Source organism: Artibeus jamaicensis, unplaced genomic scaffold (assembly GCF_021234435.1).
Source record: "Artibeus jamaicensis isolate MK-2021 breed Jamaican fruit bat unplaced genomic scaffold, CSHL_Jam_final contig_240, whole genome shotgun sequence".
Classification (NCBI taxonomy): domain Eukaryota; kingdom Metazoa; phylum Chordata; class Mammalia; order Chiroptera; family Phyllostomidae; genus Artibeus; species Artibeus jamaicensis.
In genome coordinates this window covers 23474262-23762619 of record NW_026521506.1, presented here as the reverse complement: position 1 = coordinate 23762619, position 288358 = coordinate 23474262, and the positions used below count along the sequence as shown (strand labels likewise).

Here is a 288358-nt window from a genome sequence, read left to right as displayed (position 1 = left end):
TGAACAAAATACAAAAATACAATTAAGAAGCATTAAAGAAAAGAATTAAACAAAAACACTTTTTGTGAATAACCACATCACAGGCTGATAAGATATTAATAGTTGCGGACTGGCCAGCAAATGTTACCCTACACAATTCAAGGTATGAAGTAAGTCATGTTCTAACCATAAAATTGTGTGCGATTAACATTTTTTATTGGGTACATACATTATTCATTAATGTAATTTAAAATGTAGGCATATAATGAGTCTTAGTGAAGTAATTCTTTTGTTGATAGGCAAATTTTAATTTTATATGATACAGCAGTGAAAATGTGGGCAGTACTTCAACCTGATTCAGTGGGAGTAATTCAAAAGAAGAAAATTGTTGACTTTTTAAAAATGTTCTTAGTGCATGTAAATCAATATCTAAGTAACAACTTATTTCAAAATATACCTCATATACAACAGCTGTATGTTAAATGAATCTTTCTAAATAAAACCAGGAACATAAACTTTTATTGTATGAAATGTTTTTCCTTCATAGTGTAAAATTGGCAACTTTGGTGATTCATATTCATAGAACAGCTTGAGACCAGTACTAAAATGTCGATTATTTTAATAGTCTAAGCTTTCTAAACCACTACAGATGTTTTATTCTAAGTATAATGGCAGGGCAAAAAAGAATCCAAATGAATTTTTCAAAGAACTGAAGCTCAATTTGCATCATCCTACACAAATAGAGCCTAATTTGTGAAAAAGGAATTCATCATAGTTTCATATATTTCATTAATTTAAATATTTTTAATCTCATTAGTTTCTTAGAGCTGTTGGGCTTGGAGAGACCTTAAGAGAAGTGGACTGGTATTAAGGTAGAATTGGATTAAGAAGAAAATACACTTGAAGAAAATCCTGAGTTTATTGTATATAATAGGTTAATATTGACTACATTCTTGACCATTTCTGTGGAGGTAGTCACAGTGCACCTTGAGATTTGAAAGAAGAGTGTTGTTACAAACCCTGAGTCTAATTATGGAACCAAAGATTGAATTTTGAGTATGTCTTCCCAATATTGCTTCCTACTCTGTATGAGTTTGCAGATACAGACACTTTATTTTTAGTTTCCTGAATGATTTGCAGATTTGCATTTTTCTTTTAATAGGCACTTATGCAGATGTAAGTATTACCATCATTTAATCTTCATAACAATGCTTTGACATAGGTAATTTTCTTTAGTGGCTTAACTAATTACCATAAATTTCAGGACTTAAAAATTACTCAATTTTAGCATTAGATAGTTTCCATAGGTGAAGAGTCCAAATACAACTTAGTATGCTTGTCTGCATACAGTGTCACAGGCAGCTGTGTGTTAACCTGTAGGAAGGGTGTGCTTAAGTCCTTCAGGTTGTTGGAAGAATTTATTTCCTTGGGACACTTAGTTGTCGCGTCTTAGTTTCCTGCTGTCGATGGCCCCTTCCAGAGGCAGTTCACATTATGGCAGTTTCCTGCTGCAAACACAACATGAGAATCAGTATGTTTTAATAGGCTAAGGGAGAGGCTTATGAAACAGAAGTTGCTAGAGTGCAGCACATCTACAGACTCCACTCACTGAGGAATGAAGGGATTTGTTAAAACGCTCAAAGTCATAAAACTAGTAGGTAACAGGGTTAGGACTTTAACCCAGGAGGTTTACAATCAGTGCCCATGTGGTCAACTGTACACTATCTTACGTGTTCCCTGAGCTTTAAAAGCCCTTTGGGAATACTCTTCCAGGGCATTAAGCACCAATGGAAGGAAGCGAGGCCATGTTAATTTCTGGAAAAGACAGAAATCTTTGATTGGATCATAAAGATGAAATTCTCCAAATCAAGAGTACCCTTATGTAATTGTAGAAATCATTATTTCACTGCAATGATTGTTACTGTTACTATAGTTTAGAATATAGTAGTAAAAATTAACCATCCAATCTGAAGGAATAACTATAAGTATCTATTTATATGCAGGGCACGGGAAATGTATGCTGTCTACCTGATCACTTAGATGCCAATTAAAGAGAACATTATGCTCATTAATTCTAAATTTCTATTATGGGTGGTAAATGAAACCATTTTCTAAAATTTGACTAGGTAGCCAAAATTCATCTGGATGTAGTAAACACATGTTGAAGATGAATAGACCATAATCCTCATTGGACCACAGATGTAAAGCACTATATTTTTTAAAGTGCAACAAAATGTGCTTTTTTCCCAATTTATTTAATAAAGAATTACTTAACATCTTTGGTAAATAAGTTAGTTTCATATTCACTGTGTAAATCAGTAACAAAATGTCCTACCTTTAAGGAGTGCATCCTCTAAGAGAAAGTAGGTGACTAGAATAAGTGATTATCATGTTTCCTGGTATTTGCTTTCATAAAAGTATAGCACATAGTAATAACACCACACAAGAACTAAATAGGTTTGAGCCCATTGTGGTTCAGTTGGTTGGTTGTCGTCCCTCAGACCGAAAATTGACTGGTTCAATTCCTGTCACAGCACGTGGCTGGGTTGTGGGTTCGCTCTCAGGTTGGAGATGTGCAGGAGGCAACCAATAGATAATCTCTCTCTCACATTGCTCTTTCTGTTTTCTTTGTTCCTCCCTTGCCTTCTCTATAAAAATTAATAAATAAATGAAATCTGAGAAAGCTGTTTTTTCACCTGTAGCTTAGTGAAAGAGAGAATTTTTAGATATTTTTAGCATAGTGCAGCTGAATATTAAAAGGTGGAAGAGAATTTCAAGGGTGAAAAAGAGTGGGGGAAGAAATGCATTTATTGTGACAAATGCAAGTAAGAAAATGGAGTGTTAGCTGATTTACTGAGAGTTTGGATTTGGTAACACAATATATCGGATACATTGGAATTCACAATTTAGACTCAAATGGTAGGAATGAAGCAGTCCATTAATGACCTTTGTAGACCATACTTATGTATTTCTGCTGGAATATGAATTTGATTTCTCAGGAACAGAGCGTTTAGTGATGTGTTGGCTTCTCAATTTAAATTAGCATGCAAGTTATTTTTTGCTGCTGCCACATGACTGTTTCAGCCAATATATCTTTACTTTCATTTTTAGCTGAATAAGATTGTAACTGATTCTTTAGAGTGCATGCAATTATCATTATAGACTTCGTAACTGTAGAAACCTTTCTTTTATTTCCTGACGTATCCCTCATTCTTAGAGCAGTGACAAACACCTGATAATATCTCAATAATTACTTGTTCTATGAATGTGAATATTCTCAGTAACTTGTAAAAAGATGTTTAACCTGGGTGATTTTTTATCCTCTTGTTTATATATTACAGTTAAGAAGAACACAAAGATTCTAAATGTTCTACCATTTGCATTTCCACCATCAGTGTGTCGAGTTTCAGGTGTTACTCGACATCTGCTACCGTTAGTGTTACTAGTGTTCAGTTTTTTATTTTAGTTTCAGTGGGTATACAAGTATATAACATTATGTTTTCAAATTGCATTTACCTAATGGCTTAATAGTGTTATCGTATAAAGTGTTTATTTATCTTCTGAACATCTTTGTTGGTGAAATTGTTTTTGAAATATGTTTCCCTTTATTTATCTGAATGGTGGTACTTTCTGCTGATGAGTTGTAAGAATCTTGTGTATTCTAGATACAAATTCCCATCATGTATATGGTTTCATTGAGGTGAAATTCACACATTGTAAAACATACTATTTTAACCAGTTTAAAGTGTACAATTCAATATAAATACATAGATACATACATACGTATGTCTATACATACATATAATGCATAGTCTTGTAGCATAAAACCCCCCAAACAGGGTTCTGCTTAAGTGTTTATGATATTCTGGGAAAAAATAAAACCCCTCCCAGTGGAGTAGCAGATGCAGACATGCCATTCATTACTCACATCTCAGGGGAGCACACTTAAAGCAAGCAAGACCACACCTCCTGTAGCCCAAGGCTCATTACACAGGTCCCAGACAAAGGCATCTCAGGCCCAGGTTGCACAACCTACGTGTGGCCCAGATCTACCTTATATCAGTGTGTGCATGTAGAAGTTGAAGGAGAAGAAGCAATCGCAGGAGAAGAAGCAATCGCAGTAGAAGAAGCTGTTCCCAAAGGGAGATAAGTAAAGAGTTACAATCCATTCCCAATCTGTATACATTCCTTCTGGCCAGTGGTCCCTGGGTTAGTCCTTGTCACAGGTGGTGGAGGGGTCATGTAACAACTGTCAAAATAGGATTTACCTCCTCTGGAAATTTTATATACATGGAATCATGGTATACGTAGACTTTTGTGTCTGGGTGTTTTCATTCAGCTTAATGTCTTCAAGGCTCATCCTGTACCATTCCTCTTTATGTCTCAGCAGCATTCCATTATGAACACAATGCATCGTATTTGTCTGTTGATCAGTTGATGGACATTTGGCTGTTTCCAATTTTCGGTTGTTACAAATAGTGTTGCTAGGAATATTTACATAGATGTTTGAAACCTGGTTTCAATTGTGAAAGTTACTTTTATGTGTCAACTTGGTTAGACCCTGGTACCCACATATTTGGCCAAAGAGGTCTACTTGTTGCTATGGAGGTACTTCTTCATGATGTGAACATTTAAAGTAGTAGACATTGTATAAATCTGGTTATTATACATAGTGTGGGTGAACCTTAATGATGTCCATAAAAAGACTGACCTGCTCTTAAACACATCATTTTGCCAGCTTACTACCTGTGGAGTGGATCTGCAGCACATTATCATGCAGATTCTGGAGCTGGCAACATGTGGAAGACTGAGATAAACTCATGTTTTAGTCTGGGCGTGAAGGTCAGAAAATATCAATGTCTCCCTCAAGCATTCATGCATAAGGGCTCCTTCTTCACCAGCTGTCTTCTTCTAGATCTTCAATTAATTCTATATGCTCCACCCACATAGGGGAGCCAGTGTGCTTTCCTCTGTGCACCAACTGAAATGTTAAAACCATCCAGAAACACCCTTATGGGCACACCCAGAATGTTTGGCCATATGTCTGGGTACTCCATGGGTCAGTCAAGTCAACATTTGAAATTATCCATCATGAGTGTGTTAAATGAAATTCTGGTGAGGTTTCTGGAAGAAATGAAGATCACTGTAGAGAAAGCTTCTGTCTCTAGAATGTATATATATTTTTTGTTCAACAGAATGTTGATAGCAGTATGAATACTATTGGTGTTTCTTTTTGGTTTGGTGGAATGAGGACAGGCTCTTGAAACCTGGAAAAAAAGCCATCAATTTTGTAAAGTGAGAGAGGTTTTGTGTCAGTGATGTTCTACTCTTTTGTGGAAATTAAAACATGTAAGTGATGCAGATATAATTAAACGAGATTTCCATGCCAAGTGACAAAAAAGTGGCTGACTTCAAATTCTCTTTTTATTGCCATACCCTTCTCTGCCTTTAGAATTAAGTGATGTGTACAATTCCTCAATCTTTATGGGGTGCTTGGACACAAATTGGTTTGCTTGTTGGCTTTTTCCCCTGTAGATACTTAAATCGCTCTGGACTGCTAAGTCAATTTCCACTTGTCCATCTGCTTTCTAGGAGGAAAATTGTGTTCCATTTCTTGTAATCTGTTGTTTATTCTCTTTTTCCTTGTCCTTGCAGATTTATGATGTAAAATAGTTTGTTGTCATTTTGTGGGATTTTGGTTGAGAACAGAGGTTCACATGTGGATTAAATTATCTAATAAATGCCTACATTGGTTTGTTGTCTTCTTTAAAATCATCATGCAAATTAAGAATTTTCTTCAATCAAGAACATTGTGACTCTACTTATCAATTGTATAAGAACACAGCTAGCAGATAGTAGAGCTGGAATTCAAACAGATCTTTTTCTTCAACATACTTGTAGCAACATTTCTTATTGTTGTGACTATAGGGGCTCCTTTACATTTTGAACTTACAATGAAATGCAAGTTCATTACAGTTTTAAAAATTCAAGTGTTTTTCACATAAGTCTCTTTACTACTATGGGTAGTTATAATGGGAAATCATGAGGAGTCCTAGAATGCACTTGAGTTTTATATTTCCATGACCATTAGGGTTGAAAAAAGAACTTAACTAGTTTAAGAATTGTTTCTGAAAGAGTTCTTTCCTCTCAATGCTATAGTACTTAACTACTGAGAAGGTCTGCAAAGAGGTTATGTAGGGGAGTGAAGTAGGAGGTGAGTTACATTATATAATTTTGTTCATGGATGACATAATTTTTTATTGCTCCCACTGTTTAAGAGAGAAGGAACAAAGGAGAAGGTGTGGGCGGGCAGAAAATGCAACTTGGAGATATTAATGCCATAGTATAATGTTCTGTGGGTGTTTAGCCTGGGGACTGGAACACTACGGAGAGACATGCTAGTTGTCTTGAAATATTTGAAGAGCTGTCATGTGGAAGAGGGAGTAGACTTTCTCCTCTAGGCCCAGAGGGCATAACTAGCAGCAAGAGGTGAAAGTTACAGGAAGTAACATTTTTACTCCGTATTAAGGAGGAAGTTTCTAATAGTGCACAGTGTTGGAACAGGCTGCTGCATGAAGTCACAGGAAGTATTCCTTCCAATACTGTGTACTTATGCATCGAGGGACCTTTGCAGGGACAAGTTTTTGGGTCAGATATATCTAGGTTCCAATTGGGACTTTTTCACTCTTAGCTTTGTTGTGTTGGGAATTTTAATGAATCTAGATAAGCTTCCCTTTGTTTAACATGAAATTGGAATAAGTTATCTTAATTATACTTTCATTGTAAAATTGAAGGAGACAAGGGACATAAAGCACATTGCAAATTGTCTAATGGTCAGTCAGTAATGGGAAATACTGGTTTCATACATAAACTTACTGAGCTCTTTAGTGTTTATAAATACCTATCCTGTCCAGCTCATAGAAAGTTATGTCATCATTCACATTTCTAAATATCTGATGTTAATCAAATGCAAGTGTCTTTAAGAACTGGGGAAGTTTAACCAATTTGAAAATTCCTTCAGAGTCAGCTTTGCCCATTGCCCATTTCTCTCCATGAAAAGAAAACCTGAGATATATGACCGCTACTTAGCAAAGCAGAAATATTTTCTACTAGGTATGTAGAAAATACTTTCCCTCAGTTCTGTAGAAGTATTTCCCTGAAAAATAACACATCATTTCTTTTTTTTTTAAATTTAGTTATTTTTCAAGTACAGTTTTTTGTCTATTTCTCCCATCCCAGCCCCCCCACCCCGTCTCCCCACCTCCCTCCCAATCCGCCCCCCCAGTCCTCATCCCTGTGTCTTTATTTTTCAATTTCGACTTGTAAAATTCTGACTTAAAATTAATTAGCAATGGAGAGTAAATTTACTGTTTTCAAGTGTTTTTATGTAAAAAAATTGTTTTGTTTCTATAATCCTTAGAGGGCATTCTAATTCTGGATACTGTTTCTTATGATCTGTGTGGGAAAGTTTGTAGACTCCTACTTTGATTCAGAATTAAAAATAGAATTTTATAATACAATCAATGTTACTTGTTGATTATGCTGTTATGAATGCTGAGCAAGTTCATTCACCTCAGGGAATAACAACTGTGAATTCAAAAGTATTAGGAAGAGTTTCTGTGTGTATTGTTGTTTGTATGGTTTCTCAGTTGATCCATGGCTAGTATATACACTGTATACATATTACATGTTCTTTTTAAAAATATATATCTTAATCACGATCTATTTTATTTTACTTATTTTTCTAAAGGTTTTATTTATTCATTTTTAGAGGGGAAGGGAAAGAGAGAAGGAGAGAAATATCAATGTATAGTTGCCTCTTGTGCATCCTCTGCTGGGGCCTGGCCTGCAACCCAGGCATGTGCCCTCACTGGGAATTGAACCGAGATCCTTTGGTTCACAGTCCCGCACTCAATCCACTGAGCCACACCAGCCAAGCATATTACATGTTCTGTAATGAATTCATAAAAGGTATGAGTGTGAGAGAATTAGAATGTGGGTATGCAGTTATCCTTATTTTCTGTGTGTATGTATGCTTGGAGAACCCATCTGTGGTTAACCAATAAGAAATGTTTAAGTTTTGCTGGTATGATAATTATTTCTGACTGAGTTGCCTACATGGTTGTATCCATCGGTTATGCATTAGATTCTCAAGTTTATTAATAAAAATATCAACTGATGAATATTTTGAATTTTGTTATCTTTTCTTATAATTTCCATCAAGAGATCGTGTTCTTACTCATTAACATTTTTTGTGGATGAAAATATAAGAGTGGCATAACATTTTGGAAAAATTAAGAAAATAATATTTAATATTTAAAAAATGCAAACATATCTAGTGATATATTTCATCTTATTTTTATTGTTTTAATGATTTTATGTATTTCTAGAGAGATGGGAAGGGAGGAAGAATGAGGGAAATATCAATGCGTGGTTGCCTCTCACACACCTCCTGCTGGGGACCTGTTCTGAAACCCAGGCATGTGCCCTGACTGGGAATCAAACCTGTAACTCTTTGGTTAGCAGGCTGGCACTCAATCCACTGAGCCAGTCCAGCCAGGGCTGGCAACAAATTTTAAATAAATGTGGTTTATTATAGATGTAGGTGTGTGTGTATGTGTTTGTCGGGCATTGAAGAAAATAGCCTCAGGATATGACACACAAATGAGACTGAGATGTCAGCAGGATAAAAATATTAGAATCCTAATTGTCAGAAAAACAATGCTTTCTAGTAATTTATTGTAATGTTGAGGACAGCTTTACATTTTCATAGAACACGTGAAAGTGGTTAATAATGAATGTCTTTTTACACTAAGCAGACTGAGTGTGTCAGCTGATATGATAAAATGTTATCACAAGGTTTCTTTAGTCTGTTAGTAATCATTGAAAATGTTAGTTCAACAGGACTACACAAAGAAAATCACAACAATACATTACAGCATAGGTCATTTATTTATTGAACATTTAGATTGCTTTCTATTTTTTACTTACATTCACGGTTCAACAGTGAAAGTACATGTAGTCAAATATTTTTTGTACATATACTAATTTCCATTAATTATATTCCTTATGCATTCAGTAGATTAGAGCATATTAAAATTTAATATTCCTGATTTGTATTGCCACATTACTCTGTAGAACACCTGTGCCGATCTATGCTCCTACTGGGAAGGGAATATGGAAAATGATGTCCCTGCAACCAGTGAGCAGTACCATATAAAAAGAAGACTGACAGTTCATTTAAGCAATGATCTTACCATATAGACTTTAAAATAAACATGAGTTTTACTTTCAAGAAAATAGGGAAGATTTTTAGGAAAATAGTGGAAATTGTGGGGAAAATGAAAATATAATTAAAATCCATGATGAGGGAACAAATTTATATTCTAGATATATTATCTCAAATGAAGGCCATATAGTATATGTTTTACAGAAGTCTGGACACAGTAGGAGACAAGTGAATAACAGGGAAATATGTCATTTTCAAATAGAGCAAAAAGAATTTTTGTGTTTTTCAAAAAAACATGGGAAAAATTTGGGTACAGTAAAAAAGAACAAATGCAAATGTAATTTCACTGAAATTTATACTCTCCTGAAAGAGGAGAGAAAATGGAGGAGACAGAGTAGTTGAAGATTTGACAGCTAAAATTCGAAACAAGTCCTAAACTCAAATTCAAGAACCCTAGTGAATCCCAAGCAGAATAAATACAAATAAAATCACACATATGTATTTCACAATCACATTTCTGAAAGGCAAAGCCAAAAAAGGATATCTCAACACTTAGGAAAAAGAGATGTATAAGGTTACTTGAAAATGCACATCTGTGATACTAATGGGTGGATTTTTCCCAAAGGCAAAGAAAGCCAGAACACAAAATCCCAACAGAAAAGTCCACCTATCATTAGTATCTTTGTCTTAGTCCATTTGGTGGGCTAGAAGGAAATTGCACAGGGTGGCCTCTTAGGAACATCAGACATTTATTTCTCAGTTCTGGTGCCTGGGAAGTCCATTATAAAAGTGCCAGAAATTTCAGTGTTTGATAAGAATCCATTTTGTTGTTAATAGATGGTATCTAATGTCTGTGTCCTCACATGGTTGATGAGAAAGCAAGTTCTTGGGGGGCTTGTTATAAGGGCACTTATCGCTGTCTTTAGAACTCTACCCTCCTTACCTATTTCACTCCCAAAGGCCTCACCTCCTATTACCATTGTCTCAGAGATCTGCATTTGAATCCACAAATTTTGGCAGGACAGAAACATGCAGGCTATAGCAGTGCATAATGAAAGTCAAAATTAAAGTTGCAATACATCGTCTTCAAAGAAAAAATGTTGAAAAAAATTGATCAGATCTGCTTAAATAAAAATATTCTGTAATTAATGTTACCACATTGATAACAAGAATTAGAAAAAGAAAGTAAAGAGCATCAATATTTGTTAATATGTGTCTAATTATAACAATAATGTAAAAATAGTAACAATGCATTGTAAGATTTATAATAAACTATATGTAAATATACAGTAAAGAACAAAATATGTAAATAGGATCAATAGAATTATACATACTTGTGTACAAATCTTGCATTTTGTAGAAGTAGTAAAAATAGTAAAAATAAATTATGAGATTATGGTAATTTAAAGTTGTGTTCTGTAATATTAATGGCTATTTGGGAAAGAGGCAGATAATATCAATGTGAGCAAGAAAGAAAGATCAGATGCAGCCTTTTGGTTTTCAGAGTGACACTAAACCGACTGAGCTATACAAAGCAGGGCTTTAAAAATGTATTTTTTTATTTTAAATTTAATCTTTATTGCCTTTTTCATAATTAATCAGTCCCATTACACCCCTTTTCTCCTAGCAATCACCACACTTCTCCTTGAGTACTTTTTTCTTTTTGTTGCATCCCTCCACCTGCCTCAGCTGTCAGCCTGTTCTCCATTTATGATGTGTCCCCATTTTCCTTGTTAGTTCAGTTTGTTCATTAGATTCCACATATCATTGAGATCATACGGTATTTGTCTTTCATTGACTGGCTTATCTCACTTAGGCTAATATTCTCCAGGTCCGTGCATATTGCTGTAAAGAGTAAAATTTTCTTCCTTTTTATAATCAAGTAGTATTCCATTGTGTAAATGTCCTGTAGTTGTTTTATCCAGTCAATCGCTGATGGACAGTTGGGCTTCTTCTATATATTGGTGATTGTAAATAATGCTGCAATGAACAGAAGGGCTTCTTATGTTGTTTCAAATTAGTGAGATAAACCCACACCTTGTATTTAATTGAGATTTGAGAGAGTTTGCAAGTACTCACAATGGGCTAAAAATAGTTTATTCAATAAATAGTGTTGGAAAAATTTGGCAGATATTTGTGGAAAAATGAAACTAGTCCACTTTCTTACCTAACTCACAAGAAGAAAACAGGCAATAAAATTGCTGTCCATCTCCTGCAAGACATTTCCATTTTCTACCAACCACACTTGGTGGTGTTACTTTTTCTGAACCCTGTACCCTCAGTATATCTAGAAGGCAACACAAAGTTTATAACATGATTGTCTTTCTGCAGAAGGAGAGAGCAATGAAAAAGTAATGGAAAGTACAACTGTACTTGTTATTTGTATTTTATTTTTATTTTATAATCATTTTGTATAGCGTACTCTAAATATCCAAATGCACAATGGATCCCAAAGGATAACTTTGCTTCTATTTTGCTTGCTAGCATCCAGCACTTTACCTCTTAGCAGTCCTGTGGTATTGTTTTTCTTCATCTAAGAAAAAATGCTTAACACCTTTTCTGAAAAAAAAAAAAAAAAAAAAAAAGGTTTGACCTGGATAAAGTCAAAAAGTGCTTTAATTTGGGATTATTCTGCATTTTTATTTACAGTTAAGTTTTGAACACTTTGTCAGGTCACATTTTCCCTTGAAAATATTATACATTCTCCTACTAGCTTAACATTTCACCCTAAATTTAGCTTCTAAAATGTCAATAAATTTGTCACTAATTGATTTTCTGTGTTGAAGAATTTTAATGTGCTCTGGAAACTAAACTGTACTCTGGTGGCAGTTGGGGGTTGCTTCATAGTTTTTCTTTTCATCTAAAATAATTAGCAATATTTATGAATAATCTAATACACATGCTACAATATCATAACCTCTTCACTTTACTAGTTTTACATTAAAATATTTTTATCAGTAGTCAACTTCTTCAATCTCCATTTTTCTCATTGTTTTTGCCCTTGTCATCCAGTATGAAGTGACCACTGACTATATAATTGCAAATCTAATGGATGTCTCTCATTACTATTTTTCCTTTTAGAGAACACATAAAAAATTAAGAAAATGTGTAAATGAAATCAGGATTGGGATAATCAGTTTGCAAGCATCTCCCTTATTAGACTATAAAAGTGGGAAAGCATAAGGTACAACGTCTCACATGCTTTGTCACCCTGGTGCTTAGACCAGTGGTACTATTTAGTTGGTCAAAAAGTCTGCATGATTTTTCCATAAGATAAAACACACATTTTTCATTTTCGCCAATAACTGCATTCACTTGGATATTTTCAGTATGTCATCCATCTCTGCATGGTATAACATTGATTGTTCTCAAAATACCAGATTAGTCGCTACCAACTTCAACTGGTCTACCTGACTGTGGAGCACCTTCTAATGAGAAATCTCCAGGTCGAAACTTCGCAAACCACTTGTGACACATTCAATCAGTCACGGCGCCTTCTCTATGCACTGCACAAATCTTTTCTCATTCAGTTGCATTTTTTCCTTTTGTGGAATAATCAAGCATAAAATAACAAAAATGTTGCTTATTTTCCTATTTTCAATATTGAGAGCTTTTAAAATGCATGTGTATATGACAGCTGTCACAATGCAATCTTAGAAAATTGTTTTGTGTGAAGTTAAATTCAATTAAGTGCCACTAGACCCAACTTTTCAGAAAAAAAACCAAAGGAGCTTTTTGGCCAACCCAATACATAGTGGAACCAAAAGTTGTGTTGAACTCAGCTTTAAAAAAACAACAGTTGTCTCCATTTTCTACCTTTTACCCATGATTTCCACTCAGGCCCTAACACCCTCTTCTCTCAGGCCACTGCCACACTGCTAATCTGTCTTTCTTCATGGACTTTGCATATATGTTCCTTTGCTAATCCTTTTATCTTTCACATAGTCCTGCTTAACTCAGCTTTACCAGCACTTACTCAGATGTCCACTTCTGTACATATCTGCAGGTGATGCATTTCAGACAAAGGTGTGGAATGAACATCCTCATGTTTTATAGTAATTTGAACACTCTACATCCTAAATGCTGTGTATTTCACTTTCTCTCTGATGCTTCTTACATTATCCTCATTTTTTTATTCCTTTTTCTTTTTGTTGTTTTGATTGGGCCATTTCTGCTTCCTTGTGTGCCAAATCAATGAGTTGATTCTGTGTTCTCACCTACTCTGCTGTTGATTGTCCATAATTTGCTTTTCATTGCAGCTAGTGTATTATTTCTGACTGGTTCTTTTCTATAGTTTCCCTGTCCTTTTCTCTGTTTAAGTTCTCACTAACTTTCCTGAGCATTCTTATAGCCAGGGTTTTGAAGGCTGTAGCTGGTCCAGAGTTGTTTTTCATTTTTTAATTTTTCTACAGGTTTCTCCTCCTCTTTCATTTCCATCCTGTTTCCTTGTCTCCCCATTGAACAATTCATAAGTTGTTACTGGTGTGCTGTTTTGAGTAGTGTGTTGAAATCTCAAGCTATTTAGCTGTGCTGTACTGGAAATTTGAATCAAACCTTTCTTCAATGAAGTCACTTAGTAAACTTCCTGCTATCAGAGAGCGATAGGGTGGCCACATTCTTTTATCCATAACAATATATTGTTATAATTATTTTTCCTTAGAATTAGTAGTTGTTAATTTTTACCGTGCTTAGTTTATACAGAAAACTTTAGGGTAGGCATGTTCATATAAGAAAAACCATAGTATGTTCATGCATCCATTGTGGGTCTTTGAAATCATCCTGCATGGATACAGACTAGCTATTGTGTTTCTTGGTAGCTCACCTCTCAGTGTTTCTCCTCATGAGAAGCCAGAGATCCTTTTTTCTTCCTTGGTTCCCTACTTAGTTTTTTTTTTTAAATATCTGGCAGATTTTATTTTTTTTAAGATGTTATTTATTTATTTATCTATCTATCTATCTATCTATCTATCTATCTATTTATTTATTTATAGAGGGAGAGAAACATCAATGTATGGTTGCCTTTTTTTTGTGCATCCCCTGCTGGAAACTGGCCTGCAGGGGAGCAGCCTGCAACCCAGGCATGTGCCCTGACTGGGAATCGAACTGCGATCCTTTGATTCGCAGGCCCGCGCTCTATCCACTGAGCTACACCAGCCAGGGCTCCTACTTAGTTTTTGAATTTTCTTTTTCCGTGGGTGTTTTTTTTGCACAGAAACACTAACACAGTGATTTTCAAAGCCAGTGATATTACCCAGTGAATTTAGCAAACAAATTACCTACATTTTTCAATTCTAGGTAAAAATAGGTTACTTTTATACAATAAACATTAAGGACATTTTTGTTCGTATATATGTACAGTCAGTTATATTTTTACTTGTAAAAATACTATGAATATTTTATTGTATTCAAGAATTTTTCTTTTGCAGGTATATTCTTTTAACAAACTGGAGTCATAGAACTTTGTATCATCCCTTTTTATTTCATCAGATATTACCTGCATTTAAAAAATTATTTAATTATTGTTCAAGTACAGTTTTCTGTCTTTTACTCCCATCCCAGCCCCCCACCCCAGTGCTTCCCACCTCCCTCCCATTTCCCCCACCCTGCCTTAGTTTTTGTCCATGTGTCCTTTATACTTGTTCCTGTGAATCCTTCCCCTTTTCCCCTGAAATTCTCTCCCCTCTGGTCCCTGTCAGCCTGTTCTGTATTTCAGTGTCTTTGGTTATATTTTGCTTGCTTATTTGTTTTGTTGTTTAGGTTCTTGTTAAAGGTGAGATAATATGGTATTTGTCTTTCAGCACCTGGCCTATTTCACTCAGCATAATGCTTTGCAGTTCCATCCATGCTGTTGCAAAGGGTAGTAGCTCCTTCTTCCTTTCTGCTGCATAGAATTCCATTGTATAACTGTAACATAGTTTTTTGAGCCATTCATTTACTGATGGGTACCTAGGTTGCTTTCAACTCTTGGCTATTGTAAATTGTGCTGCTATGAACTTTGGTGTGCATAGGTTCTTTTGGACTGTTGTTTCAGAGTCCTTAGAATATACTCCTAAAAGTGGAATTGTTGGGTCAAAAGGCATATTCATTTTTAGTTTTCTTAGAAAATTCTATACTGTTGTCCATAATGGTTGTAGCAGTCTGCAATCCCACCAACAGTGAACTAGGGTCTCTTTTTCTCCTCAACCTCTCCAACATTTATTGTTTGTTCTTTGTTTATGATGTCCATTCTGACTGGTGTAAAGTGATATCTCACTGTGCTTTTAATTTGCATCTCTCTGATAGCTAGCAATATTGAGCATCTTTTCATGTGTCTCTGGATCCTCTGTATGTCCTCCTTGGAGAAGTGTCCGTTCAAGTCCTTTTCCCATTTTTTAATTGGGTTAGTTGTATTCTTAGAGTGCAGTCATGTGAGTTCTTTGTATATTTTGGAGATTAAACCTTTGTCTGAGGTATCATTGGCAAATATGTTTTCCCATACAGTTGGTTGTCTTGCTAATTTAATACTGTTTTCTTTAGCCACGCAGAAGCTTTTAATTTTGATGAGATCCCATTTGTTTATTCTTTCCTTTATATTCCTTGCTGTAGGGGACATATCAGTAAAAAAAGTTGCTGCGTGAAATATCTGAGATTTTCTTGCCAATGTTCTCCTCTAGGATTTTAATGGTGTCATGGCTTATATTTAAGTCTTTTATCCACCTTGAATATATTTTGGTGTATGGTGTAAGTTAGTGTACAAGTTTAATTTTTTTCTAAGTAGCTGTCCAGTTCTCCCAACACCATTTGTTGAAGAGGCTATTTTTAGTCCATTTTATGTTACTGCCCCCTTTGTTGAATATTAGTTGCCCATAGAGACTTGGGTTTATTTCTGGTCTCTCTGTTCTGTTCCATTGGTTTATGTGCCTGTTTTTATACCAGTAGCAGGCTGTTTTTATTACAGTGGCCTTGTAATAAAGTTTGGTATTGGGTATTGTGATCCTCCTACTTTGTTCTTCTTTCTCAAAATTCCAGTTGCTATTTGGGGTCGTTTATAGTTCCATATAAATTTTTGAAGTGTTTGCTGTATGTCTGTAAAATATGCCATTGGTACTTTAATAGGTATTGCATTGAATTTGTAAATTTCTTTGGGCAGTATGGACATTTTGATGATGTTAATTCTTCCAATCCATGAACACAGTATATGTTTCTATTTGTGTCTCCCTTGATTTCTTTCTTCAATGTTGTGTAGTTTTCTGCATATAGGTCTTTACCTCCTTGGCTAGGTTTATTCCCAGATATTTTATTTTTCTTTTTGCTATATCAAATGGGATTTTTTCCTTGATTTGTGCTTCTGCTGTTTCATTGTTAGTATACAAAAATGCCTTTGATTTCTAGATATTGATCTTGTATCCCGCTGTTCTGCCAAATTCATTTATTAGGTTGAGCAGTTTTTGGGTAGAGTCTACAGGATCTTCCATGTACACTATCATGTCATCTGCAAACAACGACAGTTTTGTTTCTTCCTTTCCGATTTGGATGCCTTTTATTTCCTTTTCTTGTGTGATAGCTGTGGCTAAAACTTCCAATAGTATATTGAATAGAAGTGGTGAAAGTTGACAACCTTGTCTTGTCCCTGATCTTAGTGGAAAAGCTTCTAGTTTTTGCCCAAGGAGTATGATGTTCCCTGTAGGTCTCTAATATATGGCCTTTATTATATTGAGGAATGCTCCCTCTATTCTCACTTTGCTGAATGTTTTTATCATGAATGGGTGTTGTATCGTATCAAAAGCTTCTTCTGCATCTATTGATATGATCATACAATTTTTGTGTTTGCTTTTGTTTATGTGTTTTATTACATTCACTGATTTGCAAATATTGAACCATCCTTGCATCCCTGTTATGAATCCTACTTGATCATGGCCTATGATCATTTTAATGTAATCTTGGATCCGATTTGCCAATATTTTGTTGAGAATTTTAGGGTCTATGTTCATCAGTGATATTAGCTGAAGTTTACTTTCTTTGTTGTATCTTTATCTGGTTTTGGAATTAGGGTAATTCTGGCTTCATGAAAAAGAGTTTGGGAGTCTTCTATCATTTTGGATTTTTTGGAATAGTTTGTGAAGAATAGGGGTTAGCTCTTCCTTAAATGCTTTGTAGAATTCTCCTGTGAAACCATCTGGTCCAGGGCTTTTGTGTGATGGGAGTTTTTTGATTACTGCTTCAATTTTATCTGCTATTATTGGTCTGTTCAGGCTTTCTGCTTCTTCCTTGAATTTTTGAAGATTCTATTTTTCTAGAAATTTGTCCATTTCCCCTAGGTTTTCAAATTTCTTGGCATACAGTTCTTCATAGTAATTTCTTACAATCCCTTCTATTTCTGTGGTGTCACTTGTAATCTCTCCTCTTTCATTTCTGATTGTGTTTATTTGTGTCCTCTCTCTTCTTTTCTTGATGAGCCTACTTAATGGCTTGTTGATTTTTTTTGTCTTTTCAAAACACCAGCTCCTGAATTCATCGATCCTTACAATTGTGCTTTTAGTATCTATATCATTTAATTCTGCTCTGATCTTGGTTATTTCCTTCCTTCTACTAGATCTGGCCTGTTTTGTTGTTGTTGCTAGAGTTCTTATAGGTGTAGGGTTAGGTTGTTTGTTTGAAATGTTTTTATCTTTTTTAGGTAGGCTTGTATTGCTATGAACTTCCATCTGAGGACTGAATTCACTGTGTCCCATAAGTTTTGGGTTCTTGTGAGTTCATTTTCATTTGTTTCCAGAAATATTTTGATTTCTTCCCTAATTTCATTCTTGACCCATTTGTTGTTTAATAGCATGCCATTTATTCTCCATGATTTTGGGTGTCTTGGGTTTTTTCCTTTGGGGTTGGTTTCCAATTTCAGTCCCTTGTGGTCAGAGAAAATGCTTGGCATGATTTCAATATTCTTGAATTTGTTGAGGCTTGTTTTGTGTCCTATCATGTGGTCTATCTTTAAAAATGTTCCATGTACATTTGAAATTAATGTGTATTTAGCTTCTTTGAGATGAAGGGCTCTCTCTCTCTCTCTCTCTCTCTCTCTATATATATATATATATATATATATATATATATATCATCAGTTAAATCCATTTCATCTAGGGCGTTGTTTAATGCCACAATATCTTTTTTGATATTTTGTTTGGAAGATCTGTCTATTTTTGACAGTGGGGTGTTAAAATCCCCTACTATAATTTATTGTTGTCAATATCTTTCTTGAAGTCCTCTAAGATTATCTTTATATATTTGGGTGCTCCTATGTTTGGTGCATATATATTTAGGATGTTTATGTCTTCTTTTTTAAAAATGTATTTTTATTTTATTGATTATGTCATTACATTTGTTCTATTTCCCCTCCTTCATTCCCCTCCACCCTGCACACCCCTCCCCCACATTTCCCCCTTTTGTTCATGACCACGTGTGTCAAGTTCTTTAGATTCTATATTTCTCCTACTCTTTTTACCCTCCCCTCTATCTATTTTCTATGTATGGTCTATGCTACTTAATTCTGTACCTTATCCCCCCTTCTCCTTCTCCCACTCCCCTGTTGCTAACCGTCCACGTGATCTTCATTTCTATGGTTCACTCCTGATCTAGCTGTCCTTTTAGTTTGCTTTTGTTTTAGGTGTGGTTGTTACTAACTGTGAGTTTGCTGTCCTTTCACTGTTCATCTTTTTTATCTTCTTTTTCTTAGATAAGTCCCTTTAACATTTCATATGATAAGGGCTTAGTGATGATGAACTCCTTGAATTTGATCTTATCTGGGAAGCACTTTATCTGTCCTTCCATTCTAAATGAAAGCTTTGCTAGATAGATCAATCTTGGATGTAGGTCTTTGGATTTCAAGACTTGGGATACTTTGGATTTCATGACTAGATTTTGGCATACTTCTTTCCAGCCCCTTCTTACCTGTAAGGTTTCTTTTGAGAAATCAGCTGACAGTCTGATGGGAACTCCTTTGTAGATGACTGTCCCCTTATCTCTTGCTGCTTCTAGGATTCTCTCCTTCATTTGAATCTTGGCTAATGTAATGATGATGCGCCTTGGTGTGTTCCTTCTTGGGTTCAATTTCTTTGGGACTCTCTGAGCTTCCTGGATTTCCTGGAATTCTATTTCCTTTGCAAGATTGGGGAAGTTCTTCTGTATTATTTGTTCAAATAAGTTTTCCACTTGTGGCTGTTCCTCTTCCCCTTCTGGTACCCCTGTAATTCAGATGTTGGAGCATTTAAAGATGTCCTGAAGGTTCCTAAGTCTCTCCTCATTTTTTTTTTGAATTCTTGTTTTTTCATATTTTTCTGTTTGGTCATTTTTCTTTCCTTCTGATCTGCTTCCTTGATTTGAGTCCCAGTTTCCTTTCCATCAGTATTGGTTTCCTGTGTATTTTCCTTCATTTGTCTTAGTTTAGCCTTCATTTTTTCCTCTAATTTGTGACTAAAATCAACCAGTTCTGTGAGCATCCTGATCACCAGTGTTTTAAATTGTGCCTCTGATAGGTTGGCAATTTCTTCATCACTTAGATTTATCCTCTCTGGGACTCTGAGTTATTCTTGAGCCAAGTTTTTATCTGCTCCCACCTGTAATGTTTGAGGACAGGATCCTTAGTTGTTCACCAGGGCGGGACCACTCAGATCGATGCTTTGGGACTCTGTACCTGAGGGCGGGGTCAGAGAGTGAGCAATGGCGTTCCTCCCTGCTCCCTCCTGCCAGGTCGCTTCATGGCTTTCCCCCTGCCTGTTTATGTGCACGCAAATGTGCAACCATGATTAGCCTGCTGCCCTGCGCCAGAGCCTGCGTGGTCTATCTCAGTGCTCAGGTCTTCACTGGTTTATCTGCGCACAAATGGGCCACTGCAGTCAGCAAGCTGCCCCAGGCCTTACCTGGGTCCGCCCTTAGCTTCCCAGCCCCTGGGATCCTCGCCCTGGGCTGCCTGCACAAAACCCGTGTTGGGGGATCTCTTTTGCTGGGCTGGCTCAGCTGCTGGTTCTGCCCCTCTCACCGGTTTAGCTGAGTGGTTCGTTGTTGTTGGACTCCATATTGTTTGATTTCCTGTGGCTGGACTGCGTTTATTGTTGTTAAAACTTTATTGTTTTTAGATTTGGTTGTGTGAGGAGGTAAAGTGTTTTCACCTATGCCTCCATCTTGGCGGAATTCCTGTTTATATTTTTTTGGTAAATTGTTCCCTTGAGTATTATGCAGTGGCCTTCTGGGTCTCTCTTTATGAACCTTTTTTTGAAGTCTATTTTGTCTGATATAAGAATTACTACCCCAGCTTTTTTCACTTGTCTGTTTGCTTGGAAGATTTGTTTCCAGCCTTTCACTTTTAGTCTGTGATGGTCTTTTGTCCTGAGTTGGGTCTCTTGTAGGCAGCATAGGTGTGAGTCATGCTTTCTTATCCACTCAGCTATTTTGTGTCTTTTGATTGGAGCATTTAATCCATTTACGTTTAAGGTTATTATTGATAGGTACTTATTCATTGCCATTTTCGTACCTGTGTTCTTCTCTGTCTCTCTCTTTTCCTTCCATTCCTTAAAGAAGTCCTTTTATTATTTCTTGTAGAGCTGGCTTGGTGGAAGCATATTCTTTTAGATTTCTTTTGTCTTGGAAGCTCTTTACTTGGCCTTCTATCTTGATTGAGAGCCTTGCTGGGTAAAGTAGCCTTGGTTGTAGGCCTCTGTTTCTCATTACTTGGAATATTTCTTGCCATTCTCTTCTTGCTTGGAGTGTTTCCATTGAGAAGTCAGTAGCTAACCTTATTGGGGCTCCCTTATATTTTACTTGCTTTTTCTTCCTTGCCATCTTTAAAATTCTCTCTTTGTCTTGAAATTTTGGCATTTTAATGATGACGTGTCTTGGAGTGGGCCTCTTTGGGTTCCTCTTGATTGGGACTCTGTGATTCCTGGATTTGTGTGACTTTTTCTCTCATCAAATTAGGGAATTTTTCCCTCATTACTATTTCAAATAGGTTTTCTATCCTTTGTTCTTCCTCTTCTTCTGGTATCCCCATTATTCAGATATTATTACGTTTCATATTGTCTTGCATTTCTCTTAATCCCTCTTCATTCTTTCTGAGCCTCTTTTCCTTTTCCTGCTCTTTCTGGGAGTATTTTCTACTTGGTCCTCCAATTCTGATCTGATCTTCTTCTTCATCAATCCTGCTTTTGATTCCTTCTACTGTATTTTTCAGTTCAGTAATTGTATTCTTCATTTCCTCTTGTCCCTTGCTGATAGTTTCCATTTCCTTTTTCATGTTGATATAGTTTGTGGTGAGTTCATTGTAGCTCCCCTAGTTTCTGGTACCTCATTGTGAGCTCTGAACTTCCTGAGAACCAGTGCTTTGAATTCAATATCTGATAGTGGACTTGCCTCTATTTTGTCCAACATTTTTTCTGAGGGTTCCTCCTTTCCTTTCATTTGGGGATTGTTTCTTTGTCTTCCCATTGTTTGTGAGACTCTTCTTGTTTGCCTCAGCTTCTTACACTGATCTGTCCTGACTCCCTGGGTATATGGTGTGAACTTCTGTGGTAGAATACCTGTGAGATTCAGTGGTGCAGTTTCCTTCAGGTATCTTGATATTCTCTGCTTCCACCTACTCTTTTTTTATTGTGATCAGTTGGGGGGGCAAAATGGTTTATGAAAGCAGGAGAGTATTTTATGATATTTACAGTCACAGCCTGTAGTGAAGAGATCAAAGATTAGGCTATGTATAGTGTTAACTGTAATCTACAACCGAACTTGCCACTTTTAAGAAGGGATGGACAAAAGATAAGTCTCTTGTTGGGGAGGGAAGGCTTGTGAGTTGGATCTAAAAGCAGTGAGGTTGTGGGAGGTCATATTGTGAGGTAATGTGAGAGGAGAGAATAGTAAATAGGTGTAGTGTGTGAGCAAATAGAGTTAATCACTACAGTAACAGAATTCAGGAACCTGCAAAGTGGGCACATCCAGGAGATGTGTTGTGAAGTATTTACAGTCATATAAAACAGCTATTATTTACAATAATATTAGAGCAACAATCATATAACAGACTCTATGTGATCTGTCTGAATAGGGGGTATAGAACTTTGGGTAGTGTGCTAAAAGAAAACAAGTGGCATGAAGTATAAAAAGTTAGCAATACACTGTGGAGGAGAAAATAGGGGAAACCTGTCAAATGATATAATATAACCAGCCAAGGCAAAGAAGTGTATACAGAAAGAGGAGGAATACAAAGATACTATTAAAATATAAAAGAAGTGAGAATAATATAAAAATAATACAAGTATGCAGCAACTTGTGGCTTCTCTGCTATAGCAAAGTGAAATTTGTCTCTCTGTCTCTACTGTTGGGATGCCCCCTCTTTGGGTCCCACTCTGGTTTTTTTGTGGTTCCCAGTTGTTTGTGTCCTTTGTGGGTAAAAGAAAACAAAGGAACAAACAAACCAAAATAGGCAGGAGAAGGGAGGAAAAGGTGATAAGTTTGGAAAGAAAGGAAGAATGAATAAAACAGGAAAAAAGAAAGGAGAGGAAAAAACTATTGAAAGATAAAACAATAATAAAATTAAAAAGATATGAGATTACTAAAACAAAATTACTGAAGAAAAAAAATCAAGAAAAATCTCTTGTTGGTTTCAAACTGTCCAAACCAGTTTTTCTGGTTGCAGCAGGCTGAGGGTTGATTGGTGTCGTCTTACTGCGAGTGCTCTCCCAAGAGCTAGCCCACCACCTCTCCCCACAGCTCCATGAAGGTGATCTAGTTTCTTTTCAGAGCATTTTTCCCCGGGGGTCCTCTCTGTGGGCTGGGGTGGGGGCGTGCGTGTGCCAGCCAGGCTGCCTGGGTCCCGCAGAATCTGGTATGGTCCTTCTCAGTTTTGTGGGGGCACTCAAGGGCTTCTGCCCATCCTCTGGATTGCTGCCAGGCTAGTTGAGGAGGAAGCCAAGCTGCTGTTGCAAGAGAATCCTTCAGTTTACTTTCCAAAAAAATTTCTCCAGAAAGTCTGCCTCTCAACCCAGCCAGACTGGTGACGACAATGCGCCTCTCAATTCTCCTGGGCTGGCGATGAAAGAGTCCGCGGTTGAACATGGCCCTTTGTCCTTGTTACCCTCTCTATAAACTCAAGCAGACAGGTCTCTGCCCCATGTTTCCCAGCCTTGCTTAGACGAGGAGGGAGGGAGCTGATGACTCAGTTCTCTCCCAAGGGCCCTGCAGCAGGCCCAAGGCTCCCAAAGAGTCTTCCATAGACCCGCTGGGTGCCAGAGGTCCTGAGAGTCTGTGGCAGATGCCTCCGAGGCTGCTGGTCACAGACCAAGGCCAGTAGACCCCGAGGCCACTGCTCTTGTCTTTACTCAGGTCCCCGAGACCTCACTGATCTGCAGCTGTCTTTTTACTGTCTGGTCCTTCAGTGTCTGTCACAATCTCTGGCCTCTTATTCTCATAAATGCTGGGGAACTGTTGGCTGTTTGCGCTGTTACTCTGTAGATCTGCCAGGATTTTCTCCCATGTGTATGAGAAATGAAATCCTCTCTGTCCTACCCCGTTGCCAATTTCCCCATCTCTTACCTGCATTTTTACATGTCCTTAAATAGTCCTGAAAAATAAGATTTTAATCACTATGTAGTATTGCATTGTGGATATAATATTAATCATAAGTAATTCCATGTTAGGTTTTTTCTCATACATAAAGCCATTATTATCATCCCTATATATAAATCTTTATGCAAGTTTCTGATTATTTCATATTTCAGTTAAACATTTTTAAAAATTCCCGAATTTACTGGGTTGACCATGGTAAATAAAAGTATTGGTTTCAGGTGTACAATTCTGAAACATATCATCTGTATATTGTGTTGTGTGTTTACCATCCATAGTCCAATCTGCTTTTGTTACCATTTATTGCCACTTTATACTCTTCTTAATCTCTCTACCCCCGACAAAGACAGGGCCTTTCTAATTTTTGTGATTCTGGTTCTAGAAGTGAGCATTGGGAACAGTCCCTGAAGAATGCTGACTTTCTTACCATGTTCCCTTGAGCTGTAACATTTTCTATTAAATATATGTAGTTTATAAATTAGATTCATTTATAAGAATGGAATGAAAAATAAGAGTTTTTTCAAAGAGGATGAATTTTTATACATGCTAAATAACTGGTGTAATAGTCTTTTTCCTTATAATTAGCTTGTTTGACTAAATTAGTCAGCAAGCATTTGCTTCAGTGGCAAAAAGCATGTTACCATGTTGTTGTTAATATGCCATTCAGTTGCCATATAATTCTTATTTTGATTAGTGTGATTTACATTTATTTTTAAAATGTAACTATGGATGATATGGCTCAGTGGACTGAGTATTGGCCTGTGAACCAAAGGTTCGCCAGTTCAATTCCCAGTCAGAGCACATGCCTGGGTTGTTTGCCAGGTTCCCAGTAGGGGGCGCATAAAACGCAACCAAACACTGATGTTTTTCTCCCTCCCCTTCTCCCTCCCTTCCTGTCATCTCAAAATAAATATATTATTGAAAAAAAATGTAGCCTGACTTAAAGTGGTCTGAGATAGACTGTTAGGTGGTGCATAAAATATGTTGGGGAGGGGGGAGGCAAGATGGCGACAGAGTAGGATGGAGCAGATTCCAGTTCCTTGTACACAAGGGAGAGAATCCTGTCCGATCTGCGGAGGAGAAGCCAGGCAGCCAGCAGTTGCTCAGCATATATGAAAATAAGGGACCAGAAATCTTGAGGGTCATGGAGGAACCAGACAGTAGGGAGATAGCACGGGTACAGTAGTCTCGGGGGTGGAGCAAAGACAGGAACAGCCGGGAATTCCGGGGGGGGGGGTGTGTGCACAGTCTGGGGACCAGTGCTCGGTGGGCAGTGTGTCTGGGCAAGCGCCTAGTGCACCTGGGTCAATGCTCAGCGCTCCAGACCAATTCCCCGTGCTTCTCCCTCCCTAGGATTTTTTGGGAGGTCGGGGCCTGCCAAAGGGACCGAAACAAAGACAGGAGCAGAAGGGTTTTCGGCTGCTGCGCAGTCCGGGGACTAGTGCACACCACGCAGTGTGCCTTGAGGTGCGCTCAGCGAGCGTTTCTAGGTCTGCGCCCAGCCCTCAGATCAGCTCCTGGCTTTTGGTTCATCTCCCTCGGACTCTGGGAGTCCTGGGCCTACCGAGGGGTCCTTGGGAGAGATCTGGGATCCTCAACTCCATCCCTGTCTGGTCTAGCAAGGTTGGGTGCTGGGAAAGACTTGTTTGCTAGAGTTGGCAGAGAGGGTGCTGAGGACAAAGGGCCCCAACCACGGACACTGTGGTTGCCAGCCTCGGAGATCTGATAGGCACAGTGTGGGGCTCTGACTCCGATAGACACAACTGCCTGGTCTGCTCCTCACCCAGCCTGGCAGCAAACCCGAGGTTGGGCAGAGGGCCTGGAGTTCCCCCGCAGAACAGGAGCAGGTCTGTGCTCAATCCCATGGGAACCAGGCAGCCTGGCTGGCACAGGCGCTCATGCGCCCTGCAACCCAACCCACGGTGGTAACCCCTGGGAGGAGAGCCCTGTGAGGAAGTCCTAGTTCCCCATTGTAGGGATCTGGGGAGAGGCACTGTCAGTCTGGCTCTTGAGAGAGGGCTGGCAGAAAAATCACAATAAGCGACCCTCAGCCAACTGCAGCCAGAAAAACCGGTTTGGCTAGTTTGAAACCAACAAGCAACATTTCTTTTTTTTTTTTAATCTTTTTTTCCCCTTTTTATTCTTTTTCTCCTTTTCTTTCTTATTCCTTTCCTTTTCTTTACCTTTTTTTCTTTTACAAGTAATCTGTTATTTTTAAAATTTTATTATTGTTTTGTTTTTCAATACTTTTGTCCTCTTTTTTCGTATTTTCTGTTTTCTTCTTTCTTCCTTTCTTTCCAAACTTATCACTCTTTCCTTCATTCCCCTGCCTTTTTTCTTTATTATTTCTTTCCTTGTCTTTTCTTTCTTTTACCCACAAGAGACACAAACAACTTGAAAATATGAAAAGACCAGAGCTGGACCCATAGAAGAGGCTTCCCAACAGTAGAGTCAGAGAGACAAATTTCACTTCGCTGTAGGAGAGAAGCCAAAAGTTGCTGCATATTTGAGCAGGTGGAAGCAGAGAACGACAGGATAATTGAAAGAGACTGCACCACTGAATTTCACAGGTACTCCACCACAGAAGTTCACACCATAAACCCAGGGAGTCAGAACAGATCAATGTAAGAAGCTGAGGCAAACAAGAAGAGTCTCACAAACAATGGGAAGACAAAGAAACAATCCCCAAATGAAAGGAAAGGAGGAACCCTCAGAAAAAATGTTGGACAAAATAGAGGCAAGTCCACTATCAGATATTGAATTCAAAGCACTGGTTCTCAGGAAGTTCAGAGCTCACAATGAGGTACCAGAAACTAGGGGAGCTACAATGAACTCACTGCAAACTATATCAACATGAAAAAGGAAATGGAAACTATCAGCAAGGGACAAGAGGAAGTGAAGAATACAATTTCTGAATTGAAGAACACAGTAGAAAGTATTAAAAGTAGAGTTGATGAGACAGAAGATCGGATGAGTGAGTTGTAGGACAAAGTAGAAAGCATCTCGCAGAAAGAGCAGGAAAAGAGGCTCAGAAAGAATGAAGAGGGATTAAGAGAAATGCAAGACAATATGAAATGTAATAATATAAGAATAATAGGAATATCAGAAGGAGAAGAAGAAGAACAAGGGATAGAAAACATATTTGAAAAAATAATGAGGGAAAACTTCCCTAATTTGATGAGAGAAAAAGTCACACAAATCCAGGAATCACAGAGAGTCCCAATCAAGAGGAACCCAAGGAAGCCCACTTCAAGACACATTATTAAAATGGCAAAATTCCAAGACAAAGAGAGAATCTTAAAGGCAGCAAGGGAGAAAAAAGAAATAACATACAAGGGAGCCCCAATAAGGTTAGCTACTGACTTCTCAATGGAAACATTTCAAGCAAGAGAGAATGGCAAGAAATATTCCAAGTAATGAGAAACAGAGGCCTACAACCAAGGCTACTTTACCCAGCAAGGCTCTCAATCAAGATAGAAGGCCAAGTAAAGAGCTTCCAAGACAAAAGAAGTCTAAAAGAATATGCTTCCACCAAGCCAGCTCTACAAGAAATACTAAAAGGACTGCTTTAAGGAAAGGAAGGAAAAGAGAGAGACAGAGAGGAACACAGGTACGAAAATGGCAATGAATAAGTACCTATCAATAATAACCTTAAACGTAATTGGATTAAATGCTCCAATCAAAAGACACAAAAAGCTGAATGGATAAGAAAGCATGACCCACACATATGCTGCCTACAAGAGACCCACCTCAGGACAAAAGACCATCACAGACTAAAAGTGAAAGGCTGGAGACAAATCTTCCAAGCAAAGAGACAAGAAAAAAAAGCTGGGGTAGCAATTCTCATATCAGATCAAATAGACTTCAAAAAAAGGTTCATAAAGAGAGACCCAGAAGGTCACTTCATAATACTCAAGGGAAGAATCCACCAAGAAGACATTAACATCGTAAATATATATGCACCCAACATAGGAGCATTGAAATACATAAAGAAAATCTTAAAGGATTTCAAGAAAGATATAGACAGCAACACAATTATAGTAGGGGATTTGAACACCCCACTATCAAAAATGGACAGATCTTCCAAACAAAATATCAACAAAGATATTGGGGCAATAAACAACACCCTAGATGAAATGGACTTAACTGATATATAGAGCCCTTCATCCCAAAGAAGCTAAATACACATTCTTTTCAAATGCACATGGAACAATCTCAAAGATAGACCAAATGATAGGTCACACAACAAGCCTCAACAAATTCAAGAAAATTGAAATCATACCAAGCATTTTCTCTGAGCAGAAGGGACTGAAATTGGAAACCAACCCCAAAGGAAAAAACCCAAAGCACCCAAAATCATGGAGACTGAATGGTATGCTATTAAACAACGAATGGGTCAAGAATGAAATTAGGGAAGAAATCAAAAAGTTTCTGGAAACAAGTGAAAACGAACTCACAACAACCCAAAACTTATGGGACACAGCGAAGGCAGTCCTGAGAGGGAAGTTTATAGCAATACAGGTCTACCTAAAGAAGATAGAAACAGCTCAAACAAACAACCTTACCCTACACCTGCAAGAAGTTGAGGAACAATAACAAAAACAGCCCAGATCTAGTAGAAGGAAGGAAATAACCAAGATCAGAGCAGAACTAAATGACATAGAGATTAAAATCACAATGCTAAGGATCAATGAATCCAGGAGCTGTTTTTTTTTTTTGAAAAGATAAACAAAATAGACAAGCCATTAAGTAGGCTCATCAAGAAAAGAAGAGAGTGGACACAAATAAACACAATAAGAAATGAAAGAGGAGAGATGGACTTCCACCAAGATGGAGGCATAGGTGGATGTGCCGTGCCTTCTCACACAACCAAGTTTAGAGACAACTAAATATTAGCAACAGAAAACACAGCCAGAACACGGAAAGTTGAACTTTTCGGAAGTCCGTTAACAACAAATTCTTCAGCCTGACCGGTAAGGGGCAAAACCAGCGGCTGGTGAAGCGGGATTGCACAGGTGGTCTCGGTCAGCCTGACTCAGGCGCGGAATCCAGACCCGGGGAATCCAGACGCGCAGAATCCATGCGCAGGGTTGGACCTAGTGAATGACCGAGCGAGCCACCAGGCGAGCGACCGCGGGGCAGACAGCGGGGGAGCGGTGCTGCGTGTTGACTGTGGGCGAGCATTTATGCACGGGCGGACAGGCGAGGGAGTGAGCGGTTGGACCAGGGCCCGGCGGGTCACCGCGGCAAGCGGCAGTGCAGGACACCGCCATTTCCCTGCTCTGACCCCACCTCCACATACAGCATCATAACCCAGTGACTCTGAGTGGCCCGGCCCAGGTGAACCACCTAAGATGCTGCTCCTCACCCAGCTGTGAGAAACAGCAGAGGGGGTCGCCATTGACGCCCCCACATACAGCGTCACAACCCAGCGACCTGGGAGTCCAAGGCACAGCTTCTCACACTTAAAGGGCCAGAACAGACCAAAAATGTCACAAGATCTCAAAGCCCCAGAGCCCATAGATCTAAGCGATGAAGAAATAGCAAAACTCTCAGATGCACAGTTTAAAACACTGGTCATCAGGATCCTCACAGAACTGGTTGATTATACCCACAAATTAGACAAATATATGAAGGCGAAACTAATTGAAATGAATGGAATTGCACAGGACACCAATAGCAATGAAAAGGAAACTGGGACTCCCATCAATGGAGTGGACCAGAAAAAAGCAAATAATGGCCAAACAGAAAAGAGTCAAGAAGCAAGAATTCAAAGAAATGAGGAGAGTCTTAGGAACCTCCAGGACATCTTTAAACGCTCCAACATCCGAATTATAGGGGTACCAGAAGGGGGAAAGGCACAGCCACCAGTGGAAAACTTATTGGAACAAATAATAAAGGAGAGTTTCCCCAATCTGGCAAAGGAAATAGACTTCCAGGAAATCCAGGAAGCTCAGAGAGTCCCAAAGAAGTTGGACCCAAGAAGGAACACACCAAGGCACATCATCATTACATTAGCCAAAATTAAAATGAAGGAGAGAACCCTAGAAGCAGCAAGAGCTAAGGGGACAGCCACCTACAAGGGAGTCCCCATCAGACTGTCAGCAGATTTTTGAAAAGAGACCTTATAGGCAAGAAGGGTCTGGAAAGAGGTATTCCAAATCATGAAATTCAAAGATCTACAACCAAGATTGCTCTATCCAGCAAAACTTTCATTTAGAATGGAAGGACAGATAAGGTGCTTCTCAGATAAGACCAAATTCAAGGAGTTCATCATCACCAAGCCCTTATTATACGAAATGTTAAAGGGACTTATCTAGAGAAAAAGAAGTTAAAGAAACATGAACAGTGAAAGGACAACAAACTCACAGTTATTAACAACCACACCCAAAACAAAAGCAAACTAAAAGGACAGCTAGATCAGGAGTGGAAACATAGAAATGAAGATCTCAAGGAGGGTTAGCAACAGGGGAGTGGGAGGAGGGGAAGGGGGGAGAAGGTACAGAAAATAAGTAGCATAGACAGTAGATAGAAAATGGGGGGGCAAGAATAGCATGGGAAATATAGAATCTAAAGGACTTGAGACACATGGTCATAAACTAAAGGGAGGGTAATGGTGGGGATGGGGGGTAGGGTGGAGGGGAATGAAGGGGGGAATAGAACAACTGTAACAGCATAATCAATAAAAAAATTTAAAAAAATTAAAAAATATTAAAAAAAAGAAATGAAAGAGGAGAGATTACAAGTGACACCACAGAAATAGAAGGGATTGTAAGAAATTACTATGAAGAATTGTATGCCAAGAAATTTGAAGACCTAGGGGAAATGGACACATTTCTAGAAAAACATAATCTTCCAAAAACTCAATGAAAAAGAAGTAGAAAACCTGAATAGACCAATAACAGCAAAAGAAATTGAAGCAGTAATCAAAAAACTCCTATCACACAAAAGCCCTGGACCAGATGGTTTCACAGGAGAATTCTACAAAGCATTTAAGGAAGACCTAATTCCTATTCTCCACAGACTATTCCAAAAAATCCAGAAGGATGGAAAACTCCCAAATTCTGTTTATGAAGCCAGCATCATCTTAATTCTAAAACCAGATAGAGACACAACAAAGAAAGAAAACTTCAGGCCAATATCACTGATGAACATAGATGCTAAAATCCTCAACAAAATATTGGCAAATCGCATCCAACAATATATCAAAAAGAACATACACCATGACCAAGTGGGATTCATCCCAGGGATGCAAGGATGGCTCAATATTCACAAATCAGTAAATGTAATACATCAAATAAACAAAAGCAAAGACAAAAATCACATGATCATATCAATAGGTGCGGAAAAAGCTTTCGATAAGGTACAACACCCATATATGATAAAAACACTCAGCAAAGTGGGAATACAGGGAGCATTCCTCAATATAATAAAGGCCATATATGAGAGACCTACAGCCAATGTCATACTCAATGGGCAAAAACTAAAAGCTTTTCAACTAAGATCAAGGACAAGACAAGGTTGTTCACTTTCACCACTTCTATTTATTATAGTACTGGAAGTTTTAGCCAAAGCTATCAGACAAGAAAAGGAAATAAAAGGCATCCAAATCAGAAAGGAGGAAACAAAACTGTGATTGTTTGCAGATGACATGATAGTGTACATGGAAAATCCTATAGAGTCTACACAAAAACTGCTCCAACTAATAAATGAATTTGGTAAAACATCGGGTTACAAAGTCAATATCCAGAAATCAAAGGCATTTTTATATACCAACAATGAATCAGCAGAAGCAGAAATCAAAGAAAAAATCCCATTTGATATAGGAAAAAGAAAAATAAAATATCTGGGAATAAACCTAACCATGGATGTAAAAGACCTGTATGCAGAAAAGTACACAGCCCTGAAGAAAGAAATCAAGGAAGACACATGGAAACATATACCGTGTTCATGGATTGGAGGAATTAACATCCTCAAAATGTCCATATTACTCAAAGCAATTTACAGATTCAATGCAATACCTATTAAAGTAGCAATGGCATATTTCACAGAAATAGAACAAACACTTCAAAAATTGATATGGAACCAGAAACGAGCACGAATAGCAGCTGCACTTTTGAGAAAGAAGAACAACGTAGGAGGAATCATAATGCCTGATATCAAATTGTATTGCAAGGCCACTGTACTCAAAACTGCCTGGTACTGGCATAAAAATGGGCACATAGACCAATGGAAGAGAACAGAGAGCCCAGAAATAAACTCAACTCTGTGCAGTCAACTAATATTCCACAAAGTGGACAGTACATAAAATGGACTAAAAATAGGCTCTTCAACAAATGGTGTTGGAAGAACTGGACAGCTACGTGCATAAAAATGAAACTTGAGCACCGACTTACACCATACACCAAATAAGTTCAAGGTGGATAAAAGACTTAAATATAAGCCCTGAAACCATTAAAGTCCTAGAGGAGAACATTGGCAAGAAAATCTCAGATATTTCACGCAGGAACTTTTTTTACTGATATATCCCCTATAGCAAGGAATATAAAAAAAAGAATAAACAAATGGGATCTCATCAAAATTAAAAGCTTCTGCATGGCTAAAGAAAATAGTATTAAAATAGAAAGTCAACCAAGTGTATGGGAAAACATAATTGCCAATGATTTCTCAGACAAGAGTTTAATCTCCAAAATATACAAAGAACTTACACAACTCCACTCTAAGAATACAACTAACCCAATTAAAAAATGGGAAAAGGACTTGAACAGACAATTCTCCAAGGAGGACATACAGAGGATCCAGAGACACATGAAAAGATGTTCAATATTGCTAGCTATCAGAGAGATGCAAATTAAAACCACAGTGAGATACCACCTTACACCCAGTCAGAATGGCTATCATAAACAAAGCAACAAACAACAAATGTTGGAGAGGTTGTGGGGAAAAGAGTTCCCTAGTTCACTGTTGGTGGGAATGCAGACTGGTACAACCACTGTGGAAAACAGTATAGAATTTTCTAAGAAAACTGAAAATGGACCTGCTTTATGACCCAGCAATTCCTTTGCTGGGAGTATATTATAAGAACCTGAAAACACCAATCCAAAAGAACCTATGCACCCCAATGTTCATAGCAGCATAATTTACAATAGCCAAGAGCTGGAAGCAACCTAGGTACCCATCAGTAAATGAATGGATAAAAAAATTATGGTACATATACACAATGAAATTCTATGCATCAGAAAGAAAGAAGGAGCTCCTATACTTTGCAACAGCTTGAATGGAACTGGAAAGCATTATGCTGAGTGAAATAAGCCAGGCAGTGAAAGACAAATAGCATGTGACCTCACCTTTAACAGGAATCTAATCAACAAAACAAACAAACAAGCCAAATATAACCAAAGACACTGAAATAGAGAACAGGGGGCAGTGACTAGAGGGGAGAATGGGGAGGGAATTTCAGGGGAAAAAGGGGAAGGATTTACAGGAACTAGTATAAAGGAGACATGGACAACAGCTAAAGGAGTTGTACATGAGAGGGAGGTGGGGGATACGAGGTTCAGTGGGCTGGGATGGGAGTAAAACACATAATACTGTAGTTGAAAAAAAATTAAATTAAAAAAAAAGAAAGTATGTTGGGGCATGAGAATAAGATATATAGAGCATGAGCCAATCTACAATTTATAGAAAATAAGAGGAAAAATGAAATATTTATGTAGGGGCAATTAATGAATGTAAATTAGTAAATAATTTATAGTCTAATACCTCAAAAATTCATTTGATGATCTTCATATTCTGTCTGCTTGCTCTTTTCTACAATTCTAGTTAGATATGTGGGTAGTAAATCCGTTTTTATTTGTGTTAATGAGATGTAATGTTCGAAGTACATCATGGATCATGATTTTTTAAAAAGGTGTTATTTTTAGAGTGAGGGGAAGGGAGGGAGAAACAGAGGGAGAGAAACATTGATGTACAAGAGAAACATCAATTAGTGACCTGCTGCACTCTCCAACTGGGACCTGGCCTGAACTCCAGGCTCGAGCACTGACCAGGAATTGAACCAGAGACCTTTCATTTTGCACGATGAAGCCCAACGCATTGATCCACATCAGTAAGGGTTGGATCACTAATTGTTTAAACCTCAAAATATACACAAGCATAGATTATGACAGTTTGAGCTGTAAAATTCATTCTGTTATCTGAAGTTGAAATGTGTTATTTTGAAGCACATCGAACCACGGGTTTGACACAGTTTTAAAGAAGATATGTCTCCCAAGTTCAAATTGAGTATAGAAAATCCAAATACCATTTGGGCCACTGTTGATGATTGACCTAGGTGACAATGGCCATGCATATTGATTCCATCCCTTGGGTCATACACAAAGTTCTTTGCAATTCAACTTGATAGAATAAAGAGTTTTTTTATTTTTCTTTTTATACTTATATTAGACTATCAATTTTCTATTAATTAGATACTAACTTAAAATCCTTTTTCTGTGTAAATAAAATTGGTATCTTTGTATTTTGAAAACAAAGCATGATGTGTTTGAAATGACTGTTTTTTGCATCTTTGGTCACATATACTAGTAGGAAACAAAGCCATGAAGTAGAAATTGAAGGGAGGGGCGAGTGAACATACATGCATGACTCATGCAAGGGCCTGGTGGTGATTGCTAGGGGGTGGGGTAGAGGTGGGCAAAGGGAGAAAACGTGGGGATGACTGTAATAAAATAAATAATAAAATATAATTAAAAATAAAATACATGAAAGTGATTATATTATGAATACACATCAGGGACAGAGCATGTGAAAGTAGAAAAATGCAGTTATACAGTGCCGAGGTATTAAGCTGATTTTATCAGAAGAATCCATTAATTCCACTCAGTCTCAGAGGCCCTTCTATTTCCTTCATCTGGAGGTTTAATAATTGACTTTTCAAAGGGTGAAGCAATAATTTGGAATGTGACAGCAAAGAAATAATCAATTAAATTCAATCGCTTCATTTCATAATAGTTAAATCCCATGTTTACTTTGGAGATTAGAAAGATAATTTTTCACGATTGAAAAAGTTCTTCATGACTGCAAGAAAAGTAATTGTTTCATATGGTTAAATGGCTCCTAAACGAAGGAATACAGTGAATTTATAGAAAAATATTTCTCTTATTTTCTTCACCTGAAGTGCAGCTTTAAGGTTTTTTTTTTTTTTCTGTGTGTGTTCAATGTGTGAAGGTGTTTCACAATGAGCAAATGGACATAAGTCAATTTTGTAAGAATAGTCCTGATTTTCACTAGGCTGTCAAGTGTCATTAAAATATTTTATGAATGTCCATATTTCATAACCTTAAACTTAACTCTCATGATACCCCATAGGAGATTTGGCCACTACCACTATTGCAGTACGGTGTGGGTTAGTGGGTGTGTTTTCTAAGATTATTGTCAATGCCTCAGACATTCAGTCTATATGTTCTGTGACTGGAGGAAAAAATGATCAACAAACTCTCCAGCCATATATAACATATATATCAGTTACTGCTTTGAAAGGTCATCTAGCCATTAGAAAGGAACAACCACAAAAAATGCTGTTTTGTAGCCATAGTTTATATAAATCTGTGTTTCTCTTAAGACTTCTAAATAACAGTTCCTATTTTAAATAATAGGTTGCATGATAGAAGATCTTGATTAGCTATGCATCCAGTGCAAAATTGTGGCATACAACCGTTCTGACAGATGGCTGTTCGCAAATTCAGATCAAACATGTTGGTTTAAAGGCTGCTAATTCGGAAAGCAGCAGGTTTTAGTGCTGGAGAGATCTGCTCTGAGGACCTAAAATGTAGTTACAAGTATGGAACACTGCAAATTCTTCATTTGAGCTAAACATAAAATCTGTTTTCTTATAACTGCTATCCATTAATATGAGTTGGATACAACTGTGATAAGGAAAGAACTGGTTGGAAATTGTGAGAAGGCCTCACTGCTGCAGGACCTCTGGCAGCTGCAATAATATTTTCTTAATTATCTCACAAGGATGGAAACAGGCTGTGAACATGCAATCCAGGCAATGAAAACAGCACCTTAACAGTCAACTTCTAATAGGCTTGAAAATGCCTGCAAATTTTCAGGTATTAGCTGAGTTTTTAGTTTTCGCACATTACCCTGTGTTTCTATGTTTTGCAGGAATGAAGCAGTGTCTGTCCTTCTATAAAAACTAAAGGGATAAATGTTGTGATTTTTCTTCTCTTTTCCTCCATAGTTGTATAATTAGAATGTATGAACATAGTTTTGTGTTGTAGTTTCAGTCTGACCAAAAAGTGTCACAGTGTACTGTAACTGTAAGGTTGTTCACCAATATGGGAATGAGAATGACTCACTGCAGCAGGTATGTATTTTAATTGCATGAACTTGTCCTTGTTTAGAATGAACCTTATGAATACATGCTCATTATCAAAATTTTATAGACATGTAATTAAGCACATTCATCAGATTAATTGTGAGAATTAATTTGTGCAAAGATAAATATCTGGGGGTAAAGCATTCTGTTGTTAATGAAAAAAGTCATAGGTAATTATGATGGCATCAAAAGAGACCTTGACCTATACGTTTAATCACTAGCATATATTTCTTTTGGTTAAAACATTCTTTGGCTACATCAGTGAGTTGTTATGGATGAATGTTATGAATTTAGTCAGACATGGTGATTGATTGATTAAGCCTATCAGATCATTTCTTTTGGAATCTTGTAGATGAAACATAGTATCATTTGAAAAGGAAACAATTAACATATTTTTGGGACCATACATGCACCTAGGTTTTAGAGGAAGAAAATAGGAAAAAATTTTTGAAGCAAAAAATGTGGTAAAATATTTAATAACATAATAACATAATATTTCACCAATGTAAATGTAAACAGAACTCAATAGCAGCATTAACAACCATTATTCCTCCCAAATTTGGGGGCAGGGGTGGGCGTGAACAGGGAGAAGTGTGTTTTATAGTCTGAAACATACAGTAGTGAGTTCTTAAAAGAGACATTCTAAACTGGGGTCTTCACCATACCCAGCAGAAATGATTATTAATATATGGAGCTCCTGTGCAGGTTGTGCTGTGGCATAACCTCTTCAGTAATGGTCATCATTATTATATTCATTAGTTAATCTAAGGAAGTAAAATAAAAATATCTAATTAATAGGTCATTAATTATTCATTGAAAGCAGTAAAAGGAAAATAAAAGAATATCTGCTTAATAGGGTTGTGGTGAAGATTAAATGAGTTAATATGTTTCAATTGGTTGGAAGAGATTTTAGCACACAGTAGAAAGTTTTTATTGTTACCTATTACCATTTCATTAATATATATCAAATGTTGCTTTATAGCCCATTGGCTGTGCTTGGCTTGGGGATGAATGCAAACAAAACAGCTGGGGTTTCTGTTCTCACGGAGTGTACAATCTTACGTAGGATCTAGGTATTGATCACATAGTGGGGTCATTCCTGTACTATGAAATCGTCATTGTGTGAGGCTGTGTAAAGGCAAGTTCCATGGTACCATGGTGCCTATTAGGAGGGGAATGTGGTGAAATAGTTTTCTGAGTTGTTCATTAAACTTTTTTATAATAATCCTCAATTTTCTTGGGCCCACGTCATTTTCTGCAATGAGCATTTTTTTGTATGTGAGTTGTGAGGAATTTATTCCATTGTCAGTAAGAAACACAGCAAACATTTGCTAAGTAAATACTACATTTGAGTCCTATTCTGTGCAGTGTTAGAGATGTTAAAAGCAATTGGACATGGTTGTTTTTCTTCCTGGTCCTCAAAATTCTCATGGGGGAGGAGTGGATTTATAGGCAAGAGTCCTGTCACAAGCTTAATAAAAAATATTATCTCTTTACTTTTGCCCACTTACTCTATGACTGCTTGAAGAAGTATCTAGAACATTATGTTCATTCAATTGGTTTTATTATTATTTATCTGTGCAATACATAATAAGTGCTGATAGTGAAGAAATAAGACAGGTTAAACTGACAGAAATCTTTGAACAGTGTTCAGCGTGCACCACTTTCCCATCACAGTTGACACTCCAACCCTGACCTCTGTCTTTATTCATCCAAAATATTGCACTGGGATTGCTGTTGTAGTTTCTTCACTTCTCCATGGCTCTTCCTTTGCTGTCCTACATTCTGAAAAAATGACATAATTGTTCTTAAAATTTTAGGCACATCATGTGATGAATCTGCTAAAAATGTTTACCAGCTTCCAAATTAAATCAAAGTGAAAGACACAAAATGCCCTAAAATATGGGTTTCAACCATTTCTTGGATCTCATCTTTTATGCTTCTTTTCATTTTTCTCCTCTTTGAAAGGCCCACTTGCTATTCCTTCGACACAGCACATATTTTCCCAACACGAGACCTTTGCTCTTGCTATTGCACATCTCTGGATCACTCTTTTCCCACTATCAGCATGGCTAAACACCTCATTTGTTTTGTCTCTCTGCAAATTCTCAGTAGGATGGCCAGCTGGTTGTCATACAATTGCTTGGTATTGTTGTTGGTGGGGGCGGGGGGACCCAGACCCTCCAACAGATAATAGGTTTCAGTTGCAGTGTGCTAGGAAAAGAAGATAAAATAATGAGTGAGCAACCACTGCCCTCAAAGAGCTCATGTTTAGCACTATCTGCTTCATACATACTGCCAAGAAACTATTTACAGTACACTTGGGAAATAATAGGATGTAGCATTGTTAATCTCCACTGTCTGCCCATAGTCTTCATTTTTTCTTTCAGTTAATTGCTTATTAGATTTTCTTTCTTGTATTTTTGGAAATAAAGAAATTTACTCAGTGAAGATCTCTAGGAAAATTCCTTTGGGTAAGTTGGGGAGTAAAATTAAACCTGTGGGGCACATTTAAGAAAAAAAATCCCTGAATTCTGCAGTGATAGTTTGATATGAAATACTACTGGGAATATTCCGAAATGTGATCAAAATGTGTTTAAGACAGTGTAACTTACAGTGTTATGGTGACATTTTAAATGGAGAGATTACTAAGGAAACAGCATTTGGCATTAGGGGAAATATCAAAGGAAGCTGAAATTCAGTCATAAGCCAACTGCATTGTTTTATTTACAGGTAATTGCATATTTTAAATGTTATTAATAGGCAAATATGAATCTCCTTTCAAGTACAGCAAAATCAAGGAAATGGAATACTTTGCTTATCATATTTATCATAGACTTAAGTACTCATGAGGCAAAATGAATAAAATCTAAATAAATTGTGAGCCAAAATTTTCGATCATGTTTAGCAATGGAATTTTCTACATCAATTCACGTTTCCCTGCCACTTTTCCAACTGTGGTCCAGGGACCTTTCCTCTCACGCCCAAATCTCTGCAATAATCCCCCTGAAAACTCTCCCCACTTCTTCTGTTGTCATCCTTCCTAGATTATTTTCTACCTTATAGCTCAAATAATCTTGTAATTGGCATTCCTCTGTTGAAAATTTTCCATATGCTACCAGTTTAAATAGCGAAGCACACAAATGGAGAAAGTTCACTTCTCTGAACTCACTTCCTAGGACTTTCTTCCTGCTTTGACCATACCAGCCTCTTTTGTTCTTTTAGTTTTTAAATATTCTAAGCTTGCTTCTGCCTCAGAGTCTTTGCACTGGCTATTCCCTCTGCCTGGAATACTTATTCCCAGATATCCTGTTCCTTACCAAATTCACATCTTTTCTTAGATGTCGTGTTTTCATTGACAGTTGCCTTGCTGGCATTGTAGTTAAAAATATTTCTCCCTTACTCATCTTCATTTCCTATTTTTTTTTATTTTCAGAGTATGTCTCTCATGTACTACAGTGTATAGTATATTCATTTATTTTCCCTCTGTCTAATATATTACAACCTTTATCAGTATGCATTTTCCATACTTTTGGCACCGAGATAAGTTACTAATGTTCAGAACACACTCCAACTTTTGCTCTGTAGACTTTTCCAATTCTAATATTGTGAGAATATTGTGAGATTTTAAGTTGTATGTGACCGTTTTGTTGTTGTAACCACTCCGTTCTGCATGATTTTCAGTGTATTAATCAGTGGTGTACTAAATTGTAAACTCCTATTTCCCTTCAAGGCAATCCTCTGATTGTAGCTTTCTGAAGTCCTTGATGCATGTACTTCCACCATGAACATTGGGATGAAATGCATCATGTGGCCTGTCATGAGCTAGTGGGAGCCATCAGTAGCATATACTGAATTCATACATTAGATGGACCCAGTCACCAGAGGATATAGGTATTATTATGGGCATTTTTTAAAATGAGGAAAGTACTACACAGAGAGGTTAAACAAACCCCCAAAGGGTACATTGCTGGTCAGTGACATAACTTGCATATATTTCAAGATTGAGTCCAGAGACTGGTTAGAGAAGTTCAGCTCTACTTAATATCCTCTGTACCAAGTTTAGTTACATGGATAGTAAAGGCAGGAAGCAGAAATCATTTTTAGAATTTAATTAATTACCTTTTCTTGACTTACCTTTACACTTAATATTGCTCTGTATCTGTTTTAGGTGTAGGGCATGGTGATTAGACAAATGCTTTACAAAGAGTTCTGCTGGATAGTCACAATACCCCCTGTCAGCATAGTTATTATAATATGATTGACTGTATTTCCTGTGCTGTATTGTACATGTCCATGCCCCATCTGTATTTCTCAATCCCTTCACCTTTCTTCCCTTCTCTTCCAGCCTCCTTCCCTTCTGGCAGCCATGTATGTGTAGTCTGTATGGGGTGGGGGGTCAAACCCATTTTCACTGGGGGCCACATCAGCCTCGCAGTTGCCATCAAAGGGATGAATGTAATTTCAACTCCTTAACTGTTAAGGAGTAGTTACATTTACACAATCCTAAAATTATGTAGGCCCTTTGAAGATAACCTAGAGGCTGATGTGGCCCTCAGTTAAAAATGAGTTTGAAGCTCTTGCTCTGTATCTATGACTCTATTTCTGTTTTGTTTCTTTACACTGTTCTTTAGATTCCACATATAATGAAACCCTATTGTATTTGCCTTTCTCTGACTCATTTATTTCTCTTAGTACAATACCCTCTAGGTCCATGCTCTGTGAGGATAAGGCATTTTTATATTTTCTAAGTTTTGTCTTAGTTTATATTTCAGTGGAATTCCTTGGTGAAATCAGAACCTTAGTGAAGTGGAAATTAAAAAATGTAGACACTCTCTTTATTTTCACAAAGGTAAGACACCTAGTGGAGTGTATTTCCATTTTTTAATGATCCAATATTACTGAGTTATTAGTAATGCTGTTGGTGCTAAATGGTTTTTACATTGTATAGTCATTACAATCAGCGACCAAATCAATGAGTCTCATTAGAAAGCAGTCTTTGTCTTATTAGCATTAATTTAAACTGTTTGGAAGTTCTTATTAAGAATTCATTGAGTAAAGCCACGACAGATATATGAAATAATAAACTTGCTGTACTGCTTCAAGAACTGGAAATAGATTTTGTTTATTAATAACAATAATTAAAAGAAAAATTTAATGCTGTATGACCTTTATTTTTACATTATGAAATATTGAGTAACAGTGCTCATTTACTATGCATGTGCTATATGAAAAGAATGCAATTATAGCTGTGCACCAAATTGGTTAAATCTAAACAAATAAGGCAGCATCGAACAATTTAGCAAATGCCTATTATATTATTTTAGATATTGACCTTTGAAGATAGAAAGAAAGCATTGGAGGAAAAATTGGAGTCACCAAATTGTATTTTCAGAAGAGCACATACTTATGGACAATGTCTAGTCAAGAGAAAGCATTAAAAATGAAACAGTGTTTGGAATATTAAAATCAACTGTTGAAACGGCATAGGGGAATTCAGAATTTTAACTACTATAACTTGAAGATGTGGTATAATTTTGACTATAGTTATAAAAATTCAAGGCTTCTCTTATAGAGACTTGGTCTAGAGAACCTGCTGTGATAGAACACAAATTATAAAAATAGATTTTCAGTCCAGATGAGGTCTCTGGAGTCAATATACATAGGCAAGGTTCTCCAATTCTGGGATTCAAGGATCTGATAATGCTACTATTTAAAACTAGTCATTTAATTCACATGATTAATTAATCTCATTAAATTTCAAATGTAATGTATATGTAAATGTATATGAATATAAATGGAATTACAACAGCATTGTAGACGTGATTTCTTTTTTTAAAGAAATGAAAACATTGCAGAAAAACATTAAATCAAAAACATCAGATGTTAACAGAGAAATGTTAAAGGAAATAAAAAGTCAGTCAGGGCATGGAAATTTCTGTCATGCTTGAAAAGTGTGTTAAAAATCTTATGATGCGGTTGTCTTTACAAATTAATTCAAATATACACAAATATAAAGGCCCGAAGTGCAATCCAAATGTACAGTAATTCTTATGCTTTTGGTGTATATTTTAGTGAATTTGGCTAGTAACAAATCAATATTTATGAAAAAAATGTTTGATCAGAGAAGTTCTGTATTTTGGTTTATATGTCTTTTGCTTATATTGTAAGTTTTGTAGGATTTACAATCCCTCCCTAAATTTAGAGGCCACAGCAATGTAGAAAATTAGTAATATAAAAAATAACAACAGTGCATTGGTGGCATAGGTCACAAAATTTCTTTTTATATACATTGTGTTTACTTTTTTATAGAGAAATGAAAGAAGGGGAGAAAGAAGGAGAGAAACAGGTGTGTGAGAGATACATTTACTGGTCAGCTGTTTCACATTCCCCACTGCGGCAGGGCGGGGGAGGGCGCTGGCCTGCCACCCAGACATGTGTTTGATTCCTGACTGGGAATCAAACCAGCGACCCTTTGCTTCACAGACCAGCACTCAATCCCCTGAGCCATACCCATAATGGCATGTGATAAAATTTTCTGATACAGCTTGTCAACAAAATGAACAAAGGACCCGTGGAAAGCTTTACACAGAAATCAATGACAGTCTCAGTATATGATGCTGCACTTTAGTGTTAATTGACATTCTAAAGCTAATTTGCAATGTGTTATGTGGCTCTGATTAATGTGGAGAAGTGATCCATATTTCATGGAAGTCATTAAAGCAAACTTCACCCAGTTTTGAGTCAGTGTATAGTTTTTGTTATAGGGTAAAAACCTGACAAATAAGAATAATGATTTTTTGCCATGAGTTGGCATACTTCCCAGAGTTGAAAACCCCCTCAAAGAGCAAACACATCTTAATTCTTCATAATAAACAAGAGTTGGGATAATTTTAATTGAATCACAACTGTGTTTTGGCATCATTTTATGAGGCCAAAAGAAAGAATTTCTTAATTTTCTGTCTCAATTTCTTCAATTATAAAAATGAAATTCTGTATTTTCCATCACTCTTACATAGAAGTTGTAGGGATTGATGTTGAAGAGCTCGATATTACCTTTAAAAACTGAATGTATGATAGTGATTCTCAATAACATGAAAATACTTTATGGTTATTGGGCCTAAGCATTTTTTTTGGCACACTGTATAATTTGCAAATGAAGTCAGAGGGAAAATTTGCGTTTGAGTAGAATATGTTAAAAATTCAAATGAGTTCATATCTGAGTGGAAACCTAACTAGATTGTGTATGCATTGGGTGAATTGTTCTAAATAAAAATTCACTTAAGTCAAAAAGGAAATTAATTTTTGACTATTTGAAAAAATACTGGATGCCACACTAAAATCTATCTATTGGTCTTTTCCCTCTAAAATCCATCTATTGCTTGTTAAATTAGGTATGTATTCCTGGCATTAGAAGACTCCGCATTCACACAATGGCAGTACTCTGTTTTTCCTGTACTTTTAACACAATATATGTATAAGGACCTTAGTACTGTGATTCCTCAGGACTTTTCAAAAAGCATTATGAAAGATGGTGCATCTGCCTGCTGGACAGTCATATTTGCTGACAATAAGAATTGGTCTGCTTAAAGTTTAAAGGAGTTAGAACAATCTTAAATGTAATGTAAAATCAATAGCTCTTACATTTTTTATAGAACTTAATGGGAAAGTAAGTATTACAGATCAGAGATCGAAATCAAAATATACTCAGAATATGGTGATTTTTCTATTCTTGTTAGATATTCTTTACTAAATGGAAGGGATGCGTTCTAGCCAAGTTTTTGTAAACTGAATTTAAGTTAAGGGAATCATCCTTTCCAATGGACTTCCAATATGGTACTGAAACAGTATTCTGCTGGTTATAAGCCACAGTCTTATTGACTTCTAGGTATATTACGATTGTCCTGCAGAATGCAGGGGATGTTTGAATGTTCTACTGACAGATGCAAAGTTAATTTTTGGTAATGAATCAGTGGGTTGTATGTATGCACATAGTATTTGAGTTTCAAGATAGTAAGGAAAAGGTAATTTGAATTTTAATATCTTCAACCACAATATTATTTACATTGGCATTGTGTTGACATTTACACATATGGTACAAGACCATAATAAGGCCTTAAATGCAGAATAGGTCAGGATAAGAAAGAATACTAAGATTAAAAATAAAATTGGTGCTGGTGCTTCTGACAGTGTGAGAACCGATCTGATTGCTCTCTTCCCTATATAATGGCCTGGTAATTGGCTTCCAGTGTGTGTATTATTAGGCTATTGCAGTAAATGATGACCACATATCCTTCATGAGTCACTACAGTCTCAACATTAACAATTGCATGAAGCTCTTTCTCAGCGTCCAAACACCTTAACTGTGTTCTTATTCCAACACCAGCAAATCTCTACATTCTCCATATCTCTTGTAGTTATTGCCTGTTTTAAGGTTATCTCTTGAGAGCTTCCATGACTTTTTACAGTTGTCTTGGAAGGGAGAGAAGTGAGGTACTAAAGTAAAATTCCAAAATACTCCCTCCTTCCTGAGGAAGGGAAGTTTCAGAATATATGTGCTGGTACTAATAGTTGCCTGGCAACTGTCTGCTAACTATTAGCATATTAGTGGGTGGTGCCTTGGTGATAGCTCTTCTCCCAAGTAAAAACTTATTAATTGACTTTCCCTGGTATGAACATTAGAAGATATTAGCAAAATGCTATTTCTAAGCTTGACAAAGATAGTCATGATGTGGAGACTAGCTAAATATTGAGTATGTGGCAGCTGCAACAGGTCTGGTATGAAGTCATAAGCACATTTATTATTTAATGCTGCTTTCAGGAAAATTCATAAAGTTAGACATCAGTCAGTTGTTCATGTTTTATCTTAACTAATTCAATTGACAGTAGAGGTTTCGGGTGGACACAGTGCCTGTCTGAGTAATTTGCTGATATTTACTGGTGGCACGTTTCAAGTTAGAATTTGAGACTGTTTAATTCTCTGAAGTTTGGAATATAGTTTCATGAGTTCTCACTGACCAAAGGGCATATCCATAAAATATGTTTGTAATTGGTATGATATTTATCAAATTCGAACAACACTGAATTGACGATACTGGGGGAAGCAAATCCCATGAATCCTCCCTTCAAAGCAACCACTTTGTGTTCCTCTGCCTCCAGATTTTTATATTTCTTCCACATTGTTGACTAATATTTTTGATTCTTATGTTTGTATAGTTCCTTTGTGTAGAGTATCTGTTAACTTTGTTTTCAACAGTGGATGAGGATTTAGTTGTCCTAATCTGCTTCCTCTTTCTTTGAATATTATTCATATAATTTAATTTCAGTTTTGGTTAAATTAATGCTCTGCAGTTATGTCTATTGAGATCTGTAAATATTGTCTTGAACTCAGCCACATAAGGTGCTATAATTATACTTTTTGTTATTTTTTTGTTTCAACATTAAATTTGCATGTTTTGATTAGCTTAAATCAATTTCATTTTAAGTATGCCAGATCTGTAAAAAGACTTTCAATGTTTTTTTTTCTGAGTATTTGAAATCTGTGAACCCATTTATCACTTTTTAAAGATTTTTCTCTGAAGGGTTTCTTTCCACAGTCCCTTGTAGCCCTGATCATGGCAGGGCCTGGAGCTCTCTAAGATGGCACTGAAACTTTCATAATGACTCCCCTTCCCCTTTCTCTTCCCCTTCCCTTCTTTTCTGTATGGAGGCCCTGTTTTTTTGAGTCCAGACTATCCTTTTCTCTTCAATTCCTCTCATGTTTTCTAGAGTCTATTTGTGGTTGGTAAAATTATTCAATGCCCCTCCAAATTCCAGGTGTCTTCTACCTGCTATTAACCTTGTTCCAGTTTTTTAAATCTGGGTACTGCTACAAAGGGTTTTTAGATGGAATTAAGGGTCTGAATCAGTAGGTTCTATGATAAGATGTTGTGTAAGTAACCAGAATCCAGGCTGCTGCTCCTTTCCAGTACTGTCCACTCCCACAGAGGAACATTTTTGTGTAGAGAAGCTAGGTGCTGAGCTGTCACTTGGCCCCAGATTCTTCTTCCTTAGTGGGAGAAATCTTTTCCCTGTTCTGGTTCCTTGGTGCTTAAGCTTGTGCTTCATAAGGCCCCAGGATGGCCTCACTACTATGTCGTAACTACCCTTACAGAAAGAGAATGTGGTCCTCGCCTTGAACACGAATTGGGTGCGTGTGCTCTGCCATCCTGTGTTGGCTATTGGGCAGGACCATCTGTCCATAGGAGAGCAGCGTTCACTCCAGACGCTAACCTTGTAGCATCTCTTCTCTTGTGTGTGAGGAATACCTTTTGCAAGTAGTGTTGCATCCTCCTTGGGAGACTCTGAGCCAGTGGGAGTTGCCATGGCTGAAACTGAGGGCATTGTGAAACTGAGGGCATTAGGGATTAGTAGCTGAATCTAGCCATTTACCATGAACATTATCTAGGCCAGTCACACCGAATCACAAGAGCCCTTAGCAATCAGAATTTTGTGTAGCTGCTTATGGAGGAAGCATAGATTAAATTGAAGTCACTGGCTGGGTATAATGGATTGAAGATGGAGGGATTCACTTGCCAAGGAATGTGAACAGTCTGTAGGGGCCGTCCCTGGCTAACAATGAGCAAAAAAGCAGGGCAGGGTGTGAGACCTATAACGTGAAGAAAGTGATTTTTGCCAATAGCCTCCATAACATTGAAAGCAATTTCTTCCTCAGAGCTTTCAAATAAGAGACCATCCTGCCTAGAACCTTGATTGCTGCCTCATAATGAGACCTTAATCAAAGAACTCTGCTAACCCCATCCCACCCTAGCTCAGATTTCTCACTTACTGAGATTTGACATAGCTTGTGGTAGTTTATTTTGCCATAATATGAAACTGAAACACCATCCGTCATCAGTTTCTGAGAAGTGTATTTCTTAAATGTGGAAAATAAATTTGACATCATGTTTAATATTTTAATTTTTATTTGTCAGCAATTTTCATCTTTGAATTTCTGAGTACAGCTGTACTGATATTTTAAAATGGATTTCTTAGAGGAATACTTTTTTAATGACCTAGAATAATGCTGATTCAGCCAAAGATTAAATGCTATCGAATATACTAAAAATTAAGTTTGGAGAAAATTCTAGCAGCAGCTTGTAGACACTTCTAATTTATCAATGATATACCTACATTTAATTGACATGTATAAGTACCTATTACATTATAGACATTGTCCTTTGTGAGATATATATATATATATATATATATATATATATATATATGAACAACACTGAGTGGACTTTGGTGACAGAAATTGCTTTCTATCTCTGTTTCTCATTTAGTGTTTGAATATTTAAGCAACATTTATTCAGGAATGAGGAATGCATTTTATACATGCACCCTTCTCAGAAGATAAATAGTGAAACAATTAAGTTATTGATGTGACCCTGTGGTACTAAATAATCAGGTCAATATCATTCTTTATTGAGTGACTTTGTTAGTGAATCATAGCAGTTGTTATTTTGATGCTTCTGTTTTGTGGAAATTAATGTAAATCACACTAGTCCATTGAATCATTCAATCTCAGGTAAGAAAACTATTGAAGAGAATCATCTTTGTGTAGATTCAAGTTGGAGTTAGTATTTGAGGAACAAATGTGTAAACCCTCTCAGTCTTTACTGTAAATGTAAAAGTGGTGGAATTACTTTTTTATTTTCTACAAAATTGCAGATCTGCACCATGAATGGTAATGCATGCTTTAAAGTATGAGTGAGCTTGATTATGTACCCCTAGCTCTATAATGGAACAGAAGGCTAATGGGTAGGATGATTCTGCCATAAGTAAAATCCATCTGTGTACTACTCAGGCAGCATGCAATTCAGCTTTGTTTGAGAGGAATAAGGTCTATAGTTGAAGTTATTTTCTATCCAGTAATAGAAAGGCATGGGGAAACATAGTGAAACTTTTGCATTCTGGAAACATGGGGTTCTCTACCAACTCCAGGTACATGCCGTATCCCAAATTTAGTCAACCCAGAAGTGACACATGGTCAGGGGGTGGGGATACTGGTAACACTGGTCTCTAACTCAGTACAGTGAAGTTCTTGAGGCCCTCACAAAAAAGAGCTGATTATTGATTTCACCTCAAGGAATCGGGATTAGCAAAGGGGAGTTTATATTTGAGGTTTGTTAAAGATGCACAGGTTATCTTTTTGGACAGTTACGAAAGTGTGAAATATAACTTTGAAGATGCTTCTTTTGGAAATATTACCCTGAGGCACCCACATAATTATTTTTGAAGAGACTGCTGTGTGCATTATTTTTGACGTTTTGGAAAGTATAATTTGGTTAGGGATTTCCCAAACCCTTTGCATAATTCTTCTTTCTGTACATACTTCTATATAGTATACTGATTTTTCAGCCTAAGATCAATGAATGGCTCTTTTGTGAAACTTTTTATCACTTTTCCTTCCTCTGTACCCTGACAACACTCTACTTAAACTTCTAATAAAGAAGTTATTTACTTCCACCTTTGTTTGTTCAGTGGCGCAGTTTTCTCAACTCTGTGGGACTGCAGGCTCCTTGAAAGCACAGATTATTCGTTAGCTGCACCCAGAACTCAAGTGTAAGACTCAGAAGGTGGAGACACCATAAACGTCCATTTGATCTGAATCTTAACAAGTAATCCATGTCATCGGTGAACAAGGAATGTACACTTAGTACATCTTGATTGAAGACCATTTGATTCCGTGAAATTCCCCAGGGTAGAAAGGTGGAGGAGGCTGAAAGTATTTCCTTATAGTGTGCTAAATACAGCCATGGCTGAGGGACTCACAGGAGTAACAAGAAAACTCTTGGATACTTAGTGCCAATACAAATGAGCAGACACTCAGAAGATACGTAAGATGTCTTCACATACCTAGATTTTATATCTCTGTGAAATACTGTCTTAAACTTATGCCTCACATGTTAGATACTAGAATGGTATTCATATTCAAGAGTACAATGTGTAAAAATGGTTTGGAAAATCCTAAAGTTCCATACAAATGATGCCTGACCTTATGATGTTACCTAACCCCAAATTAGATTTTTCAGGTATCTCTCTCTGGTATCTCAACTATCATTCTCAAGAGATTCAATTTACCAAGTCTCTGTTGTTTCCTGAATACAGGGCCCTTAAATGTAATTAACAGTTTTCTGTGGAGAGTGACTGCATAAATGGCCCTTTGAAGTGATGTCAAATGTAACAACTGTCTTGGTGATTTAGGGTTTTGTGTTTTGGTAGCCTGTCAGTATTTAAAGATAGGTACCTTCAGTTTCAAGAAAATGTCATCCAAGTGGTTGGATATACTTGAATTGATACATAATTTGCACATAAAATAAAACAAATTTCTTGGAAGGAAAAGAAAACACAGTGCTTTTTTATATTGCAGTTAAAATCTGAAATTACAGCCACTTACATTTTTGGTGAAAATGAAAAATGTGTCTTTTTCTTTTACAAAAAAAAAAAACCCATAGGGACTTCTGGGCCAACCCAATACATTCAATGTAGCTTATTAAAAATGTCTTTCAGCCCTGGCTGGTGTAGCTCAGTGGATTGAGCACGGGCCTGCGAACCAGACAGAAATGTCTTTCAGGATACTTCCTTATAAATTATAAAACTTACTCATTTGTGAACGGAGCAAAAAAAAAAAGTTGATCAATTACTGATTTGGAGGGAAGTGTAGCCCATGTGGAAAGGGAAGCTACCTCAAGAGAATTTGGTCTTTATACCAGGTCGGTGCTGTGTCCCTGTTTTTATGAACTAAAGCCCATTAAAATTGCTTCATTATAAAATGAGATCAAGAATGAATGTCTGCACAAATTGAGGACATGGAGCTCTGAGCAGCCATTCACAATGCTGAACAGAGTGCAGAGGATCAAAGAATTATCTTGCCAGTTGGCTATGTTTCTTTTATTCCAAACTGTCTATCAAATTTTAGAGACACCATTAATGCCTTCTTGAATTTAGCACAAGATAATGCATTTCCAAAAAAATATGTATGTTGTCTCAGGCAATGAGAATTATAGAACAAAGAGAATCTGATATTCCAGATACTCCTGGAATGTCTCAACTTGAAAATTTATCACATGATCTGTCCCAATTTTTATTCAGCATATCTAAGTCGACATTTCTGTTTTCTCTTTTTGACATAAGAAATGCAAAGTACTTAACTAAGAACCCAATTATGGTATTTAATCATTCCATATGACTAAAATATTAAGGTCTCTGTTTCTATTTAATTGATTTTGTTTTACCTTTATTTTCTATCCTTTTTCACTATGTGTATCATTAAAAGCTACAAATCACTTTTTTGAGATAATAGGAAATTGTCATAAATAAAAGATTTCCAGAATTCTGTAGAAATTTTTCTGAACTCTTTTATCCTTGTCTCAGCCTATTTAATAATGGGTCTGTACTTTGATAGATTTCATAATTTTTATTTCAATTTTCATTTTAGAATGTGTTCATTAGACTTCAATTTGTAATTCTTGGGAGAGCTGTGGGAAAAAAGAGAATGTATAAGTTCACACTGTTGATTGTTTTTGTATTTGATGATTTGTTACAATGAAAGATGTATTCCTTGAAAGGTATTCAGGCCAGTGAGATGGGGGTGAACTGATAAGCACACAGGCAGCGCTGGGAAACTTCTGTAGAAATGTATTTCTTTCATTACTAGTTTATTTTTTAAAGATTTTATTTATTTTTAGAGAGAGGGGAAGGGAGAGAGAAAGAGAGAGAGATACATCAATGTGTAGTTGTTTCTCATATGCCCCTACTGAGTACCTGGCTCACAACCCAGGTATGTGCCCTGACTGGGAATCGAATCAGCGACCCTTTGGTTCATAGTCCAGCACTCAATCCTCTGAGCCACACCTGCCAGTGCTTGTTACTAGTTTAAATTAACAAACATCAGTTTAAAAAGAAAGTAAGTGTCCCAGGGAGATGGGTTGTATTTCTTGGCCACATGTCTGATCTGAATGCTGAGGTCATGTTTATCAGCCAAATGAAAATATCCAGGTAGCTGTGTGTGTTGAACTCCTCACACTTAACCATCAAGTGTGTGCTGCCATCATTTCTCTTATGTCCTCTTGCACCCACCTCCTCACTGTTCTACACTCTGATGTTCTTCCATACAGCAGCAGTACTGATCTGTTTGAAAGGCAAATGTAATCATATTCTGTCATCATTCACAGCCTTCCACAGTTTAATAAATTCTTGCCATTCTTTGGCTAACAGAAAAAATAAAAGCCCTTTGTTATGACCTACAAGTACCTGCATCCTGTGGTTTCTACTTAGCTTACTCTAGCCTAATTTTCAACTAGGCTGCTAAATGGTTTCTGCTCTGGCTGTGCTGACCTTTTGTCGGTTGTTTTTCTGGGACTGGCTTCCCCTTCCTCTTCATACTCTTTATTTAGATATCAAATCAATCATCACATTCTTAGATGTTTAATTTCCCTGAGTTCCATGATTATGTCACATGTACTCATGACATTAAGTGCTTTTTTGTAATTATTTGATTAATATTTATCTCTCCCTACTAGATTTTAAGCCATAAAGTTGGGAGTTATGTCTATTTTTGGTCATTGTTGTATCTCCATGGCCAATCCCAGTGCATGGTGTATAGGATGCATTGTATATTAAAATTTATTGGGTGAATGGTTGCAGGCTAATAGGAAGTTGTTAGCCATTCATTTTGTAATGATATTTAATGCATTCTTATTGGTTTCTTTCCAAAACCTAGCACCAAGAAAAGTGATACTGAAGTGAAAGGGGGAAAACATTGTTTGGAAATATAGGCTTAATGAGATTTGGATTGAAAGATTGTGGTAGGCAAGAAGGGGCTTTGGAGAATTCCAGGAGCATCTGGTAGGTGGTAGATTTGTTGTAGTAAGAGAAATCCAAAAGCACATCCTACCTTTTTACATCTGCTCTACTGAGGCTGGCAATATAACTCTGTTCTTTAATAGCCACCTAGAATGTTTAAATCATTGTGTAGTTTTCAGCAGCTCTCTGTACAAGTTATTGGTCCCATCGTTAGTGGGCAAGGAAAGAACTGTTTGCTTCTGTATTAAAATATAAAATTTTTAAAACCCTCAACTGCGGACATTTTTTCATTGCTTTTTAACAAATACAGGAAGTGATGAAGGAAGGCAGAGGCAGAAACAAGCCAGAGAGAAGCTTTGGTTTATTGCTTCCCATTCTTAACCTTGTGGGTGATTGTATTTGATCCAACTGGGATTGGGATAGATCAGCAAGTGCAGGTACTTGCCCTTACCGGGAACAATACTGGAAATGGTACTCACAACCTTTCATTTTCAGGACAACGCTCTAACCCACTGAGCCACAATGGTCAGGGCCTTACAATTTTTGAAATGAGAATTTTAGATTTTGAGACTTCCACCAAGATGGAGGCATAGGTGGATATGCCGTGCTTTCTCACACAACCAAGTTTAGAGACAACAATATATTAGCAACAGAAAAACAGCCAGAACACAGAAAATTGAACTTTTCGGAAGTCTAATAACAACAAATTCTTCATCCTTAATGGTAAGAGGGGTGAAGCCAGCAGCTGGTGGAGCGGGGTTGCACAGGAAAACTCAGTCAGAAGGACTCAGGTATTTGGATCCCAGGCATGGGGTTGCAAATGGCGGACCCAGCGAGGGCGCAGGGCGATGAGTTGGCTGAGGTCACACATTTGTGCGCAGATAGACCAGCGAGGGAGTGGTTGGTGAATGGGACTGAGCGGGCCCCAGCAGTGAGAGGCAGCAGAGGGGGCCGCCATTTCCCCGCTCTGACCCCGCCCCCACATACAGCCTCACAAACCAGCGACCTGGGAGGCCCCGCCCTGGTGAACACCCAAAGCTCCGCTCCTCATACTTAAAGGGCGTGAACAGACCAAAAATGTCTCAAGAAGATCTCAAAACCCCAGAGCCCATAACTCTAAGAGACAAAGAAATAGCAAAACTTTCAGATGCACAGCTCAAAACACTGGTGATCAGAATGCTCACAGAACTGGTTGATTTTAGTCACAAATTAGAGGAACATAGGAAGGCTAAACTAATTGAAATGAAGGGAATTGCACAGGAAACCAATAGTGATGAAAAGGAAACTGGGACTCAAATCAAGGGAGTGAACCAGAAGGAAGAATAAAATGGCCAAACAGGAAAATATGAAGAAACAAGAATTTAGAAAAATGAGGAGAGACTTAGGAACCTCCAGGACATCTTTAAACGCTCCAACATCCGAATTATAGGGGTATCAAAAGGGGAAGAGGAACAGTCACGAGTGGAAACCTTATTTGAACAAATAATAAAGGAGAATTTCCCCAATATGGCAAAGGAAATAGACTTCCAGGAAATCCAGGAAGCTCAGAGAGTCCCAAAGAAGGTTGACCCAAGAAGGAACACACCAAGGCACATCATCATTACATTAGCCAAGATTAAAATGAAGGAGAGAATCCTAGAAGCAGCAAGAGCTAAGGGGACAGTCACCTACAAAGGAGTCCCCATCAGACTGTCAGCGGATTTCACAAAAGAGACCTTACAGGCAAAAAGGGGCTGGAAAGAAGTATTCCAAGTCATGAAATCCAAAGACCTACAACCAAGATTACTCTATCCAGCAAAACTTTCATTTAGAATGGAAGGGCAGATAAAGTGCTTCTCAGATAAGATCAAATTCAAGGAGTTCATCATCACCAAGCCCTTATTATATGAAATGTTAAAGGGACTTATCTAAGAAAAATAAGATAAAAAAGATGAACAGTGAAAGGACAGCAAACTCACAGTTATTAACAACCACACCTAAAATAAAAGCAAACTAAAAGGACAGCTAGATCAGGAGTGAAAACATAGAAATGAAGATCTCATGGAGGGTTAGCAACAGGGGAGTGGGAGGAGGAGAAGGGGGGAGAAGGTACAGAGAATAAGTAGCATAGATGGTAGGTAGAAAATAGATAGGGGGAGGGCAAGAATAAATAGTATGGGAAATATAGAATCTAAAGAACTTGAGACACATGGTCATAAAGGAAGGGGGAATCGGAGGGGGGTGCCGGGTGGAGGGGAATGAAGGGGGAGAATAGAACAATTGTAATGACATACTCAATAAAATGAAAAAAAGAATTTTAGATTTTGAAAGTGTTTTATGGATTAGATAAGCCTAGCTGAGGGTCTGAAACAGTGGAATGCTATTTCTCCTTGAAAAATTGCCACTTGTACAGATAATATAAATACAGTGATTAAAGTATGTTGCATTGGTTGTGGTTACAGCATTCTCTTTAGGAAGCCTTGAAGGGAGTTAACAGGAAATGACGAAATTGAGTAAAGCCAGCCCGCTGACTCACTGGATGCTCCTCTTGAGGGTAATCAAGTTAGAAATGAATTGTGAAGGCCAAAACAAGAGACTCCATAGGCTGTATGAAGAGACTGTGTAGAGAATCCTTTGCAATAAGAAGATCATTACAAAATTCATTTCTTTAATGGTGGTTTTATATTCATTTACAGTAATCTGATTTAATCTATAACCATTTCTAAGGTAGTCATCATTGTTAACTAACAGAAATCATGCTATCATGTCACTAAGTGGGTATTGTGAGGCATTTGATCTTAGAATTGAATGTAAATATACACAATGCTATTAATGTAATTCTATTATGGTTCTTTTTGATGTAGTAGCATTTATTGTCAATTAAGTGAAAAAAGTCACTTAAAACATTCAAGTTTTCTGGCACTTTTTGAAGACTGAGTTATAAATGTTGGTTATATTGATACAGAAGTTGGTAACATGTTTGCAATTGATTCTTAGAAATCTTGCAGAGAGCCCTGGCTGGTGTAGCTCAGTGGGTTGAGCGCGGGCCTGCGAACCAGACAATCGCGGTTCGATTCCCAGTCAGGGCACATGCTTGGGTTGCAGGCCGGTTCCCTGCAGGCCACTTCCCAGCAGGGGGCCCACAAAAGGCAACCATACATTGATGTTTCTCTCCCTCTCTCCTTACCTTCCTCTCTAAAGATAAATAAATAAAAAAAAGAAATCTTGCAGAAGACCAGACAATTCTAATTATAATGGGGATATTAAGTTGAGGTGTAATTATGAAAATGGCTAATATTAAAACATTATACTTAATGTCATACCTTTGTATAGTTTTAGATATTAAAGTGGAGATAATTCTTATCATTTGAAATCTTTTTATTTTTCATTTGTTCCCTTACATTAAAATAAGGAAAGCAATGAAATGGCACTTGAAGCTATAAGATGATAAAAATGTTTCCTGTGTTTGGTACTGAAGGTTAGACTGTTTTCAGACTTTTTTTAAGCAGTGTTTCTTCTAAGTCTCATTTATACAAACATCTAATAGACAGTGTTAGAGTGGAATGTCTTTGAGAAATATTATCTAGTATGACTTTTGAGACATGGTTAGTAAGAGAAATAAACAAATTTAATTAGAGGCTGTCTGACTATGGTAAGAAAGGATAGCCCTCCCCCAAAGGATTCGGAGTATTTTAAAATAGTGATCACTTAAGTTGAGAATATTAGAAGGAATATTGTACTCAAATTTCAAATCTTTGAGGGCTAAGTCTGCCTTTATTCTAGCTAGAATGCTGTAATTCAGCAGATTCTCTCTGAATACCAAATAGGGCAACATGAGCTGCTGACTTGGTGTGTATTGGAGAGCCAGAGTAAATGGATCTGCCGCGCCACCTTAGGCCAGGATAACCTGCCCTGACTGCATTTACCTAAGTGGAGCTGGAAGCCATCATGATCATAAGCAGTTATTTTTAACAGGACTCTATAGGCCATTGTGTTTCCTCTAGTCGCTTCGTAACATACAGTAGAAACACACTGCAGGCCCCTGGGAAAGATTTGGCGTTAAGTGCCTCTTCACACTAAATATGATTAAGAGGTTCTTAGTCCTCTACACATCCTAACTTCCTTGTATGTATAATACCTTGCTTCCTTAGTAAAAACAGTCAGCTTATGTTTGCACCCTTAGAATAATAGCATGTGCCTAGATGAACAAATACAAAGTTGCTGTGGGTTCTCCCTGCCCCCCGCCACACACACAGGGTGCATATTGGTAATAGGCCTAGCGTTCCCTCCCACTGACACTGACCTGTGTGCTCCAAGCAGCTGTTACCTGTGCTTTGGACTGACTTCAGGAGGTGAAACTACTTTTCTATTGTGGGTGTACATCAGTAGCTGTTAACCTCTTTCTCTTTATAGGACATGTACGTGATGAAATGTGTGTACACCCCCAGGTCATTAACATAAAAGGCTACTCCTGGCTAGAGATAATGGGTGCACCTGTGAGGCCACCCACAAAGCTCATGGGATGAAATGAACCAGAACCCTCTTGGGAAGCTCTGAGAAAGGTTTTTGCAGTCTCTCAAAAGTTAGGGACGATGGTGACAGTGGCTGGATCTGACATCAAGTAAAGTTTCCTTTCTTCTCCACTGGCTGTGAATTTTATTAGCTGTCAAGCTGTCTTGAATAGCTAGAGCAAAGTTCACAAAATTCATCAAAATTTTTTTTTTCTGAAGCCATGGATTAGTTAGAGAGAGATCTTTGGAGTCAATTTATCTGATATAGATATGGCCAAGCATTCTCTTTGAGACACCTGCAGATTTTCTATTAGAATATATTTTTGTCTAGTGTTAAGGATTCTAATATTTAGATATACATGAGAGTGTGAATTGAAATTGGCTAGTTAGATCTATTATCTTAAGTCTGGAAATAATATATAAATATTATGGGGTTATCTGAACATTTTAGAGATAAACCCATAAAGAGATACTTAGCAGTATCTTTTAGCATAAGAAAAGTCTTCCTTTCACTTGCTACCTTCAGGTGATATGTATGCTGTGTGGTTTGTTAACTCTAATGTGTTAACAGTACAACATTTTAAAAAGTGTTTTTTTCTAAAATGTGTGTTTTGAATCTGATGCCAAATTGGTGCAGACCTCAAAGTCATTTGCATTCCAATTTCCTTGAATATTCTCTCCATTTTAAGCCAGTTAATGGTTTAGAAGATACTCAGATACTAAAAACAATCATCTCGTGTAATTCAGGTTGTGTTTTTCAAATGTGTTGATGTGCTTTTTCAGTTTGCTCTTCTTCGTGTTCATCCTGATGTGTTCATCCTAACTCCGGCTTCACCCGTTTCCCCGACAGGTGGCAGAGGAGAGGTGGTTGCGGTTCAGATTATTATGGCAAGAAAATACTGAGAGTCAGTTTTCAGATGTTAGTTCCCTGAATAGGGCACAGTGACCTTATGTGAATATCTTCTTTACTTCCTTTGTTTGGACACACTGCAGAAGACAGGAGGGAGTTTTGCTGAAGCCACTGCACAGCGTAAGTCAGAGAATAGCCTAGGGAAATAGAAAGCATTGTAAAAAATGCTCTCAAATTAACATGACAGTAGCAGCAGAAAGTGCCCCTGAAGGTAGGGTTAAAAGTGCCTGGTGAAGATGTCCTGGATCTGTATTTACCAGGAGAGTTACATAGCACCAGGCCTTCCAGCAGATTGTGTTCTGCCTTCGAGAAGGATATGGAGAAAGTGACTACAATTTCCTGGGCCCTTAATTCTTTAGCTAACTGGTGAGCCCCAATTAGCCTGGGATTTGTGGAAAACACTCGTCAAATACAGAGACCTTCTGGTCATAGGCCATGGCGAGAACATAGATTTATGCCCCAAGAGACTGTGTAGGAAGGTGTAGCCATACTGCATCTCGCGCCATCACAAGACAGGGTGAGAGATGCCAAACTGAACTGGGTATAAATTCAGTGGAAAGCCCACAGCTCATAGGATCTTTCCTAATGCCACAGGATATGGAAACTAGATACCAACTTGGAAATAAAGAGAATATTGTAGGCCACTGAGAATAGGGAAAAGCATCCTGACCAACAAAAACTACCAGACCAACAGAGCGCAAAACAAAACTTGCAATCTGAGTAATAATTTAAGAAAAAGAAAGGTTCATTGAGGTCTAATTTCCATTCCATCAAATTTTTAAATGCACAAATCAATTGTGTTTTGTATGTTTATGGGGCTGTGCAACCAATACCCATTGCACTGATCAAGAAGGGGGTTTGTGACAGAGAAAATGAAAATTGAAAAGTAATTTCAATGACTTCTTTATATATACAACTGTAGTTATGTGCATTTGTACTATATAGTTATTGACTTATATAGCTTTGTACATAGTTATACATACATGCATACATTAAGATATAAATGTCATGATGCTGTTCTACAAGACAATTCTTTCATTTTTATTTCATGAATTAATTATATCACTTATTCCTTTAGTGAGTTTTATATTGAAACATAATTGAGAACTGAAATAGAAAGTAAAATAAAATTGTCTTTTTCTTTAAGGCCTTCATAGTTTAGTCACAAAACCAAATAATGACAGTATACTATCATAAGTGCTATGATATATGCCCTAGAATAATTTTATCTCTTCCTACAGGCCTTTAAGGTGAGGCAGGCATTATTAATATTCTCATTGCACAGCTGAGGGCTCTGTAGATCAGAGCAATTACAGTAGAAATACAGAGGGAGGAAACCCCACTGTAGATCCTGTCTGCTAAAGTGGAACTCAGTATTTTGTAACTCAGATATATACTAGACTGTTTGTTCTTTTAATAGAATCCATCATTATTGTTCAGCCTATAAGAATTGACTAAATACCCATTTGGTGCCAAATTGTGTGTTAGGCATTCTGGGGCCTTCAGGAGTAGATCCATTGCCATTGGCATTCTTCATTGAGTGCTGTTAATGGTGTGAACAATGGGAAAATTTGAGCTCCTTCCTGATTAGATCTGTCAGTAGGAAATCGTCCAAGCTGTTGTAAGCAAGTGTGAGTGAATGCAAAAACAAAAACAAAAACCCGCAACTGACTTAGAAGTAGAAAAGACTGTGGACAGATTCCAGCTTGGAATCATTCTGGTATTATGAAGTTCACCAATTTGTTACCTGTATTTGTTTTGTTGTCTTTACAATTTGTATAATAATACTTATCTGACAGTGTTGAAAATTCAAGGTCTTATGAAATCTTTTGTAGTACCTCCATCACAGTAAGTTTCTCTCAATTATTTTTAATTGATGCTTTAGTATATATCACCTGCATGTATTACCAATCCTTGTTAGTGCAATAGCTTGTATTGATTTAAAAAATAATAATACAAGTCCTGCCTTAAATTTCATAAATTAGACTGATGTTACTAATACATGTGGAGTAGGAAATGAGTTGGTAAGTCACATGAGCTACTTAGATCTCCATTTCTTCTTTCTAAAGGACACATTATTATAATTATAAAAATTATTATCATGCCTATTACTGTTACTATTATTATTATTTATCCTCACCTGAGGAATTGCTTTTTGAGATTAGAGAGAGGGGAAAAAGAGAGGAGGAGAAACATGTGTGAGAGAAACATCAATCCATTGCAACTCCTATGTGTCCCGACGTGGATGGAACCCACAACCTAGGCATGTGCACTGACCAGGAATGAAACCTGTGACCTTTAATTTTACAGAATGATGCTGTAACAAACTGAGCCACACCAGCCAGGGTTTAACTTCTTAAAATATGGGTTAATGTTATTTGTTGGCAGTTGTAAGAGAAATAGCTTACCATATTGAGATAGAGGTACAAAGGCCAGGGAATCGAAATACCAGCTTTAACCTCTAAACTAAGCTGGCCCCAGATAAACCAGGCTTCCTGCTCCTTGCAGACAAGTCTGAATTTTGGCTCCTAAGTAGGGATATTTGGGACCACCACCCAGCTGCTTAGAGGATCCTAGCTTTCCTCACAGCATAGTGAGAGTGGTCGGTGGATAGCATAGGGAAGCATGAACATTTCGTTCATTCTCCCTACTCCCTAGGGAGGCTTGTATCACTGGGTGTTTGGGTCAAATTATTGCCGTCTAACTGAGGAGATGAATCTCTGCTCCTCACATGGGGAGAAGCTTGTGAAAGGTGGGGGATGAGCAATGATTTCTACTTACACTGGATCTTAGGTATTCAGGAAGACAGAGGAATTTTTTTCCCCTACAAATATTAGGTTAGAGTACGATGAGAATTAAATGAGGATGTATATAATCCATTGAGTGCACTCCTACCAACATAGCCCTTGTATAGTAAAAGTCTCTCATCTTTAGGGAAGGGGGTTGCACTAACTGTGAAGGCTTCTGAGCACTGGTGAGTTACTCCTTGACAAAATGATGAGTTGCACCTTGACAAAAATGTGAAAACACTTAACTCCTCTTCATTTATTAGCTAACCCAGAGGACTTGGGGTCAATTTGCAACTCAAATTCAGAGGTAACCCTGTTGGTTCTGTTGACAGTGACTGGACTAACTTGCACCCTAACACTAACAGGTGGGGCCTGTCCTGATCTCTCCAAACACTTAGTGGTTCCTCCTTTTCATCCTGGCTTTTGAGTAGGATCTATTCCATGACTGAATGGTCAGAACTGCTTTGGTTTATATGTGTGGAACACCTGAGTATCTATTTTATTCTCATTTCTTAGTGTCTAGTTTAAATCCTTCAATTCTTAATTAGAGTAGCTGAAGGCTAGTGGAGCACCTCCCTGGGTATCTCTGCCCATTTCTAAGTTCTGAAGGGGTTCTGTCTGAAACGGCATGTCAGTTGAGTTTCGGACTGCAAAGCAGATATCTGAGCTGCCTCTCAGCTAACAGATGGTTCTGAGCTTGTGGTTTCCTCCGCCTTTCAAGGTCTGCTTCACATCATACCTTCCCAGACAATTATCAGAATGGTAAGCTGAGGTTGTTTGTTGCTATTTGTTTTGTTTTCAATAGAGTAAAAAGAAAATAGGAATGAATCCAGCATAATGGTGCTATTTAGTGCACAGAACACAGGTGTTGCGGACGTGCTGATAGTCCCACATGGGGCCTGATCACTTGAGTTTCGCTAATTTGCTCTGGGGCAGGGGTGTCAAACCTATTTTCACTGGGGGCCACATCAGCCTCACCATTGCCTTCAAAGGGCCGAATGTAATTTTAATTTCTTAACTATTAGGGAGTAGTTAGGTGCATTTATCCAGTCATAAAATTCTTTTGGCCCTTTGAAGGCAACCACAAGGCTGGTGTGACCCACAATGAAAATGAAAGGGATGCCCCTGCTCTAGGTCTCAGTACTCTTTTGTTCAGCATGTGTCCTCTGAGTGGTGGCTCCCTGAATCAGAGGCAATGTAGGCATCTGGAAGACTTCAGTTTATGTGTTGGCAAATGCTGAAAACTCAGCCTTGAACGTACACTTATTACTCGTGCCCTAACTGTTCGTGCTCTTAATTGCTAATTATACAAGCTGTGTAAATGCTAGAGATCTGACGATTTCAGTTCTGCAAATGCCTTTGCAGCTGCCTATACATTCAAATGAAAGGCCAATGCAGCTGTTGTAGAGGGAGTTCTATTAGATTCCTGGGAAGGACAAATTCTATTTTGATCACTGCCTGAAATTCTCCCTGTCCACTAGTGAAAATTTTATTACTTTTTTTGTTGCCTGCATCCTGGACAGAATACCTCCTCATCCTTGGTGAAGAGAGAAATTGCCATTTTGCTGTTCCTTTGCTGATTTAAATGTGAGTTACACAGGCTGTATTAACATTTCACCTCCTGTTAGGAAATGTGTTAACATATCTAACTCTTTTCCCTTGGCATCCATCCCTGAAAGTGTATTTAGCTCCTTGTAATTCATTGCCCATAGAGAGTATGAGACATTTTTTCTTGCACCTTATTGCAGGCAAACCTTCCTTTAGCCATTGGATACATTTATATAAGAAAATGTAGCATTTTGTAATACCTCAAGTAGCATAGATGTCAGTGGGGTTACCAAGACACTGTGGCTATAATAAATTGACTTGAACCCTTATGAGATGCTGAACACCTTTTCCACAATTTTTGCAAGTTCCTGGAGAAATTACCTTGTCTGTTTCCTCACAGTACCAACTCAAATGTGAAACATAGCTGCTTTCTTGGTTTCCATCAAACGTGCCTCACATCCTAGGAAGAGGCAGTAAACTTGGGAATGACAAAGATCTGGAGGAGGAATTTGCATTGTCCATGTGGCAATAATTTCAGTTTCAACATTAGATGTCCTGTTCTGAAAATGTGAACCAGGCACTTTTCTTTGGAGTATTCCTATAGACTTTCATCGCAAGTCATACTTACTGACTTCTCCACTTTCTCCTCCTAGTTTTCACACGGTCCACCCATCACTGCACTGAGAATTCCAAATTCTTCACCTTCTGTTATGAACATTTATTTGACTCTAGTCAGACTTGATTCTCTAGCCTACATATACAAAACCCATAAAAATGCTTAGAAATATAAAATATGTTACTGACAGACTATGTTCCTGGGGGGATTTATGGTTACAAAGAATTGTTTTTGTTCTCAAGTTACACTTGCATGAACTATTCTTTGTGTATCAGTTTTTTAATTCAAATATTTATTTGATGTCTGATGTGTAGCAAATTTCTTGGAAGCACTTTTTTTTCTGGGATAAATGTGCACCTGTAATATAAGGCAATATAACAAAGAGAGGAAAGGAGTGGTGACAGAGGTACTCGGTTCTGGTTCTGATTCATTCATCTCTCCACTTATGCATTCTAAAAATACTTGTTGTAGCCTCTTTGATCTGCACCATTATTAGGTACAGGGGATACTGGATTTATTTAGATTCCTGCTCTCCAATCTAGGGGAGGAGACATCTATGTGGAGAAAAAGTTGTGACCTTTTCCTAGCTACTTAATAGTTAGGGGATTTGGGGTATGCCTCTAGAGCTCCATGTCTCAATCTTAAACTGAGGATACTCATTTTTATCTTTTCCCAGTATTTGTTGTAAAGATTAACTGAAACAGAGCACAGGCAATGCTAAGGCACAGGGCTTGACACATACTAAGTGCTAGGCAGGCATTATAAGTGGATGCCCACGGAGGGAAGGTGACTTGCTTACTTTTTCATGCTTAGCAGCACTGAAGTAACTTACTTGGCTTTGAGGTATAAACAAAATGTGGTGAGAGCAGAGGAAAAGTTGGCATTCCCTCAGAGACAGCACTTATAAATAGACTTGGAGGATAAGTGAGAGTTTGGTGACAGATGAACCAGAGAAGGATGTTCTAGCAAGTTCTTAGAATGTAAATTGCAAGAGAGTGATTGCAGGTGGATAAGGCAAGGATTATAGTAGCAGCTCCACTGTATTAGGAGGGGTCCTGTGCCTGCTTTAACTTACAAGTCCCCAACTCCCAATAACTTACTTTCTTTTTATTTTTAAGATTTATTTATTTATTTTTAGACAGTGGGGAAGGGAGGGAGAAAGAGAGGAAGAGAAACATCATTATGTGGTTGCCTCTGGCGCATGCTCTCTACTGGGGATCTGGCTCACAGCCCAGGCATGTGCCCTGAGTGAGAATTGAACCAGCAATCCGCAGCTTCGCAGGCCAGTGCTCAATCCACTGAGCTACACCATCCAGGATCCAATAGCTTTCTTAGTATAGCTTTCTTTCTCACTCATTTTTAAGTCCAGATGCATTAGCAGCATGAGTATGGGTGAGGATTTCTTTAGGTAGACATTCACAGAACTAGATTACTCCACAGAGGCACTGCTACCTCTTGGCACAGAGTTAAAGGCCAAATGAAAGATTGTGTGGAAGGCTTGAAGGCCACAGGAAGTGTCACATATTACTTGTAACCAAGTTCTCCTTGCCAGTACAGTCACATCCCTTATCTAACTACAGGAGAGGCTGGGACACATAGTTTACCTCCAACAAGGAAACTAAACGAGGATTTGATGAGCACCTAATACTGTCTTTGCCACCTTTCCCCATTTCTGTGATGTATCTATGTTAGCCCCTGTAAACCTCAGTTTCATCATTTGTAGAATGAGGACAAGCAAAGTCATGTACCCTTGTTGTTGTGAGGATTAAACATAGTCTAGGGAAAAGTCCTTTTGGAATAACTGTCATGTGTTAGGTGATTATTATTATATAAGGGCTGCTGGGAAAAAAGATGGATGATGTTTTCAGCAGGATTTCTAAAGAAATTCGAAGCTGCACATTATAGGACTGGCTTATTGAACAGTAGATGACAGATTAAAAAAGAGTGCTGAAATGCTGTAGGAAGGTGAGTAGATGAAGCCCAGGTGTATCTTAAGCAGTGGAGAGAAATGATGGCTAACATTTGCCAATGGTCTTTCTCAATTATGAATATTTTCTGGCCAGCTTTTGACAAGAGAGGAGACAGTTCAAGTCTGGGCTTCTTGAGGAACACCGAGATACAGTGGCAGTGCCAAGGGGTGACTTAGGAAGTTGTGTTTCCCATTCCAACAAATATACCAAGTAAGGCACAAGCAGTGAACACCCCTTCAGTAAAGGTCTGCAATGGATCCTGCCTGATTTCCAATCAGATATCTAGCCTTGGGTGTTTCCTGTACTGAAACTGTGGAGCAGTACTCTGAGGGGCACTGGGAGAAGGGAGATGCAGGTGAGCCTTCTAGATAACCTGAAGTCAAATGTGTATTTTAAAAATGATTTTATTTATTTATTTTTAGAGAGGCAGGGAGGGAAGGAGAAAGATAGGGAGAGAAACATCAGTGTGTGGTTGCCTCTCTCATGCCCCCTACTGGGAAATCTGGCCTGCAACCCAGGCATGTGCCCTGACTAGAAATCAAACCAGTGATCCTTCCATTCCCAAGCCAGTGCTCAATCCACTGGCAGGGCTGAGCCCCAGGAAGGGCTCAAATGTGGATTTGTTTTCTTTCCTATCAAAACCCATGTCTAGTTTTGACTAGTGCAGAGTTCTAGTAAAATTTAAAGTTTTATCAATTCATTTTTATGAGATTCCATTTGTTTATTTTTTCCTTTATATTCCTTGCTCTAGGGGACATATCAGTAAATATGCTGCTGTGTGAAATATCTGAGATTTTCCTGCCTATGTTCTTCTCTAGGACTTTAACGGCTTCATGGCTTATATTTAAGTCTTTTATCCACCTTGAATTTATTTTGGTGTATGGTGTAAGTCGGTGCTCAAGTTTCATTTTTTTGCATGTAGCTGTCCAGTTCTCCCAACACCATTTGTTAAAGTGAAATAGGCCAGGTGTTGAAAGACAAATACCATATGATCTCACCTTTAACAGGAAGCTAAACAACAAAACAAATAAGCAAGCAGAATAAAAACAAAAGACACTGAAATAGAGAATAGGGGGACAGTGACTAGAGGGGAGAGGGGAGGGAATTTAAGGGGAAAAAAGGGGAGGGATTTGGAGGAACAAGTATGAAGGACACAAGGACAAGAACTAAGGGGGGTGGAAATGGGAGGGAGGTGGGGAGCACAGGGCGGGTTGGGCTGGGATGGGAGAAATAGAGAACTATACTTGAAAAATAAGTAAATAAAATTAAAAAAAGAAAGACAAAGTTTTATCAATTCAAATACATTGGCAAAATTCAAAGTAATGTATTCAGTGGGTTTAGGGTTACTGAAACTCATCCATATTTGCTTTCTGGTGTCAAAAATGGATGGACATGATTTAATTTTTTTAACACTATTTCATGTGATTAGTATTAAAGTGTTGCAATCCCGAGTAAATTAACTCAAGATTAAATGTATTATTTCTTTGCAAACAATTACATTGTTATCTTATAAGTTATTTAGTTTTTCAACTTAATAATTTTTTGAGGATTATTTACCATTGATTAGGAAACAACTTAATGAATTATTTTGAAGAATATATTTTTTAACTCTAACAACACTGCTTGACAAGCAGCAAGTTGATTTAATGTGTTGAAATGCATAAGCTACATGGATTTCGGTTAAATGCTTCATTTCAATGGCTTAATATTATGAATGCGAATGCACTCTTTTTACTTCTGAATATTTTGAGGTTATGAGTTCAAAATAATTTCAGGTTAAAGAAGTGTTGGGATTTCATCAATATTCTTTGAATATTAAAAATTTATCTGATGGATCATGATGTAGTTACAGCAGGATTGCAGTGAGAGAAACCTTCACAATACAGGTGAACATATGTGCCTCTTAGCTCAAATTGCTATTTATTGATAGATCATCCCTTTTTTCTTTGTTTATATGTCAAAAATAATATCCTACAACTCCCATCTTGAAGATACTAAGTTGCTTTTTATGTCCTTGAACACTGAATTGTTTCCCCTTTTGCACTTACTGATAATGTACAAGTTTCTAAGTTGGTGACACCCATTTGTCTCTGATAGCACAACCTTTTTGAGGTATAATATCTTGCTCAGTAATGTAACTGTGTGCCTTTGCCCATTTTCAACCCTCTCTAAATGGCTTTGAATAACATTCCTATAGCTAATTAAATGCAGCATCTTCTATGAACATATTATGGTCCTCTACTTTCTGAGGCAAAAGATGCAAATTGGGGGACTGAGGAGGAATTTTCTTACTCTGGAGACCAACCTCTTTTTTTTAAAGAGCCTGCTAAGCTACAAGATGAATAGAAATATAGTAAATTCTATAACTATCAATTTCTGCATAGATGGCACAACACCTTAGCCTTAGTTGGTATTGGTGTTAGGAAAAGCAGATGCCCTGTGTACTTGTGAAGAGCCATTCAATCGCATTGGTGTCTGCCAAAACCCTATCTAGGGCATGTTTTGTATTATTTTTAAGATGTCCTCTTCCATACTGTAGGTTTTTAGCCCACAAATGTGGAATCTACTACTGGTATCTAGCCCCATTTTACAGATGAGAGAGATTGAAAAAGGTTATGAGAAGTCCAGAATTCCAGAGTGATATGGAAACAAAACATTGATATGAGGCCTCATCACTTCTGAGAGAGAGAGGGAATCAATATCAAATTATTTGGCTTGGAGAGAAATTTAATCTGCAAGCATGTCATGTAATCTGTTTATTTGAAAAACATTAATAGTTTGATTAGCTGTCAAAATTATTTAAATGAATGTGAATGTGGTTTGTGCAAAATAATTACACAAAATTAAAAGGACTTTCTATGTTTTTTTTATGAAATGTTCTTCATTCTTTTCCTACACATAGGAAATGCATAGATGAAATTTCCCTGGTTATCTTGGGAATTAGATTTTTACATTTACATATGTACAAATAGTTTTAAAAGAAAACAAGGTCAATTTCACTTAAGCAAATCACTGTACCTGAAGAAACAATCTTATGCCAGTTTTGATGAATTAATTTCCTGTAGACAGTTTTGATTCCAAATTTGATTTTGTAGGTTAGGCTTTTAAGACAATTATGTAACTATTTTTTAACAACATGAAATGCATCATGTCTACATTGAAAGATAATGTAGAGAGTAGATATATGGTTGAAAACTTACAAAGACAAGACTTTTAGACTTCATAATGACTAGGTGCCACTTCGTGTTATACAGATAGTGGCTTAATGGCCATTCACATGATATTATATTTAATAAAAATTCACTTGTGTTGTATTTTCTGCCACACTATTTCTTAAAAATGGAGTGCTTTGATTAAGGAAAAAACACAAATGGTTTATTGTCATAAAATTTCTAAAATGATAGTGGGTATAGCTAAGTGTACCTAATACAAGGAGACTAAAAAATCTGCAACCAAGGGTAGATTTGGAACCCTTATTATGCTTGGGGACATAATGCCATATTTCTAACTTTTTATGTCTTTATCTATAAATTACTGTATCTTACTCATATGCTGCTTATCTTCAAAGCTCTTGTTAATATCAAGTAATGAAAATGAGCGATGCTTGAAAATGTGAATTAACAGTCCAGCCAAGATGGAGGTGTAGGTGGAAACACTGTGCCTCTTTGCACAACCAAGTTTAAATACATCAAAGTTTTAGTAACAAAAACTCAACCAAAACACGGAAAATTGAATTGCACAGAAGTCCGACGACAACAAACCATTCAGCCAGACCGGTAAGAGGGGCAGAGTCAGTGGCTGGCAGAGCGGGGTCACGCAGTAAAGTGGCCAAACTGATCCAGGCAAGCAGGCAGCAGTTGGCAGACCCCAGGCATGGGGTGGCAATGGGTGGACCCAGTGAAGGCACAAGGCAGCTGGCTGACCACAGTCACACATTCACACTCAGATAAACCAGGTGAAGGAGCAAGCAGTGGGACAGACCATGTAACCTGGGGCCCAGCACTGGGAATTAAAGCCTAAAAGCACCAATTGGAAAAACTTTCGGGGTCGAGGTGCCGGGAGAAGCTCCCAGACTCACAGAGAGTTCATTGGAGAGACCCACAGGGTCCTGGAGGGTGCACAGGTCCACACACTCGGGAGCTGGCACCAGAGGGGCCCAATTTGCTTGCAAGAGGCAGCAGAGGGGACCAAAATTTGAGAGAGAGCAGAACAAACGCCATTGCCCCTCTCTGAGCCCATCCCCACATACAGCATCACAACCAAGTGCCAGTATTGCCCCTCCCTGGTGAACACCTAAGGCTCTACCTCTCATATAGAACAGGAACCACCTGACCCAAACATTATGGCTCAAGCAGAAGAAGAGCTCAAAGCCCCAGAGCCAATACTTCTAAGTGATCAAGAGATAGCCAACCTATCAGATGCACAGTTCAAAACACTGGTGATCAGGACACTCACAGAACTGGTTGATTTTAGTCACAAATTAGAGGAACACATGAAGGCTAAACTAATTGAAATGAAGGGAAATGCACAGGAAACCAATAGTAATGGGAAGGAAACTGGGACTCAGATCAAGCGAGTGGACCAGAAGGAAGAAAAAAAAGACCAAACAGAAAAGGATAAAGAAACAAGAATTCAAAAAAATGAGGAGAGGCTTAGGAACCTCTAGGACATCTTTAAATGTTCTAACATCTGAATTATAGGGGTACCAGAATGGGAAGAGGAAGAGCAACAAGTGGAAAACTTGTCTGAACAAATAATAAAGGAGAACTTCCCCAATGTGGCAAAGGAAATAGACTTCCAGGAAATCCAGGAAGCTAAGAGAGTCCCAAAGAAGGTGGACCCAAGAAGGAACACACCAAGGCACATCATAATTACATTAGCCAAGATTAAAATGAAGGAGAGAATCCTAGAAGCAGCAAGAGATAAGGGGACAGTCACCTACAAAGGAGTTCCCATCAGACTGTCAGCTGATTTCTCAAAAGAGACCTTCCAGGCAAGAAGGGGCTGGAAAGAGCTATTCCAAGTCATGAAATCCAAAGACCTACAACCAAGATTGCTGCATCCAGCAAAGTTTTCATTTAGAATGGAAGGGCAGATAAAGTGCTTCTCAGATAAGGTCAAGTTCAAGGAGTTCATCATCACCAGGCCCTTATTATATGAAATGTTAAAGGGACTTATCTAAGAAAAAGAAGATAAAAAGATGAACAGTGAAAGGACAGCAAACTCACAGTTATTAACAACCACACCTAAAACAAAAGCAAACTAAGAGGACAGCTAGATCAGGAGCAGAACCATAGAAATGGAGATCACATGGAAGGTTAGCAACAGGGGAGTGGGAGGAGGAGAAGGGGGAGAAGGTACAGAGAATAAGTAGCATAGATGGTAGGTAGAAAATAGACAGGAGGAGGGCAAGAATAATTTGGGAAATATAGAATCTAAAGAACTTGAGACACATGGACATAAACTAAAGGGGGTGGAATGGTGGGGGAGGGATGTGCAGGGTGGAGGGGAATGAAGGGGGGAAATGGGATGACTGTAATGGCATAATCAATAAAATATATTTTTTAAATGTGAATTAACAATTATGTGGCTGAAGATGATTCAAGAATGTATGTAACACTGTGTAGTGATGCAAATTTGGATATTTTATGGAACTGTTTTCTAATATTTAAGTGATAAGACATGTATGTGCTGTGGATGAAATATTAATCTTATGCCTGTTGATTCAATGAACATTTGTTGGGGCAGGCAGTGTGCAAAGCATTAGGGTTTTCATGACCCACCTACATCAATCATTAAGTAACTAGGGAAGAGCATGAGGAAATTTTCTATTTTATTTTACTCAAGAAGGCTATGAGCACACTCCCATAATTTTATATTTCATACCAGTGCCCTCTAACTGAAAATAATTACCCAGTAATTTTTTATAACTCCATTTTCCATACACGTTTTTGGGCCCACCTAAGTGGTAGATGCGTCATTGTTCTAGAGAGTTTTATAATCTGTGAATAAAGTAAATTAATTGGAAAAAGACTAATTTTATTTAAAATGCATTCATTTGAATTGAATTGTGACCTTCTTGGTCAGAGACACAGATATGCAGAGATTTTCAGAAGTGGTGCAGAATTGAGAGTGTGTGAAACAAAGCTTATTCATGTATTTTTATTAGTTAATGTATTATTTCAACATATGAACAACTGTCAACCTGTTTTTACCCACCTCATATATATTAGCACCTAACATTCAGAGGAGATTGAGTAATAATACTACTTCAGTAAATGTTGAATTTTTGTTATTTTTGCCCAAAGGGCTTAGGTCCTAAGGGAGTTTATCATCCTTTACTTCCATTTTCAATAATTTACTCCCATTTCAATCACATCCAGCCATCTCCAAACAGTATGTCTGGAGTAAATATGTTAGTATTTTTCTACCACAGATTGCTACTGGTTTCTGGTTTCTAAGGATGTGCATAACTAGTTTATTATGGATGTGAATAGAGGACACAGAAATCTATGGTGCTTCCTCTTTGAAACAGCGGGGAAAGAAGCAATTTTAGGGTAGTAACAATGACTGAATATTTTAATAGTAGATGACATGGGAAAGAAGGCACAGAATGTATAGAAAGATGGAGGGAGGGAATATGGAAGTCAGGGGATACAGGGAGGGGAAAACTGCAGAGGTGTGCACAGAAGTGCATGAAATTATAGAAATGTAAGCAATGCTCACTGTTCAACCTTTTAGCCTTAAGGGATATTAATGTGGATCCAGAGCACTGCATATGTAAAAACATAGCCTCTGTTGATTGCTAAATCCTGCCAAAAAGAGAGTGGGTGGCTGAATAATTGAAAATCTATAATCAAGGCAGCTTTTTTGTTTAGAAGTTATTTATAGTTCTCTGTTTGACTTGTGTGCCTGTTTATTCAGTCAATTTAATTCTTTATAGTTCTACTTAAGACTTACTCAGCTAGCTGACACTGAATCATTTGCTATGTTTAGTTTGAGCTGAAGGAGATTTTTAGTGAGACCCTTTTATTCATTCAGTACGCATTTTTGATTGCTAAGCATCTGTATTTCTGGTTGCTAAGCACATGGGATAGGAATAGAATAAAAAAGAAAAATCCCTGTTTTGATGGAGGTTATTTACTAGTGAAGAGTGATAGAAAAAACAGAAAATAATTGCAATATTAAAATGTATGTGAAGATAAATTCTATAGGCACAAACAAAGAAAAGGAAATGGGAGTTTGTTGCATCTTGGAGATCCTACTTCAAATAGGATGGCTAGAGAAGTTTTCTTTGTTATTATCATACTTGAGTAGCTGCTTGCAGGAAGTGAGGCATTCCCATAAGGAAGTATTAGAATTAAGAGTGTTCTGAGGAAAAACTGAAAGAAGTCAAGGATTGATGTATGGAGATTCGAGGCCCTTGCAAGAGTTTATGGGGACTTGAATCAGTATGATAGATGCAGAGGTAACAATCAAAGATATCAAGTATTACTCAGAGCTTTACCCTAAGGAAGTGGAAAATATAGTTGTATTTTCTTAGCTCTGTCACATTTCAGGAGGGACACTTTTCTGGTATGTTGGGGGAGGTGAAGATGTAAATTAGAAATTGGCAGTACTCACATTAAGGTTCAGCTGTAAGTGGAGTCTATTAGCCTTTATACAAGTCCTGTGATATTGAACATTAGCTTTACGTTAATCTTACAAAGCCTTAACTAGTAAGTCTTGTATAATAATAAATATTTACACTGAATTTTTAATATTTTTTATAACTTTTTATTTTTTTAAAGATTTTATTTATTTATCTTTAGAGAGGAAGTGAAGGAGAGAGGGAGAGAAATATCAATGTATGGTTGCCTCTCCTGTGTCCCCTACTGGGAACTGACCTACAACCCAGGCATGTGCCCTGACTGAGAATTGAACCACGATACTCTGGTTTGCAGGCTCATGCTCAATACTCTGAATTATTTTTGAGCAAAATTTCTTATCGTTGTTGTTTTTCTACTTTTCACAGGGATATTATTCAAATTGCACTTCTTTTAACCTTGGCGGTAATAATAAAGTCATAATTTTGAAATGCTATAAAAATTCAAATTTCAGTAATGTTTGTAGTATTTTTTGTTTGTATAGTTTCCTGTGCAATATTAATTTCATAAATTATCTCAGGAACTCCTATAAATATATATAAAGAACAATAATGTCAAGTAATCCTAGAATGCTGAGGTAACCGTTGTTTTCTTTTATGGATTGTGATCTCTCTATAACTCATTCATAAGTCACACTCATTTACTGTGTAGTTGTTTTAATACTAGAAACTGTACTAAATTATTTGTTTTAAGATTTTATTTATTTTTAGAGAGAGGAAGGGAGGGAGAAAGAGAGGGAGAGAAACATTGATGTGTGGTTGCTTTTGCTATTCTCCCTACTGGGGACCTGGCCGACAACCCAGGCACGTGCCCTGACTGGGAATCAAACTGGCTACCCTTTGGTTCATAGGCCAGCACTCAATCCACTGAGCCACATCAACTAGGGCCTAATTTTTAAATATGGATTAGCTGCGTAAGTCACATGAGAACCTGTAATGTAATCAGTCAGGCTTCTTACTTTAAAAAAAATTTTTTTTATTGATTATGCTGTTACAGTTGTTCTATTCCCCCCTTCATTACCCTCCACCCTACCCCCCCATCCCCACCATTACCCCCCCTTTAGTTTATGACCATGGGTCTCAAGTCCTTTAGATTCTATATTTCCCATGCTATTCTTGCCCCCCCATCTATTTTCTATCTACTGTCTATGCTACTTATTTTCTGTACCTTCTCCCCCCATCTCCTCCTCCCACTCCCCTGTTGCTAACCCTCCTTGAGATCTTCATTTCTATGTTTCCACTCCTGATCTAGCTGCCCTTTTAGTTTGCTTTCGTTTTAGGTGTGGTTGTTAATAACTGTGAGTTTGTTGTCCTTTCACTGTTCATGTTTCTTTAACTTCTTTTTCTTAGATAAGTCCCTTTAACATTTCATATAATAAGGGCTTGGTGATGATGAACTCCTTGAATTTGATCTTATCTGAGAAGCACCTTATCTGTCCTTCCATTCTAAATGAAAGTTTTGCTGGATAGAGCAATCTTGGTTGTAGGTCTTTGGATTTCATGACTTGGAATACCTCTTTCCAGCCCCTTCTTGCCTGGAAGGTCTCTTTTGAGAAATCTGCTGACAGTCTGATGGGGACTCCTTTGTAGGTGACTGCCCCCTTAGCTCTTGCTGCTTCTAGGATTCTCTCCTTCATTTTAATTTTGGCTAATGTAATTATGATGTGCCTTGCTGTGTTCCTTCTTGGGTCAACCTTCTTTGGGACTCTCTGAGCTTCCTGGATTTCCTGGAAGTCTATTTTCTTTGCCAGATTGGGGAAACTCTCCTTTATTATTTGTTCAAATAAGTTTTCCACTGGTGGCTGTGCCTTTCCCCCTTCTGGTACCCCTATAATTCGGATGTTGGAGCGTTTAAAGATGTCCCGGAGGTTCCTAAGACTCTCCTCATTTTTTTGAATTCTTGCTTGTTCACTCTTTTCTGTTTGGCCATTATTTGCTTTCTTCTGGTCCACTCCATTGATTTGAGTCCCAGTTTCCTTTTCATTTCTATTGGTATCCTGTGCAATTCCATTCATTTCAATTAGTTTCGCCTTCATATATTTGTCTAATTTGTGGGTATAATCAACCAGTTCTGTGAGGATCCTGATGACCAGTGTTTTAAACTGTGCGTCTGAGAGTTTTGCTATTTCTTCATCGCTTAGATCTATGGGCTCTGGAGCTTTGAGATATTCTTGCGACATTTTTGGTCTGTTCTGGCCCTTTAAGTGTGAGAAGCTGTGCCTTGGACTCCCAGGTCTCCGGGTTGTGACGCAGTATGTGGGGGCTTGGTCAGAGTGGGGAAATGGCAACCCTCTCCACTGCCGCTTGCTGCGGGACCCGCCGGGCCCCAGTCCAACCGCCCACTCCCTCGCCTGTCCGCTCGTGCACAAATGGGCGACCACAGTCAACACGCAGCACCGCTTCCCCGCGGTCGCTTGCCTGGTGGCTCGCTCGGTCGCTCACTAGGTCCAAGCCTGCGCCTGGATTCCGCGCGTCTGGATTCCAAGCTTGAGTCCGTCTGACGGAGTTTTCCTGTGCAACCCCTCGCCAGCCGCTGGTTTCGCCCCTTAACGGTCAGGCTGAAGAATTTGTTGTTAACGGACTTCTGAAAAGTTTAATTTTCTGTGTTCTGACTGTGTTTTCTGTTGCTAATATTTAGTTGTCTCTAAACTTGGTTGTGTGAGAAGGCACGGCATATCCACCTATGCCTCCATCTTGGCGGAAGTTCCCAGGCTTCTTACTTGAAAAAACAAAAACAACTGGTTAGTTCAAATAGTAAAAAAAATCAAATTTGTTGAAGCATGTTAGCTTCAAGATACCTCAGAAATGTTGGTGAACAAATCTGTGGTATGGTAGGACAGTTTGCAAAATAACAGTACATTCTTAGTCTGTGGGAACATCAGCATTACCCAGCCACATTTCTTAGTAGGGGCACTGAGACGTTTGGCTCTGCTTTCCAATGAGACTCGTATAGAGGAAGTACATATCAAAACTTCTGTGCAACAAAAAATATAATAAACTTTTAGAACAGTCCACCACTTTAAGTTATTACATATTTAAATCCCCAAATAGTAACAACACAAGTGATAGAGACTAATGTTATCCAACTAGCATTCTATAAGGAAACAAATGGAAAAGCAAAGCCTGATTTATTGTCTATCCAAGAAGATGATCTGAATACTCATCACTTTTGATGTTTGCACTACAGCTCATCTGATATCCAGGTTATTTCCATCCCTCCTGTAATGTGGTCACCATCTACCTCCATGAACTAGAGTGGGAAGGTTGTCACCAACAGTTAAATTTTTGGAATAATGAACACAAGGGAAAGGAAAACAACAACAAAAAATAGTTGGTCTATCCAAGCACTTTTGAGGCTCTGTATGGAATCTATATCCGGTGTTTATAGACATGAGGAAAACATCCTCACTCAGTTACTTAACAGAGATGCCAGAATGAACAAGTGCTGGAGTAGTTTGTATAGTGTAACTCTCACTTTGGAGACTATCACATACTTTTTCCTGTGACCTTGGATAAATTACTTAATCCCATCAGTTTCTTCTATAAAATAGTGATATCAGTAATATACCTGGCTCATAGGACTGTTGTTGTGTTTATATGATAATATGTGTGCTTCCTTTGACATGTGACCTATTTCTGGTATATCTGAATATCCAATTGGGTCTGAGGAAGATCATTGTTGGTAGCTCTTACCTGAGAATTAGAAATATATGACACAGTGGCCAAGTTGGCAATAATGTAGTGAAGTAGTAACATAGAGCTTGTAATTCCTTTATATTGTACATTACTTCAGAAGTTTTAGGTTATGCCTGTTAAAAATAAGAGAAATAGAAGAATTTTCTAATGAAAACATACACTTTATATTGTATCTATTGTGTTTGTGTTGCATATAATGGTGAAGCAATATGGGAATGGCCATACTTTCACATAATGTAAATGTTGAAATAACAATTATGTCTAGTAATTACCAAATATTTTATTATATTCTAGGTAGTATACTTGGGACTTTGCACATATAACATCGCATAATCTATGCTAGAACTTTTAAAAGTTATGAAATTGAAGGAGAAGCAATATATGTACCTTGCTCTTAAATACACAACGTTAATAGACCATCTAACTTCCATATTGTCACCCTAAATTGGGCTCTTACTGAACAAACATGTAACCTCTACTTTTTGCCTCAATACATATGTGAAAACTGTCAGGCACAGGAAATCATTGTAAAGTGAATTCTATTTTCCTAAAAGAATAATGCTTTTATTTCAGGTTGTACTCTTAACTAATAATTTGACATTGAATACATTATATATAGGATGAAGAGCATCTCACAGGAGCAAACATACTGAGACCATAAAATGTGCTAAGAGTAATAGATATAAATTATATGCGTGATGATCAATAATGGGGCTTCTGTTTTTTGATCTTAGAGATGATTTTGGATAACATTTAGATGCATTTTTATCTGAAAGGAACTCTCTTGGAGGGAAAATCTCCTTGAAAGCCTGTTTTTTCACTTTTGTCTGCAGGATTATTTGGAATTGTTCCACTGAATGTTCTCTGTAAAAATTGAAATTACATCACATAGTATTGAAGGAAGGAAAGAAAGAAAGAACTTGGAAGGGTTTCAGAAAACCTCTATATTGGCCCCATCTGTATCATATGTTACCTGTTCAGTCCCAAGCACTGATTTGCTTCCCTGTGCTGGAGTTTCTCTGGCTGTGTGAGCACATGTGGTTGGGAGAATTTGTATGGTCCTGCCTGGGATTAACTGTCTGATTTAAGTTGTTGGAGCACAGTTTTCTGAATCCAGTTCTGTTGACTATTTATTATTGGTCTGCTCTTTCCCCAGAACCAAGTCACAAAGTAAATCTCTAAAGTTGTATTTTTTTCCTTTGGTGATAAAAGCAGTGCTTGTGGACACACAATGTGATATGTTATTTTCAAGTCACAAGGACTCTGAAACACTTGTATTGAAATCATGTTTGTCCCATTCCTGAGTGACATTCAACTGCATCACTTAACCTCTCTGAAATCAGTTTTTCTTCCTCATTGATAAAACAAAGGGGTGATTCCTTTATGGTGGGGGTATTTTTTAACATTAAGTGAGATGATATGTGAAAAAGTCCTTTGTAGAGCTGTACCTTATTCCAGTAATGGGCTAGTGTAAGAATTTAAAACCCATGTGATTTTGACAATTTGTAAATGACTCACTTTCAAATGGGGCAGTGTGCATAGACAAAAGTATTTAGAAGTGAGGTGTAGATGCTGATATCAGCCACACAATTAAAAAAATTGATTTGAAGAAAGAGCTTCAATTGTTTAACTCAAAATAATAACAACATACATAAATGGGATAATTACAAATGTTCATTGAACAGTCTTACAAATAGGTTTTTTAAAAATAAAGATAAGGAACACATGCTATAATGTTTGGAAAATTGAGTGTGCCACATCTAAGGACATGATATTTATCTTTAATAAAAATTGTATATATTTAAGGTGTATATCAAAATGATTTGACATATATACATCATGAAAATGTTAACCATAATCAAGCTAATAATGTATCCTTTCCTTATGCAGTTACCATTTTTGGTGTATAGTGAGAGCACTTAAAATCTATTCCCTTAGCAAATTTCCAGTATTCTGTATGATAGTATCTACTGTAATCACTGTGCTGGTACAATCACCAATGCTATTAGATCTCTCAGTCATTCATTATAGATAGCTGCATTTTACACTTTGACCAATAACTCTCCACTTCCCTACTTCCCTACCCCTGATAGTCAATGTTCTGTTCTCTTCAATGACAAATGAAAATGCAGCTTACCAAAACTGATGAGATGGAGCTGAAATAAACAATGTAAACCTGACTTTACCCTCAATACAATAGTAAAAGATTTAAGTAATCAAAAGTTAGAAGACGATCAGTAGAAATTAATTAAATAAATAATTTTAATAACAACTAAATTGAGTTATTTAAAAAAGAAGGAAAGCAAACAACACATTCTTAGCTAGACTGATTAAAAAAATGAAGACCGAAGTAAGTAAAATCTGAAAGAGCCATAGGGACTGTTTTTTACAATTATATACAAACAAATTAGATAACCTAGAAGAAGTGGATAAATGTCCTAGAAACATGCAATTTACCAAGACTGAAACAAGAAGAGAAATAGAAAGCCTAAATAGACCGGTGAGAAATTAAGATATGAAATGGTAATAAAAAACCTCCCAATAAATAAAAGCATAGGACCAGATGGCTTCACAATTGAATTCTACCAAATAGTTAAAAAAGATTTACTATCAGTCCTCTTCAAAGCTTTCCAAACATAGGAGGAGAGGGAGCACCTTAAACTCATTTTAGGAGGTCAGCATCAGTGTAGTACCCAATCCATAGAAAGACACCACAGGAAAAAGAAAACTACACTGCAATGTTCCTGATGAACGCAGATGCAACGTCTGCAACAACATATCAAAAAGATTATACACCATGACCAGTGGGACTTATGCCTGGAATTCAGATTAACATATGCAAATCAATCTATATGATACAACACATTTATAGGAAGAAAAAGTACTTGATCATCTCAATACATGCAAAAAGTGCATTTGAGGAAGTTCAATGTCCCTTTATAATAAAAATTCTCAACAAACTAAGAACATTTATGAAAAGTAACAGTGATTATGAACACCAGAATCAAAGTGCCAAATAGTAAAATCTTTCTTTTCTTCTAAGATCTGCTACAAGGTGGAGATGCTCATTCACTGCACTTTACTTTTACATAGTACTGGAATTACTAGCAAGCATTTAGACAAGAAAAATAAAAAAAGGTTAAAAAGTCAGAAAGGAAGTAAAAGTACCTATTTGCAGTTGACATTTTGTTATTTGTTGAAAACCCTAACAACTCCAAATACAAAACTCTTTTAGAACTGATAAATGAATTCATTAAAGTCTTAGGGTATAAAAATAGCATACAAAAATTGGTTGCAGATTTTATACTAACAACAATGTATCTAAAAATGTAGCAAGCCTACTTACATTGGCATCAATAAAAATAAAATACTTAGGCATAAATCAATGGTAAAGGTACATAGATAAAAAATATTGATGAAAGAAATTAAAGAAGACACAAATAAATGGAGAGAAATCTTTTATGAATTCCAACACAATATTGTTAAAATGCTCATTCTATCAAAAGTGAGCTAGAGATTCAGTATATTTTCTATCAAAATACCAATAGCATTTTTCACAGATATAGAAAAAAATACTAAAATTTCTATGGAAACAATACAGTTCAAATAGACAAAAGAAAATAATCAGAAGGAAGAACAGATTTGGAGACATCATACTTTCTGATTCCTAAGTATGTTACAAAGCTATAGTAATTCAAACAGCATGGTAGTGGCATAGAAACAGACACATAGTGCAACCAAACACAATAAAGAGCCCAGAAATAAACCCATAGTATATAGTAACTAGTACTTGGCAAAAGTGCCAAAAGACCATAATGGGGAAAGGATAATCACTTCAAATAAATGCGGTTGAGAAAACATGTAAAATAATGACATTAGACATCTATATCTTCCACTAATCAGCAAAAAAAAAAGAACCACACACATAAAAAAAAAACCCAAAAAACAACCCACTGAAAATGTATTAAAGACTTACAAGTATGACCTGAAAGTTTAAAACTCTTAGAAGAAAAAAGGAACAATCTTCTTGACATTGGACTTGACGTTTACTTTTTTGGATGCGACACCAAAAGCATAGAGAGAAAAAGCAAAAATAAATAAATGGAATAACATCAAAATAAGAAGCTTCTGTAGAGAAAAGGATATAACCATGTGAAAGCAGTCTTTTGCATGTATCTCATAAGGCGTTAACATGAAAAATTTATAAAGAACTCATTCAACTAACTTTTTCAAATAATACATAGAAATTGACAACAGGTTTATGAAAAATTGCACATTTGTGATCATAAGGAAATCAAACCCAAAGTAAGATATTACTTCCCACCTGTTAGGATGCCTGCTATCTAAAAATTATAGGAAAATATAACGAGTGTTTGTGAGGATGTGCAGAAAAAGCAATCATTGCACACAGAATGTAAATTGGTGCAGCCATTATAAAAAATAGTACAGAATTTCTCAAAAAACTAAAAATCTACTATGTGATGCAGCAATACATATTTTGCATATATACCTAAAGAAAATGAAATTAACATTTTAAAGAGCTGTGTACTTCCTTGTGCATTGTAGCTTTTGACACAGTAGCCAATACAAAGAAATGTAAGGTTTGACAGATGATTGTATAAAAAAGTATGGTACAGTTACACACACAATGGGGCATTATTCTGCTTTTGGCTTAAAAAAGATAAAGATTCTGTACTGGTTGGTATGGCTCAGTGAATTGAGCACCAGCCTGCAAACCACAGGGTTACTGGTTCAATTCCCAGTCAGACCAGGTGCCTTGGTTTTGGGCCAGGTCCCCAGTAAGAGGCACATGAGAGGCAAACACACACTGATGTCACTCTCCCTTCCCCACTCTAAAAATAAATACAATCCTAAAGAAAACGGCATTCTGCCACTTGATAAAATGTGGATAAATATGGAAGACATTTTGCTAAGTGAAATAAGCAAGACACCAATAGTAAAAGGAAGTATGATCTCATTCGTACATGGGCTTAAAATCTAGAATGTCAAAATATTACAAGTCTGCCATCTGATTTGGAAGTGATCAATATAACAAAGCTTCATTAGATTCTATTGCTGTTTCTCAGTTTCTGTTAATTAGCCTGAAATATATGAGAAGAGCATAAATCTGGGAAGGACCATAGAGGAGGATGCCTAATGTAATGAATACTTCCATGCTCCTTGGGTAGCCTTCAACATTACAGCTTTTTGAGTCCAGGCCCTGAATATTGTGATTTAATACATGAAGTAATGCTGCTAAGAATTTATGTGTCAAAAACTATTCCTGCCATATTAATGAGCATCTAAGATTGCTAACACTTGAACCAGTTAAATCTCTCATTCTATAGGTGAGGAACATGGAGTGGAGAGATGAACATTGAAGTCACAAAGCAAAATGAACATCATTGTCCTCACATTCAATTCGTTGCTCTTTCTATAGTAGCATATGGCAAAAGAAACTGTTAGAATAGGTGGCCCTTTCTGGAAGACAGGCTCATTTCCCAGTTATCCTGGCCATCTGTATGGAACTGATGTTTATGTTCTCTTGTACATGATGTGGGCGATTTAGCAGAACCAACTCCGGGCAGGGTTACATTGCTAGGTAGTTAATAGTGTTGCCCTACCTGAGCTAGGGTGCCACATGAAAATAGAGCAAAATGGCATGGAGAATGGAGATTTAAATTAAATTCAAGAGAGGAACTGCTGGCAATGTAGTGGAAGATATAAGAAGAGAAGGTGTCAGGCATTTTTGGGCACTCCTTTGGTATGATGGCAAAATGAGACAGGAACTAGTACTTGATAATCAAGGCAGTGTAAGTACAATATCAGCTTCTGCTCCAATTTCTTTGCAACCCAGGAGATAGTAAGTTCACATGTATAGTTAGTAATATATTAAAAAGTTCATTAGTAGAAAATTGCTCTCATGACTAAATATATCTATCTGGTAAGTTTAATAACAGCATTAAAGTATTTAATAAGATCATATTGAAGCTCCTAATTTTAGGAAAAAAGTAGACCTGCAGTAGTAAGGACATACTTCATGTAGTGGAGAAATGTTTTTCCATTTTTAGTTTTGGTGACAATCCTGTTGTAGTTGCTTATTGTTTAGCCCTCATGATCAAACAGTTGTGCTATTTTTGTTAATTTTGAAATGTTTGAAAGTTTAGGGGCTGGTAATTGCAAGACTTGGATTGTAATCCTACCTTTGTCATATGAACCATCTCTGTGAGCTTGCAAGTCTTTTGTTTTCTGCAGACTGGTGTGAGTAAGAGGTGCAAATGTGTGGGTAGAAATCAAAATAAAATACCAGGTTGCATGTGGAGGGGCAGTGTGGAATCAGGATTCATACGAGTGCATCTTTGGGAATTGGGAATAGAATGAAGAGGTAATGCATGCCTATGCTTATGTTTGTCTTTTCCTTTCCACACCCCCAAATATCTTTCCAGTTCTATTCCTGTCCTGTAAATTTTATGTCTATTAATTCAAACTGTGTTCCAGAAATTGTAATCAGATATCATTGGAAGTTTTAGATTGTAAATAAAAGATACATACATTTGTTGGGGTTTACAATAAATTTCAGCAACAGATTATTCAAGTCCTCTGCTTTGAAGTGGTAAAAAAGGAAACCTAGAACTTTGGGGGAAAAATCAGAGTGTTATGCTCATTGAAAGGGTGTGTAAACACCGTTAATCATGACAAAGCTGTTATGTTTCTTTCTCACAAGATTCAGTTACAGACTTACTGTTCACAGTCTAGTGTTACTTGTTTTGTCCAGGAGCTTAAAATGTCATTCCTGGGTGGCTATTGTTGGGGGTTGAGAGGGGGAAGAAAGAGAAACATTCTGTTTTCTTTTTTTAAAAGATTTTCTTTATTTATCTTTAGAGGGGAAGGGAAGGAGAGAGGGAGAGAAATATCCATGTATGGTTGCCTCTCATGTGTTCCCTGCTGGGAACTGGCCTGCAACCCAGGCATGTGCCCTGACTGAGAATCGAACTATGATCCTCTCGGTCGCAGGCCCGCACTCAATCCACTGAGCTACACCAGCCAGGGCAATATTCTGTTTTCTTAAAGTTAAAATTTCTATGAAAATTTGTGAGCATTCATGCAAAGAAAAAAGAAATTAGGAACTGTGATAATTCTTCCAGAGCAATGAAAGGCATTGTGAGACTTCACTCATTAGAGCATTTCACACAGAATTGAATGCATGTATAATTTTTGCCCCCTTCATTTAGAAATCACTTCAACGCCAAAGTATAAAATATAAAGGAAATGCTTGTGGAGGGAATTTACTAAATCCCTAGTATTCTTGTTTGTTTCTTGTAATGGTAGAGTGACATATATTAACAGCACTTTAGGAAGAGTATAGGATGCAAGTTAAAGTGAAAATTTGATTAGCCATTAAGCACCTGTAATGTAACAATTGATAATTTTTGATGGGACAAGTTTGCTATGATTATGATTGAGATAGTTGGTTCTTTCAAAGCATCCACCTTTCAGAATGTGGCCCAGATTAGTTACTAAATACATATTATTGTTCTGGACACTTTTTGGGCTATCAAATTTAAATATAGATGTTTGGAATAGAAGTGAGAACATTCTCTATTTATACTTTTATTGTTATACCCGAGTTGCTGTTCAGAATAAGTTTGTCCTCAGCAAACAATCAGGACATTTGTAAGCAATACAGGCAGAGAGCTCATCAGTGAATGAAAGCAACTGGCACATCTTTTGCAGTACATAATCTCAAAGAATTCATGCCTGGTGCTTGCGATGTATTTTTCATTTATGTGCATTGTAAAAAATTCTTTTACTTTCTGTTAAGTGCTTGCAATTTGGCCTTGTATCATTTCATTAAAATATAATTTTGTTTAATCAGATTCATCAGTCCAAAAGTTAAGAAAGATCTTCCCCGAAGCATTCAGAAATGAGGTCAGATGGTCTCGGGGCCATTTTTTTTCACAGGTGTTTTGAGATGCAGCTTTTTGTCTCTTTCTCAAGTCGTGGTCTCTCCTCTCTTCCCCCATCCGCTGCCATGCTGCAGAGCGTGGAACAGGCAACACAGTAAAGTCAGCTTTCCTTACTTTCAGCCCTGGAGAATTGGCTGCTGCAGCTGGCTACACAGAAATGATTTTCATATATCCTTTATCATTTCTTTCTTGTGATAAAATTGCTTTTGACATTCATTTTCACAGTTAGCTGTGTTTTGTTTTTTAAAGAATATATCCCTCAGAAAAAGCTATTGAATGCCAGTAACATGTTTTGGTAGCCAAGAAGCCCAGGATTGAAAATAACTATGTCTGCCTTAAGTCACTGTATAGTAATTTCAATAAGTGACTGGCTCTCTAATAGTCACTTGATAATATATCTAGATTTAGATAGATAAATTTGCTCTAACAAGTTATAAGTTGTATCAAAATGACTGTCATAAATAGATAAGACACTGAAGGAGTGATATTCCTTGGTAGCACCTTGTATAGATCAGGGACTGTATTAATTATATTTTTCGAATTTTTAAATGTTTTGTGTATCTAGCTTAAAGCTTTTTTATTTTATTATTAGTAATTTTAAAGATTTTATTTATTTTTTAGAGAGGGGAAGGGAGGCAGAAAGAGAGGAAGAGAAACATCAATGTGTGGTTGCCTCTCATGTGCCCCTTGTTGGGGTCTTGGCCTGCAACCCAGGCATGTGCCCTGACTGGGAATTGAATCAGCGACCCTTTGATTAGTAGGCTGGTGCTCAGTCCATTGAGCCACACTGGCCAGGGCTGAATTTTTAAAATATTCTTGAAAATTGATATCCTAGTTTATTAATGGAAATAGAGAGTTCCAGAAATCTGTGCTAGGCTGTTCAGTATGTATTTATACTCCAGTCAGACTCCAATGCTGAAAAACACCAAGTTCCCCAGTGACTGGTCCTATAGCCCTACGCATTGTACTTTTGCATTTTAATCACTGTGGAAAGCTGAAATACATTTTTTTTGCTTAGTTTATCCACTTTTATTTTGGGGGGTTAATGTCAGGCACAGAGAAATTTATGTTCCTTATATGCTTTTGAAAAAGATACAATTTATTTTATTTTTTAAAATTTTTTTTAGTTATTTTTCAATTACAGTTTTCTGTTTATTTCTCCCATCCCAGCCCACCCCTCCCCCATGCATCCCACCTCCCTCCCATTTCCACCCCCCTTAGTTATTGTCCCTGTGTCTTTTATACTTGTTCCTCTAAATCCCTCCCCTTTTCCCCTTAAATTCCCTCCCCTCTCCCCTCTGGTCGCTGTCCCCCTGTTTTCTATTTCAGTGTATTTGTTTTTATTTTGCTTGCTTGTCTGTTTTGTTGTTTAGCTTCCTGTTAAAGGTGAGATCATATGGTATTTGTCTTTCAACCCCTGGCTTATTTCACTCAGCATATTGCTTTCCAGTTCCATCCATGTTGTTGCAAAGGGTAGGAGCTCCTTCTTTCTCTGTGCTGCATAGAATTCCATTGTGTATATGTACCACAATTTTTTGATCCGTTCATTTACTGAGGGGCACCTAGGTTGCTTCCAGCTCTTGGCTATTTTAAATTGTGCTGCTATGAACATTCAAAACATTAATTTCAAAGAACCTATGAAAAAGATACAATTTAAATTTGCCAATGCACAGAGTGAATTCTTAAAAACTACCATGAATCTTCTCCATGTCTCTCTCCATAATGAGAAACCATTGTAATTGCTAACAGTGGTTAGCAATTCCCAGTTCAGTAGTCTTTCAAACAGATATCTCAAAACTTTGGTCTTTCATTTTATTTTTCATTGTGTTTAAATAACTTTATTGACACTAATTAATTTAAAATAGGGAAAATTAAAAATACAATTAACTCTGAGCAGGAATCTCAAAAGTAGTTCTTCATGCATGTGATGAATGACTCATTGACAGAAAAATGTCAGTGACCAACTCCGAAGGGCACAATTTCAAGGCTCCAATCTCATCAAGCTGCATGTATTGAGAATTACATCTCCTACAAATTGTTATGTATTTATAATTCTCAGGGAAGGAATGCATAACTTTAACCCCTGCCACCCTACTATTATTTACATTTTTAAAAATTGATCCCATGTTATGTGCTTTGTGTTACATGCTAGATGCTTTGTTTATATTCTCCAATTGGCCACACAAAGAGACATTATTAACCCCATACTTCTTGGTTTAGTAGTTTTAAATTTTGAACATTTTAACATCTGTTATTCTGAAAAAAATCAGCCAAACTAGTAAATCCTAGAAGTGATTTTCAAAATATGTTCTTACAACTCCATGTGATTCCTTACAACATGGAAAAGTCCATGTGATTATCAAAGGATTGTAGGTGTTTCTTTAAAGTACAGACATAAAGATCTAGGAGATGTAATCGTTATACCCAGGTTCTTGGTTTAAAGGAGAAGAGGTGTTTGGAAAATTTAGAAGCGTGTTTACATTTTTACGTTCAGTCTCATCAGTGTGAATTGATAAATACATGCAGATTTTCTTTGTTTCTTTTGGACTCCTGGGAGAATTATCAGTTGTTGTTTAAAGTATCATGACATTTTAAAAGATAAAACAGTTACGTCTGTAAAAACAAAATAGAGAATTTTCTATTGTGTAAAAAGGATCATGCCTATAAAAACAGAGATAGGCAGATGATGAATATTTTCACTGGTTTTGCATATGACTTTTCAGGAAAGGCTTGTCTATCCTAATGGGTCATGTAAGGTCCAGTAAAATTCTGACATTTTCTATTAGCCATAGATGAATGATTATTAAGTTCACATTCCTTTAAAACATTAAATTAGTAAGTAGTGACCCTTTGGGACAATGCGATGATTTCAGGCAAGACCCCTCGGTGCTCCTCTTTCTCCTCCCCCCCACACAAAAGCAGTCAAAAATCCAATGTATGACACTTGACGCCCTTTATGGTATCCATTGGAAATTGGTTTTAGGACCCCTCAGAATTTAGGATACCAAATTCTGAGGATGCTCATATCCCCTGTATAAAATGGTGTAGTTCAGTTGGTCCTACTGGTAGAGAGACTTGCAAATTGTGGTTGGAAAACAGAACAGTTATTTATTGAAGAAATGCACACATAAGTTGACCAGTACAATTCAAATTTTCTTCCAGTGAGCAATGTATACTCACTCATTTGAATCTGTACCTTATATTTTAGGAGTACACATACAGCCACTGACTTTTAAACATGTTATGAAATCTTTTCTTAAATCCCATGAAGTTGTAATTTTTGCTTATGGTTGTTAGTGTCTGTTCATTTGTTTTATTTTTTAATTGTAGTTGACATACTATATGGGTTTTTGGTGTACAACATAATGATCCAACATTTATATACATTATGAAATAAGCACCACAATAAGTCAAGTATGCATCTGTCACTGTGCATAGCTATTAAAATAGTATTAACAATGTGCTCTATGCAGTACATTCCATCACTAAGACTTATTTTATAGTGAAATATTGTACTTCTTATTTCCCTTCTCCTTTTCCACCCATCACACACCCCATCCCCTCTGGTAACCATCCATTTGTTCTCTGTATCTGAGTCTATTTCTGTTTGATTTTGTTTGTTTTGTTCATTAGATTCCACATATAAGTGAAGTCATACAGTATTTATCTTTCTCTTCTCACTTACCTTATTTCACTTAGGTAATGCTCTCTTGGTCCATCATGTGCTGCAAATGCCAAGATTTCATTCTTTTTTATGTCTGGTATCCCATAAGCCACATCTTCTTTATCCATTGTCCATCAATGGACACATAGGTTCATGTGTTTGTGATTTGCCTTGCTGAAATTTGTAACTATTATGTTGTCAAAACTATGGATCTGTTTCTGTAGTAAATTGGGCTCAGGTATTAGGCTTCTAATGTCCTTCTAAATCCTTCCAGAGAGTATGAAACCATTCACTACTATGTTCTCATACTCTAGTGGTTTAATATTTAAAATAAAAGGAATAGCTATCATCTACTTCAGTGATCATTTTGAAACATTTAAACATTGTAGAAAAATATAATGAAAAAAGACCTCCAGTGATAGAATGAAAAATGTAATTATCTTGAAAATGTATTTTTAGATGTATCCTAACTCATACATAACTATGTCTCAGTGTGTGTGAGTGTGTATTTGTGTGTGTTATTCTGTATACTCTATTACTTCTGCCTTTCTCATTCCACAAAAAAACATGTGCTTCTTTTTTGTCTCAATTAATATAAATATTTATTCATTATCATCAATTACTTCACAGTTCAACGTTTTATGGGTTTACTGTAAGAGTTTATTAACCATCTGTTTCCAATTTTTTATTACTTAAATAATTTTTTAACTAAATTATTTGTGTATGTGTCTGTATACCATTGCTAAATTTTATATTATTTCATTAGGATACATTCACAAACTTGAAATTGTTTTTGTTTGTTTGTTTGTTTAAAATTATTGTTTAGGTACAGTTTTCTATCTTTTACTCCCATCCCAGCTCACCCCCCAGTGCTCCCCACCTCCCTCCCATTTCCACCCCCCTTAGTAGTTGTCCATGTGTTCTTTATATTAGTTCCTGTAAATCTTTTCACTTTTTCCCCTGAAATTCCCTCCCCTCTCCTCTCTGGTTACTGTTGGCCTGTTCTCTATTTCAGTGTCTTTGGTTATATTTTGCTTCCTTGTTTGTTTTGTCGTTTAGATTCCTGTTAAAGGTGAGATCATATGGTATTTGTCTTTCACCACCTGGCTTATTTCACTCAGCATAATGCTTTCCAGTTCCATCCATGCTGTTGCAAAGGGTAGAAGCTCCTTCTTTCTTTCTGCTGCATAGAATTCCATTGTGTAAATGTACCATAGTTTTTGGATCCATTCATTTACTGACAGGCACCTAGGTTGCTTCCAGCTCTTGGCTGTTATAAACTGTGCTGCTATGAACATTGGGGTGCATAGGTTCTTTTGGATTGGTGTTTCAGGGTTCTTAGGGTATAATGCTAGCAGTGGAATTGCTGGGTCAAAAGGCAGGTCCATTTTTAGTTTTCTTAGAAAATTCTATACAGTTTTCCATAATGGTTGTACCAGTGTGCAATCCCACCAGCAGTGAACTAAGGTCCCCTTTTTCCATGACATTTGTTGTTTGTTGTTTTGTTTATGATGGCCATTCTGACCAATGTGAAGAGGTATCTCATTGTGGTTTTAATTTGCATCTCTCTGATAGCTAGTAATATTGAGCATCTTTTCATGTGTCTCTGGATCCTCTGTATGTCCTCTTTGGAGAAGTATCTGTTCAAGTCCTTTGCCCATTTTTTAATTGGGCTGCTTGTCTTCTTGGAGTGGAGTTGTCTAAGTTCTTTGTATGTTTTGGAGATTAAATCCTTGTCTGAAGTGTCATTGGCAAATATGTTTTCCCATACAGTTGGTTCTCATTTTATCTTAATACTGTTTTCTTAATCTGTGCACAAGCATTTTATTTTGATGAGATCCCATTTGTTTATTCTTTCCTTTATGTCCCTTGCTTGCTCTAGGGGACATATCAGTAAAAATGCTGCTGCGTGAAATATCTGAGATTTTCCTGCCAATGTTCTCCTCTAGGACTTTAATGGTGTCACGGCTTATATTTAAGTCTTTTATCCACCTTGAATTTATTTTGGTGTATGGTGTAAGTTGGTGCTCAAGTTTCATTTTTTTGCACGTAGCTGTTCAGTTCTCCCAAACCCATTAGTTGAAGAGGCTATTTTTAGTCCATTTTATGTTACTGCCACCTTTGTTGAGTGTTAATTGCCCATAAAGACTTGGGTTTATTTCTGGGCTCTCTTCTCTGTTCCATTGGTATATGTGCCTGTTTTTATATCAGTACCATGCTGTTTTGATTACAGGGGCCTTGTAATACAGTTTGATATCGAGTATTGTGATCCCTCCTACTTTGTTCTTCTTTCTCAGAATTGCAGCTGCTATTCAGGGTTGTTTATGGTTCCATATAAATTTTTGAAGTGTTTGTTCTATGTCTGTGAAATATGCCATTGGTACTTTAATAGGAATTGCATCGAATCTGTAAGTTGCTTTGGGTAGTACGGACATTTTGATGATGATAATTCTTCCAATCCATGAACACAGTATATGTTTCTATTTGTGTCTTCCTTGATTTCTTTCTTCAATGTTGTGTAGTTTTCTGCATATAGGTCTTTTACCTCCTTGGTTAGGTTTATTTCCAGATATTTTATTTTTCTTTTTGCTGTATCAAATGGGATTTTTTTTCTTGATTTCTGCTTCTACTGATTCATTGTTTGTATACAAAAATGCCTTTGATTTCTGGATATTGACTCTGTATCCCACTGTTTTTACCAAATTCATTTATTAGGTTGAGCAGTTTTTTGGTAGAGTCTATAGGATTTTCCATGCACACTATCATGTCATCTGCAAACAATGACAGTTTTGTTTCTTCCTTTCCAATTTGGATGCCTTTTATTTCCTCTTCTTGTGTGATAGCTGTGGCTAAAACTTCCAATACTATGTTGAATAGAAGTGGTGAAAGTGGACAACCTTGTCTTGTTCCTGATCTTAATGGAAAACATTTTAGTTTTTGCCCTTTGAGTATGATATTGGCTGTAGGTCTCTCATATATGGCCTTTATTATATTGAGAAATGCTCCCTCTATTCCCACTTTGCTGAGTGTTTTTACCATAAATGGGTGTTGTACCTTATCAAAAGCTTTTTTCTGCATCTATTGATATGATTATACAATTTTTGTGTTTGCTTTTGTTTATGTAATGTATTACATTCACTGATTTGCAAATATTGAACCATCCTTGCATCCCTGGGATGAATCCCACTTGGTCATTGTGTATGACCTTTTTAATGTAATCTTGGATCTGATTTGCCAATATTTTGATGAGGATTTTAGCGTCTATTTTCATCAGCAGTATTGGCCTGAAGTTTCCTTTCTTTGTTGTGTCTCTATCTGGTTTTGGAACTAGGATGATGCTGGCTTCATAAAAAGAGTTTGGGAGTCTTCTATCATTTTGGATTTTTTGGAATAGTTTGTGAAGAATAGGGGTTAGCTCTTCCTTAAATGCTTTGTAGAATTCTCCTGTGAAACCATCTGGTCCAGGGCTTTTGTGTGATGGGAGTTTTTTGATTACTGCTTCAATTTTATCTGCTGTTATTGGTCTGTTCCGGCTTTCTGCTTCTTCATTGAGTTTTGGAAGATTCTATTTTTCTAGAAATTTGTCCATTTCCCCTAGGTTTTCAAATTTCTTGGCATACAGTTCTTTGTGGTGATTTGTTACAATCCCTTCTATTTCTGTAGTGTCAGTTGTAATCTCTCCTCTTTCATTTCTGATTGTGTTTATTTGTGTCCTGTCTCTTCTTTTCTTGATGAGCCTACTTAATGGCTTGTCGATTTTTTTTATCTTTTCAAAAAACCAGCTCCTGGATTTATTGATCCTTAGGATTGTGCTTTTAGTCTCTATGTCATTTAATTCTGCTCTAATCTTGGTTATTTCCTTTTTTATATGTGCTCTGGGCTGTTTTTGTTAGTGTTCCTTGAGTTCTTGTAGGCATAGGGTTAGGTTGTTTGTTTGAGCTATTTCTATCTCCTTTGGGTAGACCTGTATTGCTATAAATGTCCCTCTCAGGACTGCCTTCCCTGTGACCCATAAGTTTTGGGTTATTGTGAGTTCATTTTCACTTGTTTTCAGAAACATTTTAATTTCTTCCCTAATTTCATTCTTGACCCATTTGTTGTTTAATAGCATGCCATTACGTCTCCATGTTTTTGAGCATTTGAGTTTTTTTCTTTCAGGGTTGGTTTCCAGTTTCAGCCCCTCATGGTCGGAGAAAATGCTTGGTATGATTTCAATTTTCTTGAATTTGTTGAGGCTCGTTTTGTGTCCTATCACGTGGTCTATCTTTGAGAATGTTCCATGTGCATTTGAAAAGAATGTGTATTTAGCTTCTTTGGGATGAAGGGCTCCATATATAAATCAGTTAAGTCCATTTCATCTAGGGCATTGTTTAATGCCACAATATCTTTTTTGATGTTTTGTTTGGAAGATCTGTCTATTTTTGACAATAGGGTGTTAAAATCCCCTACTATAATTTATTGTTGTCAATATCTTTCTTGAAGTTCTCTAAGATTATCTTTATATATTTGGGTGCCCCTATGTTGGGTGCATATATATGTACGATGTTTGTGTCTTCTTGGTGGATTTTTCCATTGAGTATTATGAAGGGACCTTCTGGGTGTCTCTTTATGGCCCCTTTTCTGATGTCTATTTTGTCTGATATGAGAATTGCTACCCCAGCCTTTTTTTTCTTGTCCATTTGCTTTGAAAATTTGTTTCCAGCCCTTCACTTGTAGTCTGTATTGGTCTTTTGTCCTGAAGTGGGTCTCTTGTAGGGAGCAAAAGGGTGGGTCATGCTTTCTTATCCATTCAGCTATTCTATGTCTTTTGACTGGAGCACTTAATCCATTTACATGTAAGGTTATTATTGATAGGTACTTATTCATTGTCATTTTTATACCTGTGCTTCTCATTGTCTCTCTCTTTTCGTCCTTTTCCTTAAAGCAGTCCTTTTAGCATCTTTTGCAGAGCTGGTTTGGTGTAGGCATATTCTTTTAGACTTCTTTTGTCTTGGAAGCTCTTTATTTGGCCTTCTATCTTGATTGACAGCCTTGGTGGGTAAAATAGCCTTGGTTGTAGGCCTCTGGTTCGAATTACTTGGAATATTTCTTGCCACTCTCTTCTTGCTTAGAGCGTTTCCATTGAGAAGTCAGTAGTTAACCTTATTGGGCTCCCTTGTATGTTACTTCTTTTTTCTCCCTTGGTGTCTTTAAGATTCTCTCTTTTTCTTGGAATTTTGCCATTTTAATGATGATGTGTCTTGAAGTGGGCCTCTGGGTTGGTTCCTATTGATTGGGACTCTCTGTGATTCCTGGATTTGTGTGACCTTTTCTCTTATCAAATTAGGGAAGTTTTCCCTCATTACTTTTTCAAATACGTTTTCTATCACTTGTTCTTCTTCTTCTCCTTCTGGTATTCCTATTATTCGGATATTATTACGTTTCATATTGTCTTGCATTTCTCTTAATCCCTCTTCATCCTTTCTGATCCTCTTTTCCTTTTTTTGCTCTTTCTGGGAGTTTTTTCTACTTCGTCCTCCAACTCTGATCTGATCTTCTGCTTCATCGATCCTGCTTTTGATTCCTTCTACTGTGTTTGTCAGTTCAGAAATTGTGTTCTTTATTTCCTCTTGGCCTTTGCTTATAGTTTCTATTTTTTATGTTGATATAGTTTGCAGTGAGTTCATTGTAGTTCCCCTGTAGCTTATGATAACTCATTGTGAGATCTTTGAACTTCCCCATAACCAGTGGTTTGAATACAATATCTGATAGTTGACTTGCCTCTACTTCATCTATCATTCTTTCTGAGGGTTCCTCTTTTCCTTTCATTTGGGGATTGTTTCTTTGTCTTACCATTGTTTGTGAGACTCTTCTTGTTAGCTTCACCTTATTAAATTGATTTGTTCTGGCTTTTTGGGTTCATGGTGTGAACACTTCTCTGGTATAATACCTGTGAGCTTTGGTGGTGTAGTGTCCTTGATCTCCCAAGCTCACTTGTCTTGGGCTGACGTTTTAGTTGGCTCTGTGTTTTTCTTTTGGTTTTGTTTGTTTTGGGGTCTTTCTTTTTTCGGTTCTTCCCACCACCTGGTTTACTGATGGTCCCTTTGTTCACCACGTGTTTGAATTTGTTGTACTGGTGAGGGAAGGTTTTGTTGAAGCTAGTTCTTCCATTTGTATAAGGTTTTGAAAATTCTGTTTTGCTCTTGTTCAGTTGTTGGTACTGGGTAGGTTTCTCTACTATGTAGTTGTATTTCCAGATAGTACTTGGATTGAGGTTTGTGTGGTTTCTACTTCCTCCTTCACCTTCTTCTGTTGTTATCTATTGATGGTTTCTTTGTTGTTGGGTTTCCTCTTTCACTAGGTATCCTGGTGTTCTCCACTTCCACCTATTCCTTTTTGTGTGTGTGTGATCAATTTGAGGGAGAAGAAAAATGGTTTATGACAGCAGGAGAGTATTTTATGATATTTATGGTCACAGCCAGTAGAGAAGAGATAGAAGATCTTTAGGCTATGTATAGTGTTAACCATAATCTTCAACCCAACTTGCCAGTTTTAAGAAAGGATGGACAAAAGATAAGTCTCTTGTTGGGGAAGGAAGGCTTGTGTGTTGGATCTAGAAAGCAGTGAGGTTGCAGGAGGTCAGATTCTGAGGTAAGGTGAGAGAAAATATACTAAATAGGTGTAGTGTGTGAGGAAATAGAGTTAATCACTACAGTAATAGAGTTCAGGAAACTGTCATGTGGGCTAAGATCTGGGAGATGTGTTGTGAAGTATTTACAGTTGTATAGAACAGCTATTATTTACAATAATACTTAAGCAACAATCATATGAGAGACTCTATGTGATCTGGATAACTTGAATAGGATGTATAGAACCTTGGGTAGTGTGCTGAAGGAACACAAGTGGCATGAAGTATAGAAAATTAGCAATACACTATGGAGGAGAGAACAAGAGAAACTTGTCAAATGATACACTATAACCAGCCAAGACAAAGAAGCATATACAGAAAGAGGAGGAATACAAAGATACTATTAAAATATAAAACAAGTGAGAATAATGAAAAAAAATAATACAAATATGCAGCAACTCGTGGCTTCTCTGGTATAGAAAAGTGAAATTTGTCTCTCTGTCTCTACTGTTGGCGTGTCCCCTCTTTTGGTCCACTTCTGGTCTTTTCCCAGTTCCAAGTTGTTTGTGTCACTTGTGAGTAAAAGAAAAAAAAAGGCAGGAGAAGGTAGGAAGGAGCAATAAGTTTGGAAAGAATGGAAGAAGGAATAAAACAGGAAAGAAGAAAAGAGAGGAAAAAAGTATTGAGAGATAAAACAATAATAAAATTAAAAAGCTAAATGATTACTTAAAAAATCTCTTGTTGGTTTCATACTGTACAAACTGGTTTTTCTGGTCTCACTGGCTGTAGCAGGCTGAGGAGCGATTTGTGTGGTCTTTCTGTGAGTGCTCTCCCAAGAGCTAACCTGGCACCTCTCCCCAGTGCCCCACGAAGGGGTTCTAAGTCCTCTTTAGAGCACTTTCCCTGGGGGTCCTCACTGTGGGCTGGGGTGCGGGCATGTGTGGGCCAGGCAGTCTGCCTGGGTCCTGGGGGATCTGGCACAGACCCTTCCCCATTCTGTGGGGGAATGCAAGGGCTTCTGCCCAACCTCTGGGTCGTTGCCAGGATGGGTGGGGAGCAGGCCAGGTGGCTATCGCAGGAGAATCCTTCAGTTTACTTTCCAAAAAATTTCTCCTTAAGAAAGCCTGCCTCTCAGCATAGCCTAATTCTCCAGCCAGACTGGTTACTATTGGAGTCCGAGCCCAACACTATGCCCCTCAATTCTCCCAAGCTGGAGACCAGAGTCCACAGTTGATCATGGCCCTTTGTCCTTACCGCCCTCTCTGTAAACTCAAGCAAACAGGTCTTTCCCCAGTGTTGCCTAACCTTGCTTGGCCAGGGAGGGAGGAAGCTAATGACCCAGCTCTCTCCCAAGGACCCTTCAGCAGGCATGGGACTCCCAAAGAGTTCATGGTAGACACACCAGGAGCCAGGCACTGGGTGCTGGCAGAGGCCGCTGCTGCTCCTGTCTTTGCTCTGGTCTCTGAGACCCTACTGTCCTGCAGCCGTCTCCTTACCATCTGGTTTTTCAGTGTCTGTTACAATTTCTGGTCTCTTATTTTCATATATGCTGGGGAACTGTTGGCTGTTTGCGCTGTTCCTCCATAAATCAGCCAGGATTTTCTCCCATGGGTATGGGGAAATGGAATCCACTCTGTTCTACTCCGTTACCATCTTGTTGCTCACCCCACTCATCTGTTGATGAACATGTAGGTTGTTTTCACATCTTAATGGCCTGTTCCTCTGTGCAGAGTGGAGCCAGCGAAAGCTGAAAGCTCCAGGGTGGCCATTGGTCTTGCTCTCCTGCACCGTGGTCAGGGGTCTGGCTATCCTGCTGCCAACTCTTGAAATTGTTGAATGAAAGAATATTGCAATTTAAAATGTTAATGCACAGGTTCTGGCAGAAGTAACATGTGCTTGAGTGTGGTCGGTAGGGTAATAATGTTACAGAAAACAACTCAGCTGCTTTTGGGTGTACGGAGTGGAAGTTTATTTTACCCACGTGGACCCTGAGGAGTCAATCTCCAAATTCTGGGCCCTGAGCAGCAGGGGAGCAGTTATTTTTATAGAGCAAGGGAGGGCCTGTCCTTTGGCCATTACTTTTGGCACAAAAGCAGGAGGCAGTTTACAGAAGCAGAAGGAGCAGAGTGTTATCTCTGGCATGTAAATGATAAATAGTCCAGAGACGCCAAAAGAAGCTTTTGGCCTCTTTGGGCCAAAACAAGCCACTGGGCTGCAAAAACAACTGGGCTGCAAAAACAAATCACTCTCTAATCACTGTGTTGTGTCTTAAAATAGCTATCAATTTCCCCCAAGAATAATATGGGTGTAATAATTTACAGTTTTAATTTGAATGTCTCACCTAAAATAACATGGTGTGCTCTAGTGTTATATTGTTATTACAGAATGACATGCTTATGTTTTTGTAATAAATAAGGCAGTTATTTGTGCCAGACTTGTATATTTCTAAAAGTCACTATGAATACTGAGCAATTTTTCACTTTTAATATCTGCTTAATTGTTACAAACATGATACTTATTAAAAACACATTTAAATGCCGGGGATGTTAGCACACACATTGAAAGTATAAGATTAGATATGATTTAAATTGCTAAGTATACTAGTTTTTATTTGAAATAAATGGCCACACAAAGCAGGAATAGCATGTTTTCATAGTTTCTCATGGCTCTATTTAGTTGACAATTATCCTTTTTGGACAAATTTTCATCCTGCTTGATTCATAAAGTTTAAACTTCACTTTCTACTCTGCTCTTATACCCAGAACTTGTAATGCTATTATAGAGGAATTGACAGAGACGATCTATCACTTTCAAGCTTGTGTACACAGTTTGAAAACCCAAGTTAGTGTCAGAAAAGTCACAGATTCACTCAGGTGGTAGTGAGGTTGGCGTTGGGGGACTTGAAGAAATCAATAGTAGGACATATATCCTTAAATGATATGTGCCTGTATCTCAGCCCCTATCCCTAGGGAGAGATAAATTGGGTATTCTCACACACAGAGAGAAAGAAAACCACAGCATTAGCATGATCATGAAATAATAATGTGTTAACATCAAAAAGTTCAGCCAGTCAGTATGGTTGCACACAACTTTACGGCTCGAGCATTTCAATGATGCAGCAGGATAAAGTATGAATAAAATGGTATCAGGAAATAAGAATTGGAAAGAATCTAGTATATTTTCCAATATTTGGGAAATAGGATATAGGGCACTTTCAATAGGATATAGGGCACTACTAAATAATCTTAAGCAATGCTGTGGTATGGGTTGATTTGAATTACAGAAAACTGGCATTTTTGTAGAGACCAGATTAGAGGAAGACAGACATAAACAAGAAAGTAGATTGAAGAAGCTTCTCAAGTAATACTACCAGAAGTTAAGGGTGGACTGAAGTAACCATTATTGATAGGACAATAACACTTTTAAGAAATAAAATGGACTGGAATCTGTGAAAGGTTTTATGAATGGAAGAGGGAGAATAATGTTAAGGATTACTAGTTTATTTGTTGAATAAGGAGAATATGATTTTGTTGCAGACCGTTCTGCCTGGTTTTAGGAATTGTAACTCTACCTCTTGTGGCTAAGGGCAATGGACAACCTCTGGAATGTGAGCCACAGGAGACAAAGCTTGTCTCTGGTAGCAAAGGCTGCCTCAGTTTTCTCTCCCTGCCCCCAAAGCATGGTTGGAAGTTAATGACGGGTAAGACCCCTCACAGTGGGGGGCAACCTAAGCCAGACTTGATCAGTTAAGAGGGCTTCATGGAAGGACTTGGGGGGCTGCAACAAAGAGCAATGGACTCTCACCCCCCAGGCTTTAATAAAGCCCGAGTCCCCACATTCTCTGGGAGAAGCATTTCCTGGCTCTAATCCCCTTAAGCCTGAATACCTGTTGGGGAGGGGTGCAGCTCCTGGCCTTACTAGAGCATGTCCTTGGGAAAAATCTGCCATCACAAAGACTTCCCAATAAACCTGTGAAATCTGCTCTGCTAAGAGTGCTTTCATTCATATGTTAAGGGTTAGAACAGGAAACCGTAAAACTCTGTTCCTAACAGACTTCGACTCATATAGTAAGCCCTCAGACTTCTTTGAAATGCTATCTACTGTTTGATCCTTGCCGCCCTGTATTCCTGTGTATTACAACCCAATAAAAGCCCTGGAGGCGGGGGCTTGGGGCCTTTTTCTCCTCAAAGAAACTGGGCGCAGCTGGCCTTTTTCCCCCAAGAAAATGGCCACTGCTCACTTCTCCTCCCCAAGCAGATCACATCATGTATCAGCCATATTCACTTTCATCTGTGGCACCCACATGATTTAATACAAATTTTAATTTTGTCAAGAATGTATGATTAAGAGAGACAAGATGGTGTCAGCATAGATGGAAGCTACACTCACCTCATCCCAGGACCAAACTGGATTATAAATAAATTATAGAACAATCAACCTTAATAACCAACTGAAGTGTTGCTGAAGAAAAGCCTTATATCCATGGCTTTACAGAAGAAACCACATTGAGACTGGTAGGAAGGGAGAAGATATGAAAGGGACTGGATTTGTTCCCAAGGGGCCAATGGCTGAGGACCCAAAGGGATATCTCAGCTACAAAGGTTCCTCCTGAGGAACATGGGTTCTCAACCCTAATGTGAGCTCCCCATCCTAGAGCACCAGAGTGAAGTAGAGGTGCCCATATAACATCTGCCTGTGAAAATCAGCAGGGATTCTTCCTGGAGGGAGATGCGGGACTCTGCTAGAAACAAGTGCTCTTTGAAAGGGCCATCTCACCAAATGTCATTTACATTCTCTCACCTTGGGGTGTGGAGGTCAAGGGGCCAAGGAAACTAGAGTCTTATGAGGAGAGATTGGGTTTCTGGCTCTGGGTATAGTGCTGAAGGTACAGCCACTAGGATTGCTGTGCACAGTCTCAAATCAAAATCACCATCTTTCCTGGGTGGCACACTCTCTGTCTTGCACCATCAGCCTGGGAGGAAACAATTGTTTCATCCTCTAGATTTCCTCTGTCCACACCTTCTGCCCTGAAAAACAGCCAAATCTGCCCAGACTCAGGATGCGTCAATAACTGAGCTGTACAGATTTGGGGTGGGGGTCATTCCCCCACTTTCCTGTGAATGTTATTGGAGCTTCCCTTGCATGGCAGATCCAGTAGCTGTACTGTTTGGGATCTGGGAAGCCACAACATCCTCACTCCTGGTGTCTCTATTGTGCCAAAGTCTGGAAAGAATCTAGGACAGAGTGTGTTGTATGGCTCTGGGGTGGGGAACCCTAACCCCACTTTATACCAAGCCTGACTGGTGACTCCCCCTCAGGGCATTTCCATTGGCCCCGTTTTAGGCACTCCTGGAGGTCTTCCCTGCTGAGATAGGGTAGAATCTGGTATAGACTTGAGTCGTGAGGTTCTAGAATGAGGGTCATTTTCCTAGGCATTCCAGCACAATGCAGGTCTGTTTGGGCCTCGCCCTGAGGATTTCCTGAGACCCCTCACAATGACAAAGGTGTATCAGTCAGCACCCTATAGATGGCAGCTAAACTGTTAAAACTTGGGACTTTTGCTGAGTGGCCCCAGACCAAGCACTAGCGCTAACTTTGAATTTTTACCAGTCTGGTGACCAGCACTTGCCCCTACCCAGTGACTCATGAAGAACCTACCTCATGCAACTTCAATAGCTTCAGAGGTTCTTTGGAACCTCTGGAGCTTCTTTCTGTATTTATTAGGCAAGAAAAAAATGAAAGGAGTCTCAATTGGAAACAAAGAGGTAAAACTGTCACTATTTGAAGATGATATCATATTATAGAGAGAACCCTAAAGATTCCATTGCAATGCTGTTAAAACTAATAACAGTAGACATTTTTTAAAAGGCAGTCATGGTGTTATTTGTCTTAGTGGTAACCATATGACCATCCGGCTGATACCACAAACTTAGAAAATATTCTCTGTTCACAGCCAATAGGATGTATTGACACATGTACTATGTAATACTATCAATCCTGGGCCAAAGATTAATGGAATAGGGTTGGAAAGCTGACCTGCAGGCCCTCATCAGAACACTCCAATTCTATGCATAGGAAGCTAGAATTTGGATTCAGTGACTGAGCCAGTCATTAGTTCTCGTCAAGTCTGAGAATCACATAGAATTGTGCATGGAGGCTTTACTTCTGGGGTATCCCAGATCAGCCATGTGTGTTTCCAGAGAACTGACAGGGAGGGGAGGAGGGAGGGTGGGAAGGAGGGAGAGAGAAGGAGAGAGGGGGAGAGGGGTATACCCTGGAAAATATAAACAAGCAAGATAGTGAAGAAAAATGAAACCTAAGTGAAATAAAATATAGTAAAGGCTAAAGTGGAGGTGGGTGCTCAGTATTATATCTTTGGCAGGCAGTGACTCAATATTATAGTTTTATCTGAAAGATATGATAGTACATATATGCAAAATGAAATAAAACATATAGACTAAAGAGAAGGTGCCTTAGGACCAAATCCTGGAAGAAGTCCAACATTGAAGGGTAGGTTACATTTGATAAATTGACAAATGAAATGTGAAGGAAAGGTCAAGGAGCATTGCCAGCAGGTATGTGTCTGTCTGGTGGGTTGCCAATCATCGAGAGTAAGAAATTCAGTTTCTGAATGTTACATTACATTAGTGGTAAAGAGCTGATTAGTAACCTTTGTTGGATGGGTTTCATTATTAGTGGTGAGAACCAAATCAGACAGGAATGCATTTCTAGTATGTGGGAGCTGAGGAACTAGAGAGAGTAAACAATGAAAAAACTTGGCTTTGAAGGTCAGTAAAGTAATAGCTAGAAAGAGAAGAATTGTAATACATTAGAATGCGATTCAATATTATGTTCATAAGTGCACAGAAAATATAACTAAATTTTGATGTGACAAAGATTTGTATTTGGTAATTTTTTGATTTATGAATACTGATTTTAAGTTTGGCTTACCTCCAAAAAGAAATGAAGCTAAATATTCCAATATGTCCCAGAATAAATCATGGGAAGTTTGGATTTTATTTGCCTAGAATTTGGGTGTAGTGTTATGATGCACTTTAACAATAACATTCATGATAAAATTAAAGTTTTGAAAAATTCATCTTCAGTCAAAAATATGAAGTGCAATGCAAAATAATGAAATAGAAAGCATATAAACTGTAATTTCTATTTTGTTGTTTAAACACACAGGAAAAAGTGGAAAGTTGTAAGAAGCTGTTAACATTTATCCAGGGTATTGAGATTACTGTTTTTTAAAAAAAATTTAGACAAAACTCTGTAGTTGTAGTTTACAGTAAAAGCATGTATTCTTTTATGATCAGAAAGAAACAAATATACACTACAGGAGTTGTACATGAATATCTCTCTATGAGACACACAATCATGTCTGTTTAGCAATTATACATTCTCCCACTTACTTATTATATTGTCATCATCATTTCTATTTTTAAAATGTATCTGCAACCTTACCTAAAGTGCATGCTTGAAGTCTTTAACCTCTTTAATGTTACACATGAACATTTAAGCTTTTGAAAGGATTTGTGTACATGTATGTATATGCAAGTCTGTGTTTAGTTGAAGATGAAAACATATTTCAGGGTATTACTTAACTGAAACAATTTCACATGTAGTTTAATTTTTCAATCCTATATTCAGAGACTAATATATTTAGAATCATTTTCAATGAAGCCATGGAAACTATTTAATGTTATGTCAATTAGTGGTGAGTATGTGGGCAAAAATGGAGGCTGTGTGACTGACTGAAAATTGTTTCCTTTATAAAAAATAAAATCTTGAAGGGCTCCAATTTGCTGCTATTAATGGTGCAAGTAAGCTTAATTTATAACTCCACTTAAGGCAAAGAAAGATTTTTTCAATGTGATTTGCAAAAACTGTGAAAATCGTGACACCAAGATATTACTTTCCCATTGTATTCTCCAAGTATTACAGCTTCTTTTAAGAAATACATTGAGATGAAAATCCTCAGAATTAACATTTAAAATAGCAAGCTGCTCTAAAGTGTCTTATTTTCCACAAGCCTTTAATTTTAACTTAAAGCCTCAGTGTGCATAATATCAGGGTCACATGCTAACTCTACCATCACCTGGTCATAGAGACAAGTCCATTACTGCTGTGGGAGATCTGGAGTGGAAAGTGCATGCCGTGCTCTACCTTAAATTGTCACCTCATGTTATGAATGACCCACACATATCTCTGAAGTCCAAGATGGTCATCTGTGGTGGCTGATCCTTAGATTTTCCAGATCAGTGATCTAATGTGACAGCCTATGTTTCCATGGGGATGGTGACTGCCTAGGATTTTCTGACCTTCTCTGCTCACAGCTGATGCGGTTTACTCCCAAGATGAACTTGCATAAATATATTCATGGTAAGTTTTTTTTTCTTGATATGTTGAAATCAGTCATTGAAAAGTGGGCTCAGAAAATTTCAATTAAAGTCTTAGCCAATCCAAAATGATAAACTAAGTGAATTAGAGTACTGAAATATCCATTTGTACATGATTATTTGAAATCATGGCCATTTTCACATTTCAAAAAGAAATTATAACACAACAAAGAAACAAAAGCAGCAAAAGTCAATATGAAAGATTGTGTCTAAACCAATTACTTGGCTATACCAGATGTAGTTGAGAAGGCCCAAGTGCCCACTTTAACACTGCAAGCATACGGCAGTGACATTTAAAATATAAGAAAACTAAACCAAACAAAAAGGCTGATGAAAAACCAACATCATATCTGTGTGAAAAACAAACAAAATAATGGGTGTCGCCTTAGCTCTGCTACATTCTCTGTTTGTAAGCAGGACCAGAGAAACCAAAAATTGTGCTCCCCTATGGTATTGGGAACTAATAGTCCTTCTTCAAAGCAAGGATACCAGAGCAAAGGACTTGAGTAGACACTTCTCTAAAGAGGACATGCTTAGGGCCCAGAGACATATGAAAAGATGGTCAGCATCACTAGCTGTCAGAGAGATGCAAATTGAAACCACAATGAGATACCACTTCACAACAGTCAGAATGGCCATCATCAATAAATCAATAACCAACAAGTGTTGGTGAGGATGTGGAAAACCAGGGATCCTTTTGCACTGTTGGTGGGAATGCAGATTGGTGCACCCACTGTGGAAATCAGTATCTCAAAAAATTGAAAATGGATCTTTCAACCCAGTGGTCCCACTTCTGGTAATATATTTGAAGGAACCCAATATGCTAATTCAAAAGAACATAAGCACCTGTATGTTAGTTGCACCATTATTTACAATCACCAAGATATGAAAACAGCCCAAGTGTTTATCAGTGGATGAATGTATAAAACAACTATGGGGGAGACTTCCGCCAAGATGGAGGCATAGGTGGAAACACTGTGCCTTCTCACACAACCAAGTTTAAAGACAACAAAATTTTAGTAATAGAGAACACAGCCAAAACACAGAAAATTGAACTATACTGAATTCCCACAACAACAAACCATTCAGCCAGACCAGTAACAGGGGCGGAGCCAGTGACTGGTGGAGCAGGGTTTCGCAGGAAAACTGGTCAGACCAACCCAGGCGTGTGGACGGAGGTTGGTGGATCCCAGGCCTGGGGTTGCGATGAGCAGACCCAGTGAGGGTGCAAGGCAACAGGTTGACCGTGGTCACACATTCTCGAGGAGATAAACCAGTGAGGGAGTGAGAAGTGAGACAGACCAAGCAGGCCCAGAGGTGGGAAGCAGCAGAGGGGACCACTGTTGCTCCCTCTCTGACCCCGCCCCCACATACAGCATCACAAACCAGCAACCTGGCTAGCCCTACCCTGGTGAACACATAAGGCTCCCCTCCTCATATATAACAGGTGTGAACAGACTAAAACATTATGGCTCAAGAAGAACTCAGAGCTCCAGAGCCAATAAATCTAAGTGATAAAAAAATAGCCAAACTTTCAGCTGCACAGTTCAAAACACTGGAGATCAGGATACTCACAGAACTGGTTAATTTTAGTCACAAATTAGAGGAACATATGAAGGCAAAACTAATTGAAATGAAGGGATATGCACAGGAAACCAATAGTAATGGGAAGGAAACTGGGACTCAAATCAAGGGAGTGGACCAGAAGGAAGAAAAAAATGACCAAACAGAAAAGGTTGAAGAAACAAGAGTTCAAAAAAATGAGGAGAGGCTTAGGAACCTCCAGGATATCTTTAAATGCTCCAACATCCAAATTATAAGGGTACCAGAAGGGGAAGAGGAACAGTCGCGAGTGGAAACTTTATTTGAACAAATAATAAAGGAGAATTTCCCCAATCTGGCAAAGGAAATAGACTTCCAGGAAATCCAGGAAGCTCAGAGAGTCCCAAAGAAGGTGGACCCAAGAAGGAACATACCAAGGCACATCATCATTACATTAGCCAAGATTAAAATGAAGGAGAGAATCCTAGAAGCAGTAAGAGATAAGGGGACAATCACCTACAAAGGAGTTCCCATCAGACTGTCAGCTGATTTCTCAAAAGAAACCTTACAGGTAAGAAGGGGCTGGAAAGAAGTATTCCAAGTCATGAAATTCAAAGACCTACATCCAAGATTGCTCTATCCAGCAAAGCTTTTATTTAGAATGGAAAGACAGATAAAGTGCTTCTTGGATAAGATCAAATTCAAGGAGTTCATCATCACCAAGCCCTTATTATATGAAATGTTAAAGGGATTTATCTAAGAAAAAGAAGATAAAAAAAGATGAACAGTGAAAGGACAGCAAACTCAGAGTTATTAACAACCACACCCAAAACAAAAGCAAACTAAGGGGATAGCTAGATCAGGAGCGGAACCATAGGAATAAAGATCTCATGGTGGGTTAGCAACGGGGGAGTGGGTTAGCAACGGGGGAGTGGGAGGAGGAGAAGGGGGGAGAAGGTACAGAGGATAAGTATCATAGATGGTAGGTAGAAAATGGATAGGGGGGAGGGCAAGATTAGTATGGGAAATACAGAATCTAAAGAACTTGAGACACATGGTCATAAACTAAAGGGGGGGAATGGTGGGGGAGGGAGTGTTTAGGGTGGAGGGGAATGAAGGGGGGAATAGAACAACTGTAATGATATAATCAATTAATTAAAAAAACAACTATGGGACATTTACACAATGGAATATTACTTGGCCATTAAAAAGGACAGTTTAACCCTTTGCATGTATGGATGGACCCATAGAACATGATGCTAAGTGAAATAAGCCAGTCAGAAAGTGGCAAAACCATGTGATTTCACTCATGTGGAAATTAATGAACAAACTGAACAAGCAAGCAAAATAGAGGCAGACTCATAGATGGAGAGCAGGCTGACAGTTATGGCAGCCGGTTTTGGGCATGGAGGCATAAAGAAGGAAGGACTCATGAAGATGGACAACAGTGTGCATACTTGAATATAATATTGCATGTCAACTAAACTTTAATAAAAGTAAATTGAAAAAAGAAATAACAGTATAGTAAAATTTACTCATGAAGTCATCTGCACCTGTACTATTTGTTCTTGAAAATTTTATCTTTTTTTTTAAAGATTTTATTTATTTATCTTTAGAGGGGAAGGGAAGGAGAGAGGGAGAGAAACATCAATGTACGGTTGCCTTTGTGCATCCCTTGCTGGGAACTGGCCTGCAGGGAACCAGCCTGCAACCCCGGTATGTGCCCTGACTGGGAATTGAACTGCGATCGTCTGGTTCGCAGGCCCACGCTCAATCCACTGAGCTACACCAGCCAGGACTGGAAATTTTATCTTTACAAATTCATTTTCTCTACTTGTTATAGGACTGTTACATTTTTAAATTTGGTTTTATTCCACATTAGTAGTTTATTTCTTAAGTTCCTCCATTTCATGTATGTCATTTGTTTTAACATTTTTAAGTATAATTTTCTTATAAACTTTTGTATTTCTATTCAGTTAGTTAATAATGTCTTTTCTATGTTTATTTTAGTAACTTGCATTTTTTCTGTCAGCCTAGTCAAAGTTTTCTAATCTTTTTTTAGAAATTTTTTTAATCTTCAGAAAATTTTTATTTTATTTTTATTTTTAAATTATCTTTTATTGATTATGCCATTACAGTTGTTCTATTCCCCCCTTCATTCCCCTCTACCCTACCCTCTGTCCCCATCATTACCCCCCCTTTAGTTTATAACCATGTGTCTCAAGTTCTTTCGATTCTATATTTCCCATACTATTCTTGCCCCCCCATCTATTTTCTATCTACTGTCTATGCTACTTCTTTTCTGTACCTTCTCCCCCCTTCTCCTCCTCGCATTCCCCTGTTGCTAACCCTCCTTGAGATCTTCATTTCTATGTTTCCACTCCTGATCTAGTTGTCCTTTTAGTTTGCTTTTGTTTTAGGTGTGGTTATTAATAACTGAGTTTGCTGTCCTTTCACTATTCATCTTTTTTTAACTTCTTTTTCTTAGATAAGTCCCTTTAACATTTCATATAATAAGGGTTTGGTAATGATGAACTCCTTGAATTTGATCTTATCTGAGAAGCACTTTATCTGTCCTTCCATTCTAAATGAAAGTTTTGCTGGATAGAGCAATCTTGGTTGTAGGTCTTTAGATTTCATGACTTGAAATACTTCTCTTCAGCCCCTTCTTGCCTGTAAGGTCTCTTTTTAGAAATCTGCTGACAGTTTGATGGGAACTCCTTTGTAGGTGATTGTCCCCTTATCTCTTACTGCTTCTAGGATTCTCTCCTTCATTTTAATCTTGGCTAATGTAATGATGATGTGCCTTGGTGTGTTTCTTCTTGGGTCAAACTTCTTTGGGACCCTCTGAGCTTCCTGGATTTCCTGGAAGTCTATTTCCTTTGCCAGATTGGTGAAATTCTCCTTTATTATTTGTTCAAATAAGTTTTCCACTGGTGGCTTTGCCTTCCTCCCTTCTGGTACCCCTATAATTCGGATGTTGGAGCATTTAAAGATGTCCCGGAGGTTCCTAAGACTCTCCTCATTTTTTTGAATTCTTGCTTGTTCACTCTTTTCTGTTTGGCCATTATTTGCTTTCTTCTGGTCCACTCCATTGATTTGAGTCCCAGTTTCCTTTTCATTTCTATTGGTGTCCTGTGCAATTCCATTCATTTCAATTAGTTTTGCCTTCATATATTTGTCTAATTTGTGGGTATAATCAACCAGTTCTGTGAGGATCCTGATGACCAGTGTTTTAAACTGTGCGTCTGAGAGTTTTGCTATTTCTTCATCGCTTAGATCTATGGGCTCTGGGGCTTTGAGATATTCTTTCGACATTTTTGGTCTGTTCTGGCCCTTTAAGTGTGAGAAGCTGTGCCTTGGACTCCCAGGTCGCTGGGTTGTGACGCAGTATGTGGGGGCTTGGTCAGAGCGGGGAAATGGCGACCCCCTCTGCTGTTTCTCACAGCTGGGTGAGGATTATTAGCGTCTTAGGTGGTTCACCTGGGCCGGGCCACTCAGAGTTGCTGGGTTATGACGCTGTATGTGGAGGTGGGGTCAGAGCGGGGAAATGGCGTCGCCCTCCACTGCCGCTTGCCGCGGGGACCCGCCGGCCCCTGTCCAACTGCCCACTCCCTCGCCTGTCCGCCCGCGCACAAATGCGCGATCACAGTCAACACGCAGCACCGCTTCCCCGCTCTCTCCTCCGTGGTCGCTGGCCTGGTGGCTCGCTCGGTCGCTCACTAGGTCCAAGCCTGCGCCTGGATTCCACGCGTCTGGATTCCTCGCCTGAGTCCGGCTGACTGAGACCTCCTGTGCAATCCCGCTTCACCAGCCGCTGGTTTCGCCCCTTAACGGTCAGGCTGAAGAATTTGTTGTTAACGGACTTCCGAAAAGTTCAATTTTCCGTGTTCTGGCTATGTTTTCTGTTGCTAATATTTAGTTGTCTCTAAACTTGGTTGTGTGAGAAGGCACGGCATATCCACCTATGCCTCCATCTTGGCGGAAGTCCAGAAATTTTTAAATCTTTTTTTTTTCAGAAGTGATTTTTATCTTTAGGATTTTTCTAGTGTTATTCTATTCTCTATTTCATTAACTCATCATCTAATATTTATTTTTCTTCTGTTTGCTTTGTGTTTAATTTTATCTTCCCTTTTTAGTTTCCTGAAATGGGAAGTCTAGTAATAATTTTAGATACTTGCTCATGATTTCTTATTTTTATTATATATTTTCAGTTACCATTTATCTCCCTTGCACCCCGCCCTGGGCTCCCTGCAATCACCACACTGCTGTTCCTGAGTACTTTTTCCTTTTTGCTGGATCCCTCCACCCAAGCCCCTCCCACCCCCAAGAACTTTCCATCTTTGAGTCTGTCTCTACTGCACGATGACGACTAAGGGGAATGGAGGGTGGGCCATGTAGGGATTGAACAAAAAGAAAAAAGGACTCATGGATATGGACAATAGTGTGGTGGTTGCTGGAGGAGGATATAAGGGGACTAAGTGGTAATGGAAAAAAACTACAATTTAAAAAAGGAAAAAAATTCAAAAAGAAAGTTATTGATCAACATCTACAATGTTATTTTTCTGCCATGGATCTACAAAAATTATTAAGATAATTTCAAAGAACAATAAGGTATAGGAATTTATTACCACAACGCAATAATTGTTTTCAAAACATGATGAATTAAACAGAATAATGTGTGTGGAAAGATTACAGATAAACAAATGGAAATCCAGATACAGCCTAGAAATGGACTCTCTTACATAGGGAAACAATATATGAAAGAGATGGCCATTCTGTGGAAACTAGAATAGATTATGCTGGAAAACTGGTCATCCATAAACACAAAATAAAAGTAGATTGTGTATCACACCAGGCACTAAAATAAATCCATGTGGATTTAAGAACTGAATGGGAAAGTCAAAAACTGCAGAGCTTTTAGAATACAACAAAGAAAAGTGGCTCAATAAATATACAATAGGAAATCATACATTATAAAAAAACATAAGAATGAATTCTAAATATGGCTTATATTGTAAGAAAAATCTTTGGTGTATGTTGCATAAACAAGGCGGAAAGGTAAACTACAGCATGGGAAATTTTATGTACAATATGTAGTGCTGAAAAAGAATTAATATATACAATTTTTAAAGAGCTATGAATAACAAAGGAAAAATACTGGTTGGATGGTGGTGCATCCATAAAATAAAAAACTCCGCAACTGTTAAATAATAAACCTGTTTCATATTTTCCCATGAAGAAATGTATCTAAGAAATGGTAATAGCAGAAATAAGGGAGACTTAGAACAGTATGTATATTATGCTACTTTTAGATATATATATATATTTAAATATCCATACATATTAACATAATTGAATATATATGGCACAAGCACATCTTTATTAGAGTAGCAAATTTATCTATTTATAGGATACTTTAGTAATGATTCAACAGAAAAAATGGGTTGTGCCTTAGGTAGGCAATTGTGCAAAAATTAAAATGTTAAAAAAAATCCCAAGGGTTAGAAATGGGAAATTTAATATACTGCCCAGAGGACATAAATTGCTATAACCCAGTTTGGAGCAATTTCACACTTTGTAGTAATGTTGAATATGTGAGTGCTCTGGAGCCAGTGGTTTCCTCTAAGATGCTGACTTAGAACCATGTTATTCAAAGGGTAATCCAGAGATTGCTGTCAGCAGGGAGGATCCCTGATATTCTGTTAGATGGTCAGCATTGGCAATGCTATTTTTGTGATAACACTAAAGATTTACCCTTGTCACTGTATTGACTTCTGGAGAAATGGAGTAAAGAGTGGTGGCTCGGCATGAATCAAGGGACTGATACCAAATGTGTTAGAAGATACTGTCTTCTTCAGGGTCACATGCTTACAAGGACAAAAAAAAAAAAAGACCAGAAAGAAACAAAAGCAAGTGGCAAGAGTTACTTAATAATGTATTTAATGAAGCAATAAAATTCAGCAATTTTATTAAATCTTGAACCTTGAGCATAGATCTTTTTTTGTTTTAATCCTCACCAGTGGGTATGATTATTGATATTACACAGAAGGGAAGAAAGTGAGAGATAATAGGAGAGAAACATCAATCAGTTATAGAAGCCCTGACTGGGGATTGCACCTGCAACCCAGGCATGTGCCCTGACTGGGTATGGAACTTCTGATGGTTTTATTTACAGGACAGCACTCCAACCAACTGAGCCATACCAGCTAGGGCTTGAGTACAGATCTTTATAAATATTGATGAGAAAATGAGAAGTAGACATGAAGTGCTTCTGCTTCATAATAAAATAACTTTGTCTTGAGGAAAAACTCTCCTGTGATTATTTGAGTTACAATCTAATGATCTGCTTTTATTTGTGGCCTACCGTTTTATTTGACAGGATGACTGTCAAGCACATTATTGTTGCTCAGAATTAGACTTTTGCCAACATTTTCTCAGAAATAAGTGGAGTCTATCTCTTCAAGAACAACCACTGACAGCATTTGTTGCCAATAATGTTTGAAAATTCAAGTGAATATTGGAATTTTGAAAAATTCGCATCTTCCTTGGCAGCCTGACAACTTCTCCCTCCTTAAAGACATTCTGGTGAGATTGGTGATGCCTGTAAAGACATGCATTTTCATAATGCTTCACTGACAAATGTCAGCTGTTAAAAGATCTGTATAACTCAGTGGACTAGTGCTTTCTGAATCACCAAATCAGGCATAACTAATGGACCCACAATGGAAAATAAACCAATCAAGTTTAATGCAGTGGAGTATAAAACCATTCACTTATTTGCTTTCAGATTCCATATTGCTAGTCATCTTTCTGAAACCACCTTTTTTGAGTTGTAGCATAGGATGAAAGAGGAATATCCTAAATTATAAAAAAAGTTACTAAAATACTCCTTTCTTTTCCTGTTTGATTTGTGTTTGTGTATGAGTTTTATTCATATACTTCAAGCAAAAATTTTCATTCCAGATTGATGAATTGGATATAAAAATTCTTATGTCTCATTTTAAGCCACACATTAAAGATAATTCTGGCCCCAGTTGGTGTGGCTTAGTGGGTTGAGCACAGGCCTGCAAACCAAAGGCTCATCTTTTCAATTCATAGCCAGGGCACATGTCTGGATTGCTGGCCAGGTCCTCAGTATGGGGCATAAGTAGTAACTACACATTGATGTTTCTCTCCCTCTCTTTCAGTTTCCCTTCCCCTCTCTCTGGAAATAAATCAATAAAAAAATTTAAAAAGATAATTTCAAAAATATAAAGCAATATCACCCTCATCCCTATATATTTTGTGTTTTGAAAATACACTTATTTTTCACACAGTGTCTTCTTGGCTAAGGTATAGTTGGCTAAGGTATTAGCCAACTGGTATTAGCCTTCTTGGCTAAGGTATTAATTACTATATTTAAATTAATGAAAACAAATATATTCACATGACAGTTTTAATTTGTGAGCACTAAATGTGCCTAGATATTACCCCTATAAAGAAAAGCTAACCAAATTGGATGATAGTTGTAAGGGTGATGGGTAGGGTCTGGGGAGTATTTTCTGATGAAGTATTTGAATGGTAATATTAATCACGGATCCCTGGCTGCCTGAGGGGACACATGCTTGGTGCATTTGAGGAGCAGAAAGTTGGCCGTTGTCATAGAGTGAGCAAGGGAGAGTGTTTGCAGCTATGATTAGTATGGTAGGCACATTGGGATCTTTCAAGGCACTGTCCCAAATGAGAATGTCTGTGTGAATGTCTGTGACACTGTTTTATGCTATGAATATCACATGAAACATTTTCCATTTAGTTATTGACCCTTACCCTTTGATCAGATTGGGTGTATGATAGCGTTATAATCCAAGTACCTGAAAGGACAAATGGGGTACATAGGTCTTCTTTGTTCACACTGAGATGCTGTTCCCAGAAATTAGAGAGAGCCTGGATGCAGGAAGTGTCCACCGCTCACCGCTCATATAGGTCGGGCTACAACACAATCTGGCAGGGTGTCAACCCCTTATATTTGAAGCCAGATGAAACTGATTTTTTTTAAAATTTTATTTATTTATCTTTAGAGGGGAAGGGAAGGAGAGAGGGAGAGAAACATCAATGTATGGTTGCCTTTCATGCGTCCCCTGCTGGGAACTGGCCTGCAGGGAACCTGCCTGCAACCCTGGCATGTGCCCTGACTGGGAATCGAACCGCGATTGTCTGGTTTGCAGGCCCGCGCTCAATCCACTGAGCTACACCAGCCAGGGCTGAAACTGATTTTTTTTTTTACAAGCTTATGGCAAGCACTTGCTTTGGAAGTTCATTGGGGAAGACAAAATGTAAGAAACAGCTGCCACATAAAATTAATTGAGCTAGAGATGGATTTTTGTTGTCGCTGCTGCTGCTTGTTCCCTCAAATACACTAGATGGAGGTTACTTTAGAAGGTGGAAGAGGGTGAATATCAGTGTTGTGTATTGGATGGTTTAAAATTATCTGCAAAAGTTATTTGATAAGCATTTGATAAATAGGTGAAGCTGAAATTACTTTGAGTTTGGCTCAAATGACGGGGTGTCTCTGGATGGTTGCAAAAGGACTGTAGCCTCTTTGTGGCTGTGTTGTCTCTGTCTTCCTGTTTCTGTGTCTTTCTCTCTCTCCCTTCCTCCCTTTTTTTTTCTCCCCTCCCATTCCAGCAGTGCTCGGTGAGTAACTGAGGGAGCTATGGCCACAAGCTTGGGCTTGCAAAGAAACTATTAGTTCCAGTAAAGGCTTCAAAGAACTGTAGCCTCAGCTTACAGATTGACCTGCAAGATTAATAGAGACTCTGAGCCAAAGCTTCCCAGATGTGACATTCCTAGATTCCTGAATGGAATGTTCAAAAAAATTATTTTTTGCTGTAATTGTCTAAGATATAGATTTTTACACATCAAGGATTGTCCTACGCAAGGAGGTTATCTGAAATCCGAAAATGTCAATGGCATTATTCAATGAATGCAAAGATATAAATTGTTGGTGCTGAAATTCAATTCTTAGTCTTTTCACTTCTGATTCGTTGCTCCTTCCATTATACTATATTGTCACCAGTCATTCATAAGTAATACATTTTTTCTATTTTCAGACCAATAGTATAAAATTGTAAAAGTGCTGTTGAATCTTAATCCTAAACAAGAAAATGCCAATATAAATGATTTAATAAGTATCTTAATCAAAAAAGGTATACCAACTCTAAAACTTCAAAAACCAGTTTTTAGAACCAGAAAGCAGCAAAGTACCTTAGTGAGATATGTCTTAAGAGTTTCACTATCTGCAAAATTGCTTCTGGGAGGGAAAATAACTGACAATTGCCACAGTGTGAGTTAAAGAGAGAGCGAGGATTGAAAGGTACTTCAACTGTATAAAGAAGGCATTTTTGAAAATTTCATTTTAATGTTGTTTTTTTTCCCTGGAGAACAGAGGCTTACAAGTTCATGCATACAAGCATTGGTACAATGACTGGCACAGGCAGTTTTAACTTTCTTAGCTGACCTATTCCTGGAGAAATAATATTCTTTATTCCAATGACTGTTAGACACAGTCATTAGTATTGTAAGGCACAATGAGAATTCACAACTAATAGTTATCCATTTGTGTATATCTGGTTCCACCTGCTGAGTTTCCTGTTTACTGAAAGCCATTGATGTTTGTTTCCAAACATCTCTCCCCTGAGTATACTTATTATTATACAAATTTAATTAAATTCAAGGTTACAAAAACTAATTAATACAAACTTTAAAATAGAGCTATTCTTTGAAATCTAAATCAAATGCTTGTGGGAAGAGTTGATAGAGACAACTCATACAACAAAATTGCTTTCAAATTAGTTTTGGGGGAGAGATTGGAACAAACAAAAATGCAGAAACATCTGCACCTTAATTCCCTAATAAGTATACTCAATATTTCAGACAGTGAAACTTTATGTCAGAGATGAGGCCGTATCATGTGGTTTCTGGAATAAGGACCATGAGAAAGGTATACAGAGGACCAACACTCAGTGAACAGGACTTCACCCTACATCAAGAAATAGAAATTATACAGTTTTTTAGATTTATTTATTTATTTATTATTAGAGAGAGGAGAAGGGAGGGAGAAAGGGAGAGAATCATCAATATGTGGTTGCTTCTCATGTGCCTCCTACTGGGGACCTGGCCTACAACCCAGGCATGTGCCCTGACTGGGAATCAAACCAGCAACCCTTTTGTTTGCAGCCTGCACTCAATCCACTGAGCTATTGCAGCCAGGGCATTAATTGCAGAGTTTTATGATTTAATACTAATGTGCCTAGGGTACATATATGTCATCTTTAAATGATTTGTAGCTTTAGCCAATGTTTTTAATCAAGTATTGGTCTCAAGTGCATGGGATAGTACAATTTCTATTGTATATATTCTTGGTAAGTAGTTCATGAATGAAGAAATGAATGAGGAGTTTGATTGCATAGATAAAACAAGGCACCCTACATACTCAGGCCTTTTGTATATTATTGGAAGAATTTGCCATCACCCGTGTAATGTACATTTGTCTATTCCCTTTTCCATCACTGTGTCATTAGAAGGTATTAGAGCTAAAATAAAGAACTTCCAAGTCTCTTCTCATTTCATGTCACATTTATCTCCCTGTTTGAAAGAGCACATTGCTTTCTAGGCTGTCTCCCTCATGGGCTTTCTTGCTGGGTGAGAATTTGTAAGCAACATATTTTTCCAGTGACACCCACAATGTGATACTGGTTTCTGACAAAGGAGTTTCCGGGGCTGCTAAGCAACCATTAGTGATAGCTAAAAATAGGGAGCAGCCAACATATTATTGGACTCTGGGTGCTTAAGGAGCTTTTACAAGCCAATAACTCTGGGAGATAATTACTATCAGATTCTGCTTTTGGAAATGGATTAAAAATGTATTGCATATGAACAGTTGTACAGGAAAATGTATTTCTCAAATTAAATGCTTTGTAATGATTTATTTTCATGTGAATTCTGTTTAGAAATATTAATTGTATTTGTTCTGGGGAGACACTGGCTTCATGTGTTCTTATATGAATGAAAGACATAATAATATATGAAAGCCCACAGATATAGTGTGCTTGAAACTTCCTTCTGAATGAACCATTCATGAGTTTCTCCAGATTTTTAGCTTTTATATAAATCACCACCACAGTGTGAATTTGTTTATGTCTGCATTTCTTTATTTTTACATTATTTAACATGTTATTTATTTAACATTAATTGCCTTTCTTGACCATTCTTGTCTATTTGATATTCTGCAATTTTTAAAAGTATTTTATTTATTTATTTTTAGAGAGAGGGGAGGGAAGGAGAGAGGGAGAGAAACATCAATGTGTGCTTGCCTCTCTCGTGCCCTCTACTGGGGACCTGGTCCCCAACCAGGCTTGTGCCCTGACTGGGAATGGAACCAGCAATCCTTTGGTTCACAGGCCAGCATTTCATCCACTGAGCCACACCAGCCAAGGGAAAATTTTTGTTTCTCTTTTTCATTTATTTATTTATCTAGTTCTGCCCTGCATAGGTCTATCTCCAATAACTATTGATCTCTATATGTGTCTTTATAATATCATGTCATGTACTTTTCTTTATTCTGCCATCTCTTTATTTGGGGTTTTACTGACATCCCTTCCCAAACTTTTATCTGCAACCCTTTCTTATCTCCTGATTTAAAAAGATACTTCATAGTAGCTATCAACCAGAGAATAATATGTCTAACTGTCAGCTCAGTAAGGACAGGGGACATAAGTCCTTTCCTCTGCCCATTGTGTATCCAATGCCCCATATAGTAACTGGCACTTGATAGTGACACAATGAATATTTGTTGAGTGAATGTACAAATGTCTCCATGTATCTGTAGCTTTCATCCATTTCTATAGACTCTTGTCCATCACTTCATCAGCTTCTCTCTTACTATCTTTCCATTACATATTATCCTTCTAATAATGTGTCTCTCAAGCTGTCCAGTCATTGTCCCAACTTTTTATCTGTCTCTATCCTTAAACTTCTTTGTCTTTATCTAAAGTGTAAACTAACATTTTTTATCTGTTTAGTATCATATCATCTCATCCACCCCTCACCCCTCACATCATTCTCTATCATGCCTTCCTACCTAAATTATATTATGTGTCATCTCAGTATAGAATGATAGGAGTGTACAGTTTTTAGTGAAAGGCACAAAAGAAAGATTACAGACAATTTAGATTTTTTCCCATTTATTTTACATGAGTTTATTTATGGAATTCAGGAAATAAAAGGAAAAAGTAGGGATATAACAATTTAAGTAGTACCTGTCATTCCACTTAATGAATTCAATCCATAAATGGTACATGAGATATCTGCTATTTCCAAACTCATTTGTAATAGATTAAAATTGTAAAAACCATTTTTAATTATACTACATAGCTTTAAAGCATAAGCCAGCTATTTTTGGGGGCAGCTCACTCAAAGAAACAGCAATCTGTTTGAAATTTAGAGGCAAATGACTATGTTGGATCTACTGAGACAGTATTGTGGTTTCTATAAGAGCATTTTCCTATGGGAATGTCACATTTAACTTTACTATTGCTAATGTTAGTCTCATTTTTTGCCTTTGAAACCAAACCTCTGAGTAGCATATGACCCCACCAGGTCTTGGTTCATAGGTCAGGATAAAACTGAGGGGTATAGTAATGATTGCTGTTAGTCTTCAATGGAGATTTGTAACTTTCAGGCAGAAAATTAAGGCCAGAGTGGCCAAGGATGAGGGGCCAGAACCTGCTCACCAAGCTTCTCTGATTGAATTTCTCAAGCATGTGTGCATGTGTCCGTCGACTTCTCATCTCTATGATTATCCACCTAGTACAGTATTTTTACACATTCCCATTCAGCTATTTTTTTATGTTACAGTTTTACATGACATTTAATTGAGTAATTGTTGTGTGATATACCTACATAACTTTAAATATTCCAGTGAGTGTTATTTTTTATTTACTTAAAAAGCAAAAAATTGCCCTATTACACAAACTTGACTTATTATATTAATTGACCCAAATGATCCATGAATAAGTGTCAGAGTGTATAATATAATGGAAATCAATACTTTATTTTTTTATAAACTTTAGACATTGTCTAAACTTGTTGTAAGGAGCAATTTGCATGTAGGTTAGAAACAAGAACCATGGAATCAAACTTGTCTAGGTATAAAAATGGCTTCACCACCCCTCCAGCTTTGTGACTTTCAGTGGGTTATTTTATTTCTCTATGCCTGTTTCTTCATGTGTAAAACAGTGAAAAAAATAGCAAGTTTCTTATAGGACCACTATGAGAAATAAATTTTTTAAAGTGTGTGAAGTCCTTAAAACAGTGGCAGGTATAGCCTTAACTGTTGTTTGTTTTCCTGCTTGTAAATGTTAGGAGTTTAGCTCACTTATATCACTCACTTTATCTATTATCTTCCTCCCAATATATATAGTTATACTATATCACCTGAAACTTTACACATTAAATAGACTGCTTAATTTCTCTGGAGTTTCTCCTTTTCAGGACAAGGATATTGTTTTTTCCACTGTCCATTTTACCTTGTTCACCTTCCAGTCTCTATCTGTTTTATTTTTATCTTCTTGTTCTCAAAGTTGATAATGCTTTTAGTGTGTTCCATAACCATGATTACAATATCTGTGGCTTGTTCAAAACTCCAAAATGGAAAAAAATGGTGAAAATCCATTTACATTATTATGAGTCTGTAAATAAAGTTCACTGTATAGTCAAGTTGTATGTTTAAGACCACACTTTTATCTCTACTCGTGCAGTGTCACAGTTAGCGATTTCCAGGAGAGTTTCAAGAGCCAATTTCAACTGGATCCTGATTTTTCATAAACCATAATTGATTTTACCATAATGTCAATTTTTCTAAAATAGCAATCATTTTTTCATCTGCTCTATCAATTCATTTTATATGCTAGAATCTTCAATCCTGGATTCCCTGTCCTGCTTTTAGCTGGATTGCTCGTTGTGTAAGAGCCTTGAAGAACTGTAATCCTATAATTTCTAGTGTTGCTTTGTTGAACCCCAGTGTCCTCTTCTTAGTTTATTCCTTTTTTCTTCTTCAAAGTAAATCCTCATGTAACATTCTGAAATACACTGGACACAAACTTTCAAGTCCTCACTGACTGAAAGGTTCGTTTTTCTGCTTTGCAATTCAACAGTCTATTTGAAATAAAATTTCTCTCTCACATACATTTTCCTCCCAAAACCTGAAACAGTTTTTTATTTCTATTTTTTGTTGTTGCTCAAGTAAAATTGTCTACATTTTTGTCCCACCACTTTCCCCCACCTCCCATCCTTGATCTTACCCCAGCTTGGGCTTTGTCCATGTGTCCTTTATACATTTTCATCTGACTTTTAGCATCAAGCATAATTGGTGTAAAGTTTGATTTCAATATGATGCTTATTGTTTTATTTGTGTCTTGGTCATCATTTGAACTCACCCTACTGCTCAGAGTGAGGTTTTTTGTTACTTTGTTGTTACATGGTTTTAGAATTATATTCATAGGAAAGAATCTGAAGTTTTATTTATTATTCTGGCCCCTTTGATCTAAATACTTCTGTATTTTTGCTTTGGGAAGATCTCTTCTATTATTTACTGAATATTTTCTATTCATATATTCTATTCTCCCTTTGTAGAACTCCTATTAGTTCTAATTTGAAGCTATAAGGCAAATTGTCATTTTGTTCTCCTTTTTAGATATTTGCTTAAATTTATTATCATGCCTGTATTGAAAATTCCATTAGTAAATATATTTTTAACTGATCAGCCCTCTTTTCTTCTGATTTTTCCTTTTCCAGATCTCCCCATTTTCATTTTATATGGATATTCCATCTTCTTATACCTCTCTTTGCAAAATAATTATAGAACTTTTTGAAGTTATTTTTAATCTTTTTCCTTGTTTTTCTAGACTAATTGTTTTCATTTGACTTGGTTTTTGTTTTGCATATATCCCTGTGTTTCCTCAGATGTCTAGTGATAGTCTTTCGTTCATTTTTGTGAATGAGGCTTGTATCTGGGTAGAGATTTCTACTAATGGAATTTACTTTATGGGATCCTTCATGTATCTTGGGGAGCTAGAACACCACAGAAATCCCAATATTTTACAAGGTATGTCCAGAAGGTATCCTGCTATGTCATATGACAAAAAGAAACATTTGTTGAGGAAGATACAAGATGCAAGAAACATTGTATACAGGATACAGGACAATGATGACTCAGTCCCCTTCAAAGTAGGCCCCTTGGGACCTCACAGTTCTCTCAGTCTCCATCAGCTGCCCTGTCGTATTTTCCTGAATCTCGCCGATGGTCCAAAATCTCTCCCCTTTCAATGGTAATCTTACTTTTGGGAAAAGACATAAGTCATAGGACACCAAATCTGGGCTGTAGGGGGGCTGAGTCACCTGGGTGATTTGATGTTTCACAAAAACACTCTGCATTAGATGTGATGAAACTCTGCAACAGCTGGGCATTGTCCTGATGAAGCTGCCAATCACCAGTTTCCCATAGCTGCAGCCTCTGAATCATCTGAATAGTTTCTGTGGAGGAATGTACAAGCTTGCTGCAAAATTTGATATAGATCAGTTGCCCTATTCTCTCAATCATTTTGAATGTGACAGCCACACCATATACAAGTTCACTCCAGTGCATCTACCGCCCCCACTTACTAGTATAGTGAAATTGTCATTGTTTATGCGTGTGCACTTTTCACAGCCATAGATACACTCCCTTGTAATGTGAGTAATAAATGACATGCTGGTATCTGCTGGTCCTCTGGCTGTTTTTTTTTGGAATATCACGAACAGTTAAGCAGCTCCCTGGTTTGAAGCTCCTGTTTTAGAGCAGTTAAGAGGAGATAAGTAGATGTATTTGATATACAGGTTCTGCCATATGCTGGCTAATATTCTAGAGAGAGTTGGGAAAGAGAATATTGGGATGATCCCTCCTGTTATCAGAACCAATGCTCTAACACTGATCCTGCAATCTGTATCTTTAAAAGAGATTACCTTTGGTTAGATCAACTTGTGGAGCAATTTATTCCCAAGGACATTATTGAAAATAACAGAGCAATTAGCTTGTGATTAGTAGAGTTCAACTGCTGGGGGTGGGTAAGGAGAGATGTCCCTAAACCTAACTTTGCCAATCCAGTGTCATCTTAGGGAGACTGCGGGCATACTTAAGGGTGTGTACTTGGAAGTGTAACATCTCAGGCTTGACATTTCTGGGGTAAATATACTTTATTAAAATAACTCTGCCAGCCACTAACTAAAGAAAAAAAGTAAATAGCAATAAAAAGCTCAGGAGAGGATGGAGTGGACTAATATCCAGACTTGCTACAACATATTATGTAGAATGTCCATGTTCCAACAAAAATTGTAAGACCTGCAAAGAAAATAGGAAATTCTGAATCTATGTGCTGGAGAAATGAAAAAGCAGGAGACACAAATTGCTTACCAGAATAACCAGATGTCAGATTAAAAAAAAAAAGGATTTCAAAGTAGCCATTTTTAAATATATTGAATGAACTAAGGAAATGATGAATAAGGATGTAATTGAAAGTATGACAACATTATCACATCCAACCGAGAACATTAATAAACAGATTCAAAATAATAAAAATTGTTTAATTGAAAAGTTCTATAACTGAAATGTAAAAAATTAATTACATTTTTGGCTCAACAACATGTTTAACTGGCAGAAAAAATAATTAGGGATTTTGAAGACAGATCAGTCATTATGAGATCTGAACAACAAAGACAGAAATGAATGAAACCAAAAACAAAAAACCCCTCAGTAGTGCAAGGCACCAGAATCAATTGGGCTAGGCTTTAGTCCCAAGTTAATAATTCAAACACTAATCTAGATGTTGCTGTGAAGATATTTAATAAATGTGGTTAACACTGGTAATTAGCTGTTGTTAAGTGACAGAGACTATCTTCAATGATGTGGGTGGCCACAGTGTGTGCCTTAAGAGCAAAGACTTGGGTTTATTCAGAAGATGAAATTCAGCTTCAAACCTGAGAAACCAGCAGTTTTCTGAGAGTTTCCAGGCAGTAGCAGATGCATGGCTGCATTGGGTAAGAAAACTACTCCAAATGATAGTTCAACACAGCAGGAACATAATTATTTAGTTGTCTTTATTGTCATGTCTGAGCTTCTTTAAAACATATAAAATCATATAAAGTAGTAATGTTATACAATGCTTGCAACATTTATAGACATAACACGTGTAACGATATCAGAAAAAGCAAGTAAGAGAATACAGATATATAGCAGTATCCTTTATCTCTCTGTGATCATTTCAGTATAACAGGGAAAATGATTCTGATAATTTAGGATGATGGTGAGAAAATCTAGAACAATCAATAAGAAAATGAGTTAAATACATTATGTAAGATAAAATATCACACTAGTCCCCTCTTACCACTGCTTTTCCACTTCATACTTCTAGTGAATTAACAAAGACAAGAAAAGAGAATAAAGGGATATAAACATTGGGTAGGAATAAATAAAACTGTCGTCACAGATGACATGGTTACCTTTATAAAAAATCTGAAATAATTGAAAAAAACCCTCCTGGAATTAATAAGTGACTGTACCAAGGTTATTGGTATAGGTTAGTGTACACAATTGAATTGCTTTTTATATACCTGCCATGAATAAGTAGAACCTGAAAATAAAAAGTGAATACTTCGTTATAAATCTAACAGAATACATAGAAGATCCTTATGAGGTAAACTACAGAACTGTGATGAACAAAATAAAAAATTAAAGAAATGGAGCGATTCTATTTTCTTGTAAAGGAAAATGCAATAGTGTCAAGATTTGAGTTCTTACCAACGTGGTTTATAGATTTAATGCAATCTCAGTCAAAATCCCACCAAGTTATATTTGTGGGTATTGACAAACTAATTCTAACATTAATATAGAGAGACAGATATCAAAAGGGAACAACGAATTTGGAAGGCAGACAGTACTTGATTTCAATACTTATTATAAAGCTATCATGACAGTATGGTATTGGCAAAACAATGAACAACAAAATCAATGGAACAGAATAGACAGCACAGATACAGACCTACATAAATCTAGTCAACTGGTATTTGACAAAAGAGCAGAAGTAATACAATAGAACAAAGATAGTCTTTTCCGCAAATGGTGCTGAAAGAAGTGGAAAGAAAGTAATAAAACTGTCTTCATTTGTAGATGAAATAATACTGTCCATAGAGAACCCCCCCAAACTACTAGAACACGTACATGAATTAGGAAGGTAGCAGGATACAAAATTCATATCCAGAAATCACTGTATTTTGCTGTGTATAATGTACATTTTTTTGCTCAGATTTTTAGAGGGAAAAATAAGGCATTACATGCCTATAATGATAATGTACTGTGGGCATAATAAATCTTGACTCAGAAACAAATATTTTTGTAATACCTATATTACAAAATATGGGTATTTGCATTTTTATATGGCAATAATGAACTAACAGAAAGGGAAATTAAGAAAACAACCCCATTTACAATTGCTTAAATATACCTAGGAATAAACCTAACCACACATGTAAAAAATTTGTACTCAGAAAATTAAAAGACACTGAAAGAAATTGAATGAGATACAAATAAATAGAAACACATACCGTTTCCATGGATAGGAAGAGTTGACATCAGTAAAATAGCTGTATTACCCAAATTTATCTATAGATTCAATGCAATTCTTATCAAGATTCCAATAATGCACATCACAGATCTAGAAGTATTTGAAAAATTAATACGGAACCACAAAATGCCCTGTATAGCAACTCTGATCCTGCGAAAGGAGAATAAAGTTGGAGGAATCATGCTACCTAATATCAAACTATTCTATAAGGTCATAGTAATCAAACCAGCCTTGTTGTGGAATAAACATAGACACACAGATTGATACAACATAATAGAGGGCCAAGAAATAAAGTCCCCCTTTATAGTTAATTAATATTTGATAGAAGAAGCAAGAACATACAATGGACTAAGGATAGTCTATTCATTAAATGGAGTTGGGAAAAATGAGCAGATATGTGCAGAAACATGAAACTAGATCACCTCCTTACACCACAAATAAAAATAAATTCAATATGGATCAAAGAGTTAAATATTAGATCTGAAACCATAAAAATCTTAGAAAACATAGGCAGTAAATTCTTGGGCATTGCTCATGTTTTATCGGATATATCTCCTCAGGCATGGGAAACAAAAGACAAAATAAACAAATGGGAATACAGCATACAGAAAAATTTTTGCACAGCAAAGGAAATCATCAAGTAAACAAAAAGACAACCCACTGAATGGGAGAACATATTTGCTGAATCATCTGATAAGGGGTAATATCCAAAATTTATAAAGTACCGACAAAATTCAACATCAAAAAAATCAAACAATCCAGTTAACAAGTGGGCAAAGGACCTGAATGCACCCTCTCTGAAGAGGGCATACAGATGGCCAGCACACATGTAAAAAGATGCTCAATGTCACTAATCATCAGAGAGAAGGAAATTAAATCCACAGTGAGATACCATCTCACACCTGTTAGAATGGCCATCATCAATAAATTAACAAACCACAAGTGCTGTGGAGAAACAACAATGATGTGGCAGAAAGGGAGCCCTTTCACTCTGTTGGTGGGAATGCAGACTGGTGCAAGTCACTGTGCAAAGCAGTATGGAGATACATCAAAAAATTCAAAATAGGTCTGCTTTCTGTCCCAGTGATCCCACCTCTGGGAATATATCCAAGGAAATCCAAAACACTAATTGGAAAGAACGTAAGCACCCTTATGCTCATTGTCGCGTTCATTGCAATAGCCAAGATATGGAACCTGCCCAAGTCCATGAATAGGTAAGTGGCATTTACACAGTGGAATACTACTTGGCCATAAAAAAGAAGAAAAATTTACCCTTCGCAACAGTATGGGTAGACCTGGAGAACAGTTTGCTAAATGAAATAAGCCTGTCAGAGAAAGACAAATAATACATGATTTCACTCATATGTGGAATCTAGTAGACAAACTGAACTGAGAAGGAACATGGGGATAGGCTCATAGATGGAGAGCAGGAGGACAGGTAGTGAGGGGGCATTAGTGGGTGGAGGGATTGAGCAAAAGGAAAAAGGACTAATGAACATGGGCAACAGTGTGGTGATTGCTGGGTGCAGGGGGGTATAAGGGACTAAATAGTAATGGAAAAACACAACAAAGATAAAAATAGAAAACAAATAGAATACCAAAGCATAGAAAAAATGAAATTCAATTCTTAAAGGGATTGAGGCTGCCTATGATTTAGAGAAGCGTACATTTCACTGAATTGAGTTTCCCACCACATATGTCTTTACAATTTAAAAGTTGAATATTTGTATCACTTCCTAAGATTCTCTTTGAAAATTACACATAAACTAAATTTTAAAAATTTACATAAAATATTGATACACCACTACTAGTATTTTTATGTAATAACATTTTAAATTTTTAAATTTTGTATGAATGTGTTTACTCACATCGCAAGGTAGTAAAAATAAATTTCTACAAAAATGAGTGCATTTACTTCTGTGCTTCAATATCAACCTTGGCTTATTTCACAAGAGCAAAATAGTACCATATTGTGTTTGTATTGATCACATCCACACAGCTATAAATATACTATTTTCCATATGTAGCACTCAAAATTCACTCATTTAAACTGCCAGAGAGTATGATTTCTACTGTGGTAAAAAGTATACTCAACTGTAAGTGTTTTGTGCTTCAAATAGTGACAACTAAGAGCTCCTATCTGTCATCTGATCAAATTGCAGGTGTGGTGCGTCAGCATTGTCAAAACAATGCTGACTGAATCATTAAATCTAAAATTCACAATCTGTAAATTGGGTGAATAATGACCCATATACATAAATAAATAATGCCATTTTGACAAAAACTACCCAATTAAAGCCTGTTAACTTTGACTATTCATTTGATAAATGTTATAAAGCCATTATAAAACTTTATGTTATTAATTTTGACAAACAAGTAATTTCTGGTATGTTATCATTTATGTTGTCTTTACTCGTCATTAAAATTGATGTTCACCTCTTTATCATATTCTGTTGACCTGGGAGGAAGTTTAGGGTGAGGGGGCACAATGCTGGGCTTGACTCTGTGTGGAATTATCTGGTATAGCTTTAATTGTGGGTGGTTTTTTTTGCTTAATTTACTTAACTTTACCTGTATGAGTTTTGGGTTCTATATATAGTAAATCAAAATGTGATGACTAGCCTCTGCAGGTCAGATATATCTGGCATGATTACTTGTCTGGCTTTATAGGAAAGGATTTTAAAAACTGTGATTTCTAATCTTGGAAATATAACCCATGAGGAGATTTCTAAGCTATAAATACACAGGTAAAGTCCTACTGATAGGAATGATCATCCCCCTAATGTCCTCTATCTAGCTTTAGTGAAGTTTAATAATATAAAACTTAATTACTCATATTTATATAAATGGTTCATTATATAACTTTAAGGTTAAACCATTATCTTTATTTCCAGATAATATCCAAACACAGATATAATTTCACAGCTTTAGTACTACTCTTAACATTAAATATATTATTTCAAGGAAGGCCAGAAAGTGAGAATATGGGGTTTTGAATTAAATGGGTAAGAAAATGTTTTTTCCCCCTCTATATTCTGGAAAGTGGAATAGATTTGCGTTGAGTTATCTTTCAAGTATAAGCTCTTTTTAAAAATATATTTTATTGATTATACCATTATAGCTGTTCTATTTCCCCCTTCATTCCCCTCCACCCTGCACCCCTACCCCACCACTCCCCCTTTAGTTTACGACCACATGTCTCAAGTTCTTTAGATTCTATATTTCCCTTACTATTATTGCCCTCCCCCTATCTATTTTCTACCTACCATCTATGCTACTTATTGTCTGTATCTTCTCCCCCCTTCTCGTCCTCCTACTCCCCTGTTGCTAACCCTCCATGTGATCTTCATTTCTATGGTTCTGCTCCTGATCTAGCTGTCCTCTTAGTTTGCTTTTGTTTTAGGTGTGGTTGCTAATAACTGTGAGTTTGCTGTCCTTTCACTGTTCATCTTTTTTTATCTTCTTTTTCTTAGATAAGTCCCTTTAACATTTCATATAAAAAGGGCTTGGTGATGATGAACTTCTTGAATTTGATCTTATCTGAGAAGCAATTTATTTGTCCTTCCATTCTAAATGAAAGCTTGGCTGGATATATCAATCTTGGATGTAGGCCTTTGGATTTCATGACTTGGAATACTTCATTCCAGCCCCTCGCCTGTAAGGTCTCTTTTGAGAAATCTGCTGACAGTCTGATGGGAACTCCTTTGTAGGTGATTGCTCCCCTTATCTCTTGCTGCTTCTAGGATTCTCTCCTTCATTTTAATCTTGACTAATGTAATGATGATGTGCCTTGGTGTGTTACTTCTTGGGTCCACCTTCTTTGGGACTCTCTGAGCTCCCTGGATTTCCTGGAAGTCTATTTCCTTTGCCAGATTGGGGAAATTCTTCTTTATTATTTGTTCAAATAAGTTTTCCACTCGTGACTGTTCCTCTTCCCCTTCTGGTACCCCTATAATTCAGATGTTGGAGCGTTTAAAGATGTCCTGAAGGTTCCTAAGCCTCTCCTCATTTTTTTGAATTCTTGTTTCTTCATCCTGTTTTGTCATTTTTTCTTCCTTCTGGTCCACTCCCTTGATTTGAGTTCCAGTTTCCTTTTCATTACTATTGGTTTCCTGTGCATTTCCCTTCATTTCAATTAGTTTAGCCTTCCTATGTTCCTCTAATTTGTGACTAAAATCAACCAGTTCTGTGAGCATCCTGGTCACCAGTGTTTTGAACCTGCATCTGAAAGTTTGGCTATTTCTTCATCACTTAGATTTATTGGCTCTGGGGCTCTGAGTTGTTCTTGAGCCATGTTTTGATCTGTTTGTGCCAGTTATGTATGAGGAGGGGAGTCTTACGTGTTCACCAGGGCAGGGCCACCCAGGTTGCTGGTTTGTGACACTGTATGTGTGGGCGGGGTCAGAGAGGGACAATAGTGGTCCCCTCTGCTGCTTCCCACTGCTGGGGCCTTCGAGGTCCATCTCACTGCTCGCTCCTTCACCGGTTTATCTGCGTGCAAATGTGTGACCGTAGTCAGCCCTCAGTGGGTCCGCCTGCTACTGCACACCTGGTATCCACCCATGGCTACCGGTGCGCCTGGGTCGCTAGCCCAGGTCTGTCCGGTGAATCTTTCCTGCCTGATTCCGCTCTGCTGCTGGCTCTGCCCTCTTACCAGTTTGGCTGAAGGGTTTGTTTTTTTCAGACTTCCATATAGTTCAATTTTCTGTGGTTTGGCTGTGTTTTTGTTGCTAAAACTTTGTTGTTTTTAAATTTGGTTGTGTGAGAAGGCACAGTGTGTCCACCTACACCTCCACCCTTGCGGAAGTCCTCAAGTATAAGCTCTTAAGCTTCACAATTCTAGAACTGAATCTTGTGTGTGCAACTGTCTAGTTAGAACTGCCCTGTTTACCCATCTTTCAATGTGGGTAATAAGTAGTTACCACAAAAAGTGGTTTCCAGGATTACATGAATTATTGCACAGGAAACATAGTATACAGATAGGTACAGGATCTGGGGACTGCTCAGTAAATGTGACCCATTGTGTATCTGTGGTCAAAGCCCTCAATGAAAGAGAATACTAAACCCTGTCTCCAAGACCACTATTAATCTGCAAGGGAGTACTCATAGATTCTAGTCTGCACTTCTGTTAAATGGTTTCTGTAATTTTCCTGAATTGTAGGTAGTGAATAATTATACTGAAGACAGTTTTGCTATGTGTAAATTATGTTATGGTGGCAAGGAAAATGTCTGCCTTGTGATTTAACTCCTCAGAGATTAATCCATGAGGCACTATGAGACAAAATACAGAGTTAAACAGGTACACTACACTGGAAATTTCTCCCAGTTTCCTCCTACCCTCTTACCTGTGTTTGTCTTCCGGCTCTTTTCCTCTCTGATCTTGAATTGCCTCTCTTCTTTAAAACCATATTTATTTAATTTTAGAGAGAGGAGAAGGAGGAAAGAGAGGTATAGAAACATCAATGTGTGGTTGCCTCTCACATACCCCCTAATGGAGACCTGGCCTGCAACCCAGGCATGCGCCCTAACTGGGAATTGAATCTCTGATACTTTGGTTTGCCAGGACCACACTCAATCCACCGAGCCACACCAGTTAAGGTGAATTATTCCAGATCCTCCCAGCTTTTGAAAATATACATTTGCCTGTGTTTCTTGGCTTGATTGATTTTTATCTGCTCTGTGTTGCTTGTATGCTCTCTGGTACTGTGATTGCATGAATCCCCCACCACCAGTAAGGTACGCTGTGCTCATGTAGCCCTCTGCTACACTCCCTAACAGTAGAGCACACAGGACTTGTCCTGGCCCTCAGCCCCTGTGACAGACCAGAATAAACCTATGGTTTGTTTTACCCTATAAAATTGGGTATGCCCTGGCTGCTGTAGCTCAGTGGATTGAATGTGGGCCTGCAAACCAAAAGATTGCGGTTCGATTCCCAGTCAGGGCACATGCCTGGGTTGCAGGCCAGTTCCCAGTAGGGGACACATGAGAGGCAACCATACATTGATATTTCTCTCCCTCTCTCCTTCCCTTCCCCTCTAAAGATAAATAAATAAAATCTTTTAAAAAGTCGGGTATCATTGTGCACTAGAGTAGTTCCCAATCATGACTTTGGACTTGAAAGCGCACACACTTGGAATGGTTTCTGTTAAACTATAAATTGCCATCTGTACTCCATCCTAAACCTACCTAAGTGGAATCTGTATGCACGGAATCCAGCATTTGTAGTTTTAACTATGTCCCCTAGCGTTGTTCAAACTAGCCTGGTATCAAGGCCACAAAGTTGTGTTGTGAAAACCAGTGTATTGGATGTTCACTGTTCTGTATGAACCAAAAGTGGGACGCATGAGAACAGGAGTTTTGTTGTGTTCACCATTAGATACCATGTGGGAAGCATAGTGTTGTTACAGAACAAGAGGTCCCAGGGAGGGGCAATACAATATTCGGCCCACCTAGGGATGCCCAAAACTGCTATACAACAGGGGCCCCTCCCCCCAAAAAACAAAATACTAATATCTACTGGGCTCTTCTGTCCGCCGCCAATTGGAAAGACATCTCTCAATGCCAGAGATTTGTGAAAAGGAAACAAAATGTTTATTTAATGCTATTCAGGCCTAACACCTCCACTAAAATATCAAAGTCCTTTAGGGTATACTCCTACACCCACACAGCGCTCCCTTCTCCCACTGTCCCAACTCCGGGTACCGTAAATCAGGAAAGGAGCACACGTCTGTGTTGCAGGCCGCTGGCACCGTCAGCTGTGTCACTGTGCAGGATCTCGAGTTAATCCAAAGTACTGTGGTACCCTCTCATGGTCCACTGGCAAGAGTCCTTTGTACCCAGTTCCAGTCAAAGTCTCTCTTGCTTTTCAGGCCCCGCGGCCAAAGGGGGCACCCCAAAGCCGCATGGGCCTCTTCTACCAAAGCTGCAGGAGTCCCACTCCACCAAAAGCATGTGGCTTTCTTCTTCACCTGGCTGCAGGGATCTCCATTCTGGCAAAGCTGCGTGGTTTTTCCCTTTCACCTGGGAAAGAGGGGTCCACACCCTGCCAAAACCACGTGGCTCACTCTTTCACCTCACCAAGAGGGGGCCCTCACTCTGCTGAAACCATGTGGCTCTCTCTTACATGACTGCAGGGGTCCTCACTCTGCCCCAAACTGCGTGGCTCTCTCTTCATCTGGCCAAGTGGGGACCCTTCCTGTCTCGGAGCCAGTCCTTTCCAAGCTCTCACACAGGCCTTCTCACTCAGGAGTGCAGCCCCTAGTTACATCCTGGGCTTCTAAGCTACTCCCTTCTCCCTGGCTCCAAACTTGGCCACTACTATTTAACCATATCTATGAAACCAGTTAAAGGTTATAGATATGTTAAACAATCATTCCAGAGGTTAGCTGCAAAACTATTGCTATGCAAAACAGCTCTCAATGGCCCTGCTCCATTAGTCCCTTCCCCCTGGGGGGGTGAGGACATCTTATATGTCTCTCCAATATTCCTATACACTTTGAATTCTGGACACCATTCCAAATTCCTTTCTTGGGGGTCCCCCCTGGCTGCACCCTGTACCAATATCCCTCCTTTCAGATTTACACCCACTTTATAATCATATAAAGGAAAATAGATGCAGATCTCCTTGTAACTGCTTCTGGCTGAAAATGGATACTGTCCTACCTACTCCTGGGTCAGGGGTGTCCTGAAATGGGGGGTGCAGCATGGAGGGAGTCCTTCCTGTAAGGGGAAAGACCTTACAGGGTCCTGGTCAGTTGGCTGTCACCTGGATGTCGCAGGCTTGGTGTCCAAAGGCTGGCATTACTGGACTGTTGGCATTCTGGTAAGATCATATTCTGGAGGTGACAGATTAGGCAAGAAATTGGAAGCACAATTAAATCATAACCATTAATTGACAAAGGCAGACACTTCAGTAAAGAATGGCTTATCTGGTTGAAGGTGTACAAGGCATGCTACACCTATCCAAGATCTTTTGTGTTCCATAATACTTCACTCAGGCTGAGGGGAATACATTAAGATTTCCTTCCTTTCAGATTTCTGAGCCCTTTCTGTCCAAGCCATCAAGACAGAAAAGGGAAAATCAGTTTCAAAGTGAAGTCTACAGACTGCCCCAGCCCTTCACCAACCCAACTACTTAGTTCAGCCAAACCGTTGAGTGTCAGGGGGGAAATGATGAAGATGGGCTCCTTAAGTGAGGCCTATATTGCAACAATCACTCATAGGCATAGGCAGGTCATAGGCATACACTCTATGAAAACGGAAGAACACACAGGTTAATTCACACAACAATCCCCAAACCAGTCTCTGGGCCTGTGAGACTGTCTTTTGGGAAGACATTCCATTGCAAGATCCTTTGCACCTGTAAATTGTACATCTTCGGTAACATCACAAACCTGGTTTCAACTTTCAAATTAAAACAAACTTTAAAGACAATTAGCTGTACCATTCTGATGTCCGATACTGAGCATTGTGATTTTCCTTGAACTACAGTTTTTCTCCTTAAAATCACCCTCACTGTTATTACAGGGACTCCTTTGGGTCCCACTTTTGATTTTTGACTGTTCATTTGCATAAACACACCAAGAGCAGCCTGGATCACTTATGATCCCTAAGTCCACTTTGCTGGAACTCACACAGGGAACCCTCAGATTGACTTTTCAGTCCGCCCCTCAGGGCACAGAAGCAGAACCACACACTTGCCATCTGGCTTCGCCTGTACCAGTTGTTTCACTCAAATCCTTGAGCCTCCATTGTGCCTACAGGTTCCTTTTTAGCCATCTTTCAGGAAAGCAACCTTTGTTCCTTCCCTAGAAATACTGTCATGAACCGCACAATCAACTAAAGTACCAGGCTTTTCTTGTGGGTTTTTACTAGCTTCACAAGTCAATCCCAGTTCCTCAGCGCTTTCTGGTAACGACCAGAACCCATACATGCCTCTTTCAGGTGTGATGTTCCAGTCAAAGTCCTGGTTAACAAAACCACTATTAAAGACTGGTCTTACTGGTTTTATGCAAAGAAACCTTATGTCATCACTCATCCTTCAGAGTGCTAAATCCTAGTGGGTTCAGGTAGGGAGAAAAATACAAATCATAATGAAAAATCCTTTTCTTTGTTCACTTTCCTATGGAGTATGAAGTTTCAACCTTTCCTGGAATCCTCAATTTCCTTTTCAGGGCAGATAAAGAGCAAAATCCAAAACAGAGTTCCGAAACAATACAGGTAGAGACATTCTCTTGCACCAATGCTTCCACTGGTGCCTCACAGAGACATGCTCCTTCAGGCCAGTCTCTTGGCAGAGACATGCTGCTTTGCCTCAGGCTGAAACACTTGTCAGCCCCAAATGACCCTTCCTGGGTCCTGGGTGGCAAAGGCATTCTCCCCAACCGGTTACAGTGACCTTCACTAGGTCTTCAATACAGGTTTCTGATCAGAAACAGAACCACATGTGAGAAATTTGCTCTTTTCCCATGAAATTAGAAAACAAGTAGTTGAGGTTTCCTTTACTCCAGGTTTCAAACTTTCATATCCTTTATACATATTTCTTCTCATCTAGATTTAACCATCATTTTCTTTTAATCTTGGTTCCTTTCCCACACTGGGAAGGACTATACTTAAAGTCAGTATGTGGCAGCGAAAAGTCCCTAGCACTATAGGTACCTTCCACTAAAAGTCCCTAGGTTAGCAGGGATATTTTGCACCTTTCTGAAACTTATTCCTTGCAAACACCCTATAAAGCAGATGGTCACTCCTGGAGTTCAGTTCATGACCTTCAAAACCAGAGCCATTACTATCAGAACCAGTTACACAGAGAACCTGACTGCTGCAGTGCTCACATACAGCCCATAATCAGAAGAGAAGCCTTATCCAGTTCCAACATGGCGGCACCCATGCATGCTCTGTCCTCCAAGGTGGGGCACTCACGTGGCTCATCCATTTTACCCAAAATGGCAGCACCCCAACTCTGGTTCCACCCACCTGGGTAGGTTCCAAGACTCTGATTTCAGGAGTCCTGGAAGCCCCCAAGGCCCCTTCCACCAGCGGGCAAAGGGGCACCACAGAACCGCCCTCCACCCATTGGGGGTGGTGCACTGAGGCTGCAGTCACCAGTGCAGGTGGAGAACAGTCTCCACCCACCTGTGAAGGTGGGGGCCCTGTAGCTCCCCTTTCAGAGGAAGACCCTCGCAACCCCTGTCGCGCAGAGCCCAATCGCAGAGGCTGCGAGTCTGTGGTGGAGACTTCTCCCACTTGCAGGGCAGGAGAAGCCATAGTGGGCCTCACCTCCCCAGAAAGCACTGTCACCACAGGAGTTACTGCTGTCTGGGGTCCCCCATTCCCTGGGTTCAGAGCATTGATGAGGTTTCTTTTCTCATCATCTTTCTCCTCCTGTGATCTACTATCAGGGAGGGGTTCTGAGACCCCTTTCTCCTTCTGGACCATTACACGCTTCTCTGTCGAACTACTCACACAGTTCCAACAAAGCAAATAAAGGCTCAGAGCAAAAAGAATACAGGTGGCGTAAAGACCAGGTATTTCCCCTGCTATCACCCACCATTCCAGCTCCATTATTGCAAAAGAGCAGTCAGAAACCGAGTTTTCAATCCAAAACACTTTCACATCTCTGCTCCCTCCCCGCTTTGTTTCCTTTTCACCTTTCCAGGCGTGACTAGGCGGCTGATGCCCTCAAGACCGCAGAGAAATGCTCAGACACTGGGAAAATTCCGAAGCCTCACTCTCTCGCACCTGAGAGGGTCGGTCTGCCACGCACAATTATCGTCCCCGCGGAGTAGCCAAAAACTATTACCGAACAAGAGGTCCGAGGGAGGGGCAATACAATATTTGGCCCTCCCCTGGGGGGGGTGAGGACATCTTATATGTCTCTCCAATATTCCTATACACTTTGAATTCTGGACACCATTCCAAATCCCTTTCTTGCCCCCCCCCGCTGCACCCTGTATCAGTAACATCATCATAGTTCGTTGTAAAACAGTCCTGATCAAGTTTAGCTGTAGAAATTGTAATCACAAGCCCTGGCTGGTGTGTTTGAGTGGATTGAGTGCTGGCCTGCGAGCCAAAGAGTTGCTGGTTTGATTCCCAGTCAGAGCACATGCCTGGGTTGTGGGCCAGGTCTCCAGTAGGGGGCACGTGAGAGACAACCACACAATGGTGTTTCTCTTCCTCTCTTTCTCTCTCCCTTCCTCTCCCTCTCTAAAAATAAATAAATAAAATAATTATAAAAAGAAATTGTAGTCACAAAGATCTCCTTTCATTTCTAAATTCCATTGTGTAAGCTTTTAAAAGTTTCATATTTTGTATATTTTTTACTTCTTTGTGCAATAGAAAATAAAACTTTTTTTAAATGAACCTTTTAAATCCAGTCCTATTTTTGGTATTTCTTCCTGTCAGGCACTTTTTCTACTTAAAAAGTATTCTGTATTTCCCAAGCAATAGTGTGACGTGATTCAGTCTTTTTTTTTAAACCACCACCTTAATATTTTATTTTTCCAAAAATTGGTCTGTGCCTCAACAAGATGCCATTATGAATTAATTTGCTCTCTCTCCTCCTAACTCTTAAATTGCCCTCTTCATTATTCTAACTGTGTTTTGATAATATTCTCCTAATGAGACCATTTCACAGGCATGCTTGTTATACCTCCTAGTCTCTAAACACCCATTAGAATTATTTTTCAAAATCAGAAGGATGGAGTTATGCATAAAGGCATCCTCAGTAGGGGGTATAAGTATCTTTAAAGGAAAATCTATAATTTGGAAGAGTAGTTTGCAGGGAAAGCAGTTGGTTTTAATTTTGTCTATAAGTTTGTAAAATATTTTGCCTATTAAATGAATGATGTGAATTATTAAGTATTTATTTTACAGCTTCACAATTTCAGTATATGGTACATGGTGCATGTGTGTGCATCTCATTTTGAATTTGATTTAGTAATTTAATCAAAAACAGCTAGTTCATCTAAAACAGTCAAGCAGAAATTTACTTGCATTCTAGAGCTACACATTCCCCTACTTTGCCTGACGCTTCCAAAGGTTGCCTTTGCTTAAGTCTAATGGACTTATCCACATTTGGAAATATTTACCTGCCTCTTTAAATTCAGTGTAATATAAATTGAATTTAACATAGTTCCATGCTCCCATCCCCACATGTCTTTTTGTATCTGCCTAGGGCTATGTATGTTATTCTTAAGAGTCAGAAGTGAGGTGAAGTCAAAGACATAGTCCTCATTTATATGTGTGAGTGCAGTGAAGTAGAGCTTTCTTACATAGAACCAGCCTAGAATGAACCCCAGAGCAACCAGGCTTCAGTAAAATACAACCTCATAGTGTTATCGGTTTGTATTTCTGTTGTCACAAGTTCAGTGCTATTTCTATACAGAAGGAAATTTTGCAAAGATTGAGACTGAATCAACTGACAGATGAATGCATACACCCAAGCAATAGGGGTTCTTACTGATGATAAACCATGCCAATGAAAAAATTGGAGATCACATAATATTTTTATCAAGGTGTTCAAAAAGTTATTTCTACATGTATATGTTTGCAGTCTAATGTAGTAACATCTTTAATAAGTGGGAATAAGCTACTCTGACATGAACATCTGAGAAGACATCATACAGGTAACATTATTATGGAATGAGTAGATTATACTAGGTATATACGTAAGGAAATGTAATTTCAAATCTATTGCCCCTGATTCTAAAAGACATGGAATTATGAAAAAACATGACCAATTAGGGAAAATGAAAAAAGTTATGCATGGTTGAAATGTACCATCTGTGTGTCGGTAGTGGGCAGGTCGTGGGCATAGTAGCACCTGGAGAGCAGTTAGGCCCAGTAGGTAAGGAACTTTGCATTTGAACTTTATCCTGTGGGCAATGGTAAGCCATTGGAGACTTTTAGTGATTGCCATCTTCATGGTCTAGAAAGAACTGTCTTGCTCAACTATTGTGGAGGATAGTCCAGAAGACTGGTGAGGCTGGAGGCAGGGAAATATAGGAAAGTCAAGTGTCCTATCACCCTTGATGTACAGAATGAGAATAGGGAAAACCAGATGAATGGGAGAGAGATTTTCTGTTATATCCTTTTTCTCTCCTTTTCTTGTGTCTTGTCTCTTCATACTGTCTCTCCAACTGTCTCCTTCACAGGTTTGGCATTCATATGAATTGGTTTGTGGAACCCGTTATCACACAAATCTGTTGATACCAGTGGATGTTTGCCATGCCCACATCTGCATGCAGAAGCCAGCTTCAATTTGGAGTAAGAGCTCAGATTTGGCTATTCACAGTAATAATTTAGTTACAGCCAAATGACTCCTCTTTGCAGGTACAAAGATGAACATAGTTTCTGAATGCCAAATACAGAGGCTGGGCCATGTTTTGGATGAATTTCCCTTTACTATGAAAATGAGCTTTTGAGGCTCACAGGATCCTCCTTTCAATTACTTTTAGTTCATTCCCCAGTATGATAAGCTCTTTGTTTTCCACTATAAAAATATTTTGTTGGGTTGTTTTGTGTGTGTGTGATCAAAATGATAAATGGCATTTACTGTTCATAGATTTAAGCAAACACTGTAATTGTCTAAGTGAGGCTAATCCTTTCTGAGCATGTTGGGTTCCTGACATAGGACACACACTGCTTTGAGGGTGTTACAGACTTATCCTCTCTGTGCTGGCTGTGACTTAGTTCCTAACAAAGGCATTCATATTCAAGTTGCATCCTTGGAGAGTCCACCCCCTCCCCAATTTATGCTCTTTATGTATTACTGTGATTAACTTTTGTCAATAATAGCTATGTATATGAAGAAGGAGGGCTACCATCCTTTAATGCATCATCAGACATGGATGTGTTCCTTTGTGAATTGGTAGTTGTTAAATGCATATTTCAAGAAAGAATGTGCTGCTTAAAACCAATGCTGGAGAGAGATAGGTAGCTCTCATTCTTTGTTGTTCATCCAGGAAACAGGTTGGCATCATTACTAAATATCTTTATTGCTTTTCAACTGCCACAGTATGTCAAAGGGCAAGTTTTTCCCATTTTAAGTGCCATGTTCCATCAGACATTTTAAATAGATATTGAAATGGAGAAATTGTCATAACTCATAGTACATGATTAGTACATAACCACTTATCTGCCATTATTTAGAAGAAAACCTATTGGTCCTTGAGTTGGTTTACCTCTGTTTAAGGTGGCACTAGAATATTAAATTTTCTCTGATGATATGAGACTGTGTTTATTCTTATTGTTATTTTCAAAACAGTGTAAAGACCCCTAAGGTAAGGAATGATTAGACTCTTAAAAAAGAATAGGGGGAATTTACAAAAGCTCTTTGGTGGATTTGTTTATCAAATATCTGTTGAGTCCTTATCGCCAAGAATATGGCTGTTTTCATTACACTGACAAAATGTCACATGAAATGAAAGGATGATCAGGGACTCTAGAAAAAAAGTTCAAGAGAAGACTTTATTGTTAGATACATTACATACTCTTTAAAAACATATTATTTAAATAACATTAAGCTACTTACAGAGAAGGAGTTTTCAGATCAGTAAAAAGGATGTGAATATGGAGAAAAATGCAGCTGTGCAAAAACATCCCCAACTGACTTTGCTGTGGAAGAGTGCCTGGTATCAACTGGTGTGCTATCAAAGACACCATCTTTTGAGAGTCTGATGGAGTTAATTCCATTTTAGGTGGGAGCATGGACTACCGGGTGGCTCCCAATGGACAAATTTTGTATTCTATTTATCATTCTATTGTTCTCTGTGACTGATCCATGCTGGCAGGCTGCTGTCCTCTCATGCCTGTCATGGACAAAGTCACAGAAATTCTCTTCATTCTCACTAAACAAAATGCATAGGCACTAAAGCAAAATAAACAATTTATAAAACATTTGGTCAAAGAAATAGTGCAGAATGAAATTATATGTGGTGACTGTAAAGTTTCCTTAATAATCCCTGTCATATATTTTTCTTGTACCTCCAAAATACTTCATTGGACTCCAAGCACTGTTTTCTTTCCAGACCCATCCTTCAAGCACCCCTTCACCTTCATCTTGCCTCTTTTCTCCCAAAGTATGAATACTAGTTCCTTGATCTTCTAAGATCTATATTTGTTTTTTTTTAGATGGAAAATTGTTTAGTGAGATAAAGATCTCTTATTTTAATTATTTTAAAATATTTTATCCATTTATTTCTAGAAAGAGAGGAAGGGAGGGAGAGAAAAAGAGAGATGAACATCAATGTGAGAGAGAAACATATATAGGCTGCCCCTCATTTGTGTTTGGATTTGGAATGGAACCGGTGACTTTTCACTTTGTAGGCTGACATCCCACCAACTGAGCCACAGAGGTCAGGGCCATAAATCTCTTTGAATTTTAACCTCCACACCTATCAATTATTATTTCCTTAAGGAAACAAAGATCTCTCAGTCACTGGGATCCATCCTTGGACACACTGATGAACAATAAAACATGTATTTTTATCATCATATATAAATAATTTTGCATAGTGCATAGCACAAGCCCACACAATGAAGAGTAGCTGCTCTTATTCCTCTATTTTATTCTTGTTTTCATTTGAGAATATATTTTTAAAGATTTTATTTATTTGTTTTTAGAGAGAGGGGAAAGGAAGGAGAAAGAGAGAGAGAGAGACAAACTCAGTATGTGGTTGCCTCTTTCGTGCCCCCTGTGCTGGACCTGGCCTGCAACCCAGGCATGTGACCTGAGTGGGAATTGAACCATTGACCCTTTTGTTCACAGCCTACATTTAACCCACTGAGCTACAACAGCCAGGGCCATTCAACAATATGTATTTTGTGATTTCCAAGTCATTAGCAGTATTCTAGATACTGAGGCTATAACTTTGAAGAATAAGGAAAACCTGTGCCTTTAATTCATAAGACATTCTAGGAGAAAGAAATACTTAGAAAACAATACATAGGATATCAACTATATAGGTATCATATAATAATAAACATAATAAAACTGGGTAAGGGGATAGATAGCGATGCACTTGGCTATTTAGAATAAGGTTATCAAGAAAAACTTTGAGAGTTGTGTGGGCCATGTGGAAATTCTGTAGGTGAAGTAGCCAGAAAACTGTGATACTAAACACTTGAGAGTATTAAGCAGTGAAATTTTATTACAAATAATGTATCTTTAAAATATACCATGCAATCATGAATATATATACACATACATATATATGCATGTATTTTTTACACATAATCATATGGTCAGTCCCTACACTACAGACATTAGGTATTTGTAGCACCTAACAGCATACTCTGAAAAAGATCTCTTATGTAAAATTTCTGAATGTCAAATAAGTATGAGGTCAGGGATAGGTTTCTGCTCAGAAGTTAATATTGGTTCTTTGATCCCAGAGTAAGATGTTCTTCACCATGTTAACCCTAAAAGTCCATGTCATAACAAAAATCACTAAGTGGAAAAAGAAAAGAGTCATGTGTCCTGGGGTTTAGAGACATAACCCAAAACACTTTCCCTACACAATGCTCTGAACTGATTTTGGCTATTATTTATTTATTTATTTATTTATTTATTTATTTATTTATTTATTTCGTGGTGATGCAGCCTTATTAGACAAAGGTCTTAGAATGTATACGCACTGAATGAGAGGCCACCTCTATATGTTAAAGGTAGAAAAAGAATAGAATTGGAGATTTAGTATTTGACACAGATTTAGTCATTATTAAGTATGCATTGTCATCCTCAAATGAAAAATTCAGTCATGTTAAGTGGGAATGAAGCTTGGGTCTCAGTGCTGGGTGTTTCATTAATTGCTAATACCTAAAAGTTGAGTAAATGAGGAAGCAATCGAAATGCACATTCTGCAAAGCTGTGTTCATCTTTGAGTGCTTGAGGCAAAGGGCTGCTGTTACTGGGTGGTTTCTAAGCAAGAGTTGCCAGATTGAGCCAGTAAAAATACAGGATGCCCTGTTAAATTTGGATCTCCAATAAACAATGGATGCTTTCTTATTATATGTAAATTCCAATGAGCACATGGGTATACTTACAATAAAAAGTATTCTTTGTTTATCTGAAATTAAAATTTAACTAGCATCTGTATTTTACTTGGAAACCCCATTCACAACTGCCAGCATCTAATATGCAAACCTGGGAACGTGGGTTCAAAACAGCTTCATTCCAGAGATCTGTACAGACCAGGTCAGGGCATGATCAAAGTGGTGTGTTTCCTCTGTTCCAAACACTGTGCTTTAATACTTCATTTTTTTTTGTCTTCACACAAATCCTTCTGCCTCCATCATGTAATGGCAGGAAAGCTGGTGGAGCTGGTATATGTTAGAGCAGGCTTGGCACCCAGTTCATCTCTTTGCAGAGTTCCTAACCCTTTCCCCGAGACAGCACCTTCCACTTTGGCTCAAGCTTATTAAAAGCCTTGTATTACAGAGTCTCTGAATGGTTGATTTCCAATGCTCGTCTTCTGGATCTATTGATGAAATGATCCAGCCCTAGAGTTGTAAGATGCTTAGAGGTCTGTAATTACAACATTTATAACTCCATTGAATCAACCCCTGGACTTGAATTTTGTAAAGATAAATGAAGAGAGTTGATGTAGTTCACTCAGAAGGGTGTATAATGTCCTGAGGCAAAATGCTATATGGTTAAACTATCAGTGCCATTTAATACTTCTGTTTTTTTAAAAAATATTGATGGTAACTGTTCTGTGAAACATTTTCTTAGCACCTATTTTGTGTCGGGCTGTAGGAGGGTAGGAAGATAAATAAGCCATACCTCCCCTTTGAGCAAATTTATTATTTAATTGGAGAAGCAGACAAGTCAACAACTAACTCTTCCTTCCAATAGCAGGCAATGTGAAGGAAGGCATTTAATAGCAGTGCAAAGTGGACTGCAGTGGGAATACAGAGGATGGTAGATTCCGTTTGAGTGACAAAGATAAAAGATGAAATAAAAGAGAGAGAGTAGGGAGCCAGACTGGTACCTTTATGCTTATTTTGCTCTAGAGAAATTAGTAATTTAGGCATCTAAAAACTTGACAATCATAGAGTAAATTGATTTAGAATTAATATATGGTTCTGTTATCATATTTTTGACTACATATGTTTTCTAATGTCACTTCTGATGCCTTTCTGTGCAATTTTTACTTAAAGTTTTTGTTCTCCTAAACTTGTACTTAGATTTTGTTAATTGTGTTAATGTCATTTGGTTACACAGTGTATATAAGTTCAAGTTCTGACTTAATAATGCAGGGTATAAAAACAATGGGCAAGTAGAGGATATGGATGCTCTGAATTGCATATATTAAAAAAGTTGTGATTCTATGAATGTTAATGTAAAAAAGAAAATCATGCTGGATTTGAAGGATGGTGTGCATTAATGAAAAATGGATAGGTTTGATTTGTTTTTTTCTAGGCTTAATGCATGATTTATGTTACTTACATATAACATGTTATTGGACTGGGCTATTTAATGGTAATGGTTTTCTTTTAGAGAAGATAGATATACTTAGGAATGTATTTCTTCTGAGATTGCTTCTTTGTATTGTGCAGATCTTTCTTTCCTGTGCATTCCAAGAAAAATGTGTTGGTCCATCATTCTCAGAGAAGCTCTCTTGTTGTAAACAACTAGGAACTTTGCAACTACAGCATAGTCCAAATGATAGCTATTACAAATTTTAAAGAGCTCTGAAATTTACACCATGAAAAGAAGTTTGAAACTTTATAGAAGATTATATGATCCTCTCTGTGCCTTAATATCCCTACTGTCAAAATGAGAACAATAAGTTGAGGTACTTAACAGGGTGATATGGAAGACAAAATAAGATAGGACACAGATCAAGTTATTACAGTGCCTAAAGGAGAAAGAATCACAAATGGATTGCCATCTGCTATTGTATAAAATGCACAGCAGTTGAGCTTTATGTCTCACCTTCTTGTTTTACTTCTATACCCCAAAACAAATGCATTCTCCATCACAAAATAGGTGTTCAACTAATAGTTTCTGAATAAATGGAATGAAGTTGTGGAGGTGGTAGAAAAACCCATTCTTTACCTTCTTGGATAAGTGGCTGTGACAGATGATGATCTCTTAAAACTGTGGCCCCTCTACAGCTCTGTCTTCATATTTTACAGCTCATCCTACATACACATTTGTAGCAAATCCTTGATTTATTTTAATAAAAATATGGCTTGTATAAGATTAAGCCTCCAGAATTACTGACTTTGAATCATTCACTTATTTATTAATTAATTTGACTGATCACTTATTCAGTGCTAGGCACTGGGAAGATGTTAGAAATGAAGATAAATAAGGTGCTGCTTGTACTCTACAAGAGCTATCAGCCTGCACACTGAGCCAGAAGCAGCAACATAATTGCAACCTGTGCTAAAGAGCTACTTACAAAGTAGAGATGGTTGTGGTCAAAGGGAGGGAAGAACCCAGGTTGCTTGGAGTCAGTGAGTTGTATTGAGATCAATGAGCATGTGATTAAAGGCAGGGAGAACCATTCCCAGCACTTTCACCATAGTTAATTGAAGGGACAATTTTATTGATGTCATATTTTAGAAGAGAGATTATGCCTTTCTTGATGCAGTCTTCAGTTGCTGAAATATCTTGGCCTATCACCTTTCCTCCTGTGTCATTTATTGCTTCACTCTGTTCCTGTTTCCTCTCTCTGATGAAGAGAGCTAAGTCATCCATGAAGGTATGTCAGAGAACTCACAAGGGTGTAGAGGGGCCTTCTTTGTTTTAAAGGGAGATAAAGGTGACAAGAGGCAGAAAGGCAGAAGTATTTGTGGCACAGAGGTTTGTAGAATGGCTTTACCTGAAGCCTGAACCCTTAACTTCATGGCTTGCTTTCCTACCTCTGTAGATCTTGCCACTGAGCTCAGTTAGCTTTAGTTGAATGCTTGGAAATCCTCATCTCATACTTTTTTTTATCCTCACCCAAGCACAGGCTTATTGATTTTAGAGAGAAGGGAAGAGATGGAGAAAGAGAAGCAGAAAAACTTTGATTAGCTGCCTTTCATACCCTACCTGAACTGAGTCCATAACCGAGACATGTGCCCTGATAGGAATGAAACCGGTGACCTTTTGTATTGTAGATAGGTATAGCAAGCAACTGAGCCTCACTACTTAGTATTTATCCAACAGTTTTTTTTAGTTCTTTAAAAATTTTAATACATTTTTTATATTTTAAAATTTAATTATTGTTCAAGTACAGTTTTCTGTCTTTTACTCCCATCCCAGCCCACCCCCCCCAGTGCTACCCACCTCCCTTCCATTTCTACCCCCCTTAGTTGTTGTCCATGTGTCCTTTGTACTAGTTCCTATAAACTCTTCCCCCTTTTCCCTGGGAATTCCCTCCCCCCTCCCCTCTGGTTGTTCTCCCCCTGTTCTCAATTTCAGTGTCTTTGTTTTTATTTTGCCTGCTTGTTTGTTTTGTAGTTTAGCTTCCTGTTAAAGGTGAGATCATATGGTATTTGTCTTTCAACACTTGGCTTATTTCACTCAGCTTAATGCTTTCCAGTTCCATCCATGCTGTTACAAAGGGTAGGAGCTCCTTTCTTCCTGCTGCATAGAATTCCATTGTGTATATGTACCATACTTTTTTGATCCATTCATTTACCGACAGGCACCTAGGTTGCTTCCAGTTATCCAACACTTTTGAAATCTAGCCCTCTAGCTTCAAAGTTTCTAAAACCATGGCAAGGAGAATTCCAGGCTGTGTCCATCAACTCCAGTGTAATATCTGTGTCTCCTTCAACCAAACAATGATCTCATTTCCCAAATATGCTGTTTGAGAAAATAATAGTTCTGAGTTCTGAGTTAGTGTTCTGAGTGTTAAGTTACTTACACCAAGGATCCTAGCTGTGTATGAAACCATAATGCTGATTTCATCAGGACCAATAGAGTTTGACTACTGTAGAAATGAGCAAGAAAACAAAATAGAAGGGCTTTCAAATGAGGAGCATTTTGCTGATTGTAAAATGAAGCAAGGCACATTTTTTCAACAAAGATATATATATATATATATATATATATATATATATATATATATATATATATATTTATATTTAATTCCAAAATATATATATATCTTTTTTCAACAAAGATATATATATATATATTTAATTCCAAAATATATATATATATATATTTAATTCCAAAACAACACTATTAAGTAATTGAAATCTAATTCTTTAGATTTGCTTTGGCCTCTGCACTTTTTCACTTTCCCAATATGTCTTTGTAGGATAGAGCACCCTATGTTATCATCCATGTGCTTTGCCTTGTCAAAATTTCAACGTGTTAAGTTGATGGTTGAGTAAATAAAAACTACATCTCATGTCTTGGAATTTGGTCTATACATTTAAATTGCCCAAATCATAGCAGTGAAACCCAGGCCTTGACAAGGGGAGAGACCTTGCTTTAGTTGGTGTCTTGCAAAGAACCTCCTCCTTCGGTGCCTTGGTGGGAAATGCATGCTGAAGAATTAACTAGTGTGATGTCTGGGGTAGTGGTTGAAAAGAGCGCCATGGCTTCCTCCTTGGTGCATACCAGAAAAACAAATGTGTGCTGGCTCCACAAAAAATGTTTCAGATGGCAAATCTACCCCAAGGATAGGAGATGATAATATGTTAAAAAGTAGCTTAACATCTCTTGAACTTTCAGTCCCTTTGTTATGATTGCAGGTGCTATCCTTGGCCCTTTGTCCAACATCATCAACCGCCCCAGAATGCAGATGAGAACTGCCAAGCTCATTACAGAAATTTTGACATTAATTTATACGACTTTTTATCTCTAAATCCTTGCTCCTAGAATAGAAACTTCCTTTTTCTCATCTATCTTTTTTAAATGATGAGGAGTTATCCTTTCTTCTTTGAGGCAGGACTTTCGACATGTCAAATTCATTTTCTCTATTGTAACCACATTGTACTTTACAACATTGTGCCCTTTTGACATCCTGAAGAAATTGCACTGCCCAATTTTGCATGGCTTGCCAAAGGTCACATTGAAAATTAGTTGCAGCCCTGGCTGGTGTAACTTAGTGGATTGAGTATGGGTTGTGGACCAAAGGATCACTGGTTTGATTCCCAGTCTGGGCACATGCCTGCATTGCAGGCCATGACCCCAGTTGGAGTCACAAGAGAGTTAACCACACATGGATATTTCTCTCCCTCTCTCTAAACATAAATAAAGAAAATCTTAAAAAAATGAAAATTAGTTGCAAAGGCAGGATTGGGACACAGGTTATATAATTCTACTCATCAGCCAATCACATTCATCTCTATATCATGGAATTTCATTACAGACTCATAGAGAAGAGAACAGGGGAGCTGACAGCAGGGTTGGAGAGCAAAAGTCAAAGGAAGAATAGGGCACAGTGATTAGTTCTGTGCTGCTGTGTCAATGGTCTTACAGAACGTGATTTCTCAACATGGGTGTATCAGTTCCAAGGGAACAAAAATTGGTTCTTTGGTGAGGGAAAACCATAATCTTATTATATGTATAAAGAACAGATATACAACATGTAAATGAATATTCAGTACATCTGTGTTTTTAAATGTTCATTGGCGCAAGGTATTTGCACAGAAAAAATCTAGAAGGGTTCCTTAGGAAAGTAATGAGGAATAAATTAATAAGCAGGTTAAGAAAAAAGCACTTGCACAACATTTTCTAGATCCAGGCCAGAAAAAGAAGTAATGTTTGAAGGAGAACTTGTAGTGAAATGGGATGATGTAAGCGGAAGTTGTTTTATCTCATCATATGTGGGTGAGTATTTATATACAGATCACTCTTTCAGAATCTCTCCAGATACTCACCTGCTCTTATGTAATCCCCTCTCCCAGCTTGTGGATCGAACCTGTGAATATGATGCACCTTCTCTTCCTTGACTCTATTCTGTTACATGGAAAAGGAGAAGAGATTTTGCAAATGTAACTCGGGTTCCTAATCAGTTGAGTTCGTGTTAATCAAAAGAGAGAATATCCTGAATGGGCATGATCTACCATATTTTGCTGTGTATAATGTGCACTTTCCCCCCAAATATCTGAGGGAAAAAGAAGGACGTGTATTATACATGGGATACGTGTGTGTGTGATGCACATAAGCCTGTGCATGATGTGTACAAAAATGTGGGTATGTATTATACATGGCAAAATACGATAGTAATGAAAAGAGAAGGCTTTGGCTTTCCCTGAGCTTTGACCTGGGAATTAGCAGACAGTGTTTTCTTGTTGTTTCAAATGTCTCTACAACCTTCCCAGAAATTTTAGACGTTATTAAACCTCATCTAATAGTTTTATCACTCCAGGAGTGATTATGTAATTTGCTTTTTATGTTCCTTCTAAGTTTAACATTTTGGTCTTCAAATCATGAAAAATACATTTTTTTTGCCAAAAATCTTCTGAGATCTTCCATCTGTACTTAAACCTAGATATATGGTTTGTAGAGAAACCACAGTGATCATGTGGCTTACTTTTAGGGCTTAATGATTTTCTCAGCCTAGAACTTGAGGCTGCATCACCTATTTCCAACCTAAAATGAGGATCTGGGATGCTGGATAATCCCACTGCTGCACACCTAGCTTAGGACTCACTCAGCATCATCCTCAGTCCCTATCACCCCTGACTCTGTGTGGAGAAGTCAGAATCTTGTCTTTGTGCTTGGCACTGTTGGACTAACCCATTTGGAATACTTGGAGCCCATCATTTTGTAATGCCTCTTATCCTTGTCTTTGTCATCCTAAGTTATCTCCCACAATATAAACTATTTTCTTCAGCTGATTCTGCTCATATAACTCTATGCTTCCTCATGTACCAACTGCTGCCTATTTCTTTCACTTTTACAACTTGTCATGATTTTCTCTTTGACTTTACTGTTTTAATCAAAACCTGGCTGTGGTCCAAGAACTGTGCCATCCCAGCCACTGTGTCAAGAAGAGTCTGTTTGTTTTGTTCTCAATGATCTCAGGTTTGCCTCTCTCCAAAATTGATATGTTGAAGCCTAATTCTCAATGGCATGGTGTTTGGAAGTGCCACCTTTTGGAGGTGATTAGGACATGAGAGGAGAGTCCACATGAATGGGATTAGGGGCCTTAGAAGAGAGACCCCAGTAAGTCCCCTTGCCATGTGAGAACACTGAGAAGACTGCTAATTATGAACCAGGAAATGAGCTGTCACCAGATCTGTCAACACCTTGATCTTAGACCTGACAGCCTCCAGAACTGGGAGAACTAGATGTTGTCTAATCTACTAGGCTGTGGTGTTTTTGTTAATAACTGGATAAGTGACTCCTCTACTTGGCAAAACCTCCTGCTCTTATGAAGTTGTGCATTTGCACAACTCTCTACTTGTCTTTGTTGCTGTCACCCCCAAACCTCTTGCATATCTCCCATATTCATTGCAGAATTTTGTACCTAGTCATACTTTCAGCTTCAAACCAAGTTCTGGTGCCACACAGGTGAGCTATTCATCTTCGTGGCTTCAAAATATTTAAACCTTTTCATTTCCTGAGATTCACTTCCACTGTTTCTCAGCCCACCATTCTTATGGTTACAGCGCCATCCTGATAAAAACCAGATATGTGTCCTTGTCTAATATATTAAATTGAAATATTTAAAAATATTTGACTACCCATATTTTTTATGTTTACTGCACACCCGTGTTTTTTGGGCCCAAACTTTCAGGAAAAAAATCTTTTGTTTTTTGACTCAGAATAAAAAATTTTTGATTCAGTAATTTATTTATTTATATTTACATGCTTATTTTTATAGTATAAAGGCATTCTAGCAATTATTCTTAAAGATGTTATTTATTTATTATTTTTAGAGAGGGGGGAGGTAGGAAAGAGAGGGAAACATCAATGTGTGGTTGCCTCTCGCACACCTTCTACTGGGGACCTGGCCTGCAACCCAGGCATGTGCCCTGATTGGGAATCGAACCGCTTACCCTTTGGTTTGCAGGCCAGCACTCAATCCACTGAGCCATATCAGCCATGGCTAGCATTTATTTTTGAACATATGGATATTGTCATTGCTTTCTAAAGTTATAGTTTTAACACATACATATAAATAAAAGAATTGAAAACATTTATATAGACACAGAATTAGGAGTACCTATTTATAATATGCATCTTTATTTTTTGCTTAAAAATTTGGGCAAAAAGTGCACATTTTACACAAAGAATATGGTAAATCCTTGTCTACTTTCATCTCTCTTGTTTTCTCATATTACGTCTGAATATTTGTTCTCAGAGAACTAGTCTAGTCATCCATCTACTTTCTCCCTATGTTAACTCCCTTCTTTAACATCACAATTTATCATCTTATTATCCAAGCAATAATGCCAACTCACTTTTCTGTCAACTGAACTTCTATTGTGCACATATGTATTTCAGCAAGTTGGTATGATTGACTATTGTATTATTCATTTATTATCACATCAAACATCATAAGCCCATGAGCTATGTCTCATCACAATAAATATCTTTATAATTTCCTATGTTGTCACTCTGAACAGAAGGCATGCAAATTATTCCCACTATGGTAGTAATGCCAGTGCTGTGGCTCAGAAGCTGCAAGGAGAATAAGAACACATTTCCTTCCTTTTTATTAGCTTTAAGTAAATCTCTTCCACAGTTGGCTGTACTTGAGCACTCTTACTCAACCCTAGAAGATCTCCAGGAGGTCTCATTTATCTTAATTTCTACTGATAATAGAAACAGATGTTTGGAGCAAACAGAATGGATTGGGAATGCAAAGTAGCTCTTCAGAATTGCCTGGATATCTCTGTCCAAGGATGCTCTTGTGGAATAGAAAGGGCGCTAGAGCCTAAAAGGCATGAATGGCTTCTTCCCTTCCTTGGCAGTTATTCAGGATATAGTAACTGAATCAGCAGTTATTCAGGATTTTTTGTCTGCATGATGAAAAGTCAGAAGAAGGTGCCTCATCAGGTTGATTCTGTTCTGTCAAAGACCACACACAGAAGCTGCAGTGGCTTGCCATGCCCCATCAACTATGATTGGAATTGGAGTGTAGAATCATATGATTTCACTCATGTGGGATATAAAATTGAAACTCATAGAAGCAGATGACAGTGTAGTGGTTAATGGAGAGAAGGGGAAATAAAGGGTAAAGGGGGCCAAACATGTGGTGACAGAAGATGATTTTGCTTTGGGTGGTAAACACACAATGCAATGAATACAGATCATATATCATAGAATTGTACACTTCAAACCTATAGGTTCCTATTAACCAATGTTATCCTATTAAATTTAATAAAAAATAAAAAAAATGATGTCAATCTTAAAAACTGAAGGGGAACATTCTATGTAATCATTAGTTCAAGTGAAGCATTATCAAGGGGAAATATACAGGAGAGGACTTACACACATCTAGGGAAAATGTATTCTTACACTCTATTGGTTCGAACTTGTTGATTATTTTAACATTGCCTGTGCTAAGTTTTCAATCTTTTGGATCTAATGAGCAATTTACTTGGAATTCCACAGTGAGTGATTTATAGTAAATGTGTAATTTAATCCTCAAAAGAAATTATAGTTCAAAGAATAATTCAGTTCTATAAACATTGTGTTCTTTAGCAGCTCTTTTGGACCAGGAATCATACTGGATATTGGAATAACAAAATTGTGATGGTGTGACTTTTGTCCTTATTCATAAGAACCAGTCCCTGGTTCTGTAAGAGAAATACATACATGTAATTCTGATGGGCTATATTAAATTCTGAAGTATTGCTTTGGCCAAAATGTTTTAGTTTTTTTTTCCGTACAATGGTTCTAATAGTACTTAGTTGTCTTTAACCTCATTTGAAATAATTTTATTCAATGGTCTCATGACAGTTATCATATCAGCTTGCATGTTTAAGAAAATATATCAAAATTGGTAAATTTTTGTAGAGTTTTTCAATATTGAACATGGAAGAAAATACACAATATCTTCAGCATATTATGCTTTATTGTTTCAAGAATGGTAAAAATGCAAATAAAAGGCCTAAAAATATTTGTGCAGTGTATGGAGAAGATGCTGTGACTTCTAGAACATGTCAAAATTGGTTTGTGAATGTCGGTAATATTAACATTTTGACCAAACAATTCTTTTCTATGGGGCTGTCTTATGCACCGGAAGATGTTTAGCAGCCCCCCTGGCCTCTACCCACTAGAAGCCAATAGCAGGACATAGCCAACATACTCAAAATATGCAAATCAATAAAGTTATTGGTGAAGGTGTAAAATGTGTCTTTTATTTTACAGAAAAGAACGTAACGGACTTTTTGGCCCACACAATAGAAATTTGGCACAATGTGTGGGCTCCAGGAAGTCTTCTAGAGGGAGAATTGCTGGCTGGGTGTAGCCTAACTACAGTGCCAATGTAGAGGAAGGGTATTCCAGGAAGAGAGGTAAGTCAGCCTGAGCATAGGCCTAGAGGTGTGGTGATGAGAGCTAAGACAGGTGTTATTGGCTCCAATTCAAAGGGGAAGAACCTGAACCTCGGTGAATTTGACAAAACACCTCCTGACCTCCCCAGTAGTAATTAATGAGCCAGCAGTAAAATCCCTGGCCCGTGTTTCTGCAGAGTCCATGTTTTTTTTTTTATCACCTTAAGCCACTTCTTCACCAGAATTTAACATTTAATCCCAAAGAACTGGGAGCATAAGCACTCTAAGGGGAGGAATTAACTGGGTTGTAAATGCCAAGAAGAAAGACTTCACATAGTTAAAGGAAATGTACCAATAGGAAAAAAAACAAAAGAGAAAGGGCAGGTTTCTGTAGGTAAAGAAAGAGAGATAAGCTGTGAGAGTCCAATTTTAGTGGAAATGGTTGTTCTTAAACTTTGAATGCTGTCATTATGAGAGCTTACATGTGTCCAAATGCATCTGTATGTAACACTAGGCACTGTCTCTGCCTGGTGACACACTATTCATTTCTGTCAGTGCAAAGCTTGTGTTCCCATGATATGAAGCCCAATGGAAGCCTTAACCTTTTCATTAACAATTCGTTTTTTTCCATACCGTTACATGCCATGCTTGCAAAAGGCTCCATAGAGAATTATAAGAGCATACTACTGTAAATGTATATACTTTACCTCTATTATGAACTAAGTAAGCTTGGGAGCTAGTAAACAAGTGAAGTCATCATGTACAAATATTGTTCCCAAGGGGAAACTTCTGCACAATGTGCTGAAAAGATGATAAGAAGGCAACATGATTTTTAAAACATTGCTTCATAGTAATTTTCCCATGAGACAAACCCGAGACAAATCTCTTTCATTGATGACTTTGAAAGGCACAAGTGTCCCTGAGTATTAATGGAACTAGTCATTAACATCCAGCCTTTCCTTCTCTTCTTTTGTTTTATCACGGTAAAAAAGACAATGAATTCAAAGACGATCAAAATTAGCACCATTATCTCTCCACCAAGATAAATAAAGCAAGCTGGTGACCCTACCTTTGGAAGGGACTCCCTTCTGGGAGGGCCCCTGGCAGCATTTTTATCCAGCTACACCTGGTGTGTCTCAGGAATGGAAATAATGTGAAGTGTCACCCATTGATACTCCTGCTGACAGTTGGTTTTTAAGAATTAGCCTCATTTTTGCTGTATGCTTTCACAAGAATATAGTAGGTGGTGTTGCTTTCCCATTAAACAGGAATAAAAGTTAATAAGCTATTCAGCTTGGTATTGGGGGAATTCATGTATAAATTGATGTACTGAAAATTCTACACCCACAGTAAGTAACAGCCTGTTATCAATTAAGTATTCCACAATAGGAACAATCCCAAACAGTTTTCCACTTCTGGATGTCTTTTGTTGGCTAGAAAAATATGCTAATTTCTGTTAATCACCTGCCTTCATTGCTGTTGTAATTTAACTGTTTTTCAACTTCAGTTCTTCCAGCAACTTTCCTGTATCTTGTTTTCTTTCTTAATGCAGGGCTGACCCTACACACTTTCTATTAGAAGGCTCACATGGTGAATGCAATACAGATTTTTTTCTTACAGTCAATAGAAACAAATAAAAGAAGAGCAAATGCTGGGGGACCTTTGTAAATATCTAAGAAACAAAAGTTTACTCTCTGCTTTCTTCACCTGCCCTTTGGCAGCTCTGTCCCTGCCTCATGTTCAGTAAAAGCCAACATCCGCTATTCACATGTTCTCCACAAGGAGGCCATGTTTAACTTTCATTTGCACTGAAATAGCATTAGCAAACACTGTTTGGCATCATACAAACATTGCCAGTGTATACTGCATGAGTATCATCCCTTGTCATCACAGCCACACGTACATACTCTCATACACATGTCTTCAGATACAGCCTAGGCTTTTTAAATAGTGCTCTCAATGAACCCATTTAAGAAAACACACTCTGCTTGTCTAGAGGTTGTCTGGTTAACTAGAGGGTTAACCCATCAGATAGAGTGGATCCAGAAGTATCTGTGGCAAAATTGAATGGTGACTGAAACTGAAGCAAACCACAAGTTGAGTTTTCAGCAGAGCCATGGCTCCTTCTTCAAGTGACCTTTCTTTAAATAACAAGGTTCTGGAATTTTACTGGGGTTTTGTGGAGACAGAAATTCCAACCTTGGAATATTATGAGACTATGTACTACAGTCTTCCCTTTGCAAACTTTGTACTATCCAAACTCCTAGTGATAAAATCGGGCCAAACAACAAATAACCCACCAACAGGCGGAAATGAGACTTATAAGTCTAGTCTTGATCAGATTTGGAAGGCAGAAGTTGTAGTAGCAGATAAAATATTCTCAGTGTGACTACTCTTGCCACATGGTAATACCTCCCTCAATCTACATCTATGGCTTCCCAGGTAGTTTCTGATGGAAGCTTGAGTATGGAAGACATATTTGTGGCTGGTAGAGAGGACACCACTCTATCCTGACTTGTACATGTTCTACCTGCCACTCAGGAGCATCGCTGAAATGCAGGGCTAAGGATAATCTTCCCTGTGGGCATAACCTGAAGCAGTGCCTCCAGTTGTCAGTTTCCCTGGAAGAAGAAAAAGCAGAAAATAAGGCTTCATGAATATTGCTGGATTCTTAGAAATTTTGAGTGAATACGATTAGAGGACTGGCAATGATTTTTGTGGGAGAGGTATGTCTATAGACCTCTCTGAATGTGTACACATGTCGAAGATGAAATTGCTGCCCCATGTAAAGATGTACCAAAGATTATTCATTGTAGAGAAATCTTCATAATCAGATGCATAAATTGGTCCATTTTGCAGAGGTTGAGAACACCCCTAACAATTTCCTGCTTGTCCAGTAAACTCATGAACACAGAATATGATGCCTAAAATAAAGGTAATTCATAGGCTGAGTTGTCATTTGGACTTCTCCCAACAAAATAATCTGTTTACTACAACTCCTGAGGACCCAAACTGCCAAACAACAGAGGCCAATACTGTTTGTCCTTCTCAGATACTGTGCACCCTTCCTGGAACCACACAGCCACCAGTTACATGGATCAGGAATAATTGTGGGATTCCTTCTGTCATTGTTCAGCGGTGGCACTGGCACTGAATGGACTTTATTCTGGATTTGCAGAAGGTACTCTTGCCTGCCTTAACATTTAGAGATTACTTTAATGTCCAAAGATGCTTCCCTAAACAATTGCTAAATCTCTTCCCAAAAGGTGAAATATTGACTATTGCCTATGGCATTCACTGGCCTACAGCACCAAAGCAGCTACATGTATAAAATGATGAACTGGACAATTGAAGAACCAATTAAGTAAACAGGAGGAGGATGACTTTTATTAGAGTTTGAAGTGTTGTTTTCCTGATTATTATATAAGCGATGAATCCAAAGCATAGTGTCACTTCTCTCATTCCAGAATGTGTGGGTGCTGGGATCAGGGGGCAGAATGAGAAGGAAAGGAGAAGCAACCGCTCTATTAATGCACACTGAGTCACAGAACATGGCTGATATCTTCTCTGGTCAAATGATCAGGGACTTGGAATGAACAGAATTTCAGGACACTTGACAGACATTAGGAGAAGAAATATGGATGAGATCATCTCAGAAGTCTCGCAGAGTGAGCCTATCAGCAGCCCATCTGAATCTCACCAAAATGACTCCTGTTGTATGGAAGGCTCTCTTATAAACTATTTCAAACATATAAAAAAGATGTACTGAAAAATATAATAAAAATTTGTGTACCCACTACTCAGTTTAAGAAATCAAATATTACCAGTATTATTTAAGGTCTGTGATTAACCTTCTTCAATCTCATAATCTTTCTTAGTCTCTATACACACTCCCCTCCCAGATGCAACCACTTTGCATTATCCAGCACATCTTTACTTATCTTCTCATCTCTGCCTTCTTTATTACTCTGCCAACTTTATTATTCATGTGCACATCAAACAATGCATACAACAGTGATTTTCATGTTTTGTATAAGTGGGAACATTCTGTCTAGATCCTTCTGCAATTTGGTTACTATATTTTTTCTGCTCAAGATTAGGAAAATCATATTTTCAGTATAAGTTGTATCCAAATAAATTTTTGCTATTGTAAATAATTGTATAATTTTTGTTATTGTATCCTTGCATGTACACTTAGGTTATCTTGGGTTTTCTGTGTAAGGAATCATATTATTTAAATAAAAACCCTCATTTATGAATACTGATTTCTACTTTATATAATGTGTTACTATTATAGTACAGTATAAATATTCATACATATCTATACATAATACATGGTGGGGGAAAAGTAGTTTTACAGTTGTGAGTAGATGAGACAGAGTTTATTCTTGTATTATTATTTATTAGTTATTGTATTATTTATCACATGAAAAACTGTAAATATACTTTCCCTCCACCCTGTGTGTGTATATATGTATATACATATATGTATATATATAATCCATAGTGTGGATGTGTATGTAATAACAGAATTATTAGGTTATGCAATGTGCTGTGGGCGAATGTTTCTTCTTAGACTTGTTTTGGAGATTTAAGTAAACAGATGGACTATCAGGAAGAGCATTTGGGGATTGAAGAGGGGAAAGAGGAAGAATACCTGGAATCTTCAAGGATGAGCTGAAAATCATGAAGAGAGGCTGAAACCCACGTTGGTTTCTTACTGCCTCCAAGCCTCCAACTTATATGATGGGAATGTCCTGCAGGATAAGTTAGTGCCTGGAATCATGTAGTTGTTTCAGATACTTGGATCAAGATTGGGAGAAACTGAAATAGTAGATCCAGCAGGTGTCTAAAGACTTGAGGTTGCTACTGCATATAAACAAGATGAATCAGTGGACAAGCTTCGTGAATGAGCTGCAGAAGTGCCTTTTGCTCTGCTACAATCTCCTGAGCATAAAAAGAATATGACTGATCTTGTATTTCTGCCTTAGAAATCATATACAGCTTGGCACCATAACCCATAGTAAGTTGGATCTATATGCAGGGAAGGGGATTATGGAAAACATAATTCTGGATATTCCTAGGGACTTCCGCCAAGATGGAGGTTTAAGGTGGATGTGCCTGCCTCCTCACACAACCAAGTTTAGGGACAACTAAATATTAGCATCAGAAAACACAACCAGAACACGGAAAACTGAACTTTTCGGAAGTCCGCTAACAACAAATTCTTCGGCTCGACCGGTAAGGGGCGAAACCGGCGTCGGGTGAGGAGTTACAAAGGAGTCGACCCGGGAGCGGAATCCAGACACGCAAATCCAGTCGCACGGGTTCCAAACCCAGGATCGGACCTAGTGAGCTACCGAGCGGCCCACCGGGTGAGCGACTACGGAGGAGTCAGTGGGGAGGCGGTGGCAGCGAGTTGACTGAGGTTGCATGGTTGCACGCGGGTGAGGGAGTGAGCGCTTGGACCGGCGGCGGCGGCGGCGCCATTGCCATTTCCCCGCTCTGACCACGCCCCCACATACAGCGTCACAACCCAGGGACCTGGGAATCCAAGGTGCCGCTCCTCCCACTTAAAGGGCCAGAACAGACCAAAAATGTCGCAGGAAGACCTCAAAGCCCCAGAGATAAATCTAAGTGACGAAGAAATAGCAAATCTCTCAGACGCACAGTTTAAAACACTGGTCATCAACTTCCTCACAGATCTGGTGGACTATAGCCACAAATTAGAGAAACATATGAAGGCTAAATTAAGGGAAATGAATGGAATTCCACAGGAAAACCATAGAGATGAAAAAAAAAAACTGGGACTCAAATCAATGGAGTGAACCAGAAGGAAGAAAAAAATGATCAATCAGAAAGGAATGAAGAAATAAGAATTCAGAAAAATGAGGAGAAGCTTAGGAACCTCCAGGACATCTATAAACGCTCCAATATCCAAATTATAGGGGTACCAGAAGGGGGAAAGACAGAACCACCAGTGGAAAAACTATTTGAACAAATAATAAAAGAAAATTTCCCCAATCTGGTAAAGGAAATAGACTTCCAAGAAATCCAAGAAGCTCAGAGAGTACCAAAAAAGTTGGACTCAAGAAGAAACACACCAAGGCATATCATAATTACATTAGCCAAAATTAAAATGAAGGAAAGAATCCTGGAAGCAGCAAGAGGTAAGGGGACAATCACCTACAAAGGAGTCCCCATCAGGCTGTCAGCAGATTTCTCAAAAAGAGACCTTACAGGCAAGAAGGGGCTGGAAAGAAATATTCCAAGTCATGAAATCTAAAGACCTACAACCAAGATTGCTCTACCCAGCAAAACTTTCATTTAGAATGGAAGGACAGATAAGGTGCTTCTCAGATAAGACCAAATTCAAGGAGTTCATCATCACCAAGCCCTTATTATATGAAATGTTAAAGGGACTTATCTAAGAAAAAGAAGTTAAAGAAACATGAACAGTGAAAGGACAACAAACTCACAGTTATTAACAACCACACCTAAAACGAAAGCAAACTAAAAGGACAGCTAGATCAGGAGTGGAAACATAGAAATGAAGATCTCAAGGAGGGTTAGCAACAGGGGAGTGGGAGGAGGAGATGGGGGGAGAAGGTACAGAAAACAAGTAGCATAGACAGTAGATAGAAAATAGATGGGGGGGGGCAAGAATAGTATGGGAAATATAGAACCTAAAGGACTTGAGACACATGGACATAAACTAAAGGGGGGTAATGGTGGAGTTGGGGGGGCAGGGTGGAGGGGAATGAAGGGGGGAATAGAACAACTGTAACAGCATAATTAATTCAAAAAAATAAATAAATTTATTAAAAAAATAGCAAAAAAAAGAATGATATTCCTAAATAAAAAAAAGAAAACATAATTCTATTGTTATTATTTCAGTGAAATATAAATATGCCAGATTAATCATATTCTAGATTTGTTTTTATTTATTATTATTTTATGTGTCTTCCTCCCTCTATTGGGAAGGATTCACTATTTGGTGGTGCTTGCTTTCACATGTTAGTCCATGAGTAGAAGGGCATTGAGGAGGGATGTACTAGGGATGAAAGGGGAAACCTCCAGAGATCATGTCTTGAAAATGGAATAAACAATCAGGAGAATATGGGTCTCTTTTGGGATGTGTGTGCTTTTGGTTGTAGGAGGAAGATCTGTATCACAATGGAGAAGAAGCTATTTTGGAGAGAGTGGTAGAAGTAACAGTAAAAGGGATAGACTGTGTTGGGCATCTTCACATGGTCACAGCGAAAAGGAAGAACAAAGCATCCTTTGGGGGAATTTTGTCATTGCGAATATATTCAGTGTCACAAAATTTTCTCATGACCAACTGCTATTGTAGAGAACACACAGAAAAGACCTTATGCCTTCTTAGAAGTCATGCTTGAAAACAAGGCTTTGAAAACAAGATGTAATAAACATTTGGAAGTCAGATTCATTGTAAGAAAACAATGAAGGTCACACAGTAAATATAAAGAACAGTGGGATTTGAAATACTTTAAGGAAATAATGAGGACTCTACAAATAATATCCACTTACCATTTATTATTGCCAACACACTTTTCAGTGATTTCTGTCCTTTATAGAAAAATCAACTGATCCTCCATTCAAATATTTAGTTTATTTTAATTTACAAATATATATGTATATATTTCCAAAATGGTGGGAATGAAAAATTACATGGTGACATTTCATTTATCTGATAGTCTGAACACTCAGAGTTAGTAGAGTTGAGAGCATAATTTACTTCTTCATGATCAGCCCTAACAGTACCCCTGGCTAATTAGATTGTCATGGGACACTGGAAACCATTTAAATACGTCATCAAATCTGAAATTGCATTGGGAAAGGCATCTGCTGTCCAAAGTCTTAATGGACTTGCCCTGAAATAACAGACAGCAAAAATTTTAAATGTTTCTATAGCAAAAGACAAAATTGAATTAATTTTGGGTAAAAGCATCTTGCTTTAATTCAGTCTATAAAAAGAGTAAAAAGAAAACAATACATGGTACTGAATTTAAATTTTTAAAGAAGTCAATACTAATGTCTACTATTTCCAAAATGTCTTAGAAAAAAATACTCTAAATTCCCTCCTGCCTCCAAAAGCAAGCTGTGGACAGTAAATAACCTATATAATAACACTGGGTAAATATTGTCAGGATGCATTGCATAAATTGCTATCTACAATGGCAGCTTAATAAAAGGTGTTAAGTACAAGGAAGAAATTATTTTCTCTCTTTAGAAATGGTAGATGAATCATTGTTGTCAATGTATAAATAAACATACTGTTGGCATGAAGACTGTCATATTATCAATAATAGCTACTGTATACCAGGCATCTACCGTGTGCTAGCCAGGGTGTCAAGACCATTATACATACTATCATTAATCCCTGTGAGCTTTGTGTGGGAGGTAACATACATACATACATTAAGGATCAGAGAGGTCAATACTCTTGCCAAAGGTCACAGAAGTAATTAATAGCAGATCTGGTATTGAAACATCTTAAGTCATTCTAAAAATCTTACTTTTAACCATTGCACCATGCTGCCGTTTCCATTTAAAGCATGCTGTTCACTCCATCCTTGCTCACGTTGAGCTGACCAGCTAAAGTAAACTGGTCTCTTCTCTGAATTAATGGGAGCATTTTATGAATGGTTTAGATTTGGGAAATTCCATGGTATACAAATATCTCAAGATAAATTTCTAGATCTTGTGGTGGATCCTGGCCTGCAAGATCCGTGTATGTTGTAGCTGCTCATGAAAAAATACACACAGACAACTGAAGTCCTGTGGAGAAAAAGGGATGCATGGCCATTCTCTGAGAGAGAGAAGGTAAGAGGGCCAGAGTGAGCCAGTCCCTGCCTAAACAGGTTTTTACTCCTTCTCTGGGTATATCACATGGAGGGTAGTCCTCATTTACTACGCACAGGTTCACTGCAGGGGACTGCCTTTTACAGATAACAAAGGAAAGAATGCTGCTAATTACTTCAAAGAGAAGGATGTTGCAAATCAGGGGAAAATGCAGTTGAAGTGGTCATATTTCATAGTTGGGAGCTTCAGCACAGACTTTAGGAAGTTGCAGTAAACCCTTTCTGCCTCAATTCAGGGTGAGGAACTTTTAGCAAAAGTAAGTCTCATAGCAGTCTGAGTACAATGCAGGCCTGATTCCCCACGGGAAAAACCTCTCTGTGGGTGTGGCCCTTCATGGCACTTGCTCCCCACTAGTTCTCCACTTGGAGGCTGAGCTATAATTCCATGCCATGTGAAGCGGTTCCCTACAATATCTGATTCAGCTGATTTCCCCATGAAAACATAAATAATTTGGTTAAATCATTCAAGCTCATCTTGTAAGAAACAGAAGAGAATCAAATGAAATGTGTGTCTAGATTTTTTAAAAGATTTTTAATTTATTTATCTTTAGAGGGGAAGGGAAGGAGAGGAGAGAAATATCAATGTATGGTTGCCTCTCATGCATCCCATGCTGGGAACTGGCCTGCAACCCAGGCATGTGACCTGACTGGGAATCAAACTGCGATCCTTCGGTTCATAGGCCCATGCTCAATCCACTGAGCTACACCAGCCAGGGCTAGATTTTTAAGATAGAGATAAATACCCAGTTTTGTGAAACCATGAGAAAATAATAGATGTTTCAAGTCAAGACGTTTCAGTAATGCACAGGGACTCCAATATGGAAAGTTTGCAGTAGATAATGTGTCTCTAAGATTGTCATCACTTTTAGTATTAGCAAGAATATGTTATAGGGATGGTATAAATGAGAGCCCATTATGTGATGTTTCTACATTATAACATTCAAGTAGTCTCAAACTAAGGGTTTTTTCCAGCTGTCTTCACCATCAAAAATTGGGACTAGTCTAAAGAGAGAAAGTTGAATACATAGTGTGACTTTTAGGCTGTCTGCAGAAGTATAACATTGAATTTCAATGATTTAGAGGACTAGGGACTATGCACCATACTGTAATATATATCCAGTGATTGTGATATAACTGAGATTATGTGTGCTTTTTAGTTTTCAGCACCTTCCTGTGGTTGCACCGCTACACTGAATTGTCAGCATGTTTATTAGCTCTTTGTATTTAACAGCGCAGGTCTCTCTGTCATTCCCTTTCTCTTTCTCTCTTAACCACTGGACTGCATGTAGACTTTTAAAAAAATTAAGCCAATTATAAATGTGGGTCAAAGAGAGAATTTGGAAACTGATATGAGTTTCAAACAGCATCCACTCAAGAGACAGGAGATTTGATAAAATTAACATGAGAAGTTTTCCTTTTCCCTTCAGTTGTAATCTCCATTTTGTCAGTGCCTAAGTATTAAACTTTATTATCCTTTAAAAATAATCTTTTCCCTGAGTACTGATTTTATGATCTGCTAATCTCAAGGAGACAATAATTTTTCCAGAAAGAAAGAGTAAAGATTATGAAGAAAAAATAAAACTTATTTTTCCTGTTCGTTAAATTTTAAAAATCACAATATTATGATATTTATTTTTGGTATAGAAAGGGTTTTGTAAGGTAGCTTCAAAGCTGACCTAATGCTAATGAAAAAAAAGGAAATGGGCTGTTGCCCATAAAACTGATGATTTTCTAAACCTGGACATTATATGCATTTCGCGCACTCCTTACTCTAGAGTGGTTATGGATGTGATGCTTTGTTCAGAAAAATTTTTTTGAACAGTTAGTGAATATTGGTGTGTGAAAACCTTTCATTAAAATAGTCATGAATAAAAGAGTATGATATATTCAATGTTGTAAAGACCCCCAGTTTAAAAATAAGAAGCTAAATTAAATTCTATAACACTTTTAAGCAACTATATTTTCACAGCTCTATAAGCACATCTAAAAAATATATATCCATTGCTTTGCATTAATTTGTAGCAAAAGCTCCATGAAGTCTAAGCTGTTTAATAGAGAACTTCAGGGGTGTTAGATCAGATAAATAGGTCTTTACTAAATAAGCATGCTATTACTTTTGTTAATTTCCTATTACTTCCTGTCTCCATGATATTGATCCATCTATTTGCATATTTAGTGAACACATCAGTACTTTCTTTATGGTTTCATTCTTCCCTAGCAGGGGTAAACCAATAAAGCTTGACTATCATCAGCCACATTTTAGTTCGAAGATGCAAAATCATGGAACCATTATTATTCTTCTCTCATCTACTATCCTTCTCCAGTATTACTGGGGTGATTAATATAAAATGAAAATCAATATCATGTCAGTTCCCTAGTTAATATCTTAAGTTGGCTATTAATCAACCTCCTACTACATGCTGGATATTAAAGGTGCTGGGGATAAGTACAGCTCACAATGTAGTCAGGGACACAGAAAAGTAAACAGTTGATTACAATGTGCTCTAAATAAACGCTCTACTTAATTAGTACTTCCAATAAAGCAATAAAGGGTACTATTTGAACTTTTGGAATGGGCTCCGAAAGCGAGCCCCCCCCCACTTCCTGTAGAAGGAAGTCCAAACACCTTACTGTGGCTTGAAAAGATGCCCTGGTCCAGCTTCTTTCTTTTTTAAAAAAAAATATTTTATTTATTTTTAGAGGGAGGGGAAAGAAAGGAGAAAGAGTTGGAGAGGAACATCAATGTGTGGTTGCCTCTCATGTGTCCCCCACTGGGGACCTAGCCTGCAACCCAGGCATGTGCCCTGACTGGGAATCGAACTGGTGATCCTTTGCTTTACAGGCCTGTGCTCAATCCTCTGAGCTACACCAGCCAGGGCTCCAGCTCCTTTCTGTTGCCACAATGCTGCACATTTTGTGCTCCAGAAACATCAGACAGTTTGTTCCTGTCCCTCCCACATCTCACTGTTTCTAATTTCTTCTCATTATATTGTGTGCCCTTAGAATATTCTTCCCCACTTTTTCTGCCTGGTGAACACCTACATTAACTATCAATACTCAGATTGGTGTTGTTGGTCTCCCAAATCCCTCCTGACTTTCCTTACCCCTACCACTGTTTGCCCTATAGTAAGCCTACTACCTTATATGATAACACTCACTGTGTTTTTAATCCCTGCCTTTTTATGATTGAGTGACCCATGCAGGGGCATCCCACTTTTTGGCATCGATGGGCCACACTGATGGAAGAAGAGTTGTCTTGGGCCACATATGAAATACATTGCAACATGTAATCACAAAAACATCTCATGTTTTAACTAAATTTACAATTTTTGTTGGCCTGAATTCATAGCCATCCTGGGCCGTATGCAGCCTGCAGGCCATGCATTGGAAACCCCTGAATCGAGTGCATGAGATCAGAAATGGGTTTAGTCATGTTTACATGCTCTGGGTCTAACATGCCATCAGGTGAGTTCATGGTAATGAAGACTTTCTGTGCCTTTAGCACTGACACACCCAATATCTCACCAATAGCTCTCTGAGTCAGATAGGCAGGCTCCCTCTACTTCCATTTTATGGAGAAGACACTGATATCCAAGGCAGTATAAGAGTGACTTACTTCAGTTTATACAACCAGTAAGTGGACAAGTCAGTTCTAGAACCCATTTCTGCATGGTCTTTATTTCAGAGTTTCAGCTGTCATGTCATATTGAAGTCTAATGAATAGCTGTATACAGGCCATTCATACCACCTCTGCTCTTGTCACAGTGGACCTTTCAATTCCATGGCAAAATTATAGGACAAATAAGTAAAGCAGCTAATCAGACCAAATTCATTTCTCCTTGATACAGAACTAGTTCCTAGGAAACCAAACCTAGGCAATTTACTAAAGAATCAAAAGGAAAAAATAGATAGCATGTGTAGTTAGTAGAAACTATTCAGTAAGCAAGCTGAAATTATTAAGATATTAAAAAAAACCTTTTATTTAACCACTACATAAAAAACCTTGAATATTATACAGTATTAAAATTGCATATATTCACTTGTTATGTTTCTAATATGTTTCTTCATATTAGAAAAAAATAATTTTAAGTACAAAAGAATAAACTGGGGATAAGGCTCTGACGTCTCTAATAGAAAAGTACTGTTTTCTAAGTAAATGATCAAGTTTACCATCAGCTAAAAATAAACCTTGTTTGTTTGTTTCTTTTTTCTTTTTTTTAAAGATTTTATTTACTTATCTTTAGAAAGGAAGGGAAGGAGAGAGGGAGAGAAATATCAATGTGTGGTTGCCTCTCGTGAGTCCCCTGCCGGGAACTGGCCTGCAACCCAAGCATGTGCCCTGACTGGGAATCGAACCGCAATTGTGTGGTTCACAGGCCCGTGCTCAATCCACTCAGCTATGCCAGCCAGGGCTGTTTCTTTTTTTTTAAAAATTCATCATATATACCCTGGCTGTGTGGCTCCGTGGATTTAGTGCCAGACTGCAGAGCAAAAGGTCAACGGTTCAATTCCCAGTCAGGGCACTTGCCTGGATTGCAGGTCAGGTTCCCAGTAGGGAGCATGTGACAGGCAACCACACACTGATGTTTCTCTCTCTCTCTTTCTCCCCTCTTTCCCCTCTCACAAAATTCTTTAAAAATCCATTACAGACTAAGGAACTCAGTGTTTATTAGTGTAACTCTGCACTGGTAGAAGAGAAAATTTATTCCTCAGAAAAAATCTAAGTAGGTTCTGTTTTTACCTGTGATGCCTCCCACCGTGATCATTCATGTCAAGCTCACAACATACACACAGACATATTATTTATGTGTGGGATATTAAGAGTAGATACCCTGACATATTTGCTTAAATATACAGTGCAAGCTGCATCTGTAAGGAATGCGATTTTGTTGTGTGACTTATAGAGAATCAAATTCCTTTATAGGAACAGCTTGTGGAAGACTTCCCACAGAAGCTCAGGCTTTAGTACTTGTTCTTTAGCCCATCTTTTTTTTTTTTTTTTTGCTTTTAGGTAGTTTGCTCTTTAAATTCTTGTATTCTCACTAAACATCTGGAATTTTTGATTTATAGATATAAACTTGGACATTTTTGAGTTATAGGAGAAAAAAATTGACGCGGACCTGCATTTGAAGCTGCAGTTGAAGCTGAGGCCTCTTTCTATCTTATATTTGGTTACACAATTGAAGCATTACATCTAAAGCTGTTTTTTTGGGGGTGGTGGTGGTAAATCATCCTTATGGTCTCTAAGGATCTTGAGGGTCACCTTCTTTCGGATGACCAGTTGAATTTCCTGTTCACAACCCTCTTTCTTCATGTAGGCCCTGGGTTTTGTCACTTTGCTCTCTACTGCCAGGTCCGGCTTTCCCATACCTTCCAAATGCTAATTCAGATGAATGTTTAGGCTCTTCACTTACTGAAGGATCAGATAATCACCAAAGCAGGACAATCAGTGAGTCCAGAATTTGGGAGTTTATATAACTGCTTTCCTTGGACTCTTGCTTGACCTCTTCTTCAAGGGTGGTGGGAGGCAAGAGGGACACAGAGGATTTATCTTAGAGCACATGAGAGGAAGTCCTTAAAATGCAATATTAGTCTACATGCATATTCTCAACAAGAAAGTAGCAGTGAAAATGTTAACTTCAAGATTAAGTCTCCTCTGGGCCAGTGGCTGGATATTTCAAAATCAGAAGTTACATAAAAGTAGGGATGGAGCAGTCATGATAGAAGGCAGTGTTATCAATCTGGTAACATTACAAGCAACTGATATTAATCAGAGCCTCTGATGCCTGAGTGCTGTCACCTCTTTCATTTTGCAGTATCCAAAAATACAACCAGCTAGCTGATGTTCTCTTTCCTTAATAGCATCCTGTTTTCTTAGTTGTGAATTAAGCTGATTTGCCATTTAGTAGCTGCCAGCAGGCAGCCATTCTTGATCTGTTGCCTGAAAGTTGCATTTCTGTCTTGCTTTCAGGCCCCCCTGAAGATCCCCTTAGCCTTAGAAAGTTTTGAAGGGACGTAATTCTGTCGAGTTCTCCTTATAACATGTACTGTCATCAGAATAACGTTTGTGAGTGCCCATTGCTTTAATCCTTTGCTAGCAGTTCTAATCTAAAGTTTCTGGAGTTTATAAGAGGAAAATGGGATATCAAAGCCTTGACTTGACTTTAAAGAGAACAGGTTAGATCAAAGGATCAAATTCATGTAGCCAGTGTTACACCACAGCCGCCAGAGTAAACTGCCTCCATACTTCTACATGTCTTTAAAAGTCCCTCTCTGATCTGATTTCAACTATTTTTTCCTGTTTTTAGCTCCACCATGCCTGAAGCATTACAGATCCAATTGTCTACCCTGCTGTCACAGTGATTTTATTAAAAAATAAAGTAACTCATATCACTTTATTTACTTAGAAATTTTCAATGATTTCTCATTGATCTCCAGGTAAAGGACCAAATCCAAAAGATAGCGTGGAAAATTATTCATGATCTTACACCTGTCCAGATCTCTAATACCTGCTGTAAAAGCCTTTCAATTTTTTCATCTTGCCATACCCTTCCCCATTTCATAACCATTACATTTTCTTTTTAAAAATTCAATTCAAATATTTTATTGTTTCTGCTATTACAATTGTCACTATTTTTCTCCTGGAGTCCCCCTCCACACAGCCTTCCTCCCACTTCCATAGTCAGTCCCCTCTCCATTGTCCATGTCCATAGGTCCTTGATGTATGTTCTTTGACTAATCCCTTTACCTTCTTTCAATCAGTCCTCACCTCCACCCTCCCCTCTTTTGGCTTTCAGTCCGCTCCATGTTTCTATGCTTCTGGTTCTATTTTGCTTGTTACTCAATTTTATTCATTACATTCTGTATATAAATGAGATCATATGGTGTTTGTCTTTCACCAACTGGCTTCTTTCACATAGCATATATTTTGTTTGGGACATTCTTGACAACCTATATATCCTAACTGTAATTTGCTCATTCTGATAAACTCCCAGTACATATGACTTTCTAAAAAAGACTCTTTCTTTCTGATCTCTTACCTAATATCACTGTATTCTTCAATATTTTGTATCATAGCATTCAATATAATTGCAACAACTTACTTGTGTAAACATTGAATTGTATTTTCTGCACTGTACCATAAATACCCTGAGAGCAGAGTATCCTCAAAGCTAGTGAGCACAGTCTGGCACTTAGTAGGTAGTCAGTAATATTTAATGAATAAATGATTGAGTAAAACTATAAAGTAAATGGGCTCATCACAAACATTGATACTCTAAAAGGAAAAATGATGCGATACTCTCATCTAGTTAAATACTCCCCTCCGAATTTTCTCACCAAGGCAATGTTTCGCTACCTACAATTTTTTTCTTCAAATTCCCTCTTTGTAAATTCATTTCTCCTTCATATTGAAAAGGTAACTTTGCAAAATATATTGTTCTTCACTGGCAATTTCTCTCTTTTAGTTGTTTCAATATTTGGTTCCACTCACCTCCGGCTTGTAGTTTCTGCTGAGAAGTCTGATGATAACCTAATGGGCTATCCTTTATAGTTCACTTTTCTCTTATCCCTGGCTGCCTTGAGAATTCTTTCTTTGTCACTAATTATTGACAGATTTAATACAATATGCCTTGGAGAGGCCTTTTTTAAAATTTTATTTAGTTATTTTTCAAGTACAGTTTTTGTCTATTTTTCCCATCCCAGCCTCCCCCGCCCCTTGCTCCCCACCTCCCTCCCATTTCCACCCCCCTTAGTTCTCGTCCCTGTGTCCTTCCTATTTGTTCTTCCAAAGGAGAGGCCTTTTTTGATTAAGGTGATTAGGTGTTCTCTTTGCTTCTTGGATTTGAGGATGTACTTCTTTCTATAGATTTGGGAAGTTCACATCAACTATTTGTTTGAATACACTCTTTGTTGGCTTCTCCTCTTTTCATCCTCTGGTATGACTGTTATTTTTGTATTGTTCTTTCTGATGGATTCAGATAGTTCTCATAGAGCTCTTTCATTTGTTTTCATGATCAAGTCTCTCTCTTCCTTCTCTGTCATTTCTAGGTTTCTGTCTTTGATATTCCTAATCCTTTTCTCCATCTGGTCCACTGTTTTTTCTATGCTTGCTGGTTCACTATTGATCTCTTATTGAGTTCTTAATCTGTAGAATTTTTTTAACATTTCAATTTCTTTGGTAAAATACTTGTTTTGTTCATTGATTTGTCTTCTGAACTTATTAAAATGACTGTATTTTCTTGCATCTTGTGGATGTTTTTCAGGACTGCAATTTTAATTCTCTGTTATTTATATCACTATTTCCATGTCTGTAACTTTATTTTTCTGGAGATTTTTTATTTTCTTTCTTAGCTACTTAGGTACCTTGTATATTCATGGTATTTGATGGATTCCTTCTTGGTCTAGGCATCTATATATAAGTAGTAGTTCTCTAGCCAATATAAAGGGGTGTTTTCTATTATTTTCCACTAGGTGGTGCTAAATCACATGTTTTTAAGCTCTCTTGCACATCTCTTGTTACTCAGATCTGCAGATAATGGTAGTTCCCTGGGTAGGTTATTTCATCTCTTCTGCTATGGTGACCTGGGTGTCAAGGGGACCAGAGCTGCAGGGTACAAATCTGTGAAATCCCAGAGCTGTTATCAGCAGCCAGATGCTTCTTTCAACTTAACAACAATGTTTGGGGTTGGGGTGGACTGTGAAAACTGGACCAGCTTGTTTGGTGACCTTGGACCTTTTTGGGTTCCTTCCTATGCCCCGAACCCATGACCAGTCACAATATGCACCCTTTACTCATAGAAAAATGTGATTCTATATACTTGTTTTTGGGTTTGCTGATGACGTACTCTGCTACCCAATAGCAAGGTTGCAGGTAGGTAAGCTCTGGAAGGTTAGCATGGCAAGGCCAGACTTTATTTGTCAGGAATGCAGACAGCCAGACAATTCAGGTTGTCAGGTGCTGTCTATTTGCTCAGGTCTCTGGGCTCAACCACTGCTTGTACTCTCCAAACTGTGGACAATCCCACTGAATTTCTTTGATCTTTCTGGCTTAATGGGGTGCTGGCCACTACCTGATTCCTCCCCTCACTGGGCTAAGCCCTACCATGAGCTCCAGGCTGCAGAGCTGCACCTATGACTAGGCTTTGTTTTTCTACCTTCTTCCCTTACCACTTCACTCCACCCGCCCATCTTTAGATGTTTGAAAATGTGTATCATTCAGTTGTGCTTGTGTGTTGAGCAGGGAATCATTTGTTGATTTATAGCTGCTATTTAATGTGCCATGAGGAATTGTTATTATTGGTTAAAAATTAAGCACTTATTGGCCCTGGCTTGTGGGGGAGCTTTGCTTGCAGAGCTCCCCCGTTCACTGTGGATGAGAATAAATCTACCAAGACATGAGCTGCTTGAGGAGGAAAGGTGGCCATTTTCTCAAAGGAGAAGGACCAAAAGCCTTTTCCTCAATGGGCTTTTATTGGGTTCATTTTGCACGGGAATACAGGTAAAGCTCATTAATCATTGTTAGGCAGTAAGGATCAAAACAGATAGCATACAAAGAACTACAAGGGTTTATTCTGAGTCAGGGTCTTTTAGCTAAATGGCTACAAAACTTTGGGAAACAAATTTATTTCCTGCTTGGACCCTTATCATTTAATTGACAGCATTCTTAGCAAAGCAGGTTTCACAGGATTTTATATTTTCTTTCTTAGGCCTGATCATATGGAGAACCTGCCCTTTCCAGCACAGGGCTGCACCACCCTCTATCATTGTTTCAGGCTTAAGTCAGGCAGGGGAAGTAAGGCAGCCAAGAGATTAGGAGACCTCCCACAGACAGAATGAGGACTCAGGCTGTCAAAGCCAAGGGGTGAGAGTCCATCACCCCCTTTTGCTATAGCCCCCCCAAGTCCTCCCCTGAGGGCCCCTGTGATTATGCCTGTTTTAGGTCATCCCTCCCTTAAGGAATCTTACCTATCTTGGCTAACTGATCAAGCATTGGGGGCCCATCAGGGTGAAGTAAAAGGAGCAGAGGTGGTGCCCCTGCCAAGGAGATAAACTTTGTCTCCTAAGTGGCTTATGGTCCAAAGGTCACTCACTCAGCCTTAGCCATGGGGAGGTTACAGCTTCTGAAACCAGGCAGGGCGGTTCCCAAACACTGGCTGATGTGTCCCAGTAGATTGAATGCTGGCCTGCAATTTGAAAGGTCACTGATTTGATTCCCAATCCAGACACACGCCTCAATTTTGGGCCAGGTTCCTAGTAGAAGGCCTGTGGGAGGCAACTGATCTATGTATATCTTCCACATTTATGTTTCTCTCCCTCTGTTTCTCCCTCCCTTCCCCTTTCTCTGAAAGTAAATTTATAAAGTCTTTAAAAATAATTAAGCACTTACTGATATCTATTTATATATTATCCTCATTAGAATTATATATATATTTATATATAAATAATTATAAATATGTATGTGTATTTCTATGTATATATTATATGTTGTGTTCATATATGTATATATAAAATGTCTATCTACCATTGTGGAGTTCTATTAGTTTTGTATATGTGTTTTTAATTTTATTATTTGAACAATATTTTGTTGAGTAAAGAATTACAGGTTGGGTGGTTGCCATTTTTCTATTAAAAGGTCAGCTCTTGTCTAATGCTTCTCTGAAGGTTTGTCTCATTACTTTTGGTACTTAAAAAATGTTCCATTTGTTTTTCTTTCTGAGTTTTTGGTTCCCTAAGAGCAGGGGTGTCAAACTCACTTTCACCAAGGGCCATATCAGCCTTGCGGTTGCCTTCAAAGAGCCAAATGTAATTTCAGGTCCTTAACAGTTAAGGAGTAGTTACATTTATAAAGTCCTAAAATTATTTCAACCTTTTGAAGGCAAGCATGAGGCTGATAGTGACCCCTGGTGAAAATGAGTTTGACACCCCTGCCTAAGATATACTTAAGCATATTCTTTTTAATTATTCGGCTTTAGGCCTCTAGGGTTACTTGCATATGTAGATTAATATCTTTCATGACTTTTGGAAAACCCACAGACATTATCTCTTTAAAATATTTCAAATAATGTTTAATTATCAATCTATTCCTTCTCCTTCTGAGATTCTAATTAATCACATATTGACATGTTTATGTTAATAATTCCTCTATTACACAAATGCATAATAAGAAAATATTGAAAGTTACTTCTAATGTCGTAAGACCTTTAGAATGAATTTGATGAAAAGCTAATAAATATAATTTTGATTGGGTTTCATTTAATGGTTTGAGGTTGTAATAATAATTTGAATCTTAGCAAAGTTATGACTTTCTTTCCTGGGGAATGATATATTCCAGTAGAAATTTTTGTAACATTTCATTTACTTAGATAAGTATCTATCTAGCTCTCTTTTTTAGTGGTAATAAAAATTTAAGGAAAATGGTTTGGTTTTATATCATCAAATTATATTTTTATGTTATAGAATCATTGATTTTTGTGTCATTTTGGAATCACAATACTTATTTTTATGATTGTCTAAAACCCAGAGAATAGTATTAGATGATAGTGCTAAGAATTGATGCCTTTTCCATTTTTTTGAAAAACATTTCATTTATTTATTTTAAGAGAGAGTGGAAGGGAAGGAGAAATAGAGGGAGAGAAACATCAATGTGTGGTTGCCTCTCACACGACCCCTCCTTGGGACCTGGCAACATCCCAGGAATGTGCCCTGACTGGGAATTGAACCAGTGACCCTTTGGTTCACATACTGGCACTCAATCCACTGATTCACACCAGCCTGGACTGAATTTTGCCTTTTAAGGATAGGTTTATTATAATTCTTTTGTTATAAAGTTTACCCATTGGAAATGTGTAACTCGGTGATATTTAGTATGTTCACAGAGCTGTGTAACCATGATCACAATCAATTTTAGATTTCATCACTGTCCCAACAAGAAATCCATACCTACTGGCAGTCACCACTGTTTATGTTCTACCTTCTTCTCAGATCCTGGAAATCCTCAATCTCCTTTCATTTTCTATAGGTTTTTCTAGTCTAGAAGTTCATATAAATGAAGTAATAAAATTTTCTCTTGCTATTGAGTTCTTTCACTTATAATATTTTCAAGGTTCATCAATGTTGGAGAATGTATCACTACTTCACTCCTTTTATTGCCGAGTAATGTCCCATTATATAGCTATAATAATTTATCCATTCACCAGCTGATGGGCATTTGAGTTCTTTTCATTTGAGGCTGTGATGTAGAGTGTTGCTGTGAGTATTTATGAACACATTTTTGCACAGATGTGCAGTTTCATTCATCTTGGTTATTTATCTACCAGTGGAGTAGCTTGTTAATATATTAACTCTGTTTAACATTTTGCAAAACTACTGACCTTTTTCTTTTCTTTTTTTCTCTTTTTTAAAAAATTATATTTAGTTATTTTCAAGTACAGTTTTTTGTCTATTTCTCCCATCCCAGCCCCCCCGTCCCGTGCTCTCCCCACCTCCCTCCCATTTCCAACCCCCTTAGTTCTCATACCTGTGTCCTTCCTATTTGTTCCTCCAAATCCCTCCCCTTTTTTTCCCCTTAAATTCCCTTCCCTCTCCCCTCTGGTCGCTGTTCTCTTGTTCTCTATTTCAGTGTCTTTGTTTTTATTCTGCTTGTTTGTTTTGTTGTTTAGCTTCCTGTTAAATGTGAGATCATATGGTATTTGTCTTTCAACACCTGGCCTATTTCACTCAGCATAATGCTTTCCAGTTCCATCCATGTTGTTGCAAAGGGTAGTAGCTCCTTCTTTCTCTCTGCAGCATAGAATTCCATTGTGTATATGTACCACAAATTTTTTTATTGTCAAATTTTTTTAATTAAATTTTATTTAGTTACTTTTCAAGTACATTTTTTTTCTCTCCCCTCCCACCCGGTCTCCCCCCCTCCCTCCCATCCCCCCCCCCACCCAGTCCTCATCTCTGTGTCTTTCATACTTGTTCCTCAAAATCCCTCCCCCTTTTTCCCCTTAAGTTCCCTTCCCTCTCCCCTCTGGTCGCTGCCCACTTGTTCTCTATTTCAGCGTCTTTGTTTTTATTCTGTTTGCTTGTTTGTTTTATTCTTTAGCTTCCTGTCAAAGGTGAGATCATATGGTATTTGTCCTTCAATGCCTGGCCTATTTCACTCAGCATAATGCTTTCCAGTTCCATCCATGTTGTTGCAAAAGGTAGTAGTTCCTTCTTTCTCTCTGCTGCATAAAATTCCATGGTGTATATGTACCACAATTTTTGGATCCATTCATTTACTGATGGGCACCTAGGTTGCTTCCAACTCTTGGCTATTGTAAATTGTGCTGCTATGAACATTGTGGTGCATAGGTTCTTTGAAATTGATGTTTTAGGATTCTTGGGGTATAATCCTAGCAGTGGAATTGCTGGGTCAAAAGGCAGGTCAATTTTTATTTTTCTGAGAAAATTCCATACTGTTTTCCATAATGGTTGTACCAGTCTACAATCCCACCAACAGTGAACTAAGGTCCCCTTTTCCCCACACCCTCTCCAACATTTGTTGTTTGTTGCTTTGTCTATTATAGCCATCCTGACTGGTGTAAAGTGGTATCTCATTGTGGTTTTAATTTGCATCTCTCTGATAGCTAACGATATTGAGCATCTCTTCATGTGTCTCTGGATATTCTGTATGTCCTCTTTAGAGAAGTGTGTGTTCAAGTCCTTTTCCCATTTTTTTAATTGGGTTCGATGTCTTCCTAGAGTGGAGTCGTGTAAGTTCTTTGTATATTTTGGAGATTAAACCTTTGTCTGAGGTATCATTGGCAAATATGTTTTCCCATACAGTTGGTTGTCTTTTTAATTTAATACTGTTTTCTTTAACCATGCAGAAACTTTTTATTTTGATGAGATCCCATTTGTTTATTCTTTCCTTTATATTCTTTGCTCTAGGGCACATATCCGTAAAAATGTTGCTGCGTGGAATATCTGAGATTTTCTTGCCAATGTTCTCCTCTAGGACTTTAATGGTGTCATGGCTTATATTTAAGTCTTTTATCCACCTTGAATTTATTTTGGTGTATGGTGTAAGTTGGTGCTCAAGTTTCATTTTTTTGCATGTAGCTGTCCAGTTCTCCCAACACCATTTGCTGAAGAGGCTATCTTTACTCCATTTTATGTTACTGCCCCCTTTGTCGAATATTAATTGACTGTAGAGGGTTGGGTTGATTTCTGGGCTCTCTGTTCTGTTCCATTGGTCTATGTGCCTGTTTTTATGCCAGTACCAGGCTGTTTTGATTACAGTGGCCTTGTAATACAGTTTGATATCAGGTATTGTGATCCCTCCTACTTTGTTCTTCTTTCTCAAAAGAGCAGCTGCTATTCGGGCTCATTTATGATTCCATATAAATTTTTGAAGTGTTTGTTCTATGTCTGTGAAATACACCATTGGTACTTTAATAGGTATTGCATTGAATCTGTATATTGCTTTGGGTAGTATGGACATTTTGATGATGTTAATTCTTCCAATCCATGAACACGGTATATGTTTCCATTTGTTTGTGTCTTCCTTGATTTCTTCCTTCAGTGCTGTGTAGTTTTCTGCATACAGGTCTTTTACCTCTTTGGTTAGGTTTATTCCCAGATATTTTATTTTTCTTTTTGCTATATCAAATGGGATTTTTTCCTTGATTTCTGCTTCTGCTGATTCATTGTTGGTATACAAAAATGCCTTTGATTTCTGGATATTGACTTTGTATCCTGCTGTTTTGCCAAATTCATTAATTAGTTTGAGCAGTTTTTGGGTAGAGTCTATAGGATTTTCCATGTACACTATCATGTCATCTGCAAACAGTGACAATTTTGTTTCCTCCTTTCCTATTTGGATGCCTTTTATTTCCTTTTCCTGCCTGATCGCTGTGGCCAAAACTTCTAATACTATATTGAATAGGAGTGATGAAAGTGGACATCCTTGTCTTGTTCCTGATCTTAGTGGAAGAGCTTTTAGTTTTTGTCCATTGAGTATGATATTGGCTGTAGGTTTCTCATAAATGGCCTTTATTATATTGAGGAATGTTCCCTCTATTCCCATTTTGCTGAGTGTTTTTATCATAAATGGGTGTTGTACCTTATCGAAAGCTTTTTCTGCGTCTATTGATATGATCATTTGGTTTTTGTCTTTGCTTTTGTTTATGTGATGAATTACATTTACTGTTTTGCGAATGTTGAACCATCCTTGCATCCCTGGGATGAATCCCACTTGGTCAGGGTGTATAATCTTTTGGATATATTGTTGGATGCGATTTGCTAATATTTTGTTGAGGATTTTAGCGTCTATGTTCATCAGCGATATTGGCCTGAAGTTTTCTTTCTTTGTTGTATCTCTATCTGGTTTTGGAATTAGGATGATGCTGGCTTCATAAAAGGAGTTAGGGAGTTTTCCATCCTTTTGGATTTTTTGGAATAGTCTGTGAAGAATGGGGGTTAGCTCTTCCTTAAATGCTTTGTAGAATTCTCCTGTGAATCCATCTGGTCCAGGGCTTTTGTGTGGTGGGAGTTTTTTGATTACTGCTTCAATTTCTTTTGCTGTTATTGGTCTATTCAGGTGTTCTACTTCTTTTTCATTGAGTTTTGGGAGATTATATTTTTCTAGAAATGTGTCCATTTCCCCTAGGTTCTCAAATTTCTTGGCATACAGTTCTTCATAGTAATTTCTTACAATCCTTTCTATTTCTGTGGTGTCAATTGTAATCTCTCCTCTTTCATTTCTGATTGTGTTTATTTGTGTCCATTCCCTTCTTTTCTTGATGAGCCTACTTAAAGGCTTGTCTATTTTGTTTATTTTTTCAAAGAACCAACTCCTGGATTCATTGATCCTTAGAATTGTACTTTTAATCTCTATGTCATTTAGTTCTGCTCTGATCTTAGTTATTTCCTTCCTTCTACTTGCTTTGCGCTGCTTTTGTTGTTGTTCCTCGAGTTCTTGCAGGCATAGAGTAAGGTCATTTGTTTGAACTGTTTCTGTTTTCTTTAGGTAGGCCTGTATTGCTATAAACTTCTCTCTCAGGACTGCCTTCGTTGCCTCCCATAAGTTTTGGGTTGTTGTGAGATCATTTTCATTTGTTGCCAGAAACATTTTGACTTCTTCCCTAATTTCATTCTTGGCCCATTCATTGTTTAATAGCATACCATTCAGTCTCCATGATTCTGGGTGTTTGGGGTTTTTTCCTTTGGGGTTGGTTTCCAGTTTCAGTCCCTTATGGTCAGAGGAAATGCTTGGTATGATTTCAATATTCTTGAATTTGTTGAGGCTCCTTTTGTGTCCTATCATGTGGTCTATCTTTGAGAATTTTCCATGTGCATTTGAAAAGAATGTGTATTTAGCTTCTTTGGGGTGAAGAGCTCTGTATATATCAGTTAGGTCCATTTCATCCAGGGTGTTGTTTAATGCCGCAATGTCTTTGTTGATATTTTGTTTGGAAGATCTGTCCATTTTTGATAGTAGGGTGTTAAAATCCCCCACTATAATTGTGTTGCTGTCTATATCTTTCTTGAATTCCTCTAAGATTTTCTTGATATATTTTGGTGCTCCTATGTTGGGTGCATATATATTTATGATGTTAATGTCTTCTTGGTGGATTCTTCCCTTGAGTATTATGAAGTGACCTTCTGGGTCACTCTTTATGGCTCTTTTTTTTGAAGTCTATTTTGTCTGATATGAGAATTGCTACCCCAGCTTTTTTTTCTTGTCCATTTGCTTGGAAAATTTTTTCCCAGCCTTTCACTTTTAGTCTGTGATGGTCTTTTGTCCTGAGGTGGGTCTCTTGTTGGCAGCATATATGTGGGTCATACTTTCTTATCCATGACGCTATTCTGTGTCTTTTGATTGGAGCATTTAATCCATTTACATTTAAGGTTATTATTGATAGGTACTTCTTCATTGCCATTTTTGTACCTGTGTTCCTCTCTGTCTGTCTCTTTTCCTTCCTCTCCTTAAAGCAGACCTTTTAGTATTTCTTGTAGAGCTGGCTTGGTGGCAGCAAATTCTTTTAGACTTCTTTTGTCTTGGAAGCTCTTTATTTGGCCTTCTATCTTGATTGAGAGCCTTTCTGGTAAAGTAGCCTTGGTTGTAGGCCTCTGGTTCTCATTACTTGGAACATTTCTTGCCATTCTCTTCTTGCTTGGAGTGTTTCCATTGAGAAGTCAGTGGCTAACCTTATTGGGACTCCCTTGTATGTTATTTCTTTTTTCTCCCTTGCTGCCTTGAAGATTCTCTCTTTGTCTTGGAATTTTGCCATTTTAATGATGATGTGCCTTGAAGTGGGCCTCTTTGGGTTCCTCTTGAATGGGACTCTGTATGATTCCTGGATTTGTGTGACTTTTTCTTTTATCAAATTAGGGAAATTTTCTCTCATTACTCTTTCAAATACGTTTTCTATCCCTTCTTCTTCTTTTCCTTCTGGTATTTCTATTATTCGGATATTATTATGTTTCATATTGTCTTGCATTTCTCTTAATCTCTGTTCATTCTTTCTGAGCCTCTTTTCCCTTTCCTGTTCTTTCTGTGAGATGCTTTCTACTTTGTCCTCCAATTCACTAATCCGATCTTCTGTTTCATCTACCCTATTTTTAATGCTTTCCACTGTATATTTTAATTCAGAAATTGTATTCTTCATTTCCTCTTGGCCCTTGCTAATAATTTCCATTTCCTTTTTCATGTTGATATAGTTTGTGGTTAGATCATTGTAGCTCCCCTGTAGTTTCTGGTAGCTGATTGTGAGCTCTTTGAACTTCCTGATCACCAGTGCTTTGAATTCAGTATCTGACAGTTGACTTGCCTCTATTTCATCTAACATTCTTTCTGAGGATTCCTCCTTTCCTTTCATTTGGGGATTGTTTCTTTGTCTTCCCATTGTTTGTGATACTCTTCTTGTTAGCCTCAGCTTCTTAGATTAATCTGTTTTGACACCCTGAGTTTATGGTGTGAACTTTTGTGGTGGAATGCCTGTGAATTTCAGTGATGCAGCCTCTTTTGTTTATCCTGTCGTTCTCTGCTTCCACCTACTCAAATATGCAGCAAGTTTTGGCTTCTCTCCTACAACAATGTGCGATTTGTCTCTCTGACTCTACTATTGGGAGGCCTCTTCTATGGGTCCAGCTCTGGTCTTTTCATATTTTCAAGTTGATTGTGACTCTTGTGGGTAAAAGAAAGAAATGATAAGGAAAGAAATAAAAGGAAGAAAGAAAAAAAATGGTAGGAGAATGGAAGAAAGAGCAATAAGTATAGAAAGAAAAGAAAAAGAAATAAAACAGAAAATCCGGGAAAAGAGGACAAAAGTATGGAAAGATGAAACAGTAATAAAGTTTAAAAGAAATAACAGATTACGTCTGGTTCCTCCGTGACCGATGAGGTTTCTGGTCTCTTATTTTCATATATGCTTGGCAACTGCTGGCTTGCTGGCCTCACCTCCTCCGATCAGACAGGTTTCTGTCCCTTTCGTACTAGGAACTGGTATCTGCTCCGTCCTAGTCCACCGCCATCTTGAAAAACCCCTCTGTACCACAATTTTTTGATCCATTCATTTACTGATGCGCACCTAGGTTGCTTCCAACTCTTGGCTATTGTAAATTGTGCTGCTATGAACATTGTGGTGCATAGGTTCTTTGAAATTGATGTTTTAGGATTCTTGGGGTATAATCCTAGCAGTGGAATTGCTGGGTCAGAAGGCAGGTCGATTTTAATTTTTCTGAGAAAATTCCATACTGTTTTCCATAATGGTTGTACCAGTCTGCAATCCCACCAACAGTGAACTAAGGACCAAACTTTTTCAAAGAAGGTTCACCATTTTAAATATCCACTAGAAATGTTTGAAGATTCTGATTACTCCATCACTAGTCAACACCTGTTACTGTTGTCTTTATTGTAATTATCCTAGTTGGTACCAAATGATATCTCATTATGGTACTGATTTTTATTTCTCTAATGGCTAAAGATTTTTAGTATCTATTGATGAGCTTGTTAGATATTAATATATCTTCTTTAAAGTATGTTTGTTCATATGCTTTTCCTATTTTTAAATTGGATTATTTGCCTTTTTGGTTTTGCTCTTTATATTTTGTGAATATGAGTATCTTATCAGAAAATACTATTTGAGAATATTCTCACCTACTCTGTGACTTGTCCACTTATTTTCCTTATGATGTACAAAGGAGTTTTTTGTATTTGTTTAATTGGATTTTGATGAAATCAAATTTATTTATTTCTTCTTCTGTAGCTTGTATTTTTTATTTTATATCTGAAGCACCCATTTCCAAGTCAAGAGAACCAAGAATGACTCCTATGTTTTCTTCTAATTTTTTATGATGTTAGCTCTTACATTTAGTTCTTTGTTTTACTTCTTCTGAAACTTCAGCCTTTTCTGTGCTAGATATCTGTTATCATTCTCAATTAATTTCATCTTTACCTTCATTCTCAGGTAGAAGGTATTGTAAGAGAAACCCCTCCTATCAGATGGATTTTCACTTATACTGATTCATAGTTCTCTTTTCAAATGCTGATGATCTAAAGCAGCAAGGGCCCCTCAAAGGGAATTAGTTGCCTGCCTTCTGTCTCTTGGCCAATGTAAACTCCAACCTTCAATTCTTTGAAGTAGTAGTAGATTCTGCCAGTACTTTATTTATGTAACTCCTGTGACACACACCACGTTCTGAGAAAGTTTGATTTTGCTTCCTTTGCAGTCATGGCATATCTACAAGCTCCTTAGTAGAAACTCTGCATTTCCACTCTCAACCTCTGATGTGTTTACTCTATTCAGTACTTCTTTTTCCAAGTACAATGGCTGGCCTTTATTAGGGGCTAAGTAAATACTAAGTAATTCGATCAATTTCATCAAATTATTTGAGATATAAACAGAAAATGGACACGGTATATGTTTCCATTTGTTTGTGTCTTCCTTGATTTCTTTCTTCAGTGTTGTGTAGTTTTCTGTATACAGGTCTTTCACCTTCTTGGTTAGGTTTATCCCCAGATATTTTATTTTTGTTTTTGCTATATCGAAGGGTATTTTTTCTTGATTTCTGCTTCTGCTGATTTATTGCTAGTATATAAAAATGGGAAAAGTATTTGAACAGACATTTCTCCAAGGAGGACATACAGAGGATCCAGAGACACATGAAAAGATGCTCAATATCGCTAGCTATCAGAGAGATGCAAATTAAAACCAAAATGAGATACCACCTTACACTAGTCAGAATGGCTATCATAAACAAAGCAACAAGCAACAAATATTGGAGAGGTTGTGGGGAAAATGCGTCCCAGTTCACCGTTGGTGGGATTGCAGACTGGTACAATCATTATGGAAAACATTATGGAATTTTCTAAGAAAACTAAAAATGGACCTGCCTTATAACCCAGCAATTCCATTGCTAGGACTAAGTCCTAAGAACCCTAAAATACCAATCCAAAAGAACCTATGCACCCCAATGTTCATAGCAGCACAATTTACAATAGCCAATAGTTGGAAGCAACCTAGGTGTCCATCAGTAAATGAATGAATCAAAAACTATGGTACATTTATACAATGGAATTCTATGCTGCAGAAAGAAAGAAGGAGCTCCTACTCTTTGCAACAGCTTGGATGGAACCGGAAAGCATTATGCTGAGTGAAATAAGCCAGGCAGTGAAAGACAAATACCATATAATCTCACCTTTAACAGGAAGCTAAACAATAAAACAAACAAGCAAGCAAAATAAAAACAATGACACTGAAATCGAGAACAGGGGGACAGCGACCGGAGGGGAGATAGGAGGGACTTTCAGGGGGAAAAGGGGAAGGATTTACAGGAACTAGTATAAAGGACACATGGACAACAACTAACGGGGGTGGAAAGGGGAGGGAGGTGGGGGGCACGGGGGAGTGGGCTGGGAAGGGAGTAAAAGACAGAATACTGTATTTGAAAAATAATTTAAAAAATAAATTAATTAATTAAAAACAAAGAAAATGGGAGGGTGAGTTATGGACAGAAGAAGGGAGTTAAACCCTCTGCTCAAATCACCATATTTCTTAGTGATCAGCATATGAGACCTGTCCAGAAATCGTCTGGCCATTGTTAACATAATGATATCAGTTTGCATGACATAAATGTAACCTGGCAGCCAAGAGAGTGGACTGGCATGCTCATACTTGAACAATGACAACTTCACCTTACTAGTCAGTTATGGGGACATAGGCACATTGAGTGAGCATGTGTACTGTGTGGCCGCCACATTCAAAATGACTGAGCAAGTAGAGCAACAAATCTGCATCAAATTTTGTGTGAAGCTTGAACATTACTTCATGGAAATTATTTATCAGAAGGCTTCAGCTATGTGCAACTGGTCATTGGCAGCTTCATCATGTGACAATGTACCTGTTTGTGCATCACGCCTCCTGCAGAGGTTTTTGGTGAAAGGTCAAACCACCCAGGTGACTCAGCCCCCCTACAGCCCAGATTTGGTACCCTGTGACTTCTGGCTTTTCCCAAAACTAAAATCACCTTTGAAAGGGAAGAGATTTCATATGGTCAATGAGACTCAGGAAAATATGACCCCAGGCCACTGACGGTGATTGGGAGAACTATGTGAGGTCCCAAGGTACCTACTTTGAAGGGGATTAAGCTGTCTTTGTCCTATGTACAATATTTCCTGCAATAAATGTCTCTATTTTTCACATTAAATGGCTGGATACCTTCTTGAAAGACCTCATAAAGTTGCCATAAAGAGAAATTTTGTGCTTTACATATTTATCTTCTAGCTCAGGAGTACTATTCTTCTGTAATCCATTCATGTCACTTGTGGCATCCTTTTTACTGATCCCTTGCCTTCTCTCTCTCAGGTGTGCTGTGTATGCTTAATTGTCAGATCACCTTTCCTGAAGAAATGTGTTGTGACATCACTTGTGTGTTTAAAATGTTGTAATTGACTTTCTTGTGTATAAAATCAAACACTCTAATATAGTGAGAATTTTTTAAAATTTAATTGATTTGTTGGGGTTACATTGGTTAATAAAGTTATACAGGTTTTATGTGTACATAATTCCATAATACATCATCTGTATACTGTGTTGTGCATTCACCACTGAAAGTCACCATTTATTCCCCTTATATACTCTTCTACCTCCCCCCCATCTTCTGTTCCATCTGGTAATCACCACACTGTTGTCTGTTTCTATGAGGGTATTTTTCTTTAATTCCTTCACTCTTTTCACCCAGCTCCCAACCCCCTTCCCTAATGAAAGCTGTCAGACTGTTCTCTGCGTGAGTCTTCTTCTTTTTTTCTTAAATAAATTAAAGGGTTTTTTTATCCTTCATTTTTTTCTTTCCTCTGTTTTTATTCAAAAAGATTAAAATCTGCTTCCTTGACTCAGGGGATGAATGTGGTTGAGTATAAAATAGAAGTTACTGTCAAGAAAATTTCCTCTTTGGCTTTGTTTCCCCAAAGATTAAGCCTATTGAGGAAAATATGCCATGAGTCTAATAGGAAGAGTATTGAAAAAGAGTGTGTCTAGGGAAGCCATTTTCCTCTGACTAAGGAGAAATTCCCCTGAAATGAAAAGGAAAAAGAGATATTTGAGTCCCAGAAATAATAGGCCTGGGACTCTGTTTCCTGGCTGTGCCTTTTGGAAAATGGAAGATTTTAAAGATAAATGAGTTTAGGTTTACGGTGTTAGTTATTGATCCCTTCACCCTAAGTATGGCATGAAAGCAACAGAGTCAGGGGACTTGAAAGAATTGTTTGTTCTGGGACAGTGTGCTCCCTGCCCAGTGAGTGATGAGCAGAGGAGCCTTGGCAGTGCTGCATGGCTGCATAACCCCCTGCATAACTGGGTTGTGCCTTGGGGGAGTCACTTGAAAAGTAGCTCTAGTTATTCCCACCTGTATCACATGCCAAAGTAAAAATTAATTAAAAAATAAGGAACTATTGAGTCTTTTTAGACCACAGGTTATTTACTTTAAATTTTATCCATGTCACTTGATGTTTAGCTCCAACTCTTCTGTACAGTTTATGGTAAATTCTCCAGCTATTTAAGAAATCATTTCTTCATTTTAAAATATCCAGTTCAAATGCATATTGAATTGTGAAGTAGAATCAATCACAACCTAATGTTTTTTCCTCATAGTGAGTTAAATGTATATATACCTCCAGGATAGCTTACCACTTTACCAAGTCTATTATAATTAAGCATTGTTGTTCCTCATTATAGATGAACTTTGAAAGAGTGGGGATTATGTCATATGAAGTTCTGTATCCCAATGACCTACCACATACCTGGAACATATTTGTGTAATGTTTTTAAAATTATTATTTGTATTCTTTTATTGATTATTTTTAATAATTTAGATTAGCTTATTAATTGTACAAAAACTGTGAGGTACAAGCTACTTGATGTAATAGAAATATTTTAGCAAACAGAATTTTATTTTGAGAGTATAGAGTGCTATCTACTGAAATGTAAATGATCACTTGCATAGAATGCCAGAGTCCTCAGATGAAAGAATAAAATATTCAGTGACATCAATGTCAGGGGATAATATTTGGTCTGTGCTAAGAAAGGTACTGAAGTTTTTGCAATGATTAAAAAAAAAAAGGTTGAGCACAGTGGATTGAACATGGGCTTGTGAAACAAAGGGTTGCAGGTTTGATTACCAGTCAGGACACATGCTTGTGTTGCGGGCCAGGTCCCCATTAGGGGGTGTGCAAGAGGCAACCACACATTGATGTTTCTCATCCTCTCTTTCTGCTCCTTTCCCCTCTCTCTAAAAATAAAAAAATAAATAAAATCTAAAAAAGCAGATTGAAAGCTCTCTACCTAGACGAAGAAAATGTAGCAAAGAAAAATTTGAGTGACGTTTGATTAATGCATGAGATGTAAGTTCTTTTGGCATATATAAGCAATGGTAATGGAAAGTTGGGAAGATAAATTAAATATATCCTTGAGGTTAGAAAATGATTCAGAGCAGCTGATTCTAAATCACTTACTACAAGAAAGACCAAGGTAAAGCAGCAAGTCAAAATAAATACAGTGTTATCATCAATTTTTTTGTGTTGTTGTAGGCCGAAATAAAAAATAAATAACTTCAATATCTTAAGAAGTGTGGTTGTACAGAAATGCCTAGGAAGGGGTGTTCAACCTGTTGGCATCTCTGGGTTATACTGGAAGAAAAAGAGTTGTCTTGGGTCACACTTTAAATATACAAACACTAACGAAGACTGGTGAGCAAAAAAAAGGTCTGTTCAGAATTTTCGTGATATCTTCCTCCACAAATAAACAAAAAAGTCTTAACATAATAACACTAATTATGCAATGGCCCTTTCAATAATCTTTTAATATTGTCAAGCATGTCTCAAGTTTGTGTTCACCAATATGAAAAATGTGCATAAGTAAGTAATAAAACTTGGTATAAAATTTAGTAATAAAATCAAATAATGTTTTAAGTAAATTTACAATTTTGTGTTGGGCCACATTCACATGTCCTGTAGGCCATGGGTTGGACACTGCTGGCCCAGAGGTTAGCAGCAAATAAATTCTGGAAGCAAGATTCTAGGTAGGACTTTATCTCCTTAGGAAGAATGAATAATATGTAGCATCTGTCTAAAACATTCTTGTTTTCCCTCAACATTCAATCTATTCTTTTATTCAAAAGCCAGATTGATATTTCTAAAATGTAATTCTGGTCCTGTCAATCTTGACTCCTTGCCTAAAATATTTTAATGGCTCACTCTTGCCTGAAAGATAAAGTGTAAGCTTCTTAACACTGGTACACAAGACTTTTCCTGAATTGGCCCCTGCCTACCTGTCATTGCCATTTCCTGCCTGAGACTTCATCCTCCACCCACATAGAACTAGTGACAGTTATTTGATATCAATGTGCATTGGTCTTAAATACTTGAAATTCAATTCAAATTGGCTTCAGTAAAGGGAAAAATTTGCTGGCTTGTAAATTTTTAAAAGGATTTTATTTACTTCTTTAGAGAGAGGGGGAGGGAGGGAAAAAGAGAGGGAGAGAAATATCAATGTGGGTGATTGCCCCTCATGTGCCCCTCACATGCCTGGATGGCATATGCCCTGACTGGGAATTGAACCGGTGACCCTTTGCTTCATGGCCTGGCCCTCAATCCACTGAATCATGCCATCCAGGGTTATGGACTTTTGCATTTAAGAAAGGATCAGAGATCCAATCCCTTTAGAGCGTAGGCATTCCACAGGGCCTGAGCAACTTTTGGTACTAGAGATGTGAACAATACCAGAGTTCCTTTTCACCTGTCTTAAGTTTGATTTTGTCTAGTTATTAGATTCATTCTTGTGGTAGATTGAGCAGTGCCCCACCCCCCTAAAAATTTATGTTCACCCAGAACTTCATCCTGTGACCTTACTTGGGAATAGGGTCCTTGCTGATGAATTACATGAAGCCATACTCAATGAGTGTGGGCTCTAACTCCAATGCCTGGTGCTCTTTACAGAAGAAGAGAGGGCATACTGAGAAATGCAGAGAAGGCCATGTGAAGATGGAGGTGGAGATTGCAGTGATGCTTTCACCAGCCAAAGAACACCAAGGATTTCTTGGAGCCAGAGGAGGTAGGAAGGAGCAAGGACAGATTCTTCCCTAGAGCCTTGAAAAGAAAGATAGCACTGCTCACACCTTGATTTTGGTTTTCTGGCGTCCAAAACTATGAGAAAATTACTGACTGTTATTTTAAGCCACTGGTGTTTGGTAATCAATTTGCCTTATGAAACTATATCCCTTACCATATCCCCCAGAGATATTTATTTTCCTTTTACTTATGACCTAATAATATTCAACTAGAGTTCATCGATCCTAAGGTGCAATGCTTACTTTACATTTCACCATCTCTGAAGTTGGAACATATTTTGCAACTAAGGGCCCGTTGTATTTACTAACTAGTGATTTTATGTTTCTTTTTTTAAGTCCTCACTGGAGGACATGCTTATTGATTTTAGAGAGAAACATCAATATTAATGAGCAACATTGATCAGTTGCCTCTCGTACATGTTGTGATGGGGTTCAACCCTGTAACCTAGGCATCATCCCTTACTGAGAATCAAACCACCTTTGGTTTGCAGAATGATGCTCTAATCGAATTAATCACACTTGCCAGAGCTGTTTCTGCCTTATTTGTTTTTAATAATGTGCCTTAAAATCAGTGTCATCTTAGATAAAATGAAATACAGTTCACTTTTTCTGTTATACATTTTTTTTTGTTTCCTTCTACTCATCCTCCTGGTTACTACACAAGGCCAGGGATCTTTGAGCTGTTTAGTACTCTATCCTTGGCACCTAGACTGATGTCCAGAGTAAATTAGGCATTGAATAGTTGAATTGATGATATATTCTCAGCAGATAGTTGGTGAACTGAACTGAAGTGTATTTTTAGCTATCAAGAAACAACCACTTGACCACTCCCACCTTTTAATCAACCTCTGGAGAAAGGCTTAAGTTTTTCTTTCTAATTATTCCAAACTTGCTCTTATTTATTCGTATTATCATCTGTGCATGTTAATAATAACTTACAAATTCTTTAGCACTTTGCAAATTTAAATTTTTCTCATTATTGTGACCTTTGTTAAAATTTGCTGCAACTCTGGGCTCTGAGGTTAATTATTTTTATTGTAAAGATGACAATACTAAGATTTAGAGGGTTTACAAAGTTTGTGTAAAGTCAGCTATGTAGTAGTCAATGATTCATCAAGACTTTCCTGGTGTTTTTCTTCCTAGCCCATTGCTCAGTTTTGGGTCAATCTCTCTGTACATGCCATAATTTAGCACATATAGGACTTCTGGAATCAATACAGATTTTCATGATTTTCTGTGAATTTTTAGAATATAGAAGAGAAATCAGAGGAACAGATGGAAATGAATTATTTATAGCAACGCATTTTAAAATGGCATAAGTAATCCTCATTAAAAAAAATATATATATATGTATTTGTGGAGACAGATATGTTAATGAGATACATATAATTATATACATATGTAATGTGTGTAATTGAATTATAAATATATCAGAGGGATAGAGACCTTGGTAAGGGCATCCACATATTCCTGCTAGGAGCTCATTCATTCACAAACATTTAGATATATATTGGTGTTTAGATTTTTTCATTGATATGAAGATACATACTACTGTTGAGATTAGCTCCAATTATTTTCAGATTAGTTACAATTATTTTCAAGTATATTATACACCATGTATTAAAATGTCAGGCTATACTGTAATGTATTTTAACAAAAGTTGGCATGTAAAACCAAAATGCACAGTGATTATTATGCAAATCAAAACTATGTTAGACTTTGGGGCATACATTTGAGCTATGTTGCATTCTGGGAGTCCAATTTGAAAGACACAGTGAGACATCCTGGAAACTACTTTGCGTTTTCACTCCCTGCTTGTGCACAGCTTTTTATCTCTGCTGGATTGTTCAGTTTTGTCATTTCCAGGCGCATTATGTAAGGTAGGTGAGTTTCCTGTGTTGTTCTGTGCTGAGGTTTGGTTGATTATGATAATTTTTTTCCACTCGTGAAAAGCAATGGGAATGCTTCACTAAGAAAGGGGGGAAGTAAGAGAGGCAAAAAACAAGTTGATTAATGCTATCCATAAAATTGGTGTTAAGAAGTTCTCACTCTTGCATTGGAATGCTTCCACAGTGTGTGCTCAGCCCACCCTTCCATTCCAATCACATGTTAGCCCTACTGCTAGCACGTGCCACTGTCCAACTGAACTAAATGAGTTTTTCTTCTTTTTTCTCCATGGCTAATACATCCTCTAGTTTCATTGCTTATGTAGAAGCTGATACAGTTTTCCTTCTTCTTCCTCTTTAACTTAATGTAACTCAATGATGAGGGGTTCATGCAATGGAGTCAGAGAAAGTTGAGTTCAAGTCATAGCTCTCTCGCCTGTTCTCTGTGTAGTCTTAGACACATGACTCAGTTTTTCTGAGAAAGTCATTTATCTGTAAAATAAATAATGTAATATGTACCTCATAGTCATAGTAAAAGAAATAATGCACATGTAGCATATCACATTAGGTACTTAAGAAAGAAGTGTACATATAAAATTTGTAACTATATGTACGTGTGTGTATATATATGTTTGGATATGTGGATATATTAAAAAGGATTCAGGTGGTATGACCAAACTAGTTAGGGGTTCATCTAAAAGTACCTTGGTCATAAAACACTTTTGTGTGTTTTTTCCTAAGGGAAATGGTAATAAGAATACTACTAGTTTTGTGGGGCTTGTATAAGAAACTATCACAAACTGGGTGACTTTAACAACAGAAATGTATTTATTATCTTATGGTTCTGGAGTTCAGATTTCCAAAATCCAGGTGTGCACAGGGTTATTTCCTTCTAATGGCTATTGGAAGGGTCTGTTCCAGGCCTGTAGATGGCCATCTTCTCCCTTTGTCTTCCCATCATCTGCCCCCTATGCTTGTCTGCCACTGTCCAACAGTTTCCCTCTTTATAATGACATGGCCTTTGTTTCATGACTTCACTTTAACTTAATTCCATGTGCAGAGAACCTAGTTTCTTTCAAAACAAATTCTTGGGAATTGAATTTGAATACCTTTTGGAGTGACACTATTCAACCCATGACAAAAGCTAAGGCAATGAAAATGGGGCTGGAGGTAAAACACAAAGAAGACATGGGGTCAACTTGAGCTCTGGAGCTTAAACAGAAAGTACTGGTGCCGGCCTGAGTAACCCCTTCCCACACTGAACTGAGTGGACTGGCTGACTCTAATTTGTATAATGTTGTTAGTGTTTCTCCAATTGTTTCTTAGAGTTGATGGGGTCTATTCATTTCTGAAAGTGTGCCATTGTTAAATTAAAATCATTTTCGTGCAGTTCTATAAAATTAGTCTTAATTTTATACTTTGTATTAATATATATACTTTGGCTTTTTTTATGTGAATGCTTTGAATTACAAATTTCTCTAGGAAATACCAGGCCCTACATTGTGGATTAAATTATGGTTCAATTCAATTAAAATGAAGTGTAATTGCTGTTATAGAAATAATAATAATGCCCATAGAAAATAAATCACTTTTAATTGATTGTCCAACTTGCTGTAGAAGAAAAGAGCTTTGGGAAGCTACTTGTGAGTCTTTATACCAATGTATCTAGTGCAAAACTTGGAAATATATTTTATTTTAGTTAAATCACAGTGTTAACATTTCTTCTTATTGGATTGGTCAATGAACCTGTAATCCTAATAAATCTGTAGGAAATGTGCCTAGTGTATGCAGGATATGTTTAGGGGAATGTGATATGTTTAGTCACGGATGTGCTCACATATGGACACACTGCTAATGGAGTTAACATAAATTACTGTTTCTGTAAGCTAGGTTGCTGAAGCAATTTATATCCCAAGGGATGGTTCCTCCCGGTTAGGTAAGAGTGGTCAGCTTTCTGGCTCCGAAATACTGAATATTTGGCTTTTTGTCTTTCTTTCTGTGTCATATTGCTCTGCTCCACCTTACCATCTGCCACCCTACCCACCTAAAGTGTATCTGCATAAATTCAGAAAAAAAAGAGAAGAGAATTAAGTAAAAATGACTTGGTTTTTTTTTTGTGTGTGTAAGGTCATATATTTAAATCTAATATCTTGGCTGTAAAAAATAAAAATAATATCTTTAATGTAATTAAGGCAGGCACAGTCCCCTAATCTAGTTCCATCCGTTTCCACTCACAAATGTCAGCATCTTGGCTGAGAATCTGAGTCATATGACCTGAGTCATAATTCCCACTGTTTTGTTGTAAGTCATCTATGGTCTCTACTATCTTCAGATCACATATACATAATAAATAAATTGCATATCATGCTCCTCTTGTAGCAGGGCCTCAGAATCTCCAGGACTCATGCTTTGTTTCCTGAGTGACATCACATATACCTTTAGCATGTCAGCACAACCTGTGTTCTAGCTTAGGGTCTTTCCTGTGTATTCAGACCTGAAAATAGTATTAAGTGATCACTTTCCCAGATAAACATTGTGCTGATCATTGTTCCCCTTTCATTAAGGAATGGGAGCTAACAGTGGATATGAGTGAGAATGAAAAGCAATGTACCACAAAATATGAAAAGGCCTGACAGGATTGTAGCATGCAGGAACATTCTTTTACTCTTACATCAGCATATTATTGTACTGAGCACTTATTATTTCCAAAACATTGCATAGGACATAGGGAGGCATAAAGCATAGTCCTTTTTGTGAAGCAATTATAAATGAGTAGTGGAGTCCATGAGATATAAATTGGTATAATATAAGGCAGAATGCAGTAATTAACATCACAAAAATGCTGTGTAGAAGAGTAGAGGGAATAATAATGCACTCTGATTATGGGGCTAGCTTCTAAGGTACATGATATTCAACTTGACTTTGAAAAGATGGCTATATTTTTAATAATTGATAAAGTGCCAATCAGGCTGAATGCTAAGAATGGAGATGAGGGATGTTTTTAACACACATGAGAAAAGGCAAGAGATCTGATGGTGAACTGTGCATCTAAATGTTCTTTTTAATATTTCTAATATATTATATTTCTTTCTGGAAGTTTGATTAATTCTTTTGGGCTAATTGAATGCCACTCATATGATACTGTTTCTGGATTCTAAAATCACCCAAGTTATCTAGAGATAGTACTTGTTCATCTGTAAACATGAATGATAATTCATAACTTACAAGAGTTTGAGGATGATCAAATGTAAAGGGTTTGGCATCACCAGTCTTGCTTCTTTCACTTATTGGATTTTTCATTATAGATTTTGTTTTGTTTTTATCTATTCTAATGAATTGTAAGTTCAATGAGGAACTGTGTTTGTCTTCATAATTTTATCCTGGCATGCAGCAGAATATCAAATGTGCTGCAGATACTTAAGAAATATTTCTGAATGAATTACAAATATGAAAAGGGATGGACTTTGTTTTCCCATAGAGATATTATATGACTATTATTAACGTTATATTATATCTGAAACTTTTCCTATTTATGAATGAATCTCATGATCATGGCTTCAACTAGTGTTTACTGTATATATCAAACATTCCTTAGTAAAAGTGAAATATGTGGGCAAAATTTGGCATTGCCCAAAATTTGGAAAAATAAATATTAGGACTAGTAGCAAAGCCTATAGTATGTTCTCATGCAACCCCAAGTTTTTTAAAAAAAATTAATTTAATTATTGTTCAAGTACAGTTTTCTGTCTTTTACTCCCATACCAACTTTTTAAAATGAAGGAAAATAAGGATGAGACAAAGAGACTTGACAACTCACTAGGGAAGCCCAGGCTGAAATCCTTGGGCTCCTCATTCAAGACTAGTACTCAGTTCAGAACATAAGGTTGAATTGTCCAACTTTTGTCAGACTAAGCCAGAGTGTTTAATGTCCTGTCACTGTTTTACCTCACAGACTGTAGTTTAAAGGATAACATTTAGCAGATTATCGATGTTGAATATCTAAGCCATGAACTATAGTGACTTTCCTTTGTTTAAATACTCTTTCACCATTTTATTGATTCCATTGATTGGACGAGTCAATCAGTGATGTCATTGTTAGGGGCATTTCACTGACAGTAAATGATTTCCTTATGAACTGGTATGTTAGGGAATGCTGTCAAAAGTGGTCTGATACAATAGTTTTATTAACTGGAAATGTTATAGCAACGTGCTCTAGAACAACATCTTGTCAGCTATTTTTCATCACAACTACCCTTCAGGAATGCCAAAGGCATGTGAGTCTTCCCAGAGATATAGCTGAAATTAGGTCATTTTATTTTCCTTGAAAACTAATACCAAGCAAGTAGACAATTTAAAAATAAAAATAAAACAGGCCAACAAATAAGAAATGAATATAAAAGCATAGCTTGTTTGAAGAAAAGCAGTTCACTTTGCAATATCATCATCATCACCATCATAACTTATTGAAGATTTATTATACACCATGGACTGCTCTCATTCCTTTTTTGCATTTTCTAATTTAATCCTCACAATAGTCCTATAATGTTAGTATTTTTATCTTGATTTTTCAAATGAGGAAACCAAGGCTTTCATGGGTTCAATAAATTTCCCAAGTTCACAGAGCTAATAAAATGGTGGTTGTTATTTCAGTCCAGTCATTTGATTTTTGAACTCTATAATATTTTGTTATATTGGGATATACCATATTTCACCATATATAGACGCACAGTTTTTTTTTGCCCAAATTTTTGAAGGAAAGATAGGGATTCACATTATACATGGGTATAATGATTACATACCATGGGTATAATAATGGGCATAATAGTCCCATCTATAATTAGCAAAAAAACATGGGTACTCATTATACATGTCCAAATATGGTAATAGGGATAAGATGGAGCCAATTTTGAGAAATCCTTGAAGGTGAGGCTCAGTGAAGACTTGGAATAAAAACTATAGAAGGCTCTGTAGATATCTTCTTGAGCTGGGTAATGGATGCTTAAATTAAAGATTATAATTAATCTGACAAGCAAATGCAAGGTATTAATAAAATGAGCCCAGCCACGAAGTAGAGAGAACCAGTGTAAAGAAGCCTGAAGCTAGAGAAGTGTCAGTATCAAAAGACAGGATGGTTCGTGTTCTAAGACACACGCTGGAAAGAAACTGACAGGATCACTTGATTAATGGAGCGTGGGAAGGAGAAAATTGAGAAAAAAGCCAAAGATGACTCACAATGTTCAACACTCAGCAGCAAGAATGGCAAGCTCAGGAAAGGAGCTTCTCAGTTAGACAGCTAGACTGAAGAATGGGTTTTGTTTCTGAACTGTTCAGTGGACTGAAATGCAGGATTTGTATGTTGGCCATTTGTGTTAGCAACATTTTGACCTGTAAGGGTATGCTGCCATGTTTTGCAACCTAAACTCTTTTGAAGTAAAAATTTTCAGAAAGGCGTTTTTTTTTTTTTTGGAGGCAGTAAAAAATTGAGTCTGTACACTATACTAAGGACTATTTTTTTTGGTTAGTTGGTGGTGTGTGAGTGGCGGGGGGGGGAGGGGAGGCTGGCTGTTATAGAGTAGATGCCACCTACTGGGAGGATCAAGAAGCATGATGCCTAATTGTCCTTTATCCTCCAAATCCCCCTTACCAGTATGCTAGCCTTTCTATTACTAAAGTGACTTCCAGTACTCAGGAAAATTTGACCCTGTCTGGTTGATACCCATCAGGCTGGAACACCCCAAATGCACAAAGATCAAACACTGGAGATCAGGAATGATGTTCCCCAGAATAACTAAAGGTTGCAGAAGCAGCGGAAGGTTTTGCCTAAAGAAAGAATGATGAATATACCTAATAGGTCAGAGAAGGGATCCAAATGCATATGTATATGGGAAAAAATTCAGAAGGTCAGAATAAAGTGGCATCAAGAGCTATTCACAGCCAAAGCTGTGTTAAAAATGTGTGTTCTCTACCTATGAATCTGATTCTGTTTTGTTAGTTTACTTTGTTCATTAGGTACTACTTATTACTTATTTATCTAGTATTGTTTGTTACCTCTCACCATAATATAACCGTTTTGGCAGCAGGAAATTCATTAAGGTTCATATTCTGTGTGTGTGTGTGTGTATGTCTGTGTTTGTGAGAGAGAGAGAGAGAGAGAGAGAGAGAGAGAGGGTGTCTTCTCCATGAAAAAGAATGTTGAGTACAAAGTGTTTGAAAGCATGTCCAGCACACAATAAGTGTCCAATAAATATTTGGAAAATGAATTAAATGATTTAGCAATAAAATTAATGGCCCAAAGATTGATCAAAGCCATAGTCTGCCGAAACATTTCAAGGTTATGTAGGATACTAACATTAGGACAAACTGAATGCTTTATCAGAATTTTTTGTTCTATGCAAATTTTCTGTAAATCCAAGATTTTTCTGACCAAAAAGTTTACTTGAAAAAAATCAAAACAATCCCATAAGTCTATCTTTCCTATCACTATAACCTTACCAGCTCAGGTAATAAAGTGCTAAACCTTACTTTATAACATGAGAATACTAAAATATCATTGCTGGAAAAGGCCCTTAGGGACACAATGGAGTAATCCTTTTATATTATAGATGAGAACAGGACATTTAAACAAAGTTTTATGGCTATAATGTAGCAGAGCCAAGGTTAGATTTCAGGTCTCCTGATTTCTAATCAAGTGTTTTTGCCTACCTTTGCATATTGCTTTTATTTTCATAGTCAAATAAGCCAATTACAATTTGGGGCATTTTCCTTATCCCTGAACATCTGCAACTTTTTACCCAATTCTTGGTAATCAATTGAATGGGATCAAATGTCACAAAAGGACTTGTCACCGTTAATAATTAAGGGACATACTTTCTTGATTCTTTCATAAACTTTATGTATGGAATAGTGAAGAATAAAATCTACCAGTTTACAAATAGTAGAGCTTACATAATAAGTTTAATGTTCAATAAAGAGCCTTTAATTTTTTCATTTATTTTATACTGCCTAACATTAAATAGTACTTGCAGGTTACATTTTCTCACAACATAATGTTAATTGACATAAATGAATCTCAGATATTTGTGGTGAATCTGTGTGTTCTGTTTATAATATCAAAATATCAGACTATGTGTTAATAGTTGCATTAGTGGCTTGGGACATGTTGAGTAAAAACAAAACTTAGGATAAAAAACCTGTTCTTATTCTAGTAATAGTTTATTTTAATGTATATTTATTTATCACAAAATATATACACTTACTTGAAAGGACATTACATATCTGTGAGTATTTTGTTCAATTCACAAATGTATTAATTATTTTAGAAATTTATATGTGTTTAAAATAACTTCACAATCATCAGCGGCATGGCTGTTTTTGGGGTTTTTTTGCATTTGGATTTTTGGGGTGTGTGTGTGTGTATGTGTGAAGGGAACTATGTAAAATATTAATATAAAAATGAATGGCTGGGACTGAGGACATGTGTGATTTTATTGACGTCCTCACTCTTTTCTGACATTCTGGCACCATTTTCATGGAGTTGAAAATAGGCAAAATAATACATCAATTAGTGGTATATTCCTAGGTACAAATTATTTGTTTAAATACAGGAATGATAAACACAGTTTCTTCTTTAAATATATTTTACTGATTATGCCATTACAGTTGTCCCATTTCCCCCTTCATTCCCCTCCACCCTGCATACCCTCTCTCCCACCAGTACCCCCCTTTAGTTTATGTCCATGTGTCACAAGTTCTTTATCTTCTACATTTCCCATACTATTCTTGCCCTCCCCTCTGTCTATTTTCTTTCTACCATCTATGGTACTTATTCTCTGTAGCTTCTCCCCCATTCTCCTCCTCCCACTCCCCTGCTGCTAACCCTCCATGTGATCTTCATTTCTATGGTTCTGCTCCTGATCTAGCTGTCCTCTTAGTTTGCTTTTGTTTTAGGGTGGTTGTTAATAACTGTGAGTTTGCTGTCCTTTCACTGTTCATCTTTTTTATCTTCTTTTTCTTAGATAGGTCCCTTTAACATTTCATATAAAAAGGGCTTGGAGATGATGAACTCCTTGAATTTGATCTTATCTGAGAAGCACTTTATCTGTCCTTCCATTCTAAATGAAAGTTTTGCTGGATAGAGCAATCTTGGATGTAGGTCTTTGGATTTCATGACTTGGAATAGCTCTTTCCAGCCCCTTCTTGCCTGGAAGGTCTCTTTTGAGAAACCAGCTGACAGTCTGATGGGAACTCCTTTGTAGGTGACTGTCCCCTTATCTCTTGCTGCTTCTAGGGTTCTCTCCTTCATTTTAATTTTGGCTAATGTAATTATGATGTGCCTTGGTGTGTTCCTTCTTGGATCTACCTTCTTTGGGACTCTCTGAGCTTCCTGGACTTCCTGAAAGTCTATTTCGTTTGACAGATTGGGGAAGTTCTCCTTTATTATTGGTTCAGATTAGTTTTCCACTTGTTGCTCTTCCTCTTCCCCTTCCGATAGCCCTAGAATTTGGATGTTGGAACGTTTAAAGATGTCCTGGAGGTTCCTAAGCCTCTCCTCATTTTTTTGAATTCTTGTTACTTCATTCTTTTCTGTTTGGTCATTTTTTCCTTCCTTCGGGTCCACTCCTTTGATTTGAGTCCCAGTTTCCTTTTCATTGCTATTGGTTCCCCATGCATTTTTCTTCATTTCACTTAGTATAGCCTTCATTTGTTCATCTAATTTGTGACTAAAATAAACCAGTTCTGTGAGCATGCTGACCACCAGTGTTTTGAACTGTGCATCTGAGGAGTTGGCTATCTCTTCGTCACTTAGAAATATTAGCTCTGGGGCTTTGAGCTGTTCTTCTGCTTGAGCCATAATGTTTTGGTCTGTTGGCACCTGTTATATATGAGGGGCAGAGCCTTAGGTGTTCACCAGTGTGGGGCAACACCAGCACTGGGTTGTAATGCTGTATGTGTGGGCAGGGTCAGAGAGGGGCGATGGCATTTGTTCTGTCCTCTCTGGGATTTTGGTCCCCTTTGCTGCTTCCTGCAAGTGAATTGGACCCTTCTGGTGCTGGTTCCCAGGTGTGTGGGCTTGTGCACCCTCCAGGACCCTGTGGGTCTCTCCAACAAACTCTCTGTGAGCCTGGGAGCCTCTCCCTGCACCTTGACCCCCCAAAATTTTTCCAGTTGGTGCTTTTAGGCTTTATTTCCTGACACTGGGGCTCTGGGTTGCATGGTCTGTCTCACTGTCTGTTTTTTTCACCTGGTTTATCTGCATGTGATGTGTGACCACGGTCAGCCACCCACCTTGTGCCCTTACTGGGTCTGCCTGTTGCCACCCCACGCCTGTGATCTGCCAACTGCTGCCTGCGTGCCTGGGTTGGTCCAGCCCCTTTTTCCTGTGCCCCTCACCTCCAGCCACTGACTCCACCCCTCTTGCTGGTGTGGATGAATGCTTCGTTGTTGTTGGACTTCTGTATAGTTCAATTTTCTGTCTGTTTTGGTTGCATTTTTGTTACTAAATCCTTGTTTTTTTTTTTAAACTTGGTTGTGCGAGGAGGCACAGTGTTTCCACCTACACCTCCATCTTGGCCGAAAGTCAACACAGAGTTTCTAATGGTTCTCTTTGCCTGGTAATCAGAGTGATGAGACAGGAGAGAAACACATAGGTTGATGGAAATGTCTTTTGAGATGTTTGAGCCCAGTCCTCTTTAATATGAATTTAATGCTGACAACATCTATACTTTGTTTTTTAATTAAAAATGTAAAAAATAAATGAAATTAATTTTAATAATATATTTTCTATGTGGCCCACTATATTCTAAATATTTCAACAATAAATGGTTTGGGGAGGACTGGACTGGTACATGCAAAAATATAAAACTAGAGCACCAACTGGCATCTGACTCCAGAATAAACTCAAAATGGATAAAAGACTTGAAGTTGTGATATCATAAAAGTTGTAGAGGAAAGTATAAGCAGGAAAATTTCAGAGATTCCATGCAACAACATTTTTGCTGTTATATCTCCTAGGGCAGGGGAAATTAAAGAAAAAATAAACAAATGGAACTATATAAAACTAAAAAGCTTCTGCATGGCTAATGAAGTTTTTTGCACTGTTTAAAAAATTTGCTTGATTTTACTTAAATGGCACATCTCAGTTTGTACAAAATATTCATCAGAAATACCATACTTAGATCTACACTTGTACTTCATAAAACTTATAGATGAAAAATAGATTCACAAACCCAATTGTCCCAGATATACACTTTCTTGTATTTTGCAATTTAAAAAAATCATGTCTTGCATTCATTATTTCCAACAGGAAAAGATGCCCTTTTAAAATATCAACAATTAAGCCCTGGATGGTGTAGCTCAGTGGACTGAGCATGGACCTGCAAACCAAAGGATCGTGGTTCGATTCCCAGGCAGTGCACATGCATGGGTTGCAGGCCAGTTCCCAGCAGGGGATGCATGAGAGGCAACCATACATTAATATTTCTCTCCTTTTCTCTTTCCCTTCCCCTCTAAAGATAAATAAATAAAATCTTTTAAAAATATGGACAGTTACTCTTATTTGTCATATCAAGTGCTCCTTAGAGATACTAAATGACTCAGAATCTAGATGTTTGCTTAAAAGTTACTGGAAAACATTTCTGACACTTGCCAAATCACTTTTTTCTCTCTTCCATATTCTTTCTAGTTTCTCCTTTTTCTGGTGCAACAAAATTTCTCAAATAAGTATTTTCATTAATATCTGAGTCTTGCTTGTCTAATCCAATCATGACATTTCAGAGGACACAACCGCATTCTGGAATAAGTATCCATTAACCATTTTTCTCCTTGTGGTCGATTGTTCTTTTTCCTGCTGATCATGTCTCCATTCCTCCATGACCTGTCCCTTGTTCTCATTTGTTCTTTCTTAAACAAATATGTTCCTATTTCACAGTTTTATTGCACAGCAGATATGTCTGCCTACATTCCCATATACCTATCAATAAAAAAGTCCAAAACTTCAAGTTTCTGCCTGGACTTATCAAATCATTTAACCAGAAGAAGCAGCGTGCTACACTACACTCGGGATGGTTCCCATACATGTTAAGAAAAGCAAAATCATCTCCATTATATCATATGCATGAAATATTTAGAGATAAATTTAACAAGATATTACAGATATAACTGTAGAAAATTACAAACACTTGCAGAGGGGCACAAAAGATGTATTGAATAAATGAAAAGACATGGAGCAAGGGGCAGGGGAGGCTGGGATGGGAAAAATAGACAAAAAACTGTACTTGAAAAATAACTAAATAAAATTTAAAAAAAAAAGAAAGAAAGAAAAGAAACCAAAAAAAAAAGAGAAAAGACATGATGACTTTGAATCTGAATATTTGTTATAATGATGTCCATTCTCCCTCACATGAATTTACAAAATTTAAATTCAACAGATGCTTCTGCATGGATTTTTTTGTTTTATTTTTGTTAACTTAGTAGAGCATATGGAAAAATGAACAACCAATAAAGGCTAGGGGAATTGTTAAGAGACATCATTTTGTTTTTTAGCTTAATTAGTTGTTGACTGCATTTATGACTGCTGTTAGTTGGGCCTTGCATGCCCCAATGCATTTATTCCTAATAGTTTATGAAGCTGGGCATTCTCTGGAACCCCAGTCTCGTGATTATGATCCAAAGCTGAGGACAAAGTATCTTCAAACAACTTTTAATTTATAGAAAGATGGGCAGGTTTGCACCGGGGCCTGGAACTTATGAGTTTAATTGTGTCTCTAGTCCCAAATTTACATGTTGAGGTCCTAACCTCCTATACCTCAGAAGATTATATTTGGAAATCAGGCCTTTGCAATGTAATCAGTTAAGATGATGATGTTGGGTAATCCCTAATCCAATATGACTGGTGCCCTTATAAAAAAAGAAAGTTTTTATATAGATGTTCACAGAGGAGGATCACCGTGTGAACATGAAGGCAGAGATAGGGTAATCCATCTACAAGCCAAGGAATGACCAAGATCACCAGCAAACTACAAGAAACAAGGAGAGAGGCATAAAGCAAATTTTCCTTTGGAGACTTCACAAGTAATCAACCCTGCCAACATCTTGATCTATGGCTTCTAGACTCCATATCTGCAAGACAATAACGTTTGTTGTTTAAAACACCAAGTTTGTGGTACTTTATTACAGCAGCCCAGGAAAATAATACGCATTCTTCTAGAGCTTATTAAGGAGCAGCTGATCTTGTTCTACATTTCCAGTGTATATATGTGTAAGACAAGAGGAAAAAACGTAGTGTTCTGTAAAGCACATGTCAGTGGCCTTATGGAGTTACACCCTGTTGGAGGAGGAAAGGGGAACTTTCTTACTCAGAAAATAAATGAATTGGCTCTAAGAATTTTATTAATAGAAATTGGAGATGTCAGTAATTAAAAAGACAATCATCTAATTTCTTTGTTAAGTTTCTTCTTATACCAGTGATTAGTTTTTTTCTTTTTTTAAACATTTTGTTATTTTTGTTCAAGTAGTTTTCTGCCTTCTCCCCCCTCCCTCCCCACCACCTCAGCTCTGCCCATGTCTCTCCCCTATTCCAACCCTTGCTTGTTAATTGTCCCTGTGTCTTTTATAATTGTTCCTGCAAGCCCTTTACCCTTTTCCTCTATAATCCCCTCCCCTCTCCCCTCTGGTCACTCTCAGCCTGTTCTCAATTTCAATGTCTTTGGTTATGGTTTGCTTGCTTGTTCATTTTGTTGTTTGGTTCCACTTACAGGTGAGATCATATGGCATTTGTCTTTTACCTCCTGGCTTATGTCACTTAGCATAATGCTCATGGTGTTGCAAAGGGTAGGAGCTCCTTCTTTCTGTCTGCTGCATAGAATTCCACTGTGTAAATGTACCAGAGTTTTTTGATCCACTCATTTGCTGATGGGCACTTAGGTTACTTCCAGCACTTGGCTATTGTAAACTGTTCTACTATGAACATGGGGGTGCATAGGTTCTTTTGAATTTATGTTTCGGGTTTTTAGGATATAATCCTAGCAGTGGAATTGCTGGGTCAAAAGGCAGTTCCATTTTTAGTTTTTTTGAGGAAATTCCATACTGTTTTCCATAGTGGTTGCACCAGTCTGCATTCCCACCAACAGTGTACTAGGGTTCCAGTGATTTATTTTTAAAGTGAATGTTCTGAACCATCATGCTCATGATCATCATCTGAAAACTTCTCAGTCATGTTGGTTATTAGGCACCACTCCAAACTTACTGAATCAAATTTCTTGAAGTGAATTCTCAGCCTCTGTGTTTTAATAAATGTTTCATGTTGTTTTGATGAATACCAAAGCTTATGCAGTGGGCTTCTTGTTGTCCCCCTGTGCCTGGTTCAATAGGAGAAAAGTGAAGTGGAGAGAACTGTCTGCAATGAGAGGGTCCAGCAATAGCAAAGCTTGTACCCTCTATGTCAGGCACAAGAAGAATGCATTATTTCATCATGGATCAAGTATGCACCATAGAATGTTTTGTGCCATCCTGCTGTGACTGTATCCAGAAGGGCTGAATTCAGAATGAGGGAAACTCTAGCAGCAACATGATACAGGGTATACCCCTGAGTGTGAAGAATGAGGGAGTGGGGTAAAGATCTAGATGATGTAATTTTACCACACATGTTCACTTCTGTCTGAACTTAGAGTTCTTGATATAGCACTCCTTAAAATATATTCTCTCCTAGAAAGTGGGTTAACTTACCCTTAGGGTTTCCTATGCTGCTGAGCTGAAAGGATAATGTGCTGTGGTCCTCACTTCAGACACTGGTGGGAAAAGGGCTGGGAGTCTGATAGATCTTGACAGATGGAAGGTTTTTGCCATTATTTCTGTATAAGAAAGACAACATTTTTATTATAGAAACAATGTGAATTTGAAAGATTATGCATGTGTTTGTTTCATATATTCTAAATTGGTTTTGCAACTTGTCTTGCCTTGGCTAACATAGCTATTTTGTTGTGGAGATAAGTGAAACATGTTATACATATTCAGAAAATTACACGGATATGTGACACTGGTCAGTTTATACCCAAGGCAGAAAGAAGTTCTTGAATGGTTACATGTTCAAAAAGCAATAATATAGCCTGGAAACAAAATCCTAGGGCAGGGATATCAAATTCATTTTCACCAGGGGCCACATCAGTCTCGTGGTTGACTCCCAAGGGCCAATTGTAACTTTAGGACTATATAAATGTAACTGCTCCTTAACTAGGGGCAAGGGGTTCAGCGGGTAGAAACACGGTGCTGGGCTGGATAAAACAAGGTGGTGGGCCAGGTTCGATCCACGGGCCTCATATTTGCCACCTGTGCCCTAGGCAAAGAAAATATTTCTTAAGAGGTGGACCTTTGGATTAGCCACCATTCATATAGATGATTCATAATAGGCCATAGGCTAAATAGGCAGATAAATTACTTTCATGGGCTCAAAGATATAAGGGACTAAAGAAATCACTTAAATCATGCCAATATCTAGTGCAAATGATTCCTCTGCCATTTCTCTGTGAATAATCAACCAGCTATTAGTTGAATGCTTCTAGTGACAAGGAGCTCACTGCTTCCTGAGACAAACTACCCTTTCTGAAGGGAAATTGGTCTTGAGCCAAGTGTCTGAGGCCATACCAATTGACATTACCAAAATTTAGGGCATCAGTCATAATGAGTATTATATTGAAATATGTATTTGTTAAAGTGTTAAGTAGAAAGGATAAATTACCTAGGGGACTGAACTTATCCATGTTCCTAGCAGATTAGATAAAATACAAATATAAAAGATGTTCATAATAATAAAGTGCTACACAGATTTAATGGGCATTATCATAGTCTTGACAGTGCCTGTCCTTGGCATGAAACTTTTACCAGGACCAACAGTAGAGAAGGGTGATGTTGCTGTTTCAGTGACTAGGGAATGAGCACCACTTTTTTCTGTAGGTACACAAGTTTTATTTCTAATTTATTTCTCTCTTTACCCAGTTAAGTTCAAAGGAATTCAGGGAATTGTGCAAATACTGGTACAAAAGGGGCATTGGTTCCATGGGGTGGAAATTATGTAGGCAGTTGGTTTGGGCTGGGTGAGTATTAGGTGAGTGAAGTAAGTGCTGTATCTGGTGTCCAGTAGTGCAACACTGCTTGAAAGGAGAATTTTAGGAGAGAGAATTGGAAGGTAAACAGTGATATTGTGGAGAGCCAAGATGGTCACAGATTAGATGGATACTACACTCACCTCTTCTCATGACAAAGTGGAATTACAACTAAAATATAGAACTATCAACATGAGTAAACAACTGTAGACTACCTGAACAGAAGTATTGATAACTAAGAATGTACAGAAGAAGCCACATCTGGAATGATAGCAAGGTAGGAAGGGGAAAAAAGTGGCCCTGCTCATACAGGCGGTGACTAAGATTCTGGAAGGAATAACATCTGGCTGTGAAAGTTAACAGAGAGAGCGTCTAAGATAAGGAAAAGCTAAAGGGGAGTTCATTACCACCAAACTAAGAGATATCTGCTCACACCTGTCAAAATGGTATCATCAATAGAACAACAAACAAGTAATGATGCCTTGGAGAAAAGGGAGTTCTCATGCACTGTTGGTGGGAATTCGGATTTCTAAAGCCACTGTGGAAAACAGTATGGAGATACCTGAGAAAATTATAAATGGAACATCCTTATTACCCAGTTATTACACTTCTGGGAATATACTTGAACAAGTCTGAATCAGGAATTTGAGAGAATACATGCACCCCTATGTTCATTGCAGCATCACTTTCAATAGCAAAGATCTGGAAACAGCCCAAGTGCCCACCAGTAGATGAGTGGATAGAAAAATAGTGGCACACCTACATAATGAAATACTACTCAGTGGTTGAAAAAATAAGAAATCTTACCTTTCACAACAACATGAATGGACCTGGTAAGTATTATGGTAGGTGAAATAAGTCAGTTAGTAAAACACAAATAGCATATAATTTCACTTATATGTAGACTCTCATGAAGAAAATAAACTACCAAACAAAGAACAGAGAGAGTCATATATAATGAGAACAGACTGATAGGTAGCAGAGAGTGGAAAGGTTTGGGGGCTGGTTGAAAAAGGTGAAGGAACTAAGCAAAGGAAAAAACTCATAGGCACAGAAAATAGTATGTTGATGACCACAGGGAAAGTGGGTTGGGCAGGTAGAAGAGGGTAAAGGAGGATAAATGGTGATGGAAAGAGACTTGACTTTAGGTAGTCAACATGTAATGCAATATACAGATGATGTGTTATAGAATTGTACACCTGAAACCTATATAATGTTATTAACCAATGTCACCCCAATACATTCCATAAATGTCTTTTTACAAAGTGATGCTAATGAATTGGGCCAATACGTACCATGAATATTTGTCCCTAAAAAACAAACATGTTAATATCTGTCCAGTGTGGGAGGTCCTTTGACCTGTATTATTTTCCTCATAAGGATAACATTAAGCCATGATTACTGGTAATTTGTATGGGTGATTTAAGAGAAACAGGTATGCTAGCTAGAGGAAGAGGGTATACTGAAGATAGTCACAAGGATAATCTTTTCAATGCTAGTATAGGAATTACCTTTACCTGTTTCCACAGCTATGTTTATCCACCTTCATACCTTCTCATAGGGGCTTAACTGACTGCTACTTTCTGACTCAAATCGGTAGCTGAGTTTTCTTAAGATCTTCAGAGCCCATAAGGGTCTTCTTTTGTTGATATAAAAAATGCTTTCCAATAAAATGTACAAATTAAAAGAGGAAACCGGTGCTCGCTTCAGCAGCACATATACTAAAATTGGAATGATACAGAGAAGATTAGCATGGCCCCTGCGCAAGGATGACACGCAAATTTGTGAACCGTTCCATATTTTTTCTCAGAAAAATAAAAATCGACCTGCCTTCTGACCCAGCAATTCCACTGCTAGGATTATATCCTAAGAATACTAAAACATCAATTTCAAAGAACCTATGCACCACAATGTTCATAGCAGCACAATTTACAATAGCAAAGAGCTGGAAGCAACCTAGATGCCCGTCAGTAAATGAATGGATCAAAAAATTGTGGTACATATACACAATGGAATTCTATGCAGCACAGAGAAAGAAGGAGCTCCTACCCTTTGCAACAACATGGATGGAACTGGAAAGCATTATGCTGAGTGAAATAGGCCAGGTGTTGAAAGACAAATATCATATGATCTCACCTTTAACAGGAAGCTAAACAACAAAACAAACAAGCAAGCAGAATAAAAACAAAGACACTGAAATAAAGAATAAGGGGACAGTGACCAGAGGGGAGAGGGAAGGGAAGTTAAGGGGAAAAAGGGGGAGGGATTTGGAGGAACAAATAGGAAGGACCCCGGGACGAGAACTAAGGGGGCTGGAAATGAGAGGGAGGTGGGGAGCACGGGGCAGGGGGCGGGCTGGGATGGGAGAAATAAACAAAAAACTACTTGGAAAATAAATAAATACAAAATTATATAATAGAAGCCAAATTTTTAAGGACATTAGTTATTAAGTAATGAGCAAAATAAAAAAATAAAAGATTAAAAAAAAAGAAAGAAAAAAATAAAAGAGGACACCGGTAGGACCAAACCTTAAAGGTTTAGGAAATGTGCCCAATAGTAAAAGCGATCATAATTGATGCATCCCACTGACCAATGGAAGTCACATTACCCACCGTGGGAGATGCTATGAAAGGGCTGGAGGAAAGGGTGCAAGCACGGTGTGGTAGTTCTTTCCCCAAGTTAGTTCCCTTGGATAGGAAGAAGTGTGAACATTCCTTCCCCTGAATTTGTCCTTTGGGTTATTGGAAAGCCAATAATTTCCATGATGCATACACCTACTAGATTTTGTTTAATTTATCTGACATAATTCACTAAACAAAAGGTTTTGCTTTATTTTGAATAAAAACTAAATATTATATTTTCCACTAAGTATTTTTATAAGCCAAATATCAGGGATTTAAAATGTGAACATTTAGAAAAGAGCGTGGCTTCCTGAGACATGACTCTTCACTTAGTCATATAATTTAAGGATAATTTATTGGTAGGAAGAGGGCAGGAAGTCACCATGTTGCTTGCCATTTGGCCTTGAAGGTTTCATTTGGGCAAGAGATTATTGAAAGTTGTCGAAGTCAATAGTAAGGACAATGTGAAAAAATACCTTGTGGGAAAGTTCAGAATACACAAAGTGACCAAATGACAAATAGAAAGATTAGAGGTGAAGAAGCAGAATTATTGAAGGAAAATTATGTCTTATTTCTAGAAGTTCTCCTTCATTTTCCCTCCCCACCCATTATAGCCGAGGATAAGAAGATTATGGCTAGATTGACTGACTAATGCAGCTCATAGCTTTAGCATGAGGTACATTTTACAAGTGCAAGAGTGGACTTTTCATTATATGCAGGGATTCAGTCTCATTCTGCTGACTGGACATAATTTTCATAAGAGAGTTTCTGATGCTCACTTGGAAATCTGATTCATCTTCACATTAGGTACCATAACAAATGAAATTCTTTTGGGAGTTCCTCAGTGTTTGTGAGAGGCATTGAATATTGCACATTTGAAAATATTTGAAGCTTTGCTGATAGGCAGGAGATGAATTCACACTGGGGAAAGTGGCTTTTTATTTGAAGAGCTCTATGTTGATGAGCGATGTCAATGACAATTTGTAGTTTGACATAAAATTTAAACTGACTGGATGTTCAGAGATAAGAATTTAATCAACAGTTCTATTTCTTTAGGTGAAATGATTTTGGTATACTGTTTTCTATTGGTCTTTGTTTAATTTAAGAAACAGAGTGTGGGTTTGATCAGTCTATTCTCCCACTATTAAGTGCTAAAATTGCCCTAGCCAGCCCTGGATTTTAAGGAGATGCCATTTAAATACTGTACATACAATAACCACACAACTCCGTGATTTGGGTATTATTTGTTTGTTTATTTAGCCATGTCTTTCTTGCAGTAAAAGCAGCACTGAGTGATTACTGACAATTGTTTTGCCTCCATGAATCTTATTGGTATAATGATGAGAAGATATTACAATATTATAGATAGTTAAGAGTCATCTATTTAAGCCTGACTTCAGTAATACTTAGTGCTAGAAATAGATTATTGGTATGAGTATTTGTTAGCAATAAAAACAAGAGGAAAAGGTATATAATTGGAGGGTGGTAAGTTATCTTGCAGCTCTGTCTTTGTGCCATTGCTAGCTTGTTGAAGACATGAGTCATGGCTTCATCAACTGATAGCTTAGCATATGACTAATTTTAATCACCAAACACAGTCCCATTGGACACATGAATGAATGAACAGGATTCAATGCATGTTTCTTCCTCTGTATCTTGAGGTTTTTTAAGGAAGTATTACTCCACTCTGAGTTTAAGAAATCCCTGGCCCACTCACTATCACATGCTTCTAAGAGAAATCAATAGGCATTTTTCAGGAACCGATTAAAGACTGCAGAAAAAAAAAACACCCAGGACTAATACAGTAGCCTCACTTATGGTGTCATACTAGGATGCTGCAGAAATGATACAATGTCTTCACTGTTGCTTAGGCAACAGTGTCTACAATACATCAAATAAAGTTCAGTTGATTCTGTCAGACTGCAGGTTTATTTACAAATTATAGAAGTCAGATGTATACTTTTGCTTTAAAGATTTTATTTATTTATTTTTAGAGAGGGAAAGGGAGGGAGAAAGAGAGGGAGAGAAACATCAATGTGTGGTTGCCTCTTTCACACTCCCCACTGGAGACCTGGCCCACAACTCAGGCACATGCCTTGACTGGGAATCAAACAAGCAATCCTTTGGTTTGCAGGTTGGTGCTCAATCCACTGAGCCACACCAGCCAGGGAAGATGTACACTTTTATATACTAGCTCAGTGGACTATGCCATATAAGTAGCCATATGTCAAAATTCTTTTCTAGATCTGTGTAAATTGACCTCAGAAACTGATAACATCTATCTACTTGTGCAACCACATATGGCCTCTGATTCCTGAGTTGTTACACTTTTGCACATCATGAATTCCAAATGTTCTGATTTTTCTGATTCCAAGCCCTCAAAAACTCTGAGGCCTAGTTCTTTGGCTTTTCAAATAAGCTGTTTTGTTTTGTTCAGCAAGGTAGTCTGTTTTCTACAGCAGCAACATGTTTTATTCATGGATTTGAAATCTTCAGGTGTCACCATAATCTTAGTCACAACCAAATTGCCAAATTTTCATACAGTTTTCAGAGGTCAGGAACAGACTCCTGACAGCCAATTTAGGTGCTCCCATTGCTTTGAGCCTTGGCATTCTAGAACCGTTAATTGTAGTGTTTTTCAGCTCTTATCCTCATTACCCAAAGGCCTTTCCTTTATATCTTGACTTCCTCCCTTAATTCAGGCCTGGCATTGTAGTCTTGAAATCCTTTGCTGCTGTTAATAACAATTTGCTCAAAATCATGTAATTGTCATCCACTGCAGATACCATCTCCATAGGTAGCCACAGTCATTCTGCCAGGCCCCTTATATGACAGTGGCTTTTCCCCTCGGAGTTCCCGATGTCCCTCATTTCCTCACTGGGGATTGTTCGAATTCCCCGTGGCTATGGCTATGGCTGAGGTGAGAGTGTTGTTTTTCTTGCTAAGATTGAATCTGGCATGAATTTGAAAGTGAGGTTTCCTTGACCTGCTACCTACCACTGACCAAGTACTTAAAGTTTGGCACTCATCAGCACACAGAGAAGAAAAAGGTTTGCAGTTCACCACTGGAAAAGTACCCAGAACATCTAGTTTTGTTCCTTTCAATTAGAAAGTCCTCAGCTGCCAAAAGCTGTAAACTGTTTTTTTCCTTGAAACTTGATATAGTACAGTTCTTATTCCCTGCAAATGGAATCAGAAGTGAAAAATAAGAGAATTGTCAAGATCAGCAGTGCGATTTAACGCCATGTCTTCTGCAGGCTTCCCTTCATCAGTCTCCAGAGGTGAGCGCAGCCTGGTTTCCAAATGGTTATTGTACTGTCCTTATTATGTTTTTGTTTTAAATAATCTTTCCCTGGTATTTCAAATATATCCTCTAGTACCATCAGAATAACAAGAGTTTTTTATTACTTTTTTTAAAAAGATTTTATTTATTTATCTTTAGAGGGAAAGGGAAGAAGAGAGGGAGAGAAACATCAATGTATGGTTGCTTTTCGTGCGTCCCCTGCTCGGAATTGGCCTGCAGGGAACTGGCCTGCAACCCAGGAATGTGCCCTGACTGGGAATCGAACCGCGATTGTCTGGTTTGCAGGCCCGTGCTCAATCCACTGAGCTACACCAGCCAGGTGATTTTTATTACTTATAATTGACAAAATATTGCCTTTTTAAAATGATTTTTATTTATTTATTTATTTTTATACAGAGGGGAAGGGAAGGGGAAAGAGGGGGGAAACATAGATGCGTGGTTGCCTCTCACACACCCCCTACTGGGGACTTGGCCCACAGCCCAAGCATGTGCTCTGGCTGGGAATGGAACCAGAGACCCTTCAGTTCATAGGCTGGCACTCAATCTACTGAGCCACAGTAGCTGGGAAAATGTTGCCTTTTGGTAGTAATAGAATTCATTCCAGGACTTCCAGCCAAGATGGAGTAATAGGTGGAAATACTGTACCTCCTTGCACAACCATGTTTAAGGACAACAAAGATTTAGAAACAAAAACACAACCAAAACAGACAGAAAATTGAACTGTCCTGAAGTCTGACAACAACGAACCATTCATTCAGACCAGTAAGAGGGGTGAAGTCATCAGCCGGTAGAGAGGGGTCCCAGCAGGAAAAGTCAGGAAAAGGTGGTGGTTGGTGACCCAGGTGGACAGAGGGATGAAAACCCAGTAAGGCTTGCAAGGCAGCTGGCTGACTGCAAACATACAATCATGTGCAGATAAACCAGGCATTTAAACCAGGCAGGTTTAGAAACCAGTGAGTGAGAAAGACCACACAACCCAGGGCCCCAGCAACAGGAAATAAAGCCTAAAAGCACTGATTGGAAAAACTTTCTAGGGATGAGGTGCTGAGAGATGCTCCCAGCCTCACAGGAGAGTCTGTTGGGGAGACCCCACAGGGTCCTAGAATGCACACAAGCCCACACACCTGGGAACCAGCACCAGAAGGGCCCAATTTGCTTGTGGGGAGTGGCAGAAGGGACTGAAATCTGAGAGAGAGTAGAGCAAGTGCCATTATTCCCTCTCTGACCCCCCCCCCCACATATACTACCACAACCCAGCACTGGTGTTGCTCCACCCTGGTGAACACCTAAGCCTCCGCCCCTCATAAATAACAGGTGCCAACAGACCAAAATATTATGGCTCAAGCAGAAGAACAGCTCAAAATCCCAGAACCAATAATTTTAAGCAATCAAGAGATAGCCAACCTATCAGATGCACAGTTCAAAACACTGGTGCTCAGGATGCTCACAGAACTGGCTGATTTTAGTCACAAATTAGAGGAACATATGAAGGCTATACTAAGTGAAATGAAGCAAAATGCACAGGGAACCAATAATGATGGAAAGAAAACTGGGACTCAGATCAATGGAGTGGACCAGAAGGAAAAAAGAAACAACCAAACAGAAAAGAATGAAGAAGCAAGAATTCAAAAAAATTAAGGAGAGGCTTAGAAACCTCCAGGACATCTTTAAACATTCCAACTTTGAATTATAGAGGTACCAGAGGGGAAGAGGAAGAGCAACAAGTGGAAAACTTATTTGAACAAATAATAAAGGAGAGTTTCCCCAATCTGGCAAAGGAAATAGACTTCCAGGAAGTTCAGGAAGCTCAGAGAGTCCCAAGGAGGAACACACCAAGGCATGTAATAGTTACATTAACCAAGATTAAAATGAAGGAGAGAATTCTAGATGCAGCAAGAGATAAGGGGTCAGTCATCTACAAAGGAGTTCCCATCAGACTGTCAGCTGATTTCTCAAAAGAGACCTAGAGACAAGAAGGGGCTGGAAAGAAGTATTCCAAGTCATGAAATCCAAAGACCTACATCCAAGATTGCTCTATCCAGCAAAGCTTTCATTTAGAATGGAAAGGCAGATAAACCACTTCTCAGATAAGGTCAAGTTTAAGGAGTTCATCATCACCAGGCCCTTATTATATGAAATGTTAAAGGGACTTATCTAAGAAAAAGAAGATAAAAATATGAACAGTGAAATGACAGCAAACTCACAGTTATTAACAACCACACCTAAAACAAAAGCAAAAACAAAGAAAACAACTAGAACAGGAACAGAACCACAGAAAAGGAGATCACATGAAGGGTTAGGAACAGGGGAATGGGAGGAGGAGAAGGGGGGAGAAGATATAGAGAATAAGCATCATAGATGGTAGGTAGAAAACAGATGGGGGGCAAATATAGTTTGGGGAATGTAGAAAAGCTAAAGACCTTGACAAGAGTTGGAAGCAACCAAGGTGCCTGTCAGTAAATGAATGGATCAAAAAATTGTGGTACATATGCACAATGGAATTCTATGCAGCACAGAGAAAGAAGGAGCTACTATACTTTGCAACAACATGGATGGGAATGGAAAGCATTATGCTGAGTGAAATAGGCCAGGGGTTGAAAGACAAATACCATATGACCTCACCTTTAACAGGAAGCTAAACAACAAAACAAACAAGCAAGCAGAATGAAAACAAAAACACTGAAATAGAGAACAAGGGGATAGTGACCAGAGGGGAGAGGGAAGGGAATTTAAGGGGAAAAAAGGGGAGAAATTTGGAGGAACAAATTTGATGGACACAGGGATGAGAACTAAGGGGGCTGGAAATGGGAGGGAGGTGGGGATCACAGGGCAGGGGGGAGGGCTGGGATGGGAGAAATAGACAAAAAAACTGTACTTGAAAAATAACTAAATAAAATTATTTAGGGGGAATGCTGGGAAGATGGCGATGGAGTAAGATGGAGCTGATGCTAGCTCCTGTACTCATGGGTGAAAATCCTTGCAGATCTATAGAGAAACAGCACAATAAACCATCAGTTACCCAGCATTTATGAAATTAAAAGAACAGAGATTGTGACAAACGCTGAAACACCAGACTGCGGCAGAGTCAGCTACTGGAGCTGGGTCTCACGCGGCCCCTGTGCTGCCACCAGAGCAACAGGCCTGGGAGCCAGGGAGTCAGGTACGGGAGCCGGACACTCCAAGCCCCTGTGACGGTCCTGGGAGACAGAGGAGTCAGGAACCGGAGTGGGGACATTCTCGGCCCTTGTGCCGATGCCATAGCTACTGGCCTGGGCAACGGAAGGGTCAGTTGCAGGAGCTGGGACACCAAAGGCCCATGTGACGCCTACATAGAGACAGGCCTGGGCCCTGAGGAGCCAGTTACGGGAGCCGGGACATTCTCAGCTGCAGTGCTGCTGCCAGAGCGATGGGACCGGACGCCGGGGAGTCGGGTATGGAAGCCGGGACACTCCAAACCCCTGTGATGCAGCAGAGGAGCCAGCTACGGGAGCTGGGAAGTTCTCAGCTCCTGTGCCGCTGACATAGCAACGGGACTGGACACTGGGGAATCAGGTAAGGGAGTTGGGACATTCTAAGCCTCTGTGCCACTGCCATAGAGACAGGAGTAGATGCCAGGGAGTCAGGTATGGAAACCGGGACACTCCAAACCGCTGTGACAGCCCTGGGTGGCACCAGAGGAGTCAGCTACGGGAGCCGGGATATTCCCAGCCTCTGTGCCACTGCCGTAGTAACGGGCCTGGGTGCTTGAGAAGGCGGCTACTAGAGCCGGGACATTCAGCAGTGGTAGGCGACCAACACAGGGAGCAGCTTGAGGACCAGCATGAGTGTAGGTGCAGACGAAGAACATCAAGAAACTTCAAGGAGTCTGCACCACTGAACTTCACAAGGATCATACCACAGAAGTTCACACCAAAAACCAGGGTTTCAGAACAGATCAATTTTAGAAGCAGAGACTAACAAGAAGAGTCTTAAACAATGGGAAGACAAAGAAACAATCCCCAAATGAAGGAGAAAGCAGAAACTTCAGAAAGAATGTTAGATGAAATAGAGGCTGATCAACTATCAGACAGTGAATTCAAAGCACTGGTTATTACGAAGTTCAAAGGACTCACCGTGAACTACCAGAAACTAGGGGGGAACTACAATGATCTCTCTGCAAACTATATCGACATGAAAAAGGAAATGGAAACTATCAGCAAGAGACAAGAGGAAATGAAGAATACAATTTCCGAATTGAAAAACACAGTAGAAAGTTTCCAAAGTAGGATAGATGAAGAGGAGGATAGGATTAGTGAGTTGGAGGACAAGGTAGAAAGCATTTCACAGAAAGAGCAAGAAAATGAAAAGAGGCTCAGAAAGAATGAAGAGGGATTAAGAGAAATGCAAGACAATATGAGAACGTAATAATATCCAAATAATAGGATACGAGAAGGAGAAGAAGCAGAACAAGGGATAGAAAACGTATTTTAATGAGGAATGAGAGAATATTCCCCTGATTTGATAAGAGAAAAAGTCACACAAATCCAGGAATCACAGAGAGTCCCAACCAAGAGGAACCCAAGGAGGCCCACTTCAAGACACATCATCATCAAGATGGCAAAATTCCAAGACAAAGAGAGAATCTTAAAGGCAGCAAGGGAGAAAACAAAAGTAACATACAAGGGAGCCCCAATAAGGTTAGCTACTGACTTCTCAATGGAAATACTCCAAGCAAGAAGAGAATGGCAAGAAATATTCCAAGTAATGAGAACCAGAGGCCTACAACCAAGGCTACTTTACCCAGCAAGGCTCTCAATCAAAGATAGATGGCCAAATAAAGAGCTTCCAAGACAAAAGAAGCCTAAAAGAATACGCCTCCACCAAACCAGCTCTACAAGAAATACTAAAAGGACTGCTTTAAGGGAAGGAAGGATAAGAGGGAGACAGAGAGGAACACAGGTACAAAAATGGCAATGAATAAGTACCTATCAATAACAACCTTAAACGTAAGTGGATTAAATGCTCCAATCAAAAGACACAGAATAGCTCAATGGATAAGAAAGCATGACCCACACATATGCTGCCCACAAGAGACCCACCTCAGGACAAAAGACCATCACAGACTACAAGTGAAAGGCTGGAAACAAGTTTTCCAAGCAAACGGACAAGAAAAAAGGCTGGGGTAGCAATTCTCATATCGGACAAAATAGACTTCAAAAAAAAGGCCATAAAGAGAGACCCAGAAGGTCAATTCATTATACTCAAGGGAAGAATCCACCAAGAAGACATTACCATTGTAAACATATATGCACCAAACAAAGGGGCACCCAAATATATCAAGAAAATCTTAGAGGACTTCAAGAAAGATATAGACAGCAACACAATTATAGTAGGGGATTTGAACACCCCACTATCAAAAATGGACAGATCTTCCAAACAAATTATCAACAAAGATATAGTGGCATTAAACAACACCCTAGATGAAATGGACTTAACTGATATATATAGAGCCCTTCATCCCAAAGAAGCCAAATACACATTCTTTTTCAAATGCACATGGAACATTTTCAAAGATAGACCACATGATAGGACACAAAACGAGCCTCAACAAATTCAAGAAAATTGAAATCATCCCAAGCATCTTCTCTGACCACAAGGGACTGAAATTAGAAACCAACCCCAAAGAAAAAAACCCAAAGCACCCAAAATCAAGGAGACTGAATGGTATGCTATTAAACAACGAATGGGTCAAGAATGAAATTAGGGAAGAAATCAAAAAGTTTCTGGAAACAAATGAAAATGATCTCACAACAACCTAAAACTTGTGGGACACAGTGAAGGCAGTCCTGAGAGGGAAGTTTATAGCAATACAGGCCTACCTAAAGAAGATAGAAACATTTCAAACAAACAACTTAACCCTACACCTGCAAGAACTTGAGGAACAACAACAAAGACAGCCCAGAGCAAGCAGAAGGAAGGAAATAACCAAGATTAGAGCAGAATTAAATGACATAGAAGCTAAAAGCACAATTTTAAGGATCACTGAATCCAGGAGTTGGTTCTTTGAGAAGATAAACAAAATAGACAAGCCTTTAAGTAGGCTCATCAAGAAAAGAAGAGAGAGGACACAAATAAACACAATCAGAAATGAAAGAGGAGAGATTACAAGTGACACCACAGAAATAGAAGGGATTGCAAGAAATTACTATGAAGAAATGTATGCCAAAAAATTTTAAAACCATTCCCAGTCAGGGCACATGCCAGGGTTGCAGGTAGGTTCCCTGCAGGCCAATTCCCAGCAGGGGATGCACGAAAGGCAAGCATACATTGATGTTTCTCTCCCTCTCTCCTTCCCTTCCCCTTTAAAGATAAATAAATAAAATCTTTAAAAAAATTAAAAAAAATTAAAACCTAGGGGAAATGGACACATTTCTAGAAAAATACAATCTTCCAAAACTCAGTGAAAAAGGAGCAGAAAATCTGAACACACCAATAACAGCAAAAGAAATTGAAGCAGTAATCAAAAAACTCCCATCACAAAAAAGCCATGGACCAGATGGTTTCACAGGAGAATTCTACAAAGCATTTAAGGAAGAGGTAACCCCTATTCTCCACAGACTATTCCAAAAATCCAGAAGGATGGAAAACTCCCAAATTCTTTTTATGAAGCCAGCATCATCTTAGTTCCAAAACCAGATAGAGACACAACAAAGAAAGAAAACTTCAGGCCAATATCGCTGATGAACATAGATGCTAAAATCCTCAACAAAATATTGGAAAATCGCATCCAACAATATATCAAAAAGACCATACACCATGATCAAGTGGGATTCATCCCTGGGATGCAAGGATGGTTCAATATTCGCAAATCAGTAAATGTAATACATCACATAAACAAAAGCAAAGACAAAAATCACATGATCATATCAATAGATGCAGAAAAAGCTTTCGATAAGGTACAACACCCATTTATGATAAAAACACTCAGCAAAGTGGGAATACAGGGAGCATTTCTCAAAATAATAAAGGCCATATATGAGAGACCTACAGCCAATATCATACTCATTGGGAAAAAACTAAAAGCTTTTCTACTAAGATCAGGAATAAGACAAGGTTGTCCACTTTCACCACTTCTATTCAATATAGTATTGAAAGTTTTAGCCACAGCGATCAGGCAGGAAAAGGAAATAAAAGGCATCCAAATAGGAAAGGAGGAAGCCAAACTGTCACTGTTTGCAGATGACGTGATAGTGTACGTGGAAAATCCTATAGACTCTACCCAAAAACTGCTCGAACTAATTAATGAGTTTGGCAAAACAGCTGGTTACAAAGTCAATATCCAGAAATCAAAGGCATTTTTGTATACCAACAGTGAATCAGCAGAAGCAGGAATCAAGGAAAAAAAATCCCATTCGATATAGCAAAAAGAAAAATAAAACATCTGGGAATAAACCTAACTAAGGAGGTAAAAAACCTGTATGCAGAAAACTACACAGCCCTGAAGAAAGAAATCAAGGAAGACACAAACAAATGGAAACATATACCTTGTTCAGGGATTGGAAGAATTAACATCATCAAAATGTCCATACTACCCAAAGCAATATACAGATTCAATGCAATACCTATTAAAGTACCAATGGCATATTTCACAGACATAGAACAAACACTTTGAAAATTTATATGGAACCATAAACGAGCCCGAATATCAGCTGCTCTTTTGAGAAAGAAGAACAAAGTAGGGGGATCACAATACCTGATATCAAACTGTATTACAAGGCCACTGTAATCAAAACAGCCTGGTACTGGCATAAAAACAGGCACATAGACCAATGGAACAGAACAGAGAGCCCAGAAATCAACCCAACCCTCACAGTCAATTAATATTTGACAAAGGGGGCAGTAACATAAAATGGAGTAAAGATAGCCTCTTCAACAAATGGTGTTGGGAGAACTGGACAGCTATGTGCAAAAAAATGAAACTTGAGCACAGACTTACACCATACACCACAATAAATTCAAGGTGGATAAAAGACTTAAATGTAAGTCGTGACACCATTAAAGTCCTAGAGGAGAACATCGGCAAGAAAATCTTAGATATTTCACGCAGCAACATTTTTACTGATATGTCCTCTAGAGCAAGGAATGTAAAGGAAAGAATAAACAAATGAGATCTCATCAAAATAAAAAGCTTCTGCGTGGCTAAAGAAAACAGTATTAAATTAGCAAGACAACCAAATGTATGGGAAAACATATTTGCCAATGATACCTCAGACAAAGGTTTAATCTCCAAAATATACAAAGAACTTACACGACTCCACTCTAAGAAGACATCCAACCCAATTAGAAAATGGGAAAAGGACTTGAACAAACACTTCTCCAAGGAGGACATACAGAACATTCAGAGACACATGAAGAGATGCTCAATATCGTTAGCTATCAGAGAGATGCAAATTAAAACCACAATGAGATGCCACTTTACAGCAGTCAGGATGGCTATCATAAACAAAGCAACAAACAATAAATTTTGGAGAGGGTGTGGGGAAAAGGGGTCCTTAGTCTACTCTTGGTGGGATTGCAGACTGGTACAACCATTATGGAAAACAGTATGTAATTTTCTCAGAAAAATAAAAATCGACCTACCTTTTGACCCAGCAATTCCACTGCTGGGATTATATCCTAAGAATCCTAAAACATCAATATCAAAGAACCTATGCACCACAATGTTCATAGCAGCACAATTTACAATAGCCAAGAGTTGGAAGTAACCTAGGTGCCCATTAGTAAATGAATGGATCCAAAAATTGTGGTACATATACACAATGGAATTCTATGCTGCAGAGAGAAAGAAGGAGCTACTACCTTTTGCATCAACATGGATGGAACTGGAAAGCATTATGCCAAGTGAAATAGGCCAGGGGTTGAAAGACAAATACCATATGACCTCACCTTTAACAGGAAGCTAAACAACAAAAGAAACAAGCAAGCAGAATGAAAACAAAGACACTGAAATAGATAACAAGGGGACATTGACCGGAGGGGAGAAGGAAGGGAAGTTAAGGGGAAAAAGGGGGAGGGATTTGGAGGAACAAATAGGAAGGACACAGGGACAAGTACTAAGGGGGGGTGGAAATGGGAGGGAGGTGGGGGGCAAGGGGCAGGGGAGGCTGGGATGGGAAAAATAGACAAAAAACTGTACTTGAAAAATAACTAAATAAAATTAATAAAAAAGAAAGAAATAAACATTATCCTTTTAAAAAAAAGGTCTTGCTCTTTCATAGATATTTCTTTAAATATTCTTTTTAACAATGTACTATTATTGCAAAATAATCATTTTTAATATAATTTAAAATTATTTCTGACTCAATTTCTTTAGTTTGTTAAAGGAGATAAATGTAAATAACATTAAAAATTAAAACATAAAGAAAAGAAAAAAGAAACATTGTACACAACAACCTAATAGCTAGTAATCAGTAGCATCACCTGCATCCCAGTGTTCCATATTCCAAATACCTCTCTCACATAGTAGGATGGAAATTATCAAATAAAATTCATAGCTGTGCCAGGAAAAAAAAGTGTTCAATACACATGTATTGAGGGAAGGAAGAACAGAATAATGATTATATTCTGAATAGATATACCACATTAAGTCTACCCTGAACACCATGACAAACATTCTCTAAAGTAGTTTCTCAAACCCCATGACAAACATTCTCTAAAGCAGTTTCTCAACCTGCTTTGGTCAACTCAACAAATCTAAGGGAAATGACCACCCCATGTGCTATAAAGACTCTCAGTAATGCCATGCTTTACCAGGAACGAGAGGACGGTGTGTGATGCAGGCTGTATAAGAAAATAACCATAATTTTTTTGGAAGAGCTAGTTTTCAGTCAGGATCAGATAATAACCAGCCCAAGTAAGCAAATTTGAAGGGCAAGTAGAAAACTGTATAGAGTTCTTATCTATTTTCCCTCTGTCCTGGTATTTCAAGTCACTGCTCTACTCTTTGCCAAGAATGTAGAGGAGTAGTAACAGTGGATCAAATTAGTGAACTTCCTGAGAGAAGCAGACCTGGAGTTGACTCTGGAGACTGTTAACTTTTCTGGAACACTTTTAATTCAACAACCACTGAGTACTGATTAGATGCAGATGCTGTCTACATGCTGATGATATGCTCAGCATGAGACAGTAAATGAATAAATGAACACATGCACACACAATGACTGTAGATCATGAAAAGTGTTTCAAACCAACAAAATTCAATGAAGGAGAGACACTGGATGGGGCAGATTTCACATTAGGTAATCCAAGAAAGCCTTCCAGGTGATGACATTTCAGCCCAGACCAGAATTCAGGTCAGAGGGAACAAACACAATGAGTAAGGGCATTGAGGTTATATGATGGGGTAAGTGACAGGGCAGTTAGGAGATATGAATGAAAGGTGGGAGTTCATTCATTTATTCATAAAATACCTATTATAGAATGCTTACAGTATGCTAAACTTTGTCCTAGGTTCTATGAACACAGCAGTGAAAGAAACCAAGTTCTAAATCTTACTGACTTTCATCCTAGTGTATTGAGCAGGAAATAGTCAGGAAAGAAACACATCTAGTACTAGTCAGATGCTGAGAGTTATGTGAAGTCATTTCTTTTACATGGCATGAGTCATAGAGGGTGATTGGAGGGTATTATTTCTATAAGATACGTGCAAAAATGCTCTCACACATGGTGACATTTAAGTAATACGTGTATGAACTGAAGAAGCAAATGATATTTATCTGAAGTAACAGCTTTCCAGGGTGGACGGAACACTGAGTACAAACATTCTGAGGAGGAAGTGTGCTTGGCATGTTCAAGGAACAGCAAAGAGGCCTGGCCTAGTGGCTGGACCAGAATGAAGTAGAGGAAGAGAGTAGAGGGAGAGAAAGATAGGCAGAAATATCATCATGCTGGGCCTCCAGAACAGGGAAAGATTATTGGCTCTGAGTAAGATGGGGATTTATTGCACAATATTCTTTAGAGGGTATGTATGATTTGGCTTATATTTTAAAGGGTCACTCAGGAGGCTGGCTATGTGGAAAATAGCCTGAACTGAAGAAAGGGAACCAGGGAATGCAGAGAGCTAGTGCATGAATTCTGGGGATGGTGACTCGGGCAAGATGATAGTGGTGAAGGAGGTCAGAAATAGTCAGGTTCTGGAAGTATTTTGAAGAATGAGATAACAAGATTGGCTGATAAATTGCATGTGAGGATAACAAGATTGGCTGATAAATTGCATGTGAGGCTGATAAATTGCATGTGCATCTCTTTGAAGATGGCACAAAGACAGCACAGCATTTCGTTCTGTCTGAGGACAAAGTAGAATGGGTGTTATCATCTGGGGAGATAGTATTACAAGAGAACTGGTTTCCAGACAGTGTTAGGGGACACTCTTATGGAAAGCAGGGAAGACAATAAAATCATGAAAGAAACCTGAAAAGCAGTGACCACAGAGGTGAGAGTAGAACCAAGAGTGGTATCCTGGAACATAATGGGAGTATTTCAAAAGATGGGTGATTAGTTGTATCGAATAGTATCCAGAGATTGAATAAGAAGAAAACTGATGATTAAACACTGCATTTGGCAGAAAAAAGAGATACAGAAGTAGTTAATAACTTCAGGAGTATGACAGGCAGGGAATCTTTTTGTTTGGATTTCTGTTTGAAGAGAACATCCAGGCTAACATGTCTGCCTGATAGGAATGATACAATAGAGAGCCGAATAATTGATCATTCAGAAGAAAGAATTGCTGTAGACAATTACTGGGCAGAAAACAAGGGTTGGACTCTATTGCAAGGAAAAGGTTTGCTTGAGGTCCCAGCAGGAAGTGAATTGATTGGATGGGGGCAGGGCAGGGCAGATGGATAAGTGTGTAGATAGTTTGACAGGTTTGATGGGAACAGCACGTAGCATTTCTCTTTTGACTGTTCCTCTTTTCTCAGTGAACTAGTAATTATGTTCATCAGGTAAGAATCTAAAAGATTAAAAGTGGAGAAAGTACAAGTATTTTTCTCACATTCTGTAGATTGCTTTTTCACATTGTTGATTTTTCCTTTTGCTGTGCAGAAGCTTTTAGTCCGATGTGGTCCCACTTATTAATTTTTGGTGTGGCATCCAAAATATTGTTGCCAAGAATAAAAACGTCAAAGTGCTTTTTCCCCCATGCTTTCATGTAGTACTTATATAGCATCAGGTCTTAAATGTTTAAGTCTTTAATTCATTTCAAGTGAATTTTAGTGACTGGTGTAAGATCATAAATGTTCTCACCACAGAAGGGAAACAGTGATTATGTGACATGATGCAGATGGTTGCTAAAGCTGAGGTAGTCATTTTGTAACATATGTATTTCAAGTCAACACACTGTACCCCTTCAACCTACACAATGTTACATGTCAATTATATCTCAATAAAACTGGAGGAACTTGTGTCACAGAGATAGTAGGTGCTCAATAAGTATTTGTGGAATGAATGGATGAAGGAAGAAAAAGACTGGAGAAATGTGTGTAAAATAATGGTTGAGGATAGCATGTGGAAGCATTAAAGGTTCAGGAAAAATGCAACAGGATTTCTAGACAGAGGAAAAGCCCCCTTGAGGATCTTTCCTTGGGGATAGCTGTGTACCCTCACTTACATTTAACTGCTTGTGTGCAAGTGAAGAATATATAGGAAACTAAAGTCAATGATACTGGAGTATTGCAGAAGTGATCACAAGCACTAGAATAAATTCTTTTTTATATATTTTATTGATTATACCATTATAATTGTCACATTTTCCCCCTTCATTCCCCACCACCCTGCACAACCCCTCCCCCCACAATCACCCTTTATTTCACATCCATGTGTACCAAGTTCTTTTTTTATTAAATATTTTTAATAATTAATTTAATTTAGTTATTTTTCAAGTACAGTTTTTTTTTCCCATTCCAGCCTCCCCCGCCCCTTGCTCCCCACCTCCCTCCCATTTCCACCCCCCTTAGTACTCATCCCTGTGTCCTTCCTATTTGTTCCTTCAAATCCCTCCCCCCTTTTCCCCTTAACTTCCTTTCCTTCTCCCCTCTGGTCACTATCCCCTTGTTCTCTATTTCAGTGTCTTTGTTTTTTTTTTTTTTTCTGCTTGCTTGTTTCTTTTGTTGTTTAGCTTCCTGTTAAAGGTGAGGTCATATGGTATTTGTCTTTCAGCACCTGGCCTATTTCACTTGGCATAATGCTTTCCAGTTCCATCCATGTTGATGCAAAAGGTAATAGCTCCTTCTTTCTCTCTGCAGCATAGAATTCCATTGTGTATATGTACCACAATTTTTGGATCCATTCATTTACTAATGGGCACCCAGGTTACTTCCAACTCTTGGCTATTGTAAATTGTGCTGCTATGAACATTGTGGTGCACAGGTTCTTTGATATTGATGTTTTAGGATTCTTAGGATATAATCCCAGCAGTGGAATTGCTGGGTCAAAAGGTAGGTCGATTTTTATTTTTCTGAGAAAATTACATACTGTTCTCCATAATGGTTGTACCAGTCTGCAATCCCACCAAGAGTAGACTAAGGACCCCTTTTCCCCACACCCTCTCCAATATTTGTTGTTTGTGGCTTTGTTTATGATAGCCATCCTGACTGCTGTAAAGTGGTATCTCATTGTGGTTTTAATTTGCATCTCTCTGATAGCTAACGGTATTGAGCATCTCTTCATGTGTCTCTGAATGTTCTGTATGTCCTCCTTGGGGAAGTGTTTGTTCAAGTCCTTTTCTCATTTTTTAATTGGGTTGGGTGTCTTCTTAGTTCTTTGTATATTCTTTGTATATTTTGTATATAAGTTCTTTGTATATTTTGGAGATTAAACCTTTGTCTGAGGTATCATTGGCGAATATGTTTTCCCATACATTTGGTTGTCTTGCTAATTTAATACTGTTTTCTTTAGCCACGCAGAAGCTTTTTATTTTGATGAGATCCCATTTTATTCTTTCCTTTACATTCCTTGCTCTAGGGGACATATCAGTAAAAATGTTGCTGCGTGAAATATCTAAGATTTTTTTGCCGATGTTCTCCTCTAGGACTTTAATAGTGTCACGACTTACATTTAAGTCTTTTATCCACCTTGAATTTATTGTGGTGTATGGTGTAAGTCTGTGCTCAAGTTTCATTTTTTTGCACATAGCTGTCCAGTTCTCCCAACACCATTTGTTGAAGAGGCTATCTTTACTCCATTTTATGTTACTGCCCCCCTTTGTCAAATATTAATTGACTGTAGAGGGTTGGGGTTGATTTCTGGGCTCTCTGTTCTGTTCCATTGGTCTATGTGCCTGTTTTTATGCCAGTACCAGGCTGTTTTGATTACAGTGGCCTTGTAATACAGTTTGATATCAGGTATTGTGATCCCCCCTACTTTGTTCTTCTTTCTCAAAAGAGCAGCTGATATTCGGGCTCGTTTATGGTTCCATATAAATTTTCAAAGTGTTTGTTCTATGTCTGTGAAATATGCCATTGGTACTTTAATAGGTATTGCATTGAATCTGTATATTGCTTTGGGTAGTATGGACATTTTGATGATGTTAATTCTTCCAATCCCTGAACAAGGTATATGTTTCCATTTGTTTGTGTCTTCCTTGATTTCTTTCTTCAGGGCTGTGTAGTTTTCTGCATACAGGTTTTTTACCTCCTTAGTTAGGTTTATTCCCAGATGTTTTATTTTTCTTTTTGCTATATCGAATGGGATTTTTTTCTTGATTCCTGCTTCTGCTGATTCACTGTTGGTATACAAAAATGCCTTTGATTTCTGGATATTGACTTTGTAACCAGCTGTTTTGCCAAACTCATTAATTAGTTCGAGCAGTTTTTGGGTAGAGTCTATAGGATTTTCCACGTACACTATCACGTCATCTGCAAACAGTGACAGTTTGGCTTCCTCCTTTCCTATTTGGATGCCTTTTATTTCCTTTTCCTGCCTGATCGCTGTGGCTAAAACTTTCAATACTATATTGAATAGAAGTGGTGAAAGTGGACAACCTTGTCTTATTCCTGATCTTAGTGGAAAAGCTTTTTAGTTTTTTCCCAATGAGTATGATATTGGCTGTAGGTCTCTCATATATGGCCTTTATTATTTTGAGAAATGCTCCCTGTATTCCCACTTTGCTGAGTGTTTTTATCATAAATGGGTGTTGTACCTTATCGAAAGCTTTTTCTGCATCTATTGATATGATCATGTGATTTTTGTCTTTGCTTTTGTTTATGTGATGTATTACATTTACTGATTTGCGAATATTGAACCATCCTTGCATCCCAGGGATGAATCCCACTTGATCATGGTGTATGGTCTTTTTGATATATTGTTGGATGCGATTTTCCAATATTTTGTTGAGGATTTTAGCATCTATGTTCATCAGCGATATTGGCCTGAAGTTTTCTTTCTTTGTTGTGTCTCTATCTGGTTTTGGAACTAAGATGATGCTGGCTTCATAAAAAGAATTTGGGAGTTTTCCATCCTTCTGGATTTTTTGGAATAGTCTGTGGAGAATAGGGGTTACCTCTTCCTTAAATGCTTTGTAGAATTCTCCTGTGAAACCATCTGGTCCATGGCTTTTTTGTGATGGGAGTTTTTTGATTACTGCTTCAATTTCTTTTGCTGTTATTGGTGTGTTCAGATTTTCTGCTCCTTTTTCACTGAGTTTTGGAAGATTGTATTTTTCTAGAAATGTGTCCATTTCCCCTAGGTTTTAATTTTTTTTAATTTTTTTTAAAGATTTTATTTATTTATCTTTAAAGGGGAGGGAAGGAGAGAGGGAGAGAAACATCAATGTATGGTTGCCTTTCGTGCATCCCCCTGCTGGGAATTGGCCTGCAGGGAACCTACCTGCAACCCTGGCATGTGCCCTGACTGGGAATGGTTTTAAAATTTTTTGGCATACATTTCTTCATAGTAATTTCTTGCAATCCCTTCTATTTCTGTGGTGTCACTTGTAATCTCTCCTCTTTCATTTCTGATTGTGTTTATTTGTGTCCTCTCTTCTTTTCTTGATGAGCCTACTTAAAGGCTTGTCTATTTTGTTTATCTTCTCAAAGAACCAACTCCTGGATTCAGTGATCCTTAAAATTGTGCTTTTAGCTTCTATGTCATTTAATTCTGCTCTAATCTTGGTTATTTCCTTCCTTCTGCTTGCTCTGGGCTGTCTTTGTTGTTGTTCCTCAAGTTCTTGCAGGTGTAGGGTTAAGTTGTTTGTTTGAAATGTTTCTATCTTCTTTAGGTAGGCCTGTATTGCTATAAACTTCCCTCTCAGGACTGCCTTCACTGTGTCCCACAAGTTTTAGGTTGTTGTGAGATCATTTTCATTTGTTTCCAGAAACTTTTTGATTTCTTCCCTAATTTCATTCTTGACCCATTCGTTGTTTAATAGCATACCATTCAGTCTCCTTGATTTTGGGTGCTTTGGGTTTTTTTCTTTGGGGTTGGTTTCTAATTTCAGTCCCTTGTGGTCAGAGAAGATGCTTGGGATGATTTCAATTTTCTTGAATTTGTTGAGGCTCGTTTTGTGTCCTATCATGTGGTCTATCTTTGAAAATGTTCCATGTGCATTTGAAAAGAATGTGTATTTGGCTTCTTTGGGATGAAGGGCTCTATATATATCAGTTAAGTCCATTTCATCTAGGGTGTTGTTTAATGCCACTATATCTTTGTTGATAATTTGTTTGGAAGATCTGTCCATTTTTGATAGTGGGGTGTTCAAATCCCCTACTATAATTGTGTTGCTGTCTATATCTTTCTTGAAGTCCTCTAAGATTTTCTTGATATATTTGGGTGCCCCTTTGTTTGGTGCATATATGTTTACAATGGTAATGTCTTCTTGGTGGATTCTTCCCTTGAGTATAATGAATTGACCTTCTGGGTCTCTCTTTATGGCCTTTTTTTTGAAGTCTATTTTGTCCGATATGAGAATTGCTACCCCAGCCTTTTTTCTTGTCCGTTTGCTTGGAAAACTTGTTTCCAGCCTTTCACTTGTAGTCTGTGATGGTCTTTTGTCCTGAGGTGGGTCTCTTGTAGGCAGCATATGTGTGGGTCATGCTTTCTTATCCATTGAGCTATTCTGTGTCTTTTGATTGGAGCATTTAATCCACTTACGTTTAAGGTTGTTATTGATAGGTACTTATTCATTGCCATTTTTGTACCTGTGTTCCTCTCTGTCTCCCTCTTATCCTTCCTTCCCTTAAAGCAGTCCTTTTAGTATTTCTTGTAGAGCTGGTTTGGTGGAGGCGTATTCTTTTAGGCTTCTTTTGTCTTGGAAGCTCTTTATTTGGCCATCTATCTTGATTGAGAGCCTTGCTGGGTAAAGTAGCCTTGGTTGTAGGCCTCTGGTTCTCATTACTTGGAATATTTCTTGCCATTCTCTTCTTGCTTGGAGTATTTCCATTGAGAAGTCAGTAGCTAACCTTATTGGGGCTCCCTTGTATGTTACTTTTGTTTTCTCCCTTGCTGCCTTTAAGATTCTCTCTTTGTCTTGGAATTTTGCCATCTTGATGATGATGTGTCTTGAAGTGGGCCTCCTTGGGTTCCTCTTGGTTGGGACTCTCTGTGATTCCTGGATTTGTGTGACTTTTTCTCTTATCAAATCAGGGGAATATTCTCTCATTCCTCATTAAAATACGTTTTCTATCCCTTGTTCTGCTTCTTCTCCTTCTCGTATCCTATTATTTGGATATTATTACGTTTCATATTGTCTTGCATTTCTCTTAATCCCTCTTCATTCTTTCTGAGCCTCTTTTCATTTTCTTGCTCTTTCTGTGAAATGCTTTCTACCTTGTCCTCCAACTCACTAATCCTATCCTCCTCTTCATCTATCCTACTTTGGAAACTTTCTACTGTGTTTTTCAATTCGGAAATTGTATTCTTCATTTCCTCTTGTCTCTTGCTGATAGTTTCCATTTCCTTTTTCATGTCGATATAGTTTGCAGAGAGATCATTGTAGTTCCCCCTAGTTTCTGGTAGTTCACGGTGAGTCCTTTGAACTTCGTAATAACCAGTGCTTTGAATTCACTGTCTGATAGTTGATCAGCCTCTATTTCATCTAACATTCTTTCTGAAGTTTCTGCTTTCTCCTTCATTTGGGGATTGTTTCTTTGTCTTCCCATTGTTTAAGACTCTTCTTGTTAGTCTCTGCTTCTAAAATTGATCTGTTCTGAAACCCTGGTTTTTGGTGTGAACTTCTGTGGTATGATCCTTGTGAAGTTCAGTGGTGCAGACTCCTTGAAGTTTCTTGATGTTCTTCGTCTGCACCTACACTCATGCTGGTCCTCAAGCTGCTCCCTGTGTTGGTCGCCTACCACTGCTGAATGTCCCGGCTCTAGTAGCCGCCTTCTCAAGCACCCAGGCCCGTTACTACGGCAGTGGCACAGAGGCTGGGAATATCCCGGCTCCCGTAGCTGACTCCTCTGGTGCCACCCAGGGCTGTCACAGCGGTTTGGAGTGTCCCGGTTTCCATACCTGACTCCCTGGCATCTACTCCTGTCTCTATGGCAGTGGCACAGAGGCTTAGAATGACCCAACTCCCGTACCTGATTCCCCAGCGTCCAGTCCAGTCGCTATGACAGTGGCACAGGGGCTGAGAATGTTTCGCTCCTGTAGCTGGCTCCTCTGCCACCCAGGGCAGTCACAGGGGTTTGGGGCGTCCCGGCTTCTTTACCTGACTCCGTGCATCCAGTCCCGTGGCTAGGGCAGCGGCACTGGGGCGGAGAACGTCCCGGCCCCCGTAGCTGGCTTCTCACGGCCCAGGCCTGTCTCTATGTAGGCGTCACATGGGCCTTTGGTGTCCCAGCTCCTGCAACTGAACCTTCCATTGCCCAGGCCAGTAGCTATGGCATCGGCACAGGGGCCGAGAATGTCCCAGCTTCGGTTCCTGATTCCTCTGTCTCCCAGGACCATCACAGGGGCTTGGAGTGTCCGGCTCCCGTACCTGACTCCCTGGCTTTCAGGCCTGTTCCTCTGGCGGCAGCACAGGGTCCCTGTGAGACCCAACTCCAGTAGCTGACTCTGTCACCATCTGGTGTTTCAGCATCGGTCACAATCTCTGGTCTTTAAATTTCATAAATGCTGGGTAACCGATTGTTTATTGTGCTGTTTCTCTATAGATCTGCCAGGATTTTCACCCATGAGTATAGGAGCTAGCATCAGCTCTGTCTTACTCCGTCGCCATCTTCCCAGCATCACTCTTTTTTCTTTTGTCTTATATCTTTTTCAATACATGTTTTCATAGTGCATGGCTGGGTACTTTGTGGATTAACTTTTCATATTTTAGGCATAGAAGCAGAAAATAACTCCTAGCTTTCATTTTCCTCCTTGTTTTCTCCTTTCACACTTTAGGTATTAGGAAATTTTCAAAAGGAAAGTGGATTAAAGAGTCTTTTTGCAGGCAACTGTTTTCTGGTTGCTCTCTGGTGATCCAGAGTAATTAATATCCTCAGCAGCCCTGGCCGTTGTGGCTCAGTGGATTGAATGCCGGCCTATAAACCAAAGGGTCACCAGTTTGATTCCCAGTCAGGGCACATGCCTGAGTTGCAGGCCATGTCCCCAGTAGGGGGCGTGTGACAGGCAGTCACAGATTGATGTTTCTCTCCATCTCTTTCTCCCTCCCTTCCCTTCAAGTACTCCACCTGCCTAGAGGGTGTAAATCAGCCTGTAGCATCTCATAAATGGTAATAGCATCCTGTTCAAAGATATTAATCATATCAGCTTTGCTAAATGTCCTTTCCTATGCATATAAATCTTTTTTCACTTTCATCGTGATTGTTTAAAACATCACACGACTCCCTTTCATATGTGAACAATATTAGAATCATAATACTCACAACCTATAAACCATGGGTTGCTAAATTATAGTAGTCACCTGTTGTCTTTGGTTTTCCTTTCTGCAGTTTCAGTTACCCATGGAGAATTTAGAATTCCATTCCAAATTAAACAAAAATTCCAGAAATATACAATTTGTAATTTTTAAAAAGCATTTTGCAAGTTTTATTTCTTGTGCCATCCTTGTCCATCCCACCCAGTATATGCTACCTGCTGGTTAGTGACTTAATATCCATCTCATTTATCCAATTGACTTTTGAGAAATTTCAGGGCTTGTGTTCAAATAATGCTTTACCCTACAATGCTCCAAAGCATAAGAGTAGTGATGCTGGCAAGTCAGACATGCCTAAGAGAAACAAGCTATAATGTGTACGTATATATAAAGATAACAGTATATATAAGATTCACCACTATCTGTGGTTTTAGGCTTCTGTTTGGGATCTTGGAATGTATTCTCCACAGATAAGGAGGGATTCACTATATTGCCCATAGATCAAATTCAGCCAACTACTTGTTTTTGTAAACAAAATTTTATTGGAAGACATCTATGTTTATTTGTTTATACGTTGTCTATGGCTTCTTCCTCACTATAATGGATGGACATGAGTAGTTTTGAGACAGGCTTATGACCCACAAAATCCAAAATATTTAATATCTAGATCTTAATTAAAATGTTTGCCATACTTTGCTGTAAAAAATAAAAGAATTGACCTCATTAAGTAAATTTTTAAATTCTCATTCTCCCACATCCTATCGATTGACTTGGAATTTCCCCTTCAAAATATCTAATGGGCATTTGCTCGAGTCCACCCATCTGTGCTGAAGACCTGAAGAGTCACAGCTGTGTTTGTTGCACCTCCTTGATTCATTGCCCCCACTAGACAAACATCAACTTTCTAGCACAAACACTGACAGTTTTACAAATGTGGTTTTCTGATTGGGGCATTGCAAGGAACTTGTAGTGTGTTATAGCAGTGACATAGTCCATTATTCCCAGGAGCATAATGATCGTCCCTTGTGGGGAATTGCTGTTCCCAGCAGAGAAGTAGGAGATGTCAAACTGCTATGCCTAGCCTAGAAACAATTGTCAAGTGTTGGTAACAAAAGGACAGATGGTGTTTGCATCATTTCTATTGCTCAGAGATGCCTAGAGCACTGGTTCTCCCTTCTGGCTCTACATTAGACTGTCCCAAGGGCTTATAAAAAATTCTGGTGCCCAGGCTCTGCCCCATCCTTATTAAATCAGCATGTCTCAAGACAGGCCCAGGTATTATTATTTTAAAATACTAATTTTTAACTTCTTTGCAGAAAGTAATTGAAATTTATTCCAAGCCCTCAAATGTCATTTCCCACTCATTACAGTGGTGTCATTCCTGAAAAACACTAACGATGACCTCAGTTTTCAAAAGAAAAGAAGATGTGATGCAAAATATCATTAGTTCACCTTATATATTTCCTCTTTTTTTTCTTTGCTTTGGGCACTTTCAGTAGCATCTTGCATGGATTTCTCTCTCTCTTTCTCTGTCCATGAAAAATACCAGAGAGAAACATTTTAAAAACATTTCCATTTAGACTAAATTTACCTCAGTAGATATATTCAAATGCTTTATAAGGTTTTATGATAATCCCCATATCTGAAACTTTAAAAAAGGCTTAACATTGGTGGAGCACTTCTTAGGCATTCCTTATGGGACTAGATTCTTTCCTTACATTTTCACATTTAATCCCCACAATGTCCCAATTAGATTGGTTGTACTTGTCCATTTTACAGTGACAAACGTGAACCAAAGAACTTTAAGAGACTAGCTGAAGTTTGTCTAACCAAATAATAATATCAGGATATGCATTCATAACTATCTGACTCCAAAGTACATGTCTTGCCATTACTCTATGATGCAGCTTCAGAACTTTGCAGTTTGATCATTACTGTCTTCATGATAATCACTGACTTCAGCTTCAATTTCCAAGCCTAGCCTTTCTTTTTTTTTTAAAGGAGTTAGTTATCTTTTCCAAAAGGCAAGTATGAAACAACAGAACCTTTAAAATTCAGCAACTTTGAACATCTTTCTTTTTTTTTTTTGCCTCATCATCCTTATCTTTGTTATAGTATAAATTAGGAAGGAAGGAAAAAAGGAAGGAAGGAAGGAAGGAAGGAAGGAAGGAAGGAAGGAAGGAAGGAAGGGAAATAACAGAAAGAAAGCTCTTTGTACTTGACATGTTAGGATAAGTTTACCTATCAGTAAGACTGTATCAATCATACCTGTCTGGCTTACCCAACATAGATACTGTGAATACAAAATAAAACACTGTATTGCATGTTTTCCATTTTACTGTGCTTATGGTGCTTTCTTCAGCTACTCCTCCTTCATTCATTTGGCCAATATTTGCTGAGCTCCTTCTTTGAGCCATGCTTTATGTGAGGTGCTGGGAGTATATAACTCAAGGGGCTCATGATCAAGGGGTGAATTCCAATACAGATAGAGAAATATTTAATGTAGCATAGTCATTGAGTGATTCTCCATGTGTTGTATGTACACCTGAACTTGTGTGAGTTTGGGATAAAGATGGGCTTTATGGAGAATGTGGTACCTGGGGTAGACTTTTGGAGAATCAATAAAAGTCAGCAAGATAAAATATGCAGTATGAAGCATGTGATATGAACATTCCAGCCAAAGGAAAAAGAGAACTAAAGCACCAGAGAGGAACTCCCAAACAAGATGAAGGCATAGGTAAATGTGCTTTGCCCCCTCACACAACTAAAAGGACACCAACAAATTTAAAAACAAAGAACAACCAGAACTGCCAGAGAATCAAACTGAATGGAAGTCTGACAACCAAGGAGTTAAAGAAGAAACATTCATCCAGACTGGCAACAGGGCCAGGGCAGAGAGGATGCAGAGCAAAACAAAGGATGGAGGACCTGGTAGGCAAGGCGGCAGCTGTCGGAGTGGGTTGTCCTCGATTTGTGTGTGGATGAACTGGGAGGAATAAATGAGGAGCAAGACACATTGGGCAACCCAGGGTTCCAGTGTGGGGAAATAGGGCCCCAAAACCTCTGACTGAAAATTCCTGTGGGGGTGGAGGCGTCAGCAGGACAAACTCCCAGCCTCACAGCAGAGTTTGTTGGAGAGACCCACATGGTCCTAGACATACACAAGCTCACACACATGGGAATCAGCACCAGAACTGCCCAATTTGATTATGGGTAGTGGGGGGAAGTGACTGAAAGCCAGGCCAGAGCCAAGCAAGTGCAATTGTTCCCTCTTGGACCCCTCCCCCATGTACAGCATCACAACACACCAATGTGGATTATACTGCCCTGGTGAATACCTAAGGCTCTGCCTCTTACTATGTAACAGGTGCACCGATATAAACAAATATGGCCCAAATGAAAGAACAGATCAAAGCTCCATAAAAAATACAACTAAGTGATGGAGAGATAGACAACCTATCAGATGCACAGTTCAAAACACTGGTAATCAGGATGCTACAGAATTGGTTGAGTATGGTTGCAAAACAGAAGAAAAAGTGAAGGCTGTGAAAACTGAAATAAAGAGAACCAGCAATGAAGGAAAGGAAATGGGGACTCAAATCAATGGTTTGGAACAGAAGGAAGAAATAAACATTCAACTAGAAGAGAATGAAAAAACAGAATGAAGAGGCTTAGGAACTTCTGGGACAACTTTAAATATTACAACATCTAAATCATAAGGGTGCCAGAAGGAGAAGAGTAAGAACAAGAGATTGAAAACTTATCTGAAAAACTAATGAAGGAGAACTTCCCCAACCTGGCAAAGGAACTACACTTCCAGGAAGTCCAGGAACCTCAGAGAGTCCCAAAGAAATTGGACCCAAGCATGAACACACCAAGATGCTTCATATTTAAATTACTTAAGATTATACATAAGGAGAGTCTTAAAAGCAGCAAGGGAAAAGATGAGAATTACCTAGGAGTTCCCATAATGCTATCAGCTGATTTTTCAAAAGAAACCTTACAGGCAAGAAGGGGCTGGGTAGAAGTATTCCAAGTCATGAGAGGCAAGGACCTACATCCAAGATTCCTCTACCCAGCAAAGCTATCATTTAGAATGGAAGGGCAGATAAAGCGCTTCTCAGATAAGGTCAAGTTAAAGAAGTTCATCATCACCAAGCCCCTTATTATATGAAATGTTAAAGGGACTTATCTAAGAAAAAGAAGACAAAATATGAGCAGTGAAAGGACAGCAAATTCACAATTACTAACAACCACATCTAAAACAAAAGCAAACTAAGCAAACAACTAGAAGAGGAACAGAACCACAGAAATGGAGATCACATGGAGTGTCATCAGCAGGGGAGGGCAAGAATGGAAGAAAAGGTACAGGAAGTAAGCATAATTGGTAGACACAAAAACTGACAGGAGGGTGTTAAGAAGAGTATAGGTAATGCAGAAGCCAAAGAAGTTAGTGACCCATGGACATGAACTAAGTGGAAGGGATTCTCATGGAGGGGGAGTGCAGAGCAGAGAGGGATAAAAGGGAGAAAAAATGGGACAATGATAATAGCATAATCAATAAAATATACCCCCCAAAATCAGCAGGGAAGCTAGAGAAAGCATAACTCTTTCAGAAATTTTAATTTGCTCTGCTGAGCATATGGGAAAACAGGAAAGTGTGGTGGCAACAGTAATGTCACTGTGTCCCAAATTTCTGCTTAAAATATAATGTAAAATGTTTAACAATGCTTAGATGGCAAATACTCAGCCAGTATTTACATACAGTTCAGCTTTGTTTGTCAAGCCAGCTTGATAATTTTTCATAGTATATATGTTATCTATTTCTAATATTCTTTCCCTTTAAGCATTAATTTAGATTTCATGTTTACGATGAGAAATATTGAACTCAGAATGGCAGGTGGTAAATATTCTGGAATTCTGAGAAATAGACAATATGTATTTAGTGGCAAGATAGTATTTGGAAATAGAAGGACAATTGTTCTTTTGTGGTTGGCATATTGTACAGTTTCCCAAAATATGTTATTTTAACCAAGTACTATTACATTTCATTGAAGGGTATAAGATAGAAGGCAGGGGATGTGGAGAGGTGATTAGAGAAATGATTGGTCAGCAATAAATAGAATTCACCAAGAAATTAGACTTAAGAGAATATAAATAGTGATTGTTCTTGTCTCCTTTTCCTATTTTCTAAAAACATGCATGCTTCATTTTCATTTTCAGAATTAAAAAACTGACATGAGATAATTGGTATATCTTTGAGGTTCTGATTCACGATGAAATAGCAAAATGTTAAAAAAAAAGTGCCTATTTTCCAAGTTCAGAAGTGGTGATGCTACAGATTTCAAAGTAGCTAGAAGTCAAAGCCTGTACACAGCCATCAAAGGAGGCTCAGTCTGACAAGAATGTCAAGTTCCCATAGTGCAAAGAGCATAGCAGCTTTTCTTTTTTTAAAAAAATATTTTATTTATTTATTCTTCGAGAGAGGGGAAGGGAAGGAGAAAGGGTGGAAGAGAAACACCAGTGTATGGCCGCCCCTCATGCGTCCCCTTCTGGGAACTGGCCTGCAACCCAGGCATGTGCCCTGACTGGGAATCGAACCGCAATACTCTGGTTTGAAGGCCTGTGCTCAATCCACTGAGCTATGCCAGCCAGGGCCATAGCAGCTTTTCATTTAAGAAGGTGACTTTTTTCTATTTTTCTGTCTGCTAATATTTTTCAAATTGTAGTGAAAACTGAGATTGCTTAAGGTTGTCTTTTTTTGAAAGGATAAAAATATTCTAACACAATGTGGATTACTATTATTGATATTTACATGTAACATGGATGTATGGATAATTAATAACTGAGATAATAGTGCTAGCTTTAAATTTTATTTATTTATTTTTAGAGAGAAAGGAAGGGAGGGAGAAAGTGAGGAAGAGAAATATCAGTGTGTGGTTGCCACTGGGGACCTGGCCTGCAACCCAAGCAAGTGCCCTGACTGGGAATCGAACGGGTGACACTTTGCTTCACAGGCTGACACTCAATCCACTCAGCAGCACTCAACTGAATCACACCAGCCAGAGCAACAGTGGTATCTTTAACCAGCTTAGATCCTTTCTGATCTTTGGAACTACCTCCAAGCAAGAAAAGATATTAATCTTTGGTAAAATATGGAAACCTCTGAACAGGTGTAACTCCTTACATCAAAAGACATAAACAGGAGTTGCCAAGAACTTCAAAATTTAGACTAGGATGAAGAAAGATGTAGTACACATTTTTTCAATCAACCTCTATCTATCTGTGATTGTATAAGTTATTTTATTAGACATGTCAAGATTATTTATGTATATATGTTCATATGTGTATGCACAAGCATGTATAATTAAGTTAATTTACAGACACAGGCTTGTAACTAGGGCTTTTAAATGCATGGAGTTCTATCAAGATTATCTAAACCTGTAAGCTGTTATATTTTTTGACCATGGTAGCATTTGATTCCTCAAATATAACTATAGAACATATGACTTTTCAAAATGAAGATTAAAAAAGAAGTGTGACTCAAGTAAATAATTGCTCTCATAAAAATACTTTTCTCAGTCAATCTTGAATCATCAGATTATGGATAAACTTGCCTGGGTGTTATTTTCATTCTGCAGTTTTTCCAGAGTGTAACCTCAATCATTTATTTCATCTTTATACGCTGCCTCGAACACAGTGGCAATGGATAATTTTTGTTGGATGAATTAATTAATGAATTTTTTTGTGGCTTTGAGCTTTAGTGGAACAAGAGTTTTGAAATTTGATAGAGCTAATTGTTTTTAAAGTTTATTGGTGGTGTTTAAGAAAAAAGCTGCAGGGTGGCAGGGCTGGAGCTACCTGGGCTGTTCCACCTTGTTCTCCTGCTGCTTTTGGGCAATCGGCTGCTGCGTCTCAGCTGCTCGGTGCATACACACCATGAGTAGTCTTTCATAGTTCATCTGGGACACTGCTGAGACCTGTGACAGTCTTGGATGGCTGAGGTTGTCCTTGTCTCCCCAACCAGGAAATCTTCAGGGGTTATCACCCTGGCCCACTTCATTCTAGACAATCAGTTCCACAGCCTTGATGGTTACAAACTCTACCCTGGAAGTGCCTACTATCTTACTGGAAAGCACAAGGTTGAGAATCTCTTTATACTTTTTAAAAAGCCAGAGGGGGACATCAGCTTTACTTTCTTCCTTCTGCCATCTAGTTTCTGGGTCCTCTCTTCTGTGTGCTTCTTGGCTTTCCTGACCTTGTCATACACAGCCCTGGATGCAGCATCGGTTAGTGCCTGCAAGGCCTGAGAAAGCTGGTAGAAGTGTTCTGCTCTGAGATTATCTGGATTCTTGTCTGGGTGGCAGGAAAGATCCTTCTACCTATGTGCCTTTTTCATCTCCTTGTCTGCTGCCTTCTCCTCAATACCTAGCATTGCATATAAGTCCATCTGTAAGAGCTCCTTGGTCATCGCCATTGTTGTGTCCCTGATGGGATTTGTACTGCCTCTCACCTGATAGAGCTAATTTTGAAGCTGTGATCTGTTGCTTGAAAAGCCAGCTAACTTCTCTGAGGCTTTTTCACATTATCTATAAAAAGGGAGGTTCTAGTTGCTCCATAAGGTCAGTTTCAGGATTCAATGAGATCATAAATATCAAATGAACATCAATGGTGATAACAGTATTACTCTATTTGCATTACACCTTCCTGGTCAATCCGTACTAAGTCTTTTGCTGTTGTTTGTGCTACTGGAATATTTGAATGGTATACACCAGATTTCATGGGGCCTAATCACTATGTAGAAGATGATTCACAAGGCTGGTGTGTGGGTTGGGTTGGGGCTCTGAAATCTTTGACTATTGATGGCTGAAACTTAATAGATCTATCCTGTTAACCTTGTTCTATGCAGTTTAACCTATTCCACCTGAGACAGTCTCAGTTATTTCTGCTGATTTTTGGAGATAGAAAAACAATCTTTAACCTACTTACTTTTCATAAGGTCTGAGATGAAATGCAGAGAGAAGTAAATATATTTGCCATCTGTTGAAAAGAAGATACAGGGTCACATTATTTTGTAACTGTGTTTGCTGTATCCTTTAGATTTTGCTGAATCCTTCCAGTTCTCTTGGGGCGAAGGCAAAGGGCAAGAATACCTGAGCTCTACTCACACTTCAGTCAGAGCAATTCCATTTTCCTCTGGTTTATTTCATGGGATTTTATGAAAGATTTTGTTTGAATAAATGACTGTACTGCTGCCAAATAAAAAGCTACATACGTGGTATCAAAAACACTATGTTTAGTGTCAGGAAATGGTGATGGTGATGATAAGTAATGCCTGTACAGCACATTTCAGTTTATTAGAACTATTCATGTAGAGCACTTTATGTAATCCTTACAAATAGATATTCTGAAGTAAATAACTTATTATCATCATTCCGCAAATTGTGAATACTGAGACTTAGAGCATTTAAGTGGCTTGCTTAAGTGACCGAAGTGGGAATAAAACCTACATATTATAATAGAATGAACTGAATTTATGGCTGGGCTTTGCCAGTTACCGACTGTGTGGAATTAAGTAAATCTTAGCCTCTTTGGTAGTTTCCTAGTCTGTAAAGGGTTTAGGGTTGCAGGACTCCACTTTAATGTTGGAGCTCCAAATGCATTGTGATTGAAAAACAATACTCAGTGATTCAAAAACTAAAAACTGCTGCCTTAGATTAAATAAAATTGGACCTCCCCTGCTGGGTAGATTACATTTGATTATAGCCAAGTTGTCCACACTACATGCAATTCTAGGCCATTTTAACCATCATGTACTACTATTTTGCAGTTATAAGACTTTGTGCAAAATTCTGTGAAAAGTAAGACATCTCTTGCAAGCAGACATACATTTATTTATGACCAAACTTACAGGCATATGCATTTTAGATGAAACCGCCAGTTGTTTAGCTGTCTTTGTCAGGGTGGGCTGCCATAACTACATACCACAGACTGAGTGTCTTAAACAACAGGATTTGTTTCTCACAGTTCTGGGAGCTGGAAATTTCAAGAGCAAGGTGCCTGCATATATGGTTTCTACGGAGAGCCTTTGTTCTGCTTTGCAGAGAGTTTCCCCCTTACCTGCCTCCTCCAATGCTGGAATCAGGGAAGCATAGACAGTGAGCTGAATTCCCCCCTCCTATTCCCATAAAGACAGTAATCCCATCATGAGAGCCCCCCCTCCCAAAGGCCCCACCTGTAAATATCTTCCCTTTGGAGGTTAGAACTTCCACATAGATACTTTGGTACTTTGGAACGACACAGACATTTTGTTTATAACAGTATCTGAAGTTAGTGGGTTGATAGCTGAGCTGTCTGCCAATTGACATTGAAAAACTGCTGGGATTGTACTCCTTTAATGTGACCCATCAGTCAAATTATAGTCAAGAAAGAAAATCAGTTTTGTTGTGAGGTTACTCAGCTATGAAGAAGTAGAGATAAAAAAAACTCTTTGATATTGGAGATAATGGATTTGAAAGAGCCGTTGTGACTACTCATGTTGATGATATTAAAAGCCTCATGGATATCTGTTGACAGTGGAATAGTACATTGGTGAGCATCATAATAAAGGCACAGAAAGAGCAGACCTTTAATGTCTATACTTTTGATCTTACTTTCTATGTTTGTGTGTACACTATACTGTGTACCATTTTTAATGTTATGCAATTAACCATCAAAATAAAATGTTAACACCATTATATGCATTCTAAAAATATAAGGTGTGTTGTGGAACGCTCCCCTTTTCCCTATTCTTAAAGCATCTGCATATATGTTCTTCAAAGCTTTTAAGCCTTTTTAAAATTCATCTTTTGCCATCCTCATCCAGGGTGATAAATTACATTGTGACACAAGCTCCCTTTCTTTCAGTGTGTTCCTAAAACCTGCTTCTCTAACAGCTTTCTTTTCTTTTGGATAATTAGCTAGCTCTAGCTAAATTATATTTGTTGACAAAAGGAGATGATGTGCTATTTACAGTTGTATTAGGATGCAGTAAGTAAAGGAGAACATGTGGGTGCAGTTGACAATTTCTCTTCTCATACCATTAGCTGTGCAAATGCCTCACACCTCAGTTCATTGTTTCAAACAACACATTTCACTTGTATGTTAGGAGTTGTGCCAGATGCTAGGAAAAAAGAGAAAAAGAAAGAAAGAAGCACTGATGGTAAGCTGTCTGAAAGCCCTGAGTCTTGTGCAGCACTTTACACTTGTAGGATGCTGACAGAATATCTGTTGGAGTATACTGAGTTGAGGTAATTATTTTAGAAAGATCATTGGTTATAGATAAGGTAGGGAACATGGACCTTATTTTCTCCATGTATAAAATAGTAAAATAAAAATAGATTATCCTTCATGTTTATCTGTTAAGGGCCTTAACGTCAAGCTGGAGGTAAATTTTTGCTTTCTTTTAATTATAAAACAAAACCACATCACCTCTTTCCTTCAGCCGCACTCAAGGTTGAAAGGCATAAAAAGGGCATGATGTCCTATCCCTTAGGATATTCATTCTATTGCTTTTTTGCCCACCTTTAAGAATGTTCTCCAAGTATCCTCTCCCAGCTGTCTCTCATCAGCTTCTTCAACCCCTTTTTCTCCTAGACATTTCTCATGTATCTGTTCCCGCTGCTCTCCCTCTTTGTCTGGCCCCTTTAATCCAAAATTTGATACAGCATATATTTGCTCATATTTACCTTCCCTGAACTAAACCTTCCTTAACTGTCTATAAATGAACATCTTAGTAAATTCCTGATTCAGTGCTACTGTCTGCTTTATGTCAGTAGCATCCTGTACTAGAGAGAAATGGGGTAGCAAACTGCTCCAGGAAGACATTTTAACATGTTAAAGACAAGAGTTGACACATTGTGTCATTGCCATAAGGATGAAAATTATGCTTTATGCTTTAATAGTCCTTTTTTTTGTTTTGTCCATCACTAAACCCAGTTGATTTCTCTGTAACATAATCTGGTCAGAGAAGTTGACAATATAGCTATCTGGAAGAAGAAAAAAATGTACTTTCAAGTTCCCCAGGAGGTACATTAAAGTGTGAAACAGTCACAGTTGATATTGCAGCAATTGTTTCTTGTCACTAGCTAGAATTTGAATAGCATCCTATATGGCAAAAGACAGCATACTGTTCATTATTGTTATTTACGGTAATATGGGATCATCCAAGTGGATTTTTTCTGCTACAACCAACTTATTGACAATGAGCCTATGACAGGAAAGAAGACACATCAAAGAAAGAACATGGAAAGGTCTTAGCTTCAGACTGAATGACAAGATTATTCTTATTCTATTGTGGAACCCAAAACCTGGTGCCACTACTTTTGAATTTGCAATTGTCATTCAATATGGAGCAGAACCTGGCAGAGGCAGTTGCCAATTGCTTGTTGAAATGAAATAGTACATTATTATGGAAGAAAGCAGCCACCTGTGCTGCCTCCCCGTAGGTGTAATTATCCCTAAATTATCCATGGCAGGATTAAGCAGTGTTTGTATTTTTTATAAACAAATATCCCTTCCCTGTCATACAAATTTTGACAAATCAAAAGGGAAAAAAAGATACCCTTTCTGAATATTAAGAAACTTCTCTGGTGGTTTCTATATGCTATATAATAGACCAGATAGAGAAACAGTTATGACAATAATATCTGGGAAAACCAATGATTGTGATTCATGTAAGACCATTGCTGCTGTGACTGTCAGTTTTAACTGCTTATTCCTCCTGCAAGCCTCTTTGAAAATCTGATGATTCTGTGTTTGAGAGAGCCCGTGTCATGAGGCAGAGCTTACTTCCCATTTATTATTTTAATTTACATCAAAATTTAAGAACATGGCCCTGGCTGGTGTGGCTCAGTGGATTGATTGCCAGCCTGTGAACCAAGGGGTCACCAGTTCAATTCCCAATCAGGGCACATGCCTGGATTGTGGGCCAGGTTCCCAGTGCGCGGGGGGGAGGCATGCCAGAGACAGCCACACATTGATGTTTCTCGCTCTCTCTTCCCCGCTCTCTAAAACAAAGTAAATAAAATATTTAGGAAAGAATTTAAGAACATTTAGTCTGGGATGAGTCCTAGGATTGGGGATAATAAAATAAACAAGGAAACATAACTCCCCAGCTGGGCAGAGAACCTCTCAGCTAGCCTAGGTGCATTCTGCACATGACTTTCTATCTAACATCATCATTATATTGTCTATTGAAGATGTGCATTTTAAGTTTTACTTCTTGAAATATTTCATTCCTTAATTCTTCCTGGAAATTTAGTGTTATAGGTTCAAATTGCTCCCTAGTGATATTAGCACATTTTATTCTAAGCCTATTATTGACTACCTTCTAGAGTTTACTTTATTCTTTTCTAAAAATTATTTTTCAAGTACAGTTTTCTGTCTTTTACACCCATGCCAGCCCACCCCCAAGTGCTCCCCACCTCCCTCCCACTTCCACCCCTCCTTAGTTTTTGCCCATGTGTCCTTTATACTTGTTCCTGTAAATCCTTCCCCTTTTCCCCCTGAAATTCCCTCCCCTCTCCCTTCTGGTTGCTGTCCCCCTGTTCTCTATTTCAGTGTCTTTGCTTTTATTTTGCTTATTTGTTTGTTTTGTTGTTTAGCTTCCTTTTAAAGGTGAGATCATATGGTATTTGTCTTTCAATGTCTGGCTTATTCTTGATTATGCTTTCTTTTCTTAGGATTCCATAATTACATATTTCTAATTATTTTTATTGACAAACAATATATGCCAATACAGAAGAGGCTAGATGACTCCAGAATTGACTCCAAGGAAGCTTGCCTAACACCCAAAACTCTTCACTATGTAGAAGTCACTCCATGGCCCTGGGATTCATAAGGATACCTTCTATGCTGGTAGATAGTGCCACAATGCATAGCTAAATCCTGGAAACAAAGATAAGTTTTTGATTACCTTAGTTAGGCTTGAAGTATACACCACGACGGTTTCACTAAGATTCTTTCAGTTCGTTGGGCCAAGTGAATACTAAAAAATGGACTCACAGTGGTGGAGATGATGATGATGATGATGATGATGATGATGATGATGAAACTCTGTACATATTCCTTATCCTCTCTTCAGTTAAGAGTTAAACCTTGCCTTTGAGGCACTCACCCTTCACTACTGCCTGAGATCCAAGTAGTGTTGTCAATTATATTGATCCACACACATTCCACAAATTTCCATGCAAACCATAATAGACTGTGCTGATTTGGGTACAGTCTTGGCCCTGGAGTGATAGTGGGCCAATGGAGAATTCATCAGTATCTTCCCCAAGATACTGAAATTAGAAGAGAGACATCTTTCTAATAAATTAACTACAGAGAATACGAATCCAGATATATATATATATATATATATATATATATATATATATATATATCCATCTGACCCATCACATGTAGAGTACATCTATGCAGAATGTAGCCAAGTATTAAAACAATTGTGAGAAGGATCTGAGCCTCTAGATTCAGCATTTCAATTCATGTGCATTTCAATTCAATTCGGTTTATGAGTTAACAAAGTCCCATTTTTCTGTTTAAGTTGTTCATTTTGAGTTGAGTTTTTATCATTTATACTGGAAAGATCCTTCCTAATTCAACCACTTCCTAAGGATATTAGCCTGTAGCAATGGATTTCACTTTGTGTTTAGAGCAAATTAGCATACATTCTGAATATAGTTGATTGTAACAGTGTAGAAGTTGAAGGCAACGAGATTTGAAAAGAACCAAGGCTGGGCATGAGATAGGATGATTTCTTCCAAGGAGGCTGGAAAAATCTTCCCAACGATAGTGCTCCATTTGGGAAGATAGCAAAATGATTGATTCAAGTCATTTGGGAAGTATTATTTTAAAATATATAAAGGTCAGAAATTTGTGAAATGTTGTGAATGTTACATTTTTAGGTAAAAACTGTCAATTATTATTTGCTACAACCTGATATATAGATAAGTAGGAGAAGAGGTTTTACTTGGGTTAATCTGAAATCATCACCATGAGAGACCTAGGTAACAATTTTTTTCTCTTTGAGGATGTATTGAAGTCTGGTGTATAATCTTGGAAACATTGAAATTCAAGGTTAAATAGCTGTATAACTGGAAAATTGGATTCATCTTTAGGTTCATACCCAATCTATCTTAGAACAAATCTATAGATTCTTGTGAATGTAATTTTTTTGACAAATACAACCTATTTTGAAAATTTTGACTAACATTCTAAATGCAGGTCTTAACATTTAAACTTTATTAGTGCTAGAACCTTGGCTGATTATAGTATTCATATTTATTCATTCATATAACAAATTTTATTAACCAAATGCATTGTATGAGGGTCTATTCAACTATATTGTTTTTTAATTACTTTATTATTGTTCAGTTACAGTTGTCTGCATTTTCTCCCCACCCCTCCCCCCTACCCTAGCCAAACCCACTTCCCTCCCTTGCTTCCACCCTCCCCCTTGGTTTTTGTCCATGTGTCATTTATAGTAGTTCCTGAAAATCCTTCTCCCCACTGTCCTCTCCCCTCTGGCTATTGTTAAATTGTTCTTGATTGCAGTGTCTCTGATTATATTTTGTTTGCTTTTTTCTTTTGTTGATTATGTTCCATCGACTATATTGGTTTTATATCAGGCAACCAAATAGACAAAAATCATGCCTTCCTGGAACTTATATTTTATTGGGGAGAAAAAGATAATAACTAAAAACTAAAGTTCATATGGGCAATGATACTGCAGGCAAATGAGCAGGGAATGTGGAACAGTTTATTATTTTGTGTTGGATGGATGGTCAGATGGCCAGGGAAAGTTTCAATGAGAACATGCCATTTAGGCAAAAATCTGATGGAGGTAAAGGGGCATGTCATGTAATTATCTGAGGAAAGATTGCTCTGATAGAGGGAACAACAAAAACTCAAAATATGTAATGACTAATATTTTCACAAATAGGAAACAGGTCAGCATGGTCAGAACAGAATGAGAGACAAAAACAGTAGGGAAGAATGGAAAACCTGGGAAGCTACCCCTGTGGCTTGTAGCCATAACAAAGATTGAGTGTTTACTCTGAATGAGATGGGGGTCCTCAGAGCATCTTGAATACCAGTGGATCTAATTAGTGTCGATCTGACCATTTCATCCGTAATGCTAAGTTGGGAAAACTTTCCCATCTGTAAATCTCACCCCTGGTGACATTTTCACTATAAAACAAACAAACAAACAAAAGAAAAAAATAGAACGAAATTAATGACCTTTCCTAATTCCCTCCCATTTTCTTCTCAGCTGCGGGCATTGCTTTTGGTTGTCATCATTAAATATCAATTTCTGAGGCCTATGATCCATCATTAGAATAAAGAGACTTGGAAACCATTTACTGCAGAGTGGGCAATATACTTGATCCTTTATGAGAAAACATTTTCCTGGCATCACCCTATGAATTGTCACTAAATGCTAATTCAGTTTATTACAATCCATCTTTAAAGGAAAATGAACACATTTAATTTTTCTTTCAAGTGGCTCAATTTGGACTGATCATCTGTAGGGAGAGGGGTCAGAGTGGTAAGTGCTGAATGAGGGATGTTAAAGGGGGGGTATGTGCTGCAGAGAGAAAGAAGGAGCTACTACCATTTGCAACAACATGGATGGAACTGGAAAGCATTATGCTGAGTGAAATAGGCCAGGTGCTGAAAGACAAATACCATATGATCTCACCTTTAACAGGAAGCTAAACAACAAAACAAACAAGCAAGCAGAAAAAAAAAACAACAAAGACACTGAAATAGAGAACAAGGGGATAGTGACCAGAGCGGAGAAGGAAGGGAAGTTAAGGGGAAAAAGGGGGGAGGGATTTGGAGGAACAAATAGGGAGGACACAGGGACGAGAACTAAGGGGGGTGGAAATGGGAGGGAGGTGGGGAGCAAGGGGCGGGGGAGGCTGGGATGGGAAAAATAGACAAAAAAACTGTACTTGAAAAATAACTAAATAAAATTAAAAAAACAAAACAAAAAAAGAAAAAAAAGGGGGGTATGCAAGGGGATTTTCTTGTTGACTTGGTTCTAGCTCAACCATTTTATGTGCTAATATGTTTCATATTCCTATACTCTGCTTAAAACCATGTTGTGTTTTCAAAAGCATTTTCTCTGCACAATAAAACCTCCAGGGTATGTGTCTGCCTGCTAATAAACTCAAATCCAATGAATGTATGTATTGGAAGACCAGACAATAACCAGAGGTGGGTTATTGCTTGTATAATTAGCTATCAATTATCACCACGTATATTTGCACCTGTTCCATTTGCAGATCTTTGGGATTTCCAGCTTCCCCAATTAGCATGTCCTGACCTTTTTCCCACTTGTGTGAAAGTGAGATAATAGTCTCTTCTTTGAGGAACCTCTTCTTAAACTGGGTCTTTACAATGATCATGTGAAAAGTGAATATTTTAGTCAACCAGTTTAGAGACATTGTGAAAATATTACCATTTCAAAGTCAATAAAGTTGTTTATTTGCTGTCATAGTTTTTTTGAGTTTGAAAGGGCTCTTGAGATCATTTTATTTCACTGATGTAGAAAATAAGCCCCGAGAAGTGAAAGTGACTTTTCCAATGTCACACACCATGTTAGTGGCAGAGCCAGGGTCAGACACCACATATTCCTAGCTGAGATCCACTTCTATTCGGGCAAGTGGTTACAATTCACTTTTTACTTTGAGGCTGAATTCAGGACTAGGTTTCTTTTGTATATACAAAGTGAAGGGATTAAGTGGAACATTTTTCAGGTATCCCTTTCCCATTTCTGCTACACTGATTGCTGACTATACTAAGCTTAGGATAAATGTTCTCTCATGTAAATGTTTTCATCCTTCTTTAGTTATTTCAAAAACTTTGGGAGGCATATCTATATGACAATATTGCCACTTATAACACAGGGTCTCCTAACTTAAGGCAGACTTCCATGTCTTTTATCTGTGACCACATGCAGTTTATAAAGACTGGTTGTATGTGAGGTTTCTAACTCTAGTTTGCCAAGTATATGTTTCAAGTTGCATTGATACATAAGGTGACCTTCAAAATGTGTTAACAAAATTTTAGTGTGCATTGTATTGGGAAGAAAAATTAAGGATAAATTATTGTTCTGGCATTTGTTTTTCACTGCTTATAAAAATGAGGCTTCTGTACCTTTATATTATAGCTTTTGGTTCTCATTCAGCTATATGAGTGTTTAATAGCTGATTTACCTTGACTTTTCAATACACATAATTGGAAATGGTCTGGCCTCTGAAAGAGAAATCTGTGTGAAACATGCTTAGGTAAAAGCCATGATTGCTGTCTGCATTAACAATTTAACAGATATTCTTCCATAAGCCTTTTCCTGTGTGGACTTCAGTTACAGTTATTTCATTCAATTCTAGGGATCACATTCTCTGGAAATTTTTGTCTATTCACAAAACTTTTATTTCACAGTAGAGTATGGAAAAGATTTATTCAAAGAAGCTTAACTTCATAATTAAAATCTGATTAATTTTATGGTTAAAGTGATGATACAATCCCTAGAAAATTATACTGAAGTGTCAAGAAATCATACTTCTGTATAGATCTCCCACTTATTACTTGGTTTTCTGCACCAGTGAAGAGTCCTACTGAAAATGTGAGGTTTTTTTGAAAAAATAGTTCACCTCAGTGGTAATCCAAAGACTGCAAGCTAAAATACTGATAAATACACAAAAATACTGAAATGCCATGTTTTCCAAATCAGGTTAACATGTTTTTAAAAGTTTCATAATTCTAAGTCTTAACTGAAGTGAGGAGTATTTGCATCTCTATTAAAATGGTGGTGTCAATTAGTAATGACACTTTGAGAGATAATTAAAATGTAAATGTTTCAGAGAGGAGATGGGAGGGGATTTCAGGAGAGAAGGGGAAGGGTTTACAGGAACAAGTGTAAAGGACACATGGACAATAACAAGGGGGGTGGATACAGGAGGGAGGTGGGGAGCACAGGGGGGGTGGGATGGGATGGGAGTAAAAGGCAGAAAACTGTACTTGAACAACAATTAAAATAAAAAAGTAAATTAAAAAAATGTAAATGTTTTATGCTACTACTTTCTACTTATCAAATCCCAATTTTCAGATACACTATCCACTGGCACTCATGTGTTTCTTATACATTACCTATATAGATGTAGTTATAGATATAGATAAATATATTTATAGATAGATAGATAGATGTGTATTATTACCTTGAGATAGTAAAATACTGAAAATAATATAAATGGTTACTTGCATGGGAATCAATAAATAAGATCTGGTATAGTGACAATATGAAATATGCTACACCAATTAAAATATAAATAAAAAACAAGGTACACATGTGATGAAATGGGAAGTTTTCCATGATATTATCATTGATGAGGGAAAATTTCATAATGATCCATATAACATGATGTAAACAGATACATGAAACACAATACTATATATTTCTACCAGTTCACAAATGTAAGTGCACAGTATAATCATTAACAAGTTTATATGCACAACAAAATGGAAAGATTCCCCTAAGAAACTTACTTAGAGTATCAAGGTACCTATAACAAAGTTATTTAGAGTAATATGGATATAAAAGAGTATGTTTTTGTGTGAATTGTACATTCTACACTTTAATTCATTAATCTAAAGTTAAGAAACAAAGAAATACTGGTATATTCTCTTTTAAAATAATTTTATATTTTTCAATTACACTTGACATTCATTCAATATTATATTTGTTTCAGATGTACAACATAGTGATTAGATTTTTATTTTTATTTATTTATATTGTTTATTTATTTTTTTAATTTTAATTAATTTTATTTAGTTATTTTTCAAGTACAGTTTTTTGTCTATTTCTCCCATTCCAACCTCCCCCACCCCTTTCTCCCCACATCCCTCCCATTTCCACCCACTTTAGTTCTTGTCCCTGTGTCCTTCCTATTTGTTCCTCCAAATCCCTCCCCCTTTTTCCCCTTAATTTCCCTTCCCTCTCCCCTCTGGTCACTGTCCCCTTGTTCTCTATTTCAGTGTCCATGTTTTTTTTTTCTTCTGCTTCATTGTTTGTTTTGCTGTTTAGCTTCCTGTTAAAGGTGAGATCATATGGTATTTGTCTTTCAGCACCTGGCCTATTTCACTCAGCATAATGCTTTCCAGTTCCATCCATGTTGTTGCAAAAGGTAGTAGCTCCTTCTTTCTCTCTGCAGCATACAATTCCATTGTGTATATGTACCACAATTTTTTGATCCATTCATTTACTGATGCACACCTAGGTTGCTTCCAACTCTTGGCTATTGTAAATTGTGCTGCTATGAACATTGTGGTGCATAGGTTCTTTGATATTGATGTTTTAGGATTCTTAGGATATAATCCCAGCAGTGGAATTGCTGGGTCAAAAGGCAGGTCGATTTTTATTTTTCTGAGAAAATTCCATACTGTTTTCCATAATGGTTGTAGCAGTCTGCAATCCCACCAACAGTGAACTAAGGATCCCTTTTCCCCACAACCTCTCCAACATTTGATGTTTGTTGCTTTGTTTATGATAACCATCCTGACTGGTGTAAAATGGTATCTCATTGTGGTTTTAATTTGCATCTCTCTGATAGCTAACGATATTGAGCATCTCTTCATGTGTCTCTGAATGTTTTCTATGTCCTCCTTGAAGAAGTGTTTGTTCAAGTCCTTTTCCCATTTTTTAATTGGGTTGGGTGTCTTCTTAGAGTGGAGTCGTGTAAGTTCTTTGTATATTTTGGAGATTAAACCTTTGTCTGAGGTATCATTGTCAAATATGTTTTCCCATACATTTGGTTGTCTTGCTAATTTATTACTGTTTTCTTTAGCCATGCAGAAACTTTTTATTTTGATGAGATCCCATTTGTTTATTCTTTCCTTTATATTCCTTGCTCTAGGGGACATATCAGTAAAAAAGTTGCTGTGTGAAATACCTGAGATTTCCTTCCAATGTTCTCCTCTAGGACTTTAATGGTGTCACAGATTATATTTAAGCCTTTTATCCATCTTGAATTTATTTTGGTATATGGTGTAAGTTGGTGCTCAAGTTTCATTTTTTTCACGTAGCTGTCCAGTTCTCCCAACACCATTTGTTGAAGAGGCTATCTTTACTCCATTTTATGTTACTGCCCCCTTTGTCAAATATTAATTGACTGTAGAGAGTTGGGTTGATTTCTGGGCTCTCTGTTCTGTTCCATTGGTCTATGTGCCTGTTTTTATGCCAGTACCAGGCTGTTTTGATTACAGTGGCCTTGTAATACAGTTTGATATCAGATATTGTGATCCCTCCTACTTTGTTCTTCTTTCTCAAAAGTGCAGCTGCTATTCGGGCTCGTTTATGGTTCCATATAAATTTTTGAAGTGTTTGTTCTATGTCTGTGAAATATGCCATTGGTACTTTAATAGGTATTGCATTGAATCTGTATATTGCTTTGGGTAGTATGGACATTTTGATGATGTTAATTCTTCCAATCCATGAACAAGGTATATGTTGCCATTTGTTTGTGTCTTCCTCGATTTCTTTCTTCAGGGCTGTGTAGTTTTCTGCATACAGGTTTTTTATCTCCTTAGTTAGGTTTATTCCCAGATGTTTTATTTTTCTTTTTGCTATATCGAATGGGATTTTTTCTTGATTCCTGCTTCTGCTGATTCACTGTTGGTATACAAAAATGCCTTTGATTTCTGGATATTGACTTTGTAACCAGCTGTTTTGCCAAATTCATTAATTAGTTCGAGCAGTTTTGGGGTAGAGTCTATAGGATTTTCCATGTACACTATCATGTCATCTGCAAACAGTGACAGTTTGGCTTCCTCTTTTCCTATTTGGATGCCTTTTATTTCCTTTTCTTGCCTGATCGCTGTGGCTAAAATTTCCAATACTATATTGAATAGAAGTAGTGAAAGTGGACAACCTTGTCTTGTTCCTGATCTTAGTGGAAAAGCTTTTAGTTTTTTCCCATTGAGTATGATATTGGCTGTAGGTCTCTCATATATGGCCTTTATTATTTTGAGAAATGCTCCCTGTATTCCCACTTTGCTGAGTGTTTTTATCATAAATGGGTGTTGTACCTTATTGAAAGCTTTTTCTGCATCTATTGATATGATCATGTGATTTTTGTCTTTGCTTTTGTTTATGTGATATATTACATTTACTGATTTTCAAATGTTGAACCATCTTTGCATCCCTGGGATGAATCCCACTTGGTCTTGGTGTATGATCTTTTTGATATATTGTTGGATGCGATTTTCCAATATTTTGTTGAGGATTTTAGCATCTATGTTCATCAGTGATATTGGCCTGAAGTTTTCTTTCTTTGTTGTGTCTCTGTCTGGTTTTGGAACTAAGATGATGCTGGCTTCATAAAAAGAATTTGGGAGTTTTCCATCCTTCTGGATTTTTTGAAATAGTCTGTGGAGAATAGGGGTTACCTCTTCCTTAAATGCTTTGTAGAATTCTCCTGTGAAACCATCTGGTCCATGGCTTTTTTGTGATGGGAGTTTTTTGATTACTGCTTCAATTTCTTTTGCTGTTATTGGTGTGTTCAGATTTTCTGCTCCTTTTTCACTGAGTTTTGGAAGATTCTATTTTTCTAGAAATGTGTCTATTTCCCCTAGGTTTATAAATTTCTTGGCATACAGTTCTTCATAGTAATTTCTTACAATCCCTTCTATTTCTGTGGTATCAGTTGTAATCTCTCCTCTTTCATTTCTGATTGTGTTTATTTGTGTCCTCTCTCTTCTTTTCTTTATGAGCCTACTTAAAGGCTTGTCTATTTTGTTTATCTTCTCAAAGAACCAACTCCTGGATTCATTGATCTCTAGAATTGTGATTTTAGTTTCTATGTCATTTAATTGTGCTCTAATCTTGGTTATTTCCTTCCTACTGCTTGCTCTGGGCTGTTTTTGTTGTTGTTCCTCGAGTTCTTTCAGGCATAGAGTAAGGTCATTTGTTTGAAATGTTTCTGTCTTCTTAGGTAGGCCTGTATTGCTATAAACTTCTCTCTCAGGACTGCCTTCACTGTGTCCCATAAGCTTTGGGTTGTTGTGAAATCATTTTCATTTGTTTCCAGAAACTTTGTGATTTCCCCCTAATTTCATTCTTGACCCATTCATTGTTTAATAGCATACCATTCAGTCTCCATGATTTTGGGTGCTTTGGGTTTTTTTCTTTGGGGTTGGTTTCCAATTTCAGTCCCTTGTGGTCAGAGAAGATGCTTGGGATGATTTCAATTTTCTTAAATTTGTTGAGGCTCGTTTTGTGTCCCTTCATGTGGTCTATCTTTGAAAATGTTCCATGTGCATTTGAAAAGAATGTGTATTTGGCTTCTTTGGGATGAAGGGCTCTATATATATCAGTTAAGTCCATTTCATCTAGGGTGTTGTTTAATGCCACTATATCTTTGTTGATAATTTGTTTGGAAGATCTGTCCATTTTTGATAGTGGGGTGTTCAAATCCCCTACTATAATTGTGTTGCTGTCTATATCTTTCTTGAAGTCCTCTAAGATTTTCTTGATATATTTGGGTGCCCCTTTGTTTGGTGCATATATGTTTACAATGGTAATGTCTTCTTGGTGGATTCTTCCCTTGAGTATAATGAATTGACCTTCTGGGTCTCTCTTTATAGCCTTTTTTTTGAAGTCTATTTTGTCCGATATGAGAATTGCTACTCCAGACTTTTTTCTTGTCCGTTTGCTTGGAAAACTTGTTTCCAGCCTTTCACTTTTAGTCTGTGATGGTCTTTTGTCCTGAGGTGGGTCTCTTGTAGGCAGCATATGTGTGGGTCATGCTTTCTTATCCATTGAGCTATTCTGTGTCTTTTGATTGGAGCATTTAATCCACTTACGTTTAAGGTTGTTATTGATAGGTACTTATTCATTGCCATTTTTGTACCTGTGTTCCTCTCTGTCTCCCTCTTATCCTTCCTTCCCTTAAAGCAGTCCTGTTAGTATTTCTTGTAGAGCTGGTTTGGTGAAGGTGTATTCTTTTAGGCTTCTTTTGTCTTGTAAGCTCTTTATTTGGCCTTCTATCTTGATTGAGAGCCTTGCTGGGTAAAGTAGCCTTGGTTGTAGGCCTCTGGTTCTCATTACTTGGAATATTTCTTGCCATTCTCTTCTTGCTTGGAGTGTTTCCATTGAGAAGTCAGTAGCTAACCTTATTGGGGCTCCCTTGCATGTTATTTCTTTTTTCTCCCTTGCTGCCTTTATGATTGTCTCTTTGTCTTGGAATTTTGCCATTTTGATAATGATGTGTCTTGAAGTGGGCCTCCTTGGGTTCCTGTTGATTGGGACTCTCTGTGAATTCCTGGATTTGTGAGACTTTTTCTCTTATCAAATCAGGGAAATTTTTTCTCATGACTCATTAAAATATGTTTTCTATCCCTTGTTCTTCTTCTTCTTCTGGTATTCCTATTATTCGGATATTATTATGTTTCATATTGTCTTGCATTTCTCTTAATCCCTCTTCATTCTTTCTGAGCCTCTTTTCATTTTCTTGCTCTTTCTGTGAAATGCTTTCTACCTCGTCCTCCAACTCACTAGTCCTATCCTCCTCTTCATCTATCCTACTTTGGAAACTTTCTACTGTGTTCTTCAATTCGGAAATTGTATTCTTCATTTCCTCTTGTCCCTTGCTGATAGTTCCCATTTCCTTTTTCATGTTGCTGTAGTTTGCAGAGAGATCATTGTAGTTCCCCCGTGGTTTCTGGTAAGTCACTGTGAGCTCTTTGAACTTCGTAATAACCAGTGCTTTGAATTCACTATCTGATAGTTGATCAGCCTCTATTTCATCTAACATTCTTTCTGAAGTTTCTGCTTTTTCTTTCATTTGGTGATTGTTTCTTTGTCTTCCCATTGTTTGAGACTCTTCTTGTTAGTCTCTGCTTCTAAAATTGATCTGTTCTGAAACCCTGGTTTTGTGGTTTGTACTTCTGTGGTATGATCCTTGTGAAGTTCAGTGGTGCAGACTCCTTGAAGTTTCTTGATGTTTTTCGTCTCCACCTAGTCTCACGCTGATCCTTGCACTTGTCCCTGCGTTGGTCGCCTACCACTGCTGAATCTCCGGGCTCTAGTAGCCACCTCCTCAAGCGCCCAGGCCCGTTACTATGGCAGCGGCACAGGGGCCGAGAATGTCTGGGCTCCCATAGCTGACTCCTCTGGTGCCGCCCAGGTCCCTCACAGGGGTTTGGAGTGTCCTGGCTTCTGTACCTGACTCCCCGGCGTCCAGTTCTATTTCTATGGCAGTGGCACAGAGGCTTAGAATGTCTCAGCTTCAGTACCTGACTCCCCAGCATCCAGACCTGTGGCTGTGGGAGCGGCACAGGGGCTGAGAATGCCTCGGCTGCGTAGCTGACTCCTCTGCCACCCAGGGCTGTCACAGGAGTTTGGAGTGTCCCGGCTCCCGTACCTGATATTGAGGTCCAAAACAGAAGTTGAAAAGGGACAATCCCGAACGAGCCCCGGATAAAGTTAGGCTGACCAAGAACTAAAGTTAGTCTGACAAGGAGCAGGGAAATTTTTACTTCCTAAAAGGGCTAACCACCAACTACACAAAGAGCCTTTTGAATTTCCCTAATAAGCCAATGGCAGTCAGCTGTTTAGAACTAGTCAATAGCTAACAGCCACATCCCTAATAAGCCAATGGCAATGAGCAGTTTAGAGCTAGCCAATAGCTAACAGCCACATCTGCTTTTGTTCAGAGCTTGCTTGCGTATCCGTATATAAGGACATAGCTGTAAGCGCCGGGGCGTGGCTCTCATCTGCAGCTCTCCTGAGCATAGTGTCCTCAGACACTCAGAGAGCTTGCCCCTGCGCAGGTAAAACTTGGCCAATAAAGTAATATCTTGAAAATTCTGAAAGTCTCCGAACCTCTGTTTCTCGTGAGGGCAGATGCACCACCTGACTCCCCGGAGTCCAGTCTCGTTGCTATGGCAGCGGCACAGGGGCTGAGAATGTCCGGCTCCCGTAGCTGGCTCCTCTGTTGCCCAGGGCCGTCACAGGGGTTTGGAGTGTCCCAGCTCCTGTACCTGACTCCGCGGCACCAGTCCCGTCGCAATGGCAGCGGCACAGGGGCTGATAATGTCCAGGCTCCCATAGCTGGCTCCCCGGCGCCCAGGCCCATCTCCATGGCCATGTCATAGGGGCCTCTGGTATCCTAGCTTGTGCAACTGACTCTTCTGTTGCCCAGGCCAGTAGCTATGGCATCGGCACAGGGGCCGAGGATGTCCTAGCTCTGGTTCCTGACTCCTCTGTGGCCCAGGACCATCACAGGGGATTGGAGTGTCCAGCTCCCGTACCTGACTCCCTGGCTCCCAGGCCTGTTGCTCTGGCGGCAGCACAGGGACAGCGTGTGTCCCAGCTCCAGTAGCTGACTCTGCCGCTGTGTGATGTTTCAGTGTCGGTCACAATCTCTGGTCTTTTAATTTCATAAATGCTGGGTAACCAATGGTTTATTGTGCTGTTTCTCTATAGATCTGCCAGGATTTTCACCCATGAGTACAGGAGCTAGCATCAGGTCCGTCTTACTCCGTCGCCATCTTCCCAGCATCCCTTATTTATTTATTTTTAATTTATTTTCTATTGATTATGCTGTTACAGTTGTTCTATTCTCCCCTTCATTCCCCTCCACCCTAATACCCCGTCCCCACCATTACCCCCCCTTTAGTTTATGACCATGTGTCTCAAGTTCTTTTTTTTTGTTTATTTTTAAAATTTTTTTATTGATTATGCTGTTACAGTTGTTCTATTCCTCCTTCATTCCCCTCCACCCTACCCCCCATCCCCACCATTACCCCCCTTTAGTTTATGACCATGTGTCTCAAGTCCTTTAGATTCTATATTTCCCATGCTATTCTTGCCCCCGATCTATTTTCTATCTACTGTCTATGCTACTTATTTTCTGTACGTTCTTCCTCCTTCTCCTCCTCCCACTCCCCTGTTGCTAACCCTTCTTGAGATCTTCATTTCTATGTTTCCACTCCTGATCTAGCTGTCCTTTTAGTTTGCTTTTGTTTTAGGTGTGGTTGTTAATAACTGTGAGTTTGTTGTCTTTTCACTGTTCATGTTTCTTTAACTTCTTTTTCTTAGCTAAGTCCCTTTAACATTTCATATAATAAGGGCTTGGTGATGATGAACTCCTTGAATTTGATCTTATCTGAGAAGCACTTTATCTGTCCTTCCATTCTAAATGAAAGTTTTGCTGGATAGAGCAATCTTGGTTGTAGGTCTTTGGATTTCATGACTTGGAATACCTCTTTCCAGCCCCTTCTTGCCTGGAAGGTCTCTTTTGAGAAATCCACTGACAGTCTGATGGGGACTCCTTTGTAGGTGACTGTCCCCTTAGCTCTTGCTGCTTCTAGGATCCTCTCCTTCATTTTAATCTTGGCTAATGTAATTATGATGTGCCTTGGTGTGTTCATTCTTGGGTCCAACTTCTTTGGGACTCTCTGAGCTTCCTGGATTTCCTGGAAGTCTATTTCTTTTGCCAGATTGGGGAAATTCTCCTTTATTATTTGTTCAAATAAGTTTTCCACTGGTGCCTGTGCCTTTCTCCCTTCTGGTACCCCTATAACTCAGATGTTGGAACGTTTAAAGATGTCCTGGAGGTTCCTAAGACTCTCCTCATTTCTTTGAATTCTTGCTTCTTGACTCTTTTCTGTTTGGCCATTATTTGTTTTCTTCTGGTCCACTCCATTGATATGAGTCCCAGTTTCCTTTTCATTGCTATTGGTTTCCTGTGCAGTTCCATTCATTTCAATTAATTTCGCCTTCATATATTTGTCTAATTTGAGGCTATAATCAACCAGTTCTGTGAGGATCCTTATCACCAGTGTTTTAAACTGTGTGTCTGAGAGTTTTGCTATTTCTTCATCACTTAGATTTATAGGCTCTGGGGCTTTGAGATCTTCTTGCGACATTTTTGGTCTGTTCGCACCCTTTAAGTGTGAGGAGTGGCGCCTTGGACTCCCAGGTCGCTGGGTTTTGAGTCTGTACGTGGAGGCGGGGTCAGAGCGGGGAAATGGTGGTTCCCACTGCTGTTACTCGCAGCTGAGTGACGAGCAAAGCCTTAGGTGGTTCACCAGGGCAGGGCCACTTAGGTTGCTGGATTATGATGCTCTATTTGGATGCGGGGTTAGAGCAGGGAAATGGTGGTGCCCTCTGCCGTTGCTTGCTGCTGGGGCTGCTGGGGCTGCTGGCTCTCGTCCAATGGCCCACTCCCTAGCTTCTCTATCCACACACGAATGCACATCCACAGTCAACCCACAGTCCTGCTCCCTTGCTGTTTCCCCGCGATTGCTTGCTGAGTTGCCCACCAGGTCCAACCCTGCATCTGGATTCCGCGCACCTGCTTCAGTCTGACCGAGTTTTCCTGTGCAACCCCGCTTTGCCAGCTGCTGGTTTCGCCCCTCTTACCGGTCAGGCTGAAGAATTTGTTGTTATCAGACTTCTGAAAAGTTCAATTTTCTGTGTTCTGGCTGTGTTTTCTCTTGCTAATATTTAGTTGTCTCTAAACTTGGTTGTGTGAGGAAGCACAGCGTCTCCACCTATGCCTCCATCTTCGCGGAAGTGGCCTATTTTTATTTTTTAAATAATTTTATTTATTTATCTTTAGAGGGGAAGGGAATGAGAGAGGGAGAAAAATATCAATGTATGGTTGCCTCCCATGTGTCCCCCGCCAGGAAATGGCCTGCAACCCAGGCATGTGCCCTGACTGGGAATTGAACCGCTATCCTTTGGTTCGCAGCCTTGTGCTCAATCCACTGAGCTATGCCAGCCATGGCATGATTAGATATTTATGTCAAATTATCACTCTGATAAATCTAGCACCCATCTGACACCATTCATAATTATTACAATATCATTCACTGAATTCTCTGTGCCAAAGTTTACATTTCCACGACTGTTCTGTAATTACTAATTTGTACTTCTTAAACCTCTCGCCTTTTTCACCCAACCCTCCAAGCTCCCTGTCCTCTGACAGCTGTTGGTCTCTTCCATGTTTCTATGCCTCTGCTTCTATTTTGTTCATTAGTTTATTTTGTTCATTAGATTCTTCTTATCAGTGAAATTAAATGGTATTTCTTTTTTTCACTCAGTCACTTATCTCACTCAGCATAATGCTCTCTAGGTCCACCCATGCTGTGGCAAAAGGTAAGATTTCTTTCTTTGTTTTACACCTGAGAAGTATTCCACGGGGTAAATGTACCACAGCTTTTGTATCTGCTTATGTACTGATGGGCTCTGGGATAGTTTTCAGGTCTTCACTGTCTTAAATAATGCTGCTATGAACATTGCAGTGCATATATTCTTTTGAATTGGTGTTTTTGAATTGTTAAGAAATATTCCCAGAAATGGAATTTCTGGGTCAAAAGGTGGTTTCATTTTTAATGTTTCAAGGAATATTCATTTTGTTTTCCACAGTGGCTGCACCATTCTGCATTCCCACCTACAGTGCAAAAGCATTCCCCTTTCTCCACAATCTCACCAGCACTTGTTGTTTGTTAATTTACTGGTGATGGCCATTTTGACTGGTATGAAGTGGTATCTCATTGTGGTTTTAATTTGCATTTCTCTCATGATTAGTGACATTGAGCATTTTTTCATGGATGGTCCAGAGGCTCCAAGAGGTATGAGAGACTGTTGCTAAAGCCTCTACAGTAAAGTAGTTTCCAGAAGGCCCTAACAAGAGTAAGTGTTTTATGGTCATTTAGATAGATTTTAGAGCCTAGTGTTCCAAGGGTCCTGTTCAAGGTGGGCCTATCTACAAAGTATCATAAGTAAATTTAAATAACATTTGTACATGAAGAATATCACCTCCATAATGCAAAAATATCTGAAATGGTGGGTTTCTTTTAATAACGTGGGTACTAAAAAGGATCAAAGCTGTTTCCTGATACACTCAGGATTGGAGCAGCTTTCAGTCAAAGTAACAATTTTCAAAAACATAACTGAGGTGGCAGGGCCTGGTGCTATGTGTGGTGTTAATGGGTCATCCCCTTTATGTGAACTCCTCTGTTTTAGTGTCCAGAATAAGTGTGTCGTGAATCTCCTCAAAGGAGATGTCATCAGTGTGATGTCATACCTGTTCACCTGGAAAAGGCTAGATGTGGTTAGATATTGTTGGCAAAGGTTATGTGAGATTAGGGGAGTGAAGAGGTGTCCCACTGAGTAGCCAAGTAAAAGTGTGTTACGTCTCAGAAAAGTGAAGGTTAAGTGTAGCTAGAGGCTGTTGAAATAGGCACTGAGGAGAGCGTGTCAGTCAGTCAAACCCTTTGCTGTGACTGCAGAGTATTTACCAGGTTGCTATTGGGTGGAATCAATGACTTAAGTAATATTAGATGGGTGGGACCTTGATATGAAAGAAAAGAAAATTCACACTGAGGCCCCATTCATGCTTTTCAGGTTGAAGAGCAAGTCAGATTTGGCTGTTAAATTCAGAAGCAATAGTTATGTCTTCTCTAAATAAGTCTCATATCATGGGTTGCAATCTGTGAAGGCCCTGTTTTCACTTAGATTGGGCCCATTTTTAACTAGGGTGGAAGGCGTTATTTATTTTATAAGTAAGGAGGAAGGTCTGCAGGTTAATATTTTCTCAAGTTTACTGTCAGGGCAAAATAATTTTATTCCTTATGGGGTCAGATTGTCCATATGCACTAGAAGATATTTTAGGGCAATGAGTGCTTTGGCTATGGGGAATGTAGGCAAGACATTAGTTCCAATGGTGTATCTGTTTCTATTCTATGCTCAGTAACTCCCTGTTTTTTTTTTTTTAAATCAGCTTGGCTAAATGTGGGCCAGAAGTGGAAGGAGTGAGACTGAAAGCTGTCAATAATCTAACATCCAGCCCTGACTGGTGTGGCTCAGTGGATTGAGCACCAGCCTGCAAACCAAAGGGTCGCCAGTTCGATTCCCAGTCAGGGCACATGTCTGGGTTGTGGGCCAGGTCCCCAGTAGGGGGGGCTTGTGAGAGGCAACACACTTTTATGTTTCTCTCCCTCTCTTTCTTCCTCCCATCCCCTCTTAAATAAATAAATAAAATCTTTAAAATGGTCTAACATCTAAAATGGAATAATCGGATTCATTATCACACACTGCCACCCTCCCCTGGTACGGAAGACAAACCAAACACCAAGTTCTTTCCATCCTTGTCAGTATGAGAAAGTATTCTGGAAAAAATCATCTTCAGTTGTCACCTAGTCCTCACTCTCAGTGTCTGGCTCCCTGTGGACCGGCTGGCCTAGTCCCCAAACTTACAGGATTCTCCCTCCCTCCCTTCTCCCAAGGAACCTGCCCCTTCTTTGCTCCCTCCCCATCTTCCCAGAACGCACAGAGATACACCCACATTTCCTTTCCACACATGCTAGTATTTTAATCATTAACAGAGTTACTTCATTTGGTCCAGTTTGACCTCTGCATGAAGGACCATTCCTCCAGCATTTTGGGGGCGGGGGAGGCTGCATGTATTTAAGGGTCTTCTGGTTCTGGTTCATACAGGGCGGATAGAGACTCGTCACTTTCAGAAAGAGACTCGTCACTTTCGGTGGGAGACTCCTCACTTTCCGTGGGAGACTCCTCACTTTCAGGGAGATACTCCTCCTCACTTGCAAAGGGAGACTCCTCCCTTCCAGAGGCAGAATCCTCACTTACAGAGGCAGGATACTCCTGATCTTCCTCTTCCATTTTTGGCTGATTTTCGCTGACTTTTTACCCTGCGTGGAGCAGAAGATGATTATGTTCGGCATTTCCCCTCCCTTATGTTTTTCTTCAGTCAGCCGGAGGGTTGCTGTTACCTTCTCCGTTAACTTCAGGACCTAGTAGGGAAACAAGAGAAACCCAGAAAGACTTTGGTTTGCCGGAAGAGGGTGGGAAACAAGTAAGAATGGGGTTGTAAGGGAATGAGAGTGAATTGAGGAGGGGTTTGTCCCCCGCACGGGCAGGGCAAAGTCTTGTGTGGGGCATCCCTGGGGAAGAAGAGGAGGCGTGTGAGTAGGGTAGGTAGTCTCACCTTCTTCTCCCTTTCTTCAGGGAGTTGGGAGTCGCTCTTTCTCTTCATTGAGGTGCTTGGTCCTGGTCTCTCCTCATCGGGGCTTGGTCCTGGTCTCTCCTCATTGGGGCTTGGTCCTGGTCTCTCCTCATCGGTGCTTGGTCCTGGTCTCTCCTCATCGGTGCTTGGTGTTGGTGTCTGTTTATGAGGGCCTGGAGCTGGTCTGTCTTCATCCGCGCCTGGAGCTGGTCTGTCTTCATCCGCGCCTGGAGTTGGTCTCTTTTCATCTGAACCAGATTCCATCGTTTTGTGAGTTTATTTGGCCTTTTGGTAGTGTTAGTGCCCCGCTCTGGGCTCTGGGGCTCCCCACCACCGCTATTTATACCCTCCAGGAAAATGAGGAGCCACACCCTCATCTGTGATTGGCCATCAAGAAATTCCTTCCATAAGTGGTAACCACGGTATTGAGTGACATCACAAAGGCCCGGGCTTCACATTCCAGGAGGGTGGGGGAGGGTGCAGAGGAGTCTAGCTGCTCTGGTTAGAGAAAGGTGGAGCTTCTTCCACACCCCCTGAGGGCTTTCCCAAACTGACCTCTTGCTCTTCCTCTAGGTCAGTGGCTGTGGTGCCCGTGGCAGGGAGAGGGGGTTTCCTCTAAGCCACTCCCCACAGCCATGTCCATTAATGGATTCATTCTGTTGTCTCCCAGCTCTCATCATTGTCTAGTATTTTGTGAGTTTTTAGTACATGTTTTATTTTATTTATTTATTTATTTTTTAAAAATTTTATTTATTTATCTTTAGAGGGGAAGGGAAGGAGAGAGCGAGAGAAACATCAATGTATGGTTGCCCTTCATGCGTCCCCTGCTGGGAATTGGCCTGCAGGGAACTGGCCTGCAACCCAGGAATGTGCCCTGACTGGGAATCGAACCGCGATTGTCTGGTTCGCAGGCCCACGCTCAATCCACTGAGCTACACCAGCCAGGGCTACATGTTTTATTTTAGAACAGTTTTAGATTTATAGAAAATCTGTGAAGGTAATACCCACACCCCCCACATGGGCAGGGCAAAGTCTTGCGTGGGGCATCACTGGGGAAGAAGGGGCGGCATATGAGTAGGGTAGGTAGTCTCACCTTCTCCCTTTCTTCGGGGAGTTGGGAGTCGCTCTTTGTGAGTCTCTTCATTGTGGTGCTTGGTGCTGGTCTCTCCTTATTATTAACATCTTGCATTAGTGTGGTGCATTTGTTTCATGTGTGAACCAACAGTGAAACAATTATTCATTAAAGTCTGTGCTTTATTCAGATTTTCTTAGTTTTGGCTTAGTGTGCCTTTTCTGTCCCAGGATCCCATCCAGGATTCATATGACATTTAGTCATCTGGGCATGCCTCATTAAGCTCCTCTGGGCTGTCATAGTTTTTAGAATTCTTGTTTTTGAGAACCTTCAGAGTTTGCTTCATTTGTTGTGTTTTTTAACATTAAATCGTCAGATGTTATGGATATTATACTTGAAGGTTTGCACCTTTTCTGAAGCTCTTACCATTTCCCTCCACGCCTCAGCCCCTGGCTAACACTTTTCTACTCTCTGTTTTAATGAGTTTGACTTTTTCTCTTTTAAATATTCCACTTATAAGTGATTCAATGCAGTGTGTGCCTGTGTGTATATAACATCTTCTTTATCCATCCATCTATGGATGGACACTCGCATTATTTATATTAGCTATTGTGAATAATGCAGTACAATACCTACATAGTATTTTGCTTTGTTTTTTAATCATTCTTTATTGTTATTCTATTATAGTTGTCTAATTTTTTTCCCCTTTGCCCTGCTCAACCCACCCCATCCCCCCAGTCCCACAGTCAATTGTCACATTATTGTTCACTTCTGGATCATTCATACATGATCTTTGTCTAGTCCCTTTCCCTTCTTTCCCCCATTATTCCTCTTCTCCCTCCTCTCTGATCACTGTCAGTTTGTTGTTTATTTCCATGTCTCTGGTTCTGGTTTGCTCATTTTTTTGTTTTGCTGATTAGGTTCCACTTATAGGAGAGATCATATGGTACTTGTATTTCAGTGCCTGGCTTATTTTACTTGCATAATGCTCTCCACATCCATCCATGCTGTCAGAACCAGTAGCAGCTCCTTCTTTCTTTCTGCTGCATAGTATTCCATTGTATAAATGTACCACAAGTTTTTAAAAATATTTTTTAATTTATTTTTAGAGAGCTGGGAAAGGGAAGAAGAAAGTGAGGAAGAAAAGCATCGATGTGTGGTTGCCTTCCACACGTATCCCACTGGGGGGCCTGGCTCACAAGCCAGGCATGTGCCCCGACTGGGAATCCAACCAGCAACTCTTTGGTTCACAGGCCAGTGCTCAATCCAGTGAGCTACACTAGTCAGGGCTGTGCCACAGTTTTTGATCCACTCATTTACTGATGGGCAGTTAGTCTGTTTCCAGCACTTGGATATTGTAAACAGTGCTGCTATGAACATTGGGTGTATAGGTTCTTTTGAATTTGTGTTTCAGAATTTTTAGGGTATAATCCCAGCAATGGAATTGTTGGGTCAGAAGGCATTTCCAGTTTTAGTTTTTCTGAGGGAATTCCATACTGCTTTCCATGGTGGCTGCACCAAACTGCATTTCCAGGAGCAGTTTTAGATTCACAGCAAAACTGAGTAGAAGTTATAGAGATTTCCTCTAAACCCCATGTCCCCACATACCCCTACTACCAAAATACTGTATCAGAATGGTACATTTGTTAAAGTCAATTAATCTATATTGACAGATATTATTACCCAAAGTCCATAGTTTACATTAAAATTCACTATTGTTGATATACATTCTATGGGCTTTGGTAAATTATAGTGACATGAGTCCACCATTACAGTGTCTTAATGAGTAGTTCTAGTACTCTAAAAATCAGCTGTGCTCCACATATGTATCCTTTCTTCCAATGAACCTCAGACAATGACTGATTCTTTTATTGTTGATAGAGGTTCACTTTTTCCAGAATGTCATATGGTTGGACTCATATAGTATGTAGTCTTTTTTGGATTAATTTCTTTCACTTAGTAATATACTGTTAAGTTTCCTTCTTGCCTTTTCATAGCTTGATAGCTTATTTCCTTTCAGGGGTGAGTAATATTCCATTGTCTGGATCGCCCAGAATTTGTTTATCAATTCACCTACTAAAGGACATCTTGCTTGCTTCCAAATTTTGTCAATTATGATTAAAGCAGCTATAACTATTTGTATGCAGGTTTTTGTGTGAATATTTGTTTTCCACTCATTTGGGTTAATACAGAGGAGAATAATAGCTGAGTGATAAAGTGAGAGTCTGTTTAGTTTTGTAAGAAAGCACCAAACACTTTTTCAAAGTGGTTGTGCCATTTTGCATTTCTACCATCAGTGAGTGAGAGTTTCTATTGTTCAACATTCTCGCCAGCATTCGGTGTTGTTAGTGTTCTGAATTTTGGACTTTCTAATAGGTGTGGAATGATATCTCATTGTTGTTTTAATTTGCATTTCCCCAGTGGCATTTCCCACCCTTATTTGCCACTTGTATGTCTTCATTGGTGAAGTGCCTTTTAAGGTCTTTGGCCACTGAAAAAAAATTTTAAATTTCCTTATCGTACAGGTTTAAGAATTTTTTGTGCATTTTGGATAACAGTCTTTCATTAGATGTGCCATTGGCCTATATATTCTTGTAGTCTATGCCTTGTATTCTCATTCTCATGACATTGCATTTTGCCAAGCAGAAGTTTTTAACTTTAAAGTTCATCTTAACAATTCTTTTGTGCATAGATTGTTCATCTGTTATTGTATTTAAAAAGTTAACACCATACTGAAGATCATTTAGCTTTTATCTTTTGTTAATTTTTAGGAGTGTTATAGTTCTACATTTTCCACTTAGGTCTATGATTCATTATATATGCATTTCTGTTAGGGGTGGATGATCTGTGTCTAGATTAATTTTTTTTGCATGGGGATCTATTTGTTAGTTCTAGCACCATTTGTTGAAAAGACTATCTTTGCTTCTTTGTACTGACTTTGCTTTTTTGTCAAAGATTATTTGACCATATTTATGTGGGTCTATTTCTGGGCTCTCTATTCTGATTCATTTATATATATTTCTATTATTTTAATAATTCCAGCCCTGGCTGGTGTGGCTCAGTGGATTTAATGCCACTCCGTGAACCAAGGGGTCACTGGTTTGATCCCTAGTCACGGCCCATGCCTGCATTGAAGGCTGGGTCCTAGGTAGGGGGCATGTGTGACACAACCACACAATGATGTTTCTCTCCCTGTCTGTCTCTCTCCTTCCCCCTCTCTCTAAAAATAAAAATGAATAAAATCTTTTTTAAAAAGGAAAAAAAAAACATTCCACACTGTCTTGATTATTGTAGCTTTATATTATCAACCCTCCATCTCTCTTCTTCTCCTTCAATATCATGTCAGGTTATTCTGAGTTTTCATCTCCACATAAAATTTATTATTTTATTTGTTTTTAATCCTCACCTGAGGATATATTTATGGGAGAGAGAGAGAGTGAGAGAGAGAGACAGATTGGTTACCTCTCATACACACCCTGACTTGGTATCAAATCCAAACTTAGGTATATACATGCCCTGACCCAGAATGCAACCTGCAACCTTTTGGTGTGCATATTGACACCCCAACCAACTGAGGCACTGGGCCATAGCTCCACATAAAATTTAGAATCAGGTCATTAATATCTAAGACATAATCTTGCTGGGAGATAGGTTAGAATTTTATGGAATCTGTAGATCAATTTGCTAAGAAGACATCTTGATAATATTGAGTCTGTATTAAAGGTTTAAAGTATTTTATTTCTAATTACATATTAAATGATTTTCAGAAGCTTAGTTGATCATTAAGATGATATCCATATCTTTGTTTCAATATTGCTTTATCAGATACTGAAAGCAGTGTTCTGTTTATTCAACATGACACAAAACCTATCTATGCAGACCCAATGTTTACCAATACATAGAGTCTGTGGTGTGTTCTTCGTCTGGGCTCCACCCACTTTCTATAGGAGTCATGTTGTCAGATAATCTGAACAGAAGTGCTGCATTGTAAAGTTTATGGTCTCATAGGAAAGCAGCAAATCACTAGAACAATGCATTTGAAAATACTAGAGTAAAATCATTTGCATGAAATTTACAATAATACATCTTCACTTGACAAAATGCTTAGCTACCACAATCAGACTAAAATTTAAACCTGGAAAGCTGTGCATTTGTGTTTTGGTAGAATAACCTTGGCATATCTGTAGCTAGAAAACAGATGGATGTGCATAGGCGTTGGCCTGATTTCCAGTGAATATTTTTGAATATATCTCACTTGAATTGAGTTGAAAGAATTACCTATTTTTACTGTCCCTCTCTTTATCCTGCTAAACCAAAGAAGCACATGCAACCCAAAGTCTCTAACATGTGATGAAACCAGTGTTCTTCCTCTCTGTCCCAACCATTAGAAATTTACAGGTGGTTATCCCCCCTCCACAGAAGCAATACACAGTTGTCACTTCCCTCAATGTCATGCTGTGTTTTGTGTGAATGATTGAGTCCCACCCCATAGTATTTTGGCTACCTTAAAAATCAGTATCTATCTGTATTACTTTTCAATCGAGAAAAGTAATACACATTACTTTTCTGATACCTGTCTTGTGAATGAAAATGATCTGAAAATGTCTGATACGTGTCTTATATGGGACTGGAAACAAGTAAATAAATGACCATAATATACACCTAAAACATCTGTATTTCTGACATTGAAAAACATGCAGATCATGATACCTGAGAGAAGAGAAACAAAGGTGAAACTTATGACCTCCCAATTCTTACACACAAAGAAAGGCAACTTCTTCACCATTGTGCAAGAATTGGGAACCCAAGCATAGCAAAGAAGTTTGGTTAAATTTAAATACATATTAGAATTAAAACAGGCTGATGTAGCTTAAATATGTAGGGCAGAGTTTTGGAACAATGTTTCTATATTGACAAAAGTCTTCAGAAGTCTGCACTGGGTCCCCATGAGTCTATTTTGAGCATAAAATTGCACGTACATAGGGCAAAACTTCATGAGAATAGGCAAGGTAATGTTGGGGGTCTATTAGGTGAACAACTCTGTGAGCTCAGACAGTACAGGAATTCATTAGAGTTTGACCAGCCAGAATGGATAGAATTCATTGGACACCTGACCCATTCAGTACAGATCTTGTAGAGTCACACTTCAGTAATAGGAATACAGTAGGCTTAGACAAAAGGCAAGTATAGAAGTCACCCTAAATGGATTAATTAAAAACAACCTATGGACTTTCGCCAAGATGGAGGCATAGGTGGAGATGCCATGCTTTCTCACACAACCAAGTTTAGAGACAACTAAATATTAGCAACAGAAAACACAGCCAGAACACAGAAAATTGAACTTTTCAGAAGTCTGATAACAACAAATTCTTCAGCCTGACCGGTAAGAGGGGCGAAACCAGCAGCTGGAGGAGTGGGGTTGCACAGGAAAACTCGGTCAGATGGACTCAGGCGCGCGGAATCCAGGCACAGGGTTGGACCTGGTGGGCCACTCAGCGAGCGACCACGGGGAAACAGCAAGGGAGCAGAGCTGTGGATTGACTGTGGTCTCGCATCCCTGTGTGTGGACAGACAAGCGAGGGAGTGGGCGATTGGATGGGACCCAGCAGGCCACAGTGGCCAGGCAGCAGAGGGTGCTGCCATTTCCCCGCTCTGACCCCACCTCCACATACAGCGTCATAACCCAGCGACCTAAGTGGCCCTGCCCTGGTGAGCCACCTAAGGCTCTGCTCATCACCCAGCTGCGAGAAACAGCAGAGGGGGCTGCCATTTCCCTGCTCTGACCACACCCCCAAATACAGCATCACAACCCAGTGATCTGGGAGTCCAAGGCTCCCCTCCTTGTACTTAACGGGCGTGAACAGAACAAAAATGGCTCAAGAAGATCTCAAAGCCCCAGAGCCTATAAATCTAAGCGATGAAGAAATAGAAAAACTCTCAGACGCACAGTTTAAAACACTGGTGATCAGGATCCTCACAGAACTGGTTGATTATAGCCACAAATTAGATATACATATGAAGGCAAAACTAATTGAAATGAATGGAATTACACAGGAAATCAATAGCGATGAAAAGGAAACTGGGTCTCAAATCAATGGAGTGGACCAGAAGAAAGCAAATAGTGGCCAAACAGAAAAGAGTGAAGAAGCAAGAATTCAAAGAAATGAGGAGAGTCTTAGGAACCTCCAGGACATCTTTAAACGTTCCAACATCCGAATTATAGGGGTACCAGAAGGGGAAGAGGAACAGCCACAAGTGGAAAACTTATTTGAACAAATAATAAAGGAGAATTTTCCCAATCTGGCAAAGGAAATAGACTTCCAGGAAATCCAGGAAGCTCAGAGAGTCCCAAAGAAGTTGGACCCAAGACGAAACACACCAAGGCACATCATAATTACATTAGCCAAGATTAAAATGAAGGAGAGAATCCTAGAAGCAGCAAGAGCTAAAGGGACAGTCACCTACAAAGGAGTCCCCATCAGACTGTCAGTAGATTTCTCAAAAGAGACCTTACAGGCAAGAAGGGGCTGGAAAGAGGTATTCCAAGTCATGAAATCCAAAGACCTACAACCAAGAATGCTCTATCCAGCAAAGCTTTCATTTAGAATGGAAGGACAGATAAAGTGCTTCTCAGATAAGATCAAATTCAAGGAGTTCATCATCACCAAGCCCTTACTATATGAAATGTTTAAGGGACCTACCTAAGAAAAAGAAGATAAAAAATATGAACAGTGAAAGAACAGCAAATGCACAGTTATTAACAACCACACCTAAAACAAAAGCAAACTAAAAGGACAGCTAGATCAGGAGTGGAAACATAGAAATGAAGATCTCAAGGAGGGTTAGCAACAGGGGAGTGGGAGGAGGAGAAGGGGGAGAAGGTACAGAAAATAAGTAGCATAGACAGTAGATAGAAAATAGATGGGGGGCAAGAATAGTATGGGAAATACAGAATCTAAAGAACTTGAGACACATGGTCATAAACTAAAGGGGGGTAATGGTGGGGACGGGGGGTAGGGTGGAGGGTAATGAAGGGTGGAATAGAACAACTGTAATGGCATAATCAATAAAAATAAATAAATAATTTTAAAAAAACAACCTACGAAGGGATCTTGTTCAGGTATTTATGCAGGAGCAGTGAAAAGATATAGTCATACATAGACGTTCACAGATTTTTATGGTAGTCATTTTTTCAAAATTACCATATATTGGAAACAATAATTTGAAACAACAAATAAGTGTTTTGACATATTGATACAATTAATACTACTAAGCAAAGAGAATAAGCTGGTAGATACTTGAGCATGATTTAATCTCAGAAATATTATACTGAGCTTACAAAGCCAGACACAGAACATTTCCTGCCTGGTTTCATTTATATGGAGTTCAAAAAACAGGTGAACTAATCTTGATTGAAAATATCTGATCAATAATTGCAAAGGGGCGTTTGATATTGATTAAATGCAAGCATGGGGAACTTTCTGGAGTGATTGAAATGTTTTATATCTTGATGTTGATGATGATTATGCACCTGTCAAAATGGATTTAACAACATACTTAAAATGGATCCATTTTATTATATGCAAATAAAGTATACCTCAATAAGATTGTTGCAAAGAGTAAAAGCAGTAATATATATAGAGTTGGTTGTAGAAGTTTCTGGTTGGTGCAAACCCTGGATGTCATTGTCACGGGACAGTCAGAAGGAGAAGGACAAAGCAGCTTTCTTGCAGGCTTTTAGATTCCCTTTATACTAGAAGTGCAATGTCTCAGTTGTTTATTGTGTGTTTTAATTCAGTGTTGTGGATTTGGAAGTTAAAAGAAAATTCTCTTAAATTATGACAATAGAGTATGGGCTCTTTTTTTTTTTTAGTATAGGCTCTTTTTAAAGGGAGTTGTGTTTTTTTAGTTAGTATGTATATTTGTGCTATTTTAGGCAAAATCTTAGTGGTGAGCTATTAGTTAAATGCTGTCTCAACCGAAAAGTGTGATGTGTCCTTCCACTAGGAAGAGTTAGTCTCCATTCTGATGTTTTCTTCTCATGTTGGCTCCCTTATACTTACCTATTTCTTTATCCTTCATCATTTCTCCTCTAGTCATCATTGTCTCTACACTTGCCATCTCACTTACTACCTAATAAATCCTTATAGGATCCTGTAAGTAAAAATCTAATTTGGCTGATAATATTCATTAAGCTAAACACAGAGTTTCTACAGTGAAACACAAAGTTTTGAAAGGTCCATTAATTGGATGGTACAATTTGAAATAACAAGAGAATGTTTGTTATGCAAAATATGGCAGAAAGATCCAAGGTTCTAGAACCTTGGCTTTTCTCTTTGTAAAGAGAATGATATCCTTGGGAACATATACTTTTATGAGAATTATTTGAGCTAAAATATATGATATGCCCACACTTTTGTGATATACCTATAAATAATCAAACAATGTGTCTCCCAAATTTTGTATGTATATATACATAGAATATATACACACATTCACATATATGTTGAATATTTAATGTTTTATATGTATTATAATTCCACACATATAGCTAAATATATGTATTATAAATGTGCATATAGTAACATTATGAAATAAACACTGTAATTGTTTTATTATCTATCTCATTAAACTTCAAGGTTATATATAGAAAATTACCATAGAGCCTTAATTTCCTTTGCTCCATTGACATGTTTCTAATTAATCATTTATTTCTTAGGCATACATATATCAAGACCATGGAATTTATAATACATTAATGAAAGTGTTAGGCCATTCTGTACAAACCACTTGACATCTTAGCACGCAATTAATATTGACATAATCTTGCTAAGAAATATAACCTAGCAAACTTTTTTTGAAAGCTGCATTTCTGAGTTGATCCTAGGCAGTGACAGACCAGGGTCATGGCTAGAGGCAAGAAGATGTCCAAGCCTGGCGTGGTGGAGATGGCAGTGGAGGAGGTGGCTGCAGCTGCAGCTGCTGCATCAGTGATGCTGGCAGTGGCAGTGGTGGCAGCGACAGTCCCTGGCCCAGAGATGGTGGAGCAGAGGGGCCCAGGGAGGCCCCGCACCACCAGAGAGAATATGTTTACTGGGATCTACAGCTACATGAGCCCATACAAATGCTCTAGAATGCATTCTCCCTCTCAGGAAGAGAACTCAGTTGCACATCACAAAGTCAAATGCCAGGGAAAGCCATTTATTTGCAGGAATCTACAGGAAACAGGGAGGGAAGAGAACCACTGGGAACACCAAAAGAAGCACCATGAAGTCCGAGGAACTAAAGGTCAAAGACTCCAGGAGAGGGCGCCTGGCACCAAAACCAAAATCTGAAGCAGCAGAACCTTAAAAAATTCCAATGTCGTCTTGTGATTCCTCCAATGCAGCTGTTGCCAAGCCAGCCCTGAAAAAGCCTGTTGAGGGCAAGCAGGCTGCTCAGAAAAAAGCTCAAGGAAGGGTGCAACAGAACCATAAACTCAAACATTTCTACCCTGTGCGAAAAAGCTCCAGGAAGAGCAAAGCGAAGCTGCAGTCTGAAGAAAAGAAAAGAATAGACAAATTGATCAAAAGTGGGAAGGAAGAAGGAATGAGGATTGACCTCATCAATGGCAAAGGCAGGGGTGTGGGTGTGATCACCACCAAGCAGTTCTCCTGGGGTAAGTTTGTGGTGGAATACCATGGGGACCTCATTGAGATTACCAACACCAGGAAGCCGGAGGCCATCTACGCACAAGATCCTTCCACCGGCTGTTACGTGTACTATTCCCAGTACTTGAGCAAAACCTACTGCATCCATGCAACCCAAGAACAAGTCGCCTGGGAAGATTGATCAATCACAGTAAATGTGGGAATTGCCAAACCAGACTGCACGACATCAGTGGTGTGCCTCACCTCATCCTCTTAGCCTCCCGTGCCATGGAGGCTGGGGAGAAGCTCCTGTATGACTATGGCGACAGAAGCTGGGCTTCCATCGAAGCCTACCCCTGGCTGAAGCATTAACCATCTCTCCCTCCCTTTGTGCAGTGGACAAAGTGCCCTCAAAGGGTTGTCAAGGTGCACTTGAACAGATGGCCTTATATTACCAAAGCTTTTATATTCTAGTTGTATTTGTTCCTTTTTTGCATACGAGTTGGACATCTCTGCTTCCCATGCATGCAAGTCAGAGACTCGGCACAGGTTTTTGAGGAAAGAGTCAAACATGAACTAGAAAGCTGGGCAATGCTGCTGACTCCAACTGCAGAGCCAGGACTCTTTCCCACATCCCCACATCCCAACATAGGAGCACAGGTGGCCCAGAAGACGCCACCTCTGGACAGCCTGGATGGAATGGAAGCTCTTGTTTTCCTGATGTCTCATCACGTACACATGGAAGTGCATAAATATTTTATAAAAAGGTTTTGCAGTCCGTTAGTCTTCCCCTCTGCTTTCTTGAAAGCTTGTTGCCTGGTGGCCCCTGGGCACAGGCTGGGCCTAGGTTTACTCTTCCATGGTCTGCCACTTGGTCAGCACCTTGGAGTGCTAGGACAGCCACTGAAGATATTTCCAGGGAAAAGCATTTCTTAGCTGGCCCTGCCAGAACAGGGCTTCCCCAAACTGGGGTGGTTCTTTATAGAAATGTCAACACTGAATTTATTTTTAAAAATAATAAAGATTAAAAGACAAAAAATTAAAACAAAACAACAGAGAACAACTCACACGTATATAGGTCTTAAAATGAGTAAAGTGGCTTTACTTTTTTCTTTTACTTTTCGTTTGCGTTTGTATAAGAGATTTGAGATGGTACTCTATTTTAATCAAAAATTACATTTTGTAGTGGGACCAGAAACTATTTATCCAGTACACCCCATTCCCACTCCACCCCATCCAGATTCAGCTGGATTGAAAGTTCTAGACCTGCTGTCAGGCTTTCTGTTTGTCAGACCACCTAGTGTCCTTCCTGAGAAATGCAGGCTGTGCAGCCCTGCCACCCCAGGGAAGTGGGCATGTCCGCACCCAGGGATCAAGGCTAAGGGTGCAGTGTTCACCTGGACTGTGCCCATAGGAAGAGTGAGTGGGCAGCTTCCTTTTCCATCCCAAAGGGGGACTGGTTCTCACTCTGTTAACCTGGGGTCCCAGGGCTTGGGCTTTTGTTTTGGTTAAGCTGAGCTGAATATCTGCCCTAATCAGTGGATATTCCAGTTAAAGACATGAAGAATTACTTACACATTTGCTGCCATATCAACTTAAGAGTCTTGTTTTATATACAGGGTCCATCACAGATAACACCTCTTGTTTTTTACAAAGTCCTTTATTACAAAATCATAAGCACATAATTCTGTAACATAGCAGTATCATTCTCAAGCACACCATATGACACTTCAGGTGAAATGTTCAAATTAAAACTATAAATTATTACACTCATATTATTACCTATGAACCATACTCAGTGGGCATCACTTCTACTGTATCCTTGATATATTTATCACAATATTCATGTTTAGGATATGTATCACCAAAAAGAAGCTTTGTATAAATAAAACACAAAGATGTATTGAAAATTTATTTTTAAAGTTATTACTAAATAAGAGTTACTGCTTTTGTTAGATCTGACACAACTTATTCATTAGTGAGCAACAAGTGTGCACATCTGTATATTTGCATACTAAAAATAGTTGTTCAGGAAACAAAAGGTTGCTTAGAATATATAACCTATTACTTGTTTAAATTATATGTTTTTGAGTGGAGTATTATGATCTTGTTTTCAACTACATGTTTGTGACTACCTAATTACAAAGCAGACATTTTAAACATAGTGTTTATTTCAGAGCATTGTATCTCAGAGTAAAAATGCATTAGAAGCAGGGATCAAGAAGAAAGGGAGGCAGATGTGATCAGAGGATCGGACACAGACATCAAACTTCATCTTCCATTCTCAGTAAGTTTTGTTGTCACCAGGCTCAATGCAGTGTAGACCAGATTCAAGTGTTTATTTAGCATGAAAATGCTCAAGGCATGATCAATTCATGAAAAGTCATGTCATCCTACTTATGTTTTACCTGGGATTCATTGCTAGTGTATTAAATATGATGACGGCAGGGAGAGAACGGGACCAGGGGGATGCTGTCATATTGTTAACATCTATATTTATTTTCTCTTGGTTACCTTTGCCAGGTACGAGATAGGGTTTACGGTGGTACTTGCTGGTGGGGAGAAGGAAAGGTAGTGAGGAGGGAGTTCAGAGGGGTCAAGTCTAGGTATAGGATAGGACTCTGAGTATCATAGCCAGACTGTCCAATATATGAAGTTCAAAGGGATGAGATAATTTTGAGCTTGTTTAGCAAGCATTGTTGTTTCCAATTTTTTCCAGCAAGATCCTAGATGTGTCTAAGGAATGGAGGAGAAGGTGAGGACCGAGGTTGTAATATGCAGGATCCAGCCATCTAAGAGGATAACAATAACTAGGTAGATGTGAAACTTAGGGCTAAGAGAAGTATATACTACCAGTAGGAATTTTAGGACTTGACAAGGAAACTATGGAAGAAAAACTCTAGCCATCATTGGGGGCATATTGATATGGTGGTCATGGAGGTACACAGACACCTGCCTCCTAAATCAAGAGAAAATTTTAGCTCTAGGTCCCACTTCCTAGTGTGCTGTGGTTCTTTTAATATGCCTGCTGTCAGAAGGACAGGCTTAAGGACCACATGTGCCTGTGTTGGTGCAAAGATTCAGTGCCTCCAACTGTGAGGTGCTAGAGGAAGTGGGCCCAGACAAAGAGAATAGTATCTCATAGTGTGTGTCTATGCAAACAGTGGCACATCTACTCTGAATAGACAGCAACATCTCTCAGTTCTCATCCCCTTGCATTTAGCTCTAAAATTTGTGGAAACAAAAATTAAAATGGAGTGTTACATGGTATTTAGGTTAATTAATAACATAACAAATGTGATCAAGGAATAATTTTTATTCTACAGGAGGTAGCTGTCAGCATTTAGCATGTACAGATGTCACTTAATCCATGCAGTGCTTAAGATGTTCAGTGAGTCCCCCCAAATCATGAAATGCCACCAGTTATGAAGATTCCTTTCAAATGAAGATGATGAGGCAAGTCTACACACATGTTCACATGAGCCATGACAAATCTACATATAAAGACAGCTTGACATGGCAGAGTAAGTAATCTGTGGCATAACTAATTTGATGGTGCTTACTTACCTGTCATTGTATTTATTTTCCATGATTAAATATATTGCTACAATTCTTCTGAAGCCACAGTATGAAAACACTGTGGTCTTAATTAATCATCATGTGTTAGTATAATTTTAATAGAAAAAACCTGTAATCTAAATCCCTTTTTAAACAGTTTTCACAAATTTATTCTTTGTTCTCATGCTATTTGCAATCACAATTGAACTTTTAATTGGAGAAATAGTTTTAGTTAATAAAGAGTGTGTGCTTCTAGTATCTTGTACCTCTCTTTCACTTATTTATTCTACAATGAAATGATAGTACCATCTCAGCACAGCACACGTTTTTAGTTCTTCTTAAAACCATATGGCTAGAAAACATGCCAGACCAAGGGCTCATCTTTGGTGCTGCAAATAAAACTTTTTCCTGTATACATGATATCAAACAAAAACTGGCTAACACTTTCTTATCTAGGCCACAGTTACAGAAGCAATATGTACCTTGTACCTAATTTCCTCCCCAATTGAATCTAAAAGAAAAGCAAAAGATACCCCCCAACCACCCACCATACCCACACTCTCACACAAGCAATATTCTAGTCTAATCTAGTTCTAGTGTCTGATTATCTCCTTTCCTGGACCTAGTCATTTGATTTCACCTAAGTAAAGTGAAATAGTGCAACCTGTAGCTCTAATTTCAAGTTGAAGTCATTGCATTTGCAAACTTGCGAATTGTCATCAATTTGCAAGTTTTAGAAAAGATAAACACTGTCACTTTTTTCACCTATAAGTAAAGATGCTGAAAGATGGTGATGGAAATGAGAAATGGAAAGTCTTTCTCAAGAAGATGTTACAGTCTAAGGGAAGCTTGATTAGAATTATAAAGGAAGAAAGACCTACTATTTGTTGTAGAAAATGAGTAATCTCACATTGATGAAGTGGATGGTATACAAGAAAGTTGGGCCCAATTCTCAGATTGAAACTATTTTGTATCGAGTAGAGACCAAGTTTAGGGTTTACTAAGTGATACTGGTTAAGAGCATGAGGGCACAAAAACAAAACACAGAGTAAAAGTCATAGGAAAGAAAGTATCTCCTGCCCCTGAGTAAGTGGGCAGTAGCTTCCCTGTAGTATGTTTCTGGTAGTCTTGACTTGTAATCTGGGGGAACTAGGATGAATGTGTTTACTAATTCTTTCAAATGGCTTTGGACGAAGTACCTAATTAGGTTGTGATGGTGTAACTCATTTGGCTCAAAGGTGTGTTTTCAGAGCAAAGCTGAATCTATCCTGAATTTGAATGCCAAGATACTTGCAAGCCACTGAACTGCATCATTAACCATCAATACAGAAAATCAAATGGCTTCATTGTCCAACTGAATTTGATGAAAACAATTTATAAAGGTGAAATAAGCCACTGGGAGGAGCTCATTTTCTATTCTGCTGGCTTTAAAATAAATTTAATGTTCTGCTATAATTAATTAATAAAATAATACAAAGAAGAGGTATAGAGTCAAATAAAATGTATCTGCTTTCCACATCTAAACTCATGTAGAAAATCAATCAACATAATGAGCATAAACAATACATTTCTGAGGGAGTAGACACCCATTAAATGATTTCTGCAAATAATAGAATACTTTGATTCATGTTCACATAGCAATTCAGGTTATGATTTCAATATCAGTGGTGGATATTACTACCCCAAATTCCCCCCATTAACTTCAATTTTGCAATGGGGGTAATCCACATGCACGGGATTTCTTTCATTTGCCTGGAATTACAGATGAGGACTTGAATATCAGTGTTTTGGGCTTCATCTTGCAAATGAGACATTGACTGAAATATGAAGACAATCCAAGTTCTTGCACTAATAGAATTTGAATTTTGGACACAATTAGTTCTGCTTATAAAAGGGTGGCCTGATGAGTTCTCAAATGCAGCATTTTTGAAAGTACTGATATTCTTGCACCATTTGAAAGAGAATTAAGCAGTGTTCTGATAGAAAGAATGTGTACATGACAAGGATTGTAAACCCACCTGTAACCCTATCTTTACTGCATGCATTGGCTGAATCACTTCCTTTCAAATAGCATAATGTTCTAACTGTCTTCCTTGCAGAGAGAGAGAGAGAGAGAGAGAGAGAGAGAGAGAGAGAGAGAAATGTGGTTGGCATGTGGAGGGATGGGGAGGACAGAAACATGCATCCAAGGGAGCAATCAAATATCCTGGATAATGTTTACCATATTCTTCAGACTATAAGACACACTTTCTCCCTGCCAAATTTGGGAGGTATAATGGTTGTTAATGCTGCTGTTGAGTTTTGCTTACATTTACATTGATGAAATATTATGTTATTTATGTTATTAAATATTTTACCACACTTTTGCTTCAATTTGTTTTTCCTATTTTCCTCCTCTAAAACCTAGGTCTGTCTTATGACCTGAAAATATGGTATTTTTCAAACTACACATTCTTCTACCCTAACACTACTCTCTTCAAGTCTTCTTCTTATAATAAGATGTATTATTAGTGATAATGTTATCTATATTGATAGCACCGAGGCCACAATCTGGTTAAAAATCACTGGATCACATTATCTCTAATATAAGATTATGTTATGGATTTATAAAGAGGATGATTGCTTACTTTTACTACTACTACACACTTATATCCAAATGTTCTCTTCCTTCACTCTACTGGGAGAATGACATCATAGTGACATGTGAGGTAGCAGTGTGACACCTGGCACATAGTGTGTGTTCCATAAATGAGGTTAACTTCCTTCTATCCATGGCAATAAATGAAAATTTTCTTATTCATAATATGTTCAGGGATGGAAGGTATAAGAACAGGGGGAGGATGAACAACAGTTTCTCAAGAGGGGTGTAGTAGTTTGGAAATGTCTCTGTCTGGATATTGAGTTAGCTCCAAGCCCTCTTCCTTCATGCTAACTTTTAGTAGCTTTCACTGCACAACTATTACCTAGAGAAGAGATATGATTAGTCTTGGGTTCTGTGATATGCAGGCAAATAGCCATATTACTGAATTTAAGATGATATTTATTTTGTTTAATGAACATTTGTTGTAAACAAGAGTCCTAGCTTATTCATTACACAGTAAATATTCTCATCCTTACTTAGGGAATAGTTATTTTCTCTTTATGTTACAGAAAACGGTTATGTATGTTTTTCATATATTAGGAGGACAACTGGTCAGATGCAATTCATTTGCATTGTGTGGCTTTATGTACATGCTTTAGGCATATAGTCTATATGCATTTGTTACATAGAGGCATATGTGCTTGTCCTAAGTGAATATAAATTTTTATATGTAGACACATCTGCAATTTTTTAATGTCACAAATACCATATACTTCTTATGTAATGGTATCTGTTCAAATACAATGCATACTTTTTATTTATTTAGACCGTAGTCATGTTCAAAAGACCAGGACCAAGTCCTAGAGAAAGAAAAACTTGAGAGTATAAGTGAGGGCAAGAGAGTGAATAAGAAAAACAGGAGGGACCCAAAATGAACTTAAACAAATCATAAGTTCCTGAAGTTACATTTAAATTGGGTATACTGACAAATTGCCATTGCCTGATATAAAAACTGAGTACCTACTTTAATGTAATTCAGTAATAACTAGCTTTCTTCATCTATTTGTCTTGGTGGGCACTGTACCATGTGCCTTATCTTTCAGTTCTTATATAGTTTGTGCTGTGGTTATTGTTGTTGCATAACAAATAACCCCAAATTTAGAGTCAAACAAAAATCTTGAGCTATGCATGTGATTTAACTGGTCAGGAATTCAGGAAGGGCTTCGTTGTCTAGTTCTAAGGGTTTCTCATGCCACTGCAGCAAATGTCAGCAGGGGCTTCAGTCATGTGAATGTTCAACTGTTGGAAACATTGAGAAGGGTTCACTTCTGTGGGTAACGGTAGATGCTGGCTGTGGGCTGGAATCACAGTGAGGACTCTTCACCAGTTCACCATGCTAATCACAGATTGGCAGTTTGACTTTGTAACTGGCAGCTACCTTCCTGTAAGGAAGTGTCCTAAGAAAACCTGGTAGAAACTTCAAGGTCATTTCTATTCCACTTTTGGAAGTCATATGACATTACCCTTCTGCCCTCTAATGCTCAAAATCATCATAAGTCCAACTAGATAGAGAGGAGAACGGACAAATGTCTACCACTATTGGTAGGAGTACTCGGGTCACATTGTGGATAATTAATGTGGAAAATGTGTTTGTGGCCATATTTGGAAAATGTAGTCTGCCATAACTAATATTTCCATGTTAGTTTTTTCTAGGGGGGGTGCAGGAGGGACTGAGTCCCAAAGCTGAAAGAACGAGAAAGAGACCTAAATGGAACTCAGACCCAGATCTATCTTCCTTGAAAACCTATATTCTTTCCATTGTGCTGCACTGCTTCATGGGGAACATCATTCTGCCTTAGATTATTATAGCTCTTCAGACTATGAACAGATTGAAATTTAGTGTCCAAGACAGATCATGCAATTAAGAGTAGTTAGACCGAACATCCCACTTTCTTTCTTCAGTTGGAATAATCTGGGGTGAGTTGTTGCCCTTCCCTGGGCTTGTTTCTGTATTCAATGAGCAGAAAATTTGGGCCATATTGTCTCCAACACTCTGACTCTTGGTGAATCCTGTGCTTCATAATATGAAAGCATCACACATAGAGAGAAAATTAAAATCTTTAATAATTTATAATATTTTTAATAGCGAGATTGCAATATTTATGTATCGCATTTCTAAAATGTCTAAGTTTTGTTTTGTGATCCCTTCTTGGGATGCTCATTAATCTCTAAGACAAGAAGCAAGTGACTTAATTAGTTGTGTCATTGTCTTTCTGAATATTTTCCTTTATATTCACTCACATTTTCTGAAGAGGCTCCCACAGGCAAAAGAAAGGGTATGGATTTTATAGGTTCATTTGGGTTACTAAGTAAAGTGAAATGAAACTATTATGAGTTTAATAACAGTTTGAGGAAAATAGTATTCTGGTTCTGCAGGCCTGACATAGTAATTTGTTTCTGGGTAGTAGGATATGCATTCTTGAAAGAAAATATATCCATCCTCCTAGAAGTAGTTTGCCTCATATAGGAATGTTAACATTCTGTGAATTGTCTGAAAATGTTCTAAGTCTAGGGCAAACCCCTTTGAAGACAGTTTTATATGTAAATAGAATTGAGACTAATGCTTTTATCTTATTCAAGCTGTTTAATTTATTGCAATTTGGCAAAAATCACAGAATTCAGAGATTTTGGGGATGTCCACTATCATGAAGTTCAGTTGTTTCTTAAACTTTCTTCTCAGGAAAATCTTCTCTAAACAAAATCAGAAACAAAAATTTCATACTCCTTACTGATGACAGTGTAGCTTTTATATTTGAGGTAAGGTTGAGGTACCAGAACCCTTCCTTCCATGACCCCCTCTTGTCTTTTATACCTCCTGCTACTCTGCTGCAGCCTTCAAGTTACCAGTACAGAACTTTCAGAGCTTTGAAGAAACTGGCCTGAAAATCGCTCATTCTGCTCATTATTTGATTCAAGAAAAATTGAGTAAGATGTCCCCATGCTAGACAGAAGTGAACAAGGCTGACAGAATTGCTGCTCCCACAGAGCTCACAGTCAAATGCGGAGGGGTTTTACATGTGTGAACACAATTCTTGAGCGCTCTTCTTTGTGTACTGATATTATATTGTATAGTATACTATATAGTATAGTATAGTATTGTATAGTATTTTATAGTATATTGTAGAGGGTAGTGGTCAGGAATTACTTCTTGACATAGGAGAAATAATGACCCCTGATAAAAAAAATTAGGAGTGGGCCATAACAAGAATAAAAAAGGAAAAATAGGAGTAGAGAGGGAAATGTTTCAGGAAAAAAAGAAAACTCAGTACAAAGCCCATGTGAACAGGGGCACGGCATATTTGCAGTTTTCTGGAGTGTCAAATGTGAAGGAATCCAAAGGAAAGGGATAAAACTGTAGGTATAATCAGAAGCCACCTACAAATGGGCCTCGTATGTTTAAAGAAATCTGAGTTGTAACCAGAGGGTAATTAGGCATGGGGCCACTGCGGGAGGATAAAGAAGAGCAGTGATACAATATGAAACGCATTTCCAAAAGAGAACTTTGGCTGCTGTGTACAGAATGGATTGGAGAGGGCCAAGACAGAGGAAAGAGGGATCTATTTAGGAGGTAGATTTGGCATCACCGCTAATAGGTTGGATGTCATCCATGAAGAAAAGAGAGAAATCAAGAATGACCCTAAGGGTTTGGCCTGAGATATTAGTGGATGTTGGTGTTATTTATTTATCTGTGGAAAACTGTCAGATATGCAGGTTTGGGAAGAAAATCAAACATATTTTAATAAGTGTAAGATAGAGATTAAGTGTCAGAGTAGAGATGGAAATAAGCCATTACATAGGAGTATGAATTTCAGAGACAGATGTGAGATAAAGATACTGTTTCTGAGATGGAAAAATATGTACCTGGTTTTTGAGGCCATTGCAGTCATTGAATTTACCCATATAGAGTAGAAAGTTACTGTGGCCAAGATGGAATCATAGAAGCCCTGACATTTAAGGGATGGTTAGAGAAGATAAAGCATACAATGAAATATTGATAAAGTCTCCAGGAATATTAAAAAATGAGAGAGTGCAGAGGTGTCATTTTGACTACTATGGTCTTGTGGTATAGTTTGATATCAGGTAGCATGATTTCTCCAACTTTATTCTTCTTCCTCAAGATTATTGTGGCTATTCAAGGTCTTCTGTGACTCCATATACATTTTTTTTGGAATACTTGTTCTAGTTCTGTGAAATACACCATTGGTATCTTGATAGACATTGCATTAAATCTATAGATTGCTTTGGGTATTATGTCAATTTGGGTGAATGGCATTAGTCTGGTTAATAGCTATTAAGTTAATATATAGTTATCAACTCAAAATAATAGAAGTATAATTTTTATTCAGTAAAATAATTTTCCAGAACAGGTTTAGGATTTTTGAAGTCAATGTAGTTACCTGTATTGCCAGCAATTGTTCCTGCTTAATATGCTGTCTTTTGTTGGTTTGAGTAACTCTCCAGTCATCTTCAAAATACCATTCTTGGGTCCTATGCTCACCTGTTTCAGTTTAGTTACCATTGAAGTAGTTTCCACTGAAAAGAAAACAAGAATCATGTTTTGTGAATCCTCATACATCTGAGAAGAGAGCTTCCCAACTTGTGTGCCAAAGCATAAAGTTGTACTTTATATAACCTTATGAGGTCTTGTGGTTCACTGTTTCGTCAGATATTTTTGGGAGATATGGTTGATGTGTGCTGAGGAATTGACCCCCTTTAGATCTGGGACAGTAAGTCATAGCTTGAGTAATCCAGACTTTTCAGGTGAATGCTTTCTTATTGTGTAACCACATCTACTTGCCTTATTATGTTACCAAAACATCTTTCGTGTGTGTGCCATGAAGATAAAAAAAGAAGGGGAGGGTGGTATAACTGCTTTAGAAGATTATAGTTTTCTTCCCACACATATGACATGTTGGATGAGTAGCAATCTTGGGTTACAATTTTTTATTCCCCAAAACATGATAGGCATTTCTTCATTTTCTTCTTGTATTTAGTTTTTTTTTTCCTCAGTAGAAAACTGCATTTAGGTTGATTTTTTCCCCTGCATTTGTCAGTACATGTTTTTCTTGTCTTGATGGTCACAAACTTTGTAAATTTAATATTAATATTTAACATTTTTGCAAAGATATCCCAAGGTAATTATCATTAATTTTACCCAAGTAGTAATGAATTGTTTTAATCTGTATATTCACAACTGTTATCAGAAAGGGAACATTTTCTTCTATTTTATTTTTCTTTACTGTTTGGGTTTCTATTATTCTAGTTCCTTCGAAAACCTATGATTCCTTGGTTTTCTAAATCACAAAATGTTTTTGTGTTATTATCATTTCTTACATTTTCTTCTACTTTACTGCTTCAATTCTCTTTTACATTTTGTCAGCTATTTCCTTTAGTGTGGAATTTTATTTAGCTGTATTTGATTATTTTCATGTCTTTATTTGCTTATTTTACTCATCCATTTGTATATTTTTCTTGGTCTCAGCTTGAGCTTTCTATTTTTTTCCTATTCTTGTTTCATAGCTGTTCTCTTTGCTCTTGCAAGCAAACATAGTCTAAATTTTCACCATTCTGAGAAATAAAGCATTTTTCCAGGATTGAAATTCTTCCCTGTGGTGATACATCCTCTGCCTCATTTTTCCTGGAATGTTGTTTTAGAGGTGTTTCAACATTGGGAAAAGGGCTGGTAGGAATGGGAACAGACTTTAGCTAGCTCAGAATTGACAGAATGTTTCCCAAAGTGTATAGTTTTAAGGCAGTCCAAAACAGTTAATGATACTGATGGGGAAGATTGTGTGACTTTTAAATAAAGTTGTTAATGTGTGTTTAAATATATGTTCAGGCCACTAGCAAATCTTGGCTGCTTTTCCGGGGTCCTGCGTCATCCTACAGAGATAGTATATTATTCAAATTGGGACTCTTTTCAGAGCGAAAGGAGCACTATTAATACTTATATCAGAAAAGCAGGTAAAAAATAGGACTCTTGTGAGAAAATGAGAGATATGGTCACTCCATGTAATTGCTCCAGGAAGGAGCAATTAGTTGGTCATCTGTAGTTTCCAATGTAGGGAAAAAGCTCACCCTTCTTTCAAGCATCCTTTAATTGTTTCTCAGGAAAGATACATTTAGTGGATCATCCACCAAGATAGAGCTCTGAACTGCTCTACTCTGCAGTCCACTGTTTATATACATCTTTCCTTACATTTCAATAGGATGTTGGGAAGGAGGCACCGCAGGGATACCTTGTTTTCAGTTTTGTTCACCGATAAGTCATAAAGGTTATATTTAGCAAACTGAAACAGCTTAGTGATTTATTCAGCTCAGAAAGCAGAAAAGGTCCTCAGTTTCTCTAAGGAAGCATGTTCATTTCTCATCTAGGCATAATTTGAGGGACATGCCCCATGAAAGAGTTCCTGTGGTTCAGTGTTTTGTCAGGTTGAGTACCACAATGACCAGCTCCCCAGATGTTTCCATTGGTGAGAAATATTAGCTCTCATGCTGTGGAAAGGAAGAATAATGTGTTTAGAGCAGGTGCTGGGATATGCAAGACTGTATGAGTTGGGCTCCTGTGTCAAAAAGTCAAACAGAGAATATGTAAACTTTCCACAACTAGGGAATGTATGATCTGAAGGATGTGAACAACTCAAGTGGCTAAAACTATTAGGTACTAGGTAATCCTCAAATTTAAATGTTAAAATACCATAGTCCTGTTTAATCATTGAATTTTTTTCTAGTTGATATGAATCAGCTCATATTGCATGCCAGGTGCTGTTATAGGTGATTTGTCTTCATTAACTCATTCATTCTTCACAACAACCCTATGAGAAGAGATAATAATGCAGGGATGTCAATTCATTTTCACTGGAAGCCACAGCAGCCTCATTTTTGCCTTCAAAGGACCAAATGTAATCTCAACTCCTTAACAGTTAAGGAGCAGTTACATTTATACAGTCCTAAAGTTATATTGGCTCTTTGAAGGCAACCTCGAAGCTGATGTGGCCCCCAGTGAGAATGAGTTTGGCACCCCTGAGATAGTGTTATCCCCACTTTACTTGTGAGGAAATTGAGCCTTCAAGAGAATACTTAGCTCACATTATACAGCTGAGATTTATACAAAGGTCAGTGGTTCAGTAGCCCAAGCCCTTAGCCTCAATATGATATTCTACTTTTGTCATACAAACTGACCAGACAATGCTGATTCAGTTCTTTGTAATAGATGCCTTATAAGACCTAAGTGGGATACCAGGTTTTTCATCAAGCTGATGGGGTTTTATCATGGGAGAAATTCAATACTATCCTGTAAGAGAGAGAATAAAAAATAGTAGTAAAAGCCATTGATACAGGTGGGTGAGGGGACACTAGGGTAAGCTTGTGGCTGAAAGACCACACAGGTCTGCAATAGGGCTTATCAGTACATGCTATCTATGTCTTCAGTGACATTACCAATTCCAAACTCTAAAATAATTGAGTCAGGCTCACAAATTTAACTTTAGTTGTGACCAGGTTAACTAACTCAGGATTAGGCAGGTTTGGTAGGGAGGTGCTCCTGATGTTGAAATTAAAAGTAATGTATATGTATACATTACTTTTATATATAGAGAGCACCTCCGTAGCAAAGCTTGGAGGGGTTGAGAAATCAGTGGATAACTACAATTTTAATGTCTTCAGAGAGATTCAGTTATTAAAGACTTCTTTAAAGTTTGAAAATGAAGACAAAAGAAAAGTCATTCATGGGTAAGAGACAATGGAGCAATGAAACCTCTTTATTAAAACATTGTTTTAAATGTTTTAGAAGGAAAACATTAGATTTAAAATGTAGTTAGGCATGTAATTATATTGAATATTATCTATGAATAGATGTCCATTTAATGATTCTCATCTAAGAAAATAGATTTTGACATCTGTTTCAATATTTTGGCTGTTTTCCTGACAAGTAGAATTTCAAAGATAGTTAAGTGGAGGCTTGTTCCTTGTGAAAAAGAAAGAAGTTAGAAAAGGCAATGAATGAGGAATTGAAGCATCCTATGGGACACGTGGCAAATGACTTTTTCTAAATAAAGAAATCACCATTATATCATGGAAAGATGTATTTGAAGATAGAAATTCAAAGTGTCTTCCCTGTTCTACTCATTCAGGTAAGGCCCCAGAAAGCAGGAATTCACTGGTAGAGATTTGGATTTAAGGGGAAAAATGTCCAAATATGGACAGTGATGAGGAGGAAGGTAAGCAATGGGGTCAGTAAGTCCTGGGCAACTAAGTCAAGTTTGGGTCAGTCATATTTGACAGATCCATGCTAGGAATTGCCCAAGGCCATCGAAGCCAGATTGCCATTATTGCAGACATTTTCAGGGTTGGTTACAGAAATAAAGACAAAGACATTATTCAGTATTAAGAGATTTGAGGTTAGCATGTTCAGAATAACTCAGTATCGGGTGAGGTGGAGAGTAAACACTTTATTTTGTGTACCAAAATGCATTATACAAATCCCGTTAATGCATTATTTCACCCACATAACTCTATTGGTAGCACACTGTTATTACCTGCATTTTAGAGTCCATGAGCCAGAAGCTCAGAGAGCTGAAATAACCAGAGTAAGGTTACATAACTTGTAATTTGGGACTTTGGGTATATATGACAAAAGCCTATATTCAATGCCTGCTGTGATTAAAAGTGATTTTGGCTTCACATTGATGAGGTCCTCAATTTAAGGTGGTTTTGCTTTACCCTGTCCTTGGGATCAAATCTCTAGTCTTAAGTGGACGTTCATTACTTGTGTCATCATGAATTTTGTAGAGCAGGGAGATATGTGTAGTGAATTTGGGGTCCTTCTGGAGGAGATTCTGAGAAATCAAACCCAACCCTGGGGATTGCTGTATGAAGTTGATTTAATGTCTTACATGGATTCCAGGGTCCCAGATGCCTGAATGAACCATGTGTGGTCTTCTGTCTCATGGGAAGGTCACCCCAAAGTCGATGCAAGAGATCCAGGACAGGGTTATCTTGGTATTTTCAAAGTCACTCTCTAATAAATTTACCCTTTGCCCTTCCTCTCCTTCCACTTGGCTACAATGAATGAATGTCTCACCTTTTCTTTTCTACCCTCTCCACCTTTAACCACTCTGCTCTGCAAGAAATATACTTCACATATTGACCACTTACTCAGCTTCCATTTATCCTCCAAGAACCAGCTCAAATGACACACACAAGTGAAGAACTTAATTCCCAATGCAGATTCAATCAGTTTATCTTCTGAAGACCTCCAGCAATTTGTCCAGACCTCTGCTATAGTAACTCATGGCCAGCACAGTGTAGCTCACAGATCGGTAAGCCATTCTGGTCACCATCAATTTATTATCTTCCTAAATCAAGATCTGTACCATAGTGTCAAAAATTATTGGTTATTAAATATAGTTTATAACATATAAGCAATTGTTATTAGACAGATTTCTTACTTATAAATGAAATTCACCTATGCTAAATTTTGTAACAGTGTAGTCATTTAAATTTCTTATACCTGTTCATTTTTTAAAAATATATATTTTATTGATTATGCAATTACAGTTGTTTTATTCCCCCCTTCATTCCCCTCCACCCTGCACACCCCCTCCCCCACCATTCCCCCCGTTTAGTTTATGACCACGTGTCTCAAGTTCTTTAGATTCTATATTTCCCATACTATTCTTGCCCTCCCCCCATCTATTTTCTACCTACCATCTATGCTACTTATTCTCTGTACCTTCTTCCCCCTTCTCCTTCTCCCACTCCCCTATTGCTAACCCTTCATGTGATCTTCATTTCTATGGTTCTGTTCCTGATCTAGCTGTCTGCTTAGTTTGATTTTTTTTAGGTGTGGTTGTTGATAACTGTGAGTTTGCTGTCCTTTCACTGTTCAACTTTTTTATCTTCTTTTTCTTAGAGAAGTCCCTTTAACATTTCATATAATAAGGGCTTGGTGATGATGAACTCCTTGATTTCGATCTTATCTGAGAAGCACATTATCTGTCCTTCCATTCTAAATGAAAGCTTTGCTGGATAGATCAATCTTGGATGTAGGTCTTTGGATTTCATGACTTGGAATACTTCTTTCTAGCCCCTTCTTGTCTGTAAGGTCTCTTTTGAGAAATCAGCTAACGGTCTGATGGGAACTCCTTTGTACGTGACTGTCCCCTTATCGCTTGCTGCTTCTAGAATTCTCTCCTTCATTTTAATCTTGGCTAATATAATGATGATGTGCCTTGGTATGTTCCTTCTTGGGTCCAACTTCTTTGGGACTCTCTGAGCTTCCTGGATTTCCTGGAAGTCTATTCCCTTTGCCAGATTGGGGAAATTCTCCTTTATTATTTGTTCAAATAAGTGTTCCACTCGTGGCTGTTCCTCTTCCCCTTCTGGTACCCCTATAATTAAGATGCTGGACCATTTAAAGATGCCCTGGAGGTTCCTAAGCTTCTCCTCATGTTTTTGAATTCTTGTTTCTCATTCTTTTCTGTTTGGTCATTTTTTTTCCTCTTTCTGGTCCACTCCTTTGATTTGAGTCCCACTTGCCTTTCCATTACTATTGGTTTCCTATGCATTTCCCTTCATTTCAATTAGTTTAGCCTTCACATGTTCCTCTAATTTGTGGCTAAAATCAACCAGTTCTGTGAGCATCCTGGTCACCAGTGTTTTGAACCTGCATCTGAAAGTTTGGCTATTTCTTCATCACTTAGATTTATTGGCTCTGGGGCTCTGAGTTGTTCTTGAGCCATGTTTTGATCTGTTTGTGCCTGTTACGTATGAGGAGCAGAGCCTTAGATATTCACCAGGGTGGGGCCATCCAGGTTGCTGGTTTGTGATGATGTATGTGGGGGTGGGTCAGAGAGAGGCCATCCACGTCACTGGTTTGTGACACTGTATGTGGGGGAGGGGTCAGAGAGGGACAATAGTGGTCCCCTCTGCTGCTTCCCACCACTGGGGCCTGCAAGGTCTGTCTCACTGCTCGCTCCTTCACTGGTTTATCTGCATGCGAATGTGTGACCCTGGTCAGCCCTCAGTGAGCGCCCTCAGTAGGTCTGCCCACTTCTCCACTCCTGGGATCCACCCACGGCTGCCTGCATGCCTGGGTTGTGCGCCTGGGTCGGTCTGCTGGATCTTTCCTGCCTGACCCCGCTCTGCTGCTGGCTCTGCCCCTCTTACCAGTTTAGCTGTAGGGCTTCAACCTACACCTCCATCTTGGTGGAAGTGGACTGACCTGTTCACTTTTGAGTAATTCCAGTGAGAGGGTAGGAATGTGAATTTAGTCATGAAATGGGTGCGAGCATAAGGAGACCTCAATTAGGAGACAGGAGGACGCAGTACACAGAAATGTGGAAGTTCGTGTTCAAGAAAACCACATTTGAAACCCTGCTAATTAGAGCTAGATGGCAGTTGAGGAAGCTGTAGGCCCTCTTACCCCACAAAGACACCAAGTGAGCAACCATATAGAGAGCAGACTATCTGTGAGAACTCTAGACCATAATTGGGAACTATAGCACCAAAGCCGTTGTAAAACTAAGAAGGGATTCAAGTGTAACGGATGGGGGGCTCCTCCCCCAGGACAGATACAAAACATGGGCCACGTGTCCAGTGTTCTGGCTTGTGCAGGGTTTTCTCAAGGGACTGGTTTCTGCCTCACCTGACTTGAAATACTGATGGGACTGGCACTAGAGTTTGAAAGCAGGAAATGGACTTGAGCAGCACATGAGAGCTGTGGTTCTTCAGGCAGATGCCAGAGGAAACAAGGGCTAAAAAATGGTCAAGAGGTCCTGAAACTTCCAGCCAGGGAGATTTGCAAAGACCTTCCTTTGTGTGAATCCAGCAGTCAAAGACTGGGAGAGGTGGTAGTTTTTTCAAATGCCAAACTCCCAGGAAAAAAATTACAAGGCTTACAAATAAAAAAGGGAAACAGACCAGAGAAGTACAAAGTAAAACATCAGAAACTGACCCTAAGGAAATGAAGATCTAGGAGCTTCCTGAAAAAGGATTTCAAGACACCATCATAAAGATACTCAATCAGCCCCAAATGTAAGATATATATATATATATATATATATATATATATATATATATATATATATTGTGTGTGTGTGTGTGTGTGTATATAATGATTTTAATATATTTATTTCTAGTTAACTGTGATAGTAAATGGAAGGTAGATCTTGACTCCTTTTACATATATGTATGCCTTATTGGAATCTATCGAGATGATCATATGGTTTTGATACTCATCCCCTTGATAGGATGAAGAGAAGTTTCCAGAACAAAAAGTATGTATCTTCCTAATATAAATCTTACTTGTTTTTTTAACTATAGGTCTGTGTTTGAATTGATGGTATTTTATCAGTGCATATATTTCTGTGTGCATAAATAAGACCAAAGTAAGAAATACAATTTTGTATTTTGTTTCAAGGACATATTGTGTTTACAAAATGAATTGAAAAGTAGCTCGTATTCTTTTCTGTTTAATAGCATAAATTGGTGATGATTAGGTCTTGTATAATAATTTATAAGAAATAACCTGTAAAATATCTGGAGGGGGTACTATTTTTTAACAAAGTTTTTTTTTCTAAATACATGTTATTTCAATTGATACATTTATGTTTTCTATTTCTTGAATACATTTGTATTGACTGACTTTTGTCTAGAACATTTATTATTTTATTTTTTATTTCTTCCTTTAAAAAATTAATTATTGCTCAAGTACAGTTTTCTGTCTTTTACCCCCATTCTAGCCCACCCCCCCAGTACTCCCCACCTCCCTCCCATTTCCACCCACCTTAGATTTTGTCCATGTGTTCTTTATACTTGTTCCTGTAAACTCTTCCCCTTTTCCCCCGAAATTCCCTCCCCTCTCCCCTCTGGACACTGTCCGCCTGTTCTCTATTTCAATGTCTTTGGTTAAATTTTGCTTGCTTGTAAAACATTTATTTAATCAATATTTTATTAGCGTAAAGTTTTACATAGCTACTTATCATAATTTTACAACCTCTGTTAGTATGATCACATCTATTTTTACATTCATGAATTTTATATATGTTTCCTCTCCTTTTCCCTTGATTACCTTGCCAGATGTTGCTCTTTTTATTGATATTTTCACTATCTATTCTCTCCTTTTATGTTAATCAAATTTGTTGATCTTATATTTTATCTTTATTAATTCTTCTTGAAATATTTCATAGTTT

At 38.1% G+C, this 288358-nt stretch overlaps 1 non-coding gene and 1 pseudogene across 1 annotated transcript; both read left to right on the top strand.

The window, feature by feature from the left end:
* The first annotated feature begins 203121 nt into the window (after nucleotides 1–203121).
* On the top strand, nucleotides 203122–203228 carry LOC119051562 (U6 spliceosomal RNA). Its single transcript, XR_005082951.2, has one exon. It is a non-coding gene; the product is annotated as a U6 spliceosomal RNA (small nuclear RNA).
* A 65015-nt stretch (nucleotides 203229–268243) lies between these two features.
* LOC119059581 (N-lysine methyltransferase KMT5A-like) lies at nucleotides 268244–269338 on the top strand (annotated as a pseudogene).
* Nucleotides 269339–288358: the final 19020 nt, after the last annotated feature.